The 288358-nt window shown below is 40.4% G+C and overlaps 1 protein-coding gene across 1 annotated transcript; it reads right to left on the bottom strand.

The window, feature by feature from the left end:
• Positions 1-96603: 96603 nt before the first annotated feature.
• On the bottom strand, positions 96604-226011 carry CDH9 (cadherin 9). The gene is made up of 12 exons (XM_006115915.4): positions 225731-226011; positions 185445-185768; positions 147214-147508; positions 121836-121955; positions 119519-119686; positions 116195-116382; positions 113503-113756; positions 111488-111624; positions 110145-110266; positions 99311-99428; positions 98742-98993; positions 96604-97517 (listed from the first exon to the last, which is right to left on the bottom strand). Exons 2-12 carry the CDS (start codon positions 185670-185672, stop codon positions 97030-97032), a joined length of 2370 nt encoding a protein of 789 aa, XP_006115977.2. The 5' UTR covers positions 185673-185768; positions 225731-226011; the 3' UTR covers positions 96604-97029.
• Between the last annotated feature and the right edge of the window lie 62347 nt (positions 226012-288358).

Genomic DNA, 288358 nt, shown 5'->3' with positions numbered 1-288358 from the left:
TCTGGCAGGATCACGGATGATCCAGGACCAGAGAATCCAAGTGGAGGGCTAGTGCCAGGGCAGCGGTAGCCCCACACATGGCAGCAGGAGCCCGGTGCAGAGGCTGTGGGGCTGTCTGGGGTGGCAGCAGGACCTGGGCTCTGCAGTGGGAACCCGGCAGGCAGAGGCAGTGGAGCTGCACAGCATGGTATCTGAGAGCCCAGTGCAGAAAGGCAGCAGAGCTGCCAGGTGCTGCAGCAGGAACCTGGTGTGCACACAGGTGGTGGAGCTGCCTGTCACAACAGTGGAAGCCCAGTGAACAGAGGCAATGTGGCTGCCTGGCACAGCAGCAGGAGCTAAGCATGACAGAAGGGGCCCGGTGCACAAAGGTGGTTGGGCCAGTGAGACGTGGGAGCCAGCTGGCAGGACAGCAGTCAGACCAGGGCTGGAGGGGGCTGGTGTCAGGGGGGTCCAGAAATGACCACCCTTGGGCCAGCAAAATCCCTCATCCGGGACTGGTCAGGTTCTGAGGGTGCTGGACCAGGGAGGTACAACCTGCAGTTTCCTGTAATTTCCTTGTTCTTTATCAAAACTTCAGTAGTTGAAGTTCTTTGTTTAAAAATTAACAAATACATTGCCTATACTGCCTTAGTTGTAAGAAGATCCAGTCTTTCCTGGATCCTAAATTAAGTCTTTGATACACCTGCTTTTCCACTCAGTTGAAACTGCTGTATGATTTTAAAATTATAGCTTGTTTTAAATGACATGAGTGTAAATCTAACTGTAGTTTTGCATGATCTTCAAATAATATATGTATTTTGGGTGTGGTTGTGTAGCCACTTTCTGCTGTCATAGATCCTTATTCTGCAGAATGTGCATTATCTATCAAAACTGAACTTCAGAGTGTGCATAGATACGAGTTCTAAGTTGATTTCCAATTTGATGATTTAGAGGTTTATCCAGAATCAGTAACAATGGTTTATTCACCACTTGTTGTCAATTTTCCAGACCCCATAATGAAGAGGAAATAGAAGACTGGAGGAGACATTAACAGTGGTATTGAAAGATTAATGATTGAGGGAAGTGATGAAGGTCTTCAAGAGTCATGCTGAGTTAACAGCTCACTCTTACCTCAGCTTGCAGCTTTTTTGCCTCCTCTCATTCCTACCTCATTCCAGACATGAATTTAGTTGTCATAACCCCCTGAAAGTTCTGTAAACTGTAGATGAGCACTCATGTTAAAGTCATTTCTTTTAAACTTTCCAGCTCCTGGGTTAAACCCAGACAGCTGTGAAGTCTGACTTCAAAACCTGTTCTATATAAGGATTCCAACTATAAAAGGAATGCAGAGGAAAATTGGAAATTGTTGGTGACTCTTTCATACTGGGGTCAGTCAGCAGCAGCAAGTCCATGAAATCTGTTAATGGCTCACTATGGGGGAAAGTGAAAATGTTATTGCCTGAAAACTGTGTTACCATAAATCAATAAAGAAAAACTTTTTAAGCAGAAAGATTTTGATGGAAACCTACAGAAGAATATCATTGTTCCTTGGTAGCAAGTTTTAAATTTTCAAAACAATTTTCTGATATATGCTGTGTTTGTTTTTATGTAAGTATGCTTGAGTTACTAATTAATATGTTACTGATGTAGCATACTAATGTCCTAGGAGGATCAATACTTGGTAAACATTTAAGGAAAAACACCCCCTCACACTATACCCACTGTTCTTTGGTTCTTGTCCAATCATTTTTTCATTCCCCTTTCTCTTGTCCCCCTAAAATCACAATGTTCACCTGTAACTTGCTTTTACAGTGTCCCAAAATAAGGACAGGGATAGATCTTTGCCAAGTCTTACATCATTTTGTTCTGTAGCATTTGTATATTTTTCCCAGTGTTCCTCTGAGGAGCCTTTCTATCATTAACATTATTTCTGTGAAATTCAGAGTTGAATGAAAAGGACCAGCAACATTGTCCAATAAAGTATGTATATGCTGTAGCTCTTTGAGAAGAATTTCAGTGCCAATGAGACTGAGAGCCCTGCTAGCTAACAGGAGGACAGATATAAAATTATCTCCTGAACTTATTACGCAAGTTATCTCCTCAAAGGCTGGAGAATTTGCATGATATGTGTCTGTTAAATTTTAGTCTGTGCCTGAGTCAGCACCTTGGTTTTAGGTTCTGTAGAATGGAATCCCAAGTGTTCTCCCCCCCCCCGCCCCCCCACAGAGGGTGAAGATAAATAAAGGAAGGTACTGACAAAGAAGGAAGGTGGGTTAAAAGAAATATAGGTGTGGATTTTATGTCTGATTTTAGGAAATGTCACTGAGGTAGGGCAAAGAGGGAACAGTGGGAACACAGAAATGAAAGATGTCAATAAGTAAGTAAGAAATGAATTTAGAATATGGTGTCTGAGGAAGAGTGGTGTCATCCAGGGGTGGAAAAGGGCATAAGGTGGAGAAGACAAAGGGAAGAAGTAGGAGGGAAGACTGGAGACAGTGCAAGGGCTGAAGAAAGAGTTTTAGGGTTTTTGATAACCCCCCCTAAACTAAACATATTACACTTACTGACAGGTTCTATGTTAATGACATTATTCTGGAAGAATGTGCAGATATTCCTTCAGCTATCTTACATTTTTTAAGCATGTCAAAAAAAAAAGGCATTGGCTAAAGAAGCTCCTATGAAACTACTCTAAAAAGTCGCACAGTTCAGAGCCACTGATCTGAAGATGTTAGATAACTGGTGGGTTTAAAAACCAGAAAAGATTGTACAAATGGTCATCTCTGTAATACACATGTGTAGAGTTTTTATATGGGTTTGGCAGTCATGATTTTAGGATAGTCACATGTCGCAGAAATGGTGAAGTCATGAGTGAATGAGGTCATTCCAAATTAATAGCAAACCTGCTTTATACCACACTATGTGATAAGTTTGCATTACAGAGTTTTAGAGAGGTTTAAAATTATTGAGACTGTTTTTGTATTCCATATCCTATCAAGTTGGATGCCCTTTAGTTACCATTAATCTTATTGTACAAGCCTTAGAGGGAGCCATAAAACCCAAATAGCATCAGTAGCTATAAAAATATTTTATCCCATTCGTTGGCTTGGAAACATCTCTTTTAATAATTTAAAGCTCTATATTTTAATCTTGCAGAGTCAAGAGATATGAGACTTCTTATCATCCGAAGATGTATTCATATATTCTTCAATTGTAATATTCAATCTTATACCCAATTTTGTGGCTGGTTTTCTAAGAGAGCTTTAAAAATTTTTTTTTACCTGAATGTAAATAGTGGTTTTATTTTCTTGAATAATTTCTCTTGGACAGTTTCCCGTACTGGAGCCATTCATATACAAAAATTTATTTTTGGCAACACAAATACTAAGTACATACATTTGACTGGTCTAGACATAAAACTAAGCAAGTGCCAAAAGAAGTAGAAATGTGGAAATAATTGCCCCAAGAATCAGATTTAGAGTAGTGAATACTTAAGAGAAAAGAACCCTTATAACATACCTAAGGAATATTTCATATTGATACTGTAATGTGGATGCTTTCCATTTGTGCCATTTCTCATTTTAGTTTCAATAATTGTTTCACTGGTAAGCTACAGATGTCAAGTTCTACAATTGTTACTTGTCTTTGACACTTCAGCATGACACTAGAATTGGCAATGTCCAAATATTGTATAAAAGATTATTTTTAATCACTGGCCAAATCCTGCTCTAATGTGTCTACATTACCTGCTGGTGTAAAATACGTGAAACTCAGTGGCACTGTGCTTATTTACAGTCCCTGAAAATTTGGTGCAGTGGGCATTTTGCCATCCAGTTCTCCAGGAAATTACCACATTCAGTGTTTAAAATATTCAGGCTACTATTTGTCTACTATTCAAACCAGTTGGGTTCCATTTATTTTGATGGGGTTAGAACCCATTTTATAAGTCCACATTTTAAAAAGAAAAATTGCATTAATTCCCACCTAGAGAGGGTCCAAACAGATTTGGAGAACTGAATGTCTGGAGTCTCATAGGCAACATGGAAAAAACATTGAAGTTTTCAGGTAGGAGGGAGCTGAGATGCAGATGCATACATTCTAATTAGTCCTGAGACATTGGGGGGGGGGGGGGCTTTTTGTTGCTGAATTTCTATTAGATTTTATAGCTTGCTCTCCACTGCTTTGCATGATATATTTTGCAGATGTCTATATGCAACTCTAGCATTCTGATCTGTTAGCACTTTATATTCCTTTGACATTGGTATAAAGTACTATACAACATGTAAGGCAATGGCCTTCTATCTTACCACTCCACACTTCGAGATGATTCTCCTTTTGTGCAGAGTTTGTATAGCTGAAGTGAAACTGGCTTGCTCTGGGAAGTGTAAACACAAAACTGAAAGTGGTATGGTTCAGAAAAGCTACAGAAAACATGTATTTTCATTCTGAATGACTTGGTAAAATTATTGTAAGTGGCAGGTTTAAAGTACAACTGCAACGAAGCAACTGTAACCACAAAGGCAAAACTGTTGCATGGGAACCTGTCTCAGTAACAACAAATACCAAGGCCACATTCTGTATTGGCTCTTCTTATGGTATCTTGCAACAAATTGTTGGCTTTCATGTTCCCTTCCTTGCACTGCCTTTGTTTGTGTATGTTTATTTTCTGGTCAATAGATAATTCTTTTTTAGGAACAGGTCATTTTAAAATGTAAGTGGTATCAATAGCAAGAGTCAGTAGTGCTGATAGTCTTCACTCTTTGGCATAAATGTGCTATTCTTTCTTTTCAGAGCTCTCTCTCATTCTCTGTCTCCTGTGGAGTACATTTTAGGACCTAATTTGCAAATTAGTCTTCTATTATTAAGCTTTGAAAGTAATGCCGTTCCCTTCGCATGATTGAGAGTTTATAGGCATGCGGCTGAAATCTAGGAGGTGGCTCTCTGATTTACCTCTTCAGATGCTACCATCAGTCTCATAAATCACTTGTACTCTGGTGTATGTGTATGTGTGTGTATTTAATTTTGGTTTTTTTGGAGGGAGAGTCACTGCTGCTCTTACTGCCTATCTCTTTTCCTTGTGACATTCTGAGCACATACAAGTAACCACTAAGGCTGTGTCCAGACTCAGGGGTTTTTTCGAAAAAACTTCCCCTGCGTCCAGACTCAAGCCGCGTTCTTTCGAAATTAATTCGAAAGAACGCGGCTTTTCTTTCGATGGTGGTAAACCTCAATTTACGAGGAAGAACGCCTTCTTTCGAAAGAGGAACTTTCGAAAGAAGGCGTTCTTCAATGTAAATAGGGCTTCTTCGAAAGAGAGCATCCAGACTCACTGGATGCTTTCTTTCGAAAAAGCAAGCCGCTTTTTCGAAATTTCTCCGTGCAGTCTAGACGCTCTCTTTTGAAAGAGGCTCTTTCGAAAGATGCTTTCGAAAGAGCCTCTTTCGAAAGAAGCCTGCAGTCTAGACATAGCCTAAATTCCAGTGTACTCCTCCCACTCTGCCTTAGTAACACCTGAAACCTTCCTTTCTGACTTTATTTTGTATTCACTGTTTAAATGCACAGTGCTACACTGGAAGCAATTTGAAAAGAATGCAAGATTTTAAGGGAAATGTACATAATATAATACAGAATGTAAGTGAAATGACTGGAAAAATAATGGGGAATTTAATGAATGGGGGTGACTCTCACCCAAAAACTTCTGATCCATTTGTAAAACAGGGTTCAATATTACCACCAAACTTCTGATATTTGGCCAGCTCTAATATCTGCCCAAAATAACTCTTTGCTTTTATTGCAAAGAGTTCAGATTCAGATTTCATTATCTACAACACAAAATAAAACACTACATATTATCTGTGGAATTTTTAATGTTTATTCTGCATCTCTGTAAAATCTCTGCTTCATAAACCCAATGGCTGTGTCTAGACTGGCCAGTTTTTCCAGAAAATCAGCCGCTTTTCTGGAAAAACTTGCCAGCTGTCTACACTGGCCACTTGAATTTCCGCAAAAGCACTGACGATCTTATGTAAGATTGTCAGTGTTCTTGCAGAAATACTATGCTGCTCCCATTCGGGCAAAAGTCCTTTTGTGCAAAACTTTTGTGCAAAAGGGCCAGTGTAGACAGCGCAGATTTGTTTTCTGCAGAATATCCCCGATCGCGAAAATGGCGATCGGGGCTTTTTTGCAGAAAAGCGCGTCTAGATTGGCATGGACACTTTTCCACAAAAAGTGCTTTTGCGGAAAAGTATCCGTGCCAATCTAGATGCTCTGTTCTGAAAATGCTTTTAACGGAAAACTTTTCCGTTAAAAGCATTTCCAGAAAATCATGTCAGTCTAGACACAGCCAATGTGAAATAGGCTGAGCTTTCTTCAAAACTACAATCCGAAGGTCCAAACTTTTCTCTCGGATGCATGTGCATGGCTCCCATTGATTTCAATGGGATCAGCCTTTGCTTCACCAAGCACAAAACTTGGCCCTGTATGTCACATCTAATGGTAAGATCTTAAAGGGAATATTTGATGACTGCAACAAGAACTGTGGTCCACTGCCAAAGGCTATGTGAATTAGTCTGGTTCATCAAACAATCTTGAGTTATAGTGACATGTTAAAACTTCTGATTCATTAATATTGTTCCTTTTGTCCTTTTCTATCATTAGGAAAGTAGCTGATGAAAGAACATTAAAATTTTGGGGCTAGTGAGTTGAGTCACATGGGATCAAAATGGCTCAACTTCTTACTCAGAAAGTGCCTATATGGCAAAATGAACAGAGTGCTGTAATAGTGTAGTTGTACTCAGAGCATTGCTAAAGAATTGCACTAGCTGCCTGGGAATTCCTGGGTAGAACTGGAAGTGTTGTCTTTAAACCTTTGATGTCCTAAATGCTTTCACACCAAATTGCCTGAGACATTTTGTTTCTCTATTAAGTCATTCTTCTGAAATTTAAGCAGGGCTTGAGCTAGAGTCACAAAGGTGCTGGCCAGGTGTTATCTGTCATGGCATCTCAGCTATGGAGTTTTCCTCCCCCTTAATTATCATCATTTTTTTTCATCTTGACATTCCATAAAACTCATTTTTTTTCGGGGATTTTTGGGAAGAGAGAGACAGACAGCTGGCTAGTTTGTCAGATAATAAATGGTTATCAGATTGTGTGCTGTCAGCATTATTGATTTTGAATTCTACTTTAATATAATGAAATTTAAAAGGGTATTAAGAGCATGAAAGTAGAACTTTTCTGATGCATTCCCAAATCAATTTATTAAAACTGAACTGAATCTCATAGGCCACATACTTCTAATAGCTTATGGGGATTTTCCATTTGTGATTTTTGGAGCAGAAGGCCTTAGATTTATAGTTTTTTTTTGCTAGGGGCTGTAATTGGCCATAATTTTCCACATAGTGACAGTTGTGATATCTTCTTCTCTGGAAGAGGCATGCTAATTTCGAACTTTGGAATAGGGAAATCCACGGGGGATTTAAATATCCCCCGCGGGATTTAAATAAACATGGCCGCCGCTTTTTTTCCGGCTTGGGGAAAAGCCGGAAAAGAGCGTCTAGACTGGCGCGATCCTCCGGAATAAAGCCCTTTTCCGGAGGATCTCTTATTCCTACTTTCAATAAGAGATCCTCCAGAAAAGGGCTTTATTCCGGAGGATCGCGCCAGTCTAGATGCTCTTTTCCGGCTTTTTCCCAAGCCGGAAAAAAAGCGGCGGCCATGTTTATTTAAATCCCGCGGGGGATATTTAAATCCCCTGCGGATTTCCCTATTCCCTATTCCCCCACGGATTTTCCTATTGGTCAGATGCATGAAAAGTTCAAAATTAGCATGCCTCTTCCGGAGACGGGGCCAGTGTAGACGTAGCCCTTATGTTTTATTAGGAGGCTGTAATTTTTAGAAGTTCCCTCACTTTGCTTTCTGAGATTTGCCTTTGATGTACAGGCAGAGATTTTATTTTGAACTTTTCCTCTATGGCCTTTGCTATGGGATGTTCTGTTTTGCTTCTTTTATAAGCAATAGGCTCTACACGTATCCTTTATATTTGTATTGTTATTCTTCTTTCAAATTCTAGATCACTTTTTGGTCAAATGTGTAATGGTTGAAAGGAACAGTATTATATAATTTAATAATTATTTTGCTGATCTCAGTTAATGTTAGCGTTACTTTCCTTCCAGGATTGTCCTGGAGTCTCTGGAAATTAAAGATTAATTTTTAATTAAAGACTATGTAAAGTAATGAAACTTCCAAGAATATGTCTAGCTAAAATTGGAAACCATCATTAATGTGATTTTTTTTCCTGGAAAACAAGCAACAGAGGGAATTCTCATGTGACCGGTCACTGTCTTTGGAACATCAGTGATTGTCAGCCCCCGTCTGAGAGCCACTGACTTGGGCAATACAGTATGCTGATTACTGGGATTTGTTTGAAGCTCTGAAAGCACAAACTGGTTTCTGTATTGTCAGTATGTCCTCAGTGCAGAGTAAAGGCCTAACAATTTACTTTGCTTGTGACAATGCAGAGCTGACCACTTGAAGGTTTTTCTATGTCTTGAAGAACCTATTTGCAAGGATTTATAGGATCAAGGCCATACTGTGTAAAGCTCTTTGAAACACTTCAGGCACTAGCGCAATAAGGTTTCTTTTTTCCTCTTTACTTCAGAAGAAGTTGCTGCAGTTGCTCCAGATACTGATATAGAGTTGATAAATAGAGGTCTAGTGTTCAACTGCTGCCAAACAAATCTTAAAACAAAAGCAATATACTATATTACTGTATCAGAGGGGTAGCCGTGTTAGTCTGAATCTGCAAAAGCGGCGAGGAGTCCTGTGGCACCTTATAGACAACTGCAGTGTAGGAGCATAAGCTTTCGTAGGCAAAGACCCACTTCGTCAGATGCATGTAGTGGAAATATCCAGAGGCAGGTATAAATATGCAGGCCAGAATCTGGCTGGAGATGACGAGGTGGATCCAATCAAGGAGGATGAGGCCCACTTCTAGTAGCTGATCTGCAGGTGTGAATTCCAAGAGAGCAGAAGCTGCTTTTGTAGTTAGCGAGCCATTCACAGTCTGTGTTTAATACAGAGTTGATTGTGTCAAACTTGAAGATGAACTGTAGCTCAGCAGTTTCTCTTTGAAGTCTGGTCCTGAAGTTTTTTTGCTGCAGGATGGTTACCTTTAGATCTGCAATTGTGTGTCCAGGAAGATTGAAGTGTTCCCCTACAGGTTTTTGTATGTTGCCATTCCTAATATCAGATTTGTGTCCATTGATTCTTTTACGTAGGGACTGTCCAGTTTGGCCAATGTATATAGCAGTGGGGCATTGTTGGCATATGATGGCATATATTACGTTAGTAGATGTGCAGGAGAATGTACCAGTGACAGTATAGCTGATCTGGTTAGGTCCTGTGATGGTGTTGCTGGTGTATGTAGGCAGAGTTGGCACCGAGGTTTGTTGTAAGGATTGGTTCCTTGATTGAACTCGAACTTAGGAACCAATCCTTGCAACAAACCTCGGTGCCAATCAACTCTGTATTAAACAAAGACTGTGAATGGCTCGCTAACTACAAAAGCAGCTTCTACTCTCTTGGAATTCACACCTCCAGATTAGCTACTAGAAGTGGGCCTCATCCTCCTTGATTGGATCCACCTCGTCATCTCCAGCCTGATTCTGGCCTGCATATTTATACCTGCCTCTGGAAATTTCCACTACATGCATCTGACGAAGTGGGTCTTTGCCTATGAAAGCTTATGTTCCTACACTTCAGTTAGTCTATAAGGTGCCACAGGGCTCCTTGCCTATATTACTGTAGTGTTTCCATCTCTTCCCCCTCAGGTTAAACATCTCTTAGTGGAAGATCTAGTTTATAAGTCATAACATGTTGCAAAAATTAACTTTCTGACATTGCCATAAGGCAAACAGGATAAAGGTGGTGGTGGTGGTGTGTTTGGGGGGAGCTATTATAAATAAAGAGGTAGAGAAACTTGATGTGAATGTTGATGCTATGAAAGCATGTCCTAAGTTCTATGGGAATCTAGCAGCCAGATCAGGAGAGATAGCTAGTCTTATCAATGTAATTGCACAACTTTTCAATCTGGCTAGGAGCTGGGCAAGTAACATGATTCAAATGAAATAAAATAACCAAAACTACAGTGATTCAAATGAGCATACTTATGTGGAGTTTGAAAGGAGACCTAAATGTATGGAATTGCCTGATATTAATGTTATTTATGTAAAGGTCTCCATGAAATGTGGGCTCCATTTTACTGAGCACTATATAAATGTGTAGGATCAAATATTCAAAGGTGCTTAATACTGACAATTAGGGACCAGTTTTAAAGAGATTTGGGTGCCTAAATAGGAACAAAACAAGTGGTCAGACTTTCCAAAGAACTCAACACATTGGGTGCTGAATGATTTGTAAAAAGTTGTTTAATCTGTGGGTACATGGCCTGCCTTGATAACCTTTTCCTAAGCTATAATTTTGTTCATATCTGGGACATCATAAATGACGTTCCCAGCCTCAGTGACCCTACAAACCTAACAAGATATCACCGAGTGGTGGTATAACAAGAGCGATGAGGTTGCTACATCTGAGAGCATGTCTACACAGCATGACTAAAGCCAAAATAAGCTACACAGCTTTAGCTACGTCAATTGCGTAGCTTAAGTCAAAATGGTTTAATTTGGCTTTTGTCTCTGGGTACATAGCAGAAAGTCCAAGAAAGAGCATTCTTCCTCCAACTTCCCTTACTCCTCCTATAATGAGGGTTTCAGCAGTCAGAATAAGAAGTCCTCCAGCTTGACATTATTTCAACAATATGTCAAAGTAACAGTTTGCTGTGTAGACGCGGACTATGTTATTTCGAAATAACAGCAGTGTAGACTTAGCAGCTGTGTAGATATAGCCTGAATGTAATGCCAGGCTGATTAAGCCTGAGAGAATATGAGCAATCTGAGAAATGATAACATTGAGTTTTAAAACCAAGCTAATGTTCTTACCTTAAGAACATTTATGGAATGAAGGTGGGAATAAAACAACAGTGCAGAACAAATATGTATTATATGCTTTATACGTTCTATAAAATTACTGTTTTTGATGAATACCAATATAGATGGCAAAACTTAAATAGTCATTTCCTTAACTCACCTAAATATGTCATCCAACAGGTTCCAATTAATTAGAGAATTAATTGAGAATTGTATTTCTCATACAGAGATTAAATGAATGTGCAAGAGACAGCAAAACCTTTGGTGAATTAATAAATAGAAAGTGTTTAGAATGAGCACTCTTGCTAACTGGTGGAAATGTGTACAAGCAGTCCCCGAGTTACGCGGATCCGACTTATGTCGGATCCGCAGTTACAAAAGGGGCTTTTCTCGCCCCGGAGGACGGGAGCGGCGGGACGCCCAGATGCGCCGCGGTCCGCCGCTCCCGTCCTCCGGGGCAAGAAAAGCTGCTCCCCGTCTCCCTGGTCTGCAGGGAGACGGGGAGCAAAGCCTTAGAGCACGCCTGCAGCAGGACAGCCCGGGCGCGCTTGAGCTGTCCCCCTGCGGGCGTGCTCCACGGCTTTGCTCCCCGTCTCCCGACCAGCAGACCAGGGAGACAGGGAGCAAAGCCTTGGAGCATGCCCGCAGGGGGACAGCCCAAGTGCGCCTGGTGCGGGCTGTCCCGCTGCGGGCATGCTCCAAGGCTTTGCTCCCCGTCTCCCTGCAGTGGGACAGCCCGCTGGCAGCTAGTGCCCCCCCCAGCAGACCAGGCTTTTCTTGCCTACCTCTGGGGTAGAGCAGGTGGGGGCTGCCTGGTTGGTCCCGCAGCGCCGCTCCGGACCAACCCGGCAGCACCCCAGCTGCTCTGTCCCAGGCGTCCTGATTCAGCCACTGCTGGTCAGTTTCAGCAGCGGCTGAATCAGGACTCCTGGGGCAGAGCAGCTGGGGTGCTGCTGGGTTGCTCCAGTAGCACCAAGGAGCCATGCTACTGGAGCAACCCAGCAGCACCCCAGCTGCCCTGCCCCAGGCGTCCCCAAGTCAGCTGCTGCTGAAACTGACCAGCGGCTGACTACAGGAAGCCCAAGACAGAGTTGCTCTGCCCCAGGCTTCCTGGAATCAGCAGCTGATCAGTTTCAGCAGCAGCTGACTTGGGGATGCCTGGGTTTCTTAAGTTGAATCTGTATGTAAGTCAGAACTAGCGTCCAGATTCAGCCGCGGTTGAAACTGATCAGTTTCAGCAGCGGCTGACGCCAGTTCCGACTTACATACAGATTCAACTTAAGAACAAACCTATAGTCCCTATCTTGTACGTAACCCGGGGACTGCCTGTATTTTACAAATGAGCAGTTTAAAATGGGTGCATCAGTGCTCTGTAAATGATAACATTAATTGAATAATTTTCATTTATCTCTAAACTAGTAACAGCCAGCAGCTATTCAGCTGCCCTTGAACACAGGAAATGAAATGCATTCAATAGGCTTGTGCTCTTTAGATATATTTGGGCACCTTTCAGTCTACTTACCTAGATGTGAGATCATATTACATCTCATAAGTTAAAAGGAGGGTTGGACTCAAGATAAACCCAGTGTGTTGCAGGAAGATTAAGTAAGTGGAACTCTTGCATTCAGCAGCATCTTTGTCACTGCAGATGCTAGGCTCCCTAGACCATTCTGTGATTATTCTGGAGTGCTTCAAAGTCCACTCGTTCTGTTCCTTCCAGGAATGGTACAATTACTTTTAAGTTCCATATATGAAGAGCTTCTGGAAAGCTAAGGGTTGGGGTTAGTTGTATGTTCTTTCCCTTGCATATCAAATTGTGGAATAGAGGTTGCCAGAAGGGGAAAAAACCCACTAAACCTCTTGGTTTTCCTCCACTTCTCCTGGCCCATTTAAAACATACTTCATGGCTTTCAAGAGTAAAGTGGCCTGAAAGTCAAGATATTTTTATAAAGTGTAAACCAAGGCTACTATACCTGTATTTAGGAATTTGCTTGAGTAATCTTCAAAGCAACTTCCACTGAATTCAGATCAAATTCCGATGGGAGGACTTAGGAAATCATGCCTTATATTCTGTTTTCCTGAAGCCTGTATATTCATAGTGCCAGTGTAAAATTGGATGTAAACTGCTAGTAAATGAAATTTGAATGCCCTCTCTGCTGTGGTGTCTTTGTCTAAACAAGGTACACAGGGAATTAATTAGGACCAATTTCTGATATTCACACCGTATTTGAGATGGCAAATAGACATACTTCTCATTCTCAGCCATCAAGCATGTGCATTTGAGTAATATAAATATGAACAATGGGGAACAATATAATAACTTGCAGACTTGTGTGCACAATTCTGTGTCTCTTTTGTGTGTGAAAAGCTCCCACATACTCATATTGGTGTGGTCACTTATGAGGTGGTATAAGCAGAGTGTGTGTCATCAATCAGGCACGGATTGGAGAGACACAACAAATGATACTGGGCATCCTGCAGGTTTGTATCCAAATATAAATTATTGTAAACTACCTCAGAGCACCCCACCCCAGCCCTCTGGCAACAGCTGACTTCCCTCAGAGAGGCCTGCACCTGAGACTTTAATGAGGAGGCTGGAGAGCAAGAAGTGTAATTAATGCAGTTCAGAACATCAGTGACTCACATGACTATTTCGTTGTCCATTGAATATTAGGGTGCATCTACACTGCACCCTTAGCTGGAAATAAGCTACGGAATTTGAACTACACAAATTGCATAACTTATTTTGAGTTAATTTCAAAATAGCTTATTTAGTAATTTAATTTCAAAATATACCGCTATTCCAAAACTTCCCTTAATCCTCATGGAATGGGGGCTACAAGGACGTTAGAACAGTGAGCCCGCTATATTTTGAAATAATGGGCTTGTTTCAAAGACACAGAATAGCACTTCAGTATAGACATACCCTCAAAGAGTAATTGTTCCCAAGCATTGTCAGTTTCTTCAGGTCCTTTTTTTTTACGCTTACATAAATAGTCTGCTGAATGGAGGGGCTAATGGCAGCTTTACTGAATACTAAAAATGTGCTTGGCTTCTCAAAGCAATCTGTTTTCCTTTACATCATTTCTTTTTCCTTCATTTCACAGTACTATTCTGTGTGAATTTTACCTTTGTGCTCTCCTCTGCACAGTGCAGGGGTGGGGAGCAAATAGACCATAGATTTAGTTGTTCAAAAAATGCTTGCTGAAATGAAGATTTCAGTGCTCAGACTTTCATGCCCTCTAACAAGCTTGTGCTAGGAGATGACTGCTGAAGCATGACCTGCATGTTCCTTTTAGGTCATCATAGCGGAATGATCTCTGCATAGACTATTCAACATTCAGGTTATGCATTGGTCAAGTGAACACTGACTTTGAAACCATGTCAGTTAAAAAGGTTAAAAGTAGCCATATTTAACTAAGATTCATCAGTCCCTAGATTTAGATTTCTACCAGTACAATCAAGTATTCTAATTTAATCACAAGGAATTTAAGATTTTTAATAAAATTTGGAAACAGTCTTTCAAAAATAATCTTTTCTCTCATCATAATATAATTTTTCCTTTTTTTTTTTACTACTGCTTCTAAGGCTTTTGGTATGAAGGTTCTATGCAAACACATCATTGATAATACTGTAATGCAGTGCCAACTATTTTGATACTCATAGAAGATTAGAGTTGGAAGAGATCTCAGGAGGTAATCTAATCCAACCGCCTGCTCAAAGTGGGACACACCCCAACTAAATCACCCTAACCTAAATCACCCTAACCAGGGCTTTGTCAAGCCAGGTCTTAAAAACCTCTAAGGATGGAGATTCCACCACTTGGCTAGGTAAACTTGAACACCTTGTATTGTCATTTATATTAACTGAATACCAGTGTAAAACTCTGAGGGATAGCCATTCTTTTGTGGTAGCACTTTGCACTTGTTGCAATGACAGTACAAGGTGCAGGGCAGTGGAGAAGTAGAGTTTTAAATCGTTATTGCTAGCACACCATCTAGAAGGCTGTCTGGCTCAGTGTATGGGAGATAGGGACCTCAGGAGAACTGGATTCTGTTCCTTGCTCTGCAACTGACCTGGTGGGTGACCATGGGCAGGCAAGTCCCTGCCTTGCTCTGTACCTCAGTTTCTCCATCTGTAAATGGAGAAATGTTATTACCCCTTCTTTGAAAAGTGATTTGACGTTACGTTAATGAAAATTGCTATATAATAGCTTTCTAGGGATACGAATGATTAAACCCTAAGCTTTAAACAAAGTTCTATTAAGGATCCAGATGAGCCCATAATGGAGGTAGATTTTTCCTCTTCTGCCTACTATGGAGTTCTACAGTTTTCTTTAAAACTGCTGGGGCTGAGCACTGAAATTTTTATGTTCACTTTCAACTATCTAAAATATGCCTACACATCCCAGTTAATTTTCACAGGCTTGCACAATTCCTATCCTGATGAAACAGTGCACTTAGAGATGATAACATCAGCTGTTTTTCTACACAGTAGTTAAGAGAAGCACATAATAAAACTGAACATATTTATATATTTCACCATTTATGTGTCCACATAAAGTTCCCTTAGACTCCTTTGGTCCATTGTAGTGGTAAATGACAAATGAAATTTTATGACACCCTTTTTCCATTGGTGCATGTTAACCAGGCTAGTACTAAAGCTCTAAATTTATCTGCTACATCTCACTAAACAGTTCTTTGAAAAAAAAGGGAGAGAGCTAAGATACATTATTAATGTTTTATTTTATGATGATAATAAAAATCATTAAATAATAAACTGATACTTATTTATATTTCCCCCTCCCCAGCCTATAAAACAGTTCCTTGGTTTATTTGCAATTAAAAAAAAAGTATTTTTAAGGCTGCTCTGTGTGGTAATCTTGCAGTCTCAGCATAATGTAGTATTTAGATATGTCAGTACATTTACAACTGCCTTTAAGTTGGGCATTAACAGAGCTCCATTTATGTACATTAAGATAAATAACCATAAGAAGTGGTTACAAAAATAGTAGAAGTACAGTAGATTGTGTGTTTGGCAAGAAATGGAATATACTTAAATATAATGGACTCCACTTAGTGGCTTTTATATGTCCATCAAATGGTTTTGCATCATTAGCCACTTGAGACAATATGGGGTTTAGGAAAGCTTGCTAGCATTTGTGCTTTGAGTTCAGGAAGAATGGCTACCCTAAAAGCTACCCTATAGCATTCTTTCAATATTGCACATATGTATACCTAATAGTACAAATAGTACATAAATGTTTCGCTTTAGTTGATTTCTCCAGAACTGAAAGGAGTCTTTGTGAATCATTAACAGGAAAAAAAAGGACATTTACATGTAGGTGCTTTTGTCGTCTTGTTATTGCTATAGATTTTTCAATAGTCTTGCAGATTCTAATGTCTAAAAGAAAGACAAGAGGAAGCTAGCTTGCCAGATAGATTGCTCTCCAATACTGATGATTATAAACCAAATAGGATGTGATGTTTTAATGGGATATAGCACCTTTTGTCTTCACATCATTAGTTTGAATTTAGGTGAGGATGGTAGTGACCCAAAGTAATTTTCATAAGATGATTGCCCAGTGACCTTTAAGTTGGTGTTTTCAGTCCATTTTCTTACAGGCAAGGCTCTAATTCAAGATGGTCAGTAAGTGCTGTACTTGATGGCAGTTTCAAAAAGGCTAAGATTTAAGTGGGCATGGAGTTAGAGCTGCCCTCTCACCCCTAAGGCACGTTCCTCAAGGTCACATTGAAGTGCATGGGCTAAGCAGTGATTGTGTACCTTGCACTGCCACTGTAATCTTTGTGTGTGTGGTTGGAGGATTTCAAATTATAATCTTGTCTTTCTAACACTATTCCTTCCCTTCCATCACACCACACCGCCTAAATAAATTCAGTTAAAACTTCTAAAAATTCAACTGAGCCCAATCTATATTAAATAAATTGGTTAGTTTCAGTCCAACTTGTAATGGACAGTTATCCATGTCAGAAAGTCGCTATCAAATTTGGCATTAATTATTGCTTTTTTTCAAATGACTTTGAAAATTGACTTGTGCTGTCTGTCCTGCATTTGAGCTGACACATTAATGGAGTCCTGGGAGGAAGCTTGCCCAGTAGGTAGAAATGATGAATAAGGGTCAGATTCTATTACAAGGACATCGATGGGACTACATGCAGATTAAAGTAAAACTCAGTGTAAGAATGACTGGCCAAATCTGAATGAGTAAATTGCACTTGATGTTCATTTTGTTTTATACGTACTTAATTCATTAACATACACTATATTGAGCCTTATTATTGAAACAATCAAAAGAAAAAATTCAATACAAGATTGACAAGTATCAACCTACTAAACTGAACAAATGAGACATTTATAAACCCAAGAGGCCAATTTCTGATGTCCTTATTTTGATAAATGCCTTATTTCCCTGGTAGTCCTTTTGAATTCAGCTGTATTACCAATGCACTAAGTCAATAAAGGTGTCAAAATCTCTCACTATGTACACAACAATTTCATTTTTAATGTATTTAGAAATGGTAGTGACTTTGGATTCCGTTGCTTGGAGAGAAAGGGAGATAATCTCTCAGCAAGTTTAAGAAATGTTAATAGTTAGCTCTTTGTTAGACAGCAACATGGGTTGCATATCCTTAAAATAGACCAATAGTACCAACAGCAAACATCTCCACTGCTATAATAGTGGGATATGATTTTATTAGACATACCTCTATTAGAACAGCGTACATAGAATATTTAGATGTTCAATTAGGTTTTATTAAATTTAAAACCCGTGTCTGATTCACCAAGCTGATTCAAGCAATCCCATATGGTTCTGAACCAAAACAGTATAATTTCAGACAGAACTTATAAAAATGCATGTCTTAATTATGAAGACAGGCAGAAAAATAAACACAAATAAGAAGTTTGTAAGAGAACTCATGTTGGCTGTCTACCAATTTATTTGTGCTCCTTAGAAAAGTATAATTTGAATGCTGATGAATCTCTTGAACTCACACTGGTGATTAATATACTCTTGTGAAGACCAGTGGCCCAAAATGACTTTCTACAGAAGAACAAGATTAATTCTCTACACAGGGTGGAAGACTGCATACAGTAAACATGTGGTGGTGATGAGGCACGAGTAAGGGAAGAACTGAGAGATTATCTTTCTCATCAGTGTTGACAACCCATCCATGTACGTCTTAAAAATAGATTTAAAGCTATAGCCAGCATTTAGGTAACCAAAGTTGCTGCTCAAAAGTTTGTATTATATTGAAATGGTCCCCATACACATCTTACAGCTGATTATTTTGTGGATGGTCCACATCAAAGTTTCCCCTATTCTGTGCAGCAACATGGGTCTGCAGCTGCTTAATTAGCCCCGCCCAGTCCGGCAGCTCCATGCATGGAGCTCTGAGCCCTTGGCAGGGTGGTGCTGATTAAGTAGCTATGAGGCTGCACTGTCACAGAGTTTGGAGAGAACCTTGGTCTGCATCTGTTTTTCTCTCTTATTTTTCTGCAACCCAGAATCTTTGGAAAATATGCATTAGAGCAGTGTTTGGCCTTTATATTGTTCAAACTTAGCCAGCACTTGCGGAGATTATGCCCATTGAATCACTATAATTAGAGATGGAGAATGTAATTGATCATTTTTGCAAACTCATTTTCAGGAGAGGGAAGAATTCCTTTTGAATTATGCTCCATAGGCTGCATTGCAACAAGAGGAGCGATCAATATGTGAAAAATAACTATTACATGCAAAATGTGCTCCAAAGGCCACTATCCATTTAAATGAAATGTTGCTTTTTTAAAAAATGAAGGGCTTGATCCAGGGGCCACTGAAGCCAAAGCATGTTTTGCCATTGATTTCAGTAGGCTTTGGATCAGGCCCTTAGGAACTAAAAAAAGAGTTAAGACTCCACTCCAATTCATCTGATAAAGTGGGGTTTCCCCACAAAAGCTCATGATTCTACATATTTAGTCTGTAAAGGTACATCTACAAAGCAGAGCTAAACTCAAAATAACTAAGCTACTTAAGCTATGCAAATTGCGTAGCTTATTTTGAGTGTATTTCAAAATAGCTTATTTTGTAATTTGGTGCTGTCTACACAGAACCAAATTTCAAAATAAACCACTATTCCAAAATACTCCTTAATCCTTCCGGAACAAGGTTTACAGGGATGTCAGAACAGTGCACTGCACGGAGTCCGCACTAGCGGACATTTAAAAATGGCGGCGCCCGGCGAGATGCAAATGAAGCCCGGGAAATTCAAATCCCAGGCTTCATTTGCAACTCCGGTTGCCTACATTACCACCCTAGTTCGAACTAGGGTGGTAGTGTAGACATACCCTCAGGGACTCTCTTTTTGCTCCACCACTCCCCACAAACATGATACAGTTCTGCAGTGATCTGGAAGCCTACTTTTGCCATCTCTGACTCAAGGAATACTTTCAACACAACACTGAACAGTGTACTGACACACTGATACCCTCCCACCAACAGTACAAGAAGAAGAATTCTTCATGGACTCCTCCTGAGGGTAGAAATGACAGACTGGACCTATACATAGAATGCTTCCATCGACATGCACAGGCAGAGATTGTGGAAAAACAGCATCACTTGCCCCATAACCTCAGCTGTGCGGAACGCAATACCACCCATAGCCTCAGAAACAAGTCTGACATCATAATCAAAGATGCTGACAAGGGAGGTGCTGTTGTCATCATGAATAGGTCAGACTACCTAAAGGAGGGTGCCAGACAACTCTCCGATACCACATTCTACCAGCCACTTTCCTCAGATCCCACTGAGGAGTACACTAAAAAACTGCACCATCTGTGTACTCCCTACACAAGCACAGGAACAAATCTACACAGACACACCCCTACAGCCCTGACCAGGGTTATTCTATCTACTACGCAAGATCCATACCCCTGGACATCCTGGACCCCCATCATCTCGGGCATTGGCACTCTCACTGCAGGACTTTCTGGATATGTGGACTCTCTACTCAGACCCTACGCCACCAGTACCCCCAGCTATCTCCGAGATGCCACAGACTTCCTGAGAAAACTACAATGCATTGGTGATCTCCCAGAAAACACTATCTTAGCCACCATGGATGTAGAGGCTCTCTACATCAACACCCCACATGTAGATGGAAAACAAGCTGGCAGGAACAGTATCCCTGACGATGCCATGGCACAACTGGTGGCCAAGCTCTGTGACTTGATCCTCACACACAACTATTTCAGATTTGGGGACAATTTATACCTCCAAACCAGTGGCACTGCTATAGGAACCTGCTTGGCCCCACAATATGCCAACATTTTTATGGCCGACCTGGAACAACGCTTCCTCAGCTCTCGTCCACTAACGCCCCTCCTCAGAGTAACAGTTAATTCAAGGGAAGGCTTTTAAATCGGACTACCACATCTACACACAGCAAGTTAAATCAGGCGACCGGTATTTTAAAATGGCGACCGGCCACGAACATGCTAATTAAGTGCGGGATATTTAAATCCCATGCTTGATTTGCAACTTCGGTATGCTTCATTTTCCTGCCTAGTTTGAACTAGGGGAAAAGTGTAGACATACCCCTATCATCCCCAGCTAAAACCTCTCCAACGCATCATCAGAGATCTACAACCCATCCTGGACAATGATCCCTCACTCTCGCAGACCTTGGGAGGTAGGCCAGACCTTGCCCACAGACAACCTGCCAGCCTGAAGCAAATTCTCACCAGCAACTATACACCACACCACAGTAACTCTAACTCTGGAACCAATCCCTGCAATAAACCTTGGTGCCAACTCTGCCCACATATCTACACCAGCGACACCATCACAGGACCTAACCACATCAGCCACATCATTACGGGCTCATTCACCTGCACATCTACCAATGTAATATATGCCATCATGTGCCAGCAATGCCCCTCTGCCATATATATTGGCCAAACTGGACAGTGCATATGTAAAAGAATAAATGGACACAAATCAGATATCAGGAATGGCAATACACAAAAACCTGTAGGAGAACACTTCAGTCTCCCTGGACACATAGTAGCAAATTTAAAAGTAGCCATCCTGAAACAAAAAAAACTTCAAGAACAGACTCCAAAGAGAAACTGCAGAGCTACAATTCATCTGCAAATTTGATACTATCAGCATAGGTTTAAACAAAGACTGTGAATGGCTAGCCAACTACAAAAGCAGTTTCTCGTCTCTTGGTGTTCATACCTCTACTTCAGCTGCCAGGGGCGGCCCGTGACCATAGGCAGATTTGGCGGTCGCCTAGGGCGCTGTTGACCTGGGGCACCCGATGATGATGTCACGGAGCGCCCAGGTGCCCGATGATTACATCACGGCCATTGACTGCCGTGCAGGTGGGGGCACCGATTGTGCCTTCCACCTGGGGCGCCAGCTGCCGCAGCCGGCCTCAAGATGCTCCTGTCAGCTGCTAGAAATGGGCCTCATCCTCCCTGACTGAATTGACCTCATTATCTCTAGCCTTACTCTTGATTGGAACTCTTTTCTTATGCCTTTATGTTTATACCTGCCTCTGGAATTTCCACTACATGCATCTGACGAAGTGGGTCTTTGCCCACGAGAGGTTCTGTGCCAATAAATCTGTTAGTCTATAAGGTGCCACAGGACTTCTCGTTGTTCATTTAGAACTTGTTTGATTTCTTTATACTGAAGTTAATGTATGTACAAATATTAATGAATGATAAAATGTACTGTGTTGGGTTATGGATTTCATTTTCTACTTTATTTTCTACTTTCATGCTTTACTTCTTGGATATGAAGCAAAATGCTGGCATAAAGATAAAATAAATATCAGTATGAGCCATGGTGTATGTTTCTCATATAGGGCTTAATCCTGTGAGGTAGTGCCCAGTTCCCTAAAGTCTGTGACACAGCAGAAGATGCTCAGTACTTTGCATATTCATTGCCATAGGGCATATCATAACATTTTCAAAGTATGGGTAAACTGATTCACGTTAAAATAATATTCAACTCAAACCTTGAGCAGAACTCAAATGGTGTCAGGAATCAGGACATGCAACAGAGCCATTCTCTAGGCAACTTAACAAGTGCCTCTGGCTAGTGGTATCTACCTGACTGGCAATTCATCACCCACAGCTGTGGGTCCTGCCTTGGACCCAGGCCTGCTCCTGCCTTGCCTCATTCTAGATAACTCTGTTTCATGCCTTTGGCTCTGACCCTTTGCTCTGTCATTTGGCCTCAAATTCTGACTATGACTCATGACTCTGATTCCCGAATCTTGGCTCCTACCCTAACCAGTGGACACAACTGCCCGTGTCCTGACAAATGGAACCTTCCATGAAGGTTCAAAATATTCAGAGTATTTTTCCATATTGTTTTCAGGCATATCCAGATTTATTCCACTTTTGGTAAAGATATTAGTCATTTCTATAGTTGTTCCACAGAAATGCTCAGGAAGCATGCTCGCTGGGAATGAGCCCCTATCCACGAGGAAGCTCTGAGATAGCTGATAACGAGATACGCACTTATCAGTCTATGGGTCCGATTTACCCTAATGGGTCCCATTTCATTTGTACCTTACTGTGAGAAACACACGGATGTCCTATGCCTTATGGCAAGAAGGAGAAATGGTACCCTGCCATCCCATACAGTTTGGCTCGAAGTTATCAAACAGGGGGTCACAGTCAAATTACTTGCCTTATAAAAAAGTGCTTCTGGCAGCCTACACAGCACTAAGAGAAACAGAGGAGCTAACCCAAGCTCAAGCCATAACACTTCACACTCCTCTCCCTATCATTAAGCCCATATTGGAAGGAAAGGAGTTGCCACTGGGAATAGCCCAAAAGAAAATGACTGTCCAAAGATGAGCACTCTATTTACACCACAGACTCTGCTGCAGCATAGATGTTATGAAAACCCTATACTGTAAAGTTTAAAATTAGTAATAGCTGACTGCAATAATAAAGTCAGATTTACCTACTGAAAGGAATCAGGTGTGTGTGGAGCTAATTGGAAAGCCCACCCTCCTCACCAAATTGATACTAGATAAACCTGTGTCATTGAGAAAAGTCATTTAGCAGAAATCAGGATGTATCATAAGAGGAAAAAGCATGTGAAGGTAAAAAGTGAACTCCGAGGGAGTGTGGAAGGAATTAAGTGATTGTTGTAATATGTGAAGGGAAACCTGCTTTAAAAATGATACCTCGTTTCTTTGCAGCCTCTTTCTTAAGCACTGTGCAAACCATCTAGGCAAAGAAACAATCAAATGTAAACATTTGTCTACGGACACTTTGTTAAATCTGCAAAAGAAAATTAGGTATTCTACTGAAACTTAATTGGTTAACTGCATAAAAGAATGAGCTCTATATATTGTAACTTTATTTTGTGGGTTTCAAATGAACTAATTTTAATTTGTTTTGGACAATGTCCTCTTGCTTAAAGTTACAGACAAAGCACAAATTAGTTAGTGCTTCTGTTAGGCATTCAACTTTTAAAGTTAAATTTGCTCTCTAAGAAAACCAAGTTATTGTTTTAAGAATCCAAACTCTGAAACTTCACTGTGTCTCTGTTCAAGGCTGAGTTGATAACACTTTTTGCTTGCTCTCAGATCCAATGTTGTAAGTGAGTGCAGACTGCCTTTCTGTTCTGAAGAAGTGTGAAACCAACTATCCTTCATAAGTAAGCCTGTAACATTGTACATATGATTCTTTTTAGGAAAATAAAAGCTTTTTGCTTGCAGGAACAGTAACTGGCCAACCAAAACCTTGTGCTAAGGAAAAGCATTATAGCTTCACACATTAAGCCTAATCTGTGGTACAAGAGGGAAACTGAGGCATGCCACTGTTGGGGAAGGCTAGCAACTCAGAGGTAATTCGAGGGAGTGGAAGGTCACGAGTACCGATAAAGCGCCCTTGTTCTCGTAAAGTTGTAGCTCACTCGCCCATAGAAGTGTTAAGGAACTAGCTGTAACAGGTTCCCCTAACAGATCTTAGGCAGTATTTTAAGTTATAATAGACCACCCCGATGGGGGTAGAGATGTTTTCTTGTCTTTCAGATCATCAGAAAGCGCTGGTGCCAGCTGAAGAAAAACAACAAACAACAACAACAAAAACCATGGTTCTGTGTCATGACACAATAAGTTTGTGTTCTGTCCAAGTTTGTCTTGTGTGTCTTAATTGTAATACAAATTGCAAATATTGTTGTGTGTAAGATATTGTTTTAATGAAAGGATACTTTGAGTAAAGCAGAAGCATGAATTTAAACCAACAAAATTAATAATTGGGCCCAAATCAATTGGCAACTTTAAAATTCAGTGAAAGGATGATAGTTTAGTAATTGTTTAGGCTAGGAGAATGTTAACAATGTCTCCACAGGTAAATAAAGAAGAAACTGGAAAGAAGCAAGGCGTGCATCACGTGAACAGAAGGACTGGGAGTGAGGTACCAGCCCTCTCCCCCACCGGATTGGTTTTGCTTTAATAGCTCTAGAGCGCCAGAGATAATAAGAAATCTATAAGAAACAACACGGGCAAGTGGGACATCAGCATATTTAAGTAAAGATGCCCACAACAATGAGGAAACTAGTAACCTCACCATTGCAATAACAGCTACTTGACCTGCTACTCATTGGTGCCTGATGCCTTAAAAGGCCTCAAGAATTATAGAATTGCATAAGTTATTAATTAAACATTTGTGAACCATGCTTGGTCCTATAAGAAAACAGTGACTCTAGTCAATGTAACCTCCTTCAAGTCACATACATAGGAAAAATACACACTAATAGCAATAGGGAAAAATACACGGCCTTGGGCTGCTCCTCATTCACACTGCATTATTTTGTTTATTGTAATAACATGAACGCTACAAGGACAAAGAATACACAGTCCTCTGAGTTAAAGTTTGTGTGGAATATTGTGGGAAAGAAATTAAACACTAACATTAGGCCACTGAAGTTGGACCTACTGACTCCCACTGGGGCTTACCACTTAAAGCCCAGACAAAGGTAACCCCTGAGGCATGGCTGTCATTTGTTAAACAATGGCCATTGCTAACTTGCCATATTATTAACCAGGACCTTAAAGACAAAATAAAGCCTCCCAATTGTGCATCATGCCCTGAACAGACCCCTGTCCCAGAACCAGGACAATTGTCACTGGTCCTTACCTTGGTGATGTTCCACACTGGTATAGACCATCTGTGTGCTAGACTGGCTAATCAAATTGGCAAGTGCCTAATTAGGCAATGACGGGCCTTAGCAGATTCCATCGCAGATTGGTTTAGGCCTGGAAACCCTGTCAGCAACCCTTATGTCATAGGCCAGAAATTGTGTAGAATCCAGGCTGGTAGATGCAGTAATATTCAGTGCCCATGGAGGCCTAGACACCAGCCAAGCCAACTGACTGATCCTGAATAGTTTGAAGGATCTGTCCAGCTCTGTGTCCACTTCACTAGATCTAACCAGATATTTGGACCAGAGACTAATTAGATTGTTAATTAATGGAACTAAATTAAAAGAATTAGAAGGCCCACAGATGGCAAATGAGAAAACAGATTAAATACCGTGGAGCAAAGATTAAACAATCAGCAGACCCCTACAGGCAGTCCGATCAGTAAGGGATTCTTCCCTACAGAAAGAACCTCTCCAACACACTGTGCTACTCAAAGATTCTAAATATGCACCTGAAGACACTGTGGTAATCAAACACCCCAGTTTGGAAATGCAAACCCGCGTACTGCACTCCTACAAGGGAAAAGGAGTCTGGACCACTGCAGACGTTGGGCTAACACCAATAACCATTACTGAGGCTTGGATTGTTTCCAAGACCGGCAAACCTTATGTTTTATTACAGGAAACTGAGGCAATGGCAATGAACAGTGCTCCAGTGGGATGGATCTCTCCCAACGCTGGTGTGGATCCGGAAAACCACCATAAACTTTTTGTATATATACCGCTTGTTGTTGCAGCGCTTGCAATCGCTGTTGTTATAGACTGAACTATAGGAAAGAAACCTAAGCTGACGCAAGACATGGTCTTCTTCCTCATCCCAACTGCTACTGCTGTACCAGAACACCTTACTTAACTCCTCTACTGGACTGGGAATCGAGTTTGTCCCTCTCAGCCCAAAACAACTGATGGAACAAGAGTGACATCTTCCAATGGGGACCGGTATGGTTCGATGACAGCGACCACCGCAATCCTCAAAATAACTTTGGGGGGAGGCAAGGGAAGTGGCAACGGATGGTATGGGGTAAGACATGCTGTAACTAAGAATGTAAACATCTCGTGGCTAAATTGGTTAGCCTAAGAGCTAGAAATTTCCCTAACTCCTTTTCTACACTCTATTATAACCACTGCTCTAACCACTTTAATTTTTGTAATCATTTTCTGCATAACTCTATGTATTGTGCAATGCCTAGTTAATGAAGCTACCTTTTTTGTGCACATTCGATATACAGCACTAGGAAAGGACCTTAGCCAATTCCTAGATCCTGAACCTTCTATTCTGGCCATTGGGCACTTCTAGATTCCCCCAAGGTGGGCAAGAGGTGCTGGTATCACCGCCATCTTGTATCCTGGGACGTGGTGTGTCGTATCAGGGGGTGGAATGTAGCCAGACAGGAACCCCCCTTGTAATATCCATTTTTGCTTGCCTGGAGCATGCAGGGCACACAGAGCAGAAGGCCCAGGCTCTGTGACCGTGAATTGCTGTAAACAGAGATACGCCAATTGCTGACCAAGAGGCTGCCAAGGAGTGTCCTTGACCTAACCCATATTGATACGAACACACATCTGTCCGTGGGGGGAGGAATCTCTCGCCCAGTAAAAAAAATGTCTAGTACTCACAATTTAGTTATCTCTCTTGCAAATGTAAATTAACTTGAAACTTGCTTGTACGAACTGGCGCCACAAAACGGACCAGTAGAATTTGGCCTCTTAGATAAGAAAGAGGATACGGGCCCCCAGGGGTATACAGATGGGTCCAGCAGCACATTTTCTCTGAGTGTCAATCTACCATCTATCTGCTGTCCGGGTTAGGTGTTTGATCTTCCGAGGTTCCAAGGGGACACCCACCTCGTATTCGTCTTTCCTAGGAATTGAGAGACCGGCCCTGGCCTGACACGCTGGAGTCGAGAAGCACAGAAAGGGGTAAAAATTGTACCTGGATGTGGTCCTTTGCTTAAGTATATATATATACATAGTGTTAGCGCTCTTTAAAGATTAAGCTGTCACTTGGTACCATTATTTCTATTTTCTATCTTTACCTTTTTCCTGTAATCATTTTTAAGACCTATATATATATATATATATATTTGCTAGCATTTAAGAAATAGAGCAATAGCCATTGTAACCATATGATTTATAAGTTTCTTTAATAAACCTGTAACTGTTTAAGCTTTAACCTGACTCCTTCAGTTGCTGTAATAGAACCAAGCACAATTTAAAAGAACTTCAGCCCGTCATAAAGGGACAGATATAGGGAGAGCTTGGGCGTTTGGATCTGTGTCACTCCCAGGTGACAGATCCGTAGGGGCACTTTTCAGCCTTCCCTATGAAGGAACTGCTGTGTTCTAGCAGCTAAAATCTAAGGTGTAATAAGCTCTTCCTATATAACGGGGCGTCTGTTGGCCTGCTGGCCACCCTCTGCGACAGGACCCCGGTCCTAGCAGTAAAGACACGGACGTTAAACCTTTTCTCGGAAACATACACACACACACTGCCCTGACCGTCGGCTGACACCAGTGTAGACAGCTGTCAAGTTTTTCTGGAAAAGCAGCTGATTTTCTGGAAAATCATGCCAGTCTAGACGTAGCCTAAGAGTTTAATGGCATGCCTGGGATTAGTAGTAAGAAGACAATGTAGCTATCAATAACATTAAAATGAGCATGGATGGATCATTGATGAGGGCTATAATTCACCAACTAAAACTTTGTCAATGGTGATGAAAGGCAAGTCTGAAACTATTTTACTTCAGATTGTGTACCATAAAGTGTTGATAGATTTACTGGGATGAAAAAAAACTGGGATGAAAAAACAGAGAGAGAGATTCAGAATATGAGGGAAATTACTTTTAGAATAATTTGTTATATTTTCAATGAGTTATGCAGATTCAGTAGTAGACTAGGACAGATATATGCAGGCACATTGGAACAATTTTTATAGTAGGAGGTTCTGTGATCCATGGAATCAAATTGCAAATCTTATATATAAAGAGAATCACTTCAAGATGCTGCATCCCGAGTTCCAGTACTCATGGATATGTGGAATTTGGAAATACTTCATGACCTTCCTAAAAGTTTTTATTGGTTTTGGTTTGCAAAACATTTCAGTTGTGTGTAGACAAGCTTTTAAAAATGAAATCCTGTTTGACCTGTACAAATGCTAAAGATCTCACTTTTGATAAGAATAGGATTTTCTTATTTTGTATTATTTCATATTATTTGTTTTATATCTCCTTAGTTAAAGTTTCCCTTCCTCTCTTGCCTTGGTGTGCAGTGTGTTGTCTGCCTTTTGGTTTACAATTACATCACTTATCATAATGGTGCTCGTATTGCAACTGGGATATAAAAGTGATCAGAAACCTTTAGATGACATGAATTACACAAATTAAATATCATATTATTTGAATGTTGCTTTAAAACTCTGTTCTCTTAATACAGAATTACTTCAAACCAAGTAAAACTGTAACATTTGTATTACTTTGATTTATGTTTGTAGCATAATATAAAATTTAGAATTTTGTTGATCACAGATCCTGAATCTTAATATCTTAGCTGGCAAATACATATTTTTTGTCAGTAGTTGTGGTCTGTCTCAGGTCTGTCTCTCCGTGCGCATATTTATTTGCCTGCGTGCCTTCCACTCCACGTTGGCATGTCTTCTGTGTTGCCAGCAGCCTTCCTTGTATAAGCCCCCTTTCCTTCTGTATTTTTGTTGTTACATTCACATACATTTTTCTTCCTTGAGAATGAATTGTAATGTGAGAGCTGTCAGAGTTACATTGGACACAGAAGTTCTCTTTGATGTTTTTGAGAACAACCTGAAACAATATAAGAATTCCTACTAAGCTCAGTATATGAAGGGTACAATAATACTCCAAGTTACCTATGAATCATATCCTCTCCTCCTTAGCTCATTTGTTATACTTTATGGTACTATTGATATACAAGTGTAAGTGGATAAGCATAAAGTAGATAAGTATATACATGAGGATATGAAAGAATAAAATTGGACTATAAATAGGTTGTTCAGAATAGCATATCTTTCATCATAAAAAGATCTCTTGAACTGTACCATAACAGAGGTATAAAGCAGTGACATTCCAACAGGAATCTGAGAGGCACTCACAAGCCATGATAATGGGTACCAGCAACAAAATCTTGGTAAGTAAGTAAAGCGGAGAAGACTTATGCATTCACCCTGTATGTGGGAGCTTTCCAGCATTCCACGTTCCATGGTAGCCTCTAAGAATCCTTACAACTAAATGGTATATGCCTACAAGCCTGCCCGCCAACGCGGGGAAGGGAGCAGTTACCTTGGAACCTGGTGATTCTAAGAGGTCTCGGGCTCCTAGCAACCACTGCTGCTGCTACAGCAGTGGGCGGTGGCTGGAGCCATGGGCCATTTAAACTGTCACACTGCACGCTCTGGGTAGCTCTAAGGGCTGGGAAGGATGGCGTGATGTGCTCCAAGCATCACTGAGAGCTGGCTTCTCCTGGCCCTGTTCCTTCCCCCTGAGGCTTCATCCCTTCTGGGAGGGTGGAGGTGCCCTCCCCAACCCCACTTGGCCTACGGGCCTGTGGAGGCTGTTAGAACCCCCACCTACAAGCCTTTGAACTGAATACATAAAAGCCCTTTGCCATCTACTTGTATGTGCTGCGTACAATACACCAAACACAAAGCAAACTGGATTTGGCTTTTAAAAAGCTCAAGCATGACAGCTGCATCTTGTACAGGGATCTGTATGCTTGCAAAGACTTTACATCGGATCCTGCTTGGAAGCTGGCATTTTCAAAGGTCATGAAGCTCCTCAGCACTAGTCAATTACTGAACAAAGGGTACCACTGACAGTTTTAACAGTGTGGCTGAATTAGCTGAACATTTGCTGGGAAAATCAAACCTTTTGACCAAAAGCAGCCTGACAAACTGGATATTTTCTATGAAACGTTTCAAAAATCAGATCAACATCACCCACAAAAACTTTTTGTTGCTAAATTTGCAAAGTTTTTTTTTTTTTAAGGGTTAGGTTAAAACCCTACGGTACTAGGGTCAATCAATGATGAGAAAAACAACAGAGGTTTGCCGCTTGTAAAGTTACGTACAGCTGTGTGATCATTCTGACCTGGCAGTATTTTATCAGTTCCATGCACTCTAAAGCCTGAGTCCTGATGAAAACATCCAACATTTCCAGTGCCATGCACTCAATTATGCTTTTGAAGGCTTTCCAGTTAGTCAACCTCGTGGAGCCCCTGGAGATGTCTCGCGGAGCCCTGGGGCTCCGCGGAGCACAGTTTGAGAGACACTGGCCTAGAAGATTATTATTTGTTGGCTTCTTCAGACAGTGGATGATGTAAAAACTTCAGGCTCTAGTTAGATAACCAATTTTACATATATTCCCTATTTAAGTACAGAGAATATCTCTAAAAGTAGAATGAGCTTCTGAAGTCCACCCACAATGTTCATTTATCCACTAAAAGATCTACTTGGCATTGGTTGGGTCCTTAACACAATTAATTTTTTTCATTTAAATCATTACTCTGGGATGGGGCTGGGAATGAGGGGTTCAATATGCAGGCTGGCTCAGGGAGAGAGGACTATCCCAGCCCTCTCTCACCACAACAGCTTAGAGCCAGGTAAGAAACTATTCTCCATGGCTGCTGCATCTGTAGCAGGCACAGCTGGGGGCAGGGTTGCATGTCCCCCATCTTGGGGACAGATAGACACTGAGAGACAGACAGACACAAGCTATGTGTAGACGGCAAGCTTCTTTCAGAAGAAGATTTCTGGAAGAGATCTTCTGGAAAAACTTTTTTTGAAAGAGAGCATCTAGACAGGAAAAGTGCAATGAAAAAATGATCTTTTTTTTTTTTTGAAAGATAGTGTCCACATAGGTTGGATGCTATCTCACATTTAATTTGTGATTACTGTGGACAGAGTGGCCACCAGGGCACCTGTGCTTTTTCCTGGAGGCCTTTTTCGAAAGATCCTGTAAACCTCATTCAAATCCTGGCTTCATTTGCAATTTTGATCTGTCTAATTTACATCCCTCTTTTGAAAGAAGGATGTAGTTTAGACATAGCTTTATAGTAAACCAATATTTCACATTTGGTAATGCTTTTCTCCTGACTGTGTGGTTCCAGTTTCGTAGCAAATACTATAATAGTTACGCAGCAAACATTTTAATATTACTTTATAACATGGGATCAGATCTGATAAGTGGGATAAGTACTTGCAGATACTCATGAGCATTTTCATAAAATCCAAACACTAAATGCATTCACTCACACTTAACATTTATTTTAACAATGCTAATGTACTGGTGTGCCAGACTAGTTCCCAGCTCTACACTTGTCTGTGTTCAGTGAGACCTAGGGGCCTTGACATGACCTGATGCTTAGTCTGTTAGCTTCACACAAGAGTCTACCCTCCTCCCATGCAATGTTCCTGAGCCTCTTGCTCACTACTACTTGTTCTTTGGGGGCAATGGGATGAAAATAATGGACATTTTCTTACAGGTTCTGTTGTATTTTTCCCCTTGGGGGCACTCTGGGCAAGAGACAGGGGGCTGTGATTTGAGAGTACCTATAAGAAATGTAAGTGTGGGGTGGAGCACAAAGGGCAAGGGTGGGAATATAAGGGTACAGAAATCAGGACTGGGTGTGTGTGTGGGAGGGGAGGTGTACCGGTAGTTTGGAATAGGAAGCCTAGTCTGAACTACCTAGTTCGAGCCCTGTGTAGCCGCGCTGCACGGGGTTCAAACCAGCGGGGTTTTAAAAATGGCGGCTCCCCGCTTATGCAAATGAAGCCCGGAAAATTCAAATCCCGGGCTTCATTTGCAAGTGCGGTATGCCTACATTACCCTCCTAGTTCGAACTAGGAGGGTAGTGTAGACATAGCCTGAGTCCTAATCTGATGCCCTGCCAGCACTGCTTCTGGCCATCCTTAACCTCAGTTCAGGGTCCACTCAGTGTGGACATGCTAGTTCGAATTAGCAAAACGCTAATTCAAACTAATTTTTAAGTCTAGATGCACTATTTTGAATTAGCTTAGTTCGAATTAACTAATTTGAACTAAGTTAGTTCGAATTAGTGCTGTAATGTAGACATACCCTCACTCCTTGACAGTGATGGAAGGGAACAGCAAGCAACAAGCAGTGCTGGTAGGGACGAGGGATCTTCGGCCCTCTCTGCCCTGCCTAAAAGGCATTCAATGGGAGAAGCTGGCGCTGGGACAGACCTGTGCTAGTGAGGGGACACAGCCCCAGACAGCCCCTTTCACTTGCCTGCTTCTTAGCTCTGCACCCTGCAGGGAACCCTGGGATCCCGGCAGCAAGCACATCCCACCTCCTCCTGCAGTAGAGCATCCCAGACAATTCTTACTATAGTGGAGCACCAGGGCATGCCACCTTACTTTCACCTCTGAATGGGATAATATGCCTTTCAGGGTCTTTGGAAAACAACTGGTTATCTAGTATTGCTCCCAGTTCTTGCAGTATCTTTGGAAGAGGGTCACATTGTGCGCCCCTTCTACCACCAACCCTCTTACAGGGCAGCATAAAAACAGGGCATATTTCATATCATACTATTAGCTGATGATGATTGAGCCCTGACTATGGCAGAGATGCCGCATAAGCCTCAGTGCACAATTGCTAGAGAACATATCCCTTCGGAGACATTAATTGTTAAGGATAGTGGAATTCAAGATGAGGAAGAAGGCAGGAGCTGAGGTTGAAGTGGTTTTACTAGTGTTTTGAGTTCATGCATTGGCTGGGTTAACTCATTTGTTTATTGCACAAATGGATTTTGTTTATTGCAAAATGGATTTTGAATTTGGTTATTAAAATGAATAGGGATTGAAATGAGCCATTAAAAATGATATTTGAGGATTTAGTAATTTGAATCAAAACCCAAATCACTATTTTTTGGTGGTTAGGTGTGATTTTTTTCCGAACTTATTAGTGATCAGTTGTCACTTTATCTTACCTTGGCTTCTCAGTTTCTTAGGTGTCTTCTGAAGGCAATCAGCCCAATCTGCACCTCAGTTGCAGCTACCATTCCAAATGCAAAGCAGCCAATGGATTCTGCTCCCACTCAACCAAACAGCAAAATTCACATTGATGTATATGCTCTTCATTACACTCGGAACAAAAACCTTATGCACTTATCTCATTTTGAATTGTTGGCTCTTGTATCTTGGGTCTGACTCTGCTGATCCATAAGAAATGAACTGAAACACCCTTCACTGACATTGTATGGAAACAGACATCAGGATGACATCCTAAATATCTGTCATCATATAATGACCTTTTAATGAAACCAGAAGTTATTGGCATTGCCTACAGTTCAGGATACTGACTTTAGGGTTACCGAGTGCCACAGAGTGTTCAAATTTCTGACAGCTTTCACTTCACACTTGTAATTGCAGGTTGAGTCTCTCTCATCCAGGACTCTTTGGTCTGGCAACATCTGTGGTCCATCAGGACCACAGATGTTGCTAAACCAGAGAGCCCCAGACTCAGAGGTTGAGAGTGGCTGGGAATAGAGCCGAACTGATCTGCAGCAACCTTCAGGACCCACGTGACCTATGGGTAGACAGCCCAGGGAGCAGGTACTGCTGCGTGGGGGATAGCATCAGGAAGAGCTGAGAGCAGCTGCTGCTGCATGGGGCACAGGGTCAGGGAACCCCTAGAGTATCTGTCACCACACGAGAATGGGGGCAGGGAGCAGAGCCTCAAGGGGCAGAAGAGCCAGGCAGGTGGGCTGGAGGAGGTCAGGGCAGCAGCCAGGAGGGAAGACCTGGAGATCCCGGACACCTGATCTCCCCTGGTCTGGCAAATTCCTTTGTTTGGGATCACTTGGGTCTAAAGAGTGACAGACCAAGGAGGTTCAACCTGTACAGGATAGACATACATAGCCGTTCTCCACTGACACATTTATTCAGGATCACACCAGATCAATCGACCATGTTTTATACAAATCTGTGTCTCATTACTCAGCAAGCATATGGATTTTTATTCAAATTGGTGATGAGCAAGCTATCTCACACTCAGTTGATTGTTCAATTGGCAGTTGTCACAGACACAAGTAAAAAGTACAGCGTCCATGATGGAGAAATGATCCCTGAAGCTCCATTCAGTAATCATCCAGGTGGTGTCCAGCAGGAAATATGCATTTCTACTTTGCCTTCTCAAGGGTGATGACATTCAGTATTAGGGCATTCTCATGAGTAAAGTGGAAAATTGAGTGCTTGAAATGAGTCATACTGAATAAATAACTGAGACAACAGCTCTTTGTGCACCATTATGTCAGGGCTCTAGACAATGTGGAAGATGCTTTGAAGTAGTGGATGATACATCAAAGAACAGTAGTCATGTCTAATACTGGACTTGAAGACTGGAAAACAAGTAAGGGTGAGAGATATCTCAATTCAAGTCCTTTGTTCAAAAGAAGAAAAAGAAAACAGCGTATTTTTTCCTGGCACTCTCGCAGTCTGATACGTCCATGTAAAAATGCAGTCTGTTTGGAAAGAGCAATGCATCCTAATGGCATATAACATTAAACCAGTGGCATCTGAAAAGGAATATGGGAACTGGAAGGATGGCAAATTCCAGAAAGCAAGGGTGCTGTTGCAGTGGGATAAGAAATATACCATCTCCCAACTAGTAATACACAAAGAAGCATAAAACATTAGACTCACTTGAGTGAATCATCAGTTTTTCCAGTGCAGGGAAAGATGTCAACATCTCTAGAATATCTTTAAGATCAACCTCTGTGCATGAGTGGTCAGCCACAATACGTCTTAATTCTAATGGGAGTACAACCAAAATGCAACAATAGCTCATGCCTACTATCTTAAGAGGGGTCCAAAAGCAGCTTTCTATATTTGCGGGAGTAGAGTTTGTCCAGTGCCTCTTTTCTCTGGCTAACAATAGTGTGAGAAGTTGTCTCATGCTGCTATAACCATGATGGAGTGTTTTAGCCAGTGAGAACGTATTTCCATCCACCCATCCCTTATGTCTCAGAGGGTATATCTACATTGCATGCTTATTTTGAAATAAGCTATTTTGGATTAAAAGCTCTGAAAGGGTAAGTCTATACTACAAAGTTAATTCGAACTAATGGACGTTAGTTTGAATTAACTTTGATAGGCACTACATTAGCGCTTCGCTAGTTCGAACTTAATTCGAACTAGCGGAGCGCTTAGTTCGAACTAGGTAAACCTCATTCTATGAGGACTAAGCCTAGTTTGAACTTACTAGTTCGAATTAAGGGGTGTGTAACCCCTTAATTCGAACTAGTGGGAGGCTAGCCCTCCCCAGCTTTCCCTGGTGGCCATTCTAGACAACACCAGGGAAACTCTATTGCCCCCCTCCCAGCCCCGGACCCCTTAAAGGGGCACGGGCTGGCTACGGTGCCTGTGCCAGGTGCAAGCCCGCCAGCACCCAGCCAGCAGACCCTGCACCTGGCATGGCTTGAGCCAGCCACCTGATGCCCCCCAGCCCTCCTCCTCTTCCCGGGACCAGGCTGGCGGCTCCCGGGAGCTTGCCCTGGACCGCAAGAGGCGGGCACCTGCCTGGTCCAGTGCAGACATCGTGGACCTCGTCCACAACCTCCACACTAGGCACAGGAAAGCGGCCGTCTAGGGCAGGAGAGCTGCTAGCCTGGCCACCCAGGAGCAGGTTAGCATGAAAATCAAGGTGGTAGAGACCCCCGACCCTGAGCCCTGAGCTTAGAATGGCTGTACTGGGTCAGACCAAAGGTCCATCTAGCCCAGTAGCCTGTCTGCCGACAGCGGCCAACCCTAGGGACCCTGGAGGGGATGGACCAAAGACAGTGACCAAGCCATTTGTCTCGTGCCATCCCTCTCCAGCCTTCTACAAACTTCGGGCAGGGACAACACTCCTATCCCCTGGCTAATACCACTCCATGGACCCAACCTCCATGAACTGATCTCACTTCTCTTTAAACTCTGTTCTAGTTCTAGCCTTCACAGCCTCCTGCAGCAAGAAGTTCCACAGGTTGACTATTTGCTTTTTGAAGAAGAACTTTCTGTTATTAGTTTGAAGCCTGCTACCCATTCCTTTCCTTTGGTGTCCTCTAGTCCTTCCGTTATGGGAACTAATGAAGAACTTTTCTGCATGCACCCTCTCCACCCCACTCATGCTTTTATAGACCTCTATCATATCCCCCCTCCATCTGCTCTTTTATAAGCTGAAAAGTCCCAGTCTCTTTAGCCTCTCTTCATATGGGACCTTTTCCAAACCCCTCATCATTGTAGTTGCCCTCCCATCTCCCACCTCCTTTTCCCAGTCTCCCCCAGTTTTGTTCAATAAAGAGAGATTCTATTTTTGACCTCACGTTTTCTTTATTTTGTACATCAGGAAGGGGGGCTAGGAAGGGGTAAATAGAAGGAGGTGAGGGAGGAATGGGGTACGAGCCCCCAATGGGGAGGACTTGGCTGGCTCTGCGGGCTTCTGGGGGTGGAAGCTCTCCTGCAGCCCCCCAATTGCCCCCTCTCCCCAGATGGCAGCCTGCGGCAAGTGCAGCCGGGCTGATGGCCGAGTGCTGTGATGTGCCCAGTGTGGGTACTCCGGACAATCCAAGCCAGGACTGCTTTGCAAGCAGGGCACCCCTGAGAACTGTCTGTCTGGGGTGGGGGTCGGGTCCCTTTAAGCACAGCCTTCGGCTAGCCTGAGGCAGCAGCTCCACGCTCTAAGTCCTCATCTGATGCCCTGCCGGCACTGCTTCCGGCCATCCTTAACCCCGGTTCAGGGTCCACTCTGTGTGGACATGCTAGTTGGAATTAGCAAAACGCTAATTCGAACTAGTTTTTTAGTCTGGATGCGTTAGTTTGAATTAGCTTAGTTCGAATTAGCGCTGTAGTGTAGACATACCCAAATAGCTTATTTCAAAATAGCCCGTCATACTACACATGCCCATTGAAATAGCTCTCAGCTATTTTGAAATAGAGCATCTATGCTCATTGAACATAAATAGCATTCAAAGCCCCCCAGAAGCACTTTGGGCAAGGCGTCAGGACAGCACTCACTTCCTGCTTCCTAAGGCTAGCTGAGGCTCGTGCCTAAAGGGAACCCCCTGTAAAGTAGTGTCTTGGATTCTTCTCCATTCTCTGCCTCTTGAGGGCCTGCAAATTCTTCCTTATACCTGCTTTGGTTGCCCTTGAGGACACCACAGGACTTCAGCCATGGAGCAGGACTTGCTGGAAAACAGTCACCAGCTCTTAGTCTTGCTGCACCTCCTGGTGCAGTTTCTGCAGGGTGCCCTTGTGGCTCTGCAGAACAGGAGCTGCTGCTCCCTGTGGGGCACCTCCTCACCTCATGACATGTGCTGTTTATACAGCACAGCTCCTCCCACTCTCCCCTGCGTACTGTGCACTGTGGCTTCTGGTGACGGGACACTAGTTCTGGCTGGTGGGATCAGATCGTCATGGAGTGGTGAGATGACCAGCAGTGGCTCCAGAACTTCCGCATGCAGGAGGACACTTTTCTGGAGCTGTGTGAATGGCTCACTCCTACTCTCATGTGACAGGACACCCACATGCAACCTGTCATCCCCCTCCAGAAGCAGGTCACCATTGCTATTTGAAAACTCACCATACCACACAGCTACCGCTCCATTGGAAACCAGTTTGGCATAGGGTGCTCAACCGTTGGGGCCCTGGTCATGAAAGTATGGTTCTCTCATGCTATTGTACTAGAAGGTCAGTGAACTTCTGGAATGGGGTTCCCTGGGGGGGGGGGGGAGGATGGGTTTAAAGGCTCCCTGGAAGGTTTTTCAGTCTCACCTTCACAGAGCTCTGCCAGGAGATGGGGTAAGTTGGGGTGTGTCTAGACTACATGGCTCCATTGACAGAGCCATGTAGATGAGTTTACTTGGCAAAGGGAAATGTAGCAGTGATTTAAATAATTGTCACTTCATTTACACCAAAATGGCTGCCATGCTGTGCTGATGAGCTATTTGTTGGCAGAGCGCAGCAGTCTAGACGGGGATCTGCCGACCCCACAACCCTTTGTCGGCAGATTCTGTATGCCTCGTGAAAATTGAATTTTATGCTTTGCAGTGGGGTGCAGCTGCAAGTGAAGTGCTCCCAAACACATACTGAGGTTCTCCTTGAGCATCTGAAGGTCTTGTTCTTGCAGGACCAGGAGGGCAGCCTGCAAACTGCTGCAGAAACTGAGGCATGGCAGTCTGGGGCCATAGAGTGCCCAGAGGCAGCTCTGGCTCCATAGCTGTGTATGCTGTGGTGTCCAGAAGCAGAGCAACCAAAGCACACAGTGGAAGTGCTTTGCTGAGATACAACTGTTCAAGGGAGGGTCTCTTTAAGCATGTGTCTCAGCTAGCCTTAGGCAGCAGCTCCAGGAAGCAACTGCTGACCTAATGCCCTGCCTGAACTGGATCTGTGTGACCTTAAATGCGAGATAGCGTCCAATCATATATCAAGAGTTTTATATCTTGAAAAATGCTAAAATGTAAGGTGTTTTAATGAGGTGGGTAGGTGTGATGACATTTAAATCTCAACCTGAACAAAGTGGCAAAATTTGGGACAGTTCTGTTTAGCAACCTCTCTAGTTTTAATATGTTATTTATGTAACAGACAATTAAGGAATCAAGTTTGCAACTGAATGTCTATCATGTGTTATATCTGTAGGCACTTAACCATATAAAAATGAGATTGTGTAATGTAAAATGAAAGGAAAAAACTTCACCTAAATAAAAGTGCCATAATATAGCTCTAAGGTTTGACTTCAAAACAATCAACACATTTAATTTAATATCTATGTAATATGTCTGACTTAAAGCAAGAAAAAATACACTTTAGAATTGTAGATGAAACCCTAAATTTCTTTATTTTTGAAGCTCACTAGCTTGACTTGATGCTGAACAGTCAGCTCAGATTTTCTGTCTTTTGTGCATTTTTCAGTCTAAAGAAGCCTTTACATTTTTGAAATTCCTGGTAATTGATAAAATAACAACCATTTAAATGCAAATTAATACTATATGTAAAACCACAGGTAGAACTGTGAAGGATGAATATTTTTTCTTTGTACTTCATATCAGTAAATGCCAATGGAATATTCTTAACTGCAGAACCAAATAGTGTAACATCTAGGATTAAGGTTCAGCTGCATTTAGAGAAAAAATGTTACTTTGAACATCTTCCTCCTTTTGAAACCCTGTGTTATGGGATGGCTGACAATTCATACAGCCATACCCCACTGTTTAAGCCAAACAGAGGAAGTATTTTACTCTAATGATCAAGGAGAGCAGGAAGGTGAATTGCCACCATATCTTCTGGGGGCATGAATATTTGTTCATTTTTTGTATTGCTATTTCATTCAAACATAGAATTTGTCTGCTTTTGCTATTTTGTTTTTTCACCATTCCTGTCATGTAGTTGTTGACCCACATGTCATCCTGTAAAATGCGCACTCAACAAGGTCCCTTAACTACTACTGCCTTTAATCTCATGGGCTTTATCCTTTAACAATTTGATGTGTGGTAGTATTCCTGGACCTTTCTCTCCATAGTCTTTTTTTAAAACATTCAGTTTTTTCTGTCTGGGTCCACTTACAGCACTACCAACTGTAAGGTAGAAATGTTACAATGTAGTTTATTGGAATACAAATGTAAAATCTGATATAATGTTACCCTGTAAACATCTGTAAAATACAAAGGACTGTGTTATATATGTATATCAATTTTCGTAGTAAAATGCCTGTATATCTGAAATATTTGGAAATTTGCAATGTCTCAAAATGGAGTCTAAAACTCCATTTTGAATTTGGAATGCCTCTGGTACCATCCATCAAGGTCCAACATTCTGCCACATCCACAGGTGACTGTTAAAGTTTAAAACATCATTCACCTGTCGGTTGCCATTTACATAAATATATGAATATTCAGTAGTATTCCCACCACCCAATCAGTTTGTACCACTCTCAAGGTGCATCATTTGGCAGCCAATCATTTTAAACCATTGCAGTCTATGCATATTCATGAGGCCAGGCTATAAAAGTTCTGACCGAACGATGGTTCGTTCTGGTCATCGGGCTTAACCCAGGATCAGTGCGTCGCTTGTCCGTCGGGTCCTAGGCTTAGGATTAGGTTAGGAGTGAATGCCAGAATGAGAAAGGTCCTGTAAAGATCTTATCTTCAGAGAATTGGACGGAAGGTCTTTTTCTCATTTAGGGTTAAGTTAGTTAGTTTAGTGATTAGATAGGTAGATCTCGTCATCATGTCTGTACATCAGACTGCGTCGGTCCACGTATGTCGGCCGTCGTCAAGTCTGTACGTCGGATGCGTCGAGATTAGTATAGGGTTTTATTTTAGGTTAAGGTTAGGATAGGTTTAGGATAGAGTCTAGCTTCCATCGCCTGTTCTGGTCGCTACCGAAGTGCGAGAAGAGGATCCGGAGACCAGAGGTTTCACGGAAGGTGAACCGACCGTCACCCAACTCAACCTGTACTTCAAGGGATCACCTTGGTTGTTCCTCTCCTGCGGCTTCCAATTAGCCAAAGGATTGTAGGTCGCCAAGTGACAGGATCATCTGACCAGGGACGCCTGGTAGTTCCTCCCTGAAGGCTTTCAATTAGTCCGAGGGTCGTAGGTCGCCAGCATCACATCAATCGCCCCTTCTCGCTGCAGACTCTGTTGTAGGTATAGGGACCTTAAGGGACTTCCCCTTCTGGTCTATTGTTAGTGTAAAATGGGGACTGCCCCCGATGTTATCTCGAGGTATCACTGTTTGTAAATTTTATTTTTGTTTAATATAGTCTTGTGGTTGTCAGTTTTAAAACCCAGACTGAAGTTTTTATTTCAACGCGCCACACACTCTACCCAGTGATTAGATACAGGAAGAGAGGGTCCCAACCTTGATATACCATCCCTAAGCGGATCGGTCAGGATATTAAATTATCTCTTTGGGAAAAGTCCTTAAACACCCTTGACATTTCCTTATTCTGTTCGACAAACAGGTAACACAACAGACCAGTAAAATGTCTAGCAAAGTAGTAAATAACCTAACAGTATCATTTGTGAAATTTTTTAGGAGTTCTGATATATTCATAGTTTTCTTTTTATAAGAGACTTTCTTAGCTCTTCAAAAATAAGAGTAGAGGAGATATGTTTGAACTTCTAAGATTTCCTCTGAGATAGTTTCAGCACTAATGATAAATGGCTTTGCTGCTTGCAATAATGCTAGTGAATGCAGACACCCAGATGTTTGCTTAGTTCGGAAGGAAAAAAAATCTTCTTGCTATAATTAGTACTTAATTTTAAGTGAATTTAATCTTGGTGAAAAGTTCCTGATTGATCTTTCCAGAAACTGGAGTTCTCCATTATAATATTTGTATTTATATTTATTACATTAGCACCTAAAGATGTATCAAGTTACATAAGGGCCTAATTGTACAAGGCACTTTATATACATAGTAAGAACCAGATTCTGCCTGGATAAGATTGTTATCTCACTCTTGTTTGAGGCAGAAAATCATTTAGAATTTGTTTGATTTCTTTATATTGAAGTAAATGTATGTACAAATATGAATGAATGATAAAATGTACTGTGTTGGGTTATGGATTTCATTTTCTACTTGAACACCTTTTCTAGTAGAGGATGTTAATATTTGTCCCAAAACATTATCATAAATGTTATTGCTTTACTTCTTGGATATGAAGCAAAATGCTGGCATAAAGATAAAATAAATATCAAGATAAGCCATGGTCTATGTATCTTATATAGAACTTTATCCTGTGAGGTAGTGCCTAGTTCCCTAAAGTCTGTGAAACAGCAGACATAGCAGAAGTGCGGACTTGCTCTCACTTCCCTGCCAGCATGCTTCAGAACTGTGGTCTGGAGTAATATATAAGGGTAATTATAGGCCAGGTCATAAGTAATTTGATATAAGTAAGTTGCTTACTTTCCTCATGGGCATGACTGGCAAGGTAGATAGATCAGTAGGCTAGAGTCAGGTGTCTGTATTAGCTGAGATATCCTGGTGATATTTTCAATGGGTAAGATAAGTCTGGAATGCAAGATGAGGTAAAGAGGAGGTTGTGCAGGCACAGTGTATGGATGGGGCATGCTGTATTGGGATTGGTTTCTGCAGAGTGACCATGCCACCCTCAAGGTGTGTAATGTGGTATATAATTAAGAATGTATGTGATGGGTGTTAGTAAAATGTAGATAAGGAAAAGCTGGGCAGTGTAATTTTAGATGTGTAGTATGCCACATATAGCCAACCACTGTGCTTGACTCTAATCGACTCTCTACAGCAAAGCTGTATACCAAATAAATGAATCTGATGTACAGAGACTAGAGTCAAACTGAGTTTTTTGGGAAACCAAACAGAAGAGGACTTGGGGAACCCCAGCAATAATATGTACAAATGACAACTCTAATGGAGCCACCCATGTGTGCATACTTACTGTAAGAATGTAACTGAATTATTGTTATGGGGGTGATACAGCCGCATGGCTGGGAAGAGTTGCCAATACTGAGTTCTGGCAACTAGGAGCAGCAGCACCACATTTCTCTCCTTTGGCCACATTTCTCTCCTTTGGAGTAGATCCCTATGGATCAGCCAAAACAGATTTCTATCTATGAGTAGCCACACTCACAGACAGAAATTTGTATCCAGGTAGGGCTCTACAAGTGAGTGCCCTTGCCATTGGTTAATCTGTAATTTAGTCTGTTAATTTTGCATGCTTTGTTTTGTGTAAAATATTTTGAAAGGTCTCAGTTTAACCCTGATTCAAAATGGAATATTTTTCAGAAAAAAAAAAGTTTCCTGGGTGGGAAAACTTTTTCTCATTCACCTCTACTTTTATATTATATTTATATTTCCCTATTGCAGTGCTTCGTGGAACCCCAGGGTTCTGCGAAGTGAAAGTAAGAGTTCTGCAAGAACCTGAACACTGCCTCCGCTCCCCCTCCCCCACCCCCCGAGCTGATCTTAGGGGCAAGCTGGTGGTTTTTTTCACTTTTTTTTTTGGTGGACCAGTTCCCACAACGTTTTTTTTTTCTTTAAAAGGGTTCTGTGGCCAAACAAAATTGGGAAACAATGCCCTATAATAATGTGGGACCATTGTGCTTTTTATAGCCATTTCTAGTTCTAATTGTAGGGGCTTTTGTAAATGGAAAGATATGCACTATGATATAGAAAAATACCTATGTTTACAATGCTAATGTGTGAGCCAAGAAACAAAACTAAAATCCAAATCTTCCAGCTGGTTATTCTCTTCTTTGATCTCTTAAGTCCATTTGATCTTCTTTTTTGTCTTCTGAACTCAAAGCATTCAGACAGACTGTCTTAAATTTGTGTCTTGCACTGTGCTAAATAAATTAGCACAGCTTAACAAATAATGCAAAATAACATACGTGCAAAATATTATGACATAATTAATCAAATTATTTGATGGACATTATTCGACTAGGACTTAATGACGGGCGACATTCATTAGTTAAGTCCTAATTATATCAAAGGTAGAAGAAGCTAAGTTTCCCATGGCAACAGTTATAAAAGTCTCTCATGATCTGGCATCTGCTAGTTTTTGAGATTCAAGGACAAAGACAAAAACTTGTACTGACAGGTAAGAGAGGTTGCTGCTTTCCACTAATTTGGCACAGATAGAAAGATCTGACAGTTGGTTCAAATAACAGATTGTACAAATACAGTAAGCATACAAGAGCATGTCCTCAAGCTGATCATGTATCTGTGGCAAAGAGCAATACAGTTTCTAACTTTGTATTAAGCAAAAGTAATTTCTTTAATCAAAATAAGTTTAAACAGAGAAAACAAACTGGTTCCAGCAGGCACACAGATATCTTCAAGCCCAGCATTCTGCTGATATCGATTTAAAGCGATAGGCATTTTACAACAAAAATGCAACAGGTACTCAAGGTTTTTGTTCACATCTATTGCTTTCTGAACCAATGCAACTATGATACTTCCTCTTATACTTCCTCCAAAAATAGTACCGCATTGTGATACATTGTGGAGGCATCCAAGCAGTGAGTGGGAGTGTCCTGAACAAGGAAGAGTCACAGTATTAGTATACTCAGTGGGGTGCAAACTGTCCCAAAAGGAGCAAGTAGAGAAAGCCTTAGCCACCTGTATACTGCTCAAAGAAACAGCTGAGCTAAGTGGAATGAACTAATTATACAGCCTTCCTATACACCAGCGAATTCAAGGAAGAATTCTGTTTTTCAGAAACACAAGTCCGCCTAGGGTTCCCTTTACCCCTCATCCGGGCTATGCCTTTCTGGAACAATCTAGGCAAATGACTGCTCTAACTATTGGCTGTGTACCTTGTAAACAATCTCCTTACATTTTTCTGAAGCACCTAACCTAGGAGAAAAGTATATCAATTTGCCACAAAGGCATATTAATTTTGGTTTCCAAAGCTAAAAATATTCTTGTCCTTATGGCCCATTGATTAGGGTTAGTAGATATTTTTCATGGTATAGTTCCCCAGAGGAAAACTTGTTTTTTGATTAGATCAAAACTTTGGGGGTCATTGTCTGCTTTGATTGAATTTTTTCTGTGTTTTGCATTTTTTTGGCTATAAGTCCTTTTTCTCCTGTTTTTTTTTTTTTTTTTTGTATACGATTTTTTGTCCCAGCTCCAACATTCATTCTCAAAAGCAGGCATATTGAAGCAAGCTTCAGAGCCTAAGCTAAGAAAACTCAGCCTTCCTGCATCTATGAATTCCATTCTAGCAGTAGTTTCTGTGAAAAATGAAGTAGTTACAGCAGTCCCTGGTGTCAGAGAAAAAAGGCAGTCTAAAGCAATCGCAGAAAATTGAATTTTATGCAGTATTCAGTGAATAAGCAGTGCAGTATGCAGAGTACCAGAATGATATGCAACACATCATCTAGAGTTGCTCAGCTGAACAGATGGGCTGCTACTTTTGAACCAGTTGGAACTTTTTCACTGGTGCTGTCATTCATAGAAAAAATGCACTATAAGAGCCAAGTCTGGCTGTCACAAACCTGATCACAGTGGCCACATCATGATCCAGTGAGATGTATTGTTGTCTCCTGGCCAGTTACAGACAGAAGAAAGCCAACCCAGCAGCTGTTGCTATTTGTGAATCCAACTTCAATGTAGAGTCTAGAAGGAGCTTCTGGGCTGTGCACTACGTTGACAGGCAGGAGACAAGCTCCCTCAGCTGTAGGTGGTGACATGTTTTTCTGTTTGATGTTCAAATTGTTTGCTTCTTCCTCCTAGTGCAGTTTCCATTGTTTCTAGTTTCAGGTTCAGCTAGCAGGTTTTCATCTGAATGCATATCCCCACTGGCAGGATAACTTCTTGGGAGGTGGGGATCTTATGCAAAGGTGGGTGTTATATTCCTGTTATGCACATTTTAAAAATTAAAGCATCTTTCAGACTTTCCAAAGTGTTTTACATATTCAGTGAAGGGAGGGGGAAAGAATATTACATACATTTTGTGTTCTCCACAAATGTGGACCATGGGAGAAAAGGTGTGGGGGTCCCATTTTGACTTCCTGGGATTATCCAAACTGGGCCTCTATGTGCTTTTCATGATGAGATCTTTGAAGAGAGGGACAGGATCTGTTCTTTCCCTGATCAGTTTGAAGAAGTAATACCCTTACATAGTCCTGCATGCATTATGTCCAGCCCCTATCTATAGAAAAGTGTATACAAAACAGCTGGGAGCTAGATGTATTTTCTTAACTAATTTACATGAAGAGTCATCTGGCATTCTGGCTTTTGTAAATCCCATACTGAGTTGCCTGTCTCTCCTCATTCTTTGTGCAGGAAACCTAGATGTCTAACACAGACTTTGTGACTCTAGGGATTTGCTTGGCACTTAAAAGTTAGATATGACAATGCTCAGTGTCACTGTGCATAAGTTCCTTTGTGAATCTAGCCATTAGTATTTCCGTGCCTCAGTTCCTGATCTGTAAAATGGGAATAATGGCACTTCCTTACTTAAGTGATCGTGAAACTAAATACACTGAAGATTATGAGATGCCTCAGTAATCTGGTGGTGATGCCAAATAAGTATCTAAGGTAGACAGGAATCACACAGTGTCCTTTCATTAAGATTTGACTTTTATTTTTTCTTGCTATTTTTCTTACTCTAAAATAATTCATTAATACAGTTTGTATATAGAAAAGTCATAGATTAGTATATGGTTGGGGTGAGGCAGAAAAAACAGGAGGATAACGAAAGATTATCCCCTTGCTTCATGTGCCTAAAATAAAATAATAGCACATGAACTTTAGGACCTAGACTGATATATTGGAATGACATCAGATTATTTCCCAGTAAAACCATTAGCCTCATATCACTGCTGTAAATACCTGTAAATTTAAAAAAGCAACTTTAAACTCAAGGAAATGACAACATAAAGCACAGCCCAAGCACATTTTATTAAAAACTTTCCTATGTAGCATGTCCTATCTGGACTTACTATACTCCGGTCATCTGAAGAAATGACTTGTGCCCATGAAAGCTCATGATACCACCTACATGTTTTGTTAGTCTTTGCTACTAGAAAATTTGTTGTTTTTTAAGTTTTTCTTCTTACAGACTAACTTGAATACCCCTCTGAAGCTATGTAGCACAGTTTGGTTTACACCAAAAAAATGTTTTCAGTTGAAAAGATCACTAATATGCCACAGCACCAAATAATAGCACCAAATTTCAGCACAGCTTGCTTTACATTATATTCATCTTAAGGAGTGCCTAGTCTGTTGTACTCCTTCCTTATAGCTTACTTTATCATTAATCTTCATCTTAATCTTGGATGCGGGATGATCTCAGTGCTGATGGAGGCAAGCCCCCAGCTTTGCCTTTGCCTCCCAAGGCCTCCCGTAGGACCCAAACTCTCCCCACAGTAGGCACAGACACCTACCCACTCACTTGAGTGGGTGACACATGGCCCCAGCATCCCCAGCCCTGGAGCATGGGGAGGGCAGGAGATGCCAGTCTCAGTTCAGCTGAAGCCCAGGTAGTCTGGGAAACCAGAGGATCTGTGCTGAAGCAAAGCAAAGCTGGGGGCAGTGTGGGTGGGGCCATGATACCCCTGCCTCTGATACCCACCAACCATGACAACAACAATGTGTTATTACCCATACTTTGGTAAATGTGTTATTACCTAATACTTTGGCTGACATTGATATTTATGCATAGTGTAACAGTCTATTTTGCTTTGAAAATCTTAAAAAAATTTTAAAAATCTGCACCAACCAGTGCTTTGTAATACTTTCACTAATAAAGCCAGCATTATGGTGAAACAGAAAAGAGACTTTAATACTAAAAGGCAGACTTAAAATATCAGTGATAGAAATGTAGCCGTGTTAGTCTGGGGTAGTTGAAGCAAAATGCAGGACAATGTAGCACTATAAAGACTAACAAGAATCTAATAAACCATCTTGTTAGTCTTTAAAGTGCTACATTGTCCTGCATTTTACTTAAAATATCAAGGATCTGATTCTTCTGAATAGTCCCATGAGGCAATTATCACATCTGGGGCACAGTTTATATTTGACAAAAGATTTGTAAGTTATATCCAGTCACCTTTCCTTATACCAAAAAGATGTTCCTATATAGTCTGGGAGCGATAATGTCATGCACAAGGCCTAATTACTTTTTGGGTGCAGTTTGGCCAAGATCACTCCAAAAAGATGTGGCTAAGTTCAAATCCCATACATTATCCCTTTCAAAGGCCAGCATAGTGAAAAAAATTCTGTTACAGCTTGTCAAGGCAGACTTATCTTGAAACTTAGTTATTCTGTACATAGGACTGATAATACTGCATTGTTAGACATTGTGCACAGTAGCACAGTTGTACTTTTGCATTTTGTGTGATCCTACAGTTTTGTCACAAGTCTACTTTTTTATCACAGCATTTTTCATACTATAAGTGACTGGACGTAAGCCAAGAATGACAGTTTTCTGTGAAGTATAAATAGTTACATTTTACATGCTTTAATTTGAATCAATTCATGAAAACTGAATGCTAGTTAGATAACTATTTAAATTTCTTTGGGATCAGATTTGCAGAATCACTAATTACTGGCCTTTATGCTTCCATTTTATGCCAGTATTCTTTGATTCCTCATGCAACTTCCATTACAAAACCCATTGGCAGTGACACTACCCAGAGAGGTGTCATTCATTATGGCATCAGCTCTTGATCTCCAGTAGGCTGGAGAGTTAAAAAAGTTGACTTTGCAATGAATCTTTTAAAACCTTTGTGTTTCAGGGTCCCAGTACTTCTCAGAACTCATAAGTTCCTCTTAAAAAGTGCTGTGGCTTTGCAGTCTATTCTGCAACATGTCGAACACATGAACATCCATTGATTTTTATGAGATCTATAATTATCATAGCCATTACTGAGAGACCACTAGCCAAGGTTTTATATTTCAGAGAATATGTCCAGTCCTGTAAGGTAAAAGCACACTTAGTTTTATTAAAATTAATGCCTTTACATTAGCTGAATGACTGACACTTTTCCCTCCCTAACTTGTAGAAGTCTGCTTGGGCTTCTATGGCCAGTGGTTGACAGAAGGCCTCCCATTAAAAGTGACCTCCATCTTAAGGCAGATGAGGGTATGTGAAGAGAAAATACATGAATACATGAATTATACAGTTGTAAAAGGTAGAGAAGGGAAGAGCCTACTATGCTTTCTATACAATCTCACTTCCAAATCTAAATTGACCCCCAGCGTATGTATATTTTCAAGTGCTTTCTCTAACCCACTTCTTAATTAATTCTGAATAGGGCATCTTCTGAGACCAAATTCTTCTCCAAATGCAGATCATTGAAAAGAAAATGCTCTTGACATTCAAACAGAGGGCGTGTCTACACAGCACAGTTATTTCGAAATAATGGCAGTTATTTCAAAATAACAATGTGAGCATCTACACAGCAATTCCGTTGTTTTGAAACGATTTCAAAATAACGGCCAGCTTATTCAAAAATCTGTAAACCTCATTCCATGAGGAATAAAGCTTATTCCACAATAGTTTATTTCGAAATAAGCATGCTGTGTAGACGTACCCTAAATTTACCATTGCTAAATTTCATACTGCATAATTTTCATTTGTTTTTTTAGAAATTAAGGACATGTCTAATGATCACATCCCTTTAACATCAAATTGTACTGAATGTCCATAGTGATCATTTCTAGTTTTCACTCACAAAACATCCACAGAAAAGACAGAAATAGAACTAGATGCTCTGACATGCTATTTTCTGTACTTTTTTAAAAAAGCTGCATTTTGTTAAAGAAAAAGAGAATACCTGTGTTTCCAGCATCTGATTGGGGTTGGATCAGATGCTGTATTAAGAGCAGATTTAAAAAAAAAATTGAACACAAAGGATTTTCTCCTCTATGAGCAAAGTAAGAAATGGTGCTAGTGTTATAATGAAACCTTTAGACTCTGCATAAGTCTCATTGATTTTTAGTGGGAGTTATTTCACCTATTGAGGAGAAGATAGGCACCTTTGTATGTTCAGCAACAAAAAAGAAGCCTCCATTTCTGTTACTAGTGACAAATGATCATTGGTTTCATGGTACAAAAGAAGAGAACACTTTTAATAGAAGCTGTTTATACTCTCAATCCTGATGCTGTCAAGTTTGATGAGCTAAAATCTACACCTCCACTTTCTCTATTGCCGGTGTCATTGCAAGATTACAGAAAATGAAGCAATGGATAAATTGTGAATCTCAGTATACAAAGGAGACAAAATCAAAGATGGACAGCAATTCAAAAGAGCACTGCAAATGTTACCATTTTGAGTCCTAACCTATTTAAGACAAATCCTAAAGAAATGAGAGATGACAAAGGGGACATCCTTTACAGTATCAGCATCAACATCCCTTGATATTACAAGCCAGCATGCACTGGAATTTCTCAAACAAATGTAAAGGGTGCAACTTTCTTCATACTGTCCATAATAAATGTTATTAAGAAATAAAAGGTAAAGAAAAGCAATGCAAAAACTGTCATCTTATGTTAAAAGACTAGTGATTTATTTGGTCTGGCATGCTGAATCCTAGAAGAACCCAAAGCATGAACTCACATATGTGACAAAAGGAACAGGCAAACGCTTCCATTACAGTTATTGGCTCTATATTGACAACAATATGCACACTCTCACATGGCATTACAAATATGGAAACACTCATCTCCTGTTATGACACAGCTCTGCTGTGAGGAGATGGCTCTAAGAAATGCCGAATGCCAATGCAGAAGCATTCACTGTTCTGCAACAGCAACTTTCATCAGGCCTGACAAACTCACTACGATGAGCACACTGCTTTCATAGTATTTACCTATGAAAGATCATGTGAGTTATCTAATGGAAATGTACATCATACTGATTCTCAGTCAATATATGATGCACATATGGGGGATATTTAAGAAGTTATATGTACATATTGAAAATATAGTTTAGGTTCTGTGTCACAGGCAAGTTGACAAACCAATATTTTTCCAAAAGGAATGCTGATTTATATGCCTGCCAGATGAATTAAGCATTGTAAACCAGCACATTAGAAATACCATTTACAGAGGATGCCACGAGTGGAATATGAACTCAGCAGAGGACAGCACAAGGGAATCTGAACTCTAGGGAGTCTTCCTGTCTGTAGTAACAAAGGAAATGATAAGCAGAAGCAAAAGGCCATTTTGGTAACTATTTGACTGAGGATCACTCTTGGCTGAAGGGGACGACTAGTGAAAATTTTGGATCCTGGTTTGACTGAAAACTAGCAAACTCTGTAGAATAAGTTTAGATGAAGCAGTTATAATGAAAAGATTGTAGTTGGTGAGTTAGGTTTTAGTCTAGTATAAGCATGTTATGCTTTTGCTTTATTTGTAACCTGTTATTCTTATTACACCTGCTCTCTTTCTTTTAAAATCTTTATCTTTATTTTCAGTATAGGTAGGTTACTGAGCTGCGTTATCTTAGAGCTAAAACTCAGTTTAATCAAACAAGGGAGTATGTGTTGCCATTCTTTTGTGAGTGGCAAACCAGGTAAATACTGTTTGCTGTACATGACAGGGATGCTTCTGAGGGATGCAGGGACTAGGGATATACCAAACATTTATCTGCAGGCAAATTGGGGGCTGGCGGATCCCACAGGAAAACGGCTGGAGGGCTGGCAGTGTTAGGGAGCTGACAATGAGTTCCCAAAAGAAAGGTAGCTAAATTTTGCTAGAGACAGGAGGCTAGCACAGTAACCTATAGTCCTGGGTACCCCAAGAGAGTGCTGGAAAATGTAAGGGCATATGTGACCTATAATCCCCTATCGTTTCCTTACCAGTTCCTTGCCACTAATTCTAGGAATTAAAGGTTTTTCCAGCTTAGTGGCTCTGGTACATCTCTGAGCTCCTGTGCTTAGCAGATAGCTGACAGATTGTATGGGGCTGGCAATGTTCCCCGACTCCTGCTGTTGCATGTTGGAGCAGTGCATCCTGTTTCTATTATTGGTAGAATTAGGGTAGGACTGAAGCTGACGGTGAGTAGTCAATTGACACTTCAGGAAAACTAGGGGAGGAAGCAGCTGAGTTAAAGGAAGAGGTGGTCCCAGGATTCATACATAGGAAGTTGATTAAAGGAAGACAGCAGCACCCATTAATGGGCGTGTCTACACTACGAGGTAAGATCAAATCTAATACAGTCTATTTTCTACCACCCAAATTTGCAAAGTTGAAGGTCCATGTCTTCACTGCAGGGAAAAATCAAATATAGGCTAAAGGGAGCTGCCAATTCAGACAGAAAGGCACCGGAGGCAGCTTTGCATTTTGGACTATGCTCACATTGTCCACTGGGTCCAAAAGGCTCATGTTGATAGTGTCCCAGAATGCACCCTAACCCTCCCCTCTTTTGGTGCCCTGGTTGCCCATGCAAATGCCATAGCAGAATGAGCATGGAGCCCGGTGTGCAGAAAAGCATTGTCCTGCTCATGCGCATCATGGTGTGCCTCATGGCATTGTGCTTTGAGAACATAGAAATGTTGCTTCACCAGGAAGAGGAGGAGGATGAAACATGGTGTGACATGGAGGCAATTGCTCAGGCAAGGCCTGGTGCTCATTTTAGCACACCCACAAGTCAATTCATTTGACACAGTGGCATGCCAATGCAGGTGCAGTGAGATGAGCTCAGATTGGTGGGACAGCATTGTGATGCAGACATGAGACACTCAGCAGTGGCTGCAAAACTTCCAAATGCACAAGGCCACATTCCTGGAACTTTGTGAATGGCTTTCCCCTGCCCAGAGGCACCAGAATACTTGATGGGACCTACTCTGTATTCCCCTACTCACGAGGCATACCGGCTTCCCTTGTCTACCACGCTGCGTCTAGACTGCCGTGCTGTGCTGGGTCAGCTGATTGTCGGCACAGCACAGAGGTCGTTTTTATTTTAATGAAGCAGGGATTATTTAAATCCCTGCTTCTTTGACTATGCCGATTAAACTATTTTACATGGCTCTGTTGATGGAGCCATGTAGTCTAGATGTACCCCTACTGTAGACCAGGCCATTGAAAGGACAGAAATATGGTGGATGTTTGGAAAATGATCAGTTAATCCATTCTTGCAAATCATTCATAGGATTCAAGACCAGAAAGGATCATTATAATACTGAAATCAGCCCACCCGTATAACACAGACAACAGAACTATCCATATCTATTTTATATGAGAATACACTTAAACTCAATAACTTGTAGTTGAAGAGGAACATATATTTGAGAAAGAGATTCAGTAATCACAATATTGCTCTAAGGGATGGAGAATGTATCCCATCTTTTGATGATGTGTTCAAATGATTAATTACTGTTTAATGATTAATTACCTCACTGTTGAGAATTTATCTTTTTTTCCAAATGGAATTAACTTTCCAAGCATTTGATTTAGTAAATACCTGATATCTTCTCCCTGTACAAATACTGATAGTTCACAATCAAGTCAATTCTTACTCTATCCCCTGATAAGCTAAATTGCCTTGGGGGAGAGTGTATTCATAATCCGGGCTGGTGTTTGCTTATACAAAATTCTTGAATCCACCTGCTTTTCAGGTGGATTTTTGGTTCTTTGAAAATGTAGTGTTACCCAGAGGCATAACTTTAGTGCTTCTAACAAGGTATTCTCGAGACACTGCAATACTGATATAATGGCTTTTAATTTTCCCCTTCAGTGAGTTTTTATCTAGTTTCTTCATTCTCCCTTTTCATGTTTAATACCACATCATCATCTCTTCACCTCCAAGAGGGTGATGGCGAAACATGAAAACATGTCATGCTCTAAACCAGTTTCACTGGTTCAAATTCATTTCACTTCATTGAAGCTGATGAAGTTACATCATGGTTGCATTAGATTTAACATAAGGTCAGATACATTGGAGAGACAGTTTTCAAACGGTCCATTATCAGGAAAATGTTACCCATAATATTTACATTCTTCCACTTTTCCATAAAGAAAGGAGGCGGGGGGAGGGTTGTAAGAAAACTTTTCATGATAGAGTGCTTCTTTTAGGCTAAGAGCAGAGTGGATAAATGTGAGACCAATAGTCCCACACCTTAGTGGATGCTGTAGGGCAGGGGTGGGAAACCTTTTTAGGGTCAGGATCCACTGACCCCACTGAAAAATCAGCCGGTCCCAGGCTAGTAGATTTTATGTGCTCCAGCCCCACAGGGGGAAGAGCAGGGGAGCTAGAGTGCCAGAGCGAGCTTCTCAATGCTGAGGAGGAGCCTGGAGTCTCAGGTGCCAGATCCATGCAAGCCTTAGGTTCCCCACCCCTGCTGCAGGGTGTTTCTAGTGAGCTGGCACTCAGGCCTATACTCAAGGCTCTCAAATGTCTTATCTCCTCTTGGAGTTCCGGGGATTACCAAAAAACAGGATGCAGTCAGCAAATGGGGTTAAATAAAAGAAAGGTAAAGGAAAAATTGCAAACAGCTCTCTATGAGAAATGGGCCTTTCTTGTTTCAGAGGAACCCTAGAAATATCATTCCAGTTTCAGAAACCACTGCTCTTCCAGTTCAAGCCTTTTTTGAAATCTGGGATACTGCATCCTCTTTCTGTTAGGATGTTCTGAATGGAGTTCCAGCTTTTTAAAGCCCCCTGCCAGTCTAGCCTAATATGTGGTCTCAGTGGGGGCACAGCCACCCCATCTCAAATTAGCTCCTTAATCTCTTCAATACTAACACAAAGTTTATAAACCCATCATAAACCTTCTTCCTCAGGACAGAGGCAAAGGTATTGTCTTCGGGACTGGGGGCTACTGTTTCCTGTGAAAAGAAATGGTCCATCTAGTGTTTCTTTCCAGCACAGTGAAACACCTGGAAACTATAATGACAGGTCCCAGCACATTGTCTGCTGGTTATTGTCTTTCATAGACTAAAGGAATGAGATTGCCCTGTAAATAATACTGTAGTGAGTCCACTGCTCATTTAAACACCAGCTTTTCCTTCTCTATGACAGAGTATATCTGTTCTCCAGAAAATAACTTCTGGCATATATCAAGTAACCAAATGTTTTTCTCACTCAGTCTCCTGAGAGAGGACTGCCTCAAGTCCTTTATCAGTTTGAGGATAAATTATTTTGGAAGGTACAGATTTAAAAAGGCAGAATCCAGATATAAACACTCCCACAATGTGTAGAAGGCCTTATGACAGGCTTCCATCCACTGAACAGTTCTAGGACATCTATTCTTCAGTCAATGGGTTTGCATTCTTCAGTGAATGGGGGCAAATTCAGGCCAATAGAATCCTGACACTCCAGAGAAGCAGTGAACCTATTTCTTCATCATGGTCTCTGCAGGATGGTCTTGCCACATTTGGACCTTGTTGTCTAGTAATTGCAAATGGCTCTCTCCCATCATATAGTCCAATTATGAGATGTTGTGGTTCCTTATTTTACATATCACTAAAATAGCTGTTCAGCTCACATCTGCAGGTGTTCGGAAAAACACGGCAAGCTGCTTTACATGGCTGCCCCATTTTGGACTGCAGTTCTCATTGTCATCCTGATAGGCAGTTGCGGGCTGTCCAAATAGTTGTGGTCATATAGTCCATTGGCTTTTGGAAAGTTGCTGCTGCCTGATGGAGACAAAAAAGCATAGGCTATGTCCACACTACTAAGGAAAGTCGGAAAAGGATACGTAAATTGTGAACCACAATTTGCGTATCTTTTTCTACTTTTCTTCCGAAAAAGGCTTTTCCAACATTTGGCCCATCCATTAGGGGAAAAAAAACCCCTTTCAGAACATCCCTTGTTCCTTATAAACGAGGTTTACAGGGATGCCAAAAAATGTGTCTACTTTTCCGAAAAAAATTTCCGGTATCCCAGAAAAGCTCTGTAGTATAGACTTACCCATAGTGTCCAGCACTGTTACAAGCCAAAGGGCACTGAAAACTCTCTCTTCTCCTAGGGTTCCAAACTCAATTATATTTACCAGGATCTTTTTATGAAGTCTAAGGTGAATATATATCTGGTTACTCATAACTTCTCTAATCATTTATCCAACCCAGCATTGGTGGGCATCAAATTTTCATATTGAAATAATTTTTTCAGTAATCAATACAGAAATGGATCTTACAGTTCCACTTCAGAGCTAATGCAATAGCAATTCAGCATTCCTTTTGTAATTCTTCAAACATCTCCAGATGTAAAATGGACCAGACTCAGTCTGTCCCACATTTTGCCTGACCTGTTGTTTTGCTGCTGTTTCAATACGGCAATATATTAGGTGGGTCTGCTTGGGTGGAGGTGAGAACACAGTGGTAAGGGAGCAACCAACTGCTGCACCTGGATCTTCTGTTCTTTTTGTAGTCCTTCATGAATATGTATGGAGCCAGCCAGTGTTATTGGCATCTGGGGCCTTAATTCAGGTTTGAGGAGATACAAGATTGTAAGGATTTCCTGGTCTGACCAGGCTTTTAACATATTCAAGTGATAGATCTGGGTCTTCTTTTTCTTCTTCTTTAGGTGTCAGACCTCATAGTCAATGGGGTCCATGTGCTTCATTATCCAAAAAGTTCCCTGCCATTGGGCCAGTAATTTGGACTCTGTGCCTATTTACCCCGTGCCAGTGAGTACTATGGAATATCTTTCCTGTGGGCCAGCTCTTAACCCTCTGGCTGAGGTCTATCAACTGTTTTATCCCCTCTCTGGGTCTCACAGAAATGCTCACAGTCAGCAAACATAATTAGACAAAGAATAATTAAAGAAAAGCCTGTAAGCTGCTCCTTCCAGAATGTCAGCTCTCTCTTCAGAGGATCCTTGGGACATCATTGCCTCTCCTTAGAGTTTAGTGGGTTTCTGTGCAAGCCTCAGTCCTTTTTGCATTTCATCTCAAGGGTTCTACAACCTCATTCTGGAGGACAGGTGCTCTGTAAGCTATCAGTCCTCTGTCCAGGGTTGGAGAAGCTCAACAGGGTTTCGTCCTCCAAGTGGTATTCTTTCTTTTTAACTCCTTGTGCGGTCCTGGCATGAGTTAAAGGTGTGTCAGCATGGGTCCATGCCAAACCAAAGTATCTTCTTAATTCCATCCATATTAGTGTGGGGATTATATGCACCATTACAAGGTCACTGTGACCCCTTTCACTTGATGAACCTTTTTGGAGGATGCAACTTACAGGATGAGAATCATTCCCATTATATCAGCCAAACATCTGTTAGCCTGGTGTTAAAAGCATGGTGGGAAGTTTGAATTTAGGAATATGCATACTTTGTAATAATATTTTAATTTCTCCACATATTGCATTTCAGGATTAAATGAATCTGAATGCCTCTGTATTGCACATTACATATGAAAGTTACTTTAAGCATTTTACACTTAAAAGTCAACCCTACCAATGGGACATGAATCTTTTTGAATATAGTCCCTAATTGGTTTTTTGTAACTAAAGGCACTTACATGTATAATTCAAATGCAAGTAGGTGGCTATATTAAGAGAGCAATTCCATCATAATTATTCTATGTTAGCATGTTAATGCCACTATCTTTTCACATTTCCCAGAATTTTCTTCATTGCTCCATCCATTAACATCTATCTAAAAGCCATAAATATTCTTCAAGAAAGCAGAATGTCATCCAGAAGCCTGTAATTGCTATCATAAAAATAAAAACAATCCATACAGCATTATCAGCTAATGTTCTTAAAATCAAAATGTTTGACATGAAGTGTACTTCCCAGTGGCAATGTATTCAAGGTGTTCTTTATTAAACAAAGGCTTATATCTGCTGATACAAGAAGTATGTGATTTCAGGAGGGTGATGCTAAGTAAAGAGACATTTGACATGGTTTTCATAATATTCTTGAAGAGATGTGAGAATGTGAGCCTTGTAAATACAAAAATTTAAAACCATTTTATATTTTAGAAAACCCTTAAAATATTACAATTTTAAAAAAAATATAAAACACAGAGAGAGATTTTTAAAAGATTTGAAGACCATTTGAAACCATCAAAGCCAATGTTGATTTTTTTCATATGGAGGGAAAGGAACTAAAGCAGGGAAGCAAATACATAGTTTGACTTAACATGTAAATAGCAGCAAGGGAAGAATGGACCAACGTGTGTTTTCAGTTGTCCATCTCATTCATGTTGTTATTCATTTCCACATTTATTTTATTGCTAGTTGGAAAGTAGCCTGTGGGGGGCAGATGTTTAATTAAGCCACAATATCCTCAGACAAATGTACCAGCTTTAGTGCTCAGATGAATCTAATTATCATATTATAGGTGAAAGTGCTGAAAGCTTAACATTTCAATGAAGTGTGGTAGGATTATGTGGTATAAGAACTTGATAGGTACCCATAATTTGGACTTGATTGATTGTGACATTAAAAGCAACAGCAGCACACCTCTTGCCTTTAGGCAAGAATTGTATGTGATTTTCACGCATGTTCCAAAGGGACTTAAAAATATTGCATACAATATGTCACAAGAGGCTCATTCAGCAGCACTTGACAGTTCAAAGTATTCCTCCAATTTGTATTAATACGAATGTGCTTCTGAATTTAAGATCCAAATATTTTTCCACTTCTTAAGCATTACCAACAAAGTTAGGGACCTTTTAACTGAGCATGTTGCCTTCTTTCATTTTGCTTTAAGGAGTGTTGTCAGATTAAATTTGTTCTAGATTTTAATTTTGATCTTTTTTTTCATAATGAATGAATAGCAATTTTCCCATACTTTAAAACAAAAACAAATTGTAAAATGAAATCTACTTTTTGTTTGGAAGAGGGTTGTGCCCATGTAAGCTCATGACACCATCTACATATGCTACATGAAGAAAAACTTCCTCTTGTTTGTTTTAAACCTACTATCTATTAATTTCATTTGGTGACCACTAGTTCTTATGCTTCAGAGGGGTAGCCAAGTTAGTAACAGGAAAAACTTAAAACCTAACAAATAGTCTAATAGCACCTTAAGGACTTAATAGTTACAAGAGGCTGATAAGAATCATTAGTTTGCATTTAGAAAGTAAGATGACCAATATCAGATTCTACACAGAATTCAAGAACCATTAGCAACTTCATTTCTGGTTGGTTGGTTAAGTCATTAATATACGGGAGATAATGTGCAAGCCATCCGACATACTGGTTTTTACCATTTGCATAAGAATTAAACTTGTGAATGAAGTTAAGTTCCAATCCTTCTCTGTTCTCCTACTAGTTCTTATGTTATGGAAACAAATAAATAACTTTTCCGTATTCGCTTTCTCCATACTTGTCATGATTTTATAGACCTGTATCATATCCTTCCATAGTTTCCTCTTTTCTAAGCTGAAAAGTCCCAGTCTTTTTAATCTGTCTTCACATGGCACCTGTTTCAAATCCCTAATCATTTTTGTTGCTCTTTTCTGAAACTTTTCCCATGCCAATATGTCTTATTTGAGATGGGGCGACCACATCTGTACACAGTATTCAAGATGTGAGCGTACCATGGTTTTAATGACTCCTAACATTCTATTTGCTTTTTTGACTGCCACTGCACATTCAGTGGATATTTTTAGAGAACTATCCATAATTAATCCAAGTTCTCTATTTCTCTTGAGTGGTTATAGATAAATTAATCCCCATCATTTTATATGTGTAGTTGGGATTATTTTTTCCAATATACATTATTTTGCATTTATCAACATTAAACTTCATTTTCCATTTTGTTGCCCAATCACCTAGTTTTGTGAGATTGTTTTGAAGCTACTCAGAGTCTGCTTCATTCTTAACTATCTTGAGCAGTTTAGTATCATCGGTAAAATTTGCCATCTCACTGTTTATCCCTTCTGTCAGAACATTTATAAATAGGCTAAATAGGATTGGTCCCAGTATGAACCCTTGGTGGGGTCACTTCTCTCCATTCTGAACACTAACCCTTTATTCCTAACATTCGTTTTCTTTCTTTTAACCTTTCAGTTATCAATCCAAGAAAGGACTTACCCTCTTATCCTATGACAACTTTATTTAAGAGCCTTTGGTGAGGCTCTTAGATTTCACTTTCTGGAAATCTAAATATACTATAGTCACTGGAACCTTCTTGTGCACATGCTTGTTGACAGCCAGTTCTCAGGTTTTCCTGCTTGCTTGTCTACCTCAATGAGGGACAGCAAAGCATTTTGTCTCTACGTGCTCTGGTTGCCCTCACTCGGGACACCACAGCACTCTGCAACATGCACTTTCTGCAAGCTGTCATTCGGGAGGTCCATCAGGGTTCTGACAGTATCCAGGAGGCCCTGCGGGAGAGCTTCCACCCTGAGGAGCACTAAGAGCCTCCCTGGTCTGCCCCACTGGGGGCTTGTGCTTCATTCCTCCCTCACATCCTTCCACTTACCCCTTCCTAACCCCCCTTCCTGATGTCAAATAAAATACATGTATTTTCATGAGCACAAACTCTCTTTATTTAACAAAATGGGGGGAGGGGCGGGGAATGAAACTCTAGTGAGACTGGGGAAAGGAGAGGGGAGGGGGAGAAGAGAGGGAAGGGGGAAACCTGAGAGAAGGGAGCTGGAAGGGGGAAGCAAGAGGAAGAAAGGGGAGGGGAAGCTCAGGGCTCAGGGTTGGGGGTCTCGCCGGACCAACTCGACTTTCATGCAAACTTGTTCTTGGGTTCGCATGTGGCCTTTGGTGGCCAGGCTGGCAGCTATCCTGCCATAAATGGTGGCATTCCTTCATGTAGTGTGGAGATCATGGACATTGGGGGCATCCCCCCAAAACCTGAATAAGGTCATGATCTCCACCCTGGACCAGGAAGGTGCCCGCCTTCTCCGGGCCCTGGCAGGCTCCTGGGAGCTGGCAGACTGCTCCTGAGGAGCAGTGGAGGGCTTCCTGCCATGGCTCAGGGGCAGTGACTGCTGGCTCTAGGCTGGCAGGCTTGGAGCTGTCACAGGCACTGTGGCCAGAGTCTACCCCTTTAAGGGCTCCGGGGAGGGGGGAGGGAGAGGAGTGTTCTTGGTTGAGGCCGGAGTGGCCTACACAGCTCTTATTTCGAAATAGCTATTTTGAATTTGGCTTTATTCCTCATAGAATAAGGTTTACCAAATTGGAAATAAGCGAAATGTCTGTGTAGACGCTAGGAAAGTTATTTCGAAATAAGGGCTGTTATTTCAAAATAACTTTGCTGTGTAGACATACCCTTAGACTTTTTGACTAGCAGTTCTTCACATTCCTTTTTGACTTTTCTTATTATATTTCTACACTTAATTTGACAGATTTTTTGCTCCTTTTTATTTTTCTCACTGGGATTTCACTTCCACTTTTTAAAATAATGCTTTTTTATTACTCACTGATTCTTTTACTTGGTTCTTAAGCCACAGTGTCACTTTCTTGTTTCTTTTACTGTGTTTTTTTAATTTGGGGTATACATTTATGTTGGGCCTCTATTATGGTATCTTTGAAAAGCCTCCATGCAGCTTGCAGGGATTGTACTTTCATCACGGTATCTTTTAATTTCTGTTTAACTAACCTCCTGATTTTTGTGTTGTTCCCCTTTCTGAAATTAAATGCCACAGTGTCAGGCTGTGGCAGTGATGTATTTTCCCCATCACCAGGCATGTTAAATTGTATTACATTGTGATCACTATTTCCAAGTAGTCCAGTTATACTCACCTCTTGGATCTAATCCTGTGCTCCACTTAGGACCAAATCAAAAATTGCCTCTCCTCTTGTTGGTCCCAGAACCAACTGCTCCAATAAGCAGTCATTTAGGGTGTCAAGAGACTTTATCTCTGCATCGCATCCTGATGTGTAGCCAGTCAATCTGGGGCTTGTTGAAATACCCTGTATTATTGAGTTTTTTTTTATTTTGATAGCCTCCCTAATCTCCTTTAGCATTTCATAGTCACAGTCACGGGTGGTTGATAATATATCCCTACTGCTATAGTCTTATTATTAGAGCATAGAGTGACTATCCATAGAGATTCAATGGAACATTTTAGTTCATTTAAGATTTTTAGTTCATTTGATAATACATTTTTCTTTCACATATCGTGCCAGTCTCCTACCAGCACGACCTGTTGTGTCCTTCCGATATATTTTGTACATTGGTATGACTGGGTCCCATTCATTGTCCTCATTCCACCAAGTTTTTGTAATGCCTATTGCATCAATATCCTCCTTAAATATGAGGCATTCTTGTTCACCTACGTTATTTTTTAGACTTCTAGCATTTGTGTATAAGCACTTTAAAAATTTGTCACTGTTTAGCTTTTTGGCATTTCCTGATGTGTTTGAATGATACTCTTTTTCATTTGACTTTTTTTTCATCTGATCCATTAAAAGCATTTGCGGAAAAGAGCATCTAGATTGGCACGCAAAGAGGTTTTGCGGAAAAGCGTCCGTGCCAATCTAGACGTGGTTTTGCGCAAGAAAGCCCCGATCACCATTTTCATGATTGGGGCTTTTTTGCACAAAACAATACCGCGTTGTCTACAGTGGCCCTCTTGTGCAAAACCATTTGCGCAAGAGGGATTTTGCCCAAACAGGAGCAGCATAGCATTTCTGCATGAGATCTTACATGAGATCGTCAGTGTTCTTGTGGAAATTCAAGTAGCCAGTGTAGACAGCTGGCAAATTTTGCGGAAAAACTTGCCAGTCTAGATGCAGCCTGAGGGTCTATTGGAAAAAGATAAGCAAACTGCACTCCACAATTTGCATATCTTTTTCTGATATTTTTGTTGGAAGAAGCTTTTCCTAAATTTGGCCCGTCTAGACTGGGCCAAATTTTGGAAAAAAGAAACCCTCTTTCAAAAGCCCCCTTCTTCCTTGTGGAATGAGGAATACAGGGCCTTCTGAAAGAGAGAGTTTGCTTTTCTGCTAAAAAGAAAAGCAGAAGAGCAAACGCATTCCCTGGTTTGGCCTTTTGTATTATGCTAAATTTAATCCTCAGTGCATCTATAGAAATAACAGATAGGTTTTCCATAATTAGGATTCAATCTATAATGACAAACAGGGACACATTGATTGAATTATTTGGAACAAATCATTTGACCAACTTTCCTGTGTCCGTTGTTTTATGTAATAAGGATTGGTGATATTTTATTCTATTTTGAAATATAGCTTTGACTATCGCAAACATTGGAAGTAGGAGGATGAAAACATCCTTTTTATAAAGGATGAATTGTTAAGAGAAAATAAACTATTATTTATTTATGATAGGATGGTATAATACAATGAAATGATGTTAAACAATTCCATTCAGATCCTCAAAGAAGGATGATCTAGTGGTAAGGCACTGGTGTAGGAGCTGTGGAACTTATGTTCCTGCCATGAGGGCAGGCAACTGGACTTGATGACCTCTCAAGGTCCCTTCCAGTTCCAGGGTTCTATGACTCTGCAATTCTCTATAAAGCTCTTCTTCCCCATCATGTCCTATATTATCGTGGACAAATCACTTCACTTCTCTGTTTCTCAGGAAATAATAGTTATTTCCTATGATACACAGAAGATTAGGAGGTGTTCAAATTCTGCATTAATGGGGTCCAAATAAGACAGAATTAGCTGAACGTGAGGAAATACGCTGTAAGTGCCCATAGCAAAAGCAAACTCCATCTAAAGGACATGCTGCCATGACCTAGTTATTGCTATAGTTTATTATTACTATATAAGTCATATCTGGAATAGTATTGGCTACATGGTCAGCATTCATTTGATCATTGGCAATGCTTATAGATTTGCCAGTCATTGTCAGTCTATGTTAACAAAGATTAGTTATGGAAAGATATCAGAAGTAACAAAGCATTTTACTTCTCATGTTGGCAATTTCTTCCTCAATGAAACAAATCCTCAGGAAAAGAAGTGGATAGGAAAAAACAATGTATGTGCTGATAGTAATCTCTAACATCATTGTGGCACCACCCATCTCTAATGTGCAAAATAAGGCATTGTACATTACTAAAACATTGTTTTTATTGGGCAATGTATAAAACAAACTCAGAAACTCTCATGTTCATCATTTTTGTACTGGAGAGTGTTTCTTTTTCCTTATCTCTTGTGTATTTTTTTAAACAACCCCCACAAACACACATACTACTTTCATTTTCTCAACTAAGCATATGATATGTTGCACTTACCAGTGTTTTCTCAATAATATATCTTTGACTGCTTTTTGGCAAAATACATTATTAGTTCAGTTGAATGACAGTGTGACAAAAACAAATGTGTGCCAATTTAGTGGATTGAGACATAGCTGGAGATTACTTAAGAAACATAGTAACTGACAAATGTATTTATACAATATAATGGAAATATGGGTTGAGATTCATTCTTTTGTCTTGTCAGCCTTCTACAAATCATTTTATTTAAAAGTGTATGTTAAGTTGTATAGGGTGGGGTAGTGTCTTGTGGTGTGTCCTGAGTTGCATGTTGTGTCAATAAATTCTGGTTTATATTTTTCTATCACTGTGTTATAGAGTATATTGGGTATAAAAGGAGCACATAAGGACTATATCAATGTATCTGTTTCCTTACCTCTAAAATTAAAACAGCGTAATTCATTAAAACAGGACCAACTAACATCATAACATTATATATGTGCTTCATAGATTAAGCTGTTCTCTCTAATATGATCATGATTTACCAGAAACACATCTGTAAAATTGCTGCCAGTGGGATGCTTTACAGATAGTCCGCAAAATGTGGCCCTGTTCTTAAATATATGTCTTATTAAAATTTTGGTGCCTGCATTCAGTCTTTTATCCATGGCTTCAATAGTTTGGCAGATTTTTTACTGTAATTTTTTTTATCTAACCAGTAATAATTCTAATTTAATAGAAGTCTTTATATCATGATTGACATTAAGTAAATACTAAATGCATAATTTAAGTGAGGAAAAGTAATTATGTTCTTACAATATTTGAAAGCATTCCCATGATATTTTACCAGTGATCCTGCATTTCTTATATTCTAGTGTCTTATTAAGGCTATAATGAACCTACTTGAATGTGATACCTAAGGCATGTTTTTGACATCTCAGCTTTGAACTTCTGAGGCCTTTTTGAAAGTAAATATTAAATTTTCTATGCATTAATATTTTACAACAGTATGCTAATTATAGGCTAAAATTCAAATTAGATATTCTTTAACTATCTATATTGACTCATAAATTGCCAGTATCCATTAATGTCCACATTTCTAGTGACCTAGAGTAATTTGACATCATAAAACTACTACCATCACATGACTACTATGGCAAATGTTATCATTATAATCACAGGTAAAAACCCAGTTTATACTTTTTCTTCTTTTCCAAATACTGATGATCCTCACTTCCTCTTCCATACATACAATTTGTCTTTATTGGCCAAGCATATAATGTCCTTACAGTGCATATGATTGCTTCTACTTACGATTTCTCTAATGTAGAATGACTTTTCATCCACCAACAATTTTCCTGAGGTACATCCACTGCTCCTTTCTTCTTCATTTTCCTTGCCCTGCTATGAAATTCCTTATATCCTCTAAAATAATATAATTACCTCTTCTCTTGACATCCATCACTCTCGTTGTTTTGTCCTAGCTACCCACTCTTGCTTCCTAAACATGTGGTCACCATTCTCCACCCAGCTGATTCTCTCTAGCACTCATCCAGTTCCGTAAAATCAGCTTTTCTTTATCACATACTGAAAGGGTTTTTTTCGATATTGAAACACTGTTTGGCTATACTGAAAGAAGGAAGACAGAAGACACATGATATGGATTTAATCAGGCTTCAACTTTATTATTAGATGTCTTGGACTATCTGTGGCATAAAATATACTGTGCAGGCAACACCATGTTCATTCAAAGAACTACTGCAATGACGACAACAGGTCCTAACACAACCTGATATTCACACCTCGAGAGGAGGAAGGGTGCGTGCTCCCTTGCTTGCTTCCTGGAGAAAGGTCTTCTAACACCAGACCATGTATCTTTTAAAACTTTTGCCTTTATATTTCAAGGGGATGAAACAGAATCACCAAGCTGACCCTTATTCAGCTTTTTTTTCAGTAATTCCTGACCTTCTCCCTAGCAATAAAGAACTGTTACCCTGCTCTGGCAAGCTCATTGTCCCATCCTCCACCTAGCCCCCACTCCACTTAAGGTTTGGTACAATAAATGTTATCTTTTCCTTTCCTTTTGAAGAGAAACTAGCTATTCTAATGTGTCCAATCACTTCTCAAAAGGATATTCTTGACCTAGCTGTGTTTGGTATTTGCTGTGGCTATCATGGAAATCTCCCCAATGTGGATAATGACCTCTCACTTTTTGCTAAGGAAGACTCTTTGACCACTTTTAATTGTTTGACTCATCTTCGTGCGTTGCCTGCATAGCAATCCTGGATATCACATGAATACCTTTGGGTTTGTCTACACTACAAAGTTAATTTGAACTAACAAACGTTAGTTCGAATTAACTTTAATAGGTGCTACACATACAAACCGCTAGTTCGAACTTAATTCAAACTAGCGGAGCGCTTAATTTGAACTAGGTAAACCTCATTCTATGAGGACTAATGCCTAGTTCGAATGAAGTAGTTCGAATTAAGGGCTGTATAGCCACTTAATTCGAACTAGTGGGAGGCTAGCCCTCCCCAGCTTGCCCTGGTGGCCACTCTGACCACCACTAGGGAAACTTGTCTGCCCCCCTCCCAGCCCCGGAGCCCTTAAAGGGGCATGATCTCGCTATGGTGCCCGTACCAGGTGCAAGCCTGCCAGCACCCAGCCAGCAGACCCTGCACCTGGCACGGCATGAGCCAGCCACCCGCTGCCACCCAGCCCTCCACCTCTTCCCAGGACCAGGTTGGCGGCTCCCAAGAGCCTGCCCAGGGCCGCAAGAGGCGGGTGTCCACCTGGTCTAGTGTGGACATAGTGGACCTCATCCATGACCTCCGCACTAGGCACAGGAATGTGGCCGTCTAGGGCAGGATAGCTGCCAGCCTGGCCACCCAGGAGCAGGTTTGCATGAAAATCAAGGTGGTCCAGTGAGACCCCCGACCCTGAGCCCTGAGCTTAGAACATAAAAACATAAGAACGGCCGTACCTGGGTCAGGCCAAAGGTCCATCTAGCCCAGTAGCCTGTCTGCCGACAGCGGCCCACACTAGGTACCCTGGAGGGGATGGACCAAAGACAATGACCAAGCCATTTCTCTCATGCCATCCATCCCCAGCCTTCCACAAACAGAGGCCAGGGACACCATTTCTACCCCCTGGTTAATAGCACTCCATGGACCCAACCTCCATGACTTTATCTAACTTCTCTTTAAACTCTGTTGTAGTTCTAGCCTTCACAGCCTCCTGCGGCAAGGAGTTCCACAGGTTGACTATTTGCTTTGTGAAGAAGAACTTTCTGTTATTAGTTTGAAGCCTGCTACCCATTCATTTCATCTGGTGTCCTCTAGTCCTTATATTATGGGAACTAATGAAGAACTTTTCTTTATGCACCCTCTCCACACCACTCATGATTTTATAGACCTCTATTATATTCCCCCCTCAGTCTCATCTTTTCTAAGCTGAAAAATCCCAGTCTCTTTAGCCTCTCTTCATATGGGACCTGTCCCAAACCCCTGATCATTTTAGTTGCCCTCTTCTGAACCTTTTCCAAGGCCAAAACATCTTTTCTGAGGTAAGGAGAACACATCTGTACACAGTACTGAAGATATGGTGTACCATAGTTTGATACTTCCCCTCCTCCTTCTTCCCCTGGCTTCCCCCTTCCAGCTCCCTCCTCCCAGGTTTCCCCTTCCCCTCTCTCACCTCCTTTTTCCAGTCTCCCCAGAGGTTAATCCCCCGCCCAGTTTTGTTAAATAAAGAGAGTTTCTAATTTTGAACACGTGTCCTTTATTTTTTACATCAGGAAGGGGGGCTAGGAAGGTGTAAGTGGAAGGAGGTGAGGGAGGAATGGGGTACGAGCCCCCGATGGGGAGGACTGGGGTGGCTCTGAGGGCTCCTTGGGGTGGAAGCACTCCTGCAGCCCCCCGATCGACCCTCCCTCCCCCCCGGGTGGAAGCCTGCGGCAAGTGCAGCCGGGCTGATGGCCGAGTGCTGTGATGTGCCGAGTGTGGGCAGTCAGGGCACTCCAAGCCAGGACTGCTTTGCTGTCCCTCATCGAGTTAGACAAGTGAGCAGGGAACCCCTGAGAACTGTCTGTCCGGGTGGGAGTCGGGTCCCTTTAAGCACAGCCCTCGGCTAGCCTGAGAAAGCAGCTCCACGCTCTAAGTCCTAATCTGATGCCCTGACGGCACTGCTTCCGGCCATCCTTAACCTCGGTTCAGGGTCCACTCAATGTGGACATGCTAGTTCGAATTAGCAAAATTCTAATTCAAAATAGTTTTTATGTCTAGATGCACTAGTTCAAATTAGCTTAGTTCGAATTAACTAATTCGAATTAAGTTAGTTCGAATTAGTGCTGTAGTGTAGACATACCCTCCGTTAGTAATCTAAGCCTTTATTCTTAATTTTGTTTTGCAATTTCCTTTTGTGCTCAGATAACTCCTCTCTGGCATAAGCAAACTTTTATTCATGTTCTTCCATGTTTCCATGTCTTTTTTCTTTTCACCATCTTTCCTCAGCTTTAAAAACTTAGAATCATAGAATCATAGAATCATAGGACTGGAAGGGACCTCGAGAGGTCATTGAGTCCAGCCCCCCTGCCCTCAAGGCAGGACCAAGCTCCGTCTACACCATCCCTGACAGATGTCTGTCTAACCTGTTCTTAAATATCTCCAGAGAGTGAGATTCCACCACCACCCTTGGCAATTTATTCCAATATTTGACCACCCTGACAGTTAGGAATTTTTTCCTAATGTCCAATCTAAACCTCCCTTGCTGCACTTTTAGCCCATTACTCCTTGTCCTGTCCTCAGAAACCAAGAGGAACAAATTTTCTCCTTCTTCCTTGTGACACCCTTTTAGATATTTGAAAACCGCTATCATGTTCCCCCTTAATCTTCTTTTTTCCAAACTAAACAAGCCCAGTTCATGAAGCCTGGCTTCATAGGTCATGTTCTCTAGACCTTTAATCATTCTTGTCGCTCTTCTCTGTACCCTTTCCAATTTCTCCACATCTTTCTTGAAATGTGGCGCCCAGAACTGGACACAGTACTCCAGCTGAGGCCTAACTAGTGCAGAGTAGAGCGGCAGAATGACTTCACGAGTTTTGCTTACAACACACCTGTTGATACAACCTAGAATCATATTTGCTTTTTTTGCAACAGCATCACACTGTTGACTCATATTCAACTTGTGGTCCACAATGACCCCTAGATCCCTTTCCGCCATGCTCCTTCCTAGACAGTCGCTTCCCATCTTGTAGGTATGGAACTGATTGTTCCGTCCTAAGTGGAGCACTTTGCATTTCTCTTTATTAAACTTCATCCTGTTTACCTCTGACCATTTCTCTAACTTGCTAAGGTCATTTTTAATTATGTCCCTATCCTCCAAAGAAGTTGTAACCCCACCCAGTTTGGTATCATCTGCAAACTTAATAAGCGTACTCTCTATCCCAATATCTACATCATTGATGAAGATATTGAACAGTACGGGTCCCAAAACAGACCCTTGCGGAACTCCACTTGTTATCCCTTTCCAGCAGGATTTAGCACCATTAACAACAACTCTCTGACTACAGTTATCCAGCCAATTATGCACCCACCTTATCGTGGCCCTATCTAAGTTATATTTGACTAGTTTATCAATAAGAATATCATGCGAGACCTCCTTGTTAAGCCAAGCTGGTCTTTTGCCATATTTTCTATCTTTCCTACACAGCGGAATTGTTTGCTTTTGGGCCCTTAACAACGTCCCTTTGAAATACTTCCAACTCTCCTCAGTTGTTTTTCCCTTCAGTCTTGCTTCCCATGGGACCTTACCTACAAGTTCTCTGAGCTTATCAAAATCTGCCTTTCTGAAATCCATTACCTCAATTGTGCTGGTCTCCCTTCTACCTTTCCTTAAGATCATGAACTCTATTATTTCATGATCACTGTCCCCCATACTGTCTTCCACTTTCAAGTTCTCAACTAGTTCCTCCCTATTTGTTAAAATCAAATCCAGAACAGCTTTTCCTCTGGTAGCTTTTTCAACCTTCTGAAACAGAAAGTTGTCTCCAATGCAGTCCAGAAACTTATTGGATAGCCTGTTCCCCGCTGTGTTAGTTTCCCAACATATGTCTGGATAGTTGAAGTCCCCCATCACCACCACTTGCACATTTATATTGCTGTTACTCAATTTTATAAAACTTCACAGCTTTTAGTGACTCCTTTCCTTCTCTGTGTGGTGCACTATTATTGTGTTATAATAGCAAATCAGATAGGTTGTCATATTTTTAATGAAGAGAAAGGATGTCACAGTTATGAAATAGATTGTTAAAGTAAGCATACAAAAGGGATTAAATATCCTGGTAAGTGAGCATATAGTAGTTGTAGAGTGCTTTTTTTAAAAAAATAACCATTTTGTTAAGACTGCAATAACTGCAAAAGATAGTTTTACTCTTAGCTATATGGAACTAACAGTTGTAAATGCCTACCCATATGTATTTCTTCTATATACATTATCGATGGCTACACTGATGTGCCATGACACATACAACATATTTACTGGAAATACTGTCTCTAGAATGAACTATAGCTGAGAGTGACATTGCACTGGTTCAGAATCATTATTTTTAATGGTTTAATGAACAACCTTTGGCAGTGATTCAGCACCACCAAAAAGGATGAAAGAATTATGATCATGCCTAAAATTCTAACAAAATTACTGTTTCACAATGCAGCCTACATCCAGAGGTACCAGGATCTGTTTCACAGAATGCTTTAATTTAGATTTCTCTATGATTACTTGATATTAATATAAACATTGACCTTTATTACATAGCATTTTAACATTGAAGAACACATGTATGAAAGAAGATTTTCAGTAACACATTTACGTTCATCTCAAATGACTGTATGATGACTTCACAAAACACTTATTCTATAGGGTCATTTATAAAAGTCCAGGGCTGATTTTTATCTTTTATCTTCTTAAAGCGGGCCTTCCCCTTGCTGCATTCTTTAGCTGTTCCTCCTTTGCCTATGAATCCCCAAATTCATAATGTCCCTGCCTTCCATAGAGTAGGAAGGAGCAGAAAAATTTATGGCCCTGTGTTGTTTTCTGATCAGGGCAGAAAATGTTTTCCACACCGCATGAGTGGCTCGGGAGGGGAACAAGTATGGCCAGACAATCATTAGAGAAAAAAAATGAGGGCAGACTAGCACAGACATGTGATGTCCCTTTCCTGCCACAAAAAATGGGTTCAGAGAAGACAATTTCCTGCAGTTTTCTATTCCAACCCACCTAAGGCAGAGCTCAACTGTATCCGAACCCTCCTGCTCACTCAAGAAGAGGGTTTGATCAGGCTCTGGACACACAAGTAGCATTCAGTGTAAATGTTGTCAATGCCCATGATTTTATTAGAAAACTCAGGATACTTTTTTTTTTTTTAAAACTCATCTCTGTAGAGATGTGATTATGTCATAGCTTTATGTGTATGTGTTATAAAGAGAGAGTGAAAAAGAGGTTAATTTTTTGATGTTCATACAAAACCACAGTGAAACATACAAAAAGGTAATTGACTTACAGTGTGTATATATTTCCAAATACTTAGTTCATACTACAAAAAAGTGATGTTCTACCATTATAGTTCCTGCACTATAGAGAGTTGACAGAGGATATGAATCGGATACAGTTCTACTTAGAAAGCTTGACTATTTGCCTCAAGCTATGACGTTTACACTTTTAGCTCTGGAGGACCTCAATTGGGCAAGATGGCAGATGACACACTCAGCAAGCCAGGGCAGGCAAGGGTGCTAGAACCAGCCATAAGGGACAACTCTCTAATAGCTCTTTGTCTACACAGAACAAAGAACTATTTCTTCATATTATTTTTTGTTATTGTCTCAGTTTCCTGGTACAATAATAGCAATATGTAAACATTTCATTATACAGAAAAATTCAGAATGAATAAAATGAAGGTCCACCAGGGAATTCTAATAGTGACATATGTGTACATAATACATATTATGTACACTGTTGAGATTTAAATTTCTGTATCTGAAATATCAGTGATTTGTTCAATTACATCCAGAGAAACAGCACATTAAATGTATACTGTTAACAGTTGATTCATTGAAAGCTGTGTTTGATAATGGGGAATGGTAATCAAATTGTTTTTATATTTTCTTGTAATTTCCACTGCATAATGCTGAAATTAGGGCGTATGAAATACCATATTTTTATGTTTCTTGGAAATGTAGGGAAACATACAAATACCACATGCTGGGCTGATTCAAGCATTTCACGATATTAGCATAAACATTTGTTTTTGCAAACAAATGCATAAAAGGCACAGCAGGATTGTAAATCTGGCATTACTATGCGACACAAGACTTTTGCTTATGTAGTATTGGTAGTAAACTTGTGTTGTCTAAACAAAAGTTCACTGTGGCTTCATATACAGATATAAGGGCCTTGTCCCTCAATTAGCATTTCCCTAAAAGAATCTGTTTTTAGAACCATTTGGTATAATTAATATTAGTCTTTTAAAAGACCATCTGGGATCTATGTATTTCCCTCCTGCCCTATCAGAACTGTTTTGTATTATGGGGTTGCTAATGCTCTGTCCAATTTAATTTTAAGATTATTAGGGATTTCCTAATTTAATAGTAATGGGATTTCCAGCCCTCCTCCTGGGAGACTATTATACTGTCTAGATGATCTCACTGACATTTTTTCCTTTATACTCCATCCAAGTTTTCCCTTTCTTAATTTCATTGTATTCACACCTAAGCCTACATCTGTGATAATTTTGACGGGATATCGCTTGAAGACCTCTTTTATTTTAAGTCTCATTTTCTCTGATCTTTTGTAATTTTCCTAGTACACTTTAGAATACAGTTCTACTGTGAAAAGTAACTATTTAAAAATGACACTTTTCTTTACTGCTCTTAGCATTTCAGAGTCTGAATGGGGAACATGAACTAGATTATTTTCCAGTTCATACAATGATATAAGGAGCTCTATTTTTTAACTTTTTAAATACATTGAAATTTAAAAAATAATGAAACTAATTCTAATTTCAGAAATCCTACTGACAATATACAAGCAACAACAACAACAAGAAAATCAAATAATAACCCTCCCTAGCTCCCCCCCCCTACCAAAAAACATCGACAATACATCTCTACTTTCTGATTCCATGCTGCCTTTCCATACTGGTAAGAATAAAAATAATCTTTTTATTAATAAACTGAATGGGTTTAAACTTGAAGTTACTGACAAATAAGAAATATAAAACCACCATTAAAAAAACCAACAGGGAGTCCAGTGGCACTCTCAAAACTAACACATTTTTCAGGGTATTAGAGCAAAATTTTTCATGAGTGACAACTCGCTCCCTCAGATGCTTCAGCGTTCCAGTAGTAACAACAGTATAAGAAAATCAAAATTGAAGGAGAAAGAATTATACAAAAAAATTAGCTTATTGTGATACTAATGAGGAATTTTAGAAAAACACATTAACTAGTGAAAAACAAGTGTTTCGATTCTTACATCTTGGAATGAAATAGAATAATATTTTGTCTATCGGTGATAAGATCTTACAGTTTTATGATACTTCTACCATCTTGTGAACCATTAAACCAGATTTGGAAATTTATCCCTTCCAATGTTGGTTCCCAAATGGAACCAAATCATTGGGAGAGATTCAAATACCAGAATCAGCTTTTCATATTTGGACAGACAGTTGTCTATCTTTATCCTTTTCCTCAGTCAGATCATCCTTTCTTTTCAGAAGGCCAAAATATCCCTTTACTGTTTGATAAATGTCTCATTTCTTCTATTTTTTTGTTACCAGATTGTTACATTATATTTCCATCCTATTCAATATCTAGCACATTTGATCCTTCCATTTTTGTCTTGATGTATTATTCTTCATTTGTGTTTTTTTCCAGTGGTTCCTAATGTGTGGTCTACAGAGCAGTTATAAGTACTTTTTGGAGTTTTGTTAGTACTGGCATGTGATATGAATCTGATTCTTTTCTAGCTGCTTCTGCAAGTGCCTAGTTATTGTATAAAAACATTTAAAGTGATATATAGTCTTCTAATATTACTTTTAGATATAATCAATTAGCGGTTGCAAGGATACTTTATTATCCAAAATAGGATTATGAAGGTTTTTAGGAACCTGAAATACATTGAACAAATCATCCAGTCAGAAACAATGCCATTTGTTTTATGGAAAGTTCCCATCGCAGCACAAAATTAAAAGTTCAAATATCAAATATTTGTAACTAAGTACTCATAAGCTATTTATTCAGGAAATGATTGCATGAAGAAATTTGCAAATCGAGTAAGAATTTTTCAATCTGCTTACGTAAATTTGGGGGGGAGAAGGAAAAAGGCAGGATGATCACTCAGATATACTGTGGTTTATCCTGCACTTTTCTATGTCTCATTTTGGGTGTTTTCCTGGCAATTCTTTCTGCTCCAAGTCTTTCTTGGCTAGGATTGATCAGCTGTGGCTTTTATAATCTGTCTCAGCTCCATCACTTCATTAGCTCTCACTCACAAACCACCACCCTTCCTTCTCCCCATCTTCCCAAGAAAACTTCTAAGCAGATTTTCACCTCCCTGTCAAAATAATCAGCTCACCAAAGTGTACTTAATAGTAATTTGCCAACTGCTCAATGGTTCAGAATTTATAATTGTCTCTAAAACTGCTCTAGAAAATATTAATCATGAAATTTGCCTCTGCTGTTAGCTAATAATTAGGTTCAGACACAATCCAGAGTTAAGGAAAAGCACCCCTGAGTTCCCTTACATTTAGGTTATGTCTACGCTATGCAGAAGATCAACACTTCTGCAATCAATCTTCCTGCTAAATTGAACTCAGAGGGCACCCCTGTCAGTGCCAGTACTCCTGCTCCTCATGAGGAGTAAGGGAAGCAGATGAGAGCATTTTCTTCCGTTGGCCTCCTGCTAAATGGATGGAATAGAAACGTGATATAAGATATGTTGACTCCAGGCCATGTGGTGAGCTTGTCTCAGTAGAACTGCTTTTTTAGGTAGAAGTCACTGCAGCTTCAACCCTTCCTCCACCCCGCCCTGCGCATTAGTTCTGCTTTGTGTGTCTGTACAGAGAGCAGAGAAGGGAAATCATCCTGCTTCCTACCCAACACTTTGAGGTTGGCTAGGTCCATGTAACAGACATATAAATTTTGAACTTCCTCAAGTGTAGGGCCTGCCGTTTTGCTTGGAAATTTAGCAGGCATTGAAAGGGAGTGTGTTGGAGGCCTTCAGCACCCTGGCCTGCAGCAGGAGCAGCAGAGATGTCCTCTGAGCAGGGTAGAGGGGCAGCCTTCAGTGCAGCCAATCAGGGGGCAACAGGCTGCTATATAAGGAGCTGCTAGCTAAGGCCAGACAGTTCGGGTATGTCTACACTACCCCGCTAGTTCGAACTAGCGGGGTAATGTAGGCATACCGCACTTGCAAATGAAGCCCGGGATTTGAATTTCCCGGGCTTCATTTGCATAAGCGGGGAGCCGCCATTTTTAAAACCCCGCTGGTTCGAACCCCGTGCAGCGCGGCTACACGGGGCACGAACTAGGTAGTTTGAACTAGGCTTCCTAGTTTGAACTACCTAGTTCGTGCCCCGTGTAGCCGCGCTGCATGGGGTTCGAACCAGCGGGGTTTTAAAAATGGCGGCTCCCCGCTTATGCAAATGAAGCCCGGGAAATTCAAATCCCGGGCTTCATTTGCAAGTGCGGTATGCCTACATTACCCTCCTAGTTCGAACTAGGAGGGTAGTGTAGACATACCCTTCCTTCCTGGAGCTCAACCCAGGCAGACCTCTGGGCTGACTTAGGAACATCAAAACTGTGGACAGCTCCGAGTGGGAGCTGAGCCCTCAGAACTGAGCAAAGCTGGATCCTCCAGCTAAACACTATCCAGCAACAACTCTGTGGAACCCCAGACAAGGGGAATGTAGCAAAAAGGCCATAGAGAAGGGCTGGATGAAATGGCATCCCAGGGAAGTGGCCCAGGGATGTGACCATGAATACTGACCTTGAAACTTGGCAGGTACCTGCTATTTATAGGGTTGCTGGACTGGGACCCAGAGGTGGGGTGGGCCTGCCCCCCCCCCCTCAACCCTTTGCAAACCACACCTGAGTGAGGGGGTAAAAGAAGAGGTCAGAAACTTGGCCAAGGACTGGACTTTGACTCGCCTACAGACAGGCAAGTTAAATACTGAGAGACCCCTTCAGCCACGAAGGGGTGCTCACACACAGGACTGAACATGTTACAGGAAGATAAAAGGAAGGTGTTTCTTTCCATCTTCACAGCTTCACCTTCCATCTGCCCACATGCATATACACTGCAGTTATGCAAGGATCAGGAAGAATTTGACCCCACGGAAATGTCCTACACACAAGTCCTGGAGCTAGTAGATAGTCCAAGCAGGCAGGTTACATACTTGCGTACTATTTTATTAGATTCCCAATAATTCCCTCCTCCGCTCATCTCATCTCATTCATATGCAATATCAACACCAATATTAACAACATTAACTTACTAATATGTTAGTGTATTCTGATTTATATATCTTCTACATAAATCAGATATACCTACTGGATTACTTTACATAAGTTTAGCAAGATCAGTGAGAGTTATGAGGTTAAAATGCACCCCCTAATTAATTCAGTAAAAGTTACCCTTTGGTTGAAACATTCACATCTCAGACCACCCAGGTAAGGGACAAAATATAAATACACAAGAAGAAGGCATCCATATCAGGGAAAAAAAACCTGTGTTTTTTTTTCTCTAGATTTTGGGGTCAAAAGGGAAAATTAGGCCATTTTGTCTGAACTATGTTTGATTAAAGCATATCTTCCAAAATGACACACATTTTGTTTTAAAGGAAGGCTTCAACAGATAGAGAATCCATCACTTCCCTTGATAGTCCTTGAAAGTAATGAGGGAATACTGTTTACTGAGCCAACCTTTCTGCTGATACTGTAAGAGTGTATACTGTGCAAGACCTACCCTTAGTTAATCCTTTATTTCCATTAGCTTTTTATATAAAACATGCCACCTTGTTCTATTTCTTCTTCATCGTCATCATATTTATTCTATCTTAAAATTATAAAGAAAAACTGTAAATAAAGGAAAGGAGAAGGCTTTCTAGCCCATTTTCATAGCACCAATCAATAACTAGATTCCCCAACCAGCTCCTCAACTATGCCTTTCCTGTCTAATGTTTTCTGTTCCACACACACTAATCCCTAGGCTCCTTAGACATATGAAATTCACTGGAGGGAATCCTGATCTGTTTACCTGGGAAGATGGGAGCAGTTCCACCAGCTGGAGAAAGAGCCTCCCTAGAGGAGCAAAGTGTTCTGTTTCCTGGGAACATCTGTTGCAAGACACATTGCTCTTTCCTCTTCCATGCCAGCCTTTTCTGAGCTCAGAGAAGGAAAACTAGCCCGTAAATTCCAAAAGCAAACTCTCAGTGTGTTTGAATTATAAAAATGTGGTAGTATGGATATGTATTAAAAAGTATTGGGCTTGGTACTCTTCTCACATATATTTACATGCTAGCCTGGACTTTAGTGGAGTAAAACTCTTAAAGGTTTTACAAAGAATTAAATCAGATTCAATTTCTCTTATAAGAACAGCAGCAATAAATAGGACTGTCAGGGTGTGTCTACACAGCAAAGTTATTTCGGAATAATGGTTCTTATTCCGAAATAACTATGCCAGTGGCTACACAACAACTCCTTTATTTCGAAATAATGGACAGCTTATTCCGACTTCTGTATACCTCATTCTATGAAGAATGACTCCTATTCCAAAATAACTGTGTAGCTGCTCCACTTCTGCTATTTCAAAATAGTCCCTCACCAGGGCCATTCTAAGTTATTCCTCCTGGGGCTCTAAATTGAGATAGCATGTTTACATTAGAGAAGCCTGCCTCAGATTAATTTTGAGTCTCCTTTGCAGTGTAGATGTGCTATTTCAAAATAAGCTATTTTGGAATAACTATTCTGGAATAGCTTATTCCAAAATAACTGTGCAGTGTAGACGAAGCCTTACACATCAAGGGTATGTCTACACTACCCCCTAGTTCAAACTAAGGGGGGTAATGTAGTCATACAGAGTTGCAAATGAAGCCCGGGATTTGAATTTCCCAGGCTTCATTTGCATAAAGCCGGCTGGTGCCATTTTTAAATGCTGGCTAGGTCGGACCCCGTGCCGCGCGGCTACACGCGGTACGGACTAGCTAGTTCGGATTAGGCTTCCTTTCCAAACTAGCTGTACGCCTCGTGGAATTCAAATCCTGGGCTTCATTTGCAACTCCGTATGACTACATTACCCCCCCTAGTTCGAACTAGCGGAGGTAATGTAGGCATACCGCACTTGCAAATGAAGCCCGGGATTTGAATTTCCTGGGCTTCATTTGCATAAGCGGGGCCCCGCCATTTTTAATTCCCCGCTCGTTCGAACCCTGTGCCGCGCGGCTACACAGGGCACAAACTAGGTAGATCGAACTAGGCTTCCTAGTCCAAACTACCGTTACTTCTCATTCCACGAGGAGTAACGGTAGTTCGAACTAGGCCTAGTTCGAACTACCTAGTTCGTGCCGCGTGTAGCCGCGTGGCACAGGGTTCGAACGAGCGGGGATTTAAAAATGGCTGAGCCCTGCTTACGCAAATGAAGCCCGGGAAATTCAAATCCCGGGCTTCATTTGCAAGTGCGGTATGCCTACATTACCCCGCTAGTTCGAACTAGCGGGGTAGTGTAGACATACCCTTAGTGAGTACAGTGTTACCTTCTGTAGTATAATCTAATGAGATAATGTAATGATCACACAGTATCCTATGGTGATATTTTATGTAGCATAGTCTATCCTGGTTTCTAAGCAGGGCAGAAAAGTTTTGATGGCTGGAGTACGCTATTTCCATGTCAGGAAAGAAATGAGAGGACCTTTTCTTGCAGGAATAATTGCCAGCTTTGGAAGGCAGGGAGCAAAGAGGTGACGCTATTGCTCAGATGTGATAGTGTATGCTTCTTTAATACAACATAAGGTTCTTAAATGCTTTAGATACAATATCATGTTGACCTTTTCAAAATAAAATTGGATTATTTATCTTAGGTAATCATGTGGCCTCAGAGTATCTGAGCACCTTACAATTGTTAATGTATTTTTCTTCAACCAGCCCCAGTAAGGTTGTCCAGTGCTATTAACTTAACTTTACAGATGGGGAACTGAGGCAGAGAGAGGTAAAACGACTTGTCCAAAGTCTTATACAATCTCTGAGGTGGATCAGGACATTGAAAGTGGGTGTCCCAAGTGTCAGGCTAGTACCTAACCACTGGATCATCACTTAGGGTTATTATTATTATTATTATTATTATTATTATTATTATTATTATAACTAAACAGACTGTCAGGGAAATTTTGTTTGGGAAAAATCATATACATATTAGTATAGATCAGTTGTGTCTTGTAATCCTAAAGAACTATATTGCTATTGAATGCAGCTTCAGAGAGTTCTGTGATCATTATAGCAAGATTTTTTGGCATGACTGTAATTGAAATTTGACCACTCCAAAACTCCAAATATGAGCATCCATGAACTTTCAAAAAAAAAAAAAAATCATGAGCCTGAATTCAGATCCAAACTTTTCTGATGGCTGGATAAAAATCCTAGGTCAATATTAAACCTATCATTGGACCTGCATAGATACAGGCTCAAACCCTGCTGTTTAGGAATTTCTATAATGATGAAAGTTGCACCTTAGTTTTGCCTTAGTGGGGATATGTTTCATCTTCTTTCCTATATCTTACTGGTTGCAGAGTGGAAGGCTCTTGCCCCCTCCCTTTCTCTTTGGATTCAGTGATGAGAGTTTCGGTGTTAAGTCCCATAGGGTATGTCTACACTACAGCACTAATTTGAACTAACTTAATTGGAATTAGTTAATTCAAAATAAGTTAATTCAAATTAGCAAATCTAGACCTAAAAAGTAATTTGAATGAGTGTTTTTCTAATTCGAAATAGCATGTCCACATTGAGTGGACCCTGAACCAAAGTTAAGGCTGGCCAGAACCAGTGCTGGCAGGGCATCAGGTAAGGACTTAGGATGTGGAGCTACTGCCTCAGGCTAGCCGAGGGCTGTGATTAAAGGGACCCGATCCCCGCCCCTGGACAGACAGTTCTCAGGGTTCCCCGCTAGCTTATGTAACTCGATGAGGGACAGCAAAGCAGTCCTGTCTTGGAGTGCCCTGACTGCCCACACTTGGCACATCACAGCACTTGGTCATCAGCCCGGCTGCACTTGCCACAGGCTGCCATCTGCGGGGGGGGGGGGGTCAATTGGAGGGCTGTCAGGATCCAGGAGGCCCTGCAGGAGAGCTTCCACCCCTCAGAGCCCTCAGAGCCACCCCAGTCCTCCCCATAGGGGCTCATGCCCCATTCCTCCCTCACCTCCTTCCACTTACACCTCCCTAGTCCCCCTTCCTGATGTAAAAAATAAAGGACACGTGTTCAAAAATAGAAACTCTCCTTATTTAACAAAATTGGGGGGGGGGATTAACTTCTGGGGAGACTGGAAAAAGGAGGTGGGAGAGGGGAAGAGAGGGAGTGGGACAGGGGAGGTGGAAACCTGGGAGGAGGGAACTGGAAGGGGGAAGCCAGGGAAAAAAGGAGGAGGGGAAGTATAAAACTATGGTACGCCATATCTTCAGGTCTGTGTACAGATGTGGTCTCCTCTCCTCAAAAAAGATATTTTGGCCTTGGAAAGGGTTCAGAAAAGGGAAACTAAAATGATTAGGGGTTTGGAACAGGTCCCATATGAAGAGAGACTAAAGAGACTGGGACTTTTCAGCTTAGAAAAGAGGAGACTGATGGGGGGTATGATAGAGGTATATAAAATCATGAGTGGTGTGGAGAGGGTGAATAAAGAAAAGTTCTTCATTAGTTCCCATAATAGAAGGACTAGAGGACACCAAATGAAATGAATGGACAGAGGTTTAAAACTAATAAGCAAAAGTTCTTCTTCACACAGCACATAATCAACCTGTGGAACTCCTTGCTACAGGAGGCTGTGAAGGCTAGAACTATAACAGAGTTTAAAGAGAAGTTAGATAAATTCATGGAGGTTGGGTCCATGGAGTGCTATTAGCCAGGGGGTAGGAACAGTGTCCCTGGCCTCTCTTTGTGGAAGGCTAGAGATGGATGGCATGAGACAAATCGCTTGGTCATTGTTTTCGATCCATCCCCTCCGGGGTACTTGGTGGTGGCTGCTGTCGGCAGACAGGCTACTGGGCTAGATGGATCTTTGGTCTGACCCAGTACGGCCATTCTTATGTTTTTATGTTCTAAGCTCAGGGCTCAGGGTCGGGGGTCTCACTGGACCAACTTAATTTTCATGCAAACCTGCTCCTGGGTTCGCATGTGGCCTTTGGTGGCCAGGCTGGCAGCTATCCTGCCCTAGACGGCTGCATTCCTGTGTCTAGTGCGGAAGTCGTGGACATTGGAGGCCTGCCCCCAAACCTCGATGAAGTCCACAATCTCCGCACTGGACCAGGTGGGCGCCTGCCTCTTGCGGCCCCGGGCAGGCTCCTGGGAGCTGCCAGCCTGGTCCTGGGAAGAGGTGGAGGGCTGGGTGGCAGCGTGTGGCTGGCTCATAAGAACATAAGAATGGCCGTACTGGGTCAGACCAAAGGTCCATCTAGCCCAGTATGCTATCTACCTACAGTGGCCAGCACCAGGTGCCCCAGAGAGGGTGGACCGAAGACAATGATCAAGCGATTTGTTTCCTGCCATCCCTCTCCAGCCTCTGACAAACAGAGGCCAAGGACATCATTTTATCCCCTGGCTAATAGCCTTTTATGGACCTAACCTCCATGAAATTATCTAGCTTCTCTTTAAACTCTATTATAGTCCTAGCCTTCACAGCCTCCTCTGGCAAGGAGTTCCACAGGTTGACTACATGCTGTGTGAAGAAGAACTTTCTTTTATTAGTTTTAAACCTTCTCCCCATTAATTTCATTTGGTGTCCTCTAGTTCTTCTATTTAGGGAACTAATAAATGCCATGCCATGTGGTGTATGAAGGCACGGACTCCGGCCAGTGCAAGCACGAAATCCTTTTATTGCAAGATTACAACTATCTTTTTACCCTCTCAAACATCCCAAAAGTCCACAAACTGCTTTTTTACAAACTGCTTTTTCCCAGTCCAAAACACAGCATTCTCGAAGGTCATTGACTCAGGCAGATGTTGTTATTGTTGGCTCAGGACTCTTGCTTGGTTTCGTCCTTGGGACGCTCTGTCACGTGGCCAAAGCACTATACTTGCCGATTCTCTACATTGCCATGCCTGGTGCAGGGTCTTCTGGCTGGGTGCTGGCAGGCTTGCAAGTGGCACAAGCACTGTAGCCAGACTGTGCTCCTTTAAGGGCTCCGAGGCTGGGAAGGGGGCAGAAGAGTTTGCCTGGTTTGGTCCAGAGTGGCTACCAGGGCAACCTGGGAAGGGCTAGCCTCCAACTAGTTCGAATTAAGTGGCTACACAGCACTTAATTCGAACTAGGCGTTACTCCTCGTAGAATGATGTTTACCTAGGTCGAATTAAGTGCTCCGCTAATTCGATTTAAATTAGCTAACGGCTGTTAGTTTGAATTAACTTTGTAGTGTAGACATACCCATAGTTATGCTCAAACTTACTGAGTTCACAAGATCTCCAGGTGGTGCTTCAAAGATCTGTGTGAGACTTCATTGCCACAGGCTGAGTATCACTTAATCAAATAGTGAATATGTATTTAGAATAGATATATATTTTAAGAATAATAACCATGTATTAGTCTCTCTTTGGTGTGAAATATCTTATGTTTTCATTTAGCAGTAACAACTATGATTAGATTTCATTATTTCTAATTTTGATTTGCTTTTTTGGTATATACCATCATACTTTGTTGCACCTTCTTGTCCCTGAGGGTATGTCTACACTACCCTCCTAATTCGAACTAGCGGGGTAATGTAGGCATACCGCACTTGCAAATGAAGCCCGGGATTTGAATTTCCCGGGCTTCATTTGCGTAAGCCGGGTGCCGCCATTTTTAAATCCCGGCTCATTCGAACCCCGTGCCGCGCGGCTACACGCGGCACGGACTAGGTAGTTCGGACTAGGCTTCCTAGTCCGAACTACCGTTACTCCTCGTGGACTGAGGAGTAACGGTAGTTCGAACTAGGAAGCCTAGTCCGAATTACCTCGTCCGTGCCGTGTGTAGCCGTGCGGTACGGGGTTCGAACGAGCCGCGATTTAAAAATGGCGGTGCCCGGCTTACGCCAATGAAGCCCGGGAAATTCAAATCCCGGGCTTCATTTGCAAGTGCGGTATGCCTACATTACCCTCCTAGTTCGAACTAGCGGGGTAGTGTAGACATACCCTGAGGCTTTTGAATGAGATTGGTTTAAAATCAGGAGTGTTCACTCCTAAATGTAATTTTATTCTCTGATGACTTATGTAGTAAAGATGAATGAGAAAGATACAGCTTGTAAATGAAGATTCATATCATTTTTCAGCATGTTAAATGTTTATAATATATTAGATTGTATTATTTTATATTAAATATCAAAACCTTTTGGAATTATAACAACATTTGAAACTAAAAGCACATTACATGCTGTATGAAAAATACCAAGAGTACTCTGTAGAAATGCTTTGAATTAGCTTATATAATTTAATATAGAATCCCCATACTCTGGTACAATTACTTAAAAATATAGAAAAAATCTCTTGCTTAAATTTAGAAAAAAAAATCTATAAACTACTATGATGTGGCCTGCACTGGACAGGGGGTCAGACTAGATGATTATAATGGTCCCTTCTGACCTTAAAGTCTATGGCTACGTCTACACTGGCCCCTTTTCCGGAAGGGGCATGTTAATTTCAGCTATCGTAATAGGGAAATCCATGGGGGATTTAAATATCCCCCGCGGCATTTAAATAAAAATGTCCGCCGCTTTTTTCCGGCTTTTAGAAAAGCCGGAAAAGAGCGTCTACACTGGCCCCGATCCTCCGGAAAAAGCGCCCTTTTCCGGAGGATATTATTCCTACTTCAAAGTAGGAATAAGATCCTCCAGAAAAGGACGCTTTTTCCGGAGGATCGGGGCCAGTGTAGACGCTCTTTTCCGACTTTTCTAAAAGCCAGAAAAAAGCGGCGGACATTTTTATTTAAATGCCGCGGGGGATATTTAAATCCCCCGCGGATTTCCCTATTACGATAGCTGAAATTAACATGCCCCTTCCGGAAAAGGGGCCAGTGTAGACGTAGCCTATGAGTCTATGAGTCTAAGGGTATGTCTACACTACCCCGCTAGTTCGAACTAGCGGGGTAATGTAGGCATACCGCACTTGCAAATGAAGCCCGGGATTTGAATTTCCCGGGCTTCATTTGCATAAGCCGGGCGCCACCATTTTTAAATCCCCGCTTGTTCGAACCCTGTGCTGCGCGGCTACACGTGGCACGAACTAGGTAGTTCGAACTAGGCTTCCTATTTCGAACTACCGTTACTCCTCGTGGAATGCCGTATGCCTACATTACCCTCCTAGTTCGAATTAGGAGGGTAGTGTAGACATACCCTAAGAGGAGAGGGAGAAACCTGGGAGGAGGGAGCTGGAAGGAGGAAGCAAAGGGAAGAAGGGGGAGGGGAAGCTCAGGGCTCAGGGCTCAGGGTTGGGGGTCTCGCCGGACCAACTTGACTTTCATGCAAACCTGCTCCTGGGTTCGCATGTGGTCTTTGGTGGCCAGGCTGGCAGCTATCCTGCCATACACGGCCTCATTCCTCCAGCTAGTGTGGAGATCATGGACGTTGGGGACATCAAACCTGAATAAGATCCGTGATCTCCACCCTGGACCAGGAAAGTGTCCACCTTCTCCAGCCCCTGGCAGGCTCCTGGGAGCTGGCAGACTGCTCATGGGGAGAGGTGGAGGGCTGGCTGCCAGTGGCCTGCTGGCTCATGTTTTGGGGCTGCTGGGTCAGGGGCCCCGGTGGCCACTGCTGACTCTGGGCTGGCAGGCTTGTAGCTGGCACAGGCACTGTGGTCAGGGTCTACCCCTTTAATGTCTCCGGGGCTGGGGGAGAGGAGAGTAAGTTTTCCTGGTTGTGCCCAGAGTGGCCACCAGGGCTCCCTGGAAAGGGCTGGAGGCCCCCTATTTTGAATTAAGTGTCTACACAACACTTATTTTGAAATAGCTATTTCGAATTCGGTTTTACTCCTCGTAGAATGAGGTTTACCAAATTCAAAATAAGGGCTCCACTATTTCGAATTTATGTTGAAATAGCGGTTTTCCTGTGTAAACACTATTAAAGTTAATTCGAAATAACTGCTGTTATTTTGAATTAACTTTGTAGTGTAGACATACCCTTAATCTATGAGGTACCACAGGACTCCTTGTTGCTTTTGCAGATCCAGACTAACACGGCTACCCCTCTGGTACTTGACATGTGAAGGAGAGTTATAGGAGAGGGGGCAAAGTCTGGGAGGGGATTGTGACCTTGGGCCAGAGGTTGGAATGCAGGGTATTGTAGGGGTTAGGGGTTCAGGAGCAGGGATGGAGAGGATTTGGGTTATGTGGGGCAGGGGTGAAGGAAGGAGAGCAGAGAGTTGGGGGAAGGAAGGAGTTAGGGTGCCAGGTGTAGGTTCTGTCTGGGAGACACTTACCCATGGACTGCGTCTAGACTGGCATGATTTTCTGGAAATGCTTTTAATGGAAAAGTTTTCCGTTAAAAGCATTTTCGGAAAAGAGCGTCTAAATTGGCACGGACGCATTTCCACAAAAGCACTTTCTATGGAAAAGCCTCTGTGGCCAATCTAGACGCGCTTTTGAGCAAAAAAGCCCCGATCGCCATTTTTGTGATCGGGGTTTTTTGCGCAAAACAAATCTCAGCTGTCTACACTGGCCATCTTGCGCAAAAATTTTGCGCAAAAGGGACTTTTACCTGAACGGGGGCAGCATAGTATTTCCGTAAGAGCACTGATAATCTTACATGAGATCGTCACTGCTTTTGCGGAAATTCAAGTGGCCAGTGTAGACAGCTGGCAAGTTTTTCCGGAAAAGTGGCTGATTTTCCGGAAAAACTGGCCAGTCTAGACACAGCCATGTGGTTCCTAACCAACACCCCAGCAGGACCCAGGCTGCCACATGCCACTCAAAGCTCTCTGTACATCATGAGTCCTTCAGTGGAGTGGGTGTCATGTACTGCATGCAGAACAAACACAGCCCAGGCAACCAACCAATAGGAGATTGTGCTGGCATTAGGAGCAGTGCACAAAGTCCTCCACAGGTACTCTTGGTGCACGGAGCACATGGCACTCTCAGCCCAGCCACTTTGAGTGGGCTGCGGAGGTACAAAAAGTAGGGTGCCTGCCTGAGGCTCCCATTGATCCCATGGTGGCAGCGGGCCAGATGCAGTGGCTTGGTGGGCCAGATGTGGTGATCTGGCAGGCTGGATGCAGTTTGTAGGCCACATTTTGCCAACTCCTGGGTTAGTTGGAAGTTGTTGTTTGTTTCCTGTAACACATTCCACTGCAAGATTTTAATTACAAAATCATGTATAATGATTTCTGTTGGTTTTATGGGCTACATCAGCAAGTCAGTGAACTTGGAAGTGAATTATTGTAGATAATTATCTCACCCATACTGGCAGTGCTACATAAAGGTTGGCTGTAAAACAGTGCAGTGCCGGCCACACACCAATGACAAATATTCTGGCACCACAGGATAGCATGGCTTAGGGCAGTCAGCCACACCATGCAGAAGAAAGTACATTGCTGTTCCTTTTGGAAGAGATCAAAGTCCCTTGTGGGTATCTTGTAGATGACAGCATATATACTAGCAGATGAAGAAGCTTGTTCTGCCAATTAGCTAGAAGCCCAGCCTAGCCCCTTCAGGACAAGCAGAGATGCCCATTCCATATTCACTCTTGTGTTTGAGTTGAGAGAGTGCCTTTTAGCTGTCTGAGAGAAGTGAGGGAGAAGCCTCTTTGGGCATGTCTACACATAGCTGAAGTCAAAATAACTTTACTTGGCTTTTGGTGCTGTCTACACAGCAGGATGTCGAAGGAAGAACACTCTTCCTTTGACTTCCCCGACTCTTCGTGAAATGGTGGGTTATAGGAGGCACAGTAAGAAGTTCTCCATCTCACCACTATTTCAGAATAAAGGCTTGTAGTTTAGATGCACACTATGTTATTTTTTAATAATGTCAGTTATTCTGAAATAACACTTCTGTGTGGACAAACTCTTGGTGCACCGTTTTCTCTCAGCCCATCCCTGCAACAGTGGCTGGAATGTAGTCCTGTAGGTTTGTTACGTAATTGCCAACCTGGCACCATTGGGAACTTGTTATTTTTTCTCCAATGAGAAGATAATTTCTGTTCTGGATGATAAATAAAAAGACAGGGAAGAAATCGTAACAAAAATGGCTGTTTATACAAGGACTGAGGACAAGATGATGTGGGGTTCCACTATCTGGTATTGTTCCACTATGTTCCCTTTCTGCCCCAATGTCATTCTCTGAAGGAGTAACTCAGCACAAAGCTGCCTCTGTGTGAGTTGCAGCACAGGGTTTCATTATTGCTGCTGAATTGCTATATTCTGTGATGTATCTGAAAAAAATATGCAGCTCTCTCTTTCTCTCTCACTCTCTGGATACGTCTAGACTGTGGGATCTATCCGGAGATGTATACCGGAGGTTTACTGAAAAAATGCTGCCGCATACAGGGAACGTGTTTGCTCTTCCACTTTTTTTTGCGGAAGAGCAGAGACACTCTTTTGGAAGCCCTGTCTTCCTCGTTCCATGAGGAAGAAGGGATCTTCTGAAAGAGCAGGTTTTTCTGAAATTTGGCCCAGTGAAGACAGGCAAAATTTCGGAAAAGCCTCTTTCAACAAAAGTATCTGAAAAAGGTATGCAAATCCCAGAACGCAATTTGCATACCTTTTTCTGAAAAACCATCCTAGTGTAGACATAGCCTCTCCTTCTGTCTCTGTATCCCTCTCTATCTGGCTGTGTCCAGACTCAGGGGTTTTTTCGAAAAAAGTAGCCTTTTTTCGAAAAAAACTTCACCTGTGTCTAGACTGCAGCCGCGTTCTTTCGAAATTAAATCGAAAGAATGCGGCTTTTCTTTCGACGGTGGTAAACCTCATTTCACGAGGAAGAACGCCTTCTTTCGAAAGTGCTCTTTCGAAAGAAGGCGTTCTTGAATGTAAATAGGGCTTCTTCGAAAGAGAGCATCCAGACTCACTGGGTGCTTTCTTTCGAAAAAGCGGCTTGCTTTTTCGAAAGTTCCGCATGCAGTCTAGACGCTCTCTTTCGAAAGAGGCTCTTTCGAAAGTATCTTTCGAAAGAGCCTCTTTCGAAAGAGGCTTGCAGTCTAGATATAGCCTCTATGGGGAATTAAAAACTCCTGAAGGGGCCCAGAACACACATAAGTTCAGGTGCAAGGCTAAACTCAGAAGCATTGTTGGATTGACAATAGTGGGAGGTGTAGGTGTCGGATGTTTGAAAGCTGTTGGACAACTAGAAATTGCCTGGAAATAAAGTTAGTAGTCAGGGGAAGAAGGGATTGTACAAGGAGTGGGCATCCCCAAAGTAACATTTTCCCAGATGTACTTGGTCTTAGCAATAAGCAGTATGTGTTCTCTCTCCCAACATCTTGAATAATGTTTCATGTTTCTCAGTGACAAAAAACCTTAATATGAACCCCCATGCATTACCTTTCAATATGCATCAAATTCTACACTGCATTCTTTTCTAGTATTAAGTGCCTCGGACGCCTTTCTGCTAGCTACCAAACCCATTGACTACACTCGAACAAAAATCCTTTTAGTTCCTATTTCTCCTCTAACCTTATTTTTGGTTGTGATCCTTGACACATTTTTTTTTTAAATAATTGGATCTTGTACTTGTTAAGGACAATTCTTGTTCTACTGAAAGGGATAACTAGGGCTATGGCTACACTGCAGGCTTCTTTCAGAAGAAGCTTACCTGGAAAAGATCTTCCGAAAAAACTTCTTCTGAAAGACAGTGTGTACACAGCAAAACTGTATTGAAAAAGCGATCTGCTTTTTCGAAAGACAGTGTCTACACTGAATGGATGCTATCTCTCATTTAAGTTGTGATTACTATGGACGGAGTGGCCATCAGGGCACCTGTGTTTTTTTCCTCTTTCCTCTTCTTTAGAAAGAACTCTCTCTTCCCCATCCACACATTCCTTTTTACAAAAGAACACTTTCAGAAAAAGGCTTCTTCCTCTGAGAAAGAGGTTTACCAATGTCAGAAAACCCCCTGTTCTTTCATTTGTTTGTTTTTTTCTGAAAGAACTCAATTGTAGTGTGGATGTAAGTGAAGTTTTTTCGGAAAAACAGCCATTTTTCTGAAAAAACGCTGCAGTGTAGACATATCCAAACTGATTCTAATGCTGTTTTAAGTGGCTGCCAGTAAATCAAATAGAAAGTTTGAAGGACAAATACCTAAGTAATGAACAATGATATTATAATTTTATACTCCCAGAAAATCTGGAAATAGGGTTTATGCAGGCTCACTTTACACAGCTTGTCCTTCTGCTAATATTAACTTCTTCCATTGATTTCAGTGGTACAGGATTTCACCATACAATCAAGTCCTGTGTTAGTTAGAACTCATCCTGAAGTTGGAGGTAAAAATAAGATAAATCTTTCTCTTCTACCAACTCCCTTTCTCTCCATTTAAATAAGTGATACTAAGATCTATAGCTACATCCATGTAGGGATGTGGGTACTAATACCTGGTTCTTCAGACCTGAGACCAGCTGTCATTTCCTGAAGCAGGAAGCACTTCCTCAGGGACCCAGAGTAACAGTACCCTGATGCCAACCATCCTATTTAATCCTTGAGGATGTCCCAGGAAGTTGTCTTGTCACAATATAGACTTTGTATCTGCTGTAATTACAAACTTCACCTCACACCCTAATTACTAAGCCCATCCTAAGCCTTTTCTTGCTCTGGACTCTTGCCTGGTGCTATATTTGACCTCCAGTTTCTGTCTCAGAACTGAGTCTGGTCCTAATTCCAGCATGGTACTACCTCTTATCTTGGGTATCTGATTCTGTCTTATTTAATCCAGCAATTCCTCAGACCCCTGCTCAAAGACAACTGTTGCAGAAATTTGGACCCTTATCCAGCTGTGACTGCTAGGCCAGACTGTCCAAACCTTTATAATGTGTGAAGATCCATTTCTCATTCTCTCTTCAGGAACATCTTAACAGGGATATGGAAAAGAAATCTACCAACATTCCATCATTCATTGGATCCAATGGTGTACTAGGTCTGTAGGACTGGATTCACAACTCTAAACCAAGACCCATCTGCTGAGATCTCAACTGTCACATCTCCTAATGGTTAAACAGATATTGAGATTCAATTACTATGATCCTAGTAAGAGAATTCAAGGTTCCAGAGTTTGGTTGGGTCCCTGCCCTCTGAACAGGGCCTCACAGTACCCTAACAATCTGAATGTTTTGATGAGAACTACCTGAAGTTCAGGAGGTTCTTGAACCAATACCATTTCCTTTTTCTGTTCTGTCCTCAAATGTAGCCTACTGATCAAGCCTTATGGTGTAACTAGAGATCATTTTACTAGCTGGAGAAGAACTTGGATTTTGCTTCCCCCATGCTGGATTAGGAAAGTGCAGTAATACTTGGAATGTCTTCCTGAATGCATTTTCCACAATTTTATGGCCCTCGTTGTGGTTGTTCAGTGGAAGCCACGCTACAAAGGTTCTAGTCAGACCAGTACCAGGGCACTACCCTATGGACCTACCCACTGGGTCTGGAAAGAAATTCATCTAGGATATATAGATTCTTTCAGATTTCCAAATATGAAAAAGTTATGTTGCATGGGGCCAAGACAATTTCCCCTCAGTGGGCTCTGATCAATTCCAGGACAACAGATAACCTCATAGATGCTAAAGTTCCTCAAATACTACAAATATACCTTCATTGAAACCATTCTTCAGTTATCATGGAAACAATATGTGGACCCTCCTGATTTTTGTGGCCAGTAATGCAGGAAAGAGTACCTGAGCCATTGAAAAGTACAACGGTTCCATGCGATCCATTTGCTACCTTATCCCATAATTCTTGGCATCACCTGACTGGAGCAGCATGACTCTTTCATCTCCTAGTGAAAAAAGAGGATCATCTTCCCTTCTGAACTCTGCCAGTGTGTCTGCCTATTTGCACTGGGTCCTAACTCTCTGGTGCTGGCTCCTACAGCTCATCAGAAACAACAACATGTTTGTACTGGGATATACTAGCCAAAAGGAGTCACTCTCAAGCTTGGGTTCCCATCTACCTGAAAAATATTGGAAATATGCAGACATTTTTAAAAGAAAAATGCAAACACTCTACCATGACTACGACTGTTCATAGACCAGCAACCCGGAGTGAAGGTCTGTATGGATGGATTTAGGCAGTGTCTGAGCTGTAGCTAGCAGTCCTTTATCCATGGAACTCAAAGCAATGGTTTCATTCATTGCTCCACCTCCCCATCTTAGGATCTGATCCTTTTCATTAAGGACATCTGAAAATTTCACTTTTGTGTAGACTATCAGGCATAAACCAGGTGTTGGTCCACATCAATATCATCCCACCTCAAAATTCAGCATTACTAGATTGTACACAGTCTGCCAGATGTATCGATCAAACGGGATTCATGGAAGTTACAGCTGGATCATGGAAGGGGAGGGACATAAGACAGCCATTTGAAGCTGTTAAGGGCATTTTGAATATTGAATAATGCTTTGTAGGCTGATCAAAGCTCTTTGGACCTTTCAACACTTTGTAAATAACATATTTAGAGATCCTAGACCAGTGTTTCTCAAGCTTTTTTTTTTATAAAGTACCCCTTTAAAAAAAAAAAAGTACCCCAATGCACCCACCCTTTCCCCAGAGCCAGGCACCCCCAGCCACCCCACTCTAACCTAATCCACCTCCGCTCCCCCAGAGCCAGACACCTTCAGCCCCTCCTCTCTAACCCAATGCCCCTATCCACCCCCACAGCCAGTCACTGGACATATGGTAACCCTACCTTTGAAGTGCCCGCTCCAATTGCCCGGCCCTGCCTTGGTGGCTTGACTGTAGGGAGCAAGTGGCCCACCAGCACTGGGCTCACCATGTGGGGCTGTGCACTCCCATCCCATCCTGGAACCCTGGTATCATGGTGCTATGGGGCAATTGTGTCCCTGCCCCCACTCACTATGCCACTGATGCAGGGGGTGGGGAGAGGGAGAGGGGCGAGGTCCTTTGGAGCAAAGCTTTTTGTGCTGCTTCACTTCCTTTTAGCTCCTCTCCGCAGCGCCATGGGGAAGGGGTGATGGGGATGCCTTTTACTGAGCTGCTGGCTGGGATAGAGGTAATGCACATCTCCAGGCTTAGTTGTTCTCCTCGATGGAGCACCCCGGGGAGGCTGCCAGAGAGGAAACTAACTAGGACAGGGGGCCACGGAAGTGATTTTTTTTCTCCCCACCCAAACCCACTCCCCCAACTTGGAACTGCCATGGATATCACTGGAGCCAAAGCCGCAGCCACACGCTTTTCTCACCAGCACTAGGGCCTGTGCACAGAGCACCTGTTAATGTCTGGGCACACAGTTCCGAACATTCAATTTGACGGCCATGTGCCACCACCTCCTCCCCGATCCTCTTTGCAGGGCAAAATCCCAGACATTTTTTGCCAGATTTTACTTGTGTTGACGTACTGCCCAGACTTCTCTCTAAGAGTATGCGTACCACTGGTTGAGAAACACTGTCCTAGACCAGTGTGTAGTTATCTAACTTCATGACATACTTAAGCTTTCAGATAATTCTGGACACCATTGTTTCAACATTTTTTTATTCTGAATAAAATAATGGAAGCATGGTGTGTTTGTGAAATTGGAAAAATGTGTCTTTGACCTGTCCTCCACAAAATTCGTATGTTCTATTCTTTCCCCATAGGTTGTCAGAAGGCACCTTTCCCAGAAAGCCATTTATAGCTGGGCAGTGCCTAGGACCGTCTGGAAGTTAGGGTATCTCTACTTCAAAGTAGGGAGGCAAATGAAGGATACCGAAGTTGCAAATAAAGCCCGGGATTTAAATATCCCGTGCTTGATTTGCTTTTCCTGGCCGATCGCCATTTTAGAAATTCACTAGCCTGGAGTAACTGCCCATGTCTACACGAGGCAGTGAAATGGGAGTCCAATTTAAAGCCCCTAATTCGAATAAGCTGGTAAACCTCATTGCAAAGCTCATCACCTAATAAACCATCATGTTAGTCTTTAAAGTGCTACATAGTTCTGTCTACTGACTATTAAATCAGTCTTTGAAGAGTGGCACCATTGTCAAGAGGGAACCTGGTACCCAAGAGCTTAAAACATGAAATATATGTAGTATGCAGACTGGCAGTGCCAGGAACTCTCATCTCTTTTGGTAGGTCAAAAGGTTTAGCTTGCAGCAAAATACCTGAATACATACGGGCTATGCTCCAAGCTAGATGACAAGTTATTTGCACCATTCCAGATTTGTCAGCAAATCAATCCTGTCATCTTTAAATTGCAGCTCCCTTGACCCCTTAATGTACATCCTGTTTTCCATGTATCCCTCCTGAAGCCTTATATAGAGGACCCCTTTTCTTAGGTGTTCCAATAGTCTCCTTTGCCAGTCCAAGGGTATAGGGTGGATATGTAGTCCTTGCTATCCCGTATTCTAAACTGCAGAGTTGGAGACTCTACTGTCTAATTGAGTGGGAAGGTTATAGACTTAAAGAAAGCTCCTGGGAACTCCTTGATAAGTTCCATGTCCATGCTCTTGATCTGGTAAAAACGTTTCATCAAGACCACCCAGATAAACAAGGCCCAACACCTTTCAGGAGAAAGGGTGTTCCTGGAGAGGCTGGCAATGTAAGAATCAGGGATTAGAAAGTTGTCTGCAGAGTTTGGAATGGTTGGCAGTCCCACAGTGCCACCAGGAGGCCACGTGGAGCCACAGTCAGGCAGAATAAGCAACATAGGAAGTTATTATCCAAGGAACCCAGACTGACGGTGCTCTGCAGCTTCCTGATTGGCCAACAATCCTATTTAACTGTGGAGGCTGCCCCTGGAAGTTGATTGGGCAACAACAGAAACTTTGCACCTATTGCCACACCAGATCTCACCTCATCCCCAGATCTCTGCTTGCCAATCCCAGCATGACACTGTCTTACCTCCTATTTCTAGCCTGTTGCTACTGGTGGTCCCTGACAGCTTATTGAACCTAGCTGTAGCAATTCCTTCAATCCCTGCACAAAGACTTCTGTTGCTGACATATGGAATCCTGTTCACTTGTGACTGCTACACAATACTGTATACGCCCCACCAAACAGATGAGCTTTCCCTCTTTTTTCCTCCCCTACTTGATCTACTTTAATCACCGGCATCATAGCACAGGTAAGATCTCCTTCAAAGACAATAGGAGCTTTCCCAGGGCAAAGTGTTCAGACTTGATACAAACACTGTTGCTACGTCTACACTGGCACGATCTTGCGCAAGAACACTTTTGCGGAAGAGTTCTTGTGCAAAAACTCTTCCAGAAGAATGTCTACACTGGCATGTGCATTTGCGCAAGAGTATCTATGCCAGTGTAGATGCTCTCTTGCGCAAGAAAGCTCTGATGGCCATTTTAACCATAGGGTTTTCTTGCGCAAGAAATTCATGTTGCCTGTCTACACTGGCCTCTAGCACAAGAACAGTTGCACAAGAGGGCTTATTCCTTCAGCAAGAGCGTCAGAGTTCTTGCGCAAGAAGCACTGATTTCATACATTAGAACGTCAGTGTACTTGCACAAGAACTCCCTGCCAGTGTAGACAGGCAGCAAGTTTTTGCACAAAAGTGGCTGCGACAATGTAGACACAGCCACCTTTGTTTAGTGACTTAAATTTGCTTTGCAATACATAATACCATCACAAAATCTTTAAAATCATGGAAATCAGAAGTTAATGGAGAAATATCTTGCATTCCTTGCAAATACCCCATTGCTTTAAAGCTTTAACATTGCTTTTCAGTAGAAAAATAATGTCTATCTCAGCTTCATCCAATTCACATTGAAACTTAATACTGGAGTCTTATGCCAACAGATCAGATTTTCTCTTATTAGTTGCTTTTGAGAAGTTATTCTGCCTTAATATTTCTGAGGTTGCCATTACAATTTTACATCTGAATGTAAGTTAGATTAATTTGGCATAAATAGTGATATTATATGCAATTATAACATTCCCTTCATATAAGTCATCAGTAGGATTGTAACACAGTAACTTCTTAACCACTGAGTCCATCTTTAGCATTGAAACTACAGGAGTAGTTTCAAAGTAGAACAGTCACTTGCATGCACTAGACACATACCCCACTAGCGTTCTTCAGTTCCTTGCTGAGTAGAGGCATAAAAATGAATATTAGAGATCCTGGATTTTATCCCTCATTTGGGAAAGGGAGGATAGACTATGCTGTAGTGGTAGAGATAAAACCAAATCACACAGATTAAGTAAATAAAATGTGGGTCAAGATTTTTTTCCCAGCTGTTTCTGAAGTCACCCTGTGCAATCTTATTGTTAACATACTTGTGCAAGAGGTTGGGAGATGCAGCAGTGGTATATACCTGAGTGCCTTGTAGGTTGGTGTTCATGGTCTTGGTCAATATAAGGGTGGCAATGTGCTTGGAAATACAGATGGGAGAAGAAAGATTTGAACTTGTGGCTTGACATCCCAGAGAACTTCCCTGAAGTGTCAGCAGTATTTGGTGAGGTTCTCTCTTATGTCAAAGTTCCAGATGTTAATCTGTGTGACACCAGCAGTTCTGTCTTCAGTACAAAATACAGTTGGTTTGTCTTGGTACTTATATTTGCAGCTATTTTCAAATGTTCAGAGTTAACTCTGTGCAAAACCTCAGTCCACCTACATCTAATATTTTAGAAACTGTTGAATGTGGAGAAAAGTTTAAAGTGCTTCATATTTCTTGCAAAAAGAAGCCCTTCCACCTCAAAAAAGAGGCAGTCCTCTGCAAATTTAAAAACACAGTGAGTTTAGAACTATTAGTACCTTCTCTTTATGTACTCACCATCAAATCTCGTGGAAAAATTCAAATGCCATATAGAGTTTATATTCTGGGAGTGTTTTGTCTTCCAATTAACTGTCCTTATTATTAAAAAAACCCCCACAATATTTAGCAATTGCCTTAAAAAGACAGAAAAAAAAAGAGAGGAAAAGAAAGTGAAAGGACAGAAAAAATAACTTGCAGAGACTATCTTGGATTGCTGACATTGCTTTCTTATCAAAATGTAAAAAAAAATATAGCAATTCTTTTTTTCTGAATTGTATACCTACTGGAACAAACCTTCATGGTTTCTTCAATCCTCTGTAAGTCATGCATTTAATCCTTTTTATTGGCCAAATAAAAGTATATTAGAGTATAAAAAGGGGAATCAAGCCTGAAAAACTACATGTTGATGCTTTTGAATAGTCCAAAGTTTGAATCAGACTAAATTTACTTATAATTACCTAAGTTTGGATTAACAGAAAAAAATGTTCTTTATTTTTTTATACTGGATCTTTTTAGAAAAGAAAAACCCATTCATTGGGCTTTTTGTTCAGTTTACAGTAAAGCCATTATTCTGATCTAAAGATGTTATTTTGAAAAAACAATCCATACCGCATATCATTCCTCCTGTTCAGTAATTGATGAGTAGCAAAGTAAATGAACTAATGTTTTTATAAATACTAATTTATTTAATAAAATTACAAAAATATAAATATACAAATATAAAAATATCATGATGAATCAACACAGACATTCTTTAACTCAATAAATATGGCAGTAATATTAATTTCTTTTTTTAAGGTATACTTTTTCCGATTATGTTACAACACGGGTGCACAATGTCCCAGCTAGTCATAAATGTGATGCAAAGCAATTAAAAAAAAAGTAAAATTTTTCCATTTCTTTAGTATTAGAGGCACAAAAAGCCTTTTTTTTAAATGTCTCCTCATTGTCAGGGAGAATCTTCCATCAGGGATTTTTAGGCAGAGAGGGTGAAGTACAGATTTTATTTTTTATCTAAATCAATCATATTCATTTACGTTGACTTATTGAATAAGCAAACCCTTACTAAGACAACACCTATTTTTGTATTTTTTCCAAGTAAGAGAGTGTAGGCCACTTTATCTAGTAACATAGACATTACCTCCACTAACACTGACCAAGTCACAAATTACTTTCTCAGTCTCGGTCACTGTCATCTCCGCCGTACATATCTGCTAGCTTTTTGAATCGAGGTCCCCAGTCACTGAGGTAATCATAATCTTGGTTGCCATCCATAGTAAGTGATTCCAAAGAGCTGAGTGAATTTGCTATAGAATCATTCCCTTCATAAGCATACGTTGCTAGTGAATCATAAGGGGGCGCAGTTGGGTCTAAATCATTTTCCTTTAGCCTTCGTTGAATAAAATCTTGGACATCAATGTTTTCCCACAGAGGTGCAGTCCTCCTAATCTGAAATATAGTTTCTGGGATAACATCTCTTCTAATCTTACTTTCTTCCCTAGCTTCTGGATTCCTTAGTGTGCCAATGTCAAAAGCTTGGGTATCTTCTTCCCCACCTCCTTCATCGTTGTAAGTCACAATATTGTCCCGGACATCATCCTTTGAGATGATCAAGGGTTCTTTCTTTCTCTGCCTCTTCAGTGCTGCAAACAGCACAACTAAAACTGAAAATAAATAGATAATGAGCTGCAATGTAGCCTAAATATATAGATGGTCAAGGTGGTTAGAACTGAAATGAAGTTAAGACACATTTGCAATGATCAAAGAATTTTATAATGGAGACAGGATGCTTTGAAAATAGAGGAAAAAACTCTTGTGGTACAATAATAATGTAATGTATAAAAATTACACAGGTCTAATTTTAAAGTTAATTTAAAGAGAAGGAATTGTATTTATGATTAGGATTTGCATTTTCAGTATCAAGCAAAATATTTAATTTTGTGGTGTCACAATGGGGAGAAAATTTTTTTGGTCATAGTCACTATTAACATTCAGCTTCATTCATTTCAGTGCTGTGTTGCTTACCATGCAGACATTAGAGGTAACATTTGCGTAAGTGAGGTTATGAATATACCTGTGCTGCTGTAGCACTATAAAATAGACATCTGCAACAACAAAGGAAGGGGGTTTGTCTTCACTTTAGTAAATCCCCTTCTGTGAGAGGTAGAAGTTGATAGAAGAACAAATGGATGTAAACCAGCCATAAATTCAGGATGAAAATTAGTCAGGAGAATGAAGTTCTGGAGCCTCCAACAGAAGTTTTGGTTGCAAACAATCCAATTTAGTTTTAGGAGAGATATGGTCAACCATGAATTAAATTGTATAATGGATTGCTTGTGATGATAAGGGTCTAGTCACCGGTTCCCCAGTCCACCCGGTTCCACTTCCAAAGGTTTTAAAGTTATTGTAGGTATAGCCTCCTTCGTTTTAGTTTCTATCCAGATATTTTTCACACATAAAAATGATAAATTACTTAATTACTGGTGTAACTGTTCATTTGTAATTATTAGGAGCCAGATTCTGTCATCTGTATTCTTGTTGAGTGGTACATTAGCCAATGTCATTAAATGGGGGACTGCTTGTCAAGTAAGATGATGTCCTCCCTGAGTAAGGGGAGCAGTATATAATTCTATATTACTATGTGCCTCATGTCACATTTAGTAAAAGAGTGACATGCACATCCCAGTTTTCAGCTTTCTCTTGAGTAGCTGTAATAATTTATAGTTCACATTCAAACCCCTCTATTAACAGACAGTTAGTGTGGAAAATGATCAGATTAGGTGCTCTTCTCTAGTGGTCTGAATCAATGGCTTTGTGGAGTCACAGTCAATAAAGCAGTGACTAGCACATGTGTATTCAATTACATAGAGGTCACACGGATCACTTACCTAGCAGTATAATGATGCAGAGGAGAATGGCAATCAAAGCACCTGTGCTGAGGCCAGCTGAAAGGAGCAAAGCCTCAGTATTACAGGACTGCATATTCCCCCGGTTATCACAGGCACACACTCGAATCGTCAAAGTGCCGGTGCTGCTCTGGATTGGATAGTCATTGTCGAATATTATGATTGGCAGAAAATAGGTACTCATTTTACTGCGGCTATATCCATTTCTTCTAGTCAGAATCCCTGCTGTGTTATCTGAAATGAAAGAGCAGAATAACTCTGTGTGACAGAAGTGAGTGTGAGTCTGTATCTTTAAAAAAAACTAGTAGTCCCATAGCACCTTAGAGAATAACAAATATATATCTATATCTCTACTGAGCTTTTTGGGCAGTGTGATGTGATCTGTGGCATTAGGGAAAACACTAGGGTTATCAATCCTACAGAATTATCCTGGAGTTTCCTGGCACGAAAAATTATTTTTTAATTAAAGATAATATCATGTGAAGAAATCTCCTTTAATTCAACCCACCAGAGTTGGCAACCCTATGACATGCAGGAACCGAGCTGTTTACCTTTGTTATCGACAACAGAGAAGTTGGGATGAACTGCAAATTCTGGCACCAATTCAAAGAAGAATTTGTGGCCTCGAGGAGGCTCATCTTTGTCCACAGCACTAACGGTCTGAACCAGCTAAAAGGAAAACAAGATGTCATGTTCTTAAAGGGTTTTTTTGTTGTCTCCTAAGAATACAGCTTTTTCTTATAATACATTGTAAAAATCCCTATGCAATTATATTTGAAAACGACATCCAGTGCCCAAGTATTAGTGTGCTGTGTGGTGGTCTTAAGTTAACCTAAGGAGACCGTGTGTTAAACAAATTAGCTCTTTCATTTTTAATTTCACATCCACCTAACAGCATAAAAACACGGGCTGTTCCTGGCTGCAGCAGCCAGCTATCTGTTCTGATTATTTCTCAGTGCTTTGCATTGCTCTGTGAAGAGTGCTTGCCCTCCAACCAAAATAGCCTCCTCCTATGCCCTTAGATAATATTAGCAACTACTTCACACTCTGTGCTCTTCAAGAAGGAAACAGGGGTTCAGTTCCTAAACCTGTTTTTTTTTTCCTGCTGGAGATAACGTTAGAATATTACAGAGCAGAATTCTCAGCTGTTGGGAAGTAGAGGAGGAGAGGATGGAAGATGGACCCAAAATGGACACCTTTGTGGAGTGGCACTAGTGGATAATGGAAGGCAGTTGCATCCAGTTGTGAGAAAAAGACAGTAGCCCTGTCATGGGGCCATGGGAGCCAGCATGCATGAAGAGGAGGAAAACATTAAGGGTTCCCTACAGAAGACTCCCTTGTGGAGCCCATGCTAGCATACTAAAGGCACTACATAGAAATATATTGTCCCTCCCTCACAGTATTAAACAGGAAAGTTCTTATTAAAAATGAATAGGAGCCCCCTGGATGTGCAAGGGGCTCTAAGCAATTGCTTAGTGTGTTTATACCTAACATGGGCTCTGCTTCCTTGCAACATTACAAATAATTAAAAAATCCAAAACAAGTGCTCTGGTATTTTTCAGATTAATCTAAGAGGCTGATTGCATTTATATGGCTAAAGATGATGAAGTTGCCAAAGCAGAGAAAATAAATACGGTATGGAAGAATAAGTTCATTGCCCATATTACAGTGAACACTTCAGTTATAAAGTGACCATTAAATTTCCTATGCTATAAACAGTGATAATTCATATGTACAGTAGAAGGACTACTGGATTGCTCACAAAAAAAAAGCTTTCACAATCCTCTTCTTCAGAGGATATTTACTTGCTATTTTAACACCGTAGCAATGCAGCTTGCCTTGCACTGTCCTGCTGCAGCAGTTGTGGTTCTATCCAAAAGCAGCAGCTCTGGTTTTAATTAGGTGTCCATGTAGCTCAATGACATGAGTGAGTGGGTGGATTTCTCAGAGGAAGTATTTGCAGCTGGGATTCAAAGTAATATTCATCATAGAGCTTTCTTTATTGTTTACTCATGGACAGAAGCCGCTATGAAGATGGCCCTGCTCTTTGTGACACTGGGGTGTCCCGAGTGTCTCATTTTTGAGTACTAAGTGTCTCCAACATGTTGAGCTCCCACTACTTCAACTGATTTCAAAAGGGTTTCTTATCACAAGTTTAAGCGTGCAGGTTGTTTCACTGAAATTTCAAGAACACATGCGTAGTATTAACTGTCCAAGCAAAGCAGCAATCCAAATAACAATGCAATTTTAGGTTTTGTAGCAATTATGTTAGGGACAATTCCCTTAAAACACCTTTCCGGATATTAATTTAAATGAGAATTGAAGACTCTCTTTCCACTTTCTAGTATTGTTCAGCACCTCTCATATTTGGGACCCATATTAGATACTACTGACAATACAGCAACAAATATAGGAAAAATAGATAAATATTTGTCTCTGGAGTAATTAAATTATAGTCACTAGGGTAACATCTTTGTAAATCAATTGTAAATAAGAATTTGGCTGATCAGCTTCCTTGGCATTATTTCTAATTTACATCAGTATTGGGGATTTCAGAATCATGGTCTTTCTGTTTTCCTGTCATCAGAACACAATTTATGATGGAATTCATGAATCTCATCCTCCTACATGACTAGAATACAGTTAAATCTGGTTTATGCAGTATTTCTTAAATTAATGAGGCTCTTGGTACAAATTAAGATTTCTACATTCTGAAAGCAATTATGATCCTGACATTTGAGGAGCTTTACAAATGCTGTTAGACAAGTTCACACTCTGTGTAAAAGAGCTCTGTTGGCATTACACTGAACCAGTAATTCCTCTAACACTTTCTTCTCTACATAATTCCAGTGTTGCTATCCCTGCCATAGGCAGCAGCAATGGTGGAGGTGGTAGTAAAGTCATGAGTTTAGTTAGCCACACTATTTTAAGCCCCATGTTGCCTAAGCCTACCATTACAAAGCCATTATAGCAGAAATGCCTTATGGTACAAAACTAGCAGAGTAGCATAAGGCATGTCTACGCTACGTGAAAGATTGACACTGTCATGTTGATCTTCTGGGGTTTGATTTAGTATAACCAACAAGATGGAACTCAAAGGGTGCCCCCAGCCACCCCAGTACTCCTACTCTTAGGGAAGAGTAAGGGAAACCTATGGAAGTATTTGCTCCCATTTTCCTCCCACTGTGTGGACAGAGATTTAAGATATGTTGACTCCAGCTACGTAATTTACATAGATGGATCTGTATATTTTATTTGAACCTTTCCATGTAGTTTAGACCAGGCCATATTGACTGGAGAAAATTTTCCTCTTGCATTTTTAAAAGTCTGCAAGACAAAGAGTGAAAACATCAGGCAGAAGAGAGATAATTGGAATACGTGCTGGTATTTGTCCAAGTATTGTTAGGAAACACCCAGGGAGAAAATATCCAGCTAGAAAAGCTACTGAAGCACTGTAGCTGAGTGTCCCATGGCTTTTCAAGATGTACACAGTTATGTGTTTGTAAGATCCACATATGATTCCCTTCTTGTGCAAAGAGTATGAAGAGTAGACAATTGTGGCAGAATAGAGGAAATTAAAACCTCTTATAACTGATTATGAGGATAAGACTGCAGCTATGGAAAACAATCAAGCAGATACCTTATTACCTGTTAAAGACATTGGGGCTGTGTCTACACTGGGCCACTTATTCCAGAAAATCATCCGCTTTTCCGGAATAAGCTGCGAGCCGTCTACGCTGGCCCTTGAATTTCCAGAAAAGCAACGATGCTCTACTGTACAAAATCAGCCGCTATTCCAGAAAAACTATTCTGCTCCCGCGCAGGTGTAAGTCCTTATTCCGGAACACTATTCCGGAAAAGGGCCAGTGTAGACAGCCCAGTAGTCTTTTCCGGAAAAAAGCCCTGATCGCGAAAATGGCGATCGGGGCTCTTTTCTGGAAAAGCGCGTCTACATTGGCCACAGACGCTTTTACCGAAAAAGGGCTTTTCCGGAAAAGCAGCCTGCCAATGTAGACGCTCCTTTTCCGGAAAAACTGAAAACAGAATAGTATTCCGTTTTAAGCATTTCCGGAAATTCATACCAGTGTAGACACAGCCTGGCTGTGTTGAAAAGATGGAAGTACAAAAGAAAAAAAGGGGGGGAAAGATTGCAGGCAATATCTTCCAACTGGTGAATAGACCAAAACAAAAGATTAGACAGATTACGAGAATAACTTTTGTAGAGCTAAAAATCATGAATAAAACAGACTAAAGTTAGTCCTAGAAATTAAAGAGTTGGCCATTCTTATTTTTGGTATGGTAGCAATATTGTGAAAAGCTAGGGCACAGTGTTTCTCTATTTAAAGTTTTTAGTGACAGATGAAATACATGCTTTCTCATTGTGAGTTGTACTCATGCTTCACAGAGAGTTCAGAGAGATGCCTGACATTATAAGATTTATGAGAGTTTTTCTTTCAAGAAAGTGACTTTTACTTGAATCAAGTGTGATTTCAAGCATATCAGACCAATTGAAAAAGTACATTTCTTTTTGTTTTGCTGCCCATGTGAATGAACTCAGATTGAAAAATTCAGCATTGCTGTCACTGTTTCTACCTTTCTAAGAGAATCAGTATGAGACAGCTTATTGGGATTTATTCGATAATTTCCCATTCGTGGGGATCTCTCAGTTTTTCAAGTGCTGATAAACCTGCAGTGTCCATACACACACTTTACTTTTTCTATCCAGCACAGAGTAGTTTTATAGCTGTTTAAACCATGTAAATGAAGTAGAACTATCTTTCTTTGGGCTGATAAACAGTTAGGCCAAGAACCATGAAGATGCCTGTGTGGTTTCATAACTTGGTTCTTATGGTCTCCCCATGAGTGAGAGCTCAGAGACATGAGTTGGGTTCCACACCTATGTAGGTGCTGGAACTCCAGATAGTGGAGGTGTTGGTTTGAAATTGTTCCTATCCTATTCAGGGTTTATTGTTTGGGTTCAATGACTCTTAGCACCCCCACTATACACTTTCTTTCATTTGGCTCTTGTTTATATAATCTTTCACTGAGGGCTATCTCTTTTTCAGATACCGCAGATCTTTTGAATGCCAAGGTGTTTTCTCCTCATTGCTCCAGACTGCTGTAATTTTAAGTCATGTGGCATGCTTTAAAAGACTTTCTTAAAGGCAGAATTGAAAGTCTCTATAAAAATCCAAATAAGTCTTTTCTATGAATCTGTATGGAGGGAAGAGACCAGGGGGGAAGTTGGAGCGGAATGTTTGGGGAAAATTTATTTTCTGTTATAGTTTAACAAAAGTTTTAAACAATCAATATATCTGTGAGATACTTGGCTGTCTGTCCCATGCACTCCTTTTCAATACATCAGTATATATATTCTTTATCATTATTAAACATGACACACACCTTTCTATGAAAACAGTAGTTTTAATTCCCTTTATGGAAGGTAGCTATGATGTCACTCACTATAAGGTTCCTGAGGCATTCAAAGAGGCTAATTTGTTTAAATTGACTCTTCGGAGTTTACAGATTACACACTGTATTTTTAACTTGGGAATAAACTGTCATGGTTATAGAATTGTGCTCTTTTTCTGCTGCAGATTAAAAATTGTTTGGAGTGTATCATTGAATTCACCTGAATTATTTGAGCATTAGGTTCTATTCATTTATAACTTGGCTAAAACAAGCATAGTTATTGCATAACAGTAGATAGCTTCTTGAATGTCTACACTATTGTTTGTTTCTCTCATTGACTGCATTTGAGACATCAAACATCAAAAATGTTACTAATTATTGGTTATGGGATAAGCAATTTTTTTTTTACTTTAGTTTAGGTTTATGTCTATCCTTATGGAGGCCTATTAAGTACACACTCTACATTTTCTTGTAGTCTGGGTATAAATAGCACTGTAGATTGTGAGACACTGCTTAGGTGAGTAAAGATATGCCAGAACCATAGGGTATATACTCAACATGACTCTCTATTTGCCCAGGCTGGGCCTCCCACATCTACCCTGCTACTTTAGCAGTGTATGATACCAACATCTCCCTTTTGCCAAAGACTTTTCCCGCCATCCCCTCAGAGCCTTTCACTGGCATGTTGTCAATACTGACTGGAATGTGAACACAAACTGCTTTTCATTGTGGCATGTAGCTACACTTATCCTGCATGCCACTAGAATAGATTGAATTTTTCAATCCTTGCTTCATGTTTCATTAAGGTCAAATTCTTGAGCTTCCATAGAAAGAATTACCTGACTCTTTTCCTAAGTCAGATCAGGATCATGCACTGCTCTTAATTAGCTCATAGAATAAGGTTGAGAATGACCCTTGCACAAGAGCTTTCCACAATCGTGGTCCTTGTGCTTCTCGAGCTCCATCCCAGAGAAAGCAATGCTTAGAAAAGGGCATGGATGAGATGGGGCCAGGACTCTGCTTCTCCAGACTTTACCCGCATACCTGTCTGAGATACATCATAATGGATGAGGCAGAAGGTGTATTTCCATTCGAAAAAAATAGAGGGTACATCTACACTTGCTCCCTAGTTCAAGCTAGGGATGCAAATGTAGGTGACCGAAATTGCTAATGAAGTGGGGATTTAAATATCTCATGCTTCATTAGCATAATCTCGCCGGCGCATTGCTCCACTCAACAGCTGATTCGAACCAGGAAGTGCATGCCGGTATGTGTTAGTTTGAACCAAACCCCTTCCTCAAAAAATGAAGAGTAACATTAGTTCAAACCAAGGGGTTTGGTTCAAACTAATGCGTCCCGGCGCACTCTTCCTGGTTCGAATCAGCTGTTGAATGGAGCAATGCGCCGGCGAGATTATGCTAATGAAGCATGGGATATTTAAATCCCCACTTCATTAGCAATTTCAGTCACCTACATTTGCATCCTTAGCTCGAACTAGGGAGCAAGTGTAGACATACCCAGAGATTATACACTTCCTCAATGGATTTTTTTCATCACTGATGCCCCTGAGGTATTGCAACTCTGTTCTGCTTTCCCTCTCCCTACCTGCCCAGCTGTTTCATAAATGCCACACTTTACCCTATAATATTGGCTGACATTGAGCATAAGTATAGTATGTTGGCATTGGGGAGGAATAATTGATATTTCTGGCTGCTTCCTGATGTGAATGAGATTTAGAAAGTGGTATGATTAATAGCAAAGCTCAATGAAAAAAGTCTCTTAAAATTAACTAAGTATATTTATCTTCTCTGTCTAGGTCTCATGCTGTGATCATCAGCATAAAATTCACTGACGTGACGCATCAGGAAGCAATTATGATTTTAACAGGTTGGCTGCTTTAAGTGAGCTCTAAAATAAGGTGGAATAGTATGAAATGAATAAGTGTATATTATAATATACACAATGTACAATAATAGTATAGTACAATACATTAAAATAGCAATAAAAGCTGAAGAATAACTGAAATATAAACAGTGTGGCCAAATGTCCGTGTATGTGCATATAAATCCATAATAATATTCAGACATCTAATTAAAAGTGACTTGATTTTTAAAGTTATTGAGCACATCTGGTGCCCAATAAAACCAACTTTACTTAAGTGCTTAAATATGAATTTAGGTCACCAACTTTAAATATCCAGATATGAAATTTTTTACTTGAATCCTCTAGTTTCCTTTAGCTACGGATACCTGAAAATATCATATCTCTTCATAGTTAATGAGTATGAGACAGTACTTCAAGAATGAAATTGGATACAGATAATGCCTGTAGCATTAGTACTGGATTTGTCATTTGGGGACAGTAATTTCTGGAATTACATCAAATAATTTCATCATATAATTACATCATATAATTTGGAAGGGACGTGTACTAATAGGTCTCTGGGACAACTACTTTTTTGGAAATGCATACATTTTCTCTAAGCCTGTTCTGTTTATTTATACCAAAGTATAATTTAGTGGGGATGTGTTGGGAAGAATGCTGACAAACTAGAATCCACAAAAACCAAGCAAAATGTTTGAGCACTTAAATATGAATAACCCAGAAATTCTGAGGGCAAAAACAAAACAGAAGAAACAATAAAATGATAAAATAAAATATACACTATGGATAAAATATGTATGTAGATACACCTTTAGGCCGTGTCCAGACTCAGGGGTTTTTTCGGGAAAAGTAGCCTTTTCCCGAAAAAACTTCCCCTGCGTCCAGACTCAAGCCGCGTTCTTTCGAAATTATTTCGAAAGAACGCAGCTTTTCTTTCGATGGCGGTAAACCTCGTTTCACGAGGAAGAACGCCTTCTTTCGAAAGTTCCTCTTTCGAAAGAAGGCGTTCTACAATGTAAAGAGGCCATCTTCGAAAGAGAGCATCCAGACTCACTGGGTGCTCTCTTTCAAAAAAGCGGATTTCTCTATCGAAAGATCCGCCTGCAGTCTAGACGCGATCTTTCGAAAGAGGCTCTTTCGAAAGATGCTTTCGAAAGAGCCTCTTTCGAAAGAAGCCTTCAGTCTAGACATAGCCTTAGTGAGGCTGCTGTAGTCCTTAGTGCTTTTTGAGAATCACATTGTCTCAACATTTCTTACTATTTTCAATCATGTGATGCAGGTTAAGATTGTTTCAGTAATCTTTAATGAGTTTACCTGTACTTTCTAAAACATTGCATATATTATACTGGGGGCAAAATCAGTAGTGCCTCAGAATAGAATATCTACCTTTTTAATGTTTATGTTTGTGGACAAAACAGCAACTTGAAGCAGCCTTCTCTTTGAAGGCATAAACTTTTCGATAAATTGTGTTAAACCTTAACTTCAGATTATCAAAGATTTCTGAAGAGTTATAATCAAGTAGATAAATCAACAGCAAAATGCAAAATATTTGTTTCTAAAACATTAGGTCAGAACATGAACATGAAGAATCAAAAGGCAAATAAAATTGTAGACAGTCAATTAACTGCCATGGAAATTCAGTAGGAATTGGATACCTAACTCCCATAGGTCATTTGGAAGATCCCAGCTTTAATTTACATCCAACGTATGAGATGACGTTGTGAATTACACATAGAGAGTTAGCTGGAAAGCCAAATTGTGGTTTATGCATTATTGAGTGTTTCATATACTGAATATGTACACAGAATTTGGAAAGACATCATTTAAGAGATGACAAGTCCCCAGTCTGGGTAAAATTTGATGTTATCATCATACTCCAAACCTGAGTTCCCTAATATTGCATATGAATAATATTGCTTTGCTTTGCACAATTCTATTAAAGCTTCTGCCATGTTTTAGATTGATACCAATCACTGAATTGAGATTCTAAACATTATTTATCCACGATCTTATACTATTCAAAGACATTTCGTCACACAGATAGTAATCTGGCTATATTCCAGTCATTCAGATTTGCTGAATAGAAATATCTCAATATATTTCTTTTGAAAAAATAATTTAAAATTGTAAAATAAAACTACCAAAGTACAACAAACAGTAATTGGGTAAAATTTCTAAGCTCATTGCATAGGTCCTTAAACCTTAGTCACATATTAAAATTCATGTCACAGCGGTGAAGATACTGTATCCTAATTATGAACACATTATTTTGTGACAAGGTACATCATTAGGCCTAGAGTTTCATCTGCTTATTTCATTATCTGTTATTCCTACCATTATTTTCATTTTGTTTAGTATTGCTGTAACTGTATATATTATTTGACTATATTATGTGAATCAGAAATAATGAAAAGATTTGTATATTGGGGCAGTGAGAGCCCTTTATACAAACCAAAGCAATTCCAGACAAAGCATGTCATATTATCCTTCCAACTCATAGGCCAGATCATAAAATTGATGACAATCAAATGAACAGAATGTGACTCAGTTGAGCCATTGACTGCACATCTTCTGACTCCTTTTTTTTTTTTTTTACTTTCCTTTTTTGAAATAACATTTGAATGTGCTTCATATTTAAATTGCATTCTATTCATACTTTCTGGAGTTCCCTATTTTGTAAAGGGAAACCTACACATACACAGCTTCCCCAAGAGGCTCTACAATTTTTCCTATCATGATTTACTGCCTCTGGTTACAATCTTTACTTTTAATTCCTTAGAAATCTATTCCACACTGAGATACTTTTAATGCAACATTTCCACCGAGTGAAAGTTTATAGTGGAGACATGACTCTGTGAACAAAGTTATTACAACTTATCCCATGATAAATAGAGAGACAAGATAGGTGAGGTAATATATTTTATTGGATCATTTTCTGTTTTGATAATTGTTTTGATTTCCTTGCATCATCATGAAATATGTTTCCTGATTTTATTTTCTTTCCAGTATGTGGAAGTATGTGATGAAATTGGTTCAATGAAAGAATATTATCCTACTCTCCGTGTCTCGTAATGTCTTGGGAGCAACACAACTACAACAACACTGAAAACTGCAATGGAAAACAACAATTTTTGCCACCTGAAACAATATCCACTACATGAGGAAAAAGCAAAACTTAGCAGTGACATCTATTTTGTGAGTAAATGCAAGAAACAAATTATTATCCTCAAAGGACTTACATGTATCACTTTTTAATAAGTACATAAACGTAGAAATTGGTTCAATAAAAGGTACATCACCCACATTGTGTCTCTAATATTTTGGGACCACCATGCCTACAACAAAACTGCAAACATCCATAATAAACAGAAGATTATAACAGTTTCAATAGTAATAGAATATTTCTGTATATTCACAATTTATGTGTTTTGTTGCAGAATCTACTTGGGATTTTTCTTCTCTTTTCTCTGAGTTTATAAATTGCTTTCACTGCAAATCTGTTTTTGTTTATCATTAACAAGCTTTTGAACCAGTTTATATAAAGCAAGAGCCCCCATGGACCTTTGCACAAATTCAAATCAAACCAAAATTGACTCTTAACCAAGGTCTAAAAAACTTGACATTTCCATATTTAATATTATTGTTCTATATCACAACTTCTTGATTCTGGACAAGCCTAGAAAATGAGATTTCCAAAATGGGGTTTTTACATAGGTCAAGTTATCAATAGATCTTAAAATAATTTGGTAAGCATGCAAACAAGAGGAATCATCAAAACAAATGACATTTTACTGGCTTATCTGTTACTCCTTCTTTAAAATTATTCTGTGATGAAGGCTACTGAATCATTACCTAAAAAGAAAATATTGTGTATGTATTATATTATGGACAAATCCTTCACTCCTTGCCCACCTAAAACTTCTGTTGAATTAAAAAACACAGTAGGAGGATTTATTAATTATTTTCATCCATGCAAATCCAGATTGTTATGGAAGTATTAGTCTATTTTGTGCATAACTCTAGAAATGAATAAAAATAGCAAGAGAAGACCCCAGTGCTTATTTTGTGGTAGAGTAAATGTGTATTTACCTGTCCTGCTTTTGCATTTTCACAAACAAAAGTTTCATAGTATTTGGCAAATTCTGGTGCATGGTCATTTATGTCTAAAATCTTGATGAAGATAGGTATCTGACTACTTTGTTTAGGATTATCTGGAAAAAGAAAATAATTTTCTCAGGAATATAAGAATTGGAAATATTTACAATTCATGTAAGAAAATGAAAACTATATTATTAAGCGTATTTCATCTATTTCCATCCAAAACACATAAGAAATGCTCATATTTTTACAATTTATGCTCAATTTTTGACTTGAGTTAAAAACAATTTAAATTATTTAAGGTATCAGGTTTGTCAGTATATCCCAAACAGCTGTGAATGTGTGTGTACTTATTTTCTGGAATCTGTGCTTAAACGGAGTTGCACAGGGTAATCTGGAGTGTGCAGATAAATGTTCTGGATCAATTCAAAGCCCTGTCTAACTACAAAGGCAGGAAAAATATATCTGATACAAGTAGCCTCCTAGGCCAAACCATAGCCAATGGGATGAATAAACAAAAGCAAATATTGGCAGTTGTGCCAGTGTTTGGAGAAAATAGCTTGCTTAAAGAAAAAATGGTGAGTCTGTTTTTGAAAGGTGGACTGTGAATCTGCTGTACTCAGCACAGCCCATACTATGTCAGTCGCACTACTTCCAAAGGAAAAGAAAAAGTAGCAAGGAAAAGAAAAATGGTGTCATAGAGCCCATTGCTTAATTGATAGTGATGTACCCCTATGGAATGTACGAGGACAAATTTTCTGTTCTGCCCTGGGTAGGAAGGGTAATATACTAACTTTATAGGCCTCTGGTTGTGACTAGGATTAGCTTGGTCCTTGGCACAAGTTAGAGGAGCCTGAAGACCAATCTAATGTCTACCCATGGCTCCAAAGGATCATTCAAAGTCTAAAGTCCAGATTGCTAGCATGCTTTAAGCACGTCCTCACTTTCTTACAAATGTTCTCTCTCCTAAAGGTTGAGGGATGCAATGTGTAGAAGCACTATACTGGCTCTTTACGAATTTATGCAAGGCAAATCCTCAGGAAGCCGGTTATGTTGTCTTTGTGCTGCTCTACACTGCTGAAATGGACCTTGGATTTTTTTTCTCCAGGGGAAAAAATAAGTAAATCATGAAATCATTGTTTTGTTTTTCTTTTCTTTTTGTTAAAAGTTACCCCTATTGAATGTGTATGGCTTGAGGTTAGCAAATGATGTTCATGGTTGTAATTTTTTAAAGAAAGGGAAGGGTGACTCTAGCAAAAAATATCTACAACACAAATTTGTTATAGAACATGTCAATTTGAAAATTCTAACATTCTCTTCAGATAAGAACTCACTGATTTCAGTTGCTATAACAGTGATATTGTGCCAGGGGGTTTCTTCCCGATCGAGTGTCTTTGAGATGAATAGAGACCCATTTCCTGAGTGGATGTTGAATATTCTGTCGAGGTCAGTGTGTCGATCCACAGAATATCTGTCAAGATATAATATAAGTGTGTTGTATCACCCTCTTCTATTATATTTTCTAGTTTTGCTTACTAACTATCATTAAATGCTTCCAATTTTTACCTTAAGTAAAGCTACCTTAATATTTTCAGTACTACATTACCTAACCTTCCCTCTACTTACTATAGGGAATAACTAGTGCAGACTGTAAATACTGAGCCTTTTCTACACTTGAAAGTTTAAATCCTTGCCAGTGTTTTAACGCAGCAGTGTAGTCATTCAAGAGTGCTATAGAGTGCTCTCCCAACACTCAATATATAACCCCTCCCTAAGGGGAGTAGCCAGCCTGGTTAGCATTGGTGCTTTACAGCACTGTAACTTGCTGTACTTGAGGGTGTGTATTATCACAGTGCTGAGCCAGAAAGTTGCAGCACCAGAAATTGGCAATGTTGACTTAGTCCGAATTAAAGTTATTTAAGATATTGTGCTCCATGTGCTTAGCATAGCACACAAAATGCCAGTCACTTGACATTGCTCTTAAATAAGATAGAAAGGTAAAACACTTGTATAGGTAGTTATTTAACATGAGTCATTTCAAAAAAGTGTATTTTAGCCTAGAAGTATAACAAATTGTGGAATGATAGCGAGTGAACTCAGACTGAATTATCTTTTCCAAGGTTTTCACAAATAATAGTGATTTTGGGGTGCTTCAGTCTGTTGGATGATTAACCTCAAACACCATCACAGGGACTTCATTTCAGTAACTGTTGAGCATCCACTCTTTGAAGACCAGACACCTTTGATTAGTCTCAAGATGGCCAGAAAAATCATGGGCAGAAAAATTCCACTTGAAAATATTTTGAAAGCAATGGCTTTTGGGTCTGAAACTGCAACAAGATTTTCACCCAGTATTAATGATGCATTGCATTTGTTGAGCTCTCTTTTCCTTCTGAAAAAAGTAACTTACATTCATAGGATATCTTGTGATCTAGTGACCATTAACCACAAATGATGAGCTCATACACAATTGGCTTGACATTACTTTCCCCCAAAATGTGCACTTTCAGAAAGTAGCTCATTCAGAGTTCTGCACTTCCAACTAGAAATGCAGCTGAAGCAGGTTTCACAATCAGCTGCATGACCGATGCACTAATGTACAAATGGCCAGTTTTATTCACATCACTTTAGACAATAATAGTATATGTGCTAACAGTATGGCAATAACCCAACTCCATACATTTACCTACAACACCGATATGACTTTCTTACAGTAGTTTATGTATATGCTGCACAAATGCTGGAAGAGGAAATAAATTGAGCACTCACATATTTGTGGAGAACCGGTAATGGCAAGCATCACAATATAGATTGCCAAATGGAAAAGAATGGGGGGAGGGAAGGCAAAAAGTATAAATCTTCTTGTAACAAACACATTTCGCTTTGCAGTACTGTCATTCATAGCATTGGCAAGGCAAAATACCATTTTACCTTATTCATCCTTATTGGAAAACTTCTGAGAGATATTCAAGGCAGCATATTTCTACTGGATGAATCTATAAATGCTGATCATTATATACTTAGGAAATAAAACATGGCAGACAATGGGTGTATCTCTGGGGGGTTGTTTCATGCATTGGACCTGTTGCAAATTGTGATGGAGAATGCCAACTGCCATCAACCATTGGAATGCACATTCATCTAGTGCTCAATTTATTTCTACTTAATCACTGCAGGCCTGGTTCTGTTCGGTGCCCTCAACTATCAGTAAAGTTATTTGGAATCATAAAGCTGTTATTTCTTGCTCAGGATCAGATCATATGTCATTTGTTTTGTTACATTTTAAAAGAGAGATTAAACAAGTATCTACATCTCATGCATTTTACACCACGCAGGAGCGGATATTTACTTTATTGCATTCTTGGTGGCATCTGGATCTTGAGCTGCCACCTGCCCGATGATAGTTCCCTCCTTGGCATCTTCATCTACTTCTATTATATAAGAACTCCTGCTGAACACGGGAGGTTCATCTATGTCTTCCACAAAAACCTTGACTAGAGCTGTGTCTTTAAATGGCCCCAGGTGAAAAAATCGTGGATCAGGATGAGTGTTGGCTGCCTCTACTCTTAAAGAGTACAGCATCTTGTTCTCAAAATCCAACTGCTAGGGAGCAAATAATAAAAAAGTAGGCTCAGTTTACAAGAAATATAAATGGATTTCACAGCACTAAAATAGTGGGGACAGGAATTATTTCAGATGTTATTCTGAAATAACAGTGCAAGTGTCTACATAGCAATTCCATTATTTTGAAATAAATTCAAAATAATGGACAGCTTATTCTGACTTCTATAAACATCATTTCACAAGGAATAATGTCCTATCCCTATAGATATTTTGGAATAGCAGTAGCATGGATGCTCCTCTGCTGCTATTTTGAAATAGCTCCTCCCAAGGGCCATTCAAAGTAATTACTCCTCAGTGCCTCCTGGGGATCTAAATTGAGGTAGGGCATCAACATTAGGAGAGCCTGCCTCAGACTAATTTTGAAGCTTTCCTGTGAGTAGATCTGCTATTTTGAAATAAGCTATTTCAGAGTATTTCTTCGGGAATAGCTTATTTCAAAATAAGCGCGCTGTGTAGACGTACCCTGAGAGACCTATAGGATTCCTAAACGTTCATTTGTGACTCCTCCATCAGCAATAAAGAGCCAATTTTAGATGACTAAGGTATGGGACAGTGCACTCTTCATCTTATTATGCTATTATGTAGCTTGGTAAAGTCACTTTTTTCTTTTATATAATCTTTATAAGAAATTAAAATCTGCAATACTCTGCACACACATACAATAGTGAACACATTCCATACTGAACTTTTGTAAAGAGCGCTAATATCAGTGGTAAGACAATCACAAAAGTATCATCATTTGGGATTAACTTCCCAAGGCTTGGTTGTTTAGCCTAAATTTATATAAAATTATTTTTGGAACAGTCATTCCAGAACATTAACGCTCTCTTGTGAGTTTATTTTTTAATTTCCTTATTAAGAGCAGTGTTAGGACTACCATGGGATAAAAAGCTTTTCTAATGGCATTCTGGTACACTAAATTCCAGATGAAAACTGGAAGAATTGCAGAAAAAAGAAGAAAAAAGGTTTAAATAAGAACACTGTGAGTTTCTTAAAAGATTTTGTTTCTTTTCCAAACATTAGATTGGTTTAGCTATGAGAATAACTAATGTGCCCATAAATAATTACATGATTATTGCAGTTGTTAGCTTGGTTTTCCATTTATAGTCTATGCTGAATTTCATCTTTTACAGTTAAATATATAATTGTATAGGATTGTTATTCAACTATCCTCCTTAAACAAGATTTATAAAATAGTATTTATAATGTACTGCTACATCAAAATGGAATAAAATGAACTATGTAGGTATGAGATACTTATATGTCTTAGCTATCATTTCCATCACATTATTGTATTAAATTTGAATCACATATTTATGTGATATACAAAAAATTACACTAAAATAAGTTAAAGTTGCAATGTCAAGCACTCAAAAATTTGGGAAGGCCAATATTAAGGTGCCTCAGGCAACATTCGTTCAATCCAAATTTGCATAACAAGAAGAAAAACATTTCCCCGCTTTTTTCAATGTATTTTATTTTCAAAATTAAATTGCCAGGGTTTTTTTTACAAGAACCAGTTTGCAAACGAGTCTCAGCTGATGAAGCTCTAGTGTGTTTTGATCTGCGTTCATGTTTAATTATGTATGTGTATGCAAGGTTTGCATTTTACAGTTTTATTCATATTTGCATGATTTCACATGTTCATTAGAAAATGAATTAAGGCTAATGGGTAATGAAAACTATTATGGGCTGTCCCATATGATCTGTCTCAACTGTCCAAGTACAAAGCCATAATAGTAAGAACTGTAGCCTAAAATGGATATTCAGATAACATCAAAACAGTTTTCAGTTTGCTTAGCTGGCCAATTTTAAGCCTTAAAGAGTCACAGATCATCTATGAATTCAAGTTCTATATAGTCTTTTTATTTGAGGACACCTATTGACATGTCATATAGGAGTCAAGGCATGTTGGAAACAGCAGAGATTTTAAGTAGATGTTTGAGTTGAACCCTTCTTGCAGCTCTAGATAAGAGACTCCCTGGTGGAGGAACAGGAAAACTACTAAAGGATAGGCTTTCTATGTTGGATTAGTTCTCTTTAGAAGAGTGAATTTATCAAACTCAGGCCTTCAGGCAAACCAACAACATTTTGTTCACCTCTGACCCCTGGGAACCGCACTGCAGAGTTCAGATGTCCAAGTTCTCATGGATTGACTTCAAAATTATTGTTTATGAGACTCTATCTTTGATTGACAACAGCCATTGAGAATATCGTTTTATATGAAATGACATGCCAAGAAAATTCCTCCAAGACTTGAGAATAACAATAACCGATAAAGAAAGAGGACAACAAAATTAATACAGCTTCTCGGCAGGTGACCCCATATGAAACATTCCTTTATCCTCTCTCTTGAGGAAAGAAAAAACCCACCCGGAGTGCTAAGTATAATAAAAAGAGAGGGAGGAAAAATAAACCTTTTTGATGGTTATAATCCCTTCCTGTGTGTCTTTGTCAGTGATGATATCAAACATGTCTGATCCATCCCCGTTGGAAATGCTGTATTCAATCTCTGCATTTTCACCCACATCGAGGTCATTGGCTTTTATTCTTCCGAGAGGGGTCCCAAGTGGAGCAGACTCAGGAGAGCTGAATTGGTAAGTACCTGGAAAAGTTAAATCAAATATTTTTTTTGCCTTTCATCTCTCTAAATAATAAATGCTTTTGTTTCCTCTAGATTTTTTTTAAAATTGTCTTGAAAGTTTAAACATTCTAACAAAAGTACTCTTAGTCATCAGGAATAAACTTTAAAACAAAGATAACTTGCCTGTCAATGAAAAGTTTGTATGTTTTTTTTAATGGAAGTGTGACACTTCAAAAGAATTTAGTACTGTATTCTTTATACACTTTCTCTTTTGTACTTCAGATGAAAAGAACACAGATAGAAGCACAATAATACAGCAGTGATTATGACCCTGAGTAGTTAATGGCTTTATTTATTTTGTCTATCTTCTAGAGATATTTTCAATGAGATCTAAAGTTATTATTTTCGCTCCAGCCTCCACAGTTTTCAAAACAAAATGGATCTGAGGGAGAAACTAAAATACAATAGACAAGGTTTTCTATTTTGAAATTGCCTTGAACAGTTTTAAGTGTGCTTTATGTGAGATAGAAATTTTTCATGGTAACACATATTAAAGATATATTGTAAAAAGATGTGTAATATGTAATATTCCTGCTAACTGCCTGAACTATAGAAAAGTTGTACAAATGTGTCCAGTTTTTTGAATTAATTCCCTTTGGACACATTTGTTTTCATACCTTCTTGTGCTTGATTTCTGTTAATGCTTCTAGACTCAGATATTATACTAGCATGGATGCTATTGACAAAGGAATTTTAACCTTGCACATCTTGGTACAAAAGGTAAATTTTAAATTGATCTTTCCCCAGCATTTGCTCTAAAAATCTAACTGTAACATTATGATCATAGATAATATCACACGAGCCTCTTCACCAATCGCAATCGGGAAATTTAATTTGAATGTTAACTAGCCATATATGGAGATAAATAATTATTAAAATGAGTTTTGGAAAATATTGAAAACAACAAGTAGGTGTGAGAAATTTGCAGTATGTTAGCAGACATTTTGCATGCCAGTTTGCTGAATATTATCTATCATTTGCGCAGCCCAGTTCGTTATTAGCACCCTGTCACTTGTAACTATTATAAAGTAGCAGTCACATAGGGTATTTTGTAAAGCCATGCCTGACCAAGACAAGCTCAGGGAAGGCACTGTGCCTGAAGAAGGTAAACCCCCCTATTGCGTGGCTTAATGAGCAAAGAGACTGTAAAATCTATAGCAGTCTCTAGCAGGTATAACTTTGTCACTTGATGTTTCCCTGACATATTCATCCCCCTTATCCACCTGCTCATCTTTTTTGGTTCACAATGAAAAAACAGTTTCTGAATTTTCTCAAGTATACTGATTATAGCAGATCCTTGCGTGGGCTACAGAAGGCTGAGTGAATCTCTGTCCCCAATGTCATGCACCTGAGTCACAGTCTGACTCATTGGAAGTGTCTTATCCTTAGAAATTTCTGAGTAAAAAGGGCAATGTAAGTATGATGCTAAATTGGATTTTCTGTTAGAAAGTCAACCCTGTGGTTGAAAAATTACCAGTGGGCTGCAAAACTCATGTTCCTCTCCTAGACCTAATGACAACCAACCTTCAAAAGGACAATCTTTTCCGTTCGCAGGCGTATCTAAACTTTTCATTCTGACAGTTGAGCCAGAAATTCTATAAGCACAAACTTAGTGATGATACTTCAAATTTTCCCAGTGTGGAAGGTCCAGAAATACCAAAAGAACTCCTCCTTTGGATGAGCTTGATTCTGTAAGCCGTCACTGTAACTGAGATGATGCCAGTGAATGCATATTGTTGGCATATGAGCTAACCAGGTTGGTTTTGGGTACAATTCTGATGTGTCTATTTTTTGTAATCCTTGGTTATGTCTACAATGCAGGTATTTGCTGGCAGACAGTATGCTAATGAGCACTTATTAGCATTTGATGCACTGTCATTTGCATATTCTCTGCCGATGCTTTTTGCACCAGAGGTTTTTGTGCAAAAACAAGCAATGGAGACGGTCCATTTTGCACAAATTTCCCCTTTTGCACAAGATACTTTAGGCCTCAGAAAAGAAGGTATACAGGATCTTGCACAAAATGGACCTATCTACACTACTTGTTTTTGCGCAAAAACTTCTTGTGCAAAAAGCATCGTCAGAGAATATGCAAATGACAGCGCTACAAATGTTAATGAGCGCTTCCTTAGCATACTTTCTGCCGACAAATACCTGCAGTGTAGACATAGCCATATTGTACAATTCTGCAAAGCTGTTGCATTTCCTATAATTTATATTTTGCATGGTTTAAGTGTTTTATGGGGGGGGATGTTTGGGACTGGATGACTACTGTATTTATCACCATGATACCTGAGTGCCTTACAAGTTTCCATAAATCCAGAAAGCCTGGATATTTGTACAGTCTTTGGTGTGTCTGATAAGTGTGCTGGCAAGGATCCCAATCATAGTCAAAGGTAGTAAAGATTTTATAATGTGGATATTTTCCCACCAAATACTGAACTGAAAATGTGATTCCTTTTCATATTACCTACCAAGTAGTCATCACATGCTGATTTAAACAACTTTTCATTGTCAATCAGCTTGGGATCAAGTCTATACTAGCAGTCTTGAATTAAAGGTTCTATATCACATTGCACATGCCCTATCCATCTTGCTTGCTTGTCAGTTGTGCTGCAATAGTTTTCCATTAAAAAATGTAATAATCATGACAAGATTATCAAAAATACTCAGCAGGCACAACTACACACATATTTTAGACACTCAATTAAATCGTGAGATAGTCAAAGGTTTTTAACCATCTACTAATGCCCATTATAATGGGTTTAGAAAACCTGGCTACTTATTTAGGTGCCCAAGTGGTTTGAGCTATTCTGAAAAGTTCACCTTAAATTTGCTATAACTATTAAGTGTTTCAAATATACCAATCGCAATTGTCTTTGTTACTGTTGTACTTATTTTAAGGATTTGGGAAGTAAGTTTATTTTGTAAGGAACAATTAGTTTCTCTTTTTTTTAAGTGGACTCCCATGTGCTTTAAAGAAGCTGCAGTATAAGTAGAAACAGCTGCAACAGTGAAAAAGTATCCCAGATACTGATAGCTAAACAATCTGAAAGACGCTTTTTGAAACACAGCAGAACTATTAAAGGATCCATACTCTGGGGGAACCGTGGTGGATTGTCATTGACATCAGTCAGGGTGATGTTCACCAGAGTGGTCCCTGATAATCCTCCCATCTGGCCTCCCATGTCCTTGGCCTGGATGACCACTTGGTACTGCTCCCTGTTTTCTCTGCTCATGTCTGGCAAAGCAGTTTTGATTATTCCTTGGAGAAAAGAATAAAAAGGGAGGGGGGAAACACTTTAATCCCTGAGTTTTAAAATGGATTTATGTAAGATATACTGTACAGATGTTAATCCACAGCAAATAAATACAATTAAAGGTGTTTTGAAATAAGGCTTTCAATCCATGACAGTTTTAATGTGATTGCAAGAAAAGAGAAATATAGTAGTGCAATGATTCAATATTTTGACTATACTAAATCCATTTAATTATCCTTTTAATGACAAAAAATATTATGTTTGTCACATTAATGAAAGCTTTTCAGCTGGTTCCCCTGGCTATTATTTTGATAAGGTTATTAGCTCCAACCTTGGAATGGTATGCATTATAACACTTTTTCATTACAGGGGCAGAATTCAGTGTTATCGTGGATTCAATAGATTCATAGATTTTCATGTCAGAAGGGACCACTGGGGTTATCTAGCTTGACCTCCTGCATAACACAGGTCACTGGATTTCTATAAATTATTTCCCATTTTAGGTCCAACAACTGTAGCTGAACTAGAGCATAGATTCCAGAAAACATCTAATCTTGACTAAAGGATGTTTTTGAGGGAGAGACCACAATACTCAATAAATAGTTCTGTTAATCACCCTCCCTATTAATTTTGTTGTGCCATATTTCCATCTAAATTTGTTCAGCTTCAACTTTTAGCCACCTGATCCTATTATGTTATTGTCTGCTACACGGACAAGCTGCTCAGTATCAGATTTCTGATCCCATGTAGACTCTGATCAAGTCACCTCTTAATCATCACTCTGTTACTATAAATACCAGGCCTGTCAACTGCAATTTCAGGCTCCAGGGTAAAACAGTTAGTGGGCCCCCATTCACACACAAGCTGGGCCTGTATGGATCTGGTCCACCTGACATTCGGGTGGTGCTGCACCTGTACTCACTGATGCCCGCTAAACTGCTGGCTGCACTGCTGGGCACACTTTTCTGACAAGGCAGATTATTCATGTGTCCTCCTAATATGGTTGCCATCAGTCTAATCAGGCAAACCCAAAGACCTTTGCCCTGCCGCCTGTCTGCCCCTTCTCTCAGGCCCCAGCCTCTGCTCACTCCATCCTTTCTCCCTCTCTTCATCCCTCACCTTTACCAGGCTATGGTAGAAGGTTGGGGTGCAGGCTATGATAGGTCATTTGATTGCAGGAGAGAGTGCAGGCTCTGAGAGGTTGTTTGAGGGTGGGAACAGATGTAGGCTCTGGGAAGGCATTTGGGTACAGGCTCTGGGCTGGAGCAGGCAGTTAGGGTACAGGAGAGGGTCAGGTGGGTGATATTTACCTTGGGTGCCTCCCAAAAGTGACTGGCACGTTCCTATGCCAGCAGCTCCCATGTGGGGGAGGGAGCAGAGGATCTTTGAGAGCCACTGCCTTCAGGCAACACCGCCACTGCTCCTACTGGCTGCAGTTCTAGGTCAGTGAAAGCTGCTAGGTCTGTGTGTGGGGCAAGGACAGCACACAGAGTCTCCCACCCAGGGGCCTCAGGCACATGCCTGCCGCTTCCAGGAGCGGTGTGGAGAGAAGTGGGAAAGAAACTCGGCTTAGCCCCTCTGCTTTGCTGGCAGCAGTGGCCAAGGCCCCCAGACCATTTTAAATAGCTCAGGCCCTAGGCAGTTGCTCTCTTTAGCCATTCCTGTTGACAGTCATGCGACATCCATTGAGCTCCTTGAGTCTTTCACTTTAAGTTATGTTTTCCAGTCTTTCAGTCATTAGCAGGGATCGTCTCTAAACTCTCAAATGTGTCACCATCCTTATATAAACATGGATCCCAGAACCAGATGTAGTATTCCTGTAGTGGCACTAGCCCAACACCAGTATAATATAACCTCCCTGGTCATACTACTTTAAGAAAATAAAACTTACATTTTATGGTGCTGCAGGTTCACTGCCTTAATAATATGGGGCCATACCACGCCATCCGTTTTCAAGCAGAAATCAAGGGGGTCTTCTGCTTAAAACCAGATAGATAGTCCATGTTCATGCTGAGGTTTGGACAAATCATAACAGTACTTGAACGATTTATATAGCATGTTTATCAAACTGAGTGTAAATACTTGAGTGAGAAGGATCTTGATCCCTGCCTGAGTATCTGTAAATATGACAAAGATAAAGAAAGTGTTGCTGACCTGTCTCTGGGTCCACTGAGAAATATGGCTGTCCCTGGAGGATGCTGTACACTACTTTGGCGCTGTTTCCATAGTTGGCATCATCAGCATCTGTAGCTGTCACTTGGATAACAGATGTTCCTGAATAGGAACACAACAAAGAATTCATCATATGAAATGAGATAATGTCGATCATGATGCTGATGTACACTTGGGGTTTTTTTTATTATAAAATATATTTAATGGCAAGATGCATAGAACAATCAAAACCTGCATAGAATATATCAAGCTGACTCAGTGGGTTTCCCACCTTTTCAGTCAGCTCTAATCAGAAGCCACAGGCAAAACATAAGCAATTGCTGTACAATACAAAGCCTACCTCCCCTCACAAAAGCAACCCTCTTTCCACCCCTCAAAAAACCTAGTGTATTCTAATAGCATACGTTTCCCACCATTAATTATGGAGGCATGCTGTGATTAGATACATGTATTTTGTAGATGTAGAGATGACACAATTCTCTTCCTTTCTACCATATGCTAGGTGTGTTCATTTTTCTTCTCTCCAAAGAGTGTTTTTTTTCCAAGTATGGTGAAATGAAATCCAATTATGGATTCCATTACTAGGACTTGTACGTAGATAGATGCAATATGACTAAACTACTGTGTATATAATCTGTCTGAAATACTGTGTGGAGGAAAATACTCCTGCTTCTAAATATAATGCATTTACAATGGTAAAATAATGCTGTGAAGTCTGAGAGAGAATGGTTAAAGCTAAATAACACGCCTAACTAACTTTTGTCTCTTGGGCTGTTTCTACACTGGGCCACTTATTCCGGAAAATCAGCCGCTTTTCCGGAATAAGCTGCGAGCTGTCTACACTGGTCCTTGAATTTCCGGAAAAGCAACGATGCTCTACTGTACAATATCAGCTGCTGTTTCGGAAAAACTATTCTGCTCCCGCTCGGGCATAAGTCCTTATTTCGGAAAAGGGCCAGTGTAGACAGCCCAGTAGTCTTTTCCGGAAAAAAGCCCCAATCGCGAAAATGGCTATCGGGGCTCTTTTCCGGAAAAGCGCGTCTACATTGGCCACAGACACTTTTCCGGAAAAAGGGCTTTTCCGGAAATGCAGCCTGCCAATGTAGACGCTCCTTTTCTGGAAAAACTGAAAATGGAATAGTATTCCGTTTTAAGCATTTCTGTAAATTCATGCCTGTGTAGACACAGCCCTCATGTTTAGTACTTTGGTACAATAACTTAAAGATTTGGGGGAGTGGTTGGTAATCATTGTAGATGTGATGCCAGGCTTTAGAATTTGGAAAGGATTACAAAGGGAACAAAGTACTGGAAAAGACAGAGGTATAGTTGGAAATGTTGATGTGTGTACATGTTAATTTGTTTTTATCCTTCCTGGACACTGGCTCTGCATTCTGTCCTTGGCAACATTTCTGTTGTATTTTTCTATTAGCTGAAAAGCTTCATTTTGGGGATACCTCAAACATTTTTTTCAGTGTTCTGGGAACTGCGAGCAAAATAAAAAATCTGTTCTAATTTTAACCTCTTCTCTTTCCACACCAGTATATAGAATGGAATAGATCCAATGGGGGAATTTGGGAAATAATTGTTCCTTTTTTACTATTCTTGGTGAGATGCATTTGACTGCACCATACCTAAAGTGGGAGAAATGTTGTCTGAGCTTGACAGAGGAAGGCTGCAGTACTTTATGGTGGAGGAGATCAGAAACTGCTGCAAAAGGTTAGTGTTGGTCAGCTTTGTGGCACTGACTCATTCTCCCTCCTCTCCACTCTGTGACATTGGAAGGTTATAAATGTGGCCGTTACAATCCCTTTTTTAATGCATCAGGCAAAATCTAATAAAAAAAAACCAGCCCGTGTGTGTGAAATTATTGTTTTCAAGAAAATGCTTACATCAGCAGCAGCAATTATAGCTGTGTTATTTCATGAACTCCTTTTTTGGGGGGGCATGGGGAAGGAGTCATTGGCAGAGCCCTGCGGCTTTCTCTTTTTTACATAGTTGCTTCTCTTCATCTTCAAAGCTCCACTTTGTAGCCATTTCTTCTGGCCAACAAATGATATATAGAAGCGTTTAGGGGACCCTTGCTCCTTAACTTATATCAACAAGAAAGTTCACTGAGACTATGTCTACACAGCAGCGTTATTTTGGAATAACTGACGTTATTCTGAAATAACAAAGTCCGCATCTACGCTACAAACAGTTAATTTTGACAATGTCAAAATACTGTCAAGCTGGAGGACTTCTTCCTCTGACTTCTTTAACCCTCATTTTATGAGGAGTTAGAGAAGTTCAAGGAAGAGTGCTTTACCTCGGACTTCCTGCTGTGCAGACAGCTCCAAAAGCCGAAATAAGCTATTTCGACTTAAGCTATGCAATTGACGAAGCTCAAATTACATAGTTTATTTTGGCTTTAGCCCTGCTGTGTAGACATGCCTTGAGAGACATAGGTTACAGAAAACCCCTTCCATTAGTTTGGAAAAAAGAAGATTAAGGGGGGACATGATAGCGGTTTTCAAATATCTAAAAGGGTGTCACAAGGAGGAAGGAGAAAATTTGTTCTTCTTGGTTTCTGAGGACAGGACAAGGAGTAATGGGCTTAAAGTGCAGCAGGGGAGGTTTAGATTGGACATTAGGAAAAAATTCCTAACTGTCAGGGTGGTCAAATATTGGAATAAATTGCCAAGGGAGGTGGTGGAATCTCCCTCTCTGGAGATATTTAAGAACAGGTTAGATAGACATCTGTCAGGGATGGTGTAGACGGAGCTTGGTCCTGCCTTGAGGGCGGGGGGCTAGACTCGATGACCTCTCGAGGTCCCTTCCAGTCCTATTATTCTATGATTCTATGATTCCACATTGGATGCTTAGTCCCTGAGAAGGAAGGCAGCATAGTCTAATGAATAAGGCCCTAGGCTGTGACTGTATTCTCCTCCTCACTCCACCATGATCCTGTAGCATGATGTTGGGCAAGACGATTTCCCCCTCTATGTCTGTTGTTTCTCTTATCCTTTGTCTTTTTCCTCTATTTTAACCATAAAGGCAATTTTTCTACTCTTACAATTTGTTTGAAATACATATAGTCCAATAGGTACTCAATTTCCACTGTAGCCTTTAGATCAGGAGTGGGCAATATTTTTTGATGATTTTCTATGCTATTAATGAAAGGGATGTGGGGTCTGGGATGAAGCTTGGGTTCAGAAGGAAGCTCGGGATAGGAGATTGGGGTGCAGGAGAGGTCATGGGTCTGATAGGAAGTTCAGGTGAAGGAGTGAGTTGTGACCTGGGTCAGGGGATTGTGGTGCAGGGTTTGAGTGTAGGAGAGGATTCTGACCTGGCGCGGGGGGGGGGGGGTGTAGAAGGAGCTGCAGGGTCTGGTAGGGAGTTTGGATTCAGGAAGGGGTTGTAACCTGGGTCAAGGGTGCAGGAGGGCGTAAAGAGGGTTTGGGTGCAGGAGAAAACTGGGGTATGGGAAGTGAATGGGATGCCAGGTGCAGGCTCTGGTTGGGAGCAGGCTCCCTATCTGCTGTAGCCCCACATGCTACTCAAAGCGTTTGGGTGCTGAGGCCAGTATTTGTGTCTCTGTATGACTAGGCCCTTGGGGGAAAGCGGCTTCCTGTACCCACAAGCACCCTATAGTTACAATTGGTCACTTTCTGTCTAATGAAAGCAGTGTGCTAGGGCAGGGGCAGGAGAATGTGCCCTCAAGGGGCATGCCACACAGAAACACACACACTGGTGCCAGCAGCCAGCCATTTTGAGTGGCACATGGGGCATGAGAGACAGGGATCTGCCCAAGGCAGATCAGATCTAAATGTCTGGTTGCCTGAATTTAGCCTGTGAGCCATATATGCCCACTCCCGCTCCACTATAATAAGAATACTGAATGATTTCTGCTGTACCCTCAGCCTTTACCAACTGTAATCAGAAATCAGTCCCAAATATCTAACAAAATAGTAAAAATATAGTGAACTATTATTAGTACACCAGACTGACCTTATATTTGATGTGCGGCTATCTTTAGAAAGTTACAGGACCTTCTGTTTGTGTGCTGATAAAACCTGCTTCTGTAAGCATTAATATAACTATGGCAAATAGTCATTTTTCTACGTGACCACTGTTTATAAGGAGGCTATTGGTAACTAAAATTTACATTAATTTAATGTGTAATTCATGAAAGCATTCTGCTGCTGTACTGGTTAGATATTGTGGACTTTGTCTGTGGCAGAGATAACAAAGAGCTGTAATTTGAAAGAGAAATCCAAAGTCTAAAGCACAAATTCCAGGGGTTATCCTGGTCATACACATTATAAAATTATACCAGTCACATTATGGTTTGTTTTTAAGACAACAAAATAGTTAGCTGCTATTTATCCTTGAAGATTAGAATAGCATTTTTAAATAAACAATCATTCTAAGAACTCATTCTACTATTAGGTTTAGACATTCTATCATCATCATCAAAAGTCTTTACAAACTTTGGGTTCAATTCTGCCGATTGTCCACATATATAATTTTCCACTCTAAGCTACCAATTGATTGCTGCATAGTCTTTCATCTCTGTTTTCCATCCCAACATTTACTTGTCTTGTTTATTTAAGCTATGAGCTCTTTGAAGCAAAGACCATTCTCCTTTTGTGCTTTTCCAGTGTCCAGCACAATAGGGACCTAGTCTTGTTTGTGACCTCTAAACACTACCATATTATAAATAATGAAAATCTTGTTTAGGTACTAACATTTGAAAGTGTTAGTCTAAGGCTATGTATACACTACAGAGTTTTTTTGGAAAAAACGACCAAAAAAAGTCATGTCCACGCTGCAATCATGTTCTTTCGAAAAAAATTGAAAGAACAGAAGGGTTTTTCTGACATTGGTAAACCTCTTTCTCAGAGGAAGAAATCTTTTTCCAAAAGAACTTTTACAGAAAAAAGCGTGTGTAGACGAGGAAGAGAGTTCTTTTGAAAGATGAGGGAAGAGGAAAAAGCAGGTGACCTGGTGGCTACTCCATCCATAGCAATCACAGCTTAAATGCAAGACAGCATCGATTCAATGTGGATGCTATCTTTCGAAAAAGCAGATCGCTTTTTTTTATGGCAAGAAGAGCATAAATCTCATAGACTTTCAATGAAACTTACTGTGTGTCTACACAGGAAGTGTTGGTGAAATTTCAAATTTGGGTAGGCAGTAAGTCTTATTGAAAGTCTATGAGATTTATGTTCTTGTTGCCTTAATAACTTTGAAAATGGGACTTAGTCTCTTACATTACGTAGGCACATTTGAATTCTGTAGTTTCTGTTTTTCCAGTTCTGTGCTTAAACTATAAGGGTATGTCTACACTACCCTCCTAGTTCGAACTAGGAGGGTAATGTAGGCATACCGCACTTGCAAATGAGGTGGAATGAGGTGTACCGGTAGGTCGGAATAGGAATCCTAGTCCGAACTACCTAGTTCGAGCCCCGTGTAGCTGCGCTACACGGGGTTCAAACCAGCGGGGATTTAAAAATGGCGGCTCCCCGCTTATGCAAGTGAAGCCCGGGAAATTCAAATCCCGGGCTTCATTTGCAAGTGCGGTATGCCTACATTACCCCGCTAGTTCGAACTAGCGGGGTAGTGTAGACATAACCTCAGGCTCTTTCCTGGTGCTGCTCTGCCTCAAACAATCCAAAAAGGTTTTAAGGGTATTATAAGGGTGATTTTCACAATCATCACACATTTTGGCCCTCTGAAGCAATAACTTTCTGATTTTTTGTTGTGTATAACTCATACAGTACATTGTTCTATTTGTCATTCACTATTTAACATTTATCATTGGGACAGTCTTCTGACAAAGTCATGAAAATCTGTAAATTATTGGCAACAGTGATATTTTATGCTCTGCATTTGAATGCATCCACAAATGCATCAATGAACATGTTTTTAGGTATTTTGAGAACACTAATTAGATGTGGGCATATGTGAAGCAGGTGTTTTAATACACAGACAGCTATTGTACAAAGAGCAATATTCTTATTTCCTGAAGACACAATTTCCTCAAGACATATTAATACTTGGTCTTAATCTCAAAGCACCTTTTAAATATATAGCTAGTTGGTTAATAGAGACAGCTGTCTGAAAAGCAGTTAGAGAAATATTTTGATATGAGGTTACATAGTAAACTTAATATAAACATGGAGATTGTTATAGTTGTGGGAAAAGCCACTACTATTCTTGGATTCATAATTAGGGAGAGAAAGTAAAAGCCAGCAGTGTCACACTTCGAGTTGTATGGGAACTGGAGTTTCCATTCTGAAGGAAATTCCACAATTTTGAAATTTGTGTTCATTCTGAATTGGAACAAAATGAAAGAATTTTGAAAAATTGAAAATTTTGATTTTTCTGTGTGTTTTGTTTTGAGTCAAGTGGATAGTTAGTTTTGACACAATCAAGTTGTTCTGATTAGGATTGTTTTAAAAATTTTCAATAATAATGTATAATATATAAATAATATAATCTAAATTTTGACACAATGTATTTCAATGCAAAAGAATTAAATATTTTGTTACAATAAGTGGCTCTAAGAAGAACAAAGAATGGAACATTTAGATCTTATCAAAATAGTTTGGTTAAATTGCTTCAAATGAAGTTTAATCAAAATCAACATGTTCCATGTAATGTTTTGATTTCAATGAAGCAACCTTTTCTGACAGAGAAAAAAAATTTAATTGGAAAATTTTCACACAAACTGTCATAATAATGCTGCTCTAAATAATCTATATGCAATCTCAGTAGGAATTTGGGTCTTATAGCGCTGTTATATAATTTGAATCAGTCTGGATCTCTATTATATGAAAATATAGAAAAAAATTAAAGACAGTAAATATTCTTTCATCAAAGCAGATACAAGGATGAGACTGTAAACACTAATTATAAAAGACTTGGGATAAATTTGATACATGGTTACAAAAAGAGAAAATGTAAGGGGGAACAAGTTTGTAGAATGTAAACAATATGAATGAAAGAACACAATTTATTGAAAGCTCTAAGATCTGAGGGTATTAAACTATGCAAAGAAGAGCTTCTGGGGTCAAATCCTGAGACATTAAGAGTAGAGATCAGATTTTCCAGGTTGTTGAACTTCCCTCTCCTCCCCCCCCTTCCCAAAAAATCAATCCTCTGTTGACCTCTGAAATTTCTTTTTCAAATTTTTGGCAAACCTGGAAAAATGCATTTCAGATTGACTGAAATGATCTGTTTGACTCAAACCAAAAATGTTTTACTTTTATTTTTAAGATACTTGTGTAGCAACATTTAGAAAGAAACGTTATTTTAAGTAGGAAAATTCAATGTTTTGTTCTGAAAAGATCAAAACAAGAAGTGTAGGAGTTTTTGTTTCTTTCTTGTATTTTGGCTAGGACTTTTTTTTAATTGTAAAATTCAGCAAAAATGACTCGAATTTGCTAACTGTTCCACAAGTCTCAAAACTGGGCTTTTTGGGGAAAAATGTTTTAGAAAAAAAAATTTGTTCTGATTTATCACTGACTGCTTGACTTCCGTATAATTTTTGTTGGGAGTTTCAGATGCCCAATATCTTTGAGTCTGCTCTGTTAAATGTGAAAGCTATAGGCCTCTTGAATGAACTATCATTGGAGATGGTGGCACTCAAGAACAGAATAGATAAAATATCAAAGGGTATGTCTACACATCAAAGTTAATTCAAAATAACAGCTGTTATTTCGAATTAATTTAATAGCATCTACACAGGAAACCGCTATTTTGAATAAAATTGAAATAGAGGGGCACTTATTGAGAATTTGGTAAACCTCATTCTACGAGGAATAATGCCTAATTCGAAATAGCTACATCGAAATAAGCGCTGTTTAGACACTTATTTCGAAATAGGAGGCCTCCAGCTCTTCCCAGGGTGCCCTGGTGGCCACTCTGGGCCAAACCAGGAAAACTCTTCTCCTCCTCCTCCCCCCACCGCAGACTCAGAGCCCTTAAAGGGGTAGAGTCTGTTTGGCCATAGGGCCTGTGCCAGCTCCAGGTCTGCCAGCCCAGAGCTTGCAGGCGCTGCCCCGATCCAGTTGCAAGCATAAGCGAGCCAAACAGTGCCAGCCAGCCCCCTACTGTTCCCCAGGAGCAGGCTGGCATCTCCCAGGAGCCTGTCAAGGGCCAGAAAAGGTGTATGCCTTCCTGGTCCAATGCGGAGCTCATGGACCTCATTGAGGTTTGTGGGGAATCCTCCAAAGTCCATGATCTCCACACTATATGCAGGAACGCGGCCATCTACAGACGGATGGCTGACAGCCTGGCCACCAAAGGCCACATGCGCACCCAGGAGCATGAAGACGAAAGAGCTGAGGCAGGCCTATGTCAGGGCCACAGGGGGCAGCTCCCAACCAGGGGCAGATCCAGACCCATTTCCTACTTTGAGGCCCTGGACTGCATCTTGGGACCACAGGTGGTCATCGACCCTAGGGCAGAGGGCCCTGACCAGAGCATGGAGCAGGAGGAGGAGGAGAAGGACAATGGCCAGGAATTGCAGGAGCCTGGAGGGAGTGTGGCACTCACCTTGGACCCGTGAGGCATACCAGCAGCAATTTCACTGCTGTATTCTGATGCCAGGAAGGCCTTGACATGTGAGTGACATCACTGTCTCCTTATGCAGGGCGGGGTGGGGGGGAGGGAAAGGGGAAGGGAGCCTAGGGACTGTGCATGTGGGCCTTGCTGACCATGGATCACTCAGCAACCTGTGCATGTCACACATATATGTATGAAGGCACATGGCATGCTCCGTACCCTGGGGAGGGACACTGCATGATGCCCTCCCTCCACAAGCCCCCTCTATGCGGAGGCAGGTCACATCCTCCCCACCCATACTATATACAGCACAGGGGCATGGGTACACTCCCGGGCCAGCTCACAATCTTGGGGATAGCAGGACATGATGGTGCAGAGACCTGCTGTCCTCACCTTGCAGAGGGGGGCTGGGCTTCACCCAGGGATAACTGACCCCAGGGATAACTGACCACCACTCTGGTTTCTCCACAGCTGCACCAACTGCAAGTGCAGGGTGCACCACCCTGCTGGGGACATCCTTCCGCACCAGAGCCAGGAGGCGCACATGGAACCAGGTGGGATACCAGCTGCAGCACCTGAGGTTACTGCAAAGGCAGGTCCACAGCCAGGAGCACTGGGTGCAGGAAGACCTCCAGCTGCAGCGGGAGAGCTTGCGGGAGTTGCGTGACCAGGGCTGTGGCATCCACAACCACCTGCAGACCATGGCACAGAGATTGCTACCTGCTGCCGCTCCAGCTATCACTCCTCTTCCCATTCCTTCCTCCCCCTGTCTCCCCTCCATACCTGTTCCCCCCCCCCAGGGACACTGAGGCCCCTGTACCCACAGTGCTGGGAGACAGGTGGGCTGGAAAGACCCCCCAACCCTGAGCTTCTCCTCCCTCTTCCTCTCCTTGCCTTCCCCTTCCAGCTCCCTGCTCCCAGGTTTCTCCCTCCTCCTCCCACCCTCATCCCTGCCCCCCACCCCAGTTATGGTCAATAAATAGAGGTTTTTTGGCAACACATGTGTTTTTATTTGACATCAGAAAGGGGGGTTAGGGAGGGGAAAGTGGAAGGATGTGAGGGTGGAATAAGGCACAAGGCCCCAGTGGGGCATGCCATGGAGACTTTACTCTTCCTCTGTCTGGATACCAGTAGCCCCCCGATGGGCCTCTCGGCTGGCAGCCTTATGGAGCTGTACGTACAGGCCAGCCAAGTGGATGGCCTCTGCCATCTAGCCTGGCATGAAAGCTTCCCCACAAATTTTGCAGCACACAGCACACTGGCACCATGTGTGGAATATTCCTCTCGGAGCGGTCGAGGCAGGTTAGGAGGCATCGAAATTGGGCCTTCAGCTGGCCAAAGGGCCCCTCCACCACAATGTGGGCCCCGATGAGCCTGACATTAAAGGCCTGCCTGGAGGGGTTGAGGTGTCCCGTGTAGGGCTTCATGAGCCTGGGTTGTAGCGGGTAGGCCACATTGCCCACCAGGCACACAAGCATGTTGACGTCCCCAATCCTGATGTGGTGGTCAGGGAAGAAGTTTTCGGCATGCAGCCTCTGGCACATGGAGGAGTTGCAGTACACCTGTGCGTCATGTGATTTGCTGGACCATCCCACATTGATGTCCAGGAAGCGGCCCCAGTGGTCAGACACGGCCTGCAGGATGACCGAGAAGTACCCCTTCTGGTTAATGTAGAGGGAGGCCTAGTGTTCCGGGGCACAGATGGGGATGTGCGTCCCGTCTATTGTCCCTCCCTCCCCGTAGTTGGGGAAGCCCAGGGCACCAAACCCCTCAATGACCACGTCCACATCGATGAGGCGGATGACTCTGCGGAGCAGCACTCTGTTGATGGCCTTGACCACCTGCAGATGGACACACAAAACCACTGAGAGTCACTGGGGTGCCAGGGTGGCTGAGAGTGCACCTTCCCCACCACTGCCCCATGCCTCCTCCCCAGGAGCAACCCCACTGCAATCCTGGCCACTACAGGCAGTCTGTAGTGTGGCTGGGACAGAACAAACCCTCCCGGGGAGGGGACTTGCACCCCCCCTTTTCCCTAGGGCAGCCCATCCCCTCCTCGCACTCCTCCTCCCCCACCACAGTGGCTGGAGATTGCCATACCTGCATGAGGACTGCTCCGACGGTGGAACTCCCCGCGCCAAACTGGTTCGCCATGGATCGGTAGCTATCTGGTGTGGAAAGCTTCCAGAAGGCAATGGCCATACACTTGTGGAAAGGAATGATGGGCCTCATGTGCGTGTCCAATCGCCGCAGAGCAGGGGCGAGCCACTCACAGAGCTCGAGGAAAGTGTCCTTCTTCATCCTGAAGTTCTGGGTCCACTGTTGGTCTCCTCAGTGCTCCAGGACAATATGGTTCCACCAGTCGCTGCTGGTGTCCAAACGCTAGATGCGGCAGGGCATGCTGGCATCCGGCCACTGCTCCTCCATGACCCCCAGAGGGATCCATAAGAGGACCTGGGGGCTGGGCTGCCGCAGAAGCTTTCAGGAAGTCTCCAGCACTTGCTTCCAGATGTGCAGCAAGACATTCAAAATGAGCACCAGAGTGCTGAGTGCTGTGGTGTCCCAAGTGAGAGTGACCAAAGCAATCAGAGAAAAAATGCTTTGCTGTCCCTCAGTGAGATAGACAACAAAGCAGGAAAACCCAGCTGTCCAGGGGTGTCCCTTTAAGCACAAGCCTCAGATAGCCTCAGGCAGCAGCCACACAAAACAACTACTGACCTGATGCCCTGCTGGAACCAGTTTCAGCTGTCCTTAAATGCGATTCAGCAGAGTAGACGTGCTATTTCGAAATAGCAAAATGCTATTTTGAAATGCATTTTATGTGTAGATGCGTTATTTTGAAATAACTTATTTAGATTTAACTATTTTGAAACAAGATATTTCAAAATAACGGTGTAGTGTAGACATACCCTTTGAGAATAATATAGTTGGTGGTCCTTCTAATGAGCTGCGGACAAGACCAGAAGATACAAGTCACCCCCCTTTTTTTTCCTTTCTGTGTCTGATTCTGTGAAGACAGTTTTCTATACCATAGACAAGGGGGAAATATCACTGTCATATGGAACTCATGCTGAATCACTGCCACTAACAGACCAGAGATGCATATTTTTGAATAATGATTTTGCTATATCCCTAAAATGCATTTATTGCATTTACTGTAAAACACATATTATTAGTTTTGTCTCCATTTGCTTATTTGTGCTAAAGTACTATATTAACCAAACTAAACCGTGTAGTAAACTCCAGCTATTTTAAAACAAAAGCAGGTTAATCTAGCAATAGCAAACCCAGTATTGTACAGACTTTCAGATTTCTTCCCTTACTTTCAAAGTCATTTTAATGGCTGCATTAGAAAAAAAAAATAGCAGATGGACTGTGGGGGGCAGAGGTTCCATTCTGTTGCTTCCTAATGTTATATCAGCATGGCTGTGCTGCAGCAGAGCTGATGTCAGATTCTGACACAAAACGCAGAGCACTAAAACATGTAGCAACTTTACTAACTGAGTAGCAATCCATTGGACTACTAATGAAAAAAGCTTCTACGCAGCTTAAGTGAGGATGTCAGAATTTTGGCTCTTTATTTCTTTACTGTGATTAGTCTATTTGATTTGTCCTTTATCATCACTGAACACTGAAAATTGTTTTCAAAGCATATTTGTCTATGCTGCGTTGTATGTGATGCTTAATTATGTTAATATATATTGTATTAAAATAAGTTGCAGCATATTGTTTTGCTCTGCACTAAAAATGGATTTTATTTGCACACTTTCGAAACACTCGATAATTGTAGGGGAAGTCTGGTGGAAGGAGATTGTCTTTGTATTCTGCTTACAAAACAGACATATTTGATATACTTTATCTTAACATGCTGTTAGACAATAGGCCTGACATTTTGAAACTTAGATACCAAAAGTTAGTCACTGAAATTCATATTCAGCACCCAAAATAAATGGCAGTATTTTTCAAAAGGGCAAGGCAACTTTACTTTCCATTTGACTCTAGTGGAAGATTTGTCTATGAAAGGACTACCGGGTTTTCCCCAGGCTTTGAAGGATAGAGAATAAAAGGTGAAATATAATATAATTAATTAATGTATACATGTGTCAATACATAATATAAATGTGTTCTATCTTCTTTTAGAATTAGTTTTTGTATTCAAATATATTTAAAATTGTATTAGTCAATTCCAGTTTGTGCCAGAAATCTACCGCCAACTTCAGTTGAGCCAAGTTGCATGGAGTTCCATGCACAAAATAATTTTTCCATAGTAGACTCTGATGCAGGTTAGAATTTAGTTTCATAAAAATGTTTTTGTCTGCAGGAGCTATGAATTTGTGTCATGGAGCACTGGAAAAGGGGAGGATTCTGTGATCTAATACAGCACAGAGGGAGACATTATTGTTACCAGTATAATAGCTGGACAGTCCAATGAATTTGTCCCATACTATTTTCAGAGTGCCAGTGGGATTTTTAACATCCACCTGTGCATCAATCAGAAAAGGAAAGAAAGAACTTTAACTTAATATGTTATCCAAAGAACTGCATTGCTAAGAGTGCAGAACATATCCCCTAGTATTCCCCTGCAGTGTCAGCATTAGATGTGAACGAAAAGTGCTGGTGTGTGAGCTTCAAGCCCATTGTATTTTTATCCAGGGGTTAGTGCTATATTTGAACAAATACTCAAGTAAAAAAGAGGAAAATGAATACATCAAACAATTTCAGAGTATAAGTATGATAAAAGCACTTTTAACATGAATGTGAAAGTCTGCACTAGTCAGCTAACAAAACACTTTCTCTTCTATGTGCAGAAATAATGGGAAATAAAATGGACACAATAAGATATATACACATTTGCCATCAGTCATGTTTGGAAATCTGCACACTTGCTAGGATTGTATCTATCTTATGAATTTATATGTCACTTAGGGTATGTCTACACTACCACCCTAGTTCGAACTAGAGTGGTAGTGTGGACATACCCTTATTGTGAATACCTCACAGTCTTCAAATGTATTAATCTTCACAACATTCACATGAGTTTTGCTGGTGGGAAACTGAGACATGGAGAGGGTAAGTAACTTACCCAAGGTTAGAGAGAACATCTGTGGTGCAATAGGGACTTAAACTGCAGATTCTCAATTTATAATTCCTGACCTATGCAATAGATTATAAATGTAAACACACTGGAAAGGAAGGGTAAGAAAGTTAAATTTTTCCTGCAACTTTCTGGTTATATGGAGTAAGTAATTAGGGGAGTGTTTTCATCATGGTTTAAAGTGATATATTTAAGTGCCTATCACTTGTATCAGCTGGCAAATATTGATGAGTGCCTAACTCGTCCCTGGGTGCATCTTTGAAATCTACCCCCAATTTTTAGGAATGACATCTAGTTATTCATTGCCATACTTCAACTGCTGTGCCCCATATCTGTTAAGCTGTTAGCATCCCTCCTATGGAAGGATGGCTTAGAGATTCTAAGTTTCATGTCTGGATGACTTGGATTAGTTAGAACTAGTTATTTGACTCTCAGGAGTATAGACTTGGCTCTTTATCCTTCTGAGGGACATAGACTGGGTACTGAATGTATTATGTGTACCTATTCTTTCAAATAAGGCAGGATAAAAACTAATGTCCCATTCTCTGTGTGCACATTAAAGTTCCCATATTATTTTGGGGGAGACCAGGGTTTATATTAGTATTACTAGCCAAGTTCCATCCCCTGTTCTCTGCTGTACTAGTTTTCCATATGGTTGCTGTTCTTCTTCCATCAGAGATGCTTATCATTCAATGATAGGCGAAGTTTCATGTTTCCTCACTGACTCTCTCTCTTTCTATTTATTTATCCTCTTGTAGACTAGACAGATAGATAGTCAGTCAATGAGGAAAAGTGATGAGAAAACTACATACACAGTCAATTTTCCTCAAAGAAAATCGGTTTTCATACAGAAAATAAGAAACAGACTTTTTTTTTCACTTTCTAACATTCCTATCTGACTGTCTATCAATAGTAGTTGGAAATAAAGGTCAGATCTGAAATACTATAACTTTTTCTGCCAGTCAGTTGAAATCTTACAGAGAGATTTTTACTGAAATGGAGAATAGCTGGCAAAAGAGGTAGTGTCTCTTGCACAGTGGTGGAAAAGGGTAATCAAATAAAACAGCAAATATATTAAGTAAATATCAAAGATGTACACAAAAAACAAAGAAAATCAGCATTAATTATCACTGTAAGCTAAATTCTCCAGTTTCTTTTGCTGCATGTAAATACTAGTCAAAAGGGCAAGTCCAAGAAAGGGTTGCAGAAATGCATACTATATAATTCTCTACTCCTCCGCTCCCCCACTCCCACCCAACACACATCTTCAGAATTTCCTTTATGTGAAAAACGTATAGTCACTGTTTAACCAATTTGGTCTTCTCTGGCTTCTCATGCTGTGGAGATATGTCCAAAGAATTATGTGATTTGCTAGTGAATGTATATTTTATATCACTTGAGAACCATGATCTCTGGCCCTTCCATGTGTCAGTAGTTCCCTGGGTTGTGATAATTTGGTATTTTGTTGTTGTAAATCAGACTTCTCATGGCTTTCCTATATATGGCATGATCTGTCTCCTAAGGTCCCTTAATCCTCCATTTTATATGCTTTAGTATATCTAATTATTGTAACTCAGAAGCCCTTTGGGTGTTCACGAGGTGCATAAAAGGTGTGCTTAAGTGGACATAAAATCTATACAGAGAATTAAGATCTTGTCTGTACAATCAAATCCATGAAGAAGGAACTTGGTGCCTGCACAAAGTCTTACTGATTTCCATGCAAGAGAGTCTTTTCACACAGAACCTGAAGGACCAATGCCCAAGGCTACCAGCTCCTTATAGCAGAGACCTGTAATTTTTTTAGTAAAGTGCTATTCATATCAGATATCACGTTGTATAACTTACTGAAAATAATAACAATTCAGGAAGAATTAAGCTCAATTTTAGAATTCAAATGAGACTAGAAAGGTGAAGAATGTGACCTCAATGTATTTTTCCCAATGAACATAAATTTTAAAAAATGGAGATTTCCCCAACCAAAAATATCCATCAGCTATTGTTGTACACAATATTAACAAGGAATCCCCTATGAATTATTGATGAATATGAAGTATTAGGTCATTCTCTAGAAAGAGCTTCTCCTAGAGCTGTATCAATACCAAAAAGTACTCAAACCCCCTGAATAAACATATTTAAATTGTTTTGTGCATTTATGAAAATGGAAATATTTTTAAAAAATATTGAGCACTGATGTCATTTTGCTTCAGTTTTTCTGTGAAAATCTCAAAATTTCTCTCTAAAAATATTCATAGAATGGATATTAACAAATCTTTAATTAAAAACCGAAAACTGTAAATATTCATAAATTGAATACACACAATTGACAAAACTACAGATTTTGTCAATATATAGTGGATTTGGAACTCTTAATTTACAATAAATGAGTCACAGAGCTGTACAAAATATTCCAACTATGGTATCTATTCTATGCAGTGTGGGTGTCTGGATTGCCAAAGCTGTATCTGACAACAGAATGTGGCATATGACTGTATGTAAAAATAATGTTTGTCTGCACTTTGGCTGCTTTTCTTTTCATGCCAACTCAAAGCTAGGCACACTTCCCTCCCGCCCCCAATTTAACCAGAGCATATTTTATAAACTAACGCTACCTTATTCTTTATCTAATAGAACTGAGTTTTGTGTGAGGGTATGTCTACACTACAGAGTTAGTTCGAACTAACTTGCGGTCCTGGGCAAGCTCCCGGGAGCCGCCAGCCTGGTCCCGGGAAGAGGGAGAGGGCTGGGGGGCATCGGGTGGCTGGCTCGAGCCGTGCCAGGTGCAGGGTCTGCTGGCTGGGTGCTGGCAGGCTTGCACCTGGCACGGGCACCGTAGCCAGCCCGTGCCCCTTTAAGGGCTCCGGGGCTGGGAGGGGAGCATACGAGTTTCCCTGGTGTTGGCCAGAGTGGCCACCAGGGAAACCTGGGGTGGGCTAGCCTCCCACTAGTTCAAATTAAGGGTCTACACAGCCCTTAATTCGAACTAGCTAGTTCGAACTAGTCTTAATCCTTGTAAAATGAGGTTTACCTAGTTCGAACTAAGCGCTCCGCTAGTTCGAATTAAATTCGAACTAGCGGAGCGCTAGTGTAGCGCCTATTAAAGTTAGTTCGAACTAACGTCCGTTAGTTTGAACTAACTTTGTAGTGTAGACATACCCTGAGATAGCAAGGCCATGGGGATCATCATTATTCATGCTATCTTGTATCAGATACTGGGGGGAAAGTATTCTATGTAGCATAAAAATAAATATTCCTTGATTGAATTTCAAAGATGAGTTGTATTCCTTTGTTAAATTTTACACTCATCCTTAATTCTTATTGATGTTTAAGCAAACTTAGAAATAGAATATATGAGGTTTCTCAAATGCAAAGTTGATTCTCTGCAACTTTTCCCTATAAGACTTTATGGTCCCTGTATGCGTGTCAGAAGTGAAATAATCAATGTCCCCTTACTTATTGGTATCTATGATGACACAATGTAGAAAAAAGGTGATGAGAAAATTCTGAAGCAAATATTTCAGTGCAGTCTCATTTAAAGTCATTAGGATGTATGATACTTTGAGTTTCCAAGGAGTTTATGCAAGTAGTGAGCAAAATATTACTTTTAAAACAGTCACTCCTCTTTAACTGTGGGTATGTCTACACTTGCACTCTCTTTCAAGAGATGGATGCAAATGAAGACACGTGAAATTGCAAATGAAGCTGGGATTTAAACATCCCAAGCTTCATTTGCATATTCACATTCTGGTGCTATATCGAAATAGCTCTTTTTCGAAATAACAGATGATGTTAAGACAGTTATTTTGAGAGAAAACCCTCCTCTCGAAATAACCCATATTCCTCATACAAAGAGGTTTAACGGTTATTTCGAGAGAAGGGTTTTCTCTTGAAATAACAGCATCTTAACAGCGTCTGTTATTTTGAAATAGCACTATTTCGATATAGCACCAGAATGTGAATATGCAAATGAAGCATGGGATATCAAAGATGGATGAAGTAGATGAGGATTTCTTCAGACAACTGAGAGAAGTTTCCAGATTACAGGCCCTGATTCTCATGGGGGACTTTAATCGCCTTGACATCTGTTGGGAGACCAATACAGAGGTACACAGACAATCCAGGAAGTTTTGGGAGAATGTTGGGGATAACTTCTTGGTACAAGTGCTGCAGGATCCAACTAGAGGCAGTGCGCAGTTTGACCTGCTGCTCACAAACAGGGAGGCACTAATAGGGGAAGTAGGAGTGGGTGACAACCTGGGACGCAGTGATCATGAGATGGTAGATTTCAGGATCCTGACCAAAGGAAGAAAAAAGAGTAGTAAAACACACATCTTGGACTTCAGAAAGGCATGTTAGCAAGAAGAAGGTGATCAGAGGGAGTGTAGGGCCCCTACTAGATATGGGCGGTAACCTAGTGACAGATGATGTGGGGAAAGCTGAAGTACTTAATGCTTTCTTTGCCTCTGTCTTCACAGACCAGCTCCCAGACTAATGCACTAAGTGATGCAATGTGGGACGACGGTGGAAAGCCCTGGGTGGAGAAATCTAAAAGTACATAATCTATGGGTCCGGATTAATACATCCGAGGGTACTGAGGGAGTTGGCAAATGTCATTGAGGAGCCTTTGGCCATTATCTTTGAAAAGACATGGAGATCAGGAGAGATCCTGGGTGATTGGAAAAAGGCAAATGTAGTACTCATCTTTAAGAAAGGGAAGAAGGACGATCCAGGGAACTATAGGCTGGTCAGTCTTATCTCATTCCCTGGAAAAATCATGGAGGGGAGCCTCAAACAATCCATTTTGAAGCACTTGGAAGAGAGAAAAGTGATCAGGAATAGTCAATATGGATTCATGAAGAGCAAGTCATGCCTGACCAATCTGATTAGCTTCTATGATGAGGTAACTGGCTCTGTGGATATGGGGAAGTCAGTGGATGTGATATACCTTGACTTTAGCAAGGCTTTTGATAGGGTCTCCCACAATATTCTTGCCAGCAAGTTAAGGGAATATGGATTGGATAAATGGACTGTCAGATGGACAGAAAGCTGGCTGGGAGGTCGGGCCCAGCGGGTAGTGATCAACAGCTCGATGTCAGGATGGCTGTCAGTTTCTAGCAGAGTGCCCCAAGGTTTGGTTATGGGACCTGTTTTGTTCACCATCTTTATTAATGACCTGGAGGAGAGAATGGATTGCATCCTCAGCAAGTTTGGGTATGACACTATGCTAGAGGGAGAGGTAGATACAGTAGACGGCAGGGATAGAGTCCAGAGTGACTTAGACAAGTTGGAGGATTGGGCCACAAGAAATCTGATGAGGTTCAACAAGGACAAGTGTAGAGTCCTGCACTTGGGACGGATGAATCCCAAGCATTGTTACAGGCTGGTGACCGACTGGCTAAGTAGCAATTCTGTAGAAAAGGACCTGGGGATTACAGCGGATGAGAAGCTGGATATGAGTCAACAGTGTGGCCTTGTAACCAAGAAGGCTAATGGCATATTAGGTTGCATTAAAAGTAGCATTGCCAGTCGATCCAGAGATGTGATTATTCCTCTTTATTCGGCTCTGGTGAGGCCACATCGGGAGCATTGTGTCCAGTTCTGGGCCCCCAATTACAGGAAGGATGTGGATGCTTTGGAGAGGGTACAGCAGAGGACAACCAAAATGATTAGGGGGCTGGAGCATATGACCTATGAGGAGAGGCTGAGGGAGTTGGGTCTATTTAGTCTGCAGAAGAGAAGAGTGAGGGGGGATTTGATAGAAGCCTTAAGCTTCCTGAAGGGAGGTTCCAAAGAGGCTGGAGAAAGGCTGTTCACAGTAGAGATGGATGGCAGAACAAGGAACAATGGTCTCATGTTGTGGTGAGAGAGGTCCAGGTTGGATATTAGGAAAAACTATTTCACTAGGAGGGTGGTGAAACACTGGAATGGGTTACCTAGGGAAGTAGTGGAGTCTCCATCCCTAGAGGTGTTTAAGTCTCGGCTTGACAAAGCCCTGGCTGGGTTGATTTAATTGGGATTGGTCCTGCCTTGGGCAGGGGGCTGGACTTGATGGATTTCTAAGGTCTCTTCCAGCTCTATGGTTCTATGATTCTATGATATTTAAATCCCAGCTTCATTTGCAGTTTTGAATGTCTTCATTTGCATCCCTCTCTTGAAACAGGGTGCAAGCATAGACATACCCTCCTTGTGCGTGTGGGGTATGTGTATAAAGATAGAAAGCACACAGCCCTCAGTTTCATCAGTTCAATTTGACCTAAACAAATGGAGTTGAATGATAAATGAATAGAGCCTGACTTAATATTACACCTTTTCTTATTAGGAAAATGAAGTCAATTCAAAGGTTAAAACTATATTGCAAAGGATGTTTACCAGCTTCCTATTGGGGTTTGTTTAATAAGGAAGAATAGAAAACTTTTCCTGCTGAGATTAAGATGGCAGGTAGAGAAGTGAGTAATATTGACCATGGTCAAAACACAGTTTATTTCCAACCATTTTACTGTCTCTACTGCTAACTTGCTTTTTCACAACTTCCTTCAAATCAACACTTTTTTAAAAAAGCTCAGAAAAGTCACTTTCATTTTGACCTTTTCTTTGATAAACATAACTTATATCTGTGATCTTGAAAGGCAAGAAGACCATAGAATAGTTACAAAAACCCGTATAATCTATTTTACCTTTTCCTTTAAAGGTTGTTCTTGAAAAACCTTAGCTGAAATTATGTTGCTGAATTTATTTTCAATTTCCAGCATGTATTTAAGAAACCTTTTGATAATGCAGGTTGGAAAGTACTACATGTTTTTTTAAAAGAGAATTTTTTTCTTGTCATATTTCCGATTTCTAATGTAGTACAAATAATAATCACCTCCTTCTATGTAGGAGCAGAATAGTTTATTCATAAAAGGACAACATCAGTCTTTTGTGTCCTTTGGAATATAGAAATTGCCATTCTAGTTCTGGCAATTGTTTCTTCCAGTATGGTGTACTATGTCTGACAGCAGCTAAGTAATCAAAGGTTCAGAGTAAGATGCAAAAATCCCCAGAAAGGCAATAATGAAATACATGTCCTTAGGGGAAATTTCTTTTTAGCCCCTGTAAGCTACTGGTGCCCAGTAGAGAATTCCCAGTTTAACTGTACTCTGTTCAAATACATATGTAACTCTCTTATTCTTTAAGTTTCATCCTTTCAATTTGTTTCCTTTTGCTTTGGTATTATGAGAAAGGTTAAATACCATTACTCAACGTGTCTCCTCTGAGTCATTCATTATTTCAACTACATTCACTGTCTACTATAGAAACTGAGCTATCCTTGTGTGAAGTACTGGCCCCATTGGAGATACACTCTTTTCATTTTCTCTGCCTGTAGAATTTTCCCCAAGTCTTTGCTCATTTCCATCTCCCATCTCTGAATTCTTTTTCTGCAGTAGTCTCTAAGGAGACTGACTGACCAGAACAGAGAATTCCAGGGATGAAACAAGAGCTACATTGAAATCAATAGAAAAACTCTGTGACTTTCTAGGCGACAAAATTTAATCCTCATTGCTTTGACAACCATTGATTTATAGTGTGATTATAATAATTTTTTCAGAACTTCAGTTTTCATTTTCTGTCCCATTACTTACACATCCAAGCATTTTGTTTTGATTTGCCTTTACTAAAACTGTAAGCTTGTCCCTATTGTGTCATGTTAGTTTACGTTTTTTTTAAACCCTTCTACATTTGTATTTGAATGAGTTTGCATAGTATTGAGAGAAGACTCACTGGTTTGTAATTCCTATATTCCACCCTAATCTTATTTTATCTTACTATACCTCTAAAAAAGTTTTTCCAGTGGGACAACAGAGTGACATCACTCTGCATCCCGCAGCCCCTCCCCCCCAACCACACAGCCTCCTCCCTCTCTCCTCCAACATGGGCTCATTCACCTGCACATCTACTAATGTATTATATGCCATCATGTGCCAGCAATGCCCCTCTGCCATGTACCTTGGCCAAACTGAACAGTTCCTACGTAAAAGAATAAACTGACACAAATCAGATATCAGGAATGGTAACATACAAAAACCTGTAGGAGAACACTTCAATGTCTCAGGACAGCAGCAGATTTAAAAGTAGCCATCCTGCAACAAAAAAACTTCAAAACAGACTCCAAAGGGAAACTGCAGAGCTACAATTCATTTGTGAATTTGGCACTATCAATTTAGGGTTAAACAAAGCTAGCCAACTACAAAAGCAGTTTCTCCTCTGTTGGTGTTCACACCTCCACATCAGCTGCTAGAAGTGGGCCACATCCTCCTTGACTGAATTTACCCTGTTATCTCTGACCTTCCTCTTGATTGGTACTCCTTTCTTTTCATGTGCCTGTATATTTAGATCTGCCTCTGGAATTTCCACTACATGCATCTGACGAAGTGGGTCTTTGCCCACAAAAGCTTATGCTCCAATAAATCTGTTAGTCTATAAGGTGCCACAGGACTTCTCATTGTTTATGCAGATTCAGACTAACACGGCTACCCCTCTGACACTATGTATAAAAGGTTCCATAGAATGTAATGAGATATTTCTAAGGCTGTGTCTAGACTACACCTCTCTGTCGACTGAGAGATGTAGATTAGGCACGTTGAAATTCCTAATGAAGCAGGGGTTTAAATATCCTGCCCTTCATTAGCATAAACATGGCCACCACTTTTTTTTGAAACAGAGCTTTTTCGAAAAAAAAGGCAGTCTAGAGTTGGATCTGTCAAAAATAAACCCTGTTTCGAAAGATCCTGTATTCCTCAAAAAAGTGGTTTAAGGATCTGTTGAAAAAGGGTTTATTTTCGACAGATCTGCGTCTAGACTGACGTTTTTCAAAAAAGCTCAATTTCAAAAAAAGCACTAGCCATGTTTATGCTAATGAAGCGCAGGATATTTAAATCCCTGCTTCATTGGCAATTTCAACTTGCTTGATTTGCAACAGAGGGATGCAGTCTAGATGTAGCCTAAGTGGAAAATACAGTAGTATCTATGTGGATCTCATGTAGCAGGAATACAAGCAAAGGAGCAAGATAAAAACAGGGAGAAACCCTGACCCTTTGTTTCTGTTCAAAAAGATATTTCAGCAGAGAATTGCCAGGTATGATAATCATACTAGTTGGATATTACAGACAGCAAAGAAAGATGAGATGCCCAATACTAAAGGAGATGGAAGCATAAAAAAAGTCTAATCTGCTATCAGTAGTGGGTGATTTACAGTATTTTAACATCAGCGTGTCAAATATCATGTCAGGATATAGCATTTCTTGATACCTTAAATGCTGATTCTTGGATCAGCTAAGTCTTAAGCTCCAGACAGGAGATGTTGATTTTAACTTAGCTCTAGGTAGCAAAAGGAAGTTAACTCAAGAGGTAACCATAGCTGAACTACTAAGTAATGCTGACTATAATATACTCCCCTGCTGGCCCCGGGCTCCCTGCAGGGCTTCCCCGGGCTCCCTGCCAGGGCTCTTATACATTTCAAAGGCTCAGGCATGACAGGGAACATGGGACCAGTTCCTCACTGGTCCCGAGTTCCCTGCAGGGCTTCCACTTTTCAATTGTAGCAAGAGCCTGGCAGGACTCTTGCTACAGTTCAAAGGCAGAGGTGCCCTTATTGACTAATTGAATAGTCAATGGAAATCCCATTGACTATTTGATTAGTTAACATCCCTATAATGATAACATTAGTGTGTTCTCTAAACCTTAATATGAATAGATAAGGTCCAAGATGTCAGAGAGTATCACTCTGCACAATAAACTTTGTATATTTTCAACTGATTTTACTTAGTTCCACAAACAATTAATTAGGTGGGCTATAACCTTTACTGCCAAACTCCCCTGTGCTCATTCTGCCATAGCCATTCTTAGGGTATGTCTAGACTACATGGCTCCATCGATGGATCCATGTAGATGAGTTTACTAGACATAGCAAAATGAAGCGGCGATTTAAATAATCGCTGCTTCATTTACAACAAAATGGCCGCCGCACTGTGCCGACGATCAGCTGATCGGCACAGCGGGGCAGTCTAGACATGCCACGGTTGACAAGGGAAGCCTTTGTCCACTGCTCTGGTAAATCTCGTTTCAGCTGATTGTAGGCACACTGCGGCAGCCATTTTGATGTAAATGAAGCAGCGATTATTTAAATCACCGCTTCATTTTGCTATGTCTAGTAAACTCATCTACATGGCTACGTCGATGGAGCCATGCAGTCTAGAGATACCCTTAGAGTCCTAGCTACTGTAGTCACATGAATTTATATTTATATTACTACCATCACCATAGTCTCTGGATATTTTATAGGCAGCAGCTTCCACTGCCAAGAAACCGGATCCATTTCTGATCTCTAACATTTCCTACTGATTTTAATGGGGTTGTACTGATGTATATGAGATCAGAACTTGGCACTTTGTTTTTTGATGTCTTAGAATCCTAGGAAATATTTTTCTTTTCAAATAAACTTTAAATGAGAAACTATAGAGATGTTGTCAAAACCTTTTTCATTACAAAATGTTATCAAAATAAATCTGACCACACAGTTGGAAGTAATTCTATTTATTTCCTATTGTTTATCTATTATTGGTATTCATTATAGCTCATTAAATAATTCAAGAATTTCCCCTTCATGTCAACAAAATGAGATTTGGTTTAATGCTGTCCTACTTGTACTACTACTGCCAATTCCAGCAGTAAGGTTCTTGATGTTATTTTGAGAACATATGTATTTGTCAGAAATGCTTATTGGTACTTTATTGTCACTCTTAGCAATGCCATTTTTCAGAGCTGATCCTACAGATCATGATTTTAAATGATGGTGATTAAGCACCAGATAAATCCACAACAATTAGTTGCCCTACTTCATATGTGTGCTTTATATCTGCCCATCTCTGTTGGAGAGATTATCTCTATCTGAGAAACAATGAGACTCTTAGGCAATTATGACAGCTTCTGATGGATGCTTATTGTAGCATGCTGTTAGATAATGGCTAAAGCATTACATTACATAAACAAAGAACAGAGAATTATTTTCTTTTGAGAATATATTCCTCACCCTGCTACTTACAAGCACTTCATGTTTTGGTTTTCAATGCTGCCATTGGAAAGAGCTGTAAAACATTTACTGCATTTAAAAAAATCTGAGACTGAAATGGTAATTTTCTCTTCTACCCCCTCTGCCATGTATCTTTACATCTAGACAGAGAGAGCCAGGTGGAATGTTTTTGTGGAGGAGAAAATGAGCAAAATGAGCTTGAGGTATTACTATGAACACTTTGATACATAAATTATTTATTTACTTACAGATTTACAGATTATTATGTGTAAAGATGCAGAGATGTCCAATTGATTGGAATATTTATTCCTGTACAACATTAGTTGAACATGTGATAGAAGTGCAAATGGAAGACCATTGTTTATACATTCCCATTTGGCTGTGATAAATTTAAAACAGATATACAGAAGCCCATGGTGTGAAAAAAGGCATAAAAAGTGGATGAAGATGAAACAAATAAGCAAAGCTAGGTTTCTGCTCAGTAATGATACATTCCTGAACACAGGAGTTATTGAATGGATAGTCACAGCATCATGTATTACTGTTTAAATACGCCATATAATAACCTTTCAGTACTCCTCAGGAGGAGTGACTTTTATCCTTGAATCCCCAAAAGCTCTTTTATATTTTATGTAAGGATAAGTTATACGTACCAACTCCAGACATTTCAGGAACACTGGCGATGTACATGTCCTTTGTAAATTTTGGTTCATTGTCATTGATATCATGGATTTTAATAATAAATTCAGATTCGGGCTCCACTTGTCTTCCAGTCTTTCTATCTATAGCCTTGGCACGTAGCACATACAGAGACTTTTCTTCTCGGTCCAATTTCTTTGCAGCATGAATATCTCCTGTATTTTCATCTATAATGAACAGACTGCCAGCCCCATCTCCTGTTAATATGTATTTTAAATTTCCATCTCCTTTATCTTGGTCAGTGTGTAGCTTCAGGGAGGTAGAAAAGAAGAATTCTATAAATATATGTATTGTTATTACAGACCAAATCATTCAGCATATATGAATAAGTCTGTACAAATCTTGACTGTAATTGGGGTCAGCAGTGGTTATCTTCTGTCTCACTGTTGGAAAAATTACAAATTTGAGACTCAATCACACACACAAAATATCTCTAAAAAAATTCATAAGGACACGAGGGGATATAGAAGATAATAGAGTAACATTTATAATAACCCAATGATAACAAAAATGATGTGTCTTTCAGCAGTCTGTCCAGAAACCCAGAAAAGTCTCTTTATTGAAGATAAGAGAAATCTAAAACTCTCAAGTTTCTTATTGTAAGATAAAACTAGTATTTGTGTGTAGAATAGAACCAGTTGCTTTATACAAGTGATAAACAGATTGGTTTTAAGGATTAGAGCTTTCTGAAAATCTTAACAGCACATGTAAAAGTTCAAACTGAAAAACCTTAGTGTTCTATTTCATTTTTTCTTGAGATTCATCTGAGTTAATGATTTCCTGCCCCACTTCCAGGTCCCCACTATATATAATACAATTTTTAAGAACAGTAGATAGTGATAAACTATTGTCTTCCTCTATGTTTTCAAAAAGCTCAACACATTGTTCACACTAAATCCATAAATCAAATAAATAGATTTGTTTGGGAATTTCCACTGGAGTGTTTTTCTTTTGGAAAAATGCCAATTTGCCAAACTGAAACTGATGAACACCTGCATGGATTCCAGTCCACTGGTCCTCTTATCTAGTGTATTGGCAGATCCTGTGGTGAGGAAGTTGGGAGCTATTGATTCTTGTGCTTCCAGGCTCCATATCTCCTCAATTACCTTCTTGAGAGGAGAAGTTGATAACCCTGGAAGTTCAAATTCCTAAGCTCCCGAGAAACCTGGAAGCCAGAGCGCATGTGTCGTTTTAGAAACATAAAAATGGTTCCACTGTGGGAAGACTTATTGTTCATAAAACAAAATATTATAGACTTACAGGTACACAAGAGATTGTATAGATTTGTACCACTTTGAAGAAAAAAATTCCAAAATTATGATTTTTTGTGGATTTGGGTGTCTTTTCCCCAGGCAGCTCTACAAATATAGTATTGCTCTGAGACTATAGGGAGATGTTTAAATAGAGATAATGCAATTACCCAATTGCAGCTTTTAATGATTTAATATTCCTCTTCTTGTAAAAAGAGTCTTAGAGCTTTTTAAATAGCCTGAAGTTATCTGAATCTCAGCCTTACACCTTGCCTAGAATACAGCAAACACAGTACTCTGCAACAGTTTTCATGGTCATTAGTTCAATACTGAGTCAGACAATCACTATCACTACATCCTGGAGCAACAAAGTGTTTTAGGTACCTTCCAGCCAACTCTTCTTAGTAGGTAAAATCTAAAGAAGGTCATAGCAGAAGGCAATATGCAGGCAAAACATTAGTTTCATGATCTTCAGGTACTTTGTAGTACTTTCAGATATATTATTGTGAAAATGCTTATAAAGAAGGAAGAGATTTAAATAGCTTGCATATACTATATATAAAAATTCATGGGCAATTGCATGATTACACTATACCTCTACTAAGAACCATTTTAAGGAATGCCCATCAATTCTTTAAACTTTTCTTATGAAGCATAGAATTTTCATGTAAAGATTCAGAAACGTATTAAAATACTTATAAGAAGCACTAAGACAGTTTTGTTTTCATTACAAAGCCCCAAAAGCAAAACAATTTTACCTGGTTGTACATTTTATTTTGTAAGATTCTTATAGCTATTATTATGAGTGGTTGTATTATTTTTATAGTTGTTCCATAATTTTCTAACAGGCTACTTTTCCATTGGAAAATGCCATTCTCTTAAAAGTTGTTTTTTTTAGAGAGGGGAGATGTGATAACTTCAATAATTTTGTCTAGAAATATCATTTGAATAAGATCAAAATGTTCACTTGGACTTTTTTGATTTTTCATTTCAAATGACATTTTTTGAAATGTTTATTGAAATGTTGCATTTCAATACAATGAAAATGTTACATTCTAATTTTTAATATTTTAAACTTTTATTAAGTGATAGCATAATATAAAATAAAAAGTATCTGAAGTTTGAATGAAACATTTTGATTTTACTAAAATAAAATGTTTTGACTTGAAACACAAAATGGAAAAATACATTTTACAGGACCTTTTTTTGATTTGTTTTTTATTCTAAATCCAAAGGAAAACAAATTTTGAATTGTCATAATTTCCCCAGAATAGAAATTTCATATTTTAACCCATTCTATTTTATGACTCAGGTATTGTAAGCATCACATGAAGCATTTACACCAAACTAAAATTTTCAATAGTCAAATATATATAATATAAGTAAAGATAAAATTACATTAACTAGTCCTTTGCATGAAACCTATGTTAAAACAACAACTGAAGCAAGCTACTTTCTCCCTTCTTAAAGTTAACTCTAAGTTTATAAAATGTGTGCCCAACCATAAGGATAAAGTCCTATATCCATTTTTTTTAAAATCGGGTACAGCATTGACAGAAACTTTTTACATTCACTCGTACTGCCTTCTCGGTGTCCTTTGACCCCCACAATAACAGAACAGTTTCCTTGCCCTTTTTCTCTGAAACCACACATATAGCTGTTAATCCGTTTCAATAGTGATTTTGGTTTTAGAACCTACCTGCACACTAAGAATTGTAAGGTGAGAAATTGCTCATTTCATGTAGACTACGAGGCAGTATTTGATGCCCAGACATTACTGATTTGGGGCTATGTTTGAACTTGCAGACTGTGATAAAAGGTTCCATATTGTATTGGCATTGGCCTGACAGTAAACCTACTAGGAAAGAAATCTGCATCACCATCACCATGTGCATCTTTGTTTTTTCACAAATATTAAACATCTTTCTACTTTCTAAATGCTGGAAAATTAATCTGCTTGTGATATAATACACAGGAAACTTGAAGTACAATACTTTTAGATATTGCCATTGTGTTGTTTTTATTGAACAGTTTTCTGGTTTCCTTACTGAGATAAAATACAGATTTTGTAAAATGGAGCAGTGGAACCATTATCATCTAAATGCAAAATTTACTGCAATACTTTTTGTTATAGTGGTTGCAGTGGTGGTAGTATTGTACATCTTCATAGCCAAATGAACCTAGTTATAAATTAAATTATACCAATGTACTCTAATTTAATTTTCACTAATACACATGATTTTTGCATGAATATCAGATTATGGTGTATTTTCCACAAAAATATTTAGCTGTTTGAAAATCGAAATTGAAAATACTTCACCAACATATAAGATTCAGTTGTGCCAAAGGAAATACACACTGGGTCACATACAAATAGGGTTTGAAATATGTATCAGTTACAAACACAAGGAATTGTCAAGCTACTATTCAGACATACTTTTTTACTAAAACCAAGTAATAATAACAAGAAAATAATTAGCCAAATCCTGTTCCCTTTGATGTCAACAGGAATAGTGTTAAGCCCAATGTAAATGTCATCCCTGATATATAAGTGTATAATGCAGAAATTTTTGCAGATTTGGTGTGCTCTGTTTGTGTATGTTCACCTGTGTACATGGTTTGTGTGTGTCCATAAAAACAAACACAAAAGATTCCCAATGCATTAAAATTGGTATAATTTAGCTGAAGTAACTAAAGTTTGATTAAAATATTCAGCTCTGACATTTATCAGTAGAACAAATTCATCCCTGTAAGAATATACAGCTTTATTTTCTTCTACATTATTCTTTTTCACTAGTCAATGTTTTCAGTCATTGAAAACACCATAGGGACTAAAAGATTAATTTCCAGGTGTCTAACTTTTAATGTCATAAATTGTAGGTTTTAAAATCTCTGTGACTAACTTTAGTTCTGCAAGGCGCTTCAACATCTTCAAAAAAGAAAACAGGTAAGTAGAACTGAAGGGGAGATAGCATTCACTCCTGATACCAAATGATTTTACCAATTCATTTAACATGCAATGCACTCTCATTTGAAATATGTCTGAATATAAGACATAGCCAAGACACTACACTTTAAGGACTCTATTCTGTTTTTATTAATATTATTCTGATTATTATGCACATTTTTTCTAAAGGTCTCCTAAGTGGCTACTTAGATGCATACTCAGTGTGACTTTCTCTTAATGATTGTTAGTCAGAAAGTCATTTATGGTAGGGGGAATTAGCTGATAGTATAATTGAGCATGCTTTGAAAATATGGAAATTCCTCCTGAAACTATACCCCATCCACATTTAAATGGGAGAAGCACACATTTCAAATTATATTTTGTAGTTTGTCTCTTTCTGCAATATGGGAAATTCATATGCCACGATAATATAAAAAAGTTGCTGCTTTCGGAAAAAAATCTGTCTGTAGTTGACCCCAGTCACTATTATCTTACTAGGAATATTACTATTTCCAATATAAATGAGAGCAAAAAGTTCTCAGCAGTTGGCCTCATATTAATGTCATATTCTTTCTACATCAGCTACTGTTGCTTTAGCTATAGCTTTACCATTATCTCCATACTGATAAGCCAATAGTAGTCACATAGTTGTAAGAATCTGGACAACAGCAATATAAGTTATTTTCTCCCTATGTATTGTTACTGTGCAAGAATTTTTTAAAAGTACTTTGCTTACAATGGGTGAAGGGAAAAAAAGGTGTTGATATTGCTGAAGGAGGAAAAGTAAGTCTAGCACACTGAAGGAGAAATCAGGGTATAGAAAGAAAAAGACAGCAATATGACCACAGAAGGTTGGTGTTGAAGAAGGAGACAGACCAAATACAGAGGGGCAAGGAAGTATTCACCTGTTTTTCTTTCCTTACTCAAACTGTAAGGACCTGATTTTCAGCTGATTTATGCCTGTTTACCTGAGGAGTAACTCATAGGGCTCGTCTACATTGGCCCCTTTTCCGGAAGGGGCATGTTAATTTCAGAGGTCGTAATAGGGAAATCCACGGGGGATTTAAATATCCCCCGCGGCATTTAAATAAAAATGTCCGCCGCTTTTTTCCGGCTTTTAGAAAAGCCGGAAAAGAGCGTCTACACTGGCCCCGATCCTCCAGAAAAAAAGCCCTTTTCCGGAGGATCTTATTCCTACTTTAAAGGGCCAATGTAGACGTAGCCATAGAGTTATGCTGGCATCATGCAAATGACAGGAGAACCAGTACCTAGACTTCCAGTAGACACAAATTATCTAACTAAATTTACAGATATTTACCCAAATCCAAAATGCCAAGCTTCACCTGAATCTGAACATGTCATCTGCAATTCACTTCTGTTCCACTCCTATCACAGCTGAAAAGGGAAAGAAGAACCTAACTCTTCTAGAGAAGCCACTTGTAGATAAAAAGTTGTCATGGACAAATAGAGAATCTTGATTTAGTCATGGAAGTTTAGAAGGTAGACCTGCTCTTTTGCGAAATGGGATGAAAAGCAGATATCTTGATGCTGCTGAAGGAAAGAGAAAAGGGTGCGGGGGCATTAGAGAGAATGCAAAGGGAGCATTAAACATATCCTGCATGGTGGCAGATACAACTTGGTTCTAAAAGCTTTTTACTTTGCCTGTATATACTTCAATTTCACTGTCTTCATCCCAGATCCTAATTTTGGATCCGCCAGGTCTGACTTCCTCTGACCCCACCCCATACAGCTTTCCTTCCCGCCCCTTAGACTGTCCCACTCCATTTGCCCACTGCCTCTATTCACTATTAGATGCTTTTTGAAAAGTTTTATGGTTGTCTTCACTCTCCATGTTCCTAGGCTCTGTGGGATTTCCTGAGACCATACAGTTTCATCAGAAAACAGTTGAGAGAAGACTCTGTTATGTTCGGGAGAAAAAAGAAGCCTCTTGTCAGCTATGGTTGGGGAGGAAGATGATCCCTTTTCTTTCTCTGACAGACCACAGGGAGAAGCTGCAAAAGACCTGGGAGAGGGGAAGAGAGACTGAAAATTGCCCTGATTCCTTTTCCAAAGATGCTGAATAGCGAGTGGGTTAGGGGATTTTTGCTGGCAGGAAGGGAAGAGGGCTGGCTTGCTGCATATAGGTGCTGAAACTAGGGGTTCAAGGGGTGCTGCAATACCCCCTGATCTGAAGTGGAATCCACATTATACACAGAATTTATAGTCTGGTTCAATGGCTCACAGCAGCCTCACTAAAAATTTTTCCAGCACCCCTGTTGCTGCTGCTCTTTTTCTGACAGTTCTGGGTGTGTTTCATTGTGTGCTCTCATAAAATCATTTGTGAGAAGGAGCTTGGGACTTGCAATCAGTTTATTTTATTCTCTCCCTGGTCATGGAAGCAAAGCAATAAATAATTAAAGCGTAAAAGCAGATTATTATTTTGGGTGGAAGCTATCACACATCAGTAAGGGAATAATGGATACTGAAAAAAATATTCTATGGAAAATGAAGCTAATGCCCAAACCAAGGATGGATATGGTTTTGTCTTTACATACCAAGAATACTAGTAATTAAGGTATTGCTGAACCCTCAGCTCAGTCATCTCAGCACCTCTCTGCTCATTTATACTTCATGCACAATTTATATATTTGAACAAGGTCAGTCTATTCAGATGGATTTTTTTTCCCCCAAGCACATTACATTCAGTCTCCTGGTTCACAGTACATTTAAGGTCAAGTGCTAATCCACCTTTTAGCATATACACATTTCTGCAGTGCGGTTGAGGGAGTTTTAGACTTGGCCTACTCTGAACAATTATATTGGTTTAGCCATGTCAGTAAAAACAAATGTGAAAAACAGCCTCACCACTGGTGAGTCACCAGTATAATGTCATGATTGTGACTGGCTCCCAGCAGGACTCATGAGAAACTTTGCTGGCCTGGTGGGGAGCTGGCTCTGGTGGGTCCTCAGGCAGAGGGGATAGGTGGGGGGGGGGGACCTAGCCTTCTCCAAGTAGCCCTTCAAGTAGCCTTCTCCAAGGTATGCACCACTGAAAGCTCTGGGGATGACTTAAAGGGCCTGGGAGTCTAGCTGCTGCCAAGGTCAAGGTAGCACCAGCAGTGGCCTAGAGTCCTGGGACCTTTCAGATCACTGAACAGAGGGGTAGCTACCTCACTGATTGTCCCACGTCCTCTTCTAATCACATATTTCCTGCCTCTCTCTGTGTTACATGTAACTAATATCAACATAAGTCACAGTGTAGATGCAGCTATGTCAACTGAAGAGAGTTTCCTTTGTCATAGCTAATTTCATATTGGGAGGTGGTGATCCTGTAAACGTGGGTGGGTGGTGGGGCGGAATCATCTACAGTGGCTATGATGATATAGCAGTACAAATAGAGCTATATCAATATAGTCTCCATGGAGTAGACATACTCTTCATTTACCTTTATAATGCTGGTTTTCTCATGATTTAGGACAAAAGAGTTGTGATAGGTATACACTTCCACATTTAACACTTTAGTTAATACAGTGAAGATATAGAAATTCACTTTACATGGAATTATATTAGATCATCAGAAAGCCAAGAAATTTAGTGAAATGGATGTTGGCCAAAAATGCAGCTAAGTAGAGTGTCTTTGGTGTTCACCCATCCATGGTATCCTTAAAGCCACAGACTCCATAGAGAATTCATATTCAAACCACAAAGGGGTTATTTAGAGTTTAGTGTGGATGCTCCGTAGCATAGATTTTTCAAACAAGTTTGTATACTTTTTCACTGATAGAGAGACTAGGTGGTTACTAATCTCAGTCCTGTGACATAACCACTACCCAATACTCCCTTCTGGTTGTTCACATTCTTCTTTTCAGGGTAAATCTGCCCAGGAAAATCATAGAGGACAGAGACATGGTCTACAAATGATGAGAAATTAATTAAAATCCCAACACAAATAAAGATAACAAACAATTTAAATAACAGTTTATGATACAATAGCTAATCCAGAAGCCTCACAGAAAATATCTTGACATCTAGTGACAGGTAGGAAATAAGCAAATATTCCTACTGTAAGATTTTATATCTGTCCTTGAAATTTAAAGCAGGCAATGATACTGTAACAGCAGCCAATATTCCACTGCATTAACATTTTAACTAATTTAAAAGTCTAAAGACAGCTTAATAAGTGCAGTATGTCTTCAGTCTGGATAGCAGTGGCAGTATCTGGTTTGCTTTAATTTCCTATTCCTATGTATTTAAGCCAAAGTTTTATGTATGCAGTAAATAGTAATATATTTACTTGACCTGATTTGTGACATCAGTACTAACTTTTTAATTAAATACCTCCAATCCATGTGTGATGGTAACCTAAGTGACTGTATATTAAAGAAAGGAAATGACATTTACTTTTCTTATCTTCTGTTTTCCAGCATATGGTTCTTGTGTACAGCATACCAATGTTATAAATTCTCTAGAGTACTGTTTTGTGAAATATGCTGGTAATTCCTGCTTCAAGGTGCCTGTGGTAGTTGTGCTGCTAGGCGAGAGATAAATTTCCATTCTATTAGGAGTAGCTGAAGGGCTTCCTCAGGAATTTCTGAATTCTTCTGATGACCATAACATTTAGTGAATTCACTTGCTTATGCTACTTTCTCCTTTCTACATTCTAAGGATGGGACTCTAGAGATCAGTTTTCTCCTTGGCTTCCAGCTTCCTCATTCAGCTGGCTCTCTTTTTCACCTGCACTCAAAATTGTAGGATCTCTAGGACAAGCCTGGTGATGTGGCTGGTTCATTTCTTTTCCCTACTCTCTGGCTGTGTCTACACTGGCATGAATTTCCAGAACTGCTTAAAACGGAATACTATTCCGTTTTCAGTTTTTCTGGAAAAGGAGCATCTACATTGGCAGGCTGCTTTTCCGGAAAAGCCCTTTTTCCAGAAAAGCGTCTGTGGCCAATGTAGACGCGCTTTTCCAGAAAAGAGCCCCGATCGCGAAAATGGCGATCGGGGCTTTTTTCCGGAAAAGACTACTGGGCTGTCTACACTGGCCCTTTTCCGGAACAGTGTTCCGGAATAAGGACTTATGCCCGAGCGGGAGCAGAATAGTTTTTCCGGAATAGCAGCTGATTTTGTACAGTAGAGCATCGTTGCTATTCCGGAAATTCAAGGGCCAGTGTAGACAGCTCGCAGCTTATTCCGGAAAAGCGGCTGATTTTCCAGAATAAGTGGCCCAGTGTAGACACAGCCTCTGAGAATTGCATCCTAGAGCACTGGGTTTTCTCTTCTTTAACAGGTTCTATGAATATGTCCCTGAACCTACTGTACTAACACATCAGTGTTTCATAAAATGGTCTAAATTTTGATTTGACTGTCCCAAGTCTTAGAATCCAGGCTTACTAGACATTAGAACAATCCCTGCATTTCTTCACCATTTTGAAATGATCAAATCATGTCACAGTATCAAACAGTTACTTTAATCAGCGACAGGAATAAGGCACTATGGGAAGTGGTAAATTCATCATCACATAGAAATTGTAAATTTAAAGTGTCTCTCTAAAAGATTCCTTTAGTGCAGAAATTTAGTGAGTGAAATTCTACAGACTGTTATACAGGAGGCCAGACTAACAGTGCATCTATACAGCACGCTTATTCTGGAATAACGACTGTTATTCCAGAAAAGTAATACTAGCGTCCACACAGCAATTGTGTTATTTCAAAAGAAAATCAAAATAATGGAGGGCTTTTTCTCATGTTGGTAAACCTTATTCCATGAGGAATAATGCCTCTTCCAAAAAAGCTATTTCAGAAGAGGGTGTGTGTGGATGCTCTGCTGCTGCTATATTTAATAGCCCCTCTCCAGGGCCATTCCAAGTTATTCCTTCCCAGAGCCTCCTGTGGCTCTAAATTGAGATATCCTTAATGTGGATGCTCTATATCTCCACTAAAGAGTTTTTTCAGAAAAAAAGACAGTTTTTCTAAACATAGTTCAATTACGTCCACACTACAATTGTGTACTTTCAAAAGAAAATTGAAAGAACAGAGGGGTTTTTCCGGCATTGGTAATCCTCTTTCTATAAGGAAGAAGCCTTTTTCCCAAAGAGCTCTTTTGGAAAAAGGTGTGTGTGGATGGGGAAGAGGGAGTTCTTTCAGAAGAAGAGGAAAGAGGAAAAAGCACAGATGCTCTGGTGCCCATTCCATCCATAATAATCACAGCTTAAATGCGAGATAGCATCCATTCAGTGTGGGTGCTATCTTTTGAAAAAGCAGATAGGTTTTTTGATGTGCTTTGGCAGTGTGGACACGCTCTTTTGGAAGAAGTTTTTTTGGAAGATCTCTTCTGGAAAAGCTTCTTCTGAAAGAAGCCTACAGTCTAGATGTAGCCTAAGGGAGCCTGCCTCAGACTAATTTTGAGGCTTCCCTATAGTGTGGATGCTCTACTTTGAAATAAGCTATTCTGGAAAATAACTTTTGGAATAGTTTTTTTCCAAAATAAGCTTGCAGTGTAGACGTACCCTAAATGTTCATAGGTGCCCTTAGTGGCATTCTAATACATGAATCATAAGGGTTCTATGACGGACTTCCTTCCTGAGGGCAAACTGTGAATGTGAGTATGAGGGGGTAACTTTAAGTCTACAAAGCAACAGTAGATATCTTTCTGGAAGACTGGGTTAGTCTGGAGAGGGTCAGGGTTGGCGCTTACTTTGGGAGGCTCCCAAAAGTAACTGGCAGCAGCTCTTAGGTAGGGGGCCTGGAGAACTCTGAGAGCCACTGCTCACAGGCACTGCCCCTGCAGCTCCCATTGGATGAAATTCCTGGACAATGGGATCTGTAGAATCAGTACGTGGGCCTGGAACAGCATGTGGAGCCCCTTCTCCCATCCTGTGGGGCACAAGGGCATGCCTGACACTTCCGGACGTGGCACAGAGTGAAGGCGGCAGGAAGCCTGTCTTAGTTGCACTGTGCTGCTCTGTTGTGGTGGCCAGGTACTGCCAGGCCCTTTTACTCTACTTGGGCCCATGGGAAATATCCCTCTTTGCTCTTCACAGTCCCTATGGGTTTGTCTAGACTACATGTCTCTGTCGCCAGAGCCATGTAGATTAGTTTACCAGACATGCCCAAATGAAGAGGCGATTTAAATAATCGCTGCTTCATTTAAATTAAAATGGCTGCCGCGCTGAGCCGATCAGCTGTTTGTCGGCTCAGCGTGCTAGTCTGGACTCTCCACAGTCGACATCAAAGACATTTGTCGACCACCCCGTTATGCCTCGTGGGATGAGGTTTACCAGGGCGGTTGACAAATGCCTTTGATGTCGACCGTGGAGCGTCCAGACTAGCGCGCTGAGCCGACAAACAGCTATTCAGCTCAGCGCAGCAGCCATTTTAATTTAAATTAAGCGGCGATTATTTAAATCGCCGCTTCATTTGGATATGTCCAGTAAACTAATCTACATGGCTCTGGTGACAGAGCCATGTAGTCTAGACATACCCTATCAGTGGGTCTGATTCTCAATGATTTCCATATCAAACATGCTCAATTGACAAATAAGTTCTTTTTCCTGATGAACTGTTCTCTCTGATCTGAAAATAAGTTTTTAATGTAATTTAATGCTGTTAGCCCTGCAGAGCCAAAATACCTAAGAGAATGAAATGAATTCTGTTCTTTCTTGTGCATCACCAGCATGTCTGTTTACTATATCTCAATCAGTTATACTTGTCAAACTGATTACTGACACTAAAGGCCTAACCAAAGTCAGTTATTTTCTTCCTGTACTTCATAACAAGTACAAAAGCAGGGCTGGGTAATAATTTTTGATGGAAGGCCACTCCAAGAATTTGTAAATTGTCAAGGTCTGCATTCTTCCATAATAATAATGGAGGAGGTGTGGGGTTTGGGATGGAAGTTGGCTGCAGAAGGGAGCTTAGGAGATTGTCATGCAGGACCAGGGTGTGGGGTTTGGGGTGTGACTTTGGGCAAGAGGATGTTGTGACCTGGGGCAAGGGATTGGGGTGTAGGGTATGGGAGAGGGTATAGGTACAGGAGGGGACAGGGGTTTTGCATTATGTGGGGTATAGTGGGAGGAATGAGAGGAACAGAGGGTTGGGGGAAGGAAGGGGATAGGGTACAGGGAAGGCTTTGGCTGGGAGATGCTTACTAGGGTGACTCTCATCCAGCATCCCAGCAAGTTCCCCTGTCTTCCATGCCTTGGAAGACCTTTCAGAGCAGCCAGCCATGGGGTCATGTGTGTCTGAATAGCTGCAAACCCGAGGGCTAGGGAAGAGGTATACTTTGCATACTGCCTGTTATTCCAACAAGCAGCTGGAAACTGGCCAGGGTAACTGCAAAATGGTGCTGGGGGAAGGGGCAGCATGCAAAGCTTCTCCCCCCACTCTCTCCGGGCTTGCAGGTGTTCACAGACAAACAGGGCCCCACAGCTGGCTTTTCTGAGCAGCATGAAGGGGTTGGGTAGGCATGGACCCTCACTGAGGCTCCCAATGTGCCTGCAGGCCAGATCCAGTGGCTTGGCAAACTGTATCTGACCCATGGGCCATATTTTTCTGGCCCTGTACTAAAGGTTCTGATGATCATATCTGGTCTTCAGTGACACTCATGTAAGCTGATTGCCAATAGTAGGTTTGCATCAATGTTACTGACTGGAATTTAGTAAGCAGTTCTGTCAAAGACACCCAAGCAGGAGTAGAATCTAGACTAAACTGCATTAAAATGTATTCCAATAGCAGCAGACCAGCTGGTTAAGAATGTGCCATTTTTTATGTAGTCCCAGTTAACAGAACAACATATATTGTAGAAAAGTGTCTGAATGACAAAACATCATTCCATTATAAAGTCTGAGACAGCTTAACAGTGCTCATGGAGGGGAAGAGAGAGTACTTGTTGTGTGTTTTGGATTTTTTTATTGAACCCTCTACTAATTGACTATAACGATATAATAAATAACCAATGGAAAGTAATCATTGTCCAAAAGAGACGCACGCATCAGTGAACAGGCTGTCAACTAAATGAACAAAACAGAGAAAGCATTAGTAAAAACAGTTTCCCTGTTACTCTCCATTGAGCCCAGAATAAGGGTGTCATTTTTTGCTGTTGATAAAACCTCCAAACATTTTGAAGTGTTGTTTATGAAAGATTTTTAAAATAGTGCTTTAAAAAAACCCAACATACAAGGAACAGATTTGCTCTTATGACTGCCTACTTTTTTCTCAGTGCTCTTTGCACACCAGTGAGGTAATCAGAAACTGCAGTCACACCATCTCAGATTTGGAGGCTGACTTGCCCTATTCTCCTCCTAGAACTCCTCCCTGTCTGTACTATCCTTAGTAGCTTGGAAAAGACAGACCACTAAATTGAAAGCCATGAACATATCATGGAGACTGGTGTGTTGAATTTGAAGGCTTTCAAACATTTACTGTGTTCTCAGGGATTTTCCAGCTGAAGCGAGTCTCAGACTCTTTCAGTCATAACTGTGTGCTAATTATAACTTTTGCCTGGGATTCAGTTTCTTTAACATTTTATGTTAGTTGACTTTGCCTTTTGCATAGCAGTGTTAATGAATGGAACAACTGAAGAATTCTTTGACAGCCTGATATTTAGGGGTATATGGTCTCAGAGTATTTCAGAAAGATATGCTACCCAGGAGAAAATTAATGCTTTATAGGCATATCTTGCTGCCTATATTAGCAGAAATACAATATGGGCAAACTGGGGGGCCCAAATCCCCACTTGGACCCTGAGTGGAGCTAGAAATTTGGCCTAGCCAAAATGCCATCATGGACATTATGAGCCCATGTGTTTGTTTCCTCCCCATACTTTCTACACCTCTGCTGTCCTTCTGATGACCCTGGATACAGAACATCCCCAGCCTCTAGGGAGAAGCAGAGCAGGAGGGCAATGGAAAACCCCAGTCCCATGAAAATTTGGCATCAACCTTTTGATGCTTTCAATGGAAGTGGGCATGCATGAGGAAGATGGGGTTTGGGACTCCAAAAACTGCTGGACCCATGGTGGAGATGCTGCTGTTCTGCTTGGCCACCTCTCTGGATCAGAGCTTGGTGTGTGTGTGTGTGTGTGTGTGTGTGTGTGTGTGTGTGTGTGTGTAAAAATTATGGCAGGAATATGGAGAAAAGAGTACATCATCTTGAGACACCTAAAGCCTAATTTTTAGGGTACTTGCATTTTGTAGGTACACACATCATTACTACTCCAATGAGTTGGATAAATAAGTAGTAGTATCCTCAGTTCACTGGTAGGAAACTGAGATAGAGAGAGCATGACTTGTCTCGTGCCAGACAGAGAATCAGGAGTAGAGCTAGAACTAGAACACTGGACGTCTTGGCTCCCAAGACAGAGCACATTTATCATTGACTTACTGAGGGAATTGCTGAGCATCCATTGCTGTCATTCGCTTCAACTGCTGTTACATGTGTGCATGGCTTCTAAAACTGAAGACCCACTTGGGAATCCTGAAAATGAGTTGCACCCAATTTATGGTGAAAACGTTGGAAGCTTGTCAAGCATCCACAGGAATAGTGTGACAGAGTTAGGAATAGAGTTATCTTTGGTGGCATTCACATATCTTTTACCACCAAGACCATCCCTACTGGTGCTGCAATCTCTTGCTTTACAGAGACCTCAATTTCTAGTGTGAATAAGGAATTGATCCTCCAGATAACAGCTTCATTCACTGCACAAACTTCATTCATTTCCTGAGGATGTTATAGAAAGAGTTGTTTGTGGTCATGCATCATAAAGCATATGCACAAAGAGACGAATGTAAGGTTCACAGACACCCTTAAACACTTCATTTCCCAACTTTTGAGTGCTTAGTTTTGCAACTTGCATAATTTTTTAATACAGTTTTTGTATGTAATTTCTTAGGGTTCTTCTTTTAGAAAAAATCAAAACCAATTTGGTTAATTGGAACAATAGCACACCACTCCTTTCCAATCAATATGGGTCAAGAACAGGGTCTGAATTTTAAACCTGAAGCTACAGCATAAGTCCTTGCTTGAGCTAAAGGACTAACTTTATGAAATGCAACTCTAATAGAAAGGATGTATATAAGGCCAGCAAAAGGCACCTCTCTGACCTCATGACTATGCTGATGGAAAACTTCAAAGTCCTGCTGAAAGTCATGGATGTGTAAGAACTTTTCCAAATAAAAAGCAGGAAGAACACTGTTGCTCGTAAATAAACACAACTATTACAAAGGATGAATATAAGCAAACAATACAGATATGCAGGGGCAAGATTAGAAAGTCAAAGGCACAAAATGAGCTCAAACTAGCTACAGACATAATGAGTAACAGGAAGACTTCCTATAAATATATAAGAAGCAAGAGGAAGACCAAGGACAGGGTAGGCCCATTGCTCCTTGAGGCAGGAGAAACAATAACAGGAAACTTGGAAATGGCAGAGGTGCTTAAAGACTTCTTTGTTTTGGTCTTCACCAAGAAGTCTGATGATATAGGAAGGCCTAACATAGTGAATGCTAGGGGGAATGCGGTAGGTTCAGAAGATAAAATAAACAAAGAACAAGTTAACAATTACTTAGAAAAGTTAAATGTCTGAGTAAATGCATCCTAGAATACACAAGGAACTAATAGAAGAGGTATCTGAGACTTTAGCTATCATCTTTAAAAAATCATGGGAGACAAAAAAGATTCCAGAAGACTGGAAAAGGGCAAATGTAGTGCCCATCTATAAAAAGGGAAATAAGAAAAACCCAGGAAACTATAAACCAGTCAGTTTAACTTCTCTACCAGGAAAGATAATGGAGCAAATAATTAAGGAATTCATTTGCAAATATCTGGAAGAAAATAAGGTGATAGGTAACAGCCAGCATGGATTTGTAAAGAACAAAGCATGTCAAACTAATCTGATAACTTTCTTTGATAGGATAGAAAGTTTTATCGATAAGAGAGAAGCAATGGATGTAGTATACTTAGACTTTAGTAAGACAATTGATACGGTCTCGCATTATTCTAGGATGAATTAACAGGAGTGTTGTGAGCAAGACACGAGAAGTCATTCGTCCACTCTACTCTGTGTTGATTAAGCCTCAGTTGGAGTATTGTGTGCAGTTCTGGGCATCACATTTCAAGAAAGATGTGGAGAAATTGGAGAAGGTCCAGAGAAGAGTAACAAGAATGATTAAAGGTCTACCGAACATGAGCTGAAAGAAGACTCATTAGGGAAGACTGAAAGAATTGGGCTTGTTTAGTTTGGAAAGGAGAAGACTGAGGGGGGACATGATAGTGGTTTTCAAGTATCTAAAAGGGTGTCACAAGGTGGAGGGAGACAAATTGTTCTCCTTGGCCTCTGAGGATAGCACAAGAAGCAATGGGCTTAAACTGCAGCAAAGGAGGTTTAGGTTGGACATTAGGAAAAACTGTCAAGGTGGTTAAACACTGGAATAAATTGCATAGGGAGATTTTGGAACCTCCACTTCTGGAGCTATTGAAGAGCAGGTTGGATAGACAACTATCAGGGATGGTCTAGACCAGGGCTACTCAACTTTGGAATCCCCAGGGGGCCAGGATGATACTCATAACACATGCCGAGGGCTGCAACTTAAGTGTGGTTGTATATGCAAATATATGCAAATAGCTTCTTTCACACTGATGGGTATAATACAATGATTAAGGCAAGACTACACAATACACATGCCCCATTTAAGTCAATTCTGCTGATATTAATAAAATGCAATATTTACCCGATTTCCACCCATATGACAGCACTTTTAATGAGTAATGACAGTCGAGGAATTTTACTACTAAAATGAATATCAACAGAAGACCATTATATTGACTACTTTTTTGTTTTGGTTCCCACCCACAGGCTGTGTGTCGAGCCCTGCATAAACCCAAACCACTCCATGGGCTGCAAACAAATGCACTGTGGGGGCTGCGTGTTGAGTAGCTCTGGTCTAGGTGATGCTTGGTACTGCCGTGGGGCAGAGGACTGGACTCGATGACCTCTCAAGGTCCCTTCCAGTTCTAGTGTTCTATTATTCTGTGATTCTATGACATAGTAGGAATCACAGAGACTTGGTAAGATAATATGCATGACTAGATAATAGGTAGAGAAGGAAAGGATAGGCAGGGAAAAAGGAACGATATGTGGCTTCATATATTAAAATGTGTACACTTGGAATGATGTTGAGATGAAAATAGGAGACAGACTTTTTGAGAGTCTCTCAAGAATGATAAAAAGGGTAAGAAACAAGGGTGATGTCATTGTAAGATTCTAATACAGAACACCTTACCAGGAGATGAATGAGGCTTTTCAATTGGAAAATCCTGGACTGAAAAAATAATTCAAAACATAAGACTTGCTGGTGATGGGGGACCTCAGTTACTCAGATATCTGTTGAGAAAATAACACATCTGGGCACAGATTACCCATTTTTAAATTTATTGGAGAAAGATTTTTTTTTTAATTTCAGAAGGTGGAGAAAACTACTAGAGAGAGGCTGGTCTAGATTTAGGAGGAACTGGTTGGGAATTTGCAAGTGAAAAGCAGCTAAGGTGAAAGTGATCATGAAATGATAAAAGTTCATGATTCTAAGGAATGCTAGGAAGGAAAAAAGCAAAATGTAGACAATCGATTTCAAGAAGGCAGATGTTAGCAAACTCAGGGAGTTTATAGCTAAGATCCCATGAGAAGTAAGTCTAAGAGTAAAAACAGTTGAAGACATTTGGCAGTTTTTCAGAGAGACATTATTAAGGACACAAGAACAAACTATTCCACTAGACTGGAAAGATAGGACATATGTCAAGAGTCCTACAAAAATGGAAACTAGGTCAAATTACAAAGAAAGAATATAAACAAATAATACTAGTCATAGGGGAAAAATGGAAATGCCAACACATAAATGTGCTCAAACTAGCAGAGAAATAAAGGATAACAAGAAAACATTCTACAAATGCATTAAAAGCAAGAGCAAGATCCAGGACAAGGCAGACCCATTACTTAATGAAGAGGGAATAACAATAACAGAAAATGTGGCAATGTCAGAAGTACTTAATCATTTATTTGTTTTATTTTTCACAAAGAGGTTTAGTGGTGATTGGATGACTAACATACTGAATGCCAGGGCCGATGTGATAGGTTCAGAAGTTAAAATATGAAAATAATAATTGAATAATTACTTAGACAAGTTAGATGTCTTCAAGTCACCAGGGGCTGATGAAATGCATCTTAGAATACTCAAGGAGCTGATTGAAGAGGTATCTGAGTCATTAGCTATTATCTTTGAAAAGTAATGGAAAACAGGAGAGATTCCAGAAGACTGCAAATATAATGCCCATCTCTAAAAAGGAGTATCAGGACAATCCAGGGAATTATAGACCAATCAGTTTAACATCTGTACCAGGAAAGATAATGGAGCCAATCATCTAGAAGATAATAAGATGGTGAGCAACAGTCTGCATGGATTTGTCAATAACAAATCATGTCAAAGAAACTTAACAACTTTATTTGACTGGGTAACAAGCCTTTGGATGAGCAGATGTGTTATAGTGAGACTTTAAAAAGGGTTTAGATATAGTCTTGCAAGACCTTCTCATTAACAAACAAGGAAAATACAACTTAGATATAACAACTATAAGGTAGGTGCATAACTGGTTAGATAACAATTCTGGAAAGAGTCATTATCACTGGTTCACAGTCATGCTGGATGGGCATACTGTGTGGGATTCCATCAGGATCAGTTCTGGTCTGGTTCTGTTCAGTTTCTTCTTCAAAGATTTAGATAATGGCATAAAGATTACATGTATAAAGTTTGCAAATGATACCGAGCTGGAAGCGTTGGCCAATGCTTTTGGGGATAGGATTATAATTCAAAATGATCTGGAGAAATGATCTCTGGTAAATAGGATGAAATTCAATAATGACAAATGCAAAATATTCACTTAGGAAGGAACAGTCAAGACTTCTAGAGGTCACAGTGGACTGAAACTTAAATATGAGTAATCAGTGTAATACTGTTTCAGAAAAAGCAAACACAATTCTGGGATGTATTAGCAGCAGTATTGTAAGCAGGACACAAGAAGTATTTCTTCCGTTCTACTCCATGTTAATTAGTCCTCAACTAGGGTATTGTGTCCAGTTGTGTGTGCCACATTTCAGGAAAGATGTGGGCAAACTGGAAAGAATGCAGGGAAAAGCAATAAAAAGGATTAAAGGTCTAGAAAACATGATCTGTAAGGGAAGTTAGAAAGAATTGAATTGTTTATTCTAGAATAGGGAAGATGGAGAGCAGACATAACAGCTTTCAATTACCTAAAGGTTATTACAAGGAGGATGGAGAAAATATTCTCCTTAACCTCTGATGATAGGATTGCAGCAAGGAAGATTTAGGTTAGACATTAGGAAAAACTTCTTGTCAAGCTGCAAGGGAGGTTGTGTAATCTCCTCCATTAGAAACTTTTATGAGCACATTAGACAAACACCTGTTATGGGTGGAGTAGATGCGGTTTGGCCCTGCCATGAGTGCAGATGATGACTAGACTTCACTTTTTAATATTACTTCCAATTCTATGATTCTATTCTGATTTAATTATCAGCTTTCTTTCTTTCTTTCTTTCTTTCTTTCTTTCTTTCTTTCTTTCTTTCTTTCTTTCTTTCTTTCTTTCTTTCTTTCTTTCTTTCTTTCTTTCTTTCTTTCTTTCTTTCTTTCTTTCATCTGAAGAAATGAATTGTAGTTCACAACATTTATGCTTTAATACCCTTTAAAGTGCCACCAGACTCCTTGTTGTTTTTATTAAAAATATAGATGTACATCAGAATTCTAAGAGTTGTCTAGCACTCTTTTGCCACTGTGTACTATGAAAACAGAAAGGAGAGACTTTAGCAGAGTTTCTTCATGTTTCTCCATATATGACAGTACAATATTGCTCACTGTAAAATTGTTTAACATTGCAATGCATATGTAGTCCCCTTACTAAAGGGGCCTCTGGTTTATTCTGAAAAGATCCTGTGTGCTACAATCCAAACTACAATTCCCGTGAGCCCTTGGGAAAAAACAGGAAGGGAGGACTCTGGGGGGAGAGAGGACTGCTCTCCCCATGTGCTTGAAGAAAGAGGCCTAGCAGTCTGGGACTCTGCCTTGCAGTTTGGAACCAAAGGGGGAGCCAGGCTGCTGCCAAGGACATTGACCCAGTGTAGAGGCTGTTGGATGCAGCTACTGGATGCCTGTTGGAACTGGGAGTTAGCAGGCTGCTTCCTATAGGCACAGCATGAGGCAGTAAGTTTGGGCCTTGCTGGAAGAGGCTGCCTGGGACAGAGCTGCTGTTTAGCCTGGACCAAATCCTCACTACAGCTGCAACATCAGCGCACCAACACAAGCAAGTGTCTGGGACTGAGTCTAAGGGTGTGCACACTCTAGGGTGGAGTAACTGTTGTCTAGCTGTATAAGCTTCAGTTATTGTTATGTGTTTTGTTAATGCTATTCCTTGCTAATCTGTTAATCCCTGTTTAGTTAAGTTAAGTAAAGATTGTTTATTTTAAAGTATTCTATTAGATGTACAGGCAGTCCCCGGGTTACGTACAAGATAGGGACTGTAGGTTTGTTCTTAAGTTGAATCTGTATGTAAGTCGGAACTGGCATCCAGATTCAGACACTGCTGAAACTGACCGCCAGTTCTGACTTACATACAGAATCAACTTAAGAACCCCAAGCGTCCCCAAGTCAGCTGCTGCTGAAACTGATCAGCAGCTGATTCCAGGAAGCCTGGGGCAGAGCAACTCTGCCTCAGGCTTCCTGTAGTCAGCGCTGGTCAGTTTCAGCTGAAGCTGACTTGGGGACGCCTGGGGCAGAGCAGCCGGGGTGCTGCTGGGTTGCTCCAGTAGCGCCGCTCCTCGGCACTACTGGAGCAACCCAGCAGTACCCCATCTGCTCTGCCCCAGGTGTCCTGATTCAGCCGCTGCTGAAACTGACCAGCAGCGGCTGAATCAGGACCAGAGCAACTGGGGTGCTGCTGGGTTGCACCAGTAGCGCCCAGAGCGGCGCTGCGGGACCAACCGGCAGCACCCCAGCTGCTCTGCCACAGGCGTCCGGAGAAAAGCCTAGTCTGAAGGGGGGGGGGCGTACTAGCTGTGCCCCCCCCCACCCCAGCAGACCAGGAAGACTCGGGCGGCGGACCAAGATGCACCGTGGTCCCGCCGCCTGGGTCCTCCGTGGCTTTGCTCCCAGTCTCCCTGGTCTGCAAAGCGCGGGGAAGCCGGCGGCGGGGCAGTCCAGGCGCGCCTGGGGTGCCTCGCTGCCCGAAACCCCCCGCGGCTTTGCTCTGCGTCTTCCTGGTCTGCAGACCAGGGAGACGCAGAGCAAAGCTCCAGAGTACACAGGCGGCAGGACTGCGAGGTCCCGCAGTCCGTGTACTCTGGGGCAGCCCCGTTCGTAACTGCGGATCCGAAGTAAGTCGGATCCGCGTAAGTCGGGGACTGCCTGTATATGATTTGTAGTTGTTGTTTGGATCCATATTATAGCTGGAATGACTATGTTCCTGGAGGCTCTCAAGGCACACCAGTGAGTGTGTACAAGGCCAGCCAGGTGGAGGCACCACCATTTTATATTAATTGCCAGCAAGGGACTGCAGCAAGGGGGTGGATAGGGTTTTCCCCAACTAAACACCATTACCACTGGGGTGCTCAGGATTTCTTTTGGGTTAAAACACCAGGCGCCCAGGCACACCTGTGAAGTGGACCTGCTCCCCAGTAACCCGGGGAGGAAAAAGGGGGTTACACATATAACTAACCTTGGAAAGTTTAGATTTTTAGTGCTAAAAGATGGTAAATATGGATTTCTCTCTAAATAAAAAATAAAACATTTTCCATCAATGATAATCAAAATATGCAACATAAGAAAAATGCTCCTTGAAAACTTATTAGAGCTGAATTTAAGGACATTTACTTCATAGATATTTAGGAGTGTGGTGGATAGTTCATGTTCAAATTATTATAAGGCTTTAACTATTTAAATCTCAACATCAGTTATTGTTAAATAATTCTTTTCTCACCTATCCTGTTGCCTGATTCCCTCCATAATTTCCACTGTGAAAAATTAAATAAAAAGAAAAAAGAAAATGCTTAAAGTTCATAATTTTGGAAAACTGTGAAAATGTAAATTGATAAAAATTAAAAGACTAAAAATAAATATCAGTATAATCTGTTGAAATTCATAAAAAATATGAATTCTGCAAAATCCCACATCTAAAGCAAGACTTGGACTGTAGCAATGGATACCTTTAAAAACTGATTAGATATTGGTATAAAATACACTGTTAAATTGACAGATTATTCTGGCTAGACATCGTATCTCTCTTTGAGGCTCACTATATTTCAGTGTTTGGTGGGCTGATTCATGCAATGGATAGGATTTGATGGATCAGGCATGTACAGAAAGGCAAAGAAAAGATTTGATATTTTTGACAGTCACTTGTTGACAGCTTCCTTTTTTCCCATTCAAGGTGACTATACATAAAGCCTTCCTGGAACAGACAAGAAGTTGCACAATACCACCATCTGATGCAGACAGTTAAATTGCCCTTTCTAGGTAGTTACATATTGATTTGCTCTGATGGGTTTTGATCTCATTTTATCACTAGATTGTCAGATACCAGGAAACCACAATACAGTCAAAAAGCTTCCCCTTTTCAGCATCTCTACAATGATGTAATCAATATGATTAAATATAATGCAATGTGGAAAGCATCTCAGGAAATGCCTCTCCCCCTTATTTACATGTCATACGATTGCCTGATAAGAGTCCAATAATACATCTGTATATTTCTGCAGTCTACCCTTTCATTTCCAGTAGCAGAAAGCTTCAGGGCTACAGATAAAGTTCAGACAGTTTTATGGAAAGAAAATCTGGTCTAGGACATAGTGTAGACTAACCAAGGTCTCCATTTGTGTAAATTTTGTAAGGAAAAGCCATGCATGTTATTTTAGTTGAGAAGGGAAACTTTTCCGGGATTTATTGTTTTTTTTTTTCTTTAAAGGTGTCTAGGGTGCTACACTGGGACTTGGACTATTAGAATAAACCCCAGAGGAGATGAAATGGTTGGTGGAGGATAGGAGGGATATCTAAAATTGCATAATAAAATAGGTTATCACATGTGCAGTTTATATCATATATATAAATAAAGATGGTGACATCAGCCTTGCAAAATTCTTAAGAAAACTTACCAGAACAGATATGTCTTTCTTCCCTACACCACCCAGATAACTACACAATTGTGCCCATAACCTCGGTTGCTCTCATTCACAAACACTCCCTTACTTTATCATTTCTTATTTGTATTTCAATAGTACCTAGCAACCTCAATCAGGGACCAAGAACTCATTGTGCTAGGAGCTTTACGAATATGTAAGAAAAAGGTATTGTCTGCCCTCAAGCATTTACAATCTAAATAAAATATCTGTCTTGCTAGGGTATGAGCCAGTGTTTGAAAAGGAAAGTGAGTTGAGCAACAATTGATTTGCCTTCTGCTTTCCTCTTTTTTCTTCTATATTTTTTCTTGTGTCTTATTTGATAGGTTTGTTTGGGGTTTCTGTTATTTTTCATGAGTGACATAGCAAACTTTGTTCACAATCTTGCAAGCACAGCATATCTAATTACATATCTATCACCTCAACATTGCAGTAACTGATCATCTCATGCTATTTCATATATTTATCCCCACAACATCCTGTAAAGTGGGGAAGCACTATTATATCCATTGTACAGATGGGGAACCAAGGCACAGAGGGTATGTCTACACTACAGCGCTAATTCGAACTAAGCTAATTCGAACTAATGGATCCAGACTAAAAAACTAGTTCGAATTAGCATTTTGCTAATTCGAACTAGCATGTCCACATTAAGTGGACCCTGAACCGGGGTTAAGGATGGCTGGAAGCAGTGCTGGCAGGGCATCAGATGAGGACTTAGAGCGTGGAGCTGCTGCCTCAGGCTAGCCGAGGGCTGTGCTTAAAGGGACCCAACCCCCACCCCGGACAGACAGTTCTCAGAGGTGACCCGCTTGCAAAGCAGTCCTGGCTTGGAGTGCCCTGAGTGCCCACATTGGGCACATCACAGCACTCAGCCATCAAACCGGCTGCACTTGCCGCAGGCTGCCATCTGGGGAGAGGTGGCAATTGGGGGGCTGCAGGAGAGCTTCCACCCCGCAGAGCCAGCCCAGTCCTCCCCATCGGGGACTCGTACTCCATTCCTCCCTCACCTCCTTCCACTTACCCTTCCCTAGCCCCCCTTCCTGATGTACAAAATAAAGAAAACGTATGGTCAAAAATAGAGTCTCTCTTTATTGAACAAAACTGAGGGAGACTGGGAAAAGGAGGTGGGAGAGGGGAAGAGAGAGGGTGGGAGAGGGGAGGGCAACTAAAATGATCAGAGGTTTGGAACAGGTCCCATATGAAGAGAGGCTAAAGAGACTGGGACTTTTCAGTTTAGAAAAGAGGAGACTGAAGGGGGGATAGGATAGAGGTCTATAAAAGCATGAGTGGGGTGGAGAGAGTGCATCAAGAAAAGTTCTTCATTAGTTCCCATAATAGAAGGACTAGAGGACACCAAAGGAAAGGAATGGGTAGCAGGCTTCAAACTAGTAACAGAAAGTTGTTCTTCCCAAAGCAAAGAGTCAACCTGTGGAACTCCTTGCTGCAGGAGGCTGTGAAGGCTAGAACTAGAACAGAGTTTAAAGAGAAGTGAGATAAAGTGATGGAGGTTGGGTCCATGGAGTGGTATTAGCCAGGGGGTAGGAGTGGTGTCCCTGCCTGAAGTTTGTGGAAGCTGGAGAGGGATGGCACGAGACAAATGGTTTGGTCACTGTCTTCGGTCCATCTCCTCCAGGGTCCCTAGGGTTGGCCACTGTCGGCAGACAGGCTACTGGGCTAGATGGACCTTTGGTCTGACCCAGTACGGCCATTGTATGCTCAGGGCTCAGGGTTGGGGGTCTCAGTGGACCACCTTGATTTTCATGCACACCTGCTCCTGGGTGGCCAGGCTGGCAGCTCTCCTGCCCTAGACGGCCACTTTCCTGTGCCTAGTGCGGAGGTCGTGGACGAGGTCCACGATGTCCGCACTAGCCCAGGCGGGTGCCCGCCTCTTGCGGTCCCGGGCAAGCTCCCGGGAGCCGCCAGCCTGGTCCCGGGAAGAGGGGGAGTGCTGGGGGGGCATCAGGTGGCTGGATCGAGCCGTGCCAGGTGCAGGGTCCTTTAAGGGGTCCGGGGCCGGGAGGGGGGCAGATGAGTTTCCCTGGTGTTGGCCAGAGTGGCCACCAGGGAAAGCTGGGGAGGGTTAGCCTCTCACTAGTTCGAATTAAGGGGCTACACAGCCCTTAATTCGAACTAGTAAGTTTGAACTAGGCTTAGTCCTCGTACAATGAGGTTTACCTAGTTCAAACTAAGCGCTCCACTAGTTCGAATTAAGTTTGAAATAGCGGAGCGCCAGTGTAGCGCCTATCAAAGTTAATTCGAACTAACGTCTGTTAGTTCGAATTAACTTTGTAGTGTAGACATACCCAGAGAGACTAAACTACTTGCCCAAGGTTTCCTAGGAAGTATGTGGCAGAGAGGGAAATTGAAACTTTTTATCCCTAATTCTAGTCTGATTCCCTAACCATTGGCCATGCTTAACTTTATGCAAAATTTGGTTTTAGGAAAAAAGGCTATTTTTCAATTCAAAATAATTACTTATAAAATGTTGACAACTTTTGTGTTGAAAAGATGTTATTGGATGTACCGCATATTAGGTAAAACATGAATTTTCACAAAGAAGTCTTCATGAGAATGGATTGTGTTTTAAAATATTTATACATTTTAAAATTATACGCCTGATAAATGTGCGACATTGGTGTTGGAACAAGTGAATGTGCTGGAACATTGCTAACCCAAATCAAGGATAGAAATAGACAACTTCTAGGGAACTCACATCTACAGAGAGAACTGAAGGTACATATGAGTTTAAAAACAGGTATGTTTGGAGTGAGGCTCAATCACAAAGTTTAAAGCCAGATTGCACCAGTAGATCATGAAGTTTAACCTCTTGTGTATCAGGGACCATGTACACCACACAGCACTTGCTATTCAAGGTCTCTCTCTCTCTCTCTCTCTCACACACACACACACACACACACACCAGTGAACAGTTTCAGCTGTAGATTGTTATCTCTTACTATACAGTGAAGCAAATTAGAGTCTGAAAATTTTCCTTTACATCAAGTCCAACAACCATTATGTGTCAGGATGAATCTACAGTTGAAGCTGTGGCCAGACTGGACTGGAGCAAACTACAGGAGCTCCAGAGCATATTTCACAGGGGGTATGTCTACACTACCCTCCTAGTTCGAACTAGGAGGGTAATGTATGCATACCGCACTTGCTAATGAAGCCCGGGATTTGAATTTCCCGGGCTTCATTAGCATAAGCGGGGAGCCGCCATTTTTAAATCCCCGCTGCTTCGAACCCCGTGTAGCGCGGCTACACGGGGCTCGAACTAGGTAGTTCGGACTAGGGTGCCTATTCCGAACTACCGGTACACCTCGTTTCACGAGGAGTAACGGTAGTTCGGAATAGAACCCTAGTCCGAACTACCTAGTTCGAGCCCCGTGTAGCCGCGCTACACGGGGTTCGAAGCAGCGGGGATTTAAAAATGGCGGCTCCCCGCTTATGCTAATGAAGCCCGGGAAATTCAAATCCCGGGCTTCATTAGCAAGTGCGGTATGCATACATTACCCTGCTAGTTCGAACTAGCGGGGTAGTGTAGACATACCCAGGTATCCATCCCAAGAAAGGGTGACACTGATTTTGCAGAGCTATGGTAGATACAAGGGAGAATGTACCTTATTTTAAAACTGATTCCTGAAGTGCAATCGATGGTCACTCAGGATAAACAATGTAGATATTACTGGTCAGGCTATAGATCATGAATTGAAATCCAACAATGAAGTGAAAAAGAGATCTTTAAAAAACAATGTTCTGACAAAATTGGAAAAAAAAGATTAATTTTGTTTTGGGGGTTAGGGGAAGGCATTTCAAAATTCTGTGTGACTAATTGAAGTTGCTTGTCAGTGCAGCACTTCTGGTGGTACTAGCCAGCCAGCACTATGTCCTCCCCTCACTGCCAGCAGCCTTTCTCTTCTGATCTGTCCGGGGCTCCCTGCTTCAGCTCTGTGGCTGAAATCTGATGGGAGTGATGATGCTGTCAGTGACTGTGTTCTATCTGTGTGCTGCTCAGCATATTAATAGAGAATACAGTCTGGAGAATAATAATTGTTTTCTTAATGAAACCAAAAGGAATTATGGAAATGATGTGAAGGAAAATTTCCAGACTCTAATCTGCTTTGCTGTATAGTAAGAGAAAACAATCTACAACTGAATTCAGCATGAAAAAAAGATAAAAATGCAGAAACGATTCACATGTGTGTGTGCGTGTGTGTGTGAGAGAGAGAGAGAGAGACAGACAGACAGACAGACAGACAGACAGACCTTGAATAGCAGCAGTACTGGAGGGTTAATAACCTCATGAATGTTTTGCTTGGTTTTCTCTAGTTTTCTCTGCCTTGTCTCTCCCATTTGTCTTGTGCTGAGTATTATTTACTTGTGGATCTCTGAAAGCTAACAAGTGTAAAGACCCAAAGAACAGAATGGGTCTGTTTGAACATCTGTTGCAAAATAAAGTTCATTGTTCAGGGGGTTAAGATATTCTTTTTAACAAGGGGACACATCCAGATATCGTGAATCAAAATGACTGGCTAACTGAATTGGGGAGAAAAGGTTTCTCTTAGCCAGGGATTCAAGGTAAGTATTGGTTGGGTTGATATTTTTATTTTCAGATAAAGTGAAGCCTGATTCATCTGTTGCCATGAAAGTTGTTTAGGTCAGGTCACTCATAGTTCCTGATGGTTTTGATCAACATTTTGAATGACATTTACACCTACAACGGAAAAGAAGAAGCAATTCTGGTTTAAAAAGCTAAATATTTTTTTATTAGACTGCCCAGCTTATAATAGATTTTATGGGATGATCTTAATTGCACAGTTGATGAAGGTTCTAATAGAAATAATAAAAAATAACCTCTCCCAATATCCATTGTGAAAGTGTCTTTTATTTTACAAGCCAATGTCCTTGATCTATGTAGGTATTGTAAGTTTCTTGCCGAGACAAGATATATGTCTGCGGGGTTCTGCCGGGGTCTGTTTTAGGACCGGTTCTGTTCAATACCTTCATCAACAATTTAAATATCAGCATAGAGAGTACGCTTATTAAGTTTGCAGATGATATCAAACTGGGAGGGGTTGCAACTGCTTTGGAGGATAGAATCATAATTCAAAATGATCTGGACAAATTGGAGAAATGGTCTGAGGTAAACAGGATGAAGTTTAATAAGGACAAATGCAAAGTGCTCCACTAAGGAAGGAACAATCAGTTTCACACATACAGAATGGGAAGTGACTATCTAGGAAGGAGTACAGCAGAAAGGGATCAAGGGCTATAGTGGACAACAAGCTAAATATGAGTCAACAGTGTGACGCTGTTGCAAAAAAAGCCAACATGATTCTAGGATGCATTACCAGGTGTGTTGTGAGCAAGACACAAGAAGCCATTCTTCCACTCTCACACTGATTAGGCCTCATTTGGAGTATTGTGTCCAGTTCTGGGCACCATATTTCAAGAAAGACGTGGAGAAATTGGAGAGGGTCCAGAGAAGAGCAACAAGAATGATTAAAGGTCTAGAGAACATGGCCTATGAAGGAAGACTGAAAGAACTGGGCTTGTTTAGTTTGGAAAAAAGAAGATTAAGAGGGGACATGATAGCAGTTTTCAGGTATCTAAAAGGGTGCCACAAGGAGGTGGGAGAAAAATTGTTCTTCCTGGCCTCTGAAGATAGAACAAGAATCAATGGGCTTAAACTGCAGCAAGGGAGGTTTAGGTTGGACATTAGGAAAAAGTTCCTAACTGTCAGGGTGTTAAACACTGGAATAAATTGCCCAGGGAAGATGTAGAATCTCCGTCTCTGGAGATATCTAAGAGCAAGTTAGATAAATATCTATCAGGGAGGTCTAGACAGTATTGGGTCCTGCCATGGGGTTGAACATCAAAACAATCTGTGTTCTTAATAAGAGTACACTTATGTTATGACTTTTTAAAAGTCACAAAAATGTATTGGTGATCGGAGTAACAGGGTGGCTTACCCCTAGACTGAGGATCCTGGAGCTAACCCATTGGAATAAGGAAAATCCCCAGGAAGGGTAACATGTGGCTGCAGTAAGGGGAGAGAGAGGGATAGAAAGGGGAAAAATGGAAATGAACATGAAAAGTCAGGATAAACTACAAATAGTCTGGTAGCACTTTAAAGACTAACAAAACAACAGACTAACTCAGCTTTCTCTCTGAAGCTTTTGAAAAGTCAGGAAATTGCAGGTATTAAGAAAGATTCCTGCAGGGATGACTGGACTACCAGAAGGTCTAGAAGGCAGCACCAGAAACCTGATACTCCAACCAGGTATGGCCTGGGAATAGCCTGGACAAGGCTAGATGGAAGAAGGCCTAGAAATAGGGTGATTTGGAGACGGCTGGAAGGGAACATGTTCCAGAAGGAAGACTTGGGTCATGCAGTTTTCCGTCAGACACCATGGAGAGGAAAACCCCAAGACTGATCTGACAAGAGGGTGAAACCAAGGCCATCCCTACCAATACGCAAATTACACAGGTGCGTGGGGCCCCAGGGCATTTGGGGGTACTACGCAGATGCCAGAATGCAGGGACAGCATTCCAACCATTCCTCGGCAGCTAGCCAGTCTGAACACACCTGCCCTCCAAGTGAGTGAGTGCATGCCGGGCTTGGGCTGGGTAAGGAGTTCCTCTCCACCTCCAGCAAGTGGAGGCCAGCCCCATATCCCACCTAACACTGAGTAGTAGCTCCTCCTGCAGGGAGTGGGGGTCTGCCACATCTTGGGGGAGGAAGGGAAAAAGGGTTGCTGACCCTTTTCGGCTGGCTGGCTACTGAGCGACTCACACTTGCACCTCAGCAGCCAGCCCTAGCAATGTGCTCTAAGTATTAACTCGGAAAGCAGATTCATGCCCACCACTGTGCAGCCCCCCCTCAGTGCTCCCTGCCCACCCACTTTTTCCTTGGTCTTCTCTGCTCCACCATCACCCTGTTCCCCTGACACATCCCCTGAATGCTTTGGGGATTGTTTTAATGTTTTCTCCTAGACGTGTTCTTTTTTTCTATAAGGCAATAGTGGGTGCTGAATAAAGTTCACATGAAATGCTTTTGGTAGCAATATGTGCAGCAGGTACATTGACTCTACCCCACATCATTAAAGAGTTAGTGACTGGAAAAACAGAAACAAATCAATCATTTTATACATTTTATATTCAATATGTCTCTGGCTACTTGTGAGCTCGAAATATTGACATCTGTTGTCAACAGACCTTTTGGACAGGGGAGTTCAAGCTGCACATGTTAGAGTTAGATTTCAGAGGCTTACTGAAATGGATTAATCTATTTGATATTCCTTTGGATTGGAAAAGAAAAAAAATAATGAACAGAAGATTATCAGCCACTTTAACATATTGCAGAGGTGAGATATATTATCTTGTTGAAATCCAGAGAGTTGCAGTGGTGGTGGCGGTGGGCAAGAGGAGAATTTACTCTCTGCAGAGGCTGAACATCAGACTGAAACACAGTAGCTTACTGAGAAAACTGCATAGTTCTCAGGTTTTTCCTAGATGTTGATGCTTCACCTCACCTTCTAGTTATTTCACTCTTTTAAATGAACAAATTGTTTAGAATTCAATAGAGAATAAGATCCTTTCTGTAGGTGTTTTTGACCACACTATAAGACTTCCATCCCTGTCATGGAATTCTATAGGGTGGTTAAAAATCTACTATAGAACTGATCTGATTGTCTATTCAATTCAATAGGCGTCAGAGAAAATTCTATAGTACCCTTGTTTGATCTCCCCAAATTATATGGGACTTCATATTAGTTTCAATGTCATTTCCTGTGCCCCCGTAGAGAAGCCAGGGATTGTGTTGTATCTATACTCTTGCTTATGAGTAGGTGGGAGGATCTGAGTTTTTGGGATATTTATCCTTCCCTGTAAGGGTATGTCTACACTGCGGGCTAAAGTTGAACTAAGGTTAGCAATTTCAGCTATGTTAATTGCATAGCTAAAGTCAAAGTACCTTAATTTGGCTTTTTGGTGCTGTCTACACTTCAGGAAGTCAAAGGAAAAAGACTCTTCCTTTGACTTCCCTTACTTCTAGTGAAATAAGGGTTACAGAAGTTGGAGTAATAAGCCAGTTATTTCAAAACAATTTTGAAATAACAGGCTTTATGTGTAGATGCATATTCTGTTATTTTGAATTAACACTGCTGTTTAGACATGCTCTAAAGCAGGGGTAGGCAAAAGGGCCTCCGTGGGCCAGATCCAGCCTGCCAAAAGGGTTGATACCGCTCGCGGAGGCCCTGCTACTTCCCCGCCCCCAGACCATTTAGGGTATTAGAGTTTCCTCCACCTTGCCAGGTGCACGTAGCTCTTTGAAGTGCCGTCCACTCCTGTCAGTACAGGCGGAGAGTTCACACGCTCTCCTATCCCCAAGTTTCCTCCGCCCTACCCCTGCGAGGAGCGCAAGGCACTTCAAAGTGCTGTGCACTCCTTGCAAGGTGGGACGAGGCTTTGCATACTGCTCTGCCCCAGGTCAATCAGAGCTTGCAGGTGGGAGAGCGCACAAAGTTTCCTCCACCCTGCTAGGAGCACACAGCACTTTTCTAAGTGCTGCACACTCCTCACAGGGTGGGGTTAGGGTGGAGGAAACTTCGTGTGCTCCTCCCACCCCCAGGCCAATCAAGGCTTGGGGGCAGGGGAGCACGTGAAGTCTCCTCCTGCCCTGCCAAGGGCACACGGCACTTCAAAGTGCTACATGTTCCCCTGGCAGGGCTGAGGAAACTTCATGTGCTTCTTTTGACCCCAGGTCCTAATAGGCCTGGGGGCAGGGGAGCATGCAATGTCTCTTCCTGCTCTGCCAGGAGCATGGGTACTTAGTGGGTAGGGGGGGCAAAAGAGCGCCCCCACCCTCAGTGGCCCCGCCGCTTCCATTTTAGGCTCCTTCCCGTCCAGGGCGGCCCAGAGCCACTCCAAAAATTTTGCTTTAAAGGACAAAAGAGATCTTGGGACCTATGGAATTTGTTAAGTGTGATTTGCAGTAAGTGCTTTTATTGTCCCCAGACTAACTCTTAAAATGATTGTCCCCCTCTTTTCTAATGGTATTTGTATTAGGGTTATTACAAGGAAATCTGTCTCAAGTATACATGTACAGGTTGAACCTCTCTAATCCGGCATTCTCTTGGTTCTGCAACATCTGTGGTCCAGCATGATTTCAGTTAGCTGGATGTCTACTTATTATGGCCAAGTTTTCTGGGGTCCCATAAAGTTAGTTTACAGCCACCAGACCTGGCTCAGGGTTCTGTGCTGTTATTTAGCTCTATTTTACCCCCAAATGTCTTCTAAGAGCCCATTAAGCAGTTCAAGGGTTGGTAATGCTGCTATTAACTTCCTGTGGTTTTGCAAATTTCACTGGTTCTGCATCAGTGCCGGACGAGGGAAGTTCAACATAGAGCAGGGTAAACAACTCGTAGTGAACAATTAATTCACTTTTTGTAGTTTAAGAATTGTCAGATTCTAAATTCTTTGGGGCAAAAGTTATCTCTATATATGTGATAGAATACTACCTGCTGCAATGTGGCCAAGATCTCAGCATCAGTCTCTAGGCACTACCATAATATAATAGAAATGAAGAGTACAGAGAAGTGTATGGTTCATGTGTCCTGCCTTTGATCCTTTCAAGAGCAAAGAATGGGAAGCTCAGAAGAGAAAGTGAGGGAGGAGTGGGTGTAGAGAATTTTAGGACATGTAAAACTTTTTTTTTTTTTTTTTTTTTTTTTTTGTACATTGACAAGCATTGCATCTGGCTCCATATGTAGATCACAGACTGAAAAAACCTTGAATCCTTTTCTGAGTAAGGGTGTGAAAAAGAGGAGAGAGAGAGAGATGACAGATATATTTGTTGTTATGCAGATTTGCATTCAATTTTCTCTTGTCACATTGATGAAAAACAATTGCAGGTGGCAGATGTGTCCTGCTTTTGAAAGATACACTAAAAACTGTGTTTTCTATGTGGTTAATTTACACAGTGCCCTGCTTTTGGCCAATTGTATTAAATATCTCATCTATGTATCCTTTTCAACAATATTTCCTGTATATGCATCATGTAAAGTGAGTGTACTCTTCTTTTTTATCACACATCACCGTTCTCCAATGTCATTGTCAAAAGAAATATAAGAAAAATAGCTGGCAGGGCATGCATGGTCTGATAGCACACTGTTATCTTATTTAATAACCTCAGCACTAAGCTTCAGGACAGGGTAATTTGGGTAACTGTTGTGTTTTTGCTTGTGTCTAACCATCAGGTGGATGGTCAAATCTCTGTAATAACTTGGGATTCCCCTTCTGTATTAATCTTAAAAGTGTTCTATTAATAAGTATATTTCCTGGTTACTAACGCGTACAATGAACGAGAGGTTCTCATAGCTTTGAAGTAGCAAGTGGTTGGCACGAACCAAGAATATATGATTAAGACTCGTGCCTTTGGTAGGAGAAAAATACTAAGATGGATTCTTTGTGCATCTCTTGTAGAGGCAAACTACAGTATTATACAGAAATACCGGAATAAGTTATGCATTTTGACTGGGGCCATTTTGAATACAGAGGATGTAGTGAATGCTCTTGATTTGTCACAGAATGGTGGATACAAGGATTCATATGCATGTGTGATGTTTTTAGGAGTGACATATATTCATTGCTGTCCAGTCAGCTTGTGTGCAGAGATGTGCGTGACTATATTTTGCTTTAGTGTAGCAGTTGAGCCAATGATTTCAGTTTTCTGTTCGTTTATTTTGAGATGTTATGATTAACCTCCATATTGGGTCAAATGTAAACGTTGTAGGCCAAGTAGAGCTAGTTTGTAGGATTATAAGCATATAAGATTGATCAGTAGTTATAAGGGATAATTGTGTATTTAGTATCTAAGTAAAGGAGGGCTGAAACAGGGCACCTATAGGTTGTCTGTGAGATATTAATGTGACGTAGTGGGGGGTACCTTGCTGGTTGCTATGCTGGGCAGTGGGTTGTGAGTGACCTCCACTGGCTGCTGTCTGCAGCACGGCCCAGCAGGGCAGGGGATGAGTCATTATGCAAAGGGGGCTTCGAACCTGTCTGACCAGTGATCTCCCAGGGAGCGGAACAATGGGAAGAAGGAGGGTGGAGCCCTGACTGGGGGAAGGGCTGGGGATGAGTTAGTTTCTGTCTGGGAGCATGGAGGAGAGAGCCTAGGGAAAGGGGCTGGGATTTAGTGGCCCAGGCTCCCCCATCTCAAGGGGGGCTGAGGCATCCTAGGCCTGCCCTGTAACCAGATTACATCTGTGCTGTGCTGTATCCTGGAGAAGCAATAAACTCCCTCCATTCTACTGGCTGGTAGAGTCTGTCCGTGCCATTACGGGGGTGCAGGAGATGGGAAAAACCCAACGCGCCGTCACAATTAATTTAGTTATTTTAGGCCTGAGAGGTAAGAAATGTGACATAAGTGAATGACTAAAGAATAACCTGATTCCATAAGATTATGGTAAAAGAAGTACCAAGGAGCAATATTGACAAAAATTAACAGTAAGAGTTGGGTTTTTTTTTCTTTTGATATGTCTAGTGTTTACATTTTTCTAACATATACCATAACTGCAGGGTGCACTATGTGTGCAAACGCTAATGAGGTCTAGTAAGAATCACATTATAAAAAGAAGGTGCCCAGATTAGGGAAACTGAATTTCCTTGGGGATACTCCCGCAGAAACCGTCTCTTTACTGATGATCAAGGTCATTATCCTTGGAGTTTATGTTCTCAGAGACTCAGATGACTTACATTCCATGGAATTGAAACTATAGCTGAACCCATGGTGGTATAACACCACATTACAAAATACACTTTTAAAAAAGGCTACACAGTGAACAATAGAGAAGAGTCCATATGCACATGTGCGTACACAGACACACTGAGGAGAGAGCCTGGGAAATGGTGCTATCCTGTGAATGCTGCAACTGCCACTGGGGTTAGGGCATGATCAGAACAACTACCACCAGCTCTTCCATGTGCTCATGGATATTGCTGCTTTTATTTTATTATTCTTCCTGCCTCACTGTAAAATTCTCCCTCCTTGCCTTTCCAACGCTAAAGTCACAGATGGTTTTTAGGAGATGGCCGTGGAAGCACTTCTAATGTGACTACTTGGCAAACACACCATTATTCATAGCACATTTTCTCTTTGCAAGCCTTTATGTGAACACTGTATCATCACTTTAAAAAAAGAAGTGGCATGAGAATCTGGGCCTGACCTATGAGTTTCAAGGGAATCCCAATAATTGAGATTCCATGAGCTACATATAAGTTACTGTAGAACACGATGCAAGTGTGTTAGGAAGTGATGACACAAAACTGGTGTTGGTGCTTTATTAAAAGAAGATGAGGATCCGCAGGTATAAGTCAATTTGAATGTTAGGTGAAACAAAAGCATAATGCCCAGCTACGTGTATTGTGACCATGCATATTAAATATCAATATCTTCTATATAGGCAGGCCAGCAGAAGGAGGGGAAACAAAGGGGGGAAAATGCCCTTTGTGGCAATTCTCAAGGGCTCTCGTCTCCCAAGTTCAAAGCCCTGGGTCCTTTAAATTGCTGTCTGAGCACTGCGGAGCATGCTTCAGGCAGCTCTCAGGGCTATGGGGAGCTGAGTGATGTGCTCTGGGTGGCGTTGAGAACTGGCTTTCACCAGTTCCACCCCTTCTGTCAGAGGCCTCGCCCCTTTTGGGAGTGTGGAGCCCAGAGGCCCACCATGGTGTTGGCTCCCCTGTTCATATGCAAGCAAGTAGCTCAGACCAGTTATCCCGTTCCTAATAACACATTGTATGGCATAGACACAATACACTAATGTATTTCTACGTTACTCTGAATCCACTATAGAAAAAAAATAAATGTTAATTTTTGTCAACCATCTGATATTTTAACTACACTTGCAAAAGTAAGAGCTTCTAAATTAATTTCATTCTCTTTCTAGTACAACATTATTTTGTCACTCTAAGAGTCTTTCACTCTGCATCTGCCCATATTACAGAAGGGCAGGGTAGGAATTCTTGTTCCCCCCACTAGTTTCCCTGAGTCGCAGAAAAAGTGTTCTCTTCTGACATGTAATACCAATATACCACCAGTTTCAGTTAAAAAACACTATAGTGAGACTTAGGGTTTCCTCAAAAAAAAAAAAAATCTTGCTGTAAGAATCATTTAAAAAAATCCCTTAGCTGAATTTCTGGTTTGTCACACTTTGGGCCTGCTACCATTGTTATGATAATATAACTGACATGGAATTTGTTCTGGTTTATACTGGTGTGGGGGCAGAAATTGTTGTTATTATGTACATGAACAGATCATGAAACAATCTCCGCTCTTAAGACTAAGGCATAACATGGTTGGTGAGTGTCTTTATTGGTCCAATACTGCATTCCTGGAAGTCAGTGGGAATTTTGGGCATTTCAAGAATGTGCAACAGGAAAAGGTGGATATACTATGTGCTGTAGAGTCAACAAAATTGTCCATTCCTTCTTCTTCTTCTTCTTCTTTTTTTTTGAAAGAAAGAGAAAGCATGAAAGAGAGAGTGAGTAAGAAAGAATTAGGATACATCTACACATTGCACGGCTATTTTGGGACACCAGAGATATCCTGAAATACCTATCCTGTGTTTACACAAGCCGCCCGTTATTTCAAAATATTTTTCGAAATAATGGGCATGCTATTTCGAAATCCCGGTAAACCTCGTTGCACAAGGATTAATGGAAGGCTTGAAATAGCATGTTACTTTGAAATTTGGTGGTATGTAGATGTGCCAAATTTCAAAATAATTTCAAAATAAGCTATTTTGAAATAGATTCATAGTGCAAATTGTGTATCGTATTTAGCATGTAGGGTGCTGTAGACACACCCTTAGAGATAAAGAGAGAGAGAGGAAGATCTAGATTCTGATCTCAGTTATTCCAAATGTATACTGGCATAAGTCTTCTGAAGTCAAACTACTTTACTTTTGGCTTCATACCTATGTGACTGCCGTCAGAATTTGCTGCCGTTTCCTACTTACTGATTTTCTAAATGATTTTCCAAAACAGAGATTTGCAAAAAAAAAAAAGGAACAGCAGAGCAGCTGCTGAAGTTCAGCAGAGGCTGCAAATCTGAGATTCGTTAATGTAAGTGTCACCAGGAAAGGCAAGAGGCCAACTTGGAGTCACAAAGATGCAGTTAGAATTCAAGGGTGCTGTGGGAGCTAACAGCTGGAAGAGGAGTTACTGTTTTTCACACCGTTAAGTAAAGATTTGTGTTTGTTTGCTGGAAAAAACCTAAAGCTCTTTTGTTTTTTCAACCGTCATTTTTAATAATGTGATGTCTCCTGTGCATGGATATAATTTTCATTATTAATTAATGAAATGTTGTGTGCATCTAGTGGAAAATACATCTCTGCATAATATCACAAAAAGATTGGTTTCTCTATAACACCCAGTCTTCCAGTTCTCTCTCGTAATATTTATTCTTGACAACTAAATACAGATTTTAAATGATACAGAGATTGAAACACTCCCACAAATGCATGCTTGTGTAACCAGAAATTAATAATATTTAGGCTGAAGTGCTCCCCTTGTCTCACGACACTACTCCATTTCTACCTCCGAGTTCCTAACCCTTTCAAACTACAGTACATTATATGTGCTTTTCTTGAATGCTAAAGAGAAAAGACTGATGTAAGACATCAACAAGAATTGTGAAAAATGCCACTTGTCAGATATGTCAACCCGATGTGGTCTTTTAAGTACAAAGCTTACCTTGCCCACATACTGTGTATCTGGACCTGTGTACTCCTCCAGCAAGAAAAACTGATTCCACATCCAGCCACGTTTGGTGCGGTGCAGGGTTTTCCCATCACTCTGTGCCAACCCCAGTATCCTTCCATTTTGTAAATACTTGGTAGTCCTTTTGGGAAGTGGTGTCATGTGAACCATATGAAACATACAGGTCCAGATCAGAAATGGAAAGCAGTAGCAAGTCCTCATTGTTTGCAGCTTTCAAACGGATGCCGCTGTGCTCAAAGTCTTTCCTCTTCCACCAGAACAAAACTCTTCGAAGGTTGTATTCCACTTTCAAAGGACCTGTGAAATGGACAAAATTTCTGGGTGAACTGTAATCATCTCTAGTTCAATATAGTCAAAGTATATTTACAGTCTAGTGATTAAAAGTACATTACTCACTTACATGTTGTATTTGACACAGCCGTGCTTGCAAATCAGAAAACTGCATACATGAGAGGCCGGCATTATAAACAGGCTGATCTATTGTAAAACTACTGGATTTTAGTTTGTTACTGAGGTAATTACACATACAAAATTAATTAATCCAATTTTAAAACCAAGCTCTTGAAGTCTTCTCCCTCCTCCTCTCTCTCCCCTTTTCCCCAGATATATGATTTCATGCACAAATAATTATTTAATCAAGGTTTCTTGATTTTAAAACTTAATCAGGCTCTGTAATTTACGTATAAAGTTTAGCTGGGTTCTAAATCACAGACCCAGTCCTTAGATGCCAGTATATGCGGTAGGAAGATCCATAGAGAGAAATATTTCAATTTACTCTATCACATGGCTCAATTTAGCTTTGCCCTTACCTGCTATTATCCCCACTTTGCCCCCTATATGGTGGTTACAGAGACACTAAGATCTGTAGTGCACAGAGTTGTATGCCTCTTCTGTAGTCACCACCTAAAACCTGCCTGTGCTTATTCAGTGGAACTGTATTAGTTCCTCTGCCAAGAGACCTACTGTGATATAGAGCTGCATATAGGATTTACTCATAGGCACCTACATGAAGCAAAGGGCTTCCTTCAGATCCCCTGAACTGGGATGAATTATAATTATTGAATGGATTCTGTAATATCACTACACATGAAAATCACAGTGGCATCATTCTGCATTTGGAGTTCTCCTTTAGATACCTCATGACCTTGTTCTCTTCTATAAGCTGGTTTTCCTGCAGCTACATGGCTTTTATTCTTGCATTATGGGAGTTCCATGGCAATGATGCATCATAGGAGAAGTGGTCTGAGGACCAGGCCCACAAAGGAGAATGAGGAATCTACACTGCAGTGAGGCACAGTGGCAGGAAATCTGAACTAAAGTTCTGGTTTTCAGACTTTTGTTTTGTTTTGTTACAGAAAGCAGTTTTCACAAAAGAGTGGATTTAGTTAAAAAACAAACTCCTGACAACAAACACTGGAAAACATGGAGAGCTTAATCATTAGACATTAGACCTGATTCTTCGCCACATCTGGTTAGTGCAGATCCTTGTATCTGTGGGGAGTCCAGTGTAAGTCAATGAGCCTCTGCATGGGCACAAGGATCCTGAAGCAGGATCAAAGACTTCATGTATTTTAGTAACTTCAGTCAGTTTTATCTGAGAAGGAAGTGAAGGCTCGAAATATTTATCACTCTCTAACATCATGTTTTAAAAACAAAAAGAAAACATTTTAATAGGTGTCTAATTTATGCAGAAAATTATAGTTATGGTGCAGGAAAATTCTAATTTTCTTCATTTCTTTTTTCACTGAAGAATCAAAGCACACAGTAAATGAACTCTGATTTGCATAAAATCATGCATGTACATAGATCTTGGCATAAATTAGAGAACATGTTTTGTTTGAATTTTGTAGGTATATTCAATATCTCATTTTTCCCCTGTTAACCTCAGTATTTTCCTGTTGAGATCAGAGAACCATGGAAGAGCTCTACTCTGGCTAATTTAGCACCTGTAAATTCCCAACTAGTTAAGTGAAGAACATGTCCCCTAAGAGATAGTATTACCTTATAATTCAGGCTCACCTGACACAAATTTATTGCAGTATTTCCTTGTTTGTTTGTTTGTTTGTATGTAAAACTTAATTTCTTTTGTTCTGAGTGACAAACTCATCTAAGTTTAGTGTTATTTAGAAGCAACTATAAATTGTCTGAATTGTTTCAATGAAACTTTCTCATCAGAAAATCCCAGGTTGTTGAAATCACAAAATTTTGCAAGAAATATTTCATTTTAACAAAACTTTGATTGGGAAAGTTTCTGAGCTCCAGGATGCACTTTTTTTTTTGGAGGGGGGGGGTGATGAAAATAACATGAGCCAATGCATATGGCACTCACCATCTTAGATTCATCTATCTATTTGAAGTAGGGACTTGAACCTGAATCTCCCATGTCATAGCTGAGCTTCCCTAGGCAATTAGCTAGTCTGATGTGGGGGTCTTGTTTTTCCAAAAAAAACCCAAAACTGTTTTATTCTGCTATGAAACAAGACATTTATTGAAATCTCAAAAATGTTTTCAGGAAGGTCAAATTGTTTCCTATAAAGCTCCATGAACAATTCCAAATATTCTGCAATGAAAATATATATTTCATTATATCTTGTTTAAGCAACAAGAAAAACATACAATATTAAATTAGTTTCTGATTAGATTCCTCACAAAATCTACCGAATACATTTTACTTTATGTTATGTTGTACTTAAAAGGCTATTTGTTTTTCATTTGCTTGCAGTGCCATTGTAGAAGTATTAATCCGTAAACTTTAGGGAGACAAGAAGGGTGACAAAATATATTTTCCTTTTGAGCTAAATGGAGTTCTTCTTTCAGCTTTCCCAGACCCAAAAGAAGAATCTGTTTAGCTTGAAAGCTGTCCCAGAAAATGTCCAATAAAATACGTTACATCATCCATCTTGTCTTCCTATTTTTTCATGTCTTTGTTAAAATACTTTATTCATTTTCATGGAATATGTGGGCTTTTCCTGTTTTAAATTGAACCCCCATACATACACATGACTGTCAATTGAATGTACCTGCTGTTTAAGCAGGTTTGTGCCTTCTCAGAATGTTATTAAATCATTCCTCCCAAATCCACCTAGTATACGCTTAAAAAACCATTAGAAACTGGACATCTTCCTACACACATGAACTGAGAGATGTGTCTAACTTGCTCACCTAGTTAGTATGTTATCAGCAAGCTCTAACCAGGAGCAATGTTAAAGGCAATTGCTCTAGGAATTCCTGCAATGAGGAATTCTATCCTGCAAATGGTAATTCTTCAACAGAGTATATACTGGAAAACTCTCTACTCTCACATTTTATTCCAGCCAGGGCAGAAGTAAATGACATACTGTAGTGAACTGTTTTTCTCACTAACGTGGATCATTGGGCTTAGTTACTGGGCAATAGGGCTTACTTGTACAGTCTGCCAAAAGTGTACTCTTTCATTTCAATGAGTAGAGGCCCCTTGTTGGGAGCTAATGACTCATTGATCTAACTCTTTTTTCCTCCCATTGTGTGATAATATAGTAAATGTATGCATTGTCTGTGGAATTAAATTTGTTACAACAATGTGATCAATCCTGTCATTTCTGAAGCCAATAGCTAAACTCTCTTTGATTTTCAGTAGGACCAACGAGGCATGGAAGTCTGAGGATGGATGGAAAGATATTGTTTGTTTTTCTTTCTAATGTGTAACATACTGGGTCAGCACATATCCAGTCTTTGATTCTTGGTCTCTCCCTACCATCTATTCCATCTATCTGTCAATCTATCATCCTTTTATACAATGGAAAACACATCCTCTCTTTACTTACATATGAGTTAAAGAGATCATTTATGACAGTCTATTCATATATTAGACACTTGAATGCACACGTTGTGACCTGCATCCTTCCCTCAGGTTGCAAACCAGTGACACCTGATGGTTTTTGAATGGTAAAAAATGAGTGCTCTTTACTGTTTGAGAGGTCTGTGAGGGTAATATAATATCATTAAAATCTTACATTGCAGTGAGTGAGTCTGATATCAAAGTCCTAAGGGAATTCCAGGTAAATGAATTATCATCATATGAAAGACACAATTCTCCTTAATACATTAGCAATTGAAAAAATGGCATTTCTTACAGCCTTTTGAATGTTAAACATTCTATTTAGATTCTTGAGCGGTAGTGTGAAATAAGGCCTGCTGGGATCAATAGCAGGGATTTGTTAGCATTGATGCCAATGTAAATGTTACTATAGCAATCACCATGGTAATGTATTTAATTAGTGCTGCACAGTCATTCACAAGCATGATATGCATCTATTCTAACCTTTGGCAACTTTACAATAGAGATTGTAGAATAGTGTGTTTCATTTGTTAACACTGAAATAAAGTTCCAATCCCAATGAAAAGATAAAAAAATAATGGAATGTAGATGCATAGGCATCTCTCATTTTGGATTAAAGGACTGCATATTTATCTGCAGCAGAAACACTAGATGTTTCTCTCAAATGCTTGAATAAAAATGATGCACTTCTTATTCTTAAAAAATCCAAAGAGGCTACAAAACTGGCAGAATCATACGGCTGCCCTGCAACGTGAGCCTGTTTTTTGAAGCCTTTACTCATGTGAGTAGTCCCTCTGGCTTTGACTTCAATGAAACTACCTATGCCTGCAGAATTAGGTCTGATACCAGTATGATTTTTAGGCCTGGTTTACACTACGACTTTACATTAAATTTAGCCAGCTATGGGTGATTTTCTAAGTGATATGTCCACACTACAAAGCCTGTTGTGTTGCCCTTTGGGGATGCTGAAGTTGATTTCTGTACTACCGCTTTTCATAGAATCATAGGGTATGTCTACACTACATGGCTCCGCCGATGGAGCCATGTAGATTACTTTTGTAGACACAGGAAAATGAAGCAGCAATTTAAATAATTGCCGCTTCTTTTAAATTGAAATGGCTGCCGCGCTGTGCCGATCAGCTGTTTCTTGGCACAGCGCTGTAGTCTGGATGCTCCGCAGTCGACATCAAAGGCATTTGTCAACCTCCCCGGTATGCCTTGTGGGATGAGGTTTACCGGGGAGCTTGACAAATGCCTTTGATGTCGACCGTGGAGCGTCCAGACTACAGCGCTGTGCCAACAAACAGCTGATCGGCACAGCGCAGGCAACCATTTTAATTTAAAGGCAACCATTTTAATTTAAATTATTTAAATTGCCACTTCACTTTCCTATGTCTACAAAGGTAATCTACATGGCTCTATCGATGGAGCCATTTAGTGTGGACATACCCTTGAAATCCTAAGGCTGGAAGAGACCTCAGGAGGTCATTGAGTCTAGCCCCATGCCCAAAGAAGGACCAACCCTAACTAAATCATCCCAGCCATGGCTTTGTCAAGTACGGACTTAAAAACCTCTAGGGATGGAGATTCCACCACCTCCCTAGGTAACCCATTCCAGTACTTCAGCACCTTCCTAGTGAAATAGTTTTCCGAATATCCAACCTAGACTTCCCCCACTGTAACTGGAGACCATTGCTCCTTGTTCTGCCATCCATCACTACTGGGAACAGTCTCTTTCCATCCACTTTGGAACCTCCCTTTAGGAAGCTGAAGGCTGCTCTCAAGTCCTCTCCACTCTTCTCTTCTGCAGACTAAATAAGCCCAGATGCCTCAACCTCTCCTCAGAGGTGATGTGCTCCAGCCCCCTAATAATTTTGGTTGCCCTCCGCTGTCCAGTTCTGTGCTCCCCCTTCAATGCGTCCACATCCTTTCTACAGTGGGGGGCCCAGAACTGGACACAATACTCCAGATGTGGCCTCACCAGTGCTAAATAAAGGGAAATAATAACTTCTCTAGATCTGCTAGAAATGCTCCTCTTAATGTACCCCAATATGTCATTAGCCTTCTTGGCTACAAAGGCACACTGTTCACTCATATCCAGCTTCTTATCCACTGCAATCCTCAGATCCTTTTCTGCTGAACTGCGACTTAGCCAGTCAGTTTCCAGCCTGTAACAATGCTTGGGATTCTTCCATTCCACGTGCAGGACTCTGCACTTGTCCTTGTAGAACCTCATCAAGGTTGAGATTTCTTTTGGTCCAATCCTCTAATATGTCTAGGTCACTCTGGACCCTATCCCTGTTCTCCAACACATCTACCTCTTTCCCCTAGTTTAGTGTCATCTGCAAACTTGATGAGGGTGCAATCCATCCCTTCATCCAGCTCATTAATAAAGATGTTGAACAAAACCGGCCCTAAAACTGATCTTTGGGGCACTCTATTTGAAGAGCCATTGATCACTACCCGTTGGGCCAGACAATATAGCCAGCTTTCTATCCAGTTTACAGTCCATTTATCCAATACATATTTCCTTAACTTGCTGGCAAGAATATTATGGCAGACTGTATCAAAAGCTTCGTTAACGTTAAGGTATATAAGATCCATTTTCCTTCTTCCTTTTTTTAAAGATGGACACTATACTTGCCTTTTTCCAATCAACTGGGATCTCTCAATTCCACAAGTTTTCAAAGGTAATTGCCAAAGGCCCTTTTCATCAGGAGTAATGGTATACATGACCTTTCACGGTCAAGTTTATGGTAGGGTAGATGCAGCATTGCTGGAAATTTGATGATATTGGCCTTCAAGAAGCCTCACACAGCTGTATCACTCTGGCCAGGATTTCTGCCTCTACTGCTCTTCCACTAGCTCCACAAGCTCTGGAAACAGTAGACTAGCCTGTCTCTTGTGGCCAGCATGGTGAGTCCATTCTGATCAAGCAGCACTCCACAGCACATGTGGACATTGGTGTCCCCAACATTCCCTCAGAGACTGCAATGACAGCAAGTATTTCCACTCCCATGGGCTCCACTTTCCTGGAGTGCAGAAGAGCACCAGCCTGGAGTGCCCAGGAGAGCATGGACCTCATTGAGGTGTGGGGAAATGAAGCCATCTTCCAAAGCTGAGACCCAGCAAGTGGAACATCTAGATTTATAACAGAATCACAAGGTGCCTTTGGGTGAAAGGGTATTCACAGACACCTAGCAGTACAGGGTGAAAATCAAGGAGCTGTGCCACTCATACCATAATGCAAAGGAGGAGAGCTTTGGGAAAGCACCTCACATAAATCAGTTTTACAACCAGCTGGATGCCATTTGGAGGATGGGGCAGCTGTCCCAGCATGGTTGTAGAGTCTGGCCAAGACATGCCTGGCATCAATAAGGAAGAAAATGGGGTGGCAAAGGGGCAGGAGAAAGGAGAAGAGGAGATTAGCTAGTTGCTAATGCCCAAGAGTCAGGAGCTCGTCATGATACTGGAGGCATATCTGATTGTCCAGTCGAGGAAAAAAGTCCCAGTTTTGCACATGCATCTGACGAAGTGGGTCTTTGCCCACGAAAGCTTATGCTCCTACACTTCAGTTAGTCTATAAGGTGCCACAGGTCTCCTCGTCGCTTTTGCAGATTCAGACTAACACGGCTACCTCTCTGATACAGCAAAATGCAGGACAATGTAGCACTTTAAAGACTAACAAGATGGTTTATTAGTTAATATTATTAATATTATTTAATATTATTAATAATATTAGTTAATATTATTAATAAACCATCTTGTTAGTCTTTAAAGTGCTACATTGTCCTGCATTTTGCTTCAACTACCCCAGACTAACACGGCTACATTTCTATCTCTGATACAGGACTTTCTAAAGATGCAAGCATCATGCACCTTTCTTGACAATCCCACATTGATATTGGTGAAACAGCTCTTGTGATCCGTGAGCGCCTGCAGCATCATGGAGAAGTACCCCTTCCAGTTGATACACTCCGAGGCACAGTGGCTGGGGGTCAGAATGGGGATATGTGCTCTGTCTATAACAACATTGCAGTTACAGAAACCCATTGTGTCCAAGCCCTCCACACTGTTGTCCATGTTCCTCAGAGTCAACAACCTCCCCAGCAGAAGGATATTAATGAACAAGGTTATTTGTATAAGAACAGCCCTCGCTGTTGTAGATTTCCCCACACCAAACTGATTTCCAGCTGACTGGTAGCTGGCTGGCATAGCAAGTTTTCATAGGGCAATTGCCACATGCTTTTCCATAGTCAGAGAGGGTTTCATGTGGCTATGCTGGCACCTAATGGCAGGAGCAATCTATTTGCAGATTTCCAGGAATGTGGCTTTGTACCTACAGAAATTTTTCAGCCATTGCGGATCGTCCCATCACCGCATGACAATGAGGTCTGATATCATCTCCCAATGCTAGAACTGGCTTTGCACTGTGTCCAGAGGATTGACTTGTGGCTGCACTAGCATGAGCAATAGGCTTTGCCTGAACAGCGCTTCTGTGCTACACCAGGGTTGTCTTCATCCTCTTCCTGGTGGAGCAACATGTGTACGCTGTTGAAGAACACTACAGCGAGATGCACCACGACAGACATGAGCATGACGTTGCTTTCCTGCACACTAGGCTCCATGCTTCCAATGCTCTGGTGTCTGCATGGGCTACCAGGGTGCCAAAAGACATGAGCACACTGCCTCCCCTTAATGTCACGCAAGGGGGGAGGGACTAGAGGAGTGCCTTATGGGACACTACTGACATGAGCCCCTCTAACCACCTGCTGCCAAGTTTTGGACCAGCAGGCACTGGAAACATAGCCCATACTGCAAAGTTACTCCCAGTGCATCGCTCTCTAAGTCAATGGCAGGCTCCCGTATGGGGATGCACTACTTTGGACAATGCTGTGAGGACATGGATCTTCGATTTGTCAGAATCAGGTGCACAGAAATGAACCGTGTTAGATTTGACCTAGTGTAAACATGCCCTTAAACAACAAGATGTGGAATGTATGTCATATCTTTCTTTTTTTCTTTCTGAAATATAAAGGATTGGGAAAATACTAAAATGAAGGAAAAGGGGGGAAATAAGACTGGTCTGTAAATTGAAACAAAGTTTCAGTTGTTTTGATAAAAATAGGTAACAACATAATTTTGCTATACTGATTTCAAAAGTGGTATCCATTTTGCTCTATCACAAGGATTTTTCACAAATCAAAAAGAAAAAAATGGGCATTTTTCATGCTTTTTATTCCACCTTATGCATTAAGAACTTGGTAAATAGTAAGTTATAGTTCTTTTAGAAGGTCTCTTGTAAGTCCTTGTTTAAAGAACAAAGGAGCAAAGTGTGAAATTTAACAAATGAGTAATTTTAAATGATTAGATGCGACTGAAGCAATGCTTTTTTGACAACTTTTTATGTATTTCACCCTCGGTCTCTCTTTTCAGGGACCAGAAGTAATCAGCCATCATGTTGACATCCCAGCATCTTTTCTATCGTCTCGCTATCCCGATGAAATCTTTCCCCTTGCTCTTCACTGACACTTCCAAGATTTTCAGGAAAATAATTATTTTCAAGAATTTAAAACTATATGCAGTGAAATTCATCAAAATGAATGCCATCTAGCTTAATTTTCTTGAAGAGGATCGCCAAATTATTATATTATGTATTATAGGAGTAACAAAACAGAATGGTTTCATTTTTTATGTTTTGAATGATATTTACGACTGTATTTTCTGCATTTTTCTGCATTTCTTCTGCATTTTTTGCATTTTTTTGAATTTTTCAGGTAATCCCCTAACATGGAATCTTGACATTGCCTGAATGATCCAGACATATTGTTTTACATTTGTGTCAGTTTTGTTTCAAAGTCTTGATCCCAAAGTTTTATAACAAGGTGGGTGTGATATACATTTCTAACAAAATCTGTTATGTTCTATCTATGCTTCTTTGGGTCATTCAGGCAACCTCAAGATGCCATGTTAGGGGATTACCTGAAAAATACAGAAAAATGCAAAAAATACAGTTGTAAATATAATTCAAAACATAAAACAATTAAACCATTCTGTTTTGTTATTCCTATAATATATAACATAATAATTTGGCGATGCTTTTCAACAAAATTAAGCAAGATGGCATTCATTTTGATGAATTCAATTAATTTGAGGAATTTTTGCATGAAAGTTCTTGAAAATAAGTTGCTGCATATAGTTTTAAGTTCTTGAAAATAAGTCTCAGCATATAATGTATAATACATTATAATAGCATTTTTGACAAAGTAGATTCCAGTTTTCAGAAAATCTGTTCATCATGGGCAAAAATGGATATAATTTTTGAACTCAGTACCCCAAAATTAGTTAAGAACAATTATTTATTCTCAAACAATGGAACCCATGCAGAAGGGTGTAATCAGTGAAAAACTGTGCACTAAGAAATCTAGCTTATGTGAGCTAAATTTAATGGCATTAGTAGAATACTTTGGGAGAAAGGGTTAGGAAGATACAAAAGTAAAATTTAAATAGATTTACTGTGGCTTATCACTGATTGTGAGTATTAATGATCTAGTGTTATACCCTGTAGGGTGCGTCTAGACTGGCAAGATTTTGAGCAGAAGCAGCTGCTTTTGCGCAAAAACTTGCCAGCTGTCTACACTGGCCGCTTGAATTTGAGCAAGAGCACTGATGTTCTAATATAAGAATTCAGTGCTTCTTGTGAAAATACTTTGACGCTCCCACTGAGGGATAAGCCCTCTTGCACAAGAATACTTGCGCAAGAGAGCCAGTGTAGACAGGCACCTTAATTTTTTGCGCAAGAAAGCCTGATGGCTAAAATGGCAATCGGAGCTTTCTTGTGCAAAAACGCATCTATACAGGGCATGGATGCTTTCGTGCAAAAGCACTTTTTGCGCAAAAGCATCCGTGCCAATTAGACGCTCTTTTGCGGAAATACTTTTAACGGAAAAACGATTCTGTTAAAAGTATTTCTGCAAAATCATGCCAGTCTAGATGCAGCCTGTGTGGTTAGAGGAATATTGCTATTCTTCAGCTATAAAATTAATGTACAAATGATTCCAGATAATTAAGGGTCAGATTTTAAAGTGATCAGCATTTACAGTTCAGGTCAGATTTTTCAGAGGAGCTCCGATCTCTTTAGATACCTCAACAAGGGGCAGATATTTAAAAACACTTAGCATCAACATCTTCCATTCTGACGGGAGCTGGTCAGTAATTTTCTGACAAAACAGTGTTTCTTCTGAAAATTCCTACTGATTGAATACAAAGCATTTTGAAAGAGAGAGAGTGAGAGCTACCTTGATAGTTAAATGCTCAGCTGGCAGATGCAGGAACTTGAACGTGAGCTATAAAGTCAATTGGGTTCTGTGTCCCAAATGGTTATTTATTTATACACACTTAAACAACTTCAACGGGAAAGACTGAGAGAGTGCTGCCCCAGAATATCTGATAGGCTGCTGGATTGGACACTCAGCTGAGATGTGGGAGACCATGGTTCAAACTCCCTGCCCAAAGCAGATGAAGCAGGGATTTGACTCTCAATTTTATACATCCATGGCATTCTGGGGTGAGAGGAATATCTCATTCTTTAATTATGACATTTTGTGTCAGGCTTTCTAAAGAGTTTAGCACTGAGTGTGCTGCTGAATTGTTTAAAATAGATATTCCTTTACATTGGTACTTAAATGGGAAATAAACTGGTTTTGAATCATCAGCCACTTATTGTGAATGTTGTGCTGTGTTGAAATATTAGTCTATCTATTGAATTTCATATCTATAAATCTATGATGAATGAGGTTATTAAAATACATATTTATCTTATTATTGAAATGAGAGAGAGGTTCCATTATATTTAAAAATACCACAAGCCTTAGAGACATGTTGGGTGGAGATACTGGGTGAAGTTCAGCCATAGAATATACTGTCTTCTCTTTGCTTATCCAAGGGTTTAGACCCTGGAGGCTGGAAAGTCCCCCTAGAAGGAAGATGTAACAATTGAATACCTGCTCCTCAGAGCCAGTGCCGTTCCATATCTGAGTAAAGGTGGCAGGAGCATATGATGATGCATGGGCAAGGGCACTTGTGGCATCACAACTATCATTTAAACCTCTGTCCAGTGGCACAATCCCTAACAGATTATGGCAGTGAAACTACCATTTTTGTCCCCAACAGCTAATCCCTTTTGAGGAGTGGAAGGGTACAGTTTTATCCCATTAGTGAATGAAGCCCACAAAGTTAGTGGCACAGATTTCACAGATCTCTGCCTTCTAAGATGGGTTAAATTAAGTTTAAAAGAATCATTTAAAGTAACGATTCTTAAGGCAGCAGCCTGGTGAGTCACAGAAGGAAAGCCCTTATGTTTTTAAAAAAGGATCCATAACTGCCATTAACCATCCTTGTTACAAGGTCATCTTTTCATGAACATGAGAATAAATAAGGAATGCATCACTTTTAAACTCTTAAAATAAGGCTTTTTGAACATCCCTCTTTGATCTTTTGGTGTTGATTCGACTCCACAGGGAACATATTTCACACTTCCATATAATTAGACAGTTCTACATTTGTACACCATATATTCATATACAAATGCCAAAAGCTTTATGAAGTTGACAGAATAATCTTCAGAACCAAGAGGAAAAATAAATGTTTTCATTAGAGATGTTGATTAATCACATTTAATTCACATGATTAACTCAAATCTAATTGTGATTAAAAATAATTGTGATTAATCACACAAACAATAGAATACTAATTGAAATGTCTTAAATATTTTTGATGTTTTCTACATTTCAAATATATTGATTTCAATTACAACACAGAATAGAAAGTTACAGTGCTGACTTCATATCTAGTTTTGGTTACAAATGTTTGCACAATGAAACAAAAGAAATAGTATTTTTCAATTCACTTTGTATAAGTACTGTAGTGCAAACTCTCTATGGTAAAAGTATAACTTTCAAATGCAGATTTTTTTTTTCAATTCCATAACTCCACTAAAAAACAAAACAATGTAACACTTCAGAACCTATAAGTCCACTCAGTGCTTTTTCGTGTTCAGTCAATTATAAGACAAACAAGTCTGTTTACAAGAGATAATGTTGCCTGTTTCTTTTTTATAATGTCACCTGAAACTGAGAGCGGGTATTCACATGACACTTTTGTAGCTGACATTGCAAGGTATTTATATAATAGACATACTAAATGTTATTATAACCTCTCATGCTTCAGCTACCATTCCAGAGCACATGCTTCCATGCTGATGATGCTCATTAAAAGTCAATGTGTTAACTCCTTGGAGGAGAATTGTGTCTCCTGTTCTGTTTTACCCACATTTTGCCATATATTTCATGTTATCACAGTCTTGATGACCCAGAACATGTTCATTTTCAAAAACACTTTCACTGAAAATTTAACAAAATGCAAAGCAGATAGAAATGTGAGATTTCTAAAAATAGCTACAGCACTTGGCCAGTAAGAATTTGAAGTGCTTTCTAACATCTGAGAAGAAGGAGGTGTGGACTATAGTTTCAGAAATCCACTCTGCTTTTGTCCATTATTGAGCAGAACTATTCATCAGCATGTACACATGATCTCTGGAACAATGGTTCAAGCATGAAGAGACACATGAATCTTTAGCACATCAACATCTGGCACATGAATATCTTGTGAGGCCAGCTGCCCGAGTGCTTTGTGGATGCCTGTTCTCACTTTCAGATGACATTGTAAACAAAAAGTGGGCAGCATTATCTCCAGAAAACTGTAATCAAACTTGTTTGTCAGAGGCTATATCTAGACTGCATTGCTTTTCCGGGATAACAGAGGTATCCCGGAGAAGCCATGCCATGTCCAAGAAACATGTCTGCTTTTCTGAAATTTGCTTGGAAAAAGCAAATGCACTCTTTCACTGTCCCTGTAAACCTCGTTCTACAATGAAGAAGGGATGTGTCAAAAGAGCATTTATTTCTGAAATTTGGCGCTGTCTACAGGGCACCAAATTTCAAAAGTAAATCGGAAATTTGTGTACCACAAATTGTGTTTCTTTTTCCGATTTAACTTTGCAATGTAGACCTAGCATGAGAAACTGGCTGAACAAGAAGTTGGATTGTGTAGACTCAAAGCCACTAAAGATTTACATTGTTTTATTTTTGAGTGCAGTTATTTTTGCACATAGTTCCACATTTGTAAGTTCAACTTTCACGACAAAGAGATTGCACTACAGCACTTATATTAGGTGAACTGAAAAATATTTTTTCTTTTGTTTTTTACAGTGCAAATAGGTATATACCGAAATAGATATAATGTGAGTACTGTACACTTTCTATTCTGTGTTGTAACTGAAAATATTTTTTAAAAACTTAAAAAATTCTAACTATGTAAATGGTATTCTTTTATTGTTTAATATGATTAATTCTGTGATTAATCAAATTTTTAATTGCTTGACAGCCATTGTGCAAGAGCCATTCTTCCTGAAAAAAATGTGGAAGAACGACTCTTGCGCAAAAGCCTCTTGAGCAAAAACAGAGCCTCATTAATTATGCAAATGAGGTGTGGCGATAGTCCATGCTTCACCTCATTTGCATATTTTTGTGCAAAATGGGGGCAGCGTAGACATAGCCTGGAAGTATAAACAAAAGAATCTTGAATAGGAAAGGGGAAATTATATTACCTTCTTTATATGGCACAGTTGTCACCATTACTGAAATAGTGTGTCCATTTCTGACATCCACGATTAAAGAATATTTTTCATAAATTGAGGAAATTCAGAGAAGAACCATGAGAATGATTTAAAAAGATAACTTTCATTATGGTGAAAGAGGAAAGGAGCTCAATATATTTAGCTTAACAAAGAGAAGGTTAAGGCAATGATTCGCTTGGGCTCCAAGGGTGTGTCTAGACTACAGGGTTTTGTCGACAAAAGTGGACTTTTGTCGATAAAACTATACCTGCGTCTACACTGCCACTGAGTTCTGTTGACATAACATCAACAGAACTCAGCAGTTTTGTCAACGGCTGTAAATCTCATTCTACGAGGAATAACGCCTTTTGTCAACAGAATTCTGTCGACAGAAGGCGTTATTGCATCTACACTGTCTTTTGTGTCTACACTCTCATGTCGACAAAGCGGCTTGCTTTGTCGACAGAACTGGATGTAGTCTAGATGCTCTTTGTCAACAGAAGCTTGTAGTCTAGACATACCCTAAGTTCCTACATGAGGCTGCTCTAAACTGTCTGTGGGATTGACTTGGCCAGGGCAATCCCAGGGATTGGGGTAACGGAAAAAGTATTTAAAGTTACCTTTGTCCCCGATTGTTTAATCTATTCTGACAGACATCTGGCAGAGCTGAAGATTTGTCTCAATGTATTTATTGACACTTACAGCAATAGTGTAGGCAATGTCAATACAAATAAGAGATTAAGATTTTGTGTGTCATTATCTGTCTCTGGAATCATTATTCCTTTTATATTCAAATGTGAATTAAATCATCTTCCTAAGCATTGTTTTGAAGATTTATGCATTTTCTTTGCCTGGTTAAAATAAGTTACAAAGGGAAAAACATGGAAAACCTACAACTATCACTGAGAGTCATTCATAAAAGAAAATTACAGTATCTCAGCACATTCTTATCACAGACAGTGTTAATAACAGTGCTGCTTGTACTCCTGTGGTACAAGTTGGTTTAGCTTTTCTCACACTCCCTGCTGCCAGCTTTTATAATTCAACTGCACAAGTTCAGATGTTTGTTTAAGCTAGTTCCTACTAGAAGTGTCAACAATGAAGATCTCTGTTTAGCCACAGGCATAGCACTGGTCCCACTAGTGCAAGCTTCTTACACTCCCCCATCAATGCTTCAGATGCCACAATGATGAATGACCTTATAAAAATCTATATTGATAGTTATGCTCCTATTCTGGCCAGGTGGGACTAATTCTAGGTGTGAGGTAATATGTCAGTCTTCTTATCTATTTAATCCTTGACCTCTCTGCTGAGACTGCATTTAATTGTATCTTTTATGATTTGGACACTTGCTCACTAGCAATGGGAGTGAGGCAACTACCTCTTTTATCTCGACTGACAAATAGGCTTTACATGATAACTGACAACAAATTTTGGTCATTGGCACCTTGGGCCAGATTTGAAATGGTGACATATAGGAGGATGGTTCGGTATCTCATTCTGAACTCCCAGCTCAGGTTTTGAGTGCCATTACAAAATTACACAACTTCCTATCTTGTTTTATCAGTATGAATCCAGAAAATTTTCACTTACTTTGTGGTGCCACTCAAGACTTATCTGGCTCCCTGGCTTTCAGAGTCAAATACAATAAAGAGCAAAGAAAATTACTGCATTAAGCCTCATTTGTTTTCTCTGACACCTGATACGCTTGTGAATACATTGGGTCACATTGCCCAATGCAGTGCAGCTGCTTTGCTCCAGCTCATCAGCGTAACTGAGCCTCAAAGCCATCTTAATTCACCCAGAGAGGATGGAAGGAAGGTGATTCCCTAGTGATGAAGAACACTTGCACAACTCAGCATTCACCCCAGAATATGTGCAATCACATGTCCACCAGTTGGCAGCATGGCGAGTTAAAGGCAGCATGGCAGAATCCTGCTCCGTCACTCTACTACTTATGTGTGGTTTTGGCCCCTTGGCATATCTATGCTTAGCTTCTACAGTGGTACAGCTATGAGGCTACCACTGTGTCACCATAGCATAGACTATTCCTACATCGACTGAAGGGTTTTTCCATCAATGTAGTTAAGCCACTTCTCTGAGATACAGTATCTAGGTAGGCCAGGGGTTAGGTCAACCTGAGTGTGAAGTATTTTACAGCACTGACCAATGTGTCTAGGACTATTATGTTTCTTAGTGTAAACCAGATCTAAGACATCATTGGGGAATTAGCCACGTACCAAAAATAGCAGTGTCAAGGGAATGCTTAGGTAAGTACAGGAGACAATTATGTTAAATCAGATTTTCTCTTTCAGTGGGAAGGGATGTTTTTATGTCGAGTAGCCTGATGATGTCATCATCCTCTGTGACATGCTAATAATTTCTAGCGTATCAGATTATCATGTCACTATAGAGTACCATTATTCCAGGTCGGCAGTAAGCAATGACATCTATTGAAATGCTTTTACTGCAGCTGTCCCTTAAGGCTGTGTCTAGACTACATCCCTCTTTCGACAGAGGGATGTAAATTAGACACTGTGAAATTGCAAACAAAGCGGGGATTTAAATATCCTGCACTTCATTTGCATAATCGCATAATGGCGTTCTTTCGAAAATGGCAGGCTTTTTTGAAAGATCCTGTAAACTCATTTTTTGAGGAGTACAGGATCTTTTGAAAAAGCATGCCGTTTTCAAAAGAACCACATCTAAACCGCAGTTTAACTTTCAAAATGGCGCTTTTTCGTAAGAGCACCATTACATGATTATGCAAATGAAGCACGTGATATTTAAATCCTTGCTTCATTTGCACTTTCTGTCGAAAGAGGGATGTAGTCTAGACACAGCCAAAGAATGGTGAATTGCCCCTATGTAAGAGTCCCCCAGCTGAAAGCTAAAGGACTTAGGGAAACTAAATGGAGGCAGCTAGTCATGGCAAAGAAAATGTTTTAATCTGCCTGACTACAGTGGTGGATGACATGGCATTTTATTATAAATATTACTGTTGGATAAGTATTAATAAATAATAAATGATATTGAAATGTTATTGCCCTTTTGGCTAACATTTCATGAATTATTCATACAATAAAGAGAAGGTAATGATAGAGTGACATAATCATAATGATGTAATGTTGTAAAAATGTGTTAATAACATATAAATCTATAACAATATTTAAAAATGACCTTTAAAAGTTCAGTGGAGTATTATTTGGGTAATAAAGGGTGCTAAGGAAAACTATTAACATGCTGTAAAGAAAGTGGCTCTTTATGTGCATGCACACATTTTCTATAAAAATAATCAGAAAGCAGAAGAGGAAAAGTTCACAGAGAAAGTAATGCCAATGTTTTAGTTGACAATCAAGTTGGTTGAAACTTTTGATAAGAAACAAGGTCAAATTTTTCATAGAATTGTTGCCAAAAAATATATTCATACTCCGTGTTGACACATAGCAATAGAAATCAGGAAATTAGGAAAATTGAACCTAGTGAGCCATCTTAAATGTGAAACTGTGATGATATTTATTGCAGCAATCTGCTTATTGCTGTAGTGTGCTGCAAAGCCTCAGAACCTAAAATGCAAGTTAAGTATTAAATATATTTCTTTTTATTTCCATGCTTGGTGGTTCATGTCACAGATGAAGACTAGAAGTAAATGGGAGTTTGGATACTTACTTCACTAGACCAGAAATTGGTCCTTCGTTAAAATGATTAGGATCTAACTTCATTTTGATGGGGTTTTTTTCTCTTTAAATGGCCATTTATTTTAAAATCATGAATATTCATGCTAAGTAGCAAGCAGTTTTTAATGTAATTCTTCTGGGGACTGATCCAATACTCTTTGAAGCCAATGGTAATCTTTCAGAGAATTTTGATCTGGTTACAGTATATCAAATCCATATTAGCCCCCTTCGGCTCCCCCTAAAAAATCTACTTTTGATTTATATTTTAATGGTATAGCTAAAGACAAAATATTATGAAATGGAGAAAATTTGTCTTTTTAATGGATTTATATATATATTCATCTGGAGGTTGTCAGTTTAAAATATTTTCCAAAATATATTTTCTTGATACTATTATTTTGAAATATTACACATACCTTGTTGCAAAAATAAAAGTTACTTGTCAGTTTTTCTCATGTACTAATATTTTAAAAAGTGATGGAAAATTTAGTCTAAATACTAAGTGGCAAAAGCATATCTATTTTTATGCATTGCATAAATTCTGTATGCATTATAATTATTTTTTAAAATAAACTGTTATGAAAACACATGTTTTATTCACTCTGCTTTCTAACATCATTAAATAGTAGCTCAGGAAATCTTAGATAAGTGTACAATTTTTTGATGATGAGAATACATGTAGTTTTCTTACAATTAAATACTAGATAAGTGCTATCCAAAAGAGGGAGCCATAGCATTATGGGTTTTTTTTTTTCAATTTTATGTGCAGTAGGCTTGCATACATTTTTCATTGTGTTTTCAGTGTAAACATATATTTTACTTTTGATATTTTTGTTTTTATGTATTTATATACACAACCAACACAGTATTAATAATTTAACAGTTAATTGATATAGTATTTTAAACTACAATTCTGTGGAAAAAGTAACATTGGATGTCAAACACACTAGAGTGAGAGGAAAAAATAATATATTTTTATAAGATAGAGGACTTTGAGCTGGACTTCTGGTTTTCTTGACTGTACCAGACTCCTCTATGTGTTTTTGGACAATTCACTTTGCCTCTTTCTGCCTCAGTTTCCTTCTGTGAAATAGAGAAATATAATGTTATTCTACCAAACAATACAGGGGATAGGGAGGGGCAAAAAATATTTGCAGAGTGCTGTTAGATTGAAGGTGCTACAGAAGCATAAGTATTTTTTTATTTGTAAGCCTTTACTTCAAGGCAAATTGTATTCACAAACCTCTGTCCACACTCCCTGCTGTTACTAAACATGGGCTGGGATTGTTCTGTCAGCTGGGATGCCAGTAAATTAACAAGTATGACTTTTAGGAATAGAGAAGTAGTAGAAAGATAGATGGTACTTCTTCACGTGATTACAGTGGTTTCCTCCCAAAGGCTACTCCTACTTTCATTGAGCTCTAGAATATTCCTATAGATAAGAAGAGGATTTCTGCAGCTTTTGGCAGAAGAAGGGTTGGTGACAGGATAGAATTGTGAGTTGTCAAATTGAACATTCATGTGAACTTAGTTTGGTTGCAGACCTGCAAGTAGCTGTCTTGTCACAAATCAGCTCCATAAGCCAGATCCACAGACAGGTCCTGGAATCACAGTTCATCCACAAATTCAATTTACATGCTAATGGACTCTATCATGATATGGACTGGTGGGGACTCTACCTACTTAATAACCACTGAAGGTACTAACAGCTCTCTGAGTGGTATCCTTCCTGTCTTAGTAATCTATCTATTGACTTTGATTTTTATCTGCTTAAGTTTAAGTACCCATTTTCCAGATATTTAATGATGCTCTGTCTCCTACCCCCTCCCTTCTTCTTTCTCTCCCCCCTCCCCGTCCCCTCTCCTATTTATTTCGAGTTTTCAGGTCCCCAACTCATAACTCCAGTCATCTGAAAAAGTGGGCTGTGCCCACGAAAGCTCATGATACCATCTACATGTTTTGTTAGTCTATAAAGTGCTACCAGACCATTTGTTGTTTTTTTCTGTAACAGACTAACTCAGCTACCCCCTGAAACTGAGGAGATATAGTGTAGGTTTGAGTTGAAATTTCCATGAGAAGCATGGGTGGTTTGTGCCTCTCCCATGATCATACATTATTTTTGCATATTATTTCCAAGCTCTTCTGTGGTGCTGCACTGTGTGTTTGGAGGAGTACTCAAACAGGATAATTTGATAGCCGTGTTAAAGGGAAAAATAGGTCCAAATGAAAACCTCAGTTTATAAACCCCTATGTCTAGGGAATAATTTCATATAGATGCAGATCTATATCTGGGTACAAATCCAAATTCTACACCTAAAGTCAAACTTTCTATAGTTAAAAAACTACATACATCACAAACATATGAAATGGGCTTTTAAAAATATTTTATTGTCCTGTCTTCTTATTAATTCCAGCAATACATATTGAAATGAAAAATTACTGCATGATGAGAAAGACACCATATAGTACCAATCCTGTCCTTTTCCCCTCTAATACGAATTCAAAGTTTCTCAGCTCAGTCAGCTAAAAGCAGTCTGTTGGACTGTACATGCAATACTAACCCTGACAGGGTTACCAAGGGTCTGAGAAGTTAATGAGGTTACCCAGTGTTACCTGACAGAGGAGAGAGCAAGGGTTAATTGAGAATGGAGCCCAGTTAGGGAAGGACTGGGACAGTACTATAAAGCCAAGAAACTGAAAGGAGAAAGGGGGCTTTGGAGGAAGGAATCTGCTCTCTGTCCCTGGGATGAGCAAGTCATCATGAACAAGAAGGAAGTCCAGGAAGAGAACAAACTAAGAGATCCTGCTCTGGAGTAAAGATTTTAGCAAGAGTCTAGGAGAAGTTGAAGTAGCCATCAGCAATAAAGTAAGCTGCTCTGGTAAACCCAGAAAATAAGGAAAAGGTAAGAGATGCTGGATAAGGCAGAGGCCAGGGACACATCAAGAGAGACAGGCAATGAACAGAACAGGACTGCTGGTTCATAAAGGTCTTTAGGCAGAATCAAGTATAGTAGGTGATCCTAGTTTCCCTTGGCAACCTCTGACATACTGCGCAGAATTTGGCTGACCACTATTTTGAGATGGCATTTGAATCATGGTTGTATTGGACTCTGTAACCCCAGAAGGAATGGACTAAATGGGGACCTGTCCAGAAGGCCAACTTACCCTCAGAAGAACAAATATTTTAAAAAAACTGAAAAGCAACAAGGTGCACGCAATGCAGCGAGACTTACATTCCCAGATCTAGATGTGGGAAGGCACTCTAGTGGGGAGTGGGAACTCCATTACAAGGCAGAAGAAGCAAATAGAAGTTGAGGTTAAGGGAAGATTTTAAAGGGGACAATACAGAGACCAGAGGTATAGAAATTTCAGGAAAGGAGGACAGAAGAGGGGAAGGATGTATTTATAATGAATAAATATAACACCTACACCATGCATTTGTGGTTAGAGAATCTGGCTGGCATCTTCAAAAGCAACCAGTGATGCGGGGAGACTCAGTTTTCAGCTGCTCATTCTAAGACAAGTGGGATCTGATATTGAGCAATGCTGAACACTTGTCATTTCCATGATTTCAGCTGGACTCCTTGAGTCTTGTCTCCTATGAAATCTGAAAAAATTAAATAAAGCCTAGTGGGTGAACTTCATTTCACTGTCTTAAAAACTGGACCAAAGAATTTAGATAAACAAAGTTTCTCACATTCTCAATATGGGAAACCATCTGCAAATAACTTGTACTGAACCTACTTAATTATGTTATATAGCTTCAGCCAGTCAATAGACTAGTACAAATATCTTGTGACTTGTCTTCTTATGTACTTTCCAAGCAAAGAAATTGAACTTGGACTGCATGAGAAAAAGAAGATTGAAAATGTCCATGAATGTTAAAATGGAACAAAATAATTTGTGTCCAAACTTGGCAATGGTAGTGCTGTGAGCCAAATGATAGCAAGGTCTTATGTTCCATGGACAAGTATAAAACCAAGAGAGGAGAATGAGACAGCAACAGAAAAAGTAGAACTATGGTAAAAGCGCTTTCCATATTTACAATAGTTTACATCAGAAAGAATGCCATTTTAAACAAAGGTTTTAAAAAAAGCAAATGCCAGACTCTTCAGAAATGGTTTTTCTGACTGATGGGAAAGGTTCTGATTAGATCAGAAGGATTAGAAACCTAATCTTGAGAACATTTTATCTAAGATCCTGATCCTGCAGACATTCATGGAGTTTCCTTCAGGCAATCACCCAAGCAGAAAAAGAAGCAGGATTGGGGTTTCGGCCTCATTAACAGAGTCTATCAAAAATCAAGCTTCTCCTGGAAAATACTACTAAATAAGTATATTTAAAACATTTCATAAATTGTTTTCAGTTAACTCTTTAGAGTTTGCATATACCCTGGAACCTGTAGCCATACTGGGTCCTTTATTCTGCAACATAACAAGTTGAATTTTATGTGGCAAACACTTTAGTATTAGCACAACGCAATATTGAATGTCCCCTTAAAAATCAGAACAGAAAGTTAATCACATCCATCAGTGTCATCCATTAGTTGGGACTGTTCCTGCTTTGGGCAGGGGGCTGGAATTGATGACTTCCTGAGGTCTCTTCCACCTCTATGATTCTATGACTATTCTATGTCTATACTATGATTCCCTTGAGGAAGAGGAAATGCAAATGGAGCATTCATTTGCATATGCCACGCTCTCATTTGCACTTCTTCTTTCTTTTTCTTTTGTGCAAGAGGATTTTGTGCAAAAAAGTGCTGTGTAGATGGTGCCTTTTTGTGCAAAAACCCCCTTTTGCGCAAGAGTCGTTCTTCCTCAAAAATGAGGACAGGGCAGAAGCAGAGAACAAGGAGACAATTTTGGTCTGCATGATAAGCTGTAGTCACTTTGCTGTAGCCAAAGTTGTAAAGTTTTTGTAGGAATCATGGCAAAGGAGAATTTTAAGGAGGGATTTGAAGAGTGTTAATGAAGTAGCTTTGTGGATGTCGATGAGGGCCATTGTCCAAACTTGAAAGAGCTCACGGGAAAAGAATCAAGGTGCTTATTTGAAAATTTAACAATTGGGCAATGGAGGCTGACACGATGGGTACACTCATAGGGTGTGTCTAGACTACATGCCTCCTTCGACGGAGGCATGTAGATTAGCCAGATCGGAAGAGGGAAATGAAGCCGCGATTAAAATAATCGCGGCTTCATTTAAATTTAAATGGCTGCCCCGATCTGCCGATCAGCTGTTTGTCGGCAGATCGGGGGAGTCTGGACGCGATGCCCCGACAAAGAAGCCTTTCTTCATCGACACAGGTAAGCCTCGTGAAACCAGGCTTACCTGTGTCGATGAAGAAAGGCTTCTTTGTCGGGGCATCGCATCCAGACTCCCCCGATCTGCCGACAAACAGCTGATCGGCAGATCGGGGCAGCCATTTAAATTTAAATGAAGCCGCGATTATTTTAATCGCGGCTTCATTTCCCTCTTCCGATCTGGCTAATCTACATGCCTCCGTCGAAGGAGGCATGTAGTCTAGACACACCCATAGAGGCATCCATTAGAAACTTGACAGAGAATGAGAGGTGTTTGGGGAATGGCAGTAGTATGGGGATTGACAGTGAAGGTCCTTGCAAGTGAAAACAAGTAGTTGAAGTAGAGAAGGAGCCAATGAAGGATTTTAAAGAGAGGAGTAAAATTGTCAAAATAGATTGTGTGTCCTTTAGGTGGCTGTATCTCCATGCTGAATATTCTTTCAGCAGAACTTGTGAAGATTCTTGTTTGTCTCTTTGTCACACTGTACCTGGGTTATTCATTTCCCAAGAAGGGAATGGCTTTGCTGTCCAGTGGTAATAGCTTTTCTGCATCATCTTCTTGAGAGTCATGATCTAAAAAAAACTTGATCAGAAATTTTGTGTCACAAAGATAAATTTCATATGATGGATCATTGTTTCACCAAGGAAATCTCAACACAAAAGCTGGTATAATATTTGCTGAAGATGAAACAATCCTGTAAGCTGCTGGGATCAATGTGTGCGACATACTGAAAGTTTCATAGACATATCTGCAATCTGTGCATTCAAATGAGCTCATTAACCTATAACTCTCCTTTTTTTTTTTTTTTTGCATAAGCCCACACTGAGATGGTCATCATGAAAGAGCTGTGCATATCTTTCCTTATACTGAATGGAAGTTAATTTAATAATTAATTTTAAAATTACACCTATCAGCCACCATTCGATCAATATTAAATTATGATGATCATTAGATTTTTTTCTTTCTTTTGCTTCTAGCAATACCTCTTCCTTTTGAGACCTTGTGTTTCTGCACATTTTGGGGGGAGGAACTAAGAAAGTACATTTTGAACAAGGGCATATAAGTGTAAATGTTCACATTGCAACCCATAGTGCATAGTAAATGAGCTTTACCTGAACTTTCCTCTCTTGGATTCTTCCTTCTATTGAAAGCTGAAAATGCTTTTTAGTGGTATTTTGCTTCTTTGTATGTTGACAGTATTAATCTGTTACCCACTATTACATGATCCCAATCATTTCTTTAATGGACAGATTTCATAACTTTAAATGCACCATATGTATTTACTCCTGAAGAACTTAGTCTTTTATTGTAATCAGATATTTTCCCCCTCTCAAGGAAAAATACCTGCTCTGTGTCTTTGGTGCAAATGATTTAGTAAAACAAAAATTTAAATTATTCACATTTAATATTTGTATTTTGATTATATGAAATGAGATCTGCATGATACTTTTAATCATTCATAATCTGTCAAAGGTTGTAATCCCTGATGAAGGCTAACACCCTACTCACCGTAGTAAACCGAGTGGTCTCATGGTGCATTTTTAAATTCACTTTACTCAAGAAAGATAATTCCAATTACTATCACTTTCTCTTAATGTAAATTCCTAAAATGTTACTTTTCTCATCCTCAGATTTATTTCTCTTCCACTCTGCAAACAATGGGTAAGGCAGTCCATAAGGAAGAGGGGTTGGTTCCTTGCCATGCCAGAGAAGCCCCAAATCCCCATTCAGCTCCTTTAACAAACACTTGCTTTCAGAATCCTTTACCAAATCACATTTCCAGTCACTGTATCCCTCCCCTGTGGAGTACCTGCACTGAACATCTTTCCCACACTTGCATAATGAGTTGTGACATGCAGCTTTCCATAATTACCAAAACAAGCCCCTCCCTGAACCTGCTTGTGTGGAAGGCAAAAAAAGTCCCCACTCCTCTTGGCCAATCTGGTGGTGAGGGGGAAAAACTCTTTTCTAGCCCTACAGAAAGGAGAGGCACACCTGATATTTTGCAAGTCCCAAAGGGATGGTGGGTGAGGTTCTGCCTGGTTTTGGAAAAAGGGGCTGATCCCCCTGGGCTTGCCCCTTTTTCAATTCCACAACCCTTTCAGTCCCAGGGAATGAGTTAGCTTTACCAGGTGTCCTATTCCACTATGACCCTCTCTTTCACACTTTGCCTATAAAGAGTTATTGCCCTTCCTCTGGCAAGCTGAAACATGCCTCCATCCCTGCTTAAGGTGTGATGAAGTAATTTTCTTCTTCATCAATGTTTTTATCTGTGATATATAAGCCCCTTCCAAATTCATGGCCATGAAAAACTCATTCCAGACAGTGAAATTGGCTCTTGAGTGAGCCTTAACCCTATACTATACAAATGTAATGGGAGAACATTAAAGGGGTTTATAAATACTGTTCTGTAGGCTGCATCAGGTTTGTCAGAGTTAGTCCATGGTGGGCTACTGCCACTATATTTACCTGAGTCTCCGCAGGTATGCCGTTTCTGGCCAATGGGAACAATGAAAAACAGTGTCCCAGGATGTGCTGTTTCCTGCAATTCCCATTGGCTGGGAACACTGGTCCACAACCAATGGGAGCAGCAATCACTGGTACCTGTGGAGGCACAGGTAAATAGAGCAGTGGTGGCTTGCCATGGGCTAACTCTGGTGAACCACAGCCATTTTATTGCCCACCCCTAAGTTTGGATGCCCAGCTCTGAGAACGGTGTCTCACTAGCAGCAGAGCAGCAGCAGAGAAGTAAGAGTAGCAATACTATCCCATGTCATCTTTACTTCTACCCTGCTGCTGATGGCTGCCCAGTCTTCAGACCAGGGCTCCTGACCTACATAACTGCTCTCTAGATGCCCAGTTATGAAAGCAGCACTGCAGCAGTAAGAGTAGCCATACCACAGCCCCTCCAATAATCTTGTGGACCCCCCCCCCCCAACTCTTTTTTGCTAAGGACTCCACTCCATTTGCATGTCACCTTAAGGCTACTTCATTGACATCAACACCAGCCCTTTGCTCCATGGGTGCCCTTTAGCCACTTTACCCTCTATGCCTCATTGTGGGCTTTAGCCAAAGTCCAGGAAAATCAATTGGAGTCTTCAGTTGATTTCAGTAGGCTGTGAATCCAGTCCTATCTTCATTAATAAAAGGGCTGAAAATGTGTACCTATAGTAAACAGGTCTGATCCAAAGTTTATTGAATTCCATGGAAAGAACTGACTAGAAATCACCCCACTTTGGCCTACAATTTCTCCCTCCAAATATGATTTCAGTGTGCTTATTAAGTGCAACAAGAATGATTAAAGGTCTACAGAACATGATCTATGAAGGAAGGATGAAAGAATTGGGTTTGTTTAGTTTAGAAAAGAGAAGACTGGGGGGGGGCATGATAGGTGTTTTCAGGTTTCTAAAAGGGTGTCATAAGGAGGAGGGAGAAAACTTGTTCATCTTGGCCTCTGAGGATAGAACAAGAAGCAATGGGCTTAAACTGCAGCAAGGGAGGTTTAGGTTGGACATTAGGAAAAAGTTCCTAACTGTCAGGATAGTCAAACACTGGAATAAATTGCCCAGGGAGGTTGTGGAATCTCCATCTCTGGAGATATTTAAGAGTAGGTTAGATAACTGTCTATCAGGGATTGTCTAGACAGTATTTGGTCCTGCCATAGGGGCAGGGGACTGGACTCGCTGACCTCTCGAGGTCCCTTCCAGTCCTAGTATTCTATGATTCTGTGCTTATTCAGGCAAACTTCCCATTGAATTAAAAGGATATTTTTCCTGGATAAAGCAGGACAACTGAAGGATTTGACTTTGTGTATTTCTGCTGTAATAATGAGTGACAACAACTGTTAAAATGTGATAGCCGATGTCTATATGTCAGTTACATATAATGGGGATTGATCTTGTGCCAACTGAAGCCATTGTCTAAACTTCATTGGGCTTCAATGCTGCAGAATGATGCCATACAGACTAATAGTGCTATTAATTTTGTATTTCATCCCACCATATAAATCTAGGAGTTAGTTGCATAGGCTGTATTTGTGCTTTCCCCCAACAGTAAGCTAGATATATCAAAACCATTTTTGACAATTCTATTTTGAATGATAGCACCCCCCCTTCCCTGATTTGATGTTGCTTGTTTTCCTAGTAATCAAATGCAAGTGCACTTAGCTCCATGTGTCAGATACTAGAAGATGTTACTTCAAATAAGTGAAAATACTAACGGCCTAACTCTGATCTCATTAGCATCAATTTTGCTTTCACTGATGTATTTTCTGTTTGTTGTCTGGAGTTGCACCTGATTTGGCATTCCAGCAGAAATAGGATCTCTAGTTTTATTTCCCAATGTATAAAAATCAATGTCTTTTGATGAGAAGAACAATGCTTTTGATATTCAAGGATTAGAGTAATATTATTTTTACCAGCCATCCAATTATTCTCCATAGGGATAAATACCACATGATGGACACTTGCTAATCTACACTTTGGCAAACCATGTTCTTTATAACCAACACAAAATGCCTGGTGATTCCTGCTATTTCCCCATGTACACCTCCAGCTTTCACCAGAGATTCAGTGGCAGATGCTGTAATTATATTTTATATGGCAAAGGAGTCACTCTTTGTACAATATAAGCTTTTATAACCCATAGATGCCTGTTCCCACATCACATAGTATTTTGGAAATGTACTCACACAGGAGGAGCTCAGTAAAGCTTAGTTGCTGGATGTGTGTGTGGAGGAGGGCAGACTGCTCCTTGTTGTTCATGTAGCCTGCTGTGGTGGATCAGCTAGCTGAAGGGTGGGAGTTATTGTCTTTTTTGTGACTCTTCACGGATCTTCGTGTGATTTGTGCCCTCCACAGAGTATACAAAGGACTAGTTAGTCCCTGTGAGAAACTTGGCAAAGTATATGGTGTGTGTGTGTGTGTATATATATATATATAGGGAATGTGACTTTTCACTCATATGTCAACTTATTCTCCTCGTTGACATTTTCCTGTATTGATTTTTTTAATGTATGGATGCCTTTTTGTTTAACCTTTGTATATTTTTGCATTGATTTTTATTTGGATTCAAGTAGTTTTAGAGAATGTTAAGCAGATGAAAATGAACATTTGCTCATAAAAAGAGGCTGACCAAGAGAGCAATGAAACCTAAGAATTGTTGTTCACTGAATTTTGAAAGACACAAACAGAGGGCTTCAGGAGCTTTTGCCTAGACTTCATGTATATGGTAATGGATTAAATCATTTCCAATATCTGGCACAGTGATTCACGGTAACAAAATAATGAGATTCTACGTTGGAAAGAATTACAAAGTTTTATATATTCTACAATTATCCCACAGAGAAATTTTGCCATATTTATAGAATTGTCACTGTTTTTTCAAAGCTCCTTTTTATTTGTTTATAGAAATGCAATTTTCTTTTGTGTAAAAGACCGAAAAATTTACTTTCTGTGAAACCCTGAAGATGTCCCTTTCACACTGATTTTGCCACATTTGCAGGAAAGATAGATCTTTGAAGTCTTGTGAGATGGTTACATGTATGTGCAGAGCTCTAATTACAACTTATAAATGATTTGCACTTTTGGGGGGTATTTTCCATCTCTTGTATTCATTCACATTTTTTTGATTGAGGAATGAATTATTGTCTTAGTTGTACATAACAAAATAACTGTTGGTAAATACAGGTATTTTATTATTAATAATCCTCTATTTATTTGGAGAATTAAAAATAGAGTAGAATAGATAGCAGCCTTAAGAGTTTCTTACACTGTGTTAGTCTTAATCTGTATGGCCCACTTTTAGAGAGAAGAAAGAACACCTATTTGTGTCTTGACCTCAGCTGATGTTCCCACAACCTACTAGCGTGTTTTGTGATGGAAACATTTGCCAAATAGGACCACATGCAATATTACCTACCTTTTTCTTACTTCACAGAAAATTCTAATTGAAATTAAGTGGAAGAGGTCAGAGGAAAAATAAAATAAATTATTAAAAAAGCCCTGCAGCCTTTCATGGGTTACTATATTCCCTCTCTTCTTCTCCAGATCATCAAAAGTTTAGAAGTTTTCTTAGTGATTTCCTAACAATTGCATTCAAATTTAGAGGGCTATTTCAGCAGAAAACAGTACAGATATTTCTGTCTCTAGCTGCACAAAAGTGAAGTCAGTAAACTAGTCATGAACCTCTAGAAAAGACCAGATTGCCTGACTGGCCCCTTGAGGAAAAGAAATGGAGGGCATTCACTCTTTCTTCAGATATAGGTTTAGAGAGCACCTGTTGTTTGAAGGAGATTATATGAGATTGATGAATTAATGTATGCCTGTGTCTGAAACTTTTCAGGTACATCCACATTGCATCCTTGTTCTTTAGAGTGAACCAAAGTGACTGGTACTTCCTCCATGAAACAGAAGCTTCAGTATTGGTTGAAGTAGATGATATACTGGGTTTGACAAGTCTTGACAAATGGTAGATTTAATCCAGTTTTTGATCAAACAGTATGGCAAAGTCAATACAGCATTGGACTAGTAATCAGGATATCGGGGATCTAGTCCCAGCTCTAGCACTTTGTCTGCTATATACCTTTTGGGCAATTCATCTCTATGTGTCTCAGTTTCTGGTAGTGGTTCCCAGAACTGTGATCCATTTTGTTGTCTCCCCAGCAAGTGACAGGTTTACTATTACTAAGCTAACTGCTAACTCACTGGGGATAAATCTACACGGCAGCATTATGTCAGAATAACTGATGTTATTCCAAAATAACATAGCGCACATCTACACTACAAGCCTTTATTTCAAAATAATGTCACGCTGGAGGCTTCTTACTCCAACTCCTATATTCTTCATTTCATGAGGAGTAAGGGAAGTCAAAGGAAGAATGTTCTTCCTTCAACTTCCTTCTGTGTAGACAGTGCCAAAAGCTGAATTAAGCTATTTTGACTTAAGCTACACAATTGATGTAGCTCAAGTTGCATAACTTAATTCTACTTTAGCCCTGCTGCGTAGACATACCCTGATTCAGCACCATGTCTGACTTGCCAGTAAACCATGCTCTTTGGGTAACAGTCAGTGAACTCCAGTTCTTTAGACATCTGTTCGTACTACCCAGCCTCTCTGACTGTAGCAATCACAAAACTTTATCAAATCAGTGGCACCTTTAAGAGAGCGTTCCCAGCAGTTTATTAAACAGGATTGATAACCTTACATTTCAAAGAAAACACTGAGCTGGTTTATCATAAAAGTAAAATAAGTTTATAAACAAAAATGCATAGGATTAAATGATACTGGGTAGAAAGAATAAAAATAGTTACAAACAAATACAAATAAAATAGGTTTGTAAATTAACCCTTAATGAACTCAACTTCTTGTTCAAGAAGATTTCTCTACTGATAGCAACTTCTGCAGCATGGCTGGCTGTTCTATCCAGAACCCATTCTTATAGCATCAAAGTCCTGTTTTTTGGTTCCTCAAGAGGTAGCTAATTTAGGGATTTGTCCTCCCTCTCTCTTTTTAGTCTCTTAAACCTTAGAAATGTATTCTTCGGAGTTATTGGCCTCTTTCATTTGACTGGAGAAATTCTGATTATCAGCCCCCCCATCAGAAGTGCTGGGTTTAAAAATATTTTAGTCTCATATTTCATCACCTTTATATTACATCAGTAAAGATTTTTGTTGATTAACTGTACATACACCACACAAGAATATTAATGCTTTGTGAGTTATTATTTTATACATGATATATTACATATCACCTTTGGGTAAATATCATGACAACAGTGCCATTTGACATTGGGTGCTCTTAAAGGACACAGTCTACCCATCTGTGAAATGGAAATCACAATCCTTGCCTTCTCCATAAAGTGCTTTAGATCTACTGGTGATGAATATTGTATAAGAAATATCTATTATTATTGTTGTTATTATTATTATTATTAATAATAATGGATTGTTTCATTTATCTTTTCAACTTTCTCCTTTTGCAGTGATAGTGTGTGCAGAACAGCGATTCCCCTGGAATTTCCTCTTCAACATTTATTAGTCTGGGCCTGCTGCTAAAATTGAACACCTGAAATAGACAGCAGATTTTTCCCCCTTATCTCAAAATACGTAGCTATCTCTCCTTAGTCTGATAGGGCATGTCTACACTCTCCTTATTTCAAAATAGCAAGGTGAGAGTCCACACTACCATGCCAGTTATCTCAAAATAATGGGCTTGTTCTTTTGAAATAGTAACTCCTGCTTGTGAAAGGAATAAGCTTATTTTGAAATAATTATTTTGGGAGTTATTATTTTGAAATAACTTATTTCAAAATTACCTGGTAGTGTAGACTGGCTACGATATACTCCAAAGAGTCAGTGACTTGAGATATGATTACATGCATTGTTTACATGCTGTGTATACATTATAAATACATTTTTCTTCCCACTTTCACCAAAAATTCAGGATTGATTTGTTTCCTCCTAACTGCTCAGGCTGTTTAGAATGAAATTTAATTTGTGCTCATCAACTTGAGGTGAAGGGAGCATAAAGTTAATGTGGCTCATCTATTTTCCATTTCTGCAGCAATATCGCCCAATTTATATCCCTTAACAGAATATGTTTTCTGTAACAGTTTTCATACTTTACAAAGCAAACAGTATGTAGGCAAACAGGATAGCTGTCATGATTTTAATATTGGCTCATTTAGCTCCTGTAATAGTGCAGCATTCCATAGTATTGCACCCAAATAAGTGCTGGATTAAGGTAATTCAGGTCCATATGCACATGACAATTTGAAGCCTCCTTTGGCTGCAGATCCACTCTCATGCCCTTGGAGTGGTAGTGGGAAGGTGCCTTATTTCCTTCTCAGGAGAGAGTAGCATCATACTCCTTTGTCTCTTAAGGAGAGGCATAAGGGCCACTTCCTTCCCCTATGAATGAAAGAGGTGGGTGTCTATTTAATGATATAGCCTGAATGTGTATGTTTGGGGAGGAGGTGTGCAAGTGCTCATTGTGCTCTTTTCCTTCTGCTCCATGTAGAGTCTCTTACAAGGACAGCACTAGTAGGGTCCTCCAGGGCAGTAGATCCTGGAGATAATACCACTGAAATATGTGGGTCATTCAGATTTCTCAGAGCTGTTCTGCAGATTAGGCAGATGTTTCTGCATTGTTTATACTTGTTTCACATTTTTCAAGTTTTTCTTCAAAACCATAAAGCCAGTAATTTACTTTTAAAAAAAGGCATGACTCACAAATTTTCATCATAAGAACAAGGACCTTGGGTTTCAGTATATAGTGTCTTTGCCTTAATTCAGTCCTAGAAACATGTAAACTGTGAGCATAAATACTGTTCTTGGCAAAGAATTAAAAAAAAAACTATGCAGATGCCTCTAGCACTTTTTAGGATCATTACAATTCACATTTTGTTTTTATAACTTGAGAACATCACTAACATGATCCTAGCATTCATCACTGTACAGCTTTGCAAGGAGTTAAAGACAGCCGATAATCTGTGATGGAGTACAATGGAACATTTGAAAAGCTATCGGGGAAATTTCATCCTAAAAGTAATTTACAAACAAATTGTTTAATAATCAGTGTTACCTAGAACTGATGTGTCCATCTAGCCACAAATAACTTGAATAGTATATATAGTATGGAGCTGCTAAGTAGTGTGTAGGCTCTTATTGGGAACATATTTGTATTAAGTTTTTGCCATAAATTTGTTTTATATAAAAGAGAAAACTAGCAATGGCTACAGAGACAATGGTGTTGGCAGGGAGTTGAGCTTATACGCCAATTTATTTCGGTCCTGATTTATAGCAACTTTGATAGTATACTGGTGAGACAGTCTTTACCTGGAGAATAATGTCCAATTGTTTGGTGATATGATAATGCGCACTTAGTTATTTGGATGTGCCATTATTTGGGCTCAGTCATTGATCTCCAGATAGCAAAGGCAAATTCACTAATGTGTGTGTGTAGATTAGTGATTATTATGTAATGTGGGATATATGGTAAGGCAAGACAGAATGTTGTTCTTCTTAGGCTTTGTAATGCTTCTTGAATGGCATATTTGCATTAATGTTAATTAATAGTTTTATTAATGGCAAAGGATGCCTAGTATCCAGAAAAGCATCTTTATTGTACTGAATTTCAAATAATGAACATATGGGTTCTGACAAGCCCCTTTCAACCCACAGGGATACTTTTTACCATTCCTGAACAAACTCACATTAAAGCAGATGTTTTCAAACTGTGGTCTCTTGGTCCTGGTGGATAATAGAGTACTAGAGATTGCGTTGCAGAAGATTGCCTGCTCACAATGTGGCTGCTGCTCTCCAAACTTATTCCCAGATTCTAAATTACATTAAAAGGTAGCTAAATGTACATTAAATACTTCTGTTAATAATCCTTTTCCGTACTGGCAGTTATGTGCTGTTAATGACACACAACAGCACACAAGGGATGTTATGACACTGTGGATAGGAAGGTGGTACTTGGGGGATTGTGAATGGAAAGGTAGGTGGTGCCAGAGGCAATTTCTCAATTAAAATGTGATCTGTGCTAAGAACATGTTTGAGAACGGCTCTTTTAAAGTTATGTGTATTCCTTGTCTTATTAGTAACAAAAATACATACTCTTTTGTTGCACACTATGCCCATAGAGCTCAAATTGTTTTATGAAAGAACTCAGTATCATTATCTCCATTTTACAAATGAGCTTATTTAACTGCAGGGATGGGGACTAATTTACCCATAGTCACACAGTAAAGCAGCAACAAGGTTGGGAATCCACTGGACCACACTGCCTTCTATAGGAAAGATATAAATGTTGTCCAAAATGTGTCTTAATCATGCAACATGAGGTGTGTCACAATAAATTTTGGGGGGCAGAGGAGCATCATTTTGCTCTGAGCCTAGCACAATAGTGTTTTGCTCCATGACTTGGGGTCCTATGCACTACCACATTATAGATTCTTGATAAAATAATAATAAAGGATCAGAAATAAACATTAACTGAAGAAAGAAAGAAAGAAAGAAAGAAAGAAAGAAAGAAAGAAAGAAAGAAAGAAAGAAAGAAAGAAAGAAAGAAAGAAAGAAAGAAAGAAAGAAAGAAAGAAAGAAAGAAAGAAAGAAAGAAAGAAAGAAAGATTGATTCCCAGTTATATCAGATAGGATATCTGAATTATCACAATATGATAAATAGTAAGATGAATATGTAAAGAGATTCAATTTCTGACAGAAATAGCATTATACAATACTAGGGAAACCCATTTGAGTCTAGTGGTTGCTTTGACTTAAATTTGATTTTTATTTTTATCATTCCTTCCATGATGTTACCTGAACTCTGCTTGGCTCATTAAGAATGACAAATTCCATCTATGAGGTGGGAATATGTTGATTCATTACATTTATATATAACCAGTTTACTAGCACCTTCTGATCATATTAGAACATGAAAATGCTGTATTTTAAAATAACCCATCTACTTTCATAATATCTAGGCATTATATTGTTCAGCTCAAATCAGATTTAATGGATGAATTATTTTCTCCTCATCAAGAGGTGAATAACATATTAAATGATAGAGGAAAGGGGAAAACTGAAGATATTAACCATTCTGATAATTTAATATGAAGATATTAGAGCCCGATACAAGGCATGGCTTTTTAATTTGCATTGATGAACACTTATACTCTCACACTCACTGATTTCTTTATTGTTAAGACACACCAAAAAGTATATTATTCATCAATAGAAAATGCAGGGTTTTGGATCACTTATTACCCGTGAAATTGATTTTCAATATCCAAAACTAATGGGATAAATGAAATATGCTTTTATAGGCTGTCAGATGGCATGGATACCGAGAGGCAATTCTCAGCTGGAGTAAATTGATGTCAACTGTCTTCAATGTAGCTTTGATGATCTGTACTGGCTGAGTATTTGCCTCTAAGAATAATAGTGAGAAGTTCTACTGATAAAGTGAATGTGACTTCATTTCCCCTAACAAACAGAGATACATTATCAATACTTTTTTCCCATTTGATTGTTGCTTTCAGTGGTGTTAGACTACTGTGTATATTGCAAGAGTGGGTCTTCCATTATGTTTAAGTAAGACAGAGAAAAATGTTCTGTGTCTGAGAGAATATTTGGTTCTCTGTATGGTTTTTTTTTTCTTGTCTTGAGTAAGATCAGTGGGGTCAGAGAAACGTGGATAACATTTAATAGCCAATAAACGTGTACTCACACATTAAAGTCTTTATGATTTGGTATTTCTGAAGTCAGTAGTTTGTAACAACAAAGCTTTGATGATGCCAGGTTAGAGACAAGGAAATTTGGGTCTAAAACAATGAGTAGTGCTGTGGCACCTCAAAGATTAACAGATTTATTTGGGCACAAGGTTTCGTGGTCAAAGACTCACTTTGTCAGATGCATTATGCAACTGACAAAGTGTGTCTTTGCCCACAAAAGCTTGTGCTCAACGGGACCTCTCGTTTTTTGCAGATACAGACTAATGTGACTATTCCTGTTATAGCTGGGTCTAAAATGTAAGTTGTCCCTTATATTCTAGATACGCAGTTAGCAATATGTATGAAATGTAAACAGGAAGCTGCATTTTGTTGTTTTCAGAATACATACTGTATCATATGCAGGCAATTGCAGTGCATCCTCATATTGCTGCTATAGAAACACTGTTTTGAAATAATAATGGGTTTCAAAAGTGACTTTAATAATTCAAGAATTAATTGTTTTTTATCATGGAAAGGCAGGGTTGAAATTAATAAAATATTGGACTAGAAATAATGCTTATATTCTTAACTCTGCCACTGACTTGCTGTGTGATCTTGAACAGGTCATTTCGGCTTCTGGAGTTACAGTCTCCATATCTGTCGCATGGGAATAGTGCTACTTATCTTATTTTGTCAGGGTGCTTGAGATGCATGGATGAAAAGTGCTAAATAAGAGCTAAGTTATTAGAATAATAGTATATTGCTTTCCACCATATATCTCAATGCACTTCACAGTCTGTAAGGGATTTATTCTTACAACACCTCTGCAAGAAAATGCTACCATACCTATTCTATTACATAGATGGGAAATTGAGGCACAGAAACTTGTTCAAACTGTCACAGGAAGTCTGTGGCAGAGCAGAGACCTGGATTTCCCAAATCCTAGGCTAGCATCATAAACAGTGGATAATCCTTCCTCCCGATTATTATTAGTAAATGAAATGTGCCAATCCTTTTTATATACACATTACACTAAGAGGAGCTCCTGAACTGAATAATTATTTGGATCTAGCACTTTCTCACCTGAACCTATTTATGCTTATTATTTTCTGTGGGCCTTATCTTCCATCAGCTGAAGGTAGTGATAAAATTTCCATTAAATTCTATGGTATTCTAGGAATAGAGGCAAGTGTCCTAGTAATGCCATAAACAATCATCTGATCAAAATAGTACTGTGTTGTTTAGTCACTCAAGAAAAAAATTCAGTAGGCTTCTAATGGGGAGGAATTTAAGCCTCCCTACCTTTTCTCCATAATCAATCCCTGAAAAACAACCCAATAAATGTGATTTTTACTCTATAGCAAATTTTTCTAGCAATTTGAAAATTGTGTAAAATTGAAAGGAACACGTTATTATAATGTTGCTTGACTGCTTTTCCTGGTATTCTGTTTGTTCAGATTTGTGAGTCATTTCCCTTCACATTATTTCTTCCTTTTGAGGAACTCTAGATTTTAGTCTCTCAGAATTACTTTTCATAAACTTTCTCACACACACAAATTGCAATCGGCTTCCACTCAGACATCCCTATTCATGTTCAAATATTTGTACTTCTCCAGATACCATTTGCATTTATCACCTGCTGCAAGCCCTAGAAATTCAGAAGGCACTCTGATGAGAGTAAATGCATCTTTGTGTACGTTTTTGTTTTAGCAACAGCATTCTACAGTTAAATAGTACACACTGCAGAAATGGGGAATTAATACAAATGATATATTTGATACTATCCTGATTCCTTACTTGTTCATCTAATTTTCTATAAGCACAAGATTTTTTCATGAACTGTGTGAATTTGTACATAATGAATATTACAGAGTGTTCATTTCCAATAAGGACCTGCCACATGACCATGCACTTGGCAGAAGCTTGATTGAGAAGAAAAAAAGACAGGATAGGAGTTCTGTATTTGGAAACATCTGCTATATCTTTTCCATCCTCCTAAATATTGGAAATAATGTGCCCTTAAGGGTTATATTATGCCAGGTTGTTGGCAAGATGCCTCAGAACTGAAATTAGTTTACCACATTTCATCTCCTGAACAAACTGATCTTCAGAGGAAATTATGAACCATATTTTATACCACACCCACATCTGCCAGTTGAATATCTGTAACCTAGTAGCTATCTAGGCTTTCAGAAAACATTTCAATTTTCAAAGATTTTCAAACACAATCAGATGTTACTAGTAAGTGGTTTGCTTCTATTCATAGCCTTATGAATAAGGTCTTCATTAAACAATTGCTTTCTATTTGGCACCTAAATTGGGGCAGTAAATTATTCTCATTGGTTGATCTAATTATCATGGAGCATTTCTGCCAATCCTACATAACTAACAAGCTGTACAGTACCCCTGTTGACAAGCATTCAGATGAAAAGAATGTGCACACCTCTATAAATGAACAGTTTTCCTGAAGTCTGGGTAACTGAAATCTCAGTCCTTATTTATAATGGCCAAGTCACCAGACAAGTGAAAAACCTTCTACACAGAAACCATGAATGAGTCTTAACATAAGATGACCAGAGAATAAGATATGATTTCATCACTCTGTATTTTGCCTTTCAACTTATTTTTGTACTTATTTAATACATGATGCATTATAACATATCCTTATCTTCTTTATCAACATAAATAATAGTTATCTTCTTATACACCCAAAAGTATAATAGTTAATTGGGAGTATGGAAATAATATTTGTCTGGTCCAAACATATTAAAGAAAAAAGATGTTAGCTAGCTATATTGGCTTCAACTTTGATGGTACACAGTACTAAAAGAGCATACTTTCCTCTTTTAAGAATAACACTGTTAATCTTTTAAGGGAAAGATTCTGTTATGATTGTTTGATGGTATCGCATATCTGTTTGTGTAAAAGTTTCATGTTATTACTAAAAACCATTATATTAGGTAACACTATATTATGTCATTCCACTTTCAATCCATAGTGCTAGTTTATAAATCAACATGGTAGTACCATATATTATAATGCCAAATCTCCATGTATAGCAGCAGTACATGCATGTTTACCCCTATGGGTTCTAAATAGTCACAACAAACTATAAGACACAAGAGCTAAATGTTTAATCTTGTATCCAGTATGTGTTTAAATTTTAATTAATATTCTTTAGAGTATAGAATATGATTGGGAGCAATTTTTTTTTTAAAAATCGCCTTTCCTCAGCAAACTCCACTACTGTGACTAGTATCATTAATAGGGAAGATGTTTTACCCCAGTAGCTAAACTATTGTAATTGTTATACTAGAACAATAGTCGCAAATTATTAACTCCAGTGCATGGCTTACCCATGTTATAAGAAACTTGAACTACAGCACATTGCTATAGGGCAAGGTCTTGCCCCAGGATGATTAAAGTCAATTGGAGTTTTGCTACTGGAAGTTTTACTTACTTACTCCTTTAGGGGCAGGATTGGACTCCTGGTTCTAAACTTGTCTGCTGCAAAAGGAAATTACCCTAAGCGACCTCCCATTCTTTTATCCTGACTCATTATTTTAAACTGTCTGCACGAGGATAAATTGCTACAGTATGCATACTGCCATACAATTGCAAGGAATATTGATTTCCTTAACGTTGCTATTCATCATTCTTTGTTTGAGACTTGTATGCTTACTGAAACTGAATTGATGTGATTGCATGTTTCTTGTGTGTGTAAAAAATGCTGTTTATCAAATAATTGCATTCTGCAGTTTACTTTGAAACCAAAATATCAATTTTGCCTTTCATTCTTTCTGCCTTCGTTTCCACCCATTTACTGTTTCTTGATATGTTAGCTAGGTAGTTAACACTTCTGTAAAGTAGCCTTATACTTTAAGCTTGCTGCCTTTGGTTTACTGTTCAGAATATCCTAAGTAGCATTACCTTCACCTTTCCATGCACCTTAACCCTACACTAACAGTCATTTTAACAGATTTTCATTTTTCTCTGTACCAACTCTATATAAAATATGTATTTTTATTTTTTTTCTATACAGAGATAGGGTTTTTTCACTCAAATTAATGGCTAAAACTTGCTTCTTGTTTTTCTCTTTACATAGAGTAAATCTAACTAGATTCTTTCAATAAAAATAGAATTCAAAGATAGGGGAGGATTGCAGTTAACTCTTGAACAGGAGAAAGAATACCTTGCATAAAGGTGTTTGGGTATATTGTTAAAGTACAAGTAAAAATGAACTTACTGTATGTTGATACTGTCTAATATTATACAAGTTTCCTAATATATGTAAAGCAATCCCTGTGTATATATTATAATATTCAAAGAAATTAACCAGGCATTGCAAGTTTGTATTTGAATGCTAAATAGACTATTACAATTTTTTTTTATAAAACCATTTACAATTTCTCTCACTCCTCACCCACCCTCATTAACCCAAAAAAGAAAATAAACTAAATAAAAAAGAAAGGTAACAATCAACGATCACTACTGCTTTGAACAACTTCTTTTAAATAAAAGTTTCCACTTTTTGCTGACAGTAAATCCAAGGCTAAAGTAAGTTAATCCTCTTACCTTATTCACCAATGTAAAGTGAATCTAGCATTGCTCAGTGATTCACTGTTCAGTGCTGCTTCTCTGCCTGCTTTCCCTCTGCTGCCTGTTACTGTATCTCCACTGCTGGGTCTACTCGCATCTAACTGGGGCTCCCTCTCTCCCAGCATCACTTTTAACTCAGGCAGGCAGGGAGCTGAAGCCAAAGGGACTCTCTATCTGATTGGTTTCCATTCAGTGCCCATGATTAATAAGAAACGTCCCTCACACAGAGAGGTATTGCTGCTGATGGAGCCGCAGTGCTCAACGTGAGAAGGTTTGGGGCTAGGGAGAGTGCAGACTTTGCCAGGCATACAGTGATTTGCAAGTGAATGCAGTGGGAGGGTACCAAGAGGAGGGCTTTTGTCAAGGACCCCTTTACGATAAAAGAGCCTCTGGGTTTGAAGTATCAGTTAATCAGCCCAGTTTAATCTGTTTTCAATGTTAATAATAAAGGTGAAGGCATGTCTGTAACCTGTAAATTATCTGGAGAAAAGATTTACCCTCATTATCTATAGCTTTGATTCAGTGCCATTTGTGCGCTTGCAGTCTCTGAAGAATTGGATATTTCCCTGTGCCAGTGCAGCAACAAAAGGTATTAAGTTGAAAGAAGGAGAAGGTGAAAAAATAAGACCTCTGCGCCGTGCCCCCCCCTCCTCCCATGCTCCCATTTACATTATTAGATTCCTTTATAGAGATTAATAAATTAAGGGGGGCATTATTGTTCCTGAAAACATATATATTAACACATGCTTAAGAATGTTTCACTTGTCATGGATAACAATTTTAGCAGAATTAATTATACATAGTTCTGCCAGCTAAGGGTTATCAAATTTCCTGCTTCATAGTGTAATCTGATTACTTCGGGGGACAGGAAGGAATCTGTTCCCCACTTCCTAACTCCCCCAATATTTAGCAGTACATGATTAACTAGATATGTTCTGATTGGTTTGCACCTACATCTGAAGCATCAGATAACGGCTTTGATGGACCACAGATCTGATGAAATAGAAATATAAACTCTATCCCTCCATCTAAACTTTTTGCTCCCTGCAATCTTAGGCAGCTTGCATCTCGTTCAACTGGGACAGCTGGGAGTTATTTCAGTCTCTGGAATAGTTATGGTGATCATAAACTTGTAATGACTTTTAGGGGCTGTTACTGGTCAGGATCATTGATGCAGAGCATGTTCCGTTTCCGTTCCAAATATATCCTACACTGGGCATGCAGGGGTGGAGTAGGGCAACAGAAGAATATCCAACTATCTATGCTGGGCACCACCAAAGTGGCACAAAGGGCAGATGTTCCCACTCTTGAGCTAATTTAGTATTTGCATTTTGAATACAGAGATGCAAAGTACTTCATAAACAAGTAATGACATCTGTTCATGTTTGTGGAAAGTATTAGGTTTGGATTTTTCAGGGTGAAAACTGCTCTTTACTGTAGAGAAACTTTACGAAAAGAAAGGACAGTTTTAAAATGACAATCCAGAGGAGAACAGAATTTAATACAGGGAAAAACTGATAACCTAAAGAACTAGAATAATGGAAATTAAATTAAATAGTCCAAAGTGCAAGGTCATGCACTAAAGCTTTGTCTACACTGTGGAGAAGATCGGTGCTGCTGCAGTTGATCTTCTGGGGTTCAAATTAGCAGGTCTAGTGAAGACCTGCTAAGTTCAAGTGAAAGGGCACTCTGTTGGTGCTGGTAGTTCTGCTCTTCATGGGTATGTCTACACTACCCTCCTAATTCGAAATAGGAGGGTAATGTAGTCATACCGCAATTGCAAATGAAGCCCGGGATTTGAATTTCCCGGGCTTCATTTGCATAAAGCCGGCCGGCGCCATTTTTAAATGCCGGCAGTTCGAACCCCGTGCCGCGTGGCTACACGCGGCACGGAGTAACTAGTTCGGATTAGGCTTCCTAATCTGAACTAGCTGTACTCCTCATTCCACGTGTAGCTGCGCGGCACGGGGTTTGAACTGCCGGCATTTAAAAATGGCGCCGGCCGGCTTTATGCAAATGAAGCCCGGGAAATTCAAATCCCGGGCTTCATTTGCAATTGCAGTATGACTACATTACCCTCCTATTTCGAATTAGGAGGGTAGTGTAGACATACCCTATGAGGAGCAAGGGAAGATGATGGGAGAACCTCATGCTGTGTGAACTGCACCAAAATGTGATTTAAAATACTTTGATTCCAGCTATGTAATTAACATAACTGGAGTTGCATGACTTCCCCTTTAGTGTAGACCTGGCCTAAGAAAGTAACAATTACAATTTCTGCTGTAAAGCAGGGGCTCATTGGAGCACACCAGAATGGTACTCAGTTGGACAACTGAGGAGGGGAAATCCCTGGGTGGATGGTAGAACATAGAATGACTGTGACGCACCAACTTGCAGCAGCAGATTAAAATAAATAAATAAATAAGCCAGTGCAGAATCATTGAGACTGTGTCTAAACTACATCCCTTTTCTCAAATATCCAACTATCTATGCTGACACTTTGAATTTGAAATGAAGCTGGGATTTAAATTTCCTGCACTTCATTTAAATAATGGTGGCCACGGAGTTTTTTCAAAATGGAGCTTTTCAAAAGAAAAATGGCTGCTTAGATGGGCATTGATTGAAAATATAACCCTTTTTCGAAAGATCCTGTACTCCTCATTTTTTCATTTTTTTGAAAAAAATGCGGCTGTCATTATGCAAATGAAGCATGGGTAATTTAAATCCCAGCTTCATTTGCAATATCAAAGTGTCTAATTTACATCCCTTTTTCGTAAAAGGGATGCAAATTAGACATATCGCAATTGCAAATGAAGCAGGGATTTAAATCTCCCCCGCTTCATTAGCATAAAAATGGCTGCCGCTTTTTTCCGGCTCGGAGCTTTGCCAGAAAAAAGCACCAGTCTAGATGCAGATCTTTCAGAAAATAAAGCCTTTTCCGAAAGATCCCTTATCCCTCTTAAAATGAGGGATAAGGGATCTTTCGGAAAAGGCTTTATTTTCTGAAAGATCCACGTCTAGACTGGCGCTTTTTTCCGGCAAAAACACCAAGCCGGAAAAAAGCGGCAGCCATTTTTATGCTAATGAAGCGGGAGAGATTTAAATCCCCGCTTCATTTGCAATTGTGATATGTCTAATTTGCATCCCTTTTACGAAAAAGAGATGCAGTCTAGACACAGCCCCAGAGTATATCAGGAGAGGCATTTCCCATGGTTATAGGGAAATACCAATGTACAAGGAAGTGGTAAGATCTCATTGGGAACACTATGTACTCTATATACACTGGTCACTCATTTTCAAAATATGAATTCAAATTGAATCAGGTGCAGAGAAGGACTACTAGCATGATCAAGAAAATGGAAGATCTGCCATATGAGAGGCCAGTGGAAGAGCATGGCTTATTTAACTTAACAAAATGAAGGCTGTAAGCAGATACAGTTGCTGTCAATAAATGTCTTGGCTACGTCTACACTGGCATGATTTTCCGAAAATGCTTTTAACAGAAAAGTTTTCCGTTAAAATCATTTTCGGAAAAGCACGTCTAGATTGGCAGGATGCTTTTCCGCAAAAGCACTTTTTGCGGAAAAGCATCCATGGCCAATCTAGACGTGGTTTTCCACAAAAAAGCCCCGATCGCCATTTTCACGATCGGGGCTTTTTTGCGGAAAACACTACTGAGCTGTTTACACTGGCCCTTTTACGCAAAAGTCTTTTGGAAAAAGACTTTTGCCCAAACGGGAGCAGCATAGTATTTCCGGAAAATAACTGACAATCTTACATGAGATCGTCAGTGCTTTTCTGGAAATTCAAGCGGCCACTGTAGACAGCTGGCAATTTTTTCCGCAAAATCTTCTGATTTTGCAGGAAAACTTGCCAATCTAGACACAGCCATTGTGTCTGGTACCCTGCCCCCAGGTCTCTGCTTACTAGTCACCTCTGGGCTTCTAGTTTCAAACCATCAGAGGAGTATGGTTCTGGCACAGCATCCCAGTAGTGGTAATGGGAACAAACAACATAACTTGTTGGCTGTGTCTAGACTGGCAAGTTTTTCTGCAAAAGCAGCTGCTTTTGCGGAAAAACTTGTCAGCTGTCTACACTGGCCACTTGAATTTCCGCAAGAACACTGATGATCTCATGTAAGAAATCAGTGCTTCTTGCGGAAATACTATGCTGCTCCCGTTCGGACAAAAGTCCTTTTGCACAAAAGCTTTTGCGCAAAAGGGCCAGCGTAGACAGCTCAGATTTGTTTTGCACAAAAAAGCCCCAATTGCGAAAATGGCGATCAGGACTTTTTTGCGCAAAAGCGCGTCTAGATTGGCACGGACACTTTTCCGCAAAAGCACTTTTTGCGGAAAAGCGTCCATGCCAATCTAGATGCTCTTTTCCACAAATGCTTTTAACAGAAAACTTTTCCATTAAAAGCATTTGCGGAAAATCATGGCAGTCTAGACGTAGACGTTAAGTATATGAAAGGGATTATATGATGGAGTTACTGTGATAGCAGCGGGTGAACTCAGTGGCCCAGGGGATCCCTTTAACTCCTGTCTTATATTTCTGTGTAGATCAACCAGCCAAACTAAGAATAGTTTCCTTCTGAGCAGATTATCTTCCTTACTACCCCTAACAACAGAAAAAGAATCATCAAGTCTGTGTTTACAACAGACTGCTTCTAATGACCCATTTCACTGCCAAACATCATATTCAAAATTCTGAAAAGGATTTGATTCAATGCATATCAAAATTAGTGACAGTCTTTCCATTGACTTTAATGGTAATTGGACTGGACCCTACATTAGCTAATTTCTACTCTTTAATACTATGCACATGTAGAGCTCCACTGAAGTAAGTGTTCACATATGTGTAGCAGAAGGCTGATTTTGGCCTGATATTTTTAATGAAAAGGTGAAAGCAAAAACAATTGATGTGTCTTAACTAAACATGTCAAAAATAAGGAAAGTTTTAATAAGCACTTTTATCTCATGCTGTGTCTACTTTAATGAACAGTAGAAATACTGGAAAAGGTTAGACAATAGGGTTCTTGTCTTCACCAGTTATAATCAAATTGTGCATTCAATCACAGCAGAACAGGACTTCATGGCCCCAGTTTGGGGCCATATGCTATTGATGATCCACTGGCACAAGCAGCCTTAAGCTTGGTGGTGTGTACTTTCCTGAGTAGGAGGATGCTTGGAGGTTCATAACCACCATATCAGCTCCTGTGTGGTACCTCTATGGGTTGCTAACATAAAAGGCTTGCCTGGCAAGAGTGGTGAGGGCTTCTTTTTGCTGCAGAATTCTTTATACCTTTTTGGGGCATGCCAGTCTCTGCTGGAGAATAGAAACATGCAGAGAAGGCCCAAGGGCCTGCCTGCACTCTCCTCTCATGCAACTCCACAAGGTGCTCCTCAGACCTGGCCAAGCCCAACTCAATACCAGCCATGGAGTGCTCAGGTAGGAAAGGCAGGTTCTCCAATGGTGTCCTATTTAAGCTCTGAATAAAACAAAGACTATTCGGTATTACTCTGTTCCTTCTCATATATTTTTGTGATAAAAATATAGCACAGTAACTACAATAGGGAAAAAATTCTCTATATTCATAAAAATAGACAGTTCTAGTACAAACATCATACTATGATGATACGCATGCTAAATAAAATATAAAAAACCCGCATAAAATATACCATTAAGAGGATCGGCATCAATCAGGAAGACAAGAAGGAAAAGGTCTTGGAAGACTTTCGTATTGGTATAAAAGAAGAGCTAGCAAGAGCAGAATTTATGTGAGTGTTATAACTTGTTGAAGGATACCCTGTGGGGCAGAAAAAATAGGTTCCTCCATAGAAGAGTAGTCAGCAGTAATAGATATGGGAAAGTAGAATGTGTACCAAAGGGTGTAGCAGGATTTGTTTGATTTTAAGCCAGGCTGCATTTCACAGAAGTTGCTTTGTGAGGACTTTCTGGAATCAAGCCTTTTTAATTCTTCTTTTCAAATAGACAGCATACTGAGCTTTGTTTGTTGGAATCCATAGGAAATAAGCCCAGTCCTGTGAGGCTCTGAGCACCTCTTGACTTCATTGCGAGTGGACAGTACAAAGCACCATGCAGAATCAGACTGCCTGCTATGTTAAATAGGTTTGAGTTCAATTATTTATTACTCCTAATTTATTAGTCTCTTGGCATATTGGTTACATTTACTTGCTTAGGCAAATCAGAATTTAAATGAATGCACCAATTTTACATTTTACACTGACCTGCAGGATACCAGAATGCCTTATCGCATGATTTCATTCATTATTTTAATCTCGGCAGCAGAGAAGCTCTTCGGTGTTTCAGCTAAAAGGAGACCATATCCCTTTGCGATTTGCCATGATCCCATGCAAAGCAAGCCTAAGGTGAAAAACAATTCAAGAAAGTAAACAGTTTTTTCAAAGAGTCATTGTTAAGGGCTCAAGAGCAAATTGTCTTGCTGCATATGAAAGCAAGAGACTGTGCTGGCTTAACCAGGAGATCATCAATGATATGAAACTCTAAAAAGAGATCCACACAAACTGGAAACTAGGCTGAATTACAGATGATAAATAACACGTATATAAGGACCAAATTAAAAGACAAAATGAGATTAAACTACCTAAAAAGGTAAAAACTGACAGGAAAACATTCTGCATAAACATTAGAAGCAAGAGAAAAGCCAGGTAGGTCCATTACTCAATGGTGGAAGATGGAAAAACAATATCAAAAATGTGGAAATGGCAGAGGCGCTAAAGTCCTTTTTCATTTCAGTTTTCACCAAAAAGATTCATAGTGATTGGACATTTAATATAGTGAAAGTCAGTGAAAATGAGGTAAAATCTAAGGCTAAAAAAAGGGGGGGAGCAAGTTAAAATTAGTTAGACAAGTCACCATATGAAATAAACATTGGAATACCGAGGAAACCTACTGAGGAGATATCTGACCCATTAGTGATTACCTCTGAAAAGTCATGGAAGACAGGAGAAATTCCAAAGGACTAAAAAAAGCATAAAGATAATACCCATCTATATAAAGGAAAATAAGGACAACACAGAGGGTTATAGACCACTCATCTTAGCTTCCATAGCTGGAAAAATACTGGAACAAATAATTAAACAATCAATTTGCAAGCACCTAGAAGATAATAAGGAGATAACAATCAGCATAGATTAGTGAAGAACAATTGAGTCAAACCAACCTATTATCTTTTTTTGACAGAATAACCAGCTTTATAGATGGTGGGAAGCATTAGATATATGTTTTATTGTGTATCTACTATGAGGATATAACTGGTTGGAAAACCATTTTCAGAGAGTAATCATCAGTGGATCACAGTCAAGCTGGAAGGGCATGCTAAGTGGGGTCCTACAAGAATCATTTCTGAGTCCAGTTCTGTTCAATATCTTCATCAATCATTTAGGGTATGTCTACTCTTGCAGCCTAATTCGAACTAGGGCTGTAAATGTAGGCATTTGGAATTGCAATTTAAGCCCGGGATTTAAATATCCTGCTCTTGATTTGCATCTTCCTGGCTGGGCGCCGTTTTTTAAATTTACAAGCCCAAAGTAACTGCCCGTGTCTACACGCGGCAGTTAAACTGGCGTTCGAAATAAAGCCCTAGTTCGAACTACCTGTTATTCCTCCTGCAATGAGGTTTAACAGGTAGTTTGAACTAGGGCTTTATTTCGAATGCCCGTTTCACTGCAACGTGTAGACATGGGCAGTTACTTTGGGCTTGTCAATTTAAAAAATGGCGCCCAGCCGGGAAGATGCAAATCAAGAGCGGGATACAGGCAGTCCCCGACTTACGTGGATCCGACTTACGTCGGATCCCTAGATACGAACGGGGTGAGGCAACTCCCGCACATGCGCAGCAGCATTCCCGGGGCTCGCTCACCTGGGTCCTAGGATCCTCCTCCTCCTCCGGCCGGCTCCGACTGGGGTCCCGCAGAGCTGCCGGGCAGAGGAAAAGTGCCTCCCCACGCCCGCTGCCCCCCCCCCCCCGCGGCCTCGCATCCTGCACGCCTCCCTCCTCCCCCCCTGCCAGCAACAGGCTGCCCCCTCCCCTGAGCAACAGGCTGCCGAACAGCAGACAAAAGCAGCCTCTCCGCCCCTCCTCCCCCTATACATGCTGGGCTCCCTGGGCAAACAAAGACTCCACCAAAACAAACAAAGTGCTGGCCTCATTGTGTTAGCAAAAAAAGGACCCTCCTCCTAGAACCCTGGGTGGTGTGTGGAAATAAAGCTATTAGCTCAAAGCATGGTGCAGAGCTGTTTGGTATTTGATGAGTTACTCCTTTAGTCCTGAGTTTGTCACAGGGACAGAAATAGATGTGAAATCTTCTGAACAGGGGAACAGACAGCAAAACAAACATTAGAGGGGAGTTAACCTTTTCCTATGCTATCCAAAACTAAAAAAAATGTTTGGCTAGAGTTTCCCCTACAATATGTACCAGTTCCGACTTACATACAAATTCAACTTAAGAACAAACCTACAGTCCCTATCTTGTAGTAACCCGGGGACTGCCTGTATTTAAATCCCGGGCTTGATTTGCAATTCCGAATGCCTACATTTGCAGCCCTAGTTCGAATTAGGCTGCAAGGGGAGACATACCCTTAGATAATGGTATGGAGATTATAATTATAAAGTTTGCAGACAATATCAGTCTGGGTGGATAGGAAGTGGTTTGGAGAATAAAATTAAAATTCAGAAGGATCTAGACAGACTGCAGAAATGGTCAGAAGTAAACAGGATGAAATTCAACAATGACAATTGCACAGTATGTCTTAAGAAAGGAACTCTCTGTTGCACACATACAAATGGGAAATGACTGCCCAGCAAGGAGTATTAAAGAATGGGTTTTGGGGGTCATAGTGGATCATAAACTAAATTGAGTCAGCAGTGTAACGCTTTTGCACAAAAACCCGAATCCTCATTCTGGGATGTATTAGCAAAAATGTTGTGAGTAAGACATGAGAAGTAATTTATAATATTTCCACTATATTAAACTCTGATTAGGTAAACTGGCATATTGTGTCACTTCTGGGCACCACATTTCAGGAAAGATGTGGACAAATTGAAGAAAATCCAGAGAAGAGTAACAAATAGGATTAAAGATTTAGAAAACATAATCTATGAGGGAAGATTTTTAAAAATGGGTTTGTTTGGTCTGGAGAAGAGAAGACTAAGAAAGGTCATGATAACAGTTTTCAAGTACATGAAAAGTTGCTACAAAGGAGAGGGAGAAAAAATGTTCTCATTAATCTCTGCACACAGGACAACAAGCAGTGAACTTAAATCGCATCAAGGCCAATTCAGGCTGGACAATAGGAAAAAAAAACCCGCCTGTCAGGATAGTTAAGCACTGCCTATCAAAGCTATGGAATCACCATCACTGAATAATTATTTTTAAAAGCAGGCTAAGCAAACACCTATCAAGGGTGATCTAGAAAGATAATGCTTATTCCTGACATAAATGCAGGGGACTGGATTAGATGATGTCTTGATGTCCCTTCCAGTCCTACAATTCTATGATGATGATATGAAACCTTTGATTTTTTAAGGAAAGCACCTATTTCAATCCATAAAGTTGCCCACAGCTGCCAGATAATTCCTTCCTGTTTAGGAAGCCACAGAGGACCACAGTGGGATATATCATGGCCTTGAGATCCCAGGCTATGTCTACACTACAATGTTCTATCGGAAAAAGGTATGCAAATTGTGTTTTTCAGATAGTTTTTTCTGAAGAGGTTTTTCTGAAATTTCGCCCATCTACACTGGGTCACATTTTGGAAAAGCATCCTCTTTCAGAAGAGCCCTTCTTCCTTGTGGGAAGAGGAAGGCAGGGTTTCCGAACGAGCACGTCTGCACTTCCACAAAAAAAAAAGCAGAAGAGCAGATGCATTCCCTGGATGTGGCGGAGTTTTTCCTCGGCTACCTCTGGTAGCCCAGAAAAAACCTGTAGTATAGACCTAGCCCCCAGAGTATTTACTCCAGCAACTTCTCTTCTATGTTCAATAAGAGAAGTCATGGGAAGGCAATACCCATAGCTCTTGTTTCCCACAGTTACCCAGAAATCTGCGGCCAAAATCAGGTTGGGTTTTGCTAGTAAATTTTCCCATATGCAGGGTACAGTTTGACAGCTTTTTAAGAAATTCAGTTAGAGACATTGTGTGAAGTATCTATGATAAAGGAAAAAAGTTGCAGAAAAGTCTGAGACTGGAACAGTCAAGAAGGACATGAATAACACAATCTTCTTCATACTTGCAGGAACAAAACTATTTTTTTTTTTCATTTAAGCACTGTACATTTTGACTAAAGTCCATAAAGCTCTGTGGAGCATAAAGAAACAAGATTGAGTTATCGCCATTAATTTAAAAATTGCATGTAAGCTCTTCCATATAGCCTTCTAGTCAATCATATCAAGGGAAAACAATTAACTCCTCTCCCAGCTTTTGTCCAAGGCTTCTGGTTAGTTTCTGTGAAAGGAATTAAATGATTTATAAATTAAAGGGAACATGATTTCTCCCTCTTTAAGACTGATGGAATACTACTAAATCATACTTGACAAGCTCTTAATTTTGGTCTGTGTAGTCCTAGGGATAGAAAATTCCTTACCCTTTAACACACCTGTGCAAAAAGCAGCCACCATTTCAGTCTCCTAATCTTAGAAAAGTATCAAGCAACATTTAGAAGCTTAAAACAAAATGAACATTTTGGTGCGTCTAGACTGGCAAGATTTTGTGCAAAAGCAGCCGTTTTTGCACAAAAACTTGCCAGCTGTCTACACTGGCCGCTTGAATTAGCGCAAGAGAACTGACTTTGTAATGTACAAAATCAGTGCTTCTTGCACAAATACTTTCATGCTCCCACTCGGGAAAAAGCCCTCTTGTGCAAGAATACTTGATCAAGAGCGCCAGTGTAGACAGGGAAGAACTGTTTTGCGCAAAAAAGTCCCGATGGCTAAAATGGCTATCAGGGCTTTCTTGCGCAAAATCGTGTCTAGACTGGCCACGGATGCTTTTGCACGGATGCTTTTGCACAGATGCCAATCTAGACACGCTTTTGCAGAAATACTTTTAACGGAAAAACTTTTCCGTTAAAAGTATTTCCACACAATCATGCCAGTATAGATGCAGCCAAAGTGTAAACCAGACATAACAATAGGCCACAGGGTCAGTGGGTGTCAGGCTGGCAACTCTACAACTTTAACATGTTTGGATTATTAGAAGTATAGCAGTAACTGTAACAGCTAAATAATCTTTAAAAACAACAAGTAGTATGGTAGTACTTTAAAGACTAACAAAACATGTAGATGGTATCATGAGCTTTCATGGGCATAGCCCACTTCTAGCTAAGACTAAGTTCTAATTTCCATTCCAACATTTGCCCACAATGTACACATATCTCTAAGTCAAGAAACACTGGACATATTCCACAGAGATTTTAACAACCTACACCCCACCATCAATCTCAGTCTGGACTGTTCTACACGAGAGATCCATTTCTTGGACACCACAGTACAAATCACTGATGGCAAAATCAATACCACTTTCTACAGGATGTCCACTGACTGCTACAATTACCTACATGCCTCCAGCTTCCACCCAGGACACACCATACGATCCATCATCTATAGACAAGCCCGCATCTGCTCCAATCCCACTAATAGAGACCAAAAACTTCAAGATTTCTACCAAGCATTTGTAAAATTCAATTACCCACTGGGGGAAATAAAAAAACAAATTGAAAGGGCCAGAAGAATACCCAGTAACCATCTACTTCTAGATAGGCCCGAGAAAACCGACAATAGAACACCACTTGTCATCAACTACAGCCCCTAACTTAAATCCTTCCAATGCATTATCAATAACCTACAATCTATACTGGAGCAGGATACTACACTCTGAGAGGCTCAGGGGAACAGACCTATACTCTCCTATAGACCTCTACCTAACCTCAGGAAGATTCTTACTAACAACCACAGGGCATACCACATTAAAACTAACCCTGGAACTTTCCCTTGCAACAAACCCCGTTGCCAACTTTGTCCACATATTTATTCTGGAAACACCATCACGGGACATAACCATGTCAGTTAAACGATCAAGGGCTTATATTCCTGTACGTCCAGCAATGTGATGTATGCCATCATGTGCCAGCAATGTCCCTCTACGATGTATATTGGACAAACTGCTCAGTTACTTCGCCAAAGAATGAATGCCCTCAAACCACACATTAGACATCTCCACACAGAAAAACCTGTTAGTCAACATTTTAATCTAACTGGCCATTCCCTTAAAGACCTGAAAACATGTCTCTTACTTCAAAAAGACTTTAACAACAGATTACAGAGAAAGACTTCAGAACTTGTATTTATGCTTAAATTCGACTGGTTGCAAATAGGCATTAATAAAGTTGTTAATTACCTTATACATTACAAAGGCAGCCTCTCCACCTTTTGATATTCGTAGTAACTCTAGATAGCCACTTATTGACATACAATAAGCTATTTCCTCCTTCCTTGTCTCTTCCTTGTCCTTCGCCCCCACCTTCTGTTCTAGTAGCTGATTTGTTAGTTTATAATGTGTTCACTTTTTTCATTGTATTCTTTTGTTATATATGGTTATGTCAATTCACTTCAGAATATGATCTGAAGAAGTAGGTCTGCTCCACAACTACCTTGTTAGTCTTTAAAGTGCCACATAATTTTTTCCCTTTTGTTTTACATCACAGACTATCCAATAAGTTCTTGGACTGCATTAGTGACAACTTTTTATTTCAGAAGCTTGAAAAAGCTACCAACGAGGAAGCTGTTCTAGATTTGATTTTAACAAATAGGGAAGAATTGGTTAAGAATTTGAAAGTGGAAGGCAGCTTGGGTGAAAGTGATCATGAAATCATAGAGTTCACAATTCTAAGGAAGGGTAGAAGGGAGAACAGCAAAATAGAGATAATGGATTCCAGGAAGGTGGATTTTGGTAAGCTCAGAGAGCTGATAGGTAAGGTCCCATGGGAATCAAAACTGAGGGGAAAAACAACTGAGGAGAGTTCACAGTTTTTCAAAGGGACATTGTTAAGGACCCAAAAGCAAGCTATTCCGCTGTGTCAGAAAGATAGAAAATATGGCAAAAGACCACCTTTTCTTAACCATGAGATCTTGAATGATCTAAAAATAAAAAAGGATTCATATAAAAATGGAAATTAGAACAAATTACAAAGGATGACTATAGGAAAACAACACAGGAATGCAGGGGCAAGATTAGAAAGGCAAAGGCACAAAATAAGCTCAAACTAGTTACAGGAATAAAAAGAAACAAGAAGACGTTTTATAAATACATTAGAAGCAAGAGGAAGACCAAGGACAGGGTAGGCCCACTGATCAGTGAGGAGGGAGAGACAGTAACAGGAAACTTGGAAATGGCAGAGATGCTTAATGACTTCTTTGTTTCTGTTGTCACTGAGCAGTCTGATGAACGAATGCCTAACATAGTGAATGCTAGTGGGAAGGGAGTAGGTTTAGAAGATAAAATAAAAAAAGAACAAGTTAAAAATCAATTAAAAAAGTTAGATGCCTGCAAGTCACCAGGGCCTGATGAAATGCATCCTAGAATACTCAAGGAGTTGATAGAGGAGGTATCTGAGCCTCTAGCTATCATCTTTGGAAAATCATGGGAGACAGGAGAGATTCCAGAAGACTGGAAAAGGACAAATATAATGCCCATCTATAAAAAGGGAAATAAGAACGACCCAGGAAACTACAGGCCAGTTAGTTTAACTTCTGTGCCAGGGAAGATAATGGAGCGAGTAATTAAGGAAATCATCTGTAAACACTTGGAAGGTGGAAAGGTGATAGGGAACAGCCAGCATGGATTTGTAAAGAACAAATCATGTCAAACCAATCTGATAGCTTTCTTTGATAAAATAATGAGTCTTGTGGATAAGGGAGAAGCGGTGGATGTGGTATACCTAGACTTTAGTAAGACATTTGATACGGTCTTGCATGATATTCTTATCAATAAACTAGGCAAATACAACTTAGATGGGGCTACTATAAAGTGGGTGCATAACTGTCTGGATAACCATACTCAAAGAGTAGTTATTAATGGTTCTCAAACCTGCTGGAAAGGTATAACAAGTGGGGTTCCACGGGGGTCTGTTTTGGGACTGGCTCTCTTCAATATCTTCATCAACGATTTAGATATTGGCATAGAAAGTATGCTTATTTAGTTTGCAGATGATACCAAGCTGGGAGGGGTTGCAACTGCTTTGGAGGATAGGGTCATAATTCAAAATGATCTTGACAAATTGGAGAAATGGACTGAGGTAAACAGGATGAAGTTTGATAAAGACAAATGCTCCATGTAGGAAGGAACAATGAGTTTCACACATACAGAATGGGAAGTGACTGTCTAGGAAGGAGTACGGCAGAAAGGGATCTAGGGGTTATAGTGGACCACAAGTTAAATATAAGTCAACAGTGTGATGCTGTTGCAAAAAAAGCAAACATGCTTCTGGGATGCATTAACAGGTGTGTTGTGAGCAAGACACAAGAAGTCATTCTTCCGCTCTACTCTGCACTGGTTAGGCCTCAGTTGGAGCATTGTGTCCAGTTCTGGGTACCGCATTTCAAGAAAGATGTGGAGAAATTGTAGAGGGCCCAGAGAAGAGTGACAACAATGATTAAATGTCTATATATGAAGGAAGGCTGAAAGAATTGGGTTTGTTTAGTTTAGAAAAGAGACGATTGAGGGGGGACATGATAGCAGTTTTCAGATATCTAAAAGGGTGTCATGAGGAGGAGAGAGAAAACTTGTTCATCTTGGCCTCTGAAAATAGAACATGAAACAATGGGCTTAAACTGCAGCAAGGGAGATTTAGGTGGGACATTAGGAAAAAGTTCCTAACTGTCAGGGTAGCCAAACACTGGAATAAATTGCCCAGAGAGGTTGTGGAATCTTCATCTGTGGAGATATTTAAGAGTAGGTTAGATAAATGTCTATCCGGGATGGTCTAGGCAGTATTTGGTCCTGCCATGAGAGTAGGGGACTGGACTCGATGACCTCTCAAGGTCCCTTCCAGTCCTAGTATTTTATGAGTCTATGATTTCTTTTATTGCTCGTAATTTTTTTGAGATAGAGCATCTTCTTCATCTGAAGAAGTGGGTTGTGTCCATGAAATATTATGATGCCATCTGCATGTTTTTTTAGTCTTTAAGGGTATGTCTACACATCAAAGTTATTTCAGAATAACAGCAGTTATTTCGAAATAACTTTTATAGCGTCTACACAGTCATTCCATTATTTCAAAATTAATTTGAAATAGCGGAGGGCTTATTTTGAAATTGCTAAACTTCATTCCATGAGGAATAGTGCCAATTTCAAAATTGCTATTTCAAAATAAGCTCTGAGTAGACACTTATTTCAAAATAGGGGGCCTCTAGGGTGCCCTGCTGACCTCCCTGGCCACAAGGCAACTTCTTACCTGATGGTCTGCTGAAATTGGTTCCAACCAGCCTTAAATGCGACTCAACATCCACTCAGTGTGGATGTGCTATTTCAAAATAGAAAAACACTATTTCAAAATGCATTTTGTGTGTAGACGCGTTATTTTGAAATAAGCTATTTCGAATTAGCTATTTTGAAATAGCTTATTTCGAAATAACGCTGTAGTGTAGGCATACTCTAACGTGCTACTAGACTATTCATTTTTTTTTAAAGTTTTTCTTGAGATAAATGGAATCTTCTGGGGCCAAAATTTCCTTCACTGGTGCCAGTCCAGAGGCAAATGTGTGCCAACTATCTCAAAGTAATTTAATTGCCATTTTTAAGGTACCTATGTGTGGAATAAAGATCTTCCCATATATTAGCATCAGAATCTGTCTCTCTCAAACAGGGTTAGGAATAAAACCCTCACAATACATATGATAAGTACTAAGCAGCCAATTTTCAACATTAAACTAGCTTTAAAATTACAATTATTTACAGGAAACAATGATACAACATTTGAAGCAAACTAAACTTTAACAATTTCTGTAAGTTCACAATTTTTTTTCTTTCAAAACATGAGCTTGAAGAAGTAGAAAGACTATCAATATAAACATAAAGCCTAGAAGTAAAATATAATACATTGGGGTCCTATGTTATCATATTTTCAGATTACAAGTAGACCCTGTATAATATGGGAATACAGTACTTTGCATGCAATGGTGTACTATATGCTATATCAAAAATAAATGTTGTTATAGCAAATATAAAGCTAAAAAAAGTATTTTAATATAAAGTAATATGCATAAGTATATGGAGTTCAGACTGAATTTTCTGTTGCTTAATTCTCTATTTACTGTCTTCTGAGAGTTCACTTTCAAAGCTGGTTATAATTAGTGCCATTTCATTCCCCTGACCTCAGACACTGTTAGAATGGAAACATGTAAAAACACTTTCTCCTGCTGTAGGGCTGAAATAATTTTATTATAATGTTATCTGGCATGTGCAACTTTGTTAATAAAATAATTTGATTTGGAGTTTCTGAATCCATTCACTACTTCAACAAGTCCCCTTTTTCCTATTGTATAGAGAAGGGTTGGGGAACCTATGGTCTGGGGACCAGATGAGTCCCCTAGATTGCCAGGATCTGGCCACCAAGGCTCAGGACTCTCCCCCACACACATCTCATTGGGGAACCCATGCTAGTGCTCCAGCCCCACCGCTGCCCTGCCACAGGACTGGAGCATACAAAATCTACTAGCCTGGGGCCTCGAGGCTCTGATTTGTGAAGGGAATGTGGGGAGTGCCTTTCTCCTTCTCAGTTGGGGATCATGTCAGTGAGGGTTTGCTTGGGGATTTTTTGCTTCTCACTGTATGCAGACCCCAACAGATTTTTCTGTGGGTCAGCAGCCGCTAACCCCCTCCCCCCAAAAAAAGGTTCCCCACCTTTGTTTAGAGTATAGTTGGGAAAGGCTGTGGAGATACTCAGCAAAAGTCCTGGATAGCCCAGCTCAGCACGTATTGCGTATTGCTTACTGCTTCTTCATGTAGCCTTCTTTACTCATGGGAAATATGAAGCCAATTATTTGTATCCAAGGTAGATGAACTGCAGTTTTGTGTATACAAAAATACAGGATCAGGTTCTCCTAAGTATTATGCAAGTATATTGACTATAGAACAGCAATACAGATTTACAAAAAGTATTTAGCAAACTAAAGATGAAGATAGATTTTAATCTAGTGGGATTTAGAAAAATGCCTAATCAGATTAGACATTGAAATGGAATAGCAATTAGTCATCCAACCTCTTTAGGTGTCTTTTTTAAATTCCAATAGATGCCTGTCTGTATCTTTAGGCTCCTAAATACCTTTGAAGATCTGATTCCGAGTCCTTATGTTCAGGAATACTTGAATCTGTTCAAATTTAATTGAACCTGACAACAAGGTTTTTACAGAGACAAGGTGAGCGAGGGAATAACTTTTATTAGATTTGTTGGAGAGAGACAAACTTTCAAGCTTACCTCACCCATCCTGTTATCACTGTGCTAGGACTGACAACATTGCATAATCAGAAAAAAGGGTTTAGAGATTCGGTTTAGATAATATTTGAGTACAAGTGCAAATCTTTGTGTATCATGGCTTCATAATCTTCTTCTTGAAAGTATTCCTTTTGTGTATGTCATGTGACAATGATAAAGGACAGAAAAAATATTTTACCCTGATACTGAACAAGGAATGTCACCAGACTAAAGAAAACAGCATTATCCCTAAATCAACTTTGTCTACATTTGTATCTTTGTGTCACTGCAGTGTTGCTGGGCCTCACTCTAATGTGCTTTGCACAATGCGCATGTAAAATGCTACCAATCTGAATAATACTATTTAATATCCTCTTTGCTTGGTAGAAGAATGGTGGGGAATCAGGCCCTGTCTAGGACCTGCCAAGTCCTCTTCTGTATTACTTCCAGCTAATGATCAATCAAGATTGATGTATAATCCAAGTGCACAACACTTGCAGGATAACTTGAAGGCGCATATTTAATAATGTCAGTCATTCTTTATGAATATCAGAATACTGGTTTTATAAATATTGAACTCCAAGATATTTGATAACTGAAAAATTGCCAGGAAGTTAATGGAAATTCCAGATCATTTTAAGTGTGTGTGCAAGCATACACATATAAAGCTTCCTTAAAGCAAATCACACAGTAACGTATTTATTAAAATGCAGTTAAAAGCAGTGCTCATATTTTGTCTTAAGATAAGTACTTTGGAGAGTGGAAAGAAGAAGAAAAGAGATTTCAGAAGGGAGGGACAATTTAGCAGAGGGATAAAAATAAAAAGATAAAGAAGAAAAGTTAGAGGAATCTATATCAGCCATTCTAAACCTGAGACCAGATCATCCTGATACCTGTATAAAATAAAACAATTGTATGGTACATAAAGTGGATATAAATGAGTGAAAGCAACATAAACTGTACCAACAGATGCCAAATACTGAGAGCTACTGAGCACATAGAATTTCTAATAACTTTAATAGGAGTCAATAGTTGCCTTGCATCTTTTAGGAGAAGGGCCAGATGCAGTAGTGCAATGTACTACTAGCGTGCTACCAAAGATGTCTAACAGGGACAAAGAAATACGGTTGCTTAGTAAACAGGTTTGGAAGGATGCCAACCATGAACTTTAACATGTTCCTTAATCCCCAGTGACTATTTTTATTATTAAACAATGAGTAGTCCAGTGGGCCTTGAGGCTACGTCTACACTACTGGAGATATCCCGAAAGAGCTATTCTACATGTTTTAATTGTTCCTGTTATTTTGAAATATAATGGGATCGCTATTCCGACATTCCTGTAAACCTCATTCCACAAGGAATAAGAGACATTTTGGAATAACAATTTATTTCAAAATAAGTGCTATGTAGACAGCACCAATTTTTGAAATAAACTATTTTGAAATTGACCCAAAATAAGCTGTGCAATTTTCATAGTTAAAATTGTGTAGCTTATTTTGAGCTTTCGATGCAGTGTAGACACACCCTAGGGTATGTGTACACTAGCCCCCTAGTTCGAAATAGGGAGGCTAATGTAGGCATTCAAAGTTGCAAATGAAGCCTGGGATTTAAATATCCCGGGCTTTATTTGCATCTTCCTGTCCGGGCGCCATTTTTAAATCCCCTTAGTCCGAACTCACTGCCCGCAGCTACACACGGCAGTCAAACGTTAACTCAAACTAAGTCCTTAGTTTGAGTTAACTGTTACACCTCATTCCAGGAGCATTCCAAGCTGTCTCCCATTGAGATAGCCAAAGGCACACTCCACAACAATGCTGCATTTTCTGAGCCTGTTGTTGAAGTCTCCTTCATGGGGTCAAGGTTTCTCCTATAGAGCTTCATCAGCCAAGGGAGTGAGGGGTAGACTGTGTCACCCATGATGCAGATGGGCACGTCACCTTCCCCAACCCTGATGGTGCTGGACATGGGCATCATGAGCCTTCCCTGACCACCTGACATAAACATCCATGAACTGGCCTTGGTGGTTCATGAGGGCCTGCAGGATAATGGAAAATTACCCCTTCTTATTGATATAGTCCAGAGTCTGGTGGTTGGGGGCCAGGATGGGGATATGAGTGCTGTCAATGCCTCCCCTGACAGTTGGGGGAGCCCACAGCAGCAAAGCCAGTGATGATGAGGTCAGTGTTGCTCTGTGCAATGATTCTCTTCAGCAGGATGGTGTTGATGGCCTTCACCACCTATAACATCATAAAACATAGAATCACAGGGTTGCAAGAGCCCCTGGGACGTCCCTGAGTCCACACGCCTGCCCAAGGCAGTACCAATCCTAACTAAACCATCCCCGGCAGGGCTTTGTGGAGCCAGGAGTGAAAAACCTTTTGGGATGGATATTCTACCCCCCTCCTTAGGGAACCCATTCCAGTGCCTCACCACTCTCTAGTAAAAGAGTCAAACCTGCATGAACACATCCCCAAACATCCATCTGCCCACTCTGATCTGATTCCCAATGTAGCAGTGGCTATCTGGCGTGGTGAGCTTCTATAGTGTGATGGCAACACATTTCTGGAGAGGTATAGCAGGCCTTGTGTGGGTGTCCCATCACCTGAGAACCAGGGTGAGCCTCTCACAGAGCTCCAGGATGGTGTCTCAAGTTCTGGAGCCACTGCTAGTTGTCCCACCACTGAAGAACGATACTGTCCCACCATTCAGAACTGGTCTCCCTCAGCCAGAAGTGGCCTTCCGCAGTGTGCAGGGGAGGATGGCAGGGGGTGTGATGCATGAGAGGTGTCTGGGCCTGGGTGAGGACATCCCCCATTCCACGCTGGTCATAATGCCCCTGCAGCTCTGAATGGGCAGTCTGTATGAACTGCACCAGGAGGCACAGCAGGAGGTCAAAGAGCCTGTCATTGCTTTGCAGCAGCTCCAGCTCCATGTTGGAAGTGCTACGGCATTCACAAGGGCAACCAGAGCACGTGGCATGAGTTTACTTTTCTCTCGAGGAGGTAGGCTATAGAGAAGAGGAGTGTGAAATGTGGCTTTAGAGAGGAGTCCCTTTAAATACAAGTCTCATCTAGACTCAGGAAGCAGCTACAAGAAGTGACTGCTGTCCTGATGCCCTCTCCAGAGCACTTATGGGGGCTTGCAAAGTGATTCTGCCTCCAATAAGTGTGGACATACTATTTCAATATAATTCAGCACTATTTGTAGTGCTATTCATTTTGTAGTGCGCCTGTGCTATTTCACAATAGATATTTTGGGAGTTATTATTTTGAAATAAATTATTTTGAAATGATCTCGTAGTGTAGACATAGCTGAAGGTACCACAGGACTACTTGTTTTTAAAGTTACAAACTAACATGCCCCCCCTCTGAGATCATTATTATGTGTATTTGTTTATACTCGGGTAGTCCAGAGAGGTCTTTTCTGAATTGGGGCCATATTGTGCTGCACACTCTAAAAACACAAAGCTGTGTCTACATTGGCACCCCTTTCCGTAAAAGGGATGCTAATGAGACCAGTTGGAATTGCAAATGCCGCGGGGGATTTAAATATCCTCCGCGTCATTTGCATGAACATGGCTGCCGCTTTTTTCTGGCTCGGGGTTTTGCCAGAGAAAAGTGCCAGTCTAGACGGGATCTTGCAGAAAATAAGTAAGGAATAAGGGATCTTCCGGAAAAGGGCTTATTTTCCGCAAGATCCCATCTAGACTGGCGCTTTTCTCTGGCAAAACCCCGAGCCGGAAAAAAGCGGCAGCCATGTTCATGCAAATGACGCGGAGGATATTTAAATCCCCCGCAGCATTTGCAATTCCGACTGGTCTCATTAGCATCCCTTTTCTGTAAAGGGGTGCCAATGTAGACAGCCAAAGTGGATGACAGTTCCCATCCCAATGACCTTACAGTTTAAATTCATAAGACAGACAAAAGGCATGTGCGTGTGCGGGGGAGGGAGCAGAGTAACTGAGAGGTGACATTAGTCACAAACTTTACCCAGGAGGCAAATTACAGAGCTATGTAAAGGCCCCAAGTCCCCAGATTTGCAGTCTAGTTGTTCTGTCCAGTTGACCAGGCTGCTGATCTGAGCTCAACCATTGCAAGCTGTCAGCAGCTTAATTGTAGCCACATTGCTCCTGGCACTGGAAGAAAGGAAACCACTGAGAAATGATATGTGCCTTCTGTTCTCTCATACATTAGTCAGTACTCCAGCGTTGTGCAGCCTGCCAGTTTAATGGCAATCCTTTTTCCACTGGTAGAATCCAACGGACATCTATACTTATATACACACGAATTCTTCTCAGGTGAGCACAGAGTTTAGAAAACCCTGTTGCATTGCCTATGTCAGCCATCCATGGGGGACCTCTGGACATACTTCAGTATTGTTCTCCAGCATTATTTAGAAATCCTCTGCTCTTCCCAGCGTTATATGCAGAGGCCAAATTACTTTGTCTCATTATTGAAGCTGTCACAGCAATGATAATGGATCCCATCTGTTTGCATTTGAAGTACAAATTGGGCAGTTGCAAACCTAGTGCCTATAGAAGGATGCTTGGAGACTAATAGTTTCCCATTTTTTGTTTTGTTCTGATTACATATTATTATTTATATTACAACAGCACCCAGGCCCTCCCACTGATGTTAATGCCCCCATGGTCCTTCACATTATACAAAAGTACAAACCAGATCAAGCCCAAAGAAACAGCAATGTAAACAGACTGTCAAAGTAAGTAACATCATTACAGAGCATAGATGTTCTTTACATCACTTGTAAAAGACATGGAAATGTTAGGGAACAAAATAAACAAAACTGGAAATTTTAGCTGCATCTGTTGTAGCAATAGGGTGAATTGAAACAAGAAAGCACCTTGCACAAAAGCCTTAGATAGCATATAAGAATAAGTGATAGCTAACCCAAAATAATGTTACAATAGTGAAGCTGTCAGCAACGTTTTTCCCTCAATTTTTCTGCATTTTGTCAGCAATTATTCTAAATATTCCACAAATAATGGAAAAATGATTTCCTACCAACCCATGCCATTTCTGGGTATTAAGCCTATAATATCTATGCAAAAATATATTGTGGTCAATTCAGTTGAACATAATAAGGTTTTTAAATAAGGATTATTGTTCCTAAATGTTGAATTAGGTCTTTTGTTACTAAGCTTCAGTGACAATTTTATCCAGTTCACTACCAAGAAACCATCTTCGCTATATGTATAAAAAATGTTGCATTGCCTCAGGCATAAACTCAGCCATTTAGTGCATGGGTTGTTAATACAGTGAATTCTTTTCAATTCTCTCAAGCCAAGTGAAGCATAGAGCAGAGGTTGCTGTAGAAAAGAATTCTTCATGTTAGATTCCTTTGCAACTTAGATTCCAGAAAAGAAAGAAAAATTTGTAGTAAGTATAGTGATTCCATGTGTATTAGTATAAGCTACTAAAGTCTTCTTAGGATTTCCATTACAAGACATTCTTTTGTGAGATTTCACTTATAATTGAAATATAAAAAAATTGTCTGGTAACACTTACATGCAAGATCTGAGTTTAAGAGCAGAATAAATGTATATATTTGCTTTTTGGTACATTTAACATCTCAAATATAGCATTGCATTAATGTCTGTCTTTGACCAGAATACAAAAAATGCAGTTCAAATCATTAGCCCACTTTCACACTAATTTTCTCTCACAAGTCTTTCTCTCCTCTTATTGCTTTGTTCTCTGCCTCCTTCCTCTGCAAAATACAGCTGGGCCTTTGAAGCACTTCCTAAGCAGCTGGGCCCGAAGTACCTCTTTGCTGGCCTTTAGTGTGTTGTTGGAGATTTAGTATAAGAAAAACTGTTTGTGGGCAGTTAAAGAGGACACCATATGAATAAAAAAAATTTCCAGGATGGTCTATAGTGTGTTGGACTCTGCAGGGTATGTAGTAGTGACACTTGGTAAGCTATAACAGTAAGTCAGCCAAGGGCCACTCATGTCTGGAATGATTTCATAATCATTTGTCTGTTAGACATGTTGTTAGAATCTAGTTCGCAACATAAATACTGGGAATATATTTCAAACCTGTAACAAGTTTCTCAACAGAAACAATATTTGAAGTCCTCCCACAATATGTCACAGCACTGGAATACATTGAAGAAAAACATTGCTGCTTAGTTTAACTATTCATCTGAAGAAGTGGGTTGTTCCCACAAAGCTCACAATGCCATCTACATGTTTTGTTAGTCTCTAAGAGTACGTTTATACTGCACAGCTATTTTGGGATACCGCCGAAGGTATCCTGATTAGTTACACTGTGTCTACACAAACTGACTGTTATTTTGAAATAACAGGCATGCTATTTTGCCATTTTAGTAAACCTTATTGCACAAGTGTTAAGAGATGGCTTGAAATAGTGCGTTATTTTGAAATTTGGCACTGTATAGACATACCAATTTCAAAATAAACCATTTTGAAATAGATTTGAAACAAGATATGCAATTTGTGTATTTTATTTTGAGTTTAGGGTTCTGTGTAGATGCACCCTAAAGTGTTACAGGACTATTCACTCTTTTTTAAGTTTTTTTTTTTGTTACAGACTAATATGGCTACCCTCCTGAAACTAGTTTAACTATGTCTTAAGGATGTTAAATATCGACTAAGGGTGTGTCTAGACTACAGGGATTTTTTGAAAAAAGTGGCCTTTTTTCGAAAACCTTTCCCTGCGTCTAGACTGCTGCCACGTTCTTTCAAAAGTAAATTGAAAGAATGAGACAGTTTTTTCGACCACGGAAAACCTAGTTTTATGAGGAATAACACCTTTTTTTGAAAGTGCTATTTGAAAAAAGGCTCTATGTAATAATGCAAACTGTGCTTTTTTGAAAGAGAACATCCAGCCTGCCTGGGTGCTCTCATTCAAAAAAGCGGCTTGCTTTTTCAAAAGTACTGGTTGTAGTCTAGACGCTCTTTTTCGAAAGATGCTTTTTCAAAAGTATCTTTCGAAAAACCCTCTTTCGAAAGAGGCTTGCAGTCTAGACGTAGCCTAATTTAATATTCAATGTATTTTGAATTGACTATTCGATTAGTTGGTAGGGTGACTTTGAAGTGAAGCCCTAGGACAAAAGGCAAAAGTGCAGTGTGGAGCCCAGGATCAGCTGGGGACTCCAGCTGATACTAAGCTCCACACAGCACTGCCTCTTTGAAATGCTGCAAGGAGCTTGACGTTGGGTCCCCGCATCCTTTCAAAACAGCAGCATGGCATGAAGCCCAGGAGAAAGGGGGGGAGTCATCAGCTGATCCCAGGCTCCATGCAGTGCTGCCACTTTGAAATGCTGTGGGAAGCCTGTCTCTGGGCTCCCTGCGGCATTTCAAAGTGGCAGCACTGCGTGGAGCCCCGAGTCTGGCGCCAGGCTTGAAGTGGCGCTGACACTTTCAAGTATCATCTCTTCTATCTCCCCTTGCTGCCTCTTTCTGATAGAGGCAACAAGGGGGTGGAAGCAACTAGTCAACTAGCATGTATATAGAGGTATATAAAATCATGAGTGGTGTAGAGAAAGTGAATAAGGAAATGTTATTTACTTGTTCCAATAATATAAGAACTAGGGGCCACCAAGGCTGTGTCCACACTCAGGGGTTCTTTCGAAAAAAGTAGCCTTTTTTCGAAAGAACTTCCCCTGCATCCAGACTCAAGCCGCGTTCTTTCGAAATTATTTCGAAAGAACGCGGCTTTTCTTTCGATGGCGGTAAACCTCGTTTCACGAGGAAGAACGCCTTCCTTCGAAAGTTCTTCTTTCGAAGGAAGGCGTTCTTCAATGTAAAGAGGCTGTCTTCGAAAGAGAGCATCCAGACTCGCTGGGTGCTCTCTTTCGAAAAAGCGGATTTCCGCTATCGAAAGATCCGCCTGCAGTCTAGACACGCTCTTTCGAAAGAGCCTCTTTCGAAAGATGCTTTCGAAAGAGGATCTTTCGAAAGAAGCCTGCAGTCTAGACACACCCCAAATGAAACTAATGGGAAGCAAGTTTAAAACAAATAAAAGGAAGTTCTTCACACATCGCATAGTCAATTTGTTGAACTCCTTTCCTGAGGAGGTTGTGAAGGCTAGGACTATAACAGGGTTTAAAAGAGAACTAGTTAAATTCATGGAGGTTAAGTCCATAAATGGCTATTAGCCAGTATGGGTAAGGAATGGTGTCCCTAGCCTGTTTGTCAGAGGGTGGAGATGGATGGCAGGAGAGAGATGACTTGATCATTACCTGCTTGATTCACTCCCTCTGGGACACCTGGCATTGGCCACTGTTGGCAGACAGTGTACTGGGCTGGATGGACCTTTGGTCTGACCTACTATGGCCGTTCTTATGTTCTTATGTCGACTAGTCCTTAAAATCCCCACTATGTCTGTTAATATTTTTGGAACATTGAGTATAGTATATTTTCATCATAAAATATGCTCTGTTGTGATTGTAGAATGTAGCTATGAAATGTTAAAAAAAATAATTGGAACAATTTCTCATACTACCTCCTTCTCTTCTGTGGTGTCTTGAATTCTTCTTTTGTCTCACTTTCTCAAACTCCAGGCCAATGTAACCTCAGTCAAATCCTTTAGTTGTTCCACCAGCCCTCCATTGTCACCTCAGTTTTATCTAGATTGAATCTCAACCAACTGATGTGCACCCGTAGTCTCCCACCCTTCACTCACATCTATATATTTGAGATATGCTCATCTGTGCTCTCCAGGCTGTAGAAAATGTCAAAAGTGCTATCTGAGTGATGATCAAGTGAAGGGCTAAGTACGAGCCAGGAGATGATCTGTTGGTGCTTTTTATATTATACAGGAAGTAAGTGTGCAGATAAAATTTTGGATTAAAAAATTAAGATGCTACCACATGGACATACAGTGGAATTCTTATGAGCTCAGTTCAAGATACACCTCTAGCTAAGCTGGTCAGAGCAACAGAATTGTAATTTGCCTTCATTATACCTACTGGCTGTGTCTACATTGGCACCTCTTTCCAGAAAAGGGATGCTAATGAGACCAGTCGGAATTGCAAATGCCGCGGCAGATTTAAATATCCCCCGTGGCATTTGCATGAAAATGGCTGCTGCTTTTTTCCGGGTCGGGGTTTTGCTGGAGAAAAGCGCCAGTCTAGACGGGATCTTGTGGAAAATAAACCCTTTTCCGGAAGATCCCTCATTCCTACTTGAAAGGAATAAGGGATCTTCCGGAAAAGGGCTTATTTTCCACAAGATCCCGTCTAGACTGGCGCTTTTCTCCGGCAAAACCCCGACCCGGAAAAAAGCGGCAGCCATGTTCATGCAAATGCCACGGGGGATATTTAAATCCGCCGTGGCATTTGCAATTCCGACTGGTCTCATTAGTATCCCTTTTCCGGAAAGAGGTGCCAATGTAGACACAGCTACTGAGTATACGTAGGGTGGTATGAGAGATCACAAAATTGGCAATGGAATAGTATGGCAAGAGCACATCTTGGGAGGCAGTGTTGCTGGGCTACAGTCTGTGATGACTGGGCAATAGGCTCTAAGTCATAGCAAAACATTGGTTGAAATCAAGACTTTGATAACTGGATATTGTGGTTTCAGTTAATAAATAGTCTTTTCATAGTCGCCTAATATATGGGTATCTTCCCCTCCCTCACCCGATTCAAAAAGGGGCCTGTGAAAAAATGAAACCAGTGTTAGCTCTCAGTTCTTATTAGGTAGGTCTGTGGCTGGATAGTCAATCATAAATGTGGTTATAGTTTCTTTGACTCTGGTTCACTTGGGCCAATGGATTACTATATTCTTAAACTGGAATTTCATCCATTATCTTAATGAAAAATAATGTTTTTATTATTTTTCTTAAAAGCAATAATAATAGAATGTATAAAGGGAACATAAATCCTTGCTGTTCACTTTGCATCAAGTTACCTGAATTGGTTTGTTGTGCTACAGTCCAAATCAAGGTCTCCTGAGATATCCATTAATGTGTCATGAGAGACATGGAGATTTTGCATATTACCATTCCGCAGCCATTAAAGAACTGTTTGATAGGTTAATACAGCACAGACAGCTAGTCAGCTTCTCAAAGGTAACTCTGCCACTCTTTCCTGTGCCACAAAAGAATGTTATACTCACCAACTAAAATGCTTTTTTTTTTATAATTGACTTTTTACATTTGGAGGGTAAAAATACTATATATATAGTGTGTCCACTGTTCACATCTTTACATTTGTGTGTGTGATGGGGGACTGGTTCATCTTGAGGTCTCTTAAAAGGGGGAATGATTTTCAGAACCTACTGAGCACTTACCCTCAAGTCTTTTGTATCAGGAACCAGAATCACTTATCATGTATACATTTTCATTATTGCCAATATCACATGCCTAAGTTAGTCTAAATAATCACGATTATCTTAAAATTCTTGAGGTTAAACTAATTATAACACATCACATCATTTCTTATCTGCTGTATGGGTACGACTAGTCTGTGGGAGGGTTTTGGGATAAAAAAAACTCTGCCGTGTCCAGAGAACGTATTTGCTCTTTTTCCAGGGAACGTGTTCCACTTTTTTTTGCAGAAGAGCAAATGCACTCTTTTGTAAGCCCCTGTATTCCTCATTTTATGAGGAAGAAGGGGGCTTCCAAAAGAGGGTTTTTTTCCTACATTTGGCCCGGTCTAGATGGGCCAAATGTCGGAAAAGCCTCTTCTGACAAAAGAATCGGAAAAAGGTACGTAAAATGTGGAGAGTATTTTGCGTACCTTTTTCCGACAAAAACTTGTAGTCTAGCCATACCCCATGAGTCTTTTGCACCTTTAAAGGAAAGCCATTTGCCCCCAGTATCTGAGTGATTATCTCAGATTCAAAATTCAAACCTGAATACATATAAAATACAGGCTTTCCTCTTAATTACACAGAGGGTGTTCCATTTATGCTTGCCAATCCCCTGGATTGTTGAGATCTACTGCTCTGTTTTTCCCATTGGTCTCTCTCTTCACAGACAGAATGTTTAACTGTCAACTCATATTCCCTTCATTCTACCCCCCTTTTTCTTTAATCTACCTGCCCACTACATTTCCTTCCCCTATATTTCCCTTCCTTTTCCATCATATCCTATCTATCACATTCTCCCTCTCTTCTATTCCATAGCTCCCTGTTACCTCCTAAGAGGTTATAATCCAAGTACAAACTTCATAATTTGGAAATAAAATATATTTGTAGATTACTGGCAATATTCAGACACCAAGAGCTGATATCAGCTGATATGAAAATGAATCAATTCCTCGCACTTTTCTTTTTCTGCCTTGTTAGACTCATAGAAAGAAGACAAGTGGAGTGTTGATTATGGATTCATAACTCTATCTCAGTGGATATTTGCTTTTGATCAGCCACCACACAAAGCCTCAACTCCAGTCAGCCACTTGGGAGAAAGGAAAACTCACCCATCTCAGCTTCTTTTCCATAGAACTGCACAACAGGACAGAGCAAGATCTCATAGCTGCCTTCCAGGAGAATTGCAAATCTTATTGGATCTCCCAGGTTTTGCAAATACTTAGAAGAAGCGCACTAGCAAATGTTAAGCCCTTTCTTCTAGAATGGCCATAACAAGGCTTTAGACAGCATCCTTGCAAAGAAATAGGAATGGGCAGTGAAAAATCAGATATTCCAATCTAAATATTTTTATTTAGAGGTCAACTACAATAGTTTGAAATATTTATTTGAGACGCTTTGGACAGAAATGTCCTCTGCACATCACATTATTCAACCACCATCCAAAATGAGCTATCTTAACCATGCTTAACTTGGAAATCTGAAAAGCTCAAGTTTATGTAGCTTCAGGCTCTACATGCCTATTGTTTGAAGTATCAGCTTGTAAGAAACAGAGTAGAATGCAATGTTTTATACAGTAGAGTGGAAAAAATCAGTGTTGGAACACAGCCCATTACTATATGTTTTTAATAAAAGTTCTCTTCAAAATTAAAAATAGCTTGTGAAGTTCACTTTGTAATAGTATCACTTATTATTCAAACCTACTGGTTATGACAAAGTAATTACAAGCATTTTCTGTATCACTGAAAGACTAGATAATTTTCCTTTTTTTAATACTACTGTTGTCAATGTGTCATTATCATCACTTTCAATCTAATTACTTGTTCAAGTAATATGAAATTGCACTCTTCTCACACAGGAATATATTATGAATTATTAGCTCTTACTACAAAGCAGCATTTTAACACAGTACGAGCTTCAAAAGAAGAAATAATGTATGCTAGTAAGAGACACTGAAGAATGTTGTATGCAATGAGATATCATATAGTTAGATCTCCCAGTGAAAAGTATTCAAGGCTTTTCTTTTATTTATTTATTTTTAATGAAAAAGAAGTATATCTATCATGCCTTAACATATCAGGTGGCATTCTTCAAACAGCAGGTGGAGATATATCTGAGGATGTCATAGTGTTATGTAGGTTGCATGATTTAACTTTTCAGATAGGGTGTGTCCAGACTCCATGCCTCCGTCGACGGAGGCATGTAGATTAGCCAGATCGGAAGAGGGAAATGAAGCCGCGATTAAAATAATCGCGGCTTCATTTAAATTTAAATGGCTGCCCCGATCTGCCGATCAGCTGTTTGTCGGCAGATCGGGAGAGTCTGGACGCGATGCCCCGACAAAGAAGCCTTTCTTCATCGACACAGGTAAACCTGGTTTCACGAGGCTTACCTGTGTCGATGAAGAAAGGCTTCTTTGTCGGGGCATCGCGTCCAGACTCTCCCGATCTGCCGACAAACAGCTGATCGGCAGATCGGGGCAGCCATTTAAATTTAAATGAAGCCGCGATTATTTTAATCGCGGCTTCATTTCCCTCTTCCGATCTGGCTAATCTACATGCCTCCGTCGACGGAGGCATGGAGTCTGGACACACCCTCAGTGATGACACGTTTGTGTAAACAAAGTGAAATAAGTCAGAAGAAATACCACATTACAGATATAACAAGCAAAGTGAGGAGAAGGGTGGAAAGAAAGGTAGCTCTTTCGCATAGGTCAAAGAAAGTGGGTCATGAGTTTTGGGAAATTTTAATTTATTCATGAACCATTGAAAACTTGATATTTGCTCAAAAAGTTTTGACAAGGAAAGTGTATGCTGCAATCATGAATAAGGCATGACTGGAGATTTACATGAGCTAACTTTCATCTAGCTCATTGGATATTATAGCAGTGAAGCTATAGATGTATGCCCTTCCAAACAAGCAGTCAGGGTCCACCTCGAGCCTGGTGTAATTACTCATGTAGCTAGCCCACGGTTGAAGCATCTGCTATCATAGCTTAACTATTACCAGTATCCCAACTAGCTCGCACATTCCCAGTTTCTGGCAAACAAATGTGGAACTGCAGTGACCCAAGAGGCACTAAGGAAGCATTCTCCCACAGAAAATTGGAATGAGTTTCAGGCTCTTTGGTAAATAGAGAAACACGTCCACTACACGTCTACACCACAAATCATGCACCACAACCTTAACTCCGACTCCCTAGGAATTATCAGTCTTCCATCATACTGTGTCACCATCCTAAAGCACTCCATGTTGGACCAACCAGATGCAACCAGAAACTGCAGTTGTCATCCACATACACTAGCCCTGGGGGAAAAAAAACAATCTGGTAAAGGACACAGGGGATAGAATTATGATTATATTGTGTGGTTTATGATGAATGGTAAGTGTGGTAATGGGAAGGTACATGCCTGTTGATAGAGGAAAAGGAGGTATGAAATGTAATGTGATTGATTTCCTTGTTTTTGTGGGTTTGTCAATTATATTATATATATAGTGACACTAACTACGTTAGAACAGTTATATGTATTAATTATATGCATATGTATGTACATAATAGGCACATTAATTCCATTGCTTTAATTCTCCAAAAGTTTTCATTGCAAAAAGGCCATTTGTAGGATGGAGAAAGGCTGTTCATAATAGTGACGGATGGCAGGACAAGGAGCAATGGTCTCAAGTTACAAGGGGAGAGGTCTAGTTTGGATATTAGGAAAAACTATTTTACTAGGAGCATGGTGAAGCACTGGAATGGGTTACCTAGGGAAGTGGTGGAATTTCCATCCCTAGTGGTTTTTAAGTCTTGGCTTGACAAAACCCTGGCTGTATTTATATAGTTGGGATTGGTCCTGCCTTCGGCAGAAGGCTGGACCTGATGATCTCCTGAGGTCTCTTCCAGCTCTATGATTCTATTATTCTATTCTATGATTTTTCAGATGTTTATAACTTTCAGTATCTTGGGGTATGTCTACACTACAAAGTTAATTCGAACTAACAGACGTTAGTTCGAATTAACTTTGATAGGCGCTACACATACAAACCGCTAGTTCAAACTTAATTCGAACTAGCGGAGCGCTTAATACGAACTAGGTAAACCTCATTCTACGAGGACTAACGCCTAGTTCGAATTAAGCAGTTCGAATTAAGGGCTGTGTAGCCACTTAATTCGAAATAGTGGGAGGCTAGCCTCCCCAGCTTTCCCTGGTGGCCACTCTGGGCACCACCAGAGAAACTCGTCTGCCCCCCTCCCGGCCCCGGAGCCCTTAAAGGGGCACGGGCTGACTACGGTGCCCATGCCAGATGCAAGCCTGCCAGCACCCAGCCAGCAGACCCTGCACCTGGCACGGCTCGAGCCAGCCACCCGCTGCCACCCAGCCCTCCGCCTCTTCCCGGGACTAGGCTGGCGGCTCCCAGGAGCATGCCCAGTGGCGCCCACCTGGTCTAGTGCAGATATCATGGACCTCATCCATGACCTCCACACTAGGCACAGGAAAGTGGCCGTCTAGGGCAGGAGAGCTGCCAACCTGGCCACCCAGGAGAAGGTGTGCATGAAAATCAAGATGGTTCACTGAGACCCCCGACCCTGAGCTCTGAGCTTAGAATGGCCATACTGGGTCAGTCCAAAGGTCCATCTAGCCCAGTAGCCTGTCTGTCAACAGCGGCCAACACTAGGGACCCTGGAGGGGATGGATCGAAGACAATGACCAAGCCATTTGTCTCGTGCCATCCATCTCCAACCTTCCACAAACAGAGGCCAGGGACTCCATTTCTACCCCCTGACTAATAGCACTCCATGGACCCATCCTCCATGAATTTATCTAACTTCTCTTTAAACTCTGTTAAAGTTCTAGCCTTCACAGCCTCCTGCAGCAAGGAGTTCCACAGGTTGACTATTTGCTTTGTGAAGAAGAACTTTCTGTTGTTAGTTTGAAGCCTGCTACCCATTCCTTTCCTTTGGTGTCCTCTAGTCCTTTTATTATGGGAACTAATGAAGAACTTTCCTTTATGCACCCTCTCCACACCACTCATGCTTTTATAGACCTCTATCATATCCCCCCTCCGTCTTCTCTTTTCTAAGCTGAAAAGTCCCAGTCTCTTTAGCCTCTCTTCATATGGGACCTGTTCCAAACCCCTGATAATTTTAGTTGCCCTCCCCTCTCCCACCCTCTCTCTTCCCCTCTCCCGCCTCCTTTCCCCAGTCTCCCCGAGTTTTGTTCAATAAAGAGAGTTTCTATTTTTGAACACACATGTCCTTTATTTTGTACATCAGGAAGGGGGGCTAGGGAGGGGTAAGTGGAAGGAGGTGAGGTAGGAATGGGGTACGAGCCCCCGATGGGGAAGAATGGGCTGGCTCTGTGGGCTCCTCTGGGTGGAAGCTCTCCTGCAGCCTCCCGATTGACGCCCCCCCTTCCCTGGATGGCAGCCTGTGGCAAGTGCAGCTGGTCTGATGGCCGAGTGCTGTGATGTGCCGTGCGTGGGCACTCAGGGCACTCCAAGCCAGGACTGCTTTGCTGTCCCTCATCGAGTTAGACAAGCAAGTGGGGAACCCCTGAGAACTGTCTGTCCGGGGTAGGGGTTGGGTCCCTTTAAGCACAGCCTTCGGCTAGCCTGAGACATTCCTGAGTCCTAACTTGATGCCCTGCCGGCACTGCTTCCGGCCATCCTTAACCCTGGTTCAGGGTCCACTCAATGTGGACATGCTAGTTCGAATTAGCAAAATGCTAATTCAAACTAGTTTTTAAGTATAGATGCACTAGTTCGAATTAGCTTAGTTTGAATTAACTAATTCGAATTAAGTTAGTTCAAATTAGTGCTGTAGTGTAGACATACCCTTGCTTTTTAGGCTGAAATTAAGAAGGTTTGTTCTGAGTCCATAAGTATATTTAGATCTCTATGTATATTTGAAGCCAGAAGATGATCTAGTGACCTGCTCTAGAATAAAATAAACAAAACTTCTGTCCTTTAAAAAATACTTTTTGTACATTGTGTTTTTAACACTTACTTAAAAGTAGAGATAAACAGACAATGTGTTCTGTGGAACATTGCAAAAAAAATTGTTTTCATTAAAAGAACCAAAAAGGTAATTTTGTTCTGAAATGTTTTGGTTTTTGGGGGTGGGGGGTGTTGTTTGGTTTGTAATACAAGCAAAATGAAAATCATTCTAGGAAAGTGAAAAAGATGCCATTAAAATGTCAGTTTTCCAGTGAAAAATTAAAAGGTCATTTTGGGGAATTTTTAAAAAGTTAGTTCACTGTTTGAACATTTCACAGATTGTTAAATGGATCTTGGTTGCAGGAGAAAAGTGTCTGGAAGTGATACCATCCCAAAACCAGTTTGTCTGCACATGGCTAGAATGATAGCTGTAGGTATAGCAGCTCTGGGAATAGGGGTACGTCTACACTGCATGGCTATTTTGGGATACCAGAGGTATCTATACTCTGTACTCTGTGTCTACACAAGCCACCCGTTATTTTGAAATATTTTTCAAAACAATGGGCTCACTGTTTTGCCATCCCAGTAAACCTTGTTGTACGAGGGATAAGGGATGGCTTGAAATAGTGTGATATTTCAAAATATGGCACTGTATAAATGCGCCAAAATCCAAAATAAGCTATTTTGAAATAGATTCAAAATAAGATACACAATTTGTGTAGCTCAAATATCAAGCTCCAATTACATCATTCCTGTATTTTAATTTTTTTATTATAAATCCTAATTTACTCTTTTTTTGTTTTCTTTTACCTTATCTTTACCCATATAGTGATGTATATTCTCAATCTTAACTCCATTTTAATATAGTTCTTGACTATAAATTATATACTACTGCAGGGGATATCCATAATGCTTGTAGTGTGAGTATTACAAGTTTTTATCTGTACATAACTCTTTTTTGTGAATAATTGGCTCTGTCTATGGGGATTTACTCTAGAGTCAGTTTTCCTATGAGGCCAATAGATTTTAGTGTTAAGACGTTAACGGCATCAGAGAAGTCATGCCAATGAAATATGATGATATTTATAAGACCAGAAACTAGGGAAAGAGGAGAGAGGACTACTGAATTTGATATGGACCTAAGTGTGTAAAATGAATTTTAGGCCTCAGTTCTGCAACTACTTATTTACAATCTCACTGTTCAAATGAGATATAGTTCCTGTGACTTCAATGAGACTACTACCCGGTGGATAATGATGTAAGTGATTGTCAGATTGGGGCCCTTTGTCTTTAAATTATGGAGGGGAAAAATACAATATGAAGGAGCATCAGTGCATATTTCTATAATTATAGTGGTAACTTGTCAGTACTGAGGTGTATTAACAAGAGGTATTTGGAGACATTTGAACAACACTCACCTGGACAATATCAGCTGTTAAACAGTTCTGGTATCTGTCACAAGATTGTGCCAACGGTCAATTTTTGTTGACCTTAACAGTTACATCTCCACTCCAATAATCTTGGATCAGATCATGTTCATTCAACAGAGCGAATCCCTGAAGCCAATGTGTGGTTTCCACTGAAAACGTGAATCTAAAATAAAATTAAATGACTGGGGGCAAGGTTTGTACACCAGCAAAATGAAATTGACACAAGTCCAAGTGGCATCTGCATTATTACATTTCTTATGAAAAGTAAAGTTGCACAAGCTAACATGTTTTTTATCCTCATTGCCACATTGAAAATAAAATCCTCCCATTGTTTTACATCTAGGGATGGCTGTCTAAACCCCTTGCCCTAGTGGTTTTGAATAAAAGCCACAGTATGTTTTTGCCAAGGACTGGGGCATTAGGTATGTGACACTGCATATAACACATTCATTTTTATTGTAACAAAGAATTTCAAATGACCATTTACTTACTCAGGTGGGAGTAATCCTATCCTAGAAACTAATTAGGAGGGTTTACAGCTATTAGTTATCTCAGGTCAGATGATTAGACAAAGATTCCTATATATTTAAATAAGCATGGGACGTTATTAATATCTGTGCATCTGGGTCTTAAGATTTCATTGTCATACAGTAGACTGAATTTTTAAAAAATACTGTTCTGTCTCAAATTATTTTGCATATACTAGAAAATCTTTAACATAAATAAATGCTACTTGGTAGTGCATTTTTCTGGGTTTCATTCCCTTTTGCTCACATCCCCATCACAAGGTTCACCAATTTTTATTTTAGAAATGTAGCTATGAAAATTAAATACGAGAAGTTGTATGATCATTCCTCCATCCTCACTTCTGCTCCAACTGCTGAAATGGTGTTGGGTTGCTAAAAAGAGGGGGAAAGAGCTCTGCTTGCTTGTTTCAGTACCATGGATTGTCTGGATGGTAAATAGATAAAGCAGTCAATCAGTGTGGGGATTTTTCCTCCAGTCAGGGCTGAAATGTGTACCCCTTGGTGACACTGATTGCATCTTAGAAATAATTTTTCCCAGGACTTCAACCTGGCACCCTCTAAGCACTAGTTAATAGGTCTTGTTTCCTCCCCAGTTCACTAAACTACAAATCCACCTCCTTGGAGATGAAGATGCAGAGGAAATTCAGGAAGGAGGATAAAGGAATTTTACACAGGTGTAAATGATTATACAAACTGCAAGGTAATGGAATCAGAATCAGTGAAATTATTTAAATCTTAGAAAATATGCAATATATAATTTTGAAACTTTTTTTTAATATTTCATGTTCTTATAAACTTAGTGAAAGGGTTAAAAAACAGTATATAGTGGTTATATGTCAGAATAATTGTTTCCTTTGAGATTCCTGCAGGACTTTTCACTTTTCGAAGTTCTTGTCATAATACTATAGACTTTATAGTTGTATCTTGTTACAACTGCATTTAAATCCACAGCTTCCTTTTATTGATGATTAACAAAGCACATAGGTATAGATCTGGGTGGGCAATAAGCAGCCTGCAGGCCATATTTGGGTCACCAGGGTTAGTCGCTCATGGGGCACCAGCTGCATTTCCATCTGTGTGTCCACATGTATAGCTATCACAGCTGCCAAAAGCCATGGTTTGCCATTCCTGGCCAAGGGGAAAAGGTAGATTCCTGTAGCTCCCATTGGCTGGAATTACAAACTATAGCTATGGGTTCCTGCGGACATTCAGGTAAACAAAGTGACTGATGACACACAAGGGACAGTCCCTGGCGAACCGTGTATTGCTTACCCTGATATAGATTCTGAGCTGCAAGATGGGTGGGAAACAAACCTACACAATTGCCAAATGTGTGGTCCTCAAATTCTGGGGCCTACCAGGATGTAGTATTATCCTGATGCAAATTAGAGTAGTCAAAGGGCCGCTCTGACTTACAACTTTTTTACCCACAATCCTATGGATCATTTTGATAGACAGGAATGGCTATAGAACTCAGGCCTTGCTCTTTTCCTCTGGCCTGGTGTGTGGAAAGGAGTGTGGGGGAGGGGGAGAATGTAGCATACATCACCCATACATTTTTTTTTCTATCAGTGAAATTCACATATTCAGGGCTGGTCCTAACCAATTGGCGGCCCCAGTCAAGCAAAAAACAAAAAACAAAACAAAACAAAAAACACTTCCAGGGAAGATTTGTCGAGTATTCAAAAAAAAAGGGGGTCAAGAGTAACCAGGGAAACCTGGGGGGAGGGCTCGGGAGGTCGGGCCAAAATGTGGTCATGGCCCGCTCCTAAGACTGGCTCTATCAGCGGCCCCTTCAAAATGGCAGCCCTGGGCAACCTCCCAGTTTGCCTGTCCCTAAGACCAGCTCTGCACATATTGACATTTACACCAACTTTCTAGTTTTTTAATGGAAAGGGTTTTTTAATTTTTTTCTGCTTGTATTATATTTAAATGACAATGTTGGTTAGAAAATAGTTTTTCATTTTCTTGTCACCCATTTCTCTCACATGTTCCCCCTGTTTCTGTCCCTCTCCCTTCTCCCCCCCTTTTTTTTTTTTGTACCACTGGAAGAGTAGAAAATAGATGTGTTTTTTGTTTTGGATTTCTTTTTAAGAACAATCATGGGAAATGTGAAAATAATTGAAAACTTTTAAAGATTTCCCACAAAGAACAAGCGGTATTTTCTTTTCTTTTGTTTTTTGTTTTTAAAAAAAGCTCTACTTGACAAAGCAGGAAACAAGAATCTGGCATATTGTCTTTAGTTTCTCTTGAGGCTTGATTCAAATCCCCTGAACTCAATGGCAATGTTTCCATTGACATATGCAGCTGAATTACTGAGAGGCCAAATACTTGCACAGTCGCACTCTACTCCATCCCTTTAATCTTATTTTCATTTGTTTTCATTCTGCATCAGTGCCACTATGGGAAGTGATCCTATAATGTCTCATGAGCCAAAAAGGAAATGATATGGGTCAATATTTGCATGGCAATCTTGAGTCTTCAGAGGAACATTTTGGAGCTGTAGGAACTCACATTGGAGATTTAGTAAGCTGTACTGCCAGCTTCAAACTCAAAAATCATGAGTCGTACTAAAATAGCATGAGATTAAAAACTAACAGTGTGGGTTTCTTTGTTGGCCTTTTGATTTTTGACCCCTTAGTGTGCACTTGAATCATACATTTCTCGAAACCATGAGGGCTATACATTTACTTTCTTTTCTCTTTTTTTGTGATGAGAGCTTACATAATTCATTATCTTCAGGAGCTGGTGCTTTAAGTACATCTTCATATTGTTGTGAAGTTAAATTGCAGAAGTTAGTAAGTGGTAGCACTTTTTCTTCGGTACCTGTACCTCAGAAAGGTAAGAGAGTGAACATAGAGAGCACTTTACTGGCAGAGCCAATGTGGTTGGCTTAAAAAATAAGGCCATAACAAGATACGGTTATTAGAGAACTCATTCCTAATGGGTCAGTTGGCCTGATAAGCCCCTCAGATAGATGGGCCACCATCTTACAGGGTGATCTCACAGGGGAATTAGGCCTGGGGAATCGCAACACCTGGCAAGGACAATAGGGGTAGGTCAAGAGAAAAGCCAAAGCACACCTTCAGTCAGAGAAGGTGTGATGGACCAGGCTGGGTCTAGGCACTGCTGAGGGTGTCCACCCAGGGCAAAATGCTCAAACTCAGGGCTCCTTACAGCCCCTGACCGGCGACCTTCCCAAACAGGTCATAAACCAGTCACACCGAGCAAAACCCCTCAGACATCCCAGATCTTCCTATGCCACAATCAGCCTTGGGCCTAACACACAGGTCAGAGGTTATAGAACCCAATCCCACCTACCCCAAATGGGTCTTTCTGGTCCCAAAGAACCAGAAATAGTTTCCAGTAAATTTACGCTCTGGATCTTACCCACAAAATCACGCTGGGCCAATCCTTTAGAATCTAAAATCTAAAGGTTTATTAATAAAAGAAAGAAAAGCATGAGAGTAAGGTTGTTAAGGAGGATACATTACATGCATCAAATCACTAAGTTCTCAATGCAGGCTCTTAGCAGAGAAGTTACAAATTGCTATCTTAAAAGTCTCTGGTTATGTCAGGATGGGTCCACAATTCTTCCCGGCTTTCTGTCCCTCACAAGGCTGCATCTGGGATCAGTAGCAAAATTAGAGACAATATGGAGTTCACCTCATGGCATTTTTATATCCCTCCTGGCATCCTCCTGGCATCCTCCACATGGTCAAGTGACCTACCTCTGTTTCACATGCTGGCAGCCATTATGCCCTGGCTGGTTTGCAGGTATCTAGATTTCCAGTTGCATTCCTCAGGTGTGTATTGGACTCTCTGAGGGTATGTCTACACTAGCCCCCTAGTTCGAACTAGGGTGGCTAATGTAGGCATTTGAACTTGCAAATGAAGCCCAGGTTTTAAACACCTCATTGCAGGAGGAGTAAAAGTTAATCCGAACTAAGGACTTAGTTCGGATTAACTTCTGACTGCCGTGTGTAGCCGTGGGCAGTCAGTTCGAACTAAGGGGATTTAAAAATGGTGCCCGTCCGGGAACATGCATATGAATCCTTGGATATTTAAATCCCGGGCTTTATTTGCAAGTTCGAATGCCTTCATTAGCCACCGTAGTTCGAACGAGGGGGCTAGTGTAGACATACCCTGAGAGCCTTGTCCATGGAGTCTTGCTAATTAGCATAGTCACTGACTGGACATTCCTTCCCGTTGCTCTGTCTCAGACAGAGAATCTTTCAGCATAAGCACAAAGTACATATTTATAACTCCACATACAACTATCATACAAGTACATGAATAGAATATACAGAATCAGTAGAGCTTTCATTTGACACCTCACATGGCCCTCTTTGTACATATTTTGGGGCAACCCCCCCACCCCATGGGTGCAGCAGTGATATGGCTTCTCCCTTTAAAATCCAGTAACGTGACAGAAGGGCACCAGCAAGAGTCTATAATGCATCCCCAGGCAGGGAGTGGTGCTAACAAGCCATCTATAGCACTGTCCCTCAGGCAGGGGAGTGCCGCCAAACAGCGGCCTCAAGACCTAAGTGGGGAGGGCTGCCACCCAAGGGTGAGAGTAGGGTTGTAACACCAGCCCAACCAACTCCAGCCTAGCGCCCTAACAGTAGCATGGTGTCCTGCTATATGATCAGTAAGGAATCCACCTACAACATATTGAATGTCTCTTAAGCCACAAAACCATCAACCTAAACTCCCTCGGCTACTTCATAACTGTATTTGGCTTTGGCTTCTCAGGCTCAGCTGGGTATTCAGCCACCGGCAGTCCCATCAATTCCAGCACCTTCTCAGACTCGGACCTCTCCATCCAGGCTGGCACCTTGGGCCTCTCCAGCAGCAGGGTTGGCAGGCACCAGTGAGTAGGGCACCTCTGCCTCCCTCCTTGGCCCAGTAGCAGAATTCATAGGGATCATCTAACAGCCTGGGCCTGGTTCCGCACATGGTGATGCCCAACTGAACTAGGGGCCATAGTTACCACTAAGGTGTGCACCTGCTTGGCTGCACATAAAAAATTCTTCCTCCACAGCAGGCCGCTGCTCCAGCAGGAGGGGCTGGCTGAGATGGCATGGTGAGAGAGCTGCTGGGGTGGAGAGCCAGGATCTACCATGGCTATATGGTAGGAGGTTGCTCCAGTGGCCAAGATGGGGGTGCCAAGGTCTGTTCTGGTAGCTGGAGCTGGACATGGGACTTGTTTCCTATACCATGCTAACCTGGTATAATGACCAAATCCTAACTCAAGTAAATATATATCCCCCCCCCTACATTTTCCCGGAGCTTTTATTTTGGCTCTGCACTACTGTGTGACTTCAGCCCTAAGGTAGCTTCAAATTTAGTAATGAGATCTCTCTGGGTGAAAAGCAATAAATAATTGTAGGGCATGATTTTGAAAAACCTTGGGACATATTCACATTTTCAACACACATATATCTAAATCTTTAAGCTCCCTAGTGATGGCTCATTATACCCTAGACTGGGGGTGGCCTGCTTGGTACTGGTGAAAAAAGAAGTTGGGTGCAGGAGTTGTAAGGCTCTGTCTTTAGGGCTGTAGCAACAGTATACTAATTCTGCCACATTTCCTTCTACTTTTTACTAAAGGAGCCTCTGACTTTTACTGGGAGGATCCTTTGCACTGAAATCTAGCCCTAGAGACTACAATTCCCAGAGCTCTTGAGGGAAAAGGGAAGAGCTGTGGCTCTTCCAGGTATGGAGAGAGAGAGTGAGGCTAGGCTCCATTTTGGAGAGAGGAGCCAGGCTGCTGGTGGGGAGCTTTTTCTAGGTCAGGAGCTGTTGATTGCAGCTAGAGCCTATTACTGAGAGCCTGCCAGGGCTTGGATGTAGCAGGCTGCTTCAGGGGCTGTTGATTGTCCCTAGAGGGCAGAGACTCTGGTTGTGCCTGTGGCTGAGAGGGGCCTACACAAACCTGCACAGGAGGTAATGGTGAATGACTGGGTTCTTTGGGAAAGTTCTGCCTAGGACAGAGCACAGAAAATAGACTGACTCTGGGTCCAAAGAGAGGCAGAGTGACCAGCCCAGTGATCCAGAGCTGCTGGCATTTGTGGGGCCTGCTCTAGTGGCAGAGGGATTTTGCAGCTGGCTGCTCAGCTTGGACTAGCACACACAAAACCTGCACAGTGCTGTCTCCATCTGCAGATCTTTAAACATACCCACACAAGTGTCTGGGACTCTGAATGCAGAGGAGTGCACATGCTAGGGTGGTATAAATGGTAGCAGGATAAATACCAGATGGATAAATTTCCTTTTTTTCTTTGTACTTTAATTGATTTTATTCACTTTTAATCTGTTAAAATCTGTTTCTTTAAGTTGTGAAGTAACTTAATGTAATGTGTGTTCATTCTAATTGAATCCATTAGACATATATTATTTATAATTGTCTTGGAGTTAAATCCAGATTATTGTTGGAATAATTTTATTCCTGGAGGCTCCCAAGGCACACCATTAAGTGTGTACAGGGCCAGCCAGGTGGAGACACTGCGGTACTCAGGATCTCCTTTTATGTTAAAAACATCAGGGGTCTGGCACACATGTGAGTGTGACCTGCTTCCGAGTAACCCAGGAAGGAAGAGGGGGTTACATATTGATGAAATAGCTACTGGAAAGGCATAAGGGGGTGCTGGTTTTGCATTCCTAAAGGCCCTGGAGGAGAATGTGTGAGAGACATTTTCTGGTAGCAGTTACAGAAGGCATTTCTTAGCTTATACAAATAGGTCGAACTAGTGAACATTTTTCTGATAGATCAGCTTCCCAATAATACAGAAAATCTTGGCAAAAATAAAAATATTTTGTGGAAATAAGTTGATTTAAATAACCTTTAAATATAAAAAAGTTGAAAATTGTATTTAAACTTTCTTGCTTTGTTTCAGGTACTATTGAAATTTTCTCCCTCCTTCTTGTGACACCCTTTTAAATAGATTTTATTTAATCATTTTTCCACTATCTATAGAACTTTAACCTTTGTATACACTAGAAATTATGCTAATGTTCTCTTTAGATTTTACCATTTGGATTCATTCAGTTTTGGCTTTTATAATAGACTATACAAAACTGAATGGATCAACAGTATCAGAAAGGAAAGGTATTGAAATAAAAAAGTTTTTATGTTATCTCAAGGAAATGAGAAATTTAAAACAAAATGCTTCTGAACAGCATTTTTTCCCTTGAAATGCTAGAATTTCCCGTGGTCTGGCCAGATTCTTATCCTATCTACAGATAGGTCAGTACTGCAGCTCAGTATCTGTTTGAATGAGCAACAGTGTATTCAGTCCCAGTCTCAGCAATGGCTGAACTTTTTAATAATCGGAGCCAGATTTAGCACTGTAAGGATGCCTGTCAAAATATCCCACATTTCAAAAAATAACCATTGGTTGGCCAGCATGATCTCACTTCTCTGCATCCTCGAGATTTTGGGGAAGATAAACGAGATTTTTATTCTGGAGAGAGGAAAGGGATGGAGTGATGTGGTACAGCCCAAAAGTAAGACTTTTGTTATATAAATTTGTTATGTAAGTCTGTAAGACTCCTGCTTGAGGGAGGGAGAAAAATGGTCTGTCTCTTCCTTTCAACCTTAGCAATCGCTTCATATCAGTTTCACTGACATCACTTCACATTTATTTTTAAGTTTCACTCCTCAAAGAACCGGACTAGAAACTTACAACTTTTTTTGAATATAAAAAACCGTGCAAGCTAGGATTCTCCTTCATGGGGCACAAACTCTGGCTCTGTAGGAGCCTCTAACAGACCTTCTCTAGTTGGTCAGTGGCTGGATCTCCTTGCATATATTGCTCCATCTACTGCTTCCACCACCCTGCTACAACAGAAGCACAGTGTTTCTACTGCTAATGAGAATCTTCCACATATAATTCCCACAGTTCATACTTCAATTGCTTCGCCGTCTTCCCTTCAGAAGACTAGATGTCAGTGAAAGCTTTTTCAATGTACCCTCCTAGCTATCTTAAAAAAAACCACAGCCCTCTCTAAGAAACAAATGGAAGCATGCTAATAGGTGTGGTAAAATCTTTTGACTTAGGCATTTTTGTCCCTGGAGGTCTCTTTTCTTCCTGCTGGCATCAGTGATCAAAAGACTAGTGTCAGATCATGAGAACCCCTACAGTCATTCTCAGCATTGTAGTAGTGACATTTTATTGCTTTTCCTCTTCAGCTGCAATATTTTTCCATGCAGCACAAACTTGCCGCTGATTCAGTCACTAATATCAGCAAGACCTCAGATGAAACAAACATAAACCAAATGCTCAGGGCAATTTCAGCCACTCTCACAGTAGCCATCCCACAACAAAAAGAGTTCAGCTTCTGTTTTCCTAAGGGCAGCAATAATGAAGTCCACACAGGGGTTGCAATCTATTAGAAGCATTAAGGGAGAATGTGATCCTAGATCACCTACTGTATCATTTTCCTTCTCCAAATGTTTCAGATAGATTCCTTGGGCCACATTTCCAAATGCAGGTGCCTAAACTGAACCCATAAAAACATGCATGCAACTATAAAACCTTCATTTGCATAACAAATTAGGAAATTATATATGCAAACAGGAACAAAAACATGCAATCACACGCATTTTTATGCAAATGTTTATTACAGTGTCATCTCCTGGCCAAACAAAAAGAGTGTAGCTGTTGACTTCAAGAGGACCAGGATTTGGCCTTCTGCATGCAAATAGAAATGCTGCATGTAATTTACATGAATTAGATACCTACATAAGTAAATTTGGAGGTAGTTGTTGTTTACTTAATTAATCTGTATACTTTCATACTGAAGATATCCTTTCACTTACTGTTTCTTAACTAAAGTTTTGTTAAACTACATTTTAGTTTGTTAAGAAGATTGATCATGATTCACTGAATTAGCAGAATGTGTGCAAGTGACATCAGTGAATGTTCATGTCGATCGAAATGTAAATAGGAAAAATTATGGTCTCAAGACATACATATTGAATTTATCTGTGTAATGAGTTTGCATAGGAGCATGGTCAGTCAATGAGGGTAGGAGAGGTGCCCAGCCCTACCTACAGCCCTAACCCGTCTGCTGAAGCACCACCTCCACATCACAGAGAGGAAAAAGAGTGAGTGCACTCCAGCCTCCCTGGCTGCAGAGCACTGGGGAGGGAGGGGGCATGTGACCTAAGCCTCCTTGGCCCTGGAGCACTGGGAAGGAGGGGGGGCCACACCACTCCAACCTTCCTGTTCCTGGAGCACAGGGACAGCAGGCATTCAGGAGCAGCAACTCTCCTCCCTCAGTGCACCTACAGTGGGCTTTCTGGGGGGTGGAGTGTGAGTGGGACCATGCCTGGTGGTCTGGGAAAGCTGTGCCTTTTTTATTTAATCATCTCAGAACACTCTAAACTAAATAGAAAACCAGACCGAAAGATTTCCAGATCCCCTTTTGAACACGAGCATGCATGAACTCCTTATTTGTGGCCCCACAAAGTTGTGGGACCCCTTGTAAACCTCCTCCAGCTGCTTGCTAAAGTTGCTGACTATAAGACAGGAGAGAGGAGGTTGGCTGAGGCGGTCTTCTGTGACTATGAGGCCTGTTTCCAATCCTCCCTCCATTCATGCATCTAAGCAGAGTTCTTATGGGCAGTGTCCACTAGCTCCATTGGTACCTTCAAGGAACAGTGGATGCTATCCACGGTCCTTTGCTCAGTGTCCCTTTCCGTTCCCTTGTTTTTACCCTTTGACCTTCATGCTTGTCCCTGTTACATTCTTGGTTGTCCCCCAGAATTACTTGAGTTCCTGGGTGCTGTGGATCCTGCTCATGGGCTCAAGGAGGGTCCTTTAGCAGTGGGCATTCCTGATACCTGCCCACTTCCCAGAACCAAATAGGTCTAAGATATGTTTGACTAGACACTTGGGGGCAATCTCTCTCCTATGTTGCTAACAAACCCGGATCAGACAATAGGATAGTCATTGGAGGAGGGAAGGTGCAGACTGCAGGAGGAGCATTTACTGCTGTGTCAGGAAAATGACTGAGAGTCTAGGGAATAGTATGTGTTCATGATCTCTATGAGCTTTCAGTGCATGCAAGATTGGACCAGACCCCAAAGAGAAGGAGGTTTCTTAATTTGAACTAAGGAGGTGAGTGAAAAACGGCTGCAAGTCTGTCACTGTTGGAAAGAGGATACTTTGCTGGTATTTTGAACATGTGCCATACTCCCACTGTGTGTGTTTTGCAATGACAATCAGGATCTTTACATGCAAATCAAGGCATTGAGAGAGTGATGTGTGTTGGAGAGATTTCTGGAGAAATGCCTATCCCCACACAGGTGGTAACAATTCAGAGCCACTTGGCAGAGAGGAAGCCACCTCAACATATTCCCCATACTTTCACACACACACACACACACACACACACACACACACACACACACACATCAATAGGTCAATATATAGATGTGTGTGTGTGTGTGTGTGTGTGTGTGTGTACATGCATGTGTGTCTCTGCGTGTGTGTCTAAGTTTTTCTGAAAAAAAAACAGCTAAAACAGCCTAGCCATTACAAAGCTAGGAAAAAAGAAAATTGTTTTGTCGATATTAAAAATTCTGACTTTTCCTTTGAGAAGATTTGATGGTCTCATAACTTTGGAGCAGAGACTTATGTGGGTGGGAAATGCTCTTTGTGCCAAGGATATGCCATTCTTTCCTTTGAAAAATCACAGTTTGTACATGCTTAGTAGAGACTTGCTAGAGTCCTGTAATGTAATACTTCAAAAACTCTATCCATTGTTAAACATGGCTAGTGAAGTATTAAGCAGGACTGTCCCTATAATCACAGTTCTTAGTTGCTGTTGGCCAACTGATAATATGAGACTCAGGGTGTGTCTAGACTGCAGGCTTCTTTCGAAAGAGCCTCTTTCGAAAGCATCTTTCGAAAGAGGCTCTTTCGAAAGAGCGCGTCTAGACTGCAGGCGGATCTTTCGATAGCGGAAATCCGCTTTTTCGAAAGAGAGCACCCAGCGAGTCTGGATGCTCTCTTTCGAAGACAGCCTCTTTACATTGAAGAACGCCTTCCTTCGAAAGAAGAACTTTCGAAGGAAGGCGTTCTTCCTCGTGAAACGAGGTTTACCGCCATCGAAAGAAAAGCCGCGTTCTTTCGAAATAATTTCGAAAGAACGCGGCTTGAGTCTGGATGCAGGGGAAGTTCTTTCGAAAAAAGGCTACTTTTTTCGAAAGAACCCCTGAGTGTGGACAAAGCCTCAGAGGGGTAGCAGTGTTAATCTGTTTCTCTGTTTCAGTGTTAATCTCTGTTTCTCTTCCTGAGGTGACATGTATCAAGTCAATATGGGGATAATTAAAATCCCCCATTATTATAGAGTTCTCTGTTTTGGTAGCCTCTCTAATCTCCCTTAGCATTTCAATGTCAGTATCGCTGTCCTCGTCAGGTAGTCGGTAATATATCCCTACTGCTAATTTCTTATTATTGGAGCATGGAATTACTATCCATAGCGATTCTATTGAACATGTTGATTCACTTAATATTTTTATTTCATTTGATTCTACATTATCTTTCACATACAGTGCCACTCCGCCACCCACCCAGCCTGCTGTATCCTTTCTATATATTTTATATCCCGGTATGATTGTGTCCCACAGATTTTCCTCATTCCACCAGGTTTCAGTGATGCCTATTATGTCAATCTCCTCATTTAACACAAGGTACTCTATTTCACCTATCTTATTAGTCAGACTCCTAGCATTTGTGTACAAGCACTTTAAAAATTTGCCACTGCTTATTTGTCTGCCCTTCCCTGATGCATTGGATTCCTTTGTATGCGGTTGTTTGTCTGCTCTGGCCCATGGTTTTCCCTCTCCCCTCCTCTCTTTCTGACTACAGCTTAGAGAATCTCTATCAATGGATTCTCCTCTAAGAGAAGTCTCCCTCCGATTTACGTGCCTCTCCACACCAATCGGCTTTCCCCCATCTCTTAGTTTAAAAACTGCTCTACGGCCTTTTTAATGTTTAGTGCCAGCAGTCTGGTTCCACCCTGGTTTAGGTGGAGCCCATCCTTCCTGTATAGGCTCCCCCTCTCCCAAAAGTGTCCCCAGTTCCTAATAAATCTAAACCCCTCTTCCCTACACCATCGTCTCATCCACGCATTGAGACTCTGAAGCTCTGCCTGCCTACCTGACCCTGCGCGTGGAACTGGAAGCATTTCCGAGAATGCCACCATAGAGGTCCTGGATTTCAGTCTCTTTCCTAGCAGCTTAAATTTGGCCTCCAGGACATCTCTCCTACTCTTCCCTATGTCATTGGTACCTACATGTACCACAACCACCGGCTCCTCCCCATCACTACACATAAGTCTATCTAGATGCCTCAAGAGATCTGCAACCTTCGCACCAGGCAGGCAAGTGACCATACAGTTCTCCCAGTCATCACAAACCCAACTATCTATGTTTCTAATGATCGAATCATCCACTACTAACACCTGCCTCTTCCTAACTGGCATTCCCTCCCCCTCAGCGGTCTCTTCAGTGCGAGAGGATACCGCAATATCCTCTGGGAGGAGGGTCCCAACTACGGGATGGTTTCCCTCTGCTCCCATTGAATGCTCTGTTCCCTTGAGACTTTCATCCTCCTTAAGAGCACTGGGGCTCTCAGACTGGAGGTGAGACAGTACTAGAGTGTCCCGGAAAGTCTCATCAACATAGCTCTCTACCCCCCTTAGCTCCTTCAGTTCAGCCACCCTGGCCTCCAAAGCCCGAACTCAGTCTCTGAAGGTCAGGAGCTCCTTGCAACAGGTGCACACATATGCCACCTGCCCACAAGGCAGATAATCATACATGTTACACTCGACACAATAAACAGGATAGCCCCCACTCTGCTGCTGGGCTTCTGTCTCCATTTTTCTAATGAATATGTTTAAGTATAAACTGGGATTCTTTTTAAACCTCTGGAATATAGATTATTATAAGAGGGTATGTCTACACTACCCTCCTAGTTCGAACTAGCGGGGTAATGTAGGCATACCGCACTTGCAAATGAAGCCCAGGATTTGAATTTCCCGGGCTTCATTTGCATAAGCGGGGAGCCGCCATTTTTAAAACCCCGCTGGTTCGAACCCCGTGCAGCGCGGCTACACGGGGTTCGAACTAGGTAGTTTGGACTAGGCTTCCTATTCCTATTCCTATTCCTGTTCCACGAGGTGTACCGGTAGTTCGGAATAGGAAGCCTAGTCCGAACTACCTAGTTCGAGCTCCGTGTATCCGCGCTGCACGGGGTTCGAACCAGCGGGGTTTGAAAAATGGCGGCTCCCCGCTTATGCAAATGAAGCCCGGGAAATTCAAATCCCGGGCTTCATTTGCAAGTGCGGTATGCCTACATTACCCCGCTAGTTCGAACTAGGAGGGTAGTGTAGACATACCCAGAGTTATGTTTTAAACAAGGTCAGAAGTCACTAGTGCCCTCTAACCTCCCCCTCTAAAGTCCCTCTCCAAACTCTCCTGTTAGCTGTTGCTGTTCACGCTCTCCCTGGTCGCTGAGTCACAGGCTTATATAGCTCTGGTAGCCCCTCCCCCGACTGAGGCTCAGCCAATTAACAGAGGCTTCTAGATTTCAAACCTTTCAGAAGCTCCTTCAAACAAACAAACCAAACGGACAAACACAAGCTCAGCACACTGCAAATAACTCCCCCACACACAAGCACACACTCCAGACAGCCACTTACCACAAGGGTCCTGTTTTTACTCCTCTTTTACCTGGAGAACTCCCTCTCCAAACTCTCCTGTTAGCTGTTTCTGTTCACGCTCTTAGAGATTAACAAAAAATGTAGGTGGTATCATGAGTTTGCATGGGCAATCCATTTAAACTCATGTCACCATCTACATCTTTTGTTAGTCTCAAGAGTGTGTCTACACTACTAGCTTTTTTTGAGAAAAGTGGCTTTTTTTTAGGAAAAAAACTTCCCCTGCATCTAGACTGCCACTGAGTTCTTTCGAAATTAAATCAAAAGAACACGGCAGTTTTTTTGAACGCGGTAAACCTCATTATATGAGGAAGAACATCTTCTTTAAAAAAAAAAGGCATTCTTGAATGCAAACAGGCCTTTTTCGAAAAAGAGCATCCAGACTGCCTGGCTGCTCTCTTTCGAAAAAGCGCCTCGCTTTTTTGAAAGAAGTGGTTATAGTGTAGACACTCTTTTTCGAGAGAGGCTTTTTCAAAAGTATCTTTCAAAAAAGCCTCTTTCGAGAGAGGCTTGCAGTCTAGACGTAGCCTAAGTTGCTGCACAACTATTTGTTGTTTTTAAGGGGTTTGGGGTTTTTTTTGTATAATGTAAGAGTCTCTCCTCTGTGTTCTTAGTGCACCACTCTTGGGATACGTCTACACTAGCTCATTAGATCGAGTTAGGTAGGTTAATGAGGGCAAGTGGAGTTGCAAATGAAACCCGGGATTTAAATATCCCGGGCTTCATTTGCATGTTCCTGGGCGCTGCCATTTTTAAATCCCCCTTTGTCCAAACTCCATGCATGTGGCTACATGCGGCACGGAGTAGGTAGTTCAAATTAAAGATCCTAACTCAAATTACCATTATTCCTCCTGGAATGAGGAGTAACGGTAGTTCGAATTAAGATCTTTAATTCGAACTACCTACTCCATGCTGTGTGTAGCTGTGGGCACAGAGTTCGGACTAAAGGGGATTTTAAAATAGCGGCGCCCGGGAACATGCAAATGAAGCCCGAGATATTTAAATCCCGGGCTTCATTTGCAACTCCGCTTGCCCCCATTACCCTACCCAGCTCGAACTAATGAGCTAGTGTAGACGTACCCTTGTTGACCTGGCAGAGAGAGGGAAAAAGACACTTGAATTGAATGCAGAGAGTCTAATAGTGGGACTTGTGTAATAGATGGATGGTAGAAGATTGGGACATGTTACTTAGTGGAGTAAGGCAAAAGATGAAGACTGACAGCTGGCACGTATCCAGTGGAAAATTAGTATGAGAGAATTTAATTAAATAATGTTTTATAATGCATACAAAGAGGCTGAATTCAGTTTGCACAGGAAACCTTCATGCTGGCATTTTTCCAACTTTTGAGTGCTTGACTCTGCAACCTTAATAAAGTTTTTCAATATGAGGGTAGTTGTTTGTTGTGTGTGTAAAATAGTTATGTTCTCAATATTAAGTGTATGCAGGATAAGGCCATAAGTCCAGAGGTCCTTGATCCAGGCCCTAGGTCTCTAAGCTGGAGTATCACTGCATCACTCAGGTCTCATTTTCAAGCTTTGTTTCACTTCCATAACATTTAGAAACTTTGTTCATTTTTTTTAAATGGCTGCTGAGATTCTGATGTAGTCACACAACTCCAGGATTTGGTCCCCTACACACATGGCTACTATGTGGGGACAATAAGGAGGTAAGCAGTCCCTCACACATCTCAAGTGTAGCCTATTGGCTGACATGGAACTATCAGAAGAAGCAATATAACCTGTTCAGACAGAAGCATGGTGCCCTGAAACTTGGCATAAGGACAAAGAAGAAAAATCGGGGCTTTCTCACTAAGGACTTTCTTGCATTCTTTCCCTTAAAATGAAAATAAGTGGAAAAAAATAAAGTAAACTTTTCAGTAAAGAAAGTAATTGTATATAATTGAAATCACATTTGTGTTATGGAATTTCTTGATATAGATGCTTTAAATTCACTTGCAAATTAAATTAAGATTTAAATATCCTGGCAAAGAGGTGATCGTAAAATATATAGACAAAGAATCATGGTAAAATCAATAAAGAATATTAAAGAAGAATATTTTGTATTCAATGGTAAATCTATTTGAGCTTAGTGGGGAAAATATCCTTGAAAATGTACATAAATATACTAAATATTTGGTGATTTGTTATACTTTTTTCTGCTCTTCATAGTGGTATAGACCCTGAATTTACAATAAATTCTTCACAAGTGGTGCATCATGCCAGAGACCAGGGTCCAAGATAATTCAAACATCTGTGAACCCCCAACTCTCTATAAACATCCCTCTAGAGTTCTGAAAGACCAGGATGTCAGATTGTTTTCTTCATGGCATCATCCCCATCTCTGATGATGGGAAATAATCAAACCCTAAACTCCTTCACTATTGCCTCCCTTTGGGACAACATCCACGAAGGGTTTTAAGCAGCTCCCATTACAATGGGAATGCTTCCTCGCCCTTCAAAGCAGGGGTTCCCTGAAGGCACGTGATCAGCAGGGCTGGAAGAAGGTTCAGTTTTAAAAATCTATATTCTTCTATGTACTCTCACCACTTGGAGAGTGCCAGGAAAACTCAGTATGGCAGCACTGAATGGCTTCACAGAAATTTCTCTCTCATTTGCTTCTTTTTTTTTTCCAATGGGAGGGACAATCTAGGCAAGTGCCAGAAAATATCGATCTAGAACCTTAGTTGCACCGTGGGCTGGCACACTCCAGCTTAGGGGGGTGGTGTTGGTACGGTGGCCACTCCTCACCCAGACAGGCACATAAACCATTTTCACCTCCACCCCCAATGACAGCAGGGACTGGTTCCCCTTGAAAGCAGTAGGGATGGGTTCCCTTGTCCAATTTCTTCAGAGACAGTTGCCCCACCAACCAGGCTTTGTCTGTTTGGATGGGTGAGTTGGCAGTCCTAATGCATTCTCACTTTCCTGCCTCATACTCAGTTCTATGCTGGGGTGAACTTGGCAGGGTCCCCCTTAGCTGTGAGTCTTAACACCCACGTAAGCTCCATGGAACAATTCAGAGCTCTTAGATCGCTTACTTTAGGCTGTATGCAGATGTGGGTAATCATTGCTGCATCAGTTCATTCAGATCACCATTTCAAACTTTTCTTCATAGCTGCAATGGCTAGAAGTGCACTTGGTATTTGATGTGAAAGCTGAGGCTTTGTCTGCACCTACATAATGGGGCATGATTCCTGCTTTAGTAGACACAACTAGCTTGCATTGGGCTAGCATGCTAAAAATGGTAATACAACCACAATAGCTAACCTCCCCGGATACAAAGCTGCCCAAACCATCTCTTGCTAGCCCATGCCATCTCTTGCTATGGTTTGTGCTACCATGAATATACTAGTATTGTATTGCACTAGCTTAATCAGAACTAGCATGACTATGTTTATTTGACATATCATAATCCCAGCTCCAAAAATAGATGCAGTCTTAGGTTCAGACATAGACACCATCATTCCAAGATTCAAGACCATAGGCATGAATCTATTTTGCTGTGCTTTACTCCTTCTTTCAATCTAGACTATAGTCAGGAAAAGACCCTTATTAATGATTTCTTGTGTTACATCTTGCTGGGGGGCATTATGTTAGATTTTGAAAACTAGACTTTTAAATCAATGTTTAGGATATGCTTTTAAATTATTTTTTTTTTACTTTTAATCCATTATAAGAAAATGTCCAGTGCTATTTTTTGACATTATTTCAAAAGCATTCACAGCAAAAATAAACCATTTTAAAGGCTCTAGATTTTAGAAGACTGTCCCACAAAATGATTCTAATCAGTGCCAAATGATTATTTCTTTTAATTTTTTCCGCATGATAAATGATTATGACAATCATTAAAAAAACAAAACAAACATAACTCTTATGTGGCATCCTTTTACCCATTTATTAGCTCAAATTAAGTAGGTGGAAAATCATTATTATTCCATTATATATTCATTGTGATAATATTATTCATTATGTATTCTTTTGGCATTCACTTGGTTGTAGCATGCAATTCCATAGAAATTACTTTATCATTACTATGCCATTCGTTAATGTCAACTTAGTATAACGTATTTCCAATTTGCTTCAAATATCATTACTATTAGGTATTCCTTATATTCAATAGTTGTGTCAAACCTTTTCTGCTCTACTGCAGGATTCCAAAATAACCCAAAAATCAGCATTATTCACTGGCTAATATAATATTATGGTCACCATAGTATAAAATAGCATACACGTATCCTTACAGCAGGTTAAGGAGAAGTAAACGAAAGTGCTGACCAATTGTCAGCTCAGGGCACTTTTCACAATATGAAGGATACTACATTAAGCTTTCCATCCTAGCAAAATACCAAATTCACTTTACAAATTCCAGAGTCCACATTTCTTCACCTGTGATATGCTGCACTATTAATGTAATGACATTAAAACATAATATTGTTTATTGAATGAAACCTATAAACATGGAGCCAGATTTCACTAAGCTCCTGCATGATTCTGTTTGGGAGATTAAGGACTCAGGGAACCAATTCCCCCATTGCACCTGCAGTACAAAGACATGGCATGCCTACCAATACTAGTCTTTGTAAACGGGGAAGAGGTGGAGCAAGGACAGGACATAAACGCTATGTCTACACTGCAGGCTTTTTGTGCAAGAGATCTTCCACAAAAACTTCTTGAGCAAAAGAGCATCCACACTACAAAAGCACATTGCAAAAGTGATGGGCTTTTGTGCAAGAGAGCACCCAGACAGCATGGATGCATTTGCGCAAGAAAGCTCTGATTGCCATTAACAGAATGGCCATCAGAGTACCTGTGTTTTCTCTGACAGGCTCTTTTTGCACAAGAAATCCCTGTTGAGCATCCACACACACCTTTTTGCGGAAGAACTCTTATGCAAAAAAGAGATATTTCTTGTAGAAAGAGGTATACCTACACCACGAAAACCCCTCTGTTCTGCTGTTCTACTATAAATTTTCTTGTGCAAAACCACATATTTTACACAAAATCCCTATAGTGTAGACATAGCCAAAGGGAACTAAGAGCCACACTCTCATTATGATTGGTTCCGCATTGTGTTTTTGAACTCCCATTTTGATATTTTCGCAGGGGTAGCCAAATTAAGCTGTAACTTAAAAAACAATGAATAGTCTAGTAGCACCTTAAAGACTAATAAAACATGCAGATGGTATCGTGAGCTTTTGTTGGCACAAACTACTTCTTCAGATGACTGGAGTATTAAAAGTCCGGATCCTAAAATAAATAAGGGAAGGGGGGGGAGGGGGAGAAAGGAGGAGGAAAAGGGGAAAAAAGCCAGTAAATAGATTGTTCAAGTAGTTACAAGAGGCTGCTAAGAACAATTAGCACCTCCATTGTTTGGTTGGTTGGTTAAGTTATTAGCATGTGGAAGGTAGTGTGAGAGCCAGCCAGTATCCCTGTTCATTCCATTCTTATAAGAATCAAACTTGTAAATGAAGTTAAGTTTCAACCATTCCCCCTGTATTTTGCTTGTGGAATTGTCCTGAAACAACACAGTGACTTGGAGATCCATTAATAAGTGTCCGGGCAGGTTAAATTGTTCTCCAACAGGTTTCTGTGTGTTGCCTTTTCGGATATCTGATTTGTGTCCATTAATTCTTTCCCATAGAGACTGTCCAGTTTGGCCAATATGCATAGCAGTGGGGCATTGCTGACATTTGATGGCATAGATCACATTAGTGCATGTGCAGTTAAATGAGCCCCTGGTATAGTGGCTGATGTTGTTGGGTCCAGTGATGAAATTGCTTGTGTAGATGTGTGGGCAGAGTTGGCACCGAAGCTGATTGCAGAGATGGGTTCCTAGATGATTATGAGGGAGGTTTGTTGCGTGGTTACTGGAAAGAATTTGTTTGAGGTTAGCGGGCTGTCTGTAGGTGAGTGTGAATACATAACAGCCTCAATGACATAACTGTGACTTAATGGGCCAATCAGCCCATCTTACCTAAATTGCTTTGAGATCCTTCAAATGAAAAAGTATGAAATACATATAGGCAGAGCTTGACAAGCTGCAGCGAGCCCCACTCGCCAGCCGTGCGGTTTGGCACGCTGCTCATGCGCAGACCGCGCTGCACATGTGCTGATTGTGCTTCGGCGCCATGCCAGCTTAAAATCTACTTGCCCCAGGTGAGTAGATTGACTAATTTGTCAAGCCCTGCATATAGGTATAAGTATTCCATTAAACTGATTAGTATTCTCTGGAATTTTAAGTAATTAAACTTTCCTTTTCTTAATTTCAGCCAATTAAGGCATCTTCCCCAGATTTCTTTTCTTTCCAGTTTGGACTTTGGGGACAGATTATATCTTCTTAAATATGCCCCAGTGGGATATAGGGAGACAGTGTGTGTGGGGTGGGGAGAGGGACTGCACAATTTTGGCTTTTGGTGAAAGGATGAAGTGAGTTTTAGCTGAAGTAGTTTCCTATCCTGTCCTAATTCTGCATCAGCTATGACTGTGAGTTTGGAGCTCTGTTGTTGGGAACTGAACATGGTATGACTGAAGGATGGCCATTTTCCATACCAGTAGCTCTGATAGCTCAGAGAGCAATTTAAATCTCTGCTTCTATAAACTTATAACATAACATATAATGCTTGTTGCTGTTACCAGGATGGTCCCTTATGTCCCTGTAATGTGTAACAGTGCTGGGTACCCTGTACTCCAAGGCTGTGTCTAGACTGGCCAGTTTTTCCAGAAAGTCAGACGCTTTTCCGGAAAAACTTGCCAGCTGTCTACACTGGCCACTTGAATTTTCGCAAAAGCACTGACGATCTCATGTAAGATTGTCAGTGTTCTTGTGGAAATACTATACTGCTCTCGTTCGGGCAAAAGTCCTTTTGCACAAAACTTTTGCACCAAAGGGCCAGTGTAGACAGCTCAGATTTGTTTTCTGCAAAAAAGCCCTGATCTCGAAAATGGCGATCAGGGCCTTTTTGCAGAAAAGCGCGTCTAGATTGGCACGGATGCTTTTCTGCAAAAAGTGCTTCAAATATCAGTTCTATTATAATGACTTAAATGCTTCACTACTCAGTCTTATAATATCCAAGTAATGCGTTTATCTAACAAATGCAAACTGCCTCCCACAACTTCCCCAGATTTGGAAAGCCCCAGCTGTCCTTTCCTCCCTAATTACCAAAGCCATCAGCTTCTTCCGACAATTTCTGTTATTCCAGTATGTAGTTTCAGCACACAATTCTACAGCAACACCTTGGAAATTGAAGTTTGGAGGCAGTATAAAATAAATTGAAGGCTATGTTAAATTAAATAAAAGAGAACTACAGCTGTGATTGTATTGTTCATTTTCATATTTAATTCAATAAAATCCTCCATTCTGTAATTCATCTGTACCTGCCACAGAAAATCCACTCTGCTGCAACGGAGAACTCCAGAATATAGGGGCCTTGTGGGTCAAGCGTGCTATTTGGTCTTGATCGTTATGTTATGTCTGTAGCACAATGATAGCAAGAAGAAAACTTAGTAGTATATTTAATGAGATCAGTGAAAGAGTGTATACAATTTATGGTGGTATGGTTAAAAGTGAGTCTGGCACACATATACACATGCATTCATATATATTCATCTGTGTAGAAAATGTGTTCTTTAAAATTATTTTTAAACTCTTTTGGTGCCATCTGGTATTGACGTAAGATATAAAATCTAATTATTTCCAGTGCTGACTCCTTACCAGAGTGAGAATTTTCTGGTTAGCTGTTATTAACAATATCTAAGACCTTACTGAATAATGGCTGTTACAAACCTCTTTTGATTTTACATTTTTCCCTTCACAGTGTGTTGCTCTCTATTTTATTTCACAGGGCAATGCTCTGTTGAAAGCTGTCACTCTAACGAATAGTATGATAGTTGTTAGGGATATCCAAGGAATATCAAGAAATATATACACATCTTACTTTTAATGTCTTTGTCACACGTGGACTTTCCTGGCTTTAGGAGATAGTAAAAGAGAATCACCATAAGGTGAAGCGAATCTCCTGCTGAGTGGCCAAACAGCATGAAATCTCATGCTTCATTAATGATGCCTCTTATACCAGCTGGCCAATGGATCATGAAAATGGAAAATGAATTGGGAGTACTACAGGGTTATTTTATTTATTTCCAGTGGCAGTATTTTAAAAAGTTATGAACGACTGGGTTCCACTTATTCAGCAGGGATTTTGTGTGTCTGTTTACATACAGAGAAGGAACGTAGTATAATGGTTAGAGCAGGGGATTAGGACTCTATCAGTCTGTCCTACATGACCTTGGGCAAATTATCTCACCTTTTGGTGCATCACTTTCCATATCTATACATTGGTTGTGATAATACCCCACAGCTAAGATTTTTTTTTAAATTGACTGGTGACTTATGATGCCTCAATTTTTGGCTTCCTAATCTGAGATGATTTAAAAGGGCCTGATTTTTTAGAAGGAGCAGGATAGGCTAACTGAGCACTTTCTGGAAATCTGACTGTTCTCACATTGGTGTCCCAACAGCAGAAGTGTCTCATCACGCAGATCAGTTTTGAAAATCTTGGCCTACGTTTGTTACATGGTTTCATATCCTTCAATAAAAGGTTCTATGTAAGCATAAATCATTACTGCTCTCTAGCAGAGCAGGTCTTTATTCTAATGAGGCATGCTCTAAATCATGTATTAGACTTTTTCCCCCCAAATCCAGTGTGCCAAAACCTTCCTGCACTGATGGAGGATGAAATACATTTCTTGTTTCTTTTGTAGTGCAGATTCAAATGCCTGTACACAGTTGTTGTTTTTCATCCTTAATATATATTCTGGCACATAGTTACGTTTTTTCCATCAGCACTCTCTCTCATAGACAGGGCTACCTTTAAAACGCCGCATCAGTACATCTTTACAGATACAGCTGATGTAGTGTATCGCATATAAGTGAAGATGCTCCTATCTAATGGGAGAGATTCTTCTGTCAGTGTAAGATTGAAACTCTCGTAACTGGGATTCTCTGGACTAGCAACATACATGGTCCACCACAGATGTTGCAGGACCAGAGAGTCCTGAAGGAAGGCCAATGGCAATGATTCCTGCAGGGGTAGCAGGCTGCCTTCAGCAATTTGATGGTGGGACCACCTGGTGTGTGGAAATGAGGCTGCCCAGTGGGGTTGCCATGAGGGTCCCCAAGCACATGGTTGCCAGGAGGGTCCCCAAACCCCAGTGTGGTGTGCGCAGCTGCCTTGTGGGTCTGGGTGCCACAGCAGTGATCAACACAGTGGTGGGTCCAGCAGGAGGTAGGGAGCCATCTGGGAGGCCAGCGGGTTGGGCCGAGGGGGGGAGAGGGGACTGTGGCAGGGGTCCAGAAATGACCTCCCCTTGTCTGGCAAAATCCCTCCTCCAGGAGGGTCCCAAGGGTGCCAGACCAGGAAAGTCCAACATGTTAGTTAATTCCTCTCTGTGGGTATGTCTACACTACCCTCCTAGTTCGAACTAGGAGGGTAATGTATGCATACCGCACTTGCTAATGAAGCCCGGGATTTGAATTTCCCGGGCTTCATTAGCATAAGCGGGGAGCCGCCATTTTTAAATCCCCGCTGCTTCGAACCCCGTGTAGCGCGGCTACACGGGGCTCGAACTAGGTAGTTCGGACTAGGGTGCCTATTCCGAACTACCGGTACTCCTCGTTTCACGAGGAGTAACGGTAGTTCGGAATAGGCACCCTAGTCCGAACTACCTAGTTCGAGCCCCGTGTAGCCGCGCTACACGGGGTTCGAAGCAGCGGGGATTTAAAAATGGCGGCTCCCCGCTTATGCTAATGAAGCCCGGGAAATTCAAATCCCGGGCTTCATTAGCAAGTGCGGTATGCATACATTACCCCGCTAGTTCGAACTAGCGGGGTAGTGTAGACATACCCAGGGAGAGGTGGCAGCTATGTTGATGGAGAAGCTCTTCTCCTGTCATAGCACTGGCCACACTATAGGTTGCTAGACTGCTGCAGGATTTCTCATTTCATACCGCATGAGAAATACAATTATACCAATATAAGTTTGTAGTGTAGAACTGGGCACTGGAATACAGGAATTACTAAACCAAAGCAGACCTGTAACAGGTATGACTGTCTTGGGGATGGATAAGAGTTCTGGAAATCAGATGTACAGTTCTCTTAGTACAGTATGGTAGTGCATTGATATAGGGAAGAACAACAAAACAGAACCCCAGCAAAGATCCTCTGCCTTAGAACACTACCCTTCCTTTGATCTTTATATGGGGTTTCTCTGCCATCAGGTGCTTCCACCACAGATTTGAGGGGGGGGGGGGGTTGGAGGGAAGCTTCCTTTCAACCACAGGTTTATCTCAGCTGACCTAAGCAGGTGGGATTTAGTAGTCCTGGAGACTCTAAGAACCATTTGCAGCTTTCCCTTCTTCCGTCAAGGCCTCTTATAGACAAAATACATCTTTTGCAAAACTGCCCCAACACACCACCTATGTGATTCTCCACTAGCCTCTCCCTCAGATGCTTAGCTTCAAATGTAAAGCTGTATTCAGTTATCCCTATATAACCTTGAGCCTGTCATATCAAGAAGTGAGCCCTCAGAGGCTGAAGACAGAAAAAAAAGCAGCCATAATCTCTGTTCTTTTTATATACACATATATAGTCATCACAGCACAAAAGATAGGCAGAATTATATGGAAGAAGTGAACCAGGAACATTCAGTATATCCCATGTGCAACCCTAGCAGTTGGACTCTAATCTCACCATGACTGCATTTTAAAGCTTTCTTTCCCTGGCAAAATCACAAGTGAAAGGAGTGGATCAGAAATTCTTGTATCTATGGACTGAACCCCCTGAATGCAGCAGATAACTGTGGTTTAGGAAGATAGAAATTGTACATCATGGATGGTTTAATTCAGACACCAGATAATTGGTTTTCTTCTTCTGTGTATTGAACTTAGGACTTCTCTTTAGAGACCATGTTTCTGTTGCACTTACTCCTTTGAGACTTGGCAGAGAAGAGTTGCTACTGATTTCAGAAGTCCTGGGAACCCATAGCTCCACACAGGAGATTTAGGTGTTCAGCACTTCCAAAACTCAGCCCTCTTAAGTGGTTGCAAAGTGGTTGGTTCCAAATACAGATTTGGAAATAGTATGGTAAAGTATCTCAGAGATATATTTAGAGTAACGGTAGTTCGGAATAGGAACCTAGTCCGAACTACCTAGTTCGAGCCCCGTGTAGCCACGCTGCACGGGGTTCCAACGCAGCGGGGATTTAAAAATGGCGGCTCCCCGCTTATGCTAATGAAGCCCGGGAAATTCAAATCCCGGGCTTCATTAGCAAGTGCAGTATGCATACATTACCCCGCTAGTTCGAACTAGCGGGGTAGTGTAGACATACCCTGTGAAAATAAGACACTATTTTTTTTCCAGAATTGTCACTGGAAAAAAAACCAAGCAGCCAGTGGTCATCAACCATTTAGAAATGTGCATGTAAGTGGAGTGCGTGAACTTATTAATGTCATATGTATAAATTATTTTCTCTCTCTCTCTTAGCAATCCATCTCCAAAAGTGATACTGCAATGTTATTTGAAAAAGTATCAGAAGACATCAATTTACTAATACTGTGATGCTATTCTTAGAAGCAACCACTTCAGAGGGTGGTACTGCAAGTGTATGGAGTGTTCTTACAACATAACCACCACAAACACCTCTTCAAATTAGCTGACAGTAGATTGGGTAGTTTGTTTATATTAGAGCTGCAAACTTTGGCTATTTAGTTGGGGTTTTTTTTGTATGACCTTGTTACCTAAGGCATATAACATCCTGGGTTTTTCAATTGAGTCATGTTAGAGTGCTGCGCAATTCCCAATCCTGTTGTCCAAGTCATGAAACCAGGCTAAGGAAAGCAAACTGAAAGAAAAAAAAAACCCAACATGTGTAAAATGTATGTGAAATGGTTCTCTAAAACCATTAGCTGTAGTTGGAACTAGGACACTTTTTGTTGATGAGGATGGCAGCCAGGTTTTGTTGAGGTGAGAGGGTGAAGAAGAGGCTGGTTTTTCTGTAACTTGGAGGCGAAACCTTTAAGCAGGTCTCGTGTAATCCTTTACCCCCATAATAAATAAGATGTGAGGTTAAAGAACTCTACAATTTAAATACTGATGTTATTGTCCAGGTAAAAAATACTCATTTTTTATACCTTCTTGCAGAAGGGAGTGCTGGCTAAACTTATGTTTAAGAGGCATACTTATCTGAACTTTTAAAAGCTTGTACAGGCAGTTCCCGGGTTAAGTACAAGATAGGGACTGTAGGTTTGTTCTTAAGATGAATTTGTATGTAAGTCGGAACTGGTACATATTGTAGGGGAAACTCTAGCCAAACATTTCTCCAGAGCTCAGTTTTATTCTCCCACACCTCACTTCCCTCAGTCCTTTATTCTCAAGCTGAGGTGTCTGCTGAGAAAAGTCACTCCCTGGTCTGCTGGGGTGGCACTAGCTTCACGTCTCCCTGGTCTGCTGGGGGGAAGCAGCTAGTGCGGGGTTGCCTCACCCCGTTAGTAAGTAGGGATCCGATGTAAGTCGGATCCATATAACCCGGGGACTGCCTGTACTTTTCTTTCTCATCAAAGTTTCTTAACTTATAGTTTAACCAGTCTTGGAGATCAACTTCCTACAAGGATGATTTAGAGATGCAGGCCATAAATACTGTGGGACAGATTCTCAGCTGGTGTAAATTGGCACAACTCTATAGCTTTCAACAGAGTGAGGCCAATTGAGTTCAATTTTTACACTGACCGCAATTCTCCAAAAAAAACGTAAGCACATAGCTTGTATGTGCTAATTTGAATAGGCATGAACTTCTGGATCAGGCCTACTGCTGGAAGTTTAATTAAATAAAATCCCCGGAAGGATCCTTTACATATCCAGTTGATAAGGGGGGATGAAAAATCAATCACATACACAAGTCCTTGTCTGTGCTCTCTATAAGCTGAACACTTGTGTGGCCACTCAGGAGAAATTAAGATGCTGCCCTAGCTACCATAGCTAGGTTTTGTGTTACTATTAGTTGTGCACATTCACACACGGTGGCATAAAATTTATTCTGCACATGGAGGCAAAAAAAAAAACCAGATGGGGATGGAAAAGAATACAGAAAATATAGGCCTTGAGATGAATAATTTATCAA

This window comes from Pelodiscus sinensis, chromosome 2, assembly GCF_049634645.1.
Source record: "Pelodiscus sinensis isolate JC-2024 chromosome 2, ASM4963464v1, whole genome shotgun sequence".
NCBI lineage: Eukaryota > Metazoa > Chordata > Testudines > Trionychidae > Pelodiscus > Pelodiscus sinensis.
The sequence above is the reverse complement of the archived record's forward strand: the minus strand, read 5'-3'. Positions and strand labels throughout refer to the sequence as shown.

Bases quoted from the DNA above. Each gene is read 5' to 3' on its own strand.
- CDH9 (XM_006115915.4), bottom strand. From the start codon at position 185,672: ATGAGGACTTGCTACTGCTTTCCATTTCTGATCTGGACCTGTATGTTT. The intron at 121,956-147,213 runs GTACGTATAACT...GTTCCTATTCAG, and splicing joins TCCTGAAATGTCTGGAGTTG to GAACATCTGTTATCCAAGTG. The intron at 99,429-110,144 runs GTAAATACACAT...TTTTCCTTTTAG, and splicing joins AAAATGCAAAAGCAGGACAG to CTGGTTCAGACCGTTAGTGC.